This window comes from Lytechinus variegatus, chromosome 1, assembly GCF_018143015.1.
Source record: "Lytechinus variegatus isolate NC3 chromosome 1, Lvar_3.0, whole genome shotgun sequence".
NCBI classification, from domain to species: domain Eukaryota; kingdom Metazoa; phylum Echinodermata; class Echinoidea; order Temnopleuroida; family Toxopneustidae; genus Lytechinus; species Lytechinus variegatus.
The window spans coordinates 26,925,753-27,207,635 of record NC_054740.1 but is presented as its reverse complement, the minus strand read 5'-3'; the positions used below and the strand labels follow the sequence as shown (position 1 = coordinate 27,207,635).

General features: G+C 36.7%; 6 protein-coding genes and 4 long non-coding RNA genes across 12 annotated transcripts; 4 read left to right on the top strand and 6 right to left on the bottom strand.

Annotated features, from left to right (window-relative positions):
- The first annotated feature begins 60,699 nt into the window (after nucleotides 1-60,699).
- On the top strand, nucleotides 60,700-140,627 carry LOC121410338 (amyloid-beta A4 precursor protein-binding family B member 2-like). Of its 3 annotated transcripts, none has more exons than XM_041602367.1 (12): nucleotides 60,700-62,067; nucleotides 92,139-92,297; nucleotides 93,052-93,210; nucleotides 97,548-97,675; nucleotides 117,727-117,732; nucleotides 126,760-127,013; nucleotides 129,821-129,910; nucleotides 130,784-130,899; nucleotides 131,441-131,508; nucleotides 135,555-135,663; nucleotides 139,206-139,271; nucleotides 139,833-140,627. In XM_041602367.1, the coding sequence occupies exons 1-12, from the start codon at nucleotides 60,709-60,711 to the stop codon at nucleotides 139,929-139,931; spliced, it is 2,613 nt and encodes an 870-aa protein (XP_041458301.1). In that variant the 5' UTR covers nucleotides 60,700-60,708; the 3' UTR covers nucleotides 139,932-140,627. The 3 variants fall into 3 exon arrangements, with proteins under 3 accessions (XP_041458301.1, XP_041458293.1, XP_041458310.1); XM_041602359.1 differs by having other exon boundaries at nucleotides 129,818-129,910; XM_041602376.1 differs by lacking the exon at nucleotides 117,727-117,732 and having other exon boundaries at nucleotides 129,818-129,910.
- Nucleotides 140,628-149,215: 8,588 nt separating this feature from the next.
- Nucleotides 149,216-155,641, bottom strand: LOC121406402 (DNA-directed RNA polymerases I and III subunit RPAC2-like). Its single transcript, XM_041597432.1, has 5 exons — nucleotides 155,578-155,641; nucleotides 154,122-154,234; nucleotides 153,617-153,693; nucleotides 150,256-150,335; nucleotides 149,216-149,336 (listed from the first exon to the last, which is right to left on the bottom strand). Exons 1-5 carry the CDS (start codon nucleotides 155,617-155,619, stop codon nucleotides 149,292-149,294), a joined length of 357 nt encoding a protein of 118 aa, XP_041453366.1. The 5' UTR covers nucleotides 155,620-155,641; the 3' UTR covers nucleotides 149,216-149,291.
- A 16,663-nt stretch (nucleotides 155,642-172,304) lies between these two features.
- Nucleotides 172,305-174,359, bottom strand: LOC121406399 (tyramine receptor 1-like). Its single transcript, XM_041597431.1, has one exon. It carries the CDS (start codon nucleotides 173,945-173,947, stop codon nucleotides 172,691-172,693), a length of 1,257 nt encoding a protein of 418 aa, XP_041453365.1. The 5' UTR covers nucleotides 173,948-174,359; the 3' UTR covers nucleotides 172,305-172,690.
- Nucleotides 174,360-182,436: 8,077 nt separating this feature from the next.
- Nucleotides 182,437-184,911, top strand: LOC121406386 (muscarinic acetylcholine receptor M3-like). Its single transcript, XM_041597429.1, has 2 exons — nucleotides 182,437-183,199; nucleotides 184,497-184,911. Exons 1-2 carry the CDS (start codon nucleotides 182,462-182,464, stop codon nucleotides 184,779-184,781), a joined length of 1,023 nt encoding a protein of 340 aa, XP_041453363.1. The 5' UTR covers nucleotides 182,437-182,461; the 3' UTR covers nucleotides 184,782-184,911.
- A 6,057-nt stretch (nucleotides 184,912-190,968) lies between these two features.
- On the top strand, nucleotides 190,969-200,297 carry LOC121410333. Its single transcript, XR_005969320.1, has 4 exons — nucleotides 190,969-191,063; nucleotides 198,319-198,458; nucleotides 198,931-199,086; nucleotides 200,122-200,297. It is a non-coding gene; the product is annotated as an uncharacterized LOC121410333 (long non-coding RNA).
- A 21-nt stretch (nucleotides 200,298-200,318) lies between these two features.
- LOC121410327 lies at nucleotides 200,319-210,834 on the top strand. The gene is made up of 5 exons (XR_005969318.1): nucleotides 200,319-200,448; nucleotides 201,298-201,385; nucleotides 203,351-203,527; nucleotides 208,742-208,846; nucleotides 210,305-210,834. It is a non-coding gene; the product is annotated as an uncharacterized LOC121410327 (long non-coding RNA).
- Nucleotides 210,835-222,660: 11,826 nt separating this feature from the next.
- On the bottom strand, nucleotides 222,661-228,966 carry LOC121410321. The gene is made up of 3 exons (XR_005969317.1): nucleotides 228,653-228,966; nucleotides 225,089-225,180; nucleotides 222,661-224,033 (listed from the first exon to the last, which is right to left on the bottom strand). It is a non-coding gene; the product is annotated as an uncharacterized LOC121410321 (long non-coding RNA).
- Nucleotides 228,967-230,801: 1,835 nt separating this feature from the next.
- Nucleotides 230,802-236,701, bottom strand: LOC121406376 (histamine N-methyltransferase B-like). Its single transcript, XM_041597419.1, has 3 exons — nucleotides 236,406-236,701; nucleotides 232,792-233,148; nucleotides 230,802-231,355 (listed from the first exon to the last, which is right to left on the bottom strand). Exons 1-3 carry the CDS (start codon nucleotides 236,611-236,613, stop codon nucleotides 231,009-231,011), a joined length of 912 nt encoding a protein of 303 aa, XP_041453353.1. The 5' UTR covers nucleotides 236,614-236,701; the 3' UTR covers nucleotides 230,802-231,008.
- A 9,142-nt stretch (nucleotides 236,702-245,843) lies between these two features.
- Nucleotides 245,844-269,035, bottom strand: LOC121410315 (N-acetylglucosamine-6-phosphate deacetylase-like). The gene is made up of 9 exons (XM_041602323.1): nucleotides 268,965-269,035; nucleotides 264,477-264,713; nucleotides 259,910-260,049; nucleotides 257,802-257,856; nucleotides 256,802-257,011; nucleotides 255,872-255,960; nucleotides 254,136-254,274; nucleotides 251,628-251,757; nucleotides 245,844-246,291 (listed from the first exon to the last, which is right to left on the bottom strand). The coding sequence occupies exons 2-9, from the start codon at nucleotides 264,694-264,696 to the stop codon at nucleotides 246,042-246,044; spliced, it is 1,233 nt and encodes a 410-aa protein (XP_041458257.1). The 5' UTR covers nucleotides 264,697-264,713; nucleotides 268,965-269,035; the 3' UTR covers nucleotides 245,844-246,041.
- A 6,714-nt stretch (nucleotides 269,036-275,749) lies between these two features.
- LOC121410310 lies at nucleotides 275,750-278,547 on the bottom strand. Its single transcript, XR_005969314.1, has 3 exons — nucleotides 278,226-278,547; nucleotides 277,236-277,328; nucleotides 275,750-276,709 (listed from the first exon to the last, which is right to left on the bottom strand). It is a non-coding gene; the product is annotated as an uncharacterized LOC121410310 (long non-coding RNA).
- Nucleotides 278,548-281,883: the final 3,336 nt, after the last annotated feature.

The window sequence follows — 281,883 nt, the reverse complement described above, 5'->3', positions numbered from 1 at the left end:
GGTATTAAAATGAAAACACTTTCAGATTCTGAAAATATTCCATTTTACGTACATATACATATAACCTTTACGATATCTCATCGAGGTTTGCCATAGCAAAAGGACATAACTCACTTCTGAACCATTTTGTGATTTTCGCATTAAATTATAACACTTTAATATTCTGAAAACAATAAAATCTTTATTCTCACTTTTACTACTGTCTCCTCCTCTAAAGGAAAATGAAACATCTTAATGCATATCTATAGATTTATTGTTTTTGCAGAAAATTAAGAAATCTAAAAGCATTTCATTTCCTCTAAATCATTGTTTTTAGTGAATGCTTTCTAAATGATAGGCCTTCTGCTTGTTAACACTCAATACAATTCAGTCATATTTTTAACCAATATATATGTTTTTATTGTATTATCCAATTTATATCACAGGTTATGATGGACAGATGCCTCTGATATGAAAATGTGTGTACAGTAAATCTTGTCTCATTCTATTGAAAACAAAGTAAGTTAATTTTGATTCTATATTCTTTTTGATAATGAAACCATTGCTACGGTTCTTAAGCATTGTTTATTTTACTAATGTAGGTTATATTGTTTGTTTTCATGAATTTCGTCCACATTCTGTTCCAGTTAGCCTGCAAAACAACATGACTTTCCAAGATTGATATGTATTACTGTAGTGCTTTTCATTTGTGTTACATTCAAAGTTTGTAGCACACATGTTTTTTTTTATATTCTGTGTTTTATATATTTCAAAAATATACATTTTTGTCACACTTTAGCTCTCTTCATGTAGATAGTATAATGATTATATTGATCAAAACTTTGTCCTTATTCGTGAGCTGCCTATAGACTCTAACAAAAAACTAATATAACTGATAATAAAATTCAGTGTTCCTTAAAGCATGCCATTTTTTTATAAAAAAATGCATTCTAAAGCTTTCATAATGTTATATTTGCTATATTTCCTCTGTGTGAATAGTGATAATTCATTTTAGATATTCAAGTGCAGCTTGGATGTTTATCAACTGAATGGATGAAATTGGGTGTTTGGAAGGATATCTAAAATTTGCACTATTAATATTTCATAGTTCTTCTCTTAGGAGCTATTCAGGGAAACCATGTAATAAATCAAATATCCAGTTAACCCTACCCTACTTCAGCTAATGCTGATATTGAATATTACTCCTTTGACCTGTTCAGACTAGATCAGAATCAGTGTATAAAATTTCAATAAGTTAAACAGCTTTCAAAGTTATATAAGGGGCCAGTTTAATAGATCATGGATCCTACTACATGTAGATATGCATGTACATATCAGTTTGTCAATGTAGTGGAAATTTCACTTTTGGGCAATTCCATACGTGTCGTACGGGACATTTGAACAACGATTTCTAGTTTCCTAGCAGAATGCTTCGGTAATAAAATGTTCTTTTTTTGTTGATGATAAATCTATAGTGGGAAGTCATGCGAAAAACTAATTACCAACACAAAAACATTGATTATGGATAAATTATAGGTGAAATTGTCGTGTGTCGTACAGGATGCAGAAATGTCCCGTGCGACACGCAACATTTTAAGCTCTAATTCACCTATGGACAAAATATTTTTGTTGGTTGTCAGTTTTTTGCATGTCTACCCGGTAGTACTCTGATATTACCACAAAACAAATTGAAGTTCCTTGTTCGTTTGGACAGCAGGTTGAAAAATGTTGTGAAAAATGGCTGATTTTTCTAGCATGGAATTGCTCTTTTATGTAGCCCCAAGTAGTTTATACAGTTTTATATTAAATACACCCCGGTCCTGTTTCATGAAACTTGTTACAATATCAAATGCAAGATTTTCCATAACAAATTTACTAACAGCCAATCGGATTGAAGGATTCAGTAGCTTATAGCTGTTTTGTAAATTTGTTATTGTAACAAGTTTTATGAAACTGACCTCTGTTTTCTGTCAATCAAACCAGCCTCACTAAGTGATTTTGGTATACTGTACTACAGTTGATATCGTTAGTCTGCATGACACCTTTTCTGTTACCCTTTTTCCTTCATGTACCCCTCCTATGTTAGTCCCATGATAGCTATAAAAAACATTACACTTATAATATGAGACTACAGAGGGGCATAATTATTTCTTTTTATAGAGATTATCATGAGTATTCACTGCTTAAAATGTGAATTTATGGATATAGCATTACTTTTTCATCAATCTGTTTTCGAAATCTTATTTTTGTAAGGAATATGCTCCAGTGAATAAAAGATGTCATGTTAAAATCTTGCGGTATTTCTCTGCTTTTAGACCGACTGTTTTTCTGTAAAAAAATAATTTAATACACAATTTCTGGTTTTTACCATGAAAAATTAGATTGCATATCTGACCTGAAAAAGTCATTAATTTGCTCTTCTATTATTTCATATTTTTTTGCTCTTTCTAAGGATCATTATGGAAGAGACAAGCATTATTACTGAACTTAAGTCATAACAAGCAGGCCTTGAAGTCTGTGATATCTAATGGGAATAGCGCAACCAGTCACTCTCTTTAAGTGCAAGTAATAGTCCTTGTAGCGTCTAGATCAGAGGATTCATCCTCGTTCTGTCAATATGAAGATTGTCTAGATTAATAGGGAGGAGCTGTCTGGAGGAGAGAAGGGATTGGATGGGGCAAGAAGGGGGGGGTGTTGTTAGTCTGCAGGTACATCATCAGTTTTTGCTATACGTGTATAATGCAGTGTCTGATATAGTAGAAGACTACTATCTAAATGCAAAGGAGCTATTCATCCAGTCTCCCTGATTGCACTCTTCTCAAAGTGAGATGAAGTCACTCATTTTCGAGTGAGATTCGCATGTTTTTGGATTGGATTTCACCTCTTTTTTGGAGTGAAAGTGTCCAGAGAGATGCACAGTTCACTCCAGAAGAAGATAAAATTAATTTATAAGGACATACAATTTACTCCAAAGGGATTGGTCCCTTGTATCATGCCGAGATGAGGGACAAGATTAACTCTTAAATTGCATTTATTGATATTAACGTAGGTTCACTCATCCATGTAGTGTGGCTGCTTATTTGATGTACATGTACATGTACACATTGGCCCATATTCTGAAGTCAGGTTTAACTTAAACCCAGGTTTAAAGTTGTGGTTTAACTATGGAAAGCCAATTGATACATGTCACTAACAGTAGAGATATCATATTTTAGCTCATTTGGCTCTCAAATCATTCATAATTGTCTAGGAAGTATAAATAGATAATTGTCTTCACCATTGGTGAATCAGGAAAGAGCACAGTAAAGATAAGAAACATACAACTTAATAAAAATTTGACACCTTTGGCTTCCCATAATTTTAGCACAGAGTTCGGCCACGGTCTAAGTTAAACCTGACTTTAGAATACAGGCCATTGGGTTTGGACTCTAGTGTCTACCATGACATGGCATTATTTGTAGAAGTGTCAAAATTGAGTTTTTAGATGGGGAAGGGGGGGGGAGGAAGTTTGCCCTGATGTCAATTAAGTTAAAATGAGATTGAAACCTTGTGACAAAGTATTGGTGAAGGCAGGTTTGACAAAAATTCTCAAAGACACAGTCATTTATTGTTTGGCTTCCCTGTTAATATATTGTGTGTTAAACTCCATGAATTAGTGTGAAAATGTTTTCACGATGACTTGATCTATTTTTTTCACAGAAAATATGATTGTGTATGAGGAATTATTACTGTGAAAAAAATATTTTGTACATGTATATGTGGCATACGTACATGTAAGTGCTGCCGAATTTGATGTTAAAGAACATAAAACTTTTAAAAATTCAACATTTTTCTCACGTTATTTGGGGAATTTCAAACAAAAACCTTATATGCTACATTATGTCTCTAATTTTCATGCCTTTATAGAAATGGAGCAGATATCACATGGATGTTAAAGTGTGTTCAATTCTTTATACAATTGGTTTATTCATTCATATTCTGATTCACGCTCCGATTAGCATTTATTCACCCAGAATGGAAGCAATCAAGTTTTAAATAATCCTCTTTTTCTGATTTGTTCTTATTCAAAGTGTCACTTTTTCTAAAAAGCCCATTTTTAGCTGATAAATTGTTCTGATTCATTGATTTACCTAAAATACGTGAAGTGGGGTGCTAATACATTAATGGGTTGTTTGAAACCGGTAAATTACACAATCCTGTCCAGAAGCACATACAGGAGAGTAGATATATGGGACTGACAATTAATGTTAACAGGAAGATAAATTGGGATTTAAAGAACTAGGTTCTGAACAAATAGGTCTGTTAAATTGCAAGTTCAGACTGTTCAGAGGGAGTATATTCTTAGGTGAAGAGAAACTCTAGGCCTACTTTGATCATGTGATCAAACTGTGAAAATGAATTATAAAAACAAACAAACAATTATTATATTAAAAAATTATTGTATTAAAAAATTATGGTCAGCTAGGCATTTATAGAGCCTTGTCAATGAAAAAAATATGTTCTATCCTGGGAGGGGGGGGGGCACCCCTCCCCCTTCCAAGAAATTTACAGAACAAGGAATTTTTTTATGTACAGATCAGAAGTGTTCATTGTACCCCATTCTTGGTCGTAAAAGTAAATGCAAAAAAAAAAGATGCGTTTGGAAATGAGGATCAGCTCATATTTTACAACCTCCAGCATTGCCAATGCAACATTACTGGTATTAGCAAACATGGACACATCCAATTTGAAGGTTACTTTTGGTGATCTCATCTGTTTAAAGGAGAATGAAACCTTTGGAACGAGATAGCTAGTGTGAAAACAGAAAAATCAAAGAAACGTACCAATGAAGTTTGAGAATGATCGGAATAATAATGAGAAAGTTATGAGCATTTGAATATTGCGATCACTAATGCTATGGAGATCCTCACTCTCACCATTACTGTAGTAAATATTGCACTTAAACTGCCTCTTTTATCACATCTATCAGTAGATCATGTGTTCTTTCTATAGGAGGGCATGTAATTCTGATTTTAAAGAATACATCATGGATAAAGAGTTTGCATATCACCATAAGAAAAAGCAAAAAGAGACATTTTGGGGGTATTTTATAGTCCATCAAAGGGAAAGTTGTTCACATGTGACATCACACATCCTTGTCGCATTGCCAATTGGAGAATCTCCATAGTATTAGTGATTGCAATAACTTTCTCATTCTGATCGTGCGATTTGTCTGATTTTTCTTAAAACATTCGTTGACCAGTTTCTTTGATTTTCCTGTTTCGAAACAAGCCTAATTGTTCCAAAGGTTTTGTTCCCCGAGTCTCCCATATCGCTTACTATGATTAATAGTTTCTGCAATCTATAAATCTATTGATATCATAAACTACTATTACTTTAAAATACAATGATTAAATTGAATGGTAAATTTTTCGAAAGAGATGGCACTGAAGCTGATAAACCAGAAGCTACTTGTATTTTGGGGAGATGTTATAAACATGATGCTGATTTGACATTCAACTGATTTCAAGATTTTTGTCAGTATTTTGGTAAAATACATATTTGGTTGCTATTCCACTTGTTGCTTACCCTTATGACATATACTAGTTTCTTCTTGTCTCGTTTGCACACTGTAAAAACTGTGGTGTAAAACTGACACCAATTGGTGTTAATAGAGGACCACACCCTGAGGTGTTAAAATAACACCCTAGAGATTGAACATAACACCAAAGAGTGTAAATGTAACAACCATAGGTGTTGTAATAACACCTATAGGTGTAAAACTAACACCACCAATTTAACACCGGTGTAAAATAACTGGTGTGGTCCTCTATGTACACCAGTTAACACCACAGTTTTTGCTGTGCACCTTTTAATGAAATGATATCCCTTTTGCTGATTTATATCAGACTTTGAACCTGATCATGACCATTATTACTAACCATAATTTGATATTCTATCATCAACAATAATGTGAAATTTAGAGAAATTTTTAGTGTAAAAATCCACTCTTAATATTTTGTATTTGTATTGTGTGCTAGTACTGATTTATCAAGACTAACATGTTATCTTCCTCTTGATCTAAGACCTCACTTTCTTGAACTATTATCATTTCATTTTCAATTTGTTTTCAGTTTTTTTTCTGTAAATTTGTGACTTGATTCTTATATTCCTCCCCCTCATTGACCTACACGTGATGATTTACTTGCTCTTTTAAATTTATTTTTTCCAATATCCTGACCTTTTAAGCCTGTCAAAAGCTTTAGTAAAGATTTCCATAATGTGAAACATTTGGACTATTTTAATAACATTTAAATCACACAGAAGTATAAACACTTTTTAATGCAGGAAGTCAACATTTTATTTTACTCTGATCCTTGTAAAGTTCACACCGATTGCGTAGTCATGATTCAAATCCGGGTTGTCATTAGTTCTGGTTAGATGACTCTTTTAAATTGTGTAGCATCACCGCAAAATGATTGAAAGTCTTGAATATTACAAAATGACCAAGTTTTTTTTTTTTTGATTTTACAAAAACTTAGTGCAAACTTTGGAACCTCTTTTTTCTTATCCATGAGCCATCTAGCTCTTGTTTAATCTCTATCACCTGTTTATCTGAGAAAGAGGATTTCTACTGCCAGAAATAAATTACCAAATCTGTATTGTATGGTTAAAATAGTTACAATTTTAATATCATTGTTGCCCAGTGGATAAGTCTTCTGACTTTGAAACAGAGGGTTGTGGGTTCGAATCCCAGCCATAACGTAATTTCCTTCAGCAAGAAATTTTTCCACATTGTGCTGCACTCGACCCTGGTGAGGTGAATGGGTACCAGGCAGGATTGATTCCTTGAATTCATGAGCGCTGAAAGGCAGCTCGAGCTAAAGCCGGGGTAATAATAATGATAACAGCGCGCCTCGGAATAGAATATTTCTAGATAGATAGCGCTATATAAATGCCTATTATTATTATTATCATTATATATTATTATTATATTATCACTCTTTTCATTCTGATTTTTTTACTCACCCTATTTTCTTGTCTTAAAGGACAAGTCCACCCCAACAAAAACTTGATTTGAATAAAAAGAGAAAAATTCAACAAGCATAACACTGAAAATTTCATGAAAATCGGATGTAAAATAAGAAAGTTATGGCATTTCAAAATTTCGCTTATTTTCAACAAAATAGTTATATGAACAAGCCAGTTACATCCAAATGAGAGAGTTGATGACATCACTCACTCACTATTTCTTTTTTATTTTATTATATGAAATATGAAATATTTTTATTTTCTCGTCATTGTCATGTGAAATGAAGTTTCATTCCTCCCTGAACACGTGGAATTCCATTTTAACATTTTGTGCTTCAGGTAAGGAGGTCCTAATCATCAAATTTGATAGGAGGACAATAAATGTTAAGAATAAAGAGGAAGAAAAAGCTTTTGTTTAAGAATACTTCTTAACCCCCAAATTCTCATCCATCTATGTAATAACCATTCATCCCTTTTTTCATTTCTTTATAATATTCTTAATTCACTATTCACACTATTGCCTTTTCCTTCTGAAGAATCTCTTTAATACTCATCCACCCATAACTTTTCTGTTCTTCCATTTTTTGTCTTATCTATATTCACTCTTCCCTCTTCAAGAATTTCACTGTCTTTAATTAATAATGACCTTATCAATATCAAACCCCTCCTATGTTTTGTTCCATTCCTATTTGTTTGTCATAGTATTTTCGTTCCTACATGTGTATCAAACGCCTTCTTCCTGTTGGTTTTGAGCTGTGAATCACTTCATCTCCATACTAAGCCAGGTCTGCCAAGTAGTAAGATTTTATTTGATTTATTAGGATTCGTAAGGGAAAAGTGACACAAAATAAGACTTTCCCCTAAATGTAGGAGTTTTGAAATGTGTAAGAATGATAATTTTTGTATTCTCCCCCCCAAATTTACGATTTTAGGCTCGAAAAGAGTTGAGATTTTTCACAAGTAAGGCCGCCAAGTCTGCTTAGCCCATCACAACCCTTCCCCTCCACAGCACCTGGAGACACCCCCTCTTTGCGCGCTACTAGGTCGTTAGGCCCATTAGGTTAGCCAACATCATCGGCTCCAAATTCATCTCTCAGTATTTACCTCTAATAAAAGTGGTAAGGTCTCATGAGCGGTAACAGATGCCACTGTCACTTCAACGGACCCGACTCTAAACCGACCAGTGATATGCCATTTGATATAGCGTAGTAGAGTCAATCGGCCTGGATTCGGTCTTGAAGGTGTGACTGTGGTCTTTTGGTAAGGTCTCATTAGCAGTAACAGATACCATTGTCACACCATGGGCCCGACTCTAAACCGACCGATGATATGCCATTTGATATAATGTAATAGAGTTGATCGGTCTGGATTCGGTTTCTTTGGTGTGACTGTAGCTACATAGTGCCAGCATTGACACATAGATCAGTAACTGAGCGCCAGGATGCTGAGGTTATCTTCATTAGATGTAGATTTCTTTCCATATCTTTTTAAGTATCTCTCTGTTTGAGAACGGTGTTAGGAGGAGTTGCTATTTGTGCAAACCTCTAACAAATGTAATTATGCTGGTATTTCCTTGATGAGTGCAAGCTCAAATAATCATTCTTTTGATTCTATCCCATCCTAAAGTTGCATGCTGTTATTTTCATAATGCATTAATAAGTGTTTGTTGTTTATTTTTATGTATTTAGTTATTTCATTCATTCATTCGTTTTTTCTATCTATCTAATCTATCTATCTATCTATCTATCTATCTATCTGTCTAATCTATCCTATCTATCTATCTATCTATATCGTCATTTTACATTCAGTGTACCGGTATTCATCTCTGAAAAAAGGTGGTTGCTTTTTTAACCTTAACATTATTATGTGCTGTTGACATATCTATGGTTTTCTGAACTTGTCATTAGACATTAAGTAGACTATAAAAGTATTATCTTGATAAAGTGGTATTCTTGGCTCCAAGCTCTCTGGGTCTCTTGCAAATGACATAGGCAGCATAATGGTTGGTGTGGCATTTAGAAGAATGGTCATTACATCATGATTTATGTCTTTCTCTTCTTAATAGTAGGGAGATTATTAGAAGCCTTAGAATATTAATAGCCTCAAACATGACAGCAACATTTTCTTTATCTATTTTGCCTATCTTCCTCTTCTATCTCTTTTGATAGTCAAAGTGTTATGGTGTAGTGGTTCTGACTCTTGCCTCGTAATCAGGGGGTCGTGTGCCACATCTGGGTCCCGTAACACAAAGTCTAGCAAAATATTTTCACGATCACGATTCTCACGATTGTACATTGTAGTCAATGGAATCAGTCGTAGAAAAATGTTCTATGATCATTGCTAAGCTTTGTGTTTTTTTGTGGAGCCCTTGACAGTTTAATTTGGCGAATATAAATGCCACATCTGAACACTTAAGTGACTATGAATAGCATATCTGAACAATTTTAAGTGAATATAAATGCAACATCTGAACACTTCATAGGTGGAAATAAGCAACTCATTTGCGGGTCATGGGTGTGTACACTAAGAAAACTCTGGTATTGATTTAACACCAGCCCGGAATCTATATATGTCCACACCAGAGAAGTATTGAAACAACACCAGTTTGGAATCAAACCAATGCTGTTTTAATACTAATTGGTGTTGTATAAACACCTCTGGTGTTAGACCAAAATTAAACTGGTGTTGTTGTTTAACACTTCTCTGGTGTGGATATAGATTCCGGGCTGGTGTTAAATCAACATCGGAGTTTTTGCAGTGTAGAGTGTGAAGGAGTACTGGGGTAGATATCGTCGCCGAATCCACGAAGTGGCACACGCGACGGTTGATGCGCGAAATCACTTTTCAAGATAAAAACGCGATTAAAATTTTTTACATTTTCAATTGCCAGTTGCTATAGGATTGTGAAGTTTAACAGAATAAAGAATGCACATACCACTAGCCAGGTATTTACTCCTGCTTCCCATGTAAAAATTTTATCGAATGAACATCAAATCTTGACATAGCAGTGATTCAAACACAAGCATGACATGTGTCGTTCTGTGGAAAATATGACTTCTGCGTGTGTAGAAACGGTGCGCACGTGGGTGCCATTTCGTGGATTATTTTACAACGGATTTTAAGGCTAGTGTTGTTTTTTTCACTTTAATTATCTCATTAATTACAGAGAATTTGGTTCTAAAATTTTGGTGAAATGATAGACCATAGCCAAGGCATACTAAAGCTGAAAGATACTTGAAATTGAATACTAAAACAGAAAGATACTCAAAATGTACTTTTCACGTGATTTTGGGATGTTGTGCCACTTCGTGGATTCAGCGATGTCAAAGAATCCGCGAAGTGGCACACACTATCGTTGATGCGCGTAATCACTATTCGTGATAAACACGAATAAAGATTTCCACATTTTCAACTACCCATTGCTATATCATTGTGAAGTTTTACAGAATGAAGAATGCACATACCAAGAGCCAGGTATCTACTGCTGCATTCCATGTTAAAAATGTATTGAATGAACATCAAATCTTGACGTAGCAGTGATTCAAACGCAAGTGTCGTTTTGTGCGTAGAAACGGCGTGCACCTGTGCGCAACTTCGTAGATTCTTTTACAAAGGATTTTAAGGCTTGTGTCGCTTTTTCACTTTATCTCATTAATTAGAGAGAATTGGGTTCTAAATTTCGGTGAAATAATAGACCATGACTAGAGAATACTAAAACTGAAATAAACTAAAAATTGACTTTTCACGTGATTTTGGAACGTTGTGCCACTTTGTGGATTCAGCGACGATATTGGGGATCGAGATTGGGACATGGACCCCCAAATTTCTCACAACCAAGAAAAAAAAACCACAAAGCTTATTTTCTTATTCTGGGCAGTAGTGAGAGAATTTTAAATGTCAGCAGGCAAGATATTTATAGTAAAGGTCTGCTTCAGTTGAAAAGGTAACGATATTGATAGGTATTGGGTAATAATATACAGTGCTCAGAAACTTTGTATTAAGCACTTCATAAATGTTGCATATTATTCTTCCTCTTTCTCTTCTCCTTCTTCCTCTCCTTCCCTTTCTTCCTCTTCTTCTTCTTCTTCCTCTTCTTTCTCTTCTTCTTCTTCTTTTTCTTTTTCTTCTTCTTCTTCTTCCTCTTCTTCTTTCTCTTCCTCTTCTTCTTCTTTTTCTTCTTCTTCCTCTTCTTCTTTCTCTTCCTCTTCTTCTTCTTTTTCTTTCTCTTCCTCTTCCTCTTCTTCTTCTTTTTCTTCCTCTTCTTTTTTTCCCTCTTCTTCCTATTCTTCTTCTTTCTCTTCTTCTCCTCTACCTCCTCCTTCTTGATGCAATTCTTGTTTAAATTAATGACTATTATAATTATTATTGTTGCATTTATTTTATTATTTATTTAGATGCTTTATGGTGATGAAATGAAAAGCTTTCATCAAAACGACCTTATCAATGCTTCCTCCAATTTAGCAAAGTTTTTTTTATCCTCACCACTTGCCATTTGATATTCACAGAAATGTCTTAATCTATTTTGGGGGTAAATGTAGCCACAAATATCAAAAGTATTACATGCTTAGCAGGACTAATGATCTGAAATGTCACTGACTGCATAATCCCTGAGCAGACAGAATAACACATCTTTCAAATATTTTTCGAGGAAACATTTGTGAAAGATTTTTGAACCACATGTTAATTTGCAAGAACGAGGGAGAGTATTGATGTATCAGTGTAAAACTTTAAATAGTGTGATGTAATTGAGGCCATTGCACATCTTACAGAGAAAGTGATCTGCTCTCCCAATCATGCATCCAGCAATTATAATTAGCAAATGATATGATGGTTGCAAACCTTGACAATAATTATGGTTCATGATATAACATTTCAAGGATTTGAAATAAAGCAAGATTGGCTGCTATTCTTTCAAGGGATTTGCTTATGAACGATAGCTTGCCACTGCATTTTGATAATTTGTAACAGAAACAGAAACACCTGCTTCAACAAAAAAAAAAGAATATTGACCAGCCAAAAATTGGGTTTATTTCTAATCTTAGGATTACATTTTAAATCTCAAATAATTAAAATTCAAACTTTTAGCTTTATATTCAAATAAACAAGGTTTAAATCTTAATCTGATATGACTGGTCACTGTTCATGGCCAATCTGAATTTTTCTTTTACTCCTTGGAGTTAGAGATAAACATGCCAATTATAATGCATTGTATAATATGAAAAGGATTGAGTCAACGACAACATCACACACTTCCAGTTATATATTTCATGATATGAAATTTATGTCCATTTCAATTTCATAAGGAATCTCTTCTTTTTTTAAATGAAATAATGTATGAAGATTGAGGGGAACCTATGCTTTGATATCAGTTTTAAGATATCATGCAAAAAATTTGAAATCCAATTTCTATGATTTCCTTATTTGTTCAATTGTTGTCAAGTCATTCAACTCAATAAATACTATGAATTAACTTTGATCTTCAACGTACAATTAAAAAAAATCAAGAGCCGAAATGGAATATACATGTATGTAGATAGATTTGTATCTATATATTTTCCCTAAACCATTAAAAATACAAGATATTTTTAACAAGATGATATGAGCAAGGTAGTTTTAACAAGGTATTTTTATACGAGATATTTTTTAACATTTAATCTAGTGTAATTGATTTATATTTTATACCAAATTCAATATGAAAATGAGTCTTGAGGATGAACCATGAACAGTTAACGTTAACAAATAAATTCAAGTAAAAACTCTCTATTGGCCGTTCGAGCTACCGACCTCAGTAGAAGTTAACCTCAATCCCCAAATACATGCATATCAGTCTGAAACCAGTCTGATTTTATCCCGTCCCTCCCCGAGAGCAACGCTGGATTAAGACTCTGTCGTCATCATCTAAATCTACTCTCCCCACACACGAACTGGCCATGAAATGAAATTCAGTAATCATAGTCGGTCCATGTTCACTGCCGAGCATACGACCACAGAGGAGGAGGCTGTCTCTCCTTGTGTGTGTGTTTTGCATCCGTACATGTATGGACCCATATACCGGCACTTGGTGCATGCTGCATCGCATCGCATCATCGGCGAGAGAGGTGTCCTCATGTACAGGCAGGCTAGGAGCATCTTCCTTCATGCATAGATGCACACACACACTCGCTCTCCCCATACACACATTCAGTACCGGTCTGAGCTACATGTCTCTTTTCACACACACACACACTGATGCACTTGGAATACACTGTGAGGAGAACGCACTTGCATCTCTTTAATGCATCGCATTGCCTATTCATCTCCTCCTATGCAAGCCACGGTGGAGGCAGGCATCCAATAGACTCAATAGAGAAAAAGCAAAAGACAGGCACAGCGTACATACAGGCAGGCTTGTCGCTTCTTGAGACATCGCAGGGCCGGGGAAAAAAAAATCAGGGCAAAATCTGAGGAAATAACACGCAAAGGACTGCCCAAGCCTGAGCCGATTAGACAGTTTTTGTAGATGTATATATTGACTATTTATTGTTATTGAAGAAGTGGTGTTGTGAACCGGTGAATAGATAACAGACAGACGTTTGATGGAAGAAAGCATGGACAACCGGCTACGATTGTCGCGGTATCAAGAACATCAGATTGAACAGATTCAGAAGCTCGGTAAGTAGTAAAGTGACAACATCAGCGGACTTGACGGTGGGTGTCCGTGTGACACCAATATGGTGGCGAGTGCATCGGTTGTATAGCCTAGCCTTCTGAAATCACAAATGAGTGAAATAACCATAGCATTTATCATGTCAAATCCACTCTGCAGAATGCTGTAGGCGCATTCAAAATCAATGAATTAATAACATTGTTAACATTCTTCTTGAATAATTCAGCAGTATTGCCTCTCTTCAGCAGAAGTGCATCTCCAGGAATGGTCGTAGACGTAGCTGGTATTTTCAGAGCCCAAAGTCAACATCTTTATGACTGATAAGTTAGTTTTGCGCAAATAGGTGGGATATATGGACAGTAATAGAAACAAGATAATGGATTAATGGTATTGACAACATATAACCTAGGCCTATAAACAATATGACATTTTGATATGTAGGCCTATACATGATATGGAAAATATGGGGGGGGGGGCTACCTTTACATGGTGGACACCATGCGACTAGGCAATGTATGACAAGTGCTGCTCACAGAGAAAAGGCTTAAAAGTTGCCAAATAGAGAAAAAAAGGTACATACTTTTCATCTGCGGATACATTAAAGGGGTATATATTTCAACCTATCATGCAAATAGATAATTTGAGGGATGATTTAGGTTGGGTAAATCACAGAAAATATTGTTTGGGGTACGTTGAGATAGGGCCTTATATGGAAGGATGATACTAGTTCAAGGTCAATTTTGAAAGTCCATGTACATGTACAAGCATGGTGTGTCCACAGACTCCGCCTTGTAATGGGAGTGGCTGGCTCCTTCATTGGAGAATATATTCTACAGGAATATACAGTTCATCTGGGACGTGTAACACAAAGCTTTAATGATTGACTGTGAGGATAATTTTTATGATTGATTATACTTATTCATCAATGCAATCAATCACAGAAAGATCAGCTATATGTTTAGGGGGCCCTGCATGCTCTGATAGCTTTGGGGGAGCATTGATTCTTGTCAACAAAGAGTTTTAACAGATTATAATAAAAGTCATTTCAGACGAGATTGATTTTTAATTATGTAGAGATTGAAATCGAGATCAGTCTCAATTTGAGCGTGCTTCGGATCTCTCTGCAAGACGAGACTCAGATATGTTGGTCATCAACAGAATCATATTTCTTTAATGCATGTGGAATACAAGGGTGTCATGATATTAAAGGACAGCTTACTCTCCGTTCACTGAAAGTAAAAACAGTAGATATAATTTTCTTACCCGGTGGGAGTTCCATAAAGCTGTTTGTAAGTTAAGAGCGACATTGAGAATGATTTTAGAACAACTAGTAAACCTTTCTTATGTGCTAAATAATCACCAATGAACATTTAATGGTGAATATCATTTACCACAAGAAAGGATTACCAGTTGTTCTAAAGTCACTCTTAACTTACAAACAGAAACTGCCCCGTGGAGCAGTGTATTTTTAATATGTCCATGTGTAATACATACAGTAGCTATCAATCATAGCATTGACAAATAGACATACTGTATGTGTCCCATGTCGGGTTTTTGGAGAAGGGGATTCCATATATTGTGACATAATTTGTTGGATATAAAGTATATGTAGAAATACTTTTATCAGGGAGTCTCCATTCCCTGCTGATACAGTATGGAAGGTTTGCAAATATACTGAGAAGATAAAGTGAATATATTAAAAATGGTGCCTTGCAATTTATTGCAATCATCTATAAATGTGTAAAAGGTGCTGGAAAGAGGGTTAATCACATATGTTGCCTGCTTGCTTTTGGATTTGGTGTTGCATACCATGTACAGCCGATTAGCGCTTTATCTTAAGCTTGAATTATCTTGTATAAAAGAAACACACACAAAAAACTGTTGTACTAGTCTATACATCGACTTATTCTTCTTCTCCTTCCTATTATTCTTCATTTTCATCGTTTTTTGTTTTTGTTATTGTTCTTCATCATCTGAACCACATCATTTCCCCCTCCCACTACTCCTACTTCTCTTTCCCCTCCTATGAATAGCGCCTAATTCTACTTCTCTTTTTCTTCTTTTTTCATCTTCTTTTATCTCCTCTCATCCTACACATGTTCCTCCTTCACCAGCTCCAGTCTGCTTATTCTACTTCCCCTTTTCTCCTTTTGAATTTATTCCTTTCACTCATATTTTTTCAGACACTATGGAAGGCTGACTTCATACCAAATGCCCCTTAAGCTACACAATAATCATGGTATAATAGGTGAACCCAAATCATATAGAAAAAAAACCCTTACATCCATTATCAAATAGCTTGATGAAAGAAGAAAGTAATTTTGACTGACTACTCTGACCCAGCTGACTGCTCTCCACTGACCATTGAATGACCACTGACCAATTCTCCTTGTGAAAAGTACAAGAGGATATGTAACTATATACCTGTAGGCAGGTATTAATATGAAGCCACTTGTACGGCGAAAATTGGATTCTAAAGTGATTCTTGACCCTTGGGTAAAAAAGTGACTTGCTTGAGCATGGTGATTGAATGTGAGACTTCTGGAAGAGTTTTTTTTTTTTTTAGATTGAGTGTATTATAATCTTTGCCTGAATCTTAATTTCATGGCATTATATTTGAGTAATAACATGATTAACTGAAGGTAGATATCATATTTCTTTGTTATTGTACAAGTTGTTCAGTACTTGTATGATGTTAAAGAGATCTTTTTTATTTAAGGGACCTTTAATTCAATTTATTTTGGATGCAAAAGCAGCAAATGAAGGAAAAATGTTTTCTTTCTTCAACACTTTACTATTTCCATCACAGTCACCCCACCCCATCTAGTCTGCAAGTGCAGACCCTAACTGGCTCTGTGAGTATCCATTGAATTTTGACAGATCTATGTCTAGCACAAGTTCCATTGCCTGCCCCCTTCTTTTATAAACCTAATTCATAATCCTAAATTGTTCCTGGTAGTCTGGATCTGTCAGACCACTTTGATGATGATGGACAGCGATTGTATTGTACTGTTTATCTGTGGAAAAACATTCAAAGGCACCTTCAGTAATGTCATAAACTATTCACACTATTCTAAAGGTCTCAACGTTGTTTCAGTTACAAGGTTGGATTGGTAGGAAATCCAAACACTACTGTGCTTCCTCTTATGGCAAATAGGGGAGGGGGCAGGGGAGGGGTGCCTGCAAACTTCTATGCACCGCATCATTCTCCCAGTAGTAAAGCAGTTGATGATGAAGCCCTGACGTTGACAGGGTCGATCTGAAGCGGGATGCCACGTCATCTGGTGATACGGGTCAAGTGTAGGAAGCAATATGGATCGGAGTAAAACCCTCCAGGTCGGAATAATTTGGGGTTCGAGATTCCCCTTCGAGCGGTATCAGGATCGGGGATTAGGTCATCTTTGTTGCAGGATGGACATCTTTGTTCGGTGTTAGCCCATGAATAATTCAGTGTTAGCTCATTGAAAAGTCAGCAGCTAGCTAGGTCTATTGAAGCCTCGGTATACCAACTGGTGAATCTCTGCATCAGGTTGCTTTCGTTTCTTTTGAGACACTCTTAATTAATGATGGTCATTCGTTTTTTTTTTTTGGGGGGGGGGCAGAGGATAAACTCCAATGCTGTACAATTCATTCGGTGGTTAACTCCTTCCATAATTTGAATGCAACTGTTTTCTATTATCTGACTTAATACATAGCTAGAGGTGCATATCTTATCCTATGAGTAGTAGATAGCTTCGACTGAGTAGTCTTATCAGTGGGGTCATTTACACCATATACAGCCATGAAGATATGTCAGACAGACAAAAAACTCTGTGTTAAAGGGCATCTTGTATTTAGTTATAAGGGTGTTCATATTTATTATACCCTGCGATTACATTGTGTTAAAAGAGTGTGTAAAGAACTTTGTGTTATAGTCTGAGGAACTGGTTGGCAAAGTTGTTCAAAGAAACAATATAGAATCCTGATTTTGATGAGATTTAGTAGCTCACTGATCAGGCCTATATACTCATGATATTGTATATACTCAAGCTTGTGTATGGTTGTGTACTCAAACTTGTGTATGGTTTTATAGTATTACCATATTTAGCCAACAATTATAAACTAATTGATTTATCTTTTTGAAAAACAAAAGACAGAAAATAAAAAAATCTTTTTAATGGCATACAAATTTTTTTTGCTGTACATCATTCTTGATAAGGTGAATGTATGGAACTTGATTTTTTTGTAGCAAGTTCAGAATGAAGTGACGTATTAAACTTGCTCCAGTACAGAACAGTATGCTTTACAGCTCACAATAGTTTTTGAAACTTTTATATACCAAAGAAAATTAACAATATATTTTATGCAATCAAATGATGAATTTTGGTTGGCTGAATGGGGAAGGCTGAACTTGGTGGTGATACTGTTTGAGAATTTATACAAGCCGCTACATGTAGCTAAGCAGGTGTTTTTATCCATCTGGATTTGTGAGAGTAACAAAACCTAGTAGCGACTTTTCATACATATTTTATTTGAACAAGGATTCTTGCCATAGCCAATGGTCGCTATTCAGAATATATTATATACGGTAGGCTCGAGCCATTGCCTACTGGAACCTTATGATGACGTACAGAGCCTATGAGAACGACAGAACCCAGTAGTCAACGGGTTAATCCATTGCCTCATGGAGCGGAGTGATCATTGTACAAAGCATATCCAGGAATCACAGAACCCAGTAGTCAACGGGTTAATCCATTGCCTCATGGAGCGGAGTGATCATTGTACAAAGCATATCCAGGAATCACAGAACCCAGTAATCAACAGGTTAACCCATTCCCTACTGGAATTAGGTGATAGTTGTACAAAGCCTATGGGAATCACAGAATTCGGTACTTATTTGGTCGATTCAGAAACACTGCTATTCTGTGTGTCGTTTGGCACTTCAGAGTTTTCTCAGGTAAAAAGTTTCATGCAACAGATCCCTTGGATCTGTTGCATGAAACTTTTTACCTGAGAAAACTCTGGTAAATACTGAAAACTAAGGTTAGTCTGATTTCTGCCATTGACTTAAACACAGGGCAAAAACTCTGGTAAAAACAACCTGAGTTTTCTCAGGTAAAAAGTTTTATACAACAGGCCCAAGATCGTAGTGTTACACAGCAAAAACTGTGGTGTTAACTGGTGTACATAGAGGACCACACCAGTTATTTTACACCGGTGTTAAATTGGTGGTGTTAGTTTTACACCTATAGGTGTAATTACAACACCTTTTGTTGTTACATTTACACTCTCTGGTGTTACGTTTAATTTGTAGGGTGTAATTTTAACACCTCAGGGTGTGGTCCTCTATTAACACCAATTGGTGTCAGTTTTAACACCGCAGTTTTTACTTTTTTACAGTGTTGTCTTTACATTCATACTGCAGGCAATAGCATACTAGCCTATCCCAGGCGGAGTCTGCAGCTCTTAGTCTTCACTAGGTGGTTTCAAACCGCCTCGATCACAAGAATCCCCGTTAAATTACAAGAACTTTTTTTGGCTAAAAAATACCCATTAATTATTCCTGCATTCACACCGCCCCGCGACGTACCCTTCGGGATAAGTTCCCGAAGTTACGAGCATGCGCAGTATGGTCTGATAAGCAGGCAAGGCGCGAAATTCAAATTCACTAGCCCAGCAGCCACCCACGCCGCCGCGCCCAACGACATGCTGGGCTAAAAGTTCCCGTAATTTGCTTTCACATCGCCAAAATACCTGCGACCTTGGAAAAATCCCCGCGAAAGTTCTCGTAATTTCGCCAAGTACCTACTATTTAGCGGGTATTTTCTTTCGGGGAGATTACGCGTAGTTTGCTTTCACATTACCAAAATACCTGGTATTTTCTGATCGGGGTAAATTTCCCGATCAGAGAATACCTGGAACTGGCGAACTTCGAGGCGGTCTGAAACCGCCTACTGTTATGCTAAAAACAAAAAGGAATGCATCTGAAGTAGACTGCTTTTTTATAGCGGATGCAAAGCAGCCACCGTCTATTAATTCCGGTCTATCATTAGTTGTTGTTTTCTATTAATTGATCAAGATTCATTGCAGTTTTTTTTTGTATGACAAACTGCCACTGGATATTCAGATGTTCTACATCTAATTGGGTGGCTTGTATTGCTTGTTGATTTGAAGATGATTTTTTAGAAATTTTTGTGTAAATGAAATCGTATCTATCCCAGGTTTTATTTTTTCATGGGGATCATTGTCATTATGTTCATAATGATATTACTGTTATCATTCCTGAATAAGAGAAGCCATTAAAGATAGTGTTACCTTCCAAAGCTGGTTAGTCAATTAATCATTTGCTAGGCAGGTGGCCAGTATAGCTAGAATCTAATCAATCAACGCTTTATTTCCATGGACTTAATTAACAGGCTTCATTAATTATTGATCACCCACATGGACCGCAACTTCTTGCTAGAGTAGTTGGTGTGCAGTAGATGTGACTTCAAGCAAGTGTTGGAATGGAAAATGCTGACACTGTTCCACATTTATTGGTATACAGGGAAGATGAATTGTAATCGTACAAACAACCAGGGAGTTCCTGGTAAAACTTCAGAGGTCACAATTGATCGATTGATCGATCGATCAATCAATCAATCAATCACTATGATACAAATTCAAGAAGTAATGATATAGATAATGTAAGCCATAATCCTATCCCTATCAAGTCCCTAAAAAAAGATCGTGAAAAATATCCTGATAATTGCTCGTACTGTTTGGTACTTTATTCAAAGGGATCAATTACCATTTAAATATTTTGTGCATAATCTTGATCTACTACTCGGCTAGCAATTAGAGATAAAGCCTTTTTTTACTTTCACACTGATATGAGTAATGTGTATTATGTATCAATATGAAGACTTAAGTTTGATGAAAGTGTTTTATGATGTGTGATAAATTGTTCTAACCCATCGCTGGATGAGATTGCACATAACTGTCTCAATCAATAGACATCCATTCAGCCACGCATGCGATAGAAAACCCTTGATTGATTTTCATTGATTCATAAATTACCTCGCATTTTTCTCTCATTGATTTTGTCCCTTGTCTTCTCCAGCCGCGCCCACGCTCATTTCTCCAGAAGACCAATCCTCAATCAGAGAACACTTTCTTTTTGTTTTCTACCAGAACATACTTTTGTGATTGTCTGATGCGATGGTGATCATTAAACATTTCATCACATTGCCGCGCACCACCGCATCTCATCCCAGCCCTCTGTCATTCCATCATATCGGCTGTCTTTCCCGGCAACGAGATGAAATTCCACGCACCAATATTCCCTCCAGTCACAGTTCCTTATCCCGAGCACGCTTAGCCTCCGCCCTTTACCTCCAAACTTGTTTCCCCCCCTGCTCTCTCTCTCTGTCTCCCCTTATCAAGTCTACCCTCTTCCAAGCGTGGCCCAGACTCCAAAATCAATCGACGGTGTTCATTTCCCCCCCTGTAATTCACAGGCATGTCATGAATACTCTTGCCCACGATCGTCAAGACATTCGGTTTCTCTCCCGCTCTTGGTTTCCTCATTCTTCACGATTCGCCCGTTATCTGCCACCTTGTCTGGCGTTCTTCAACCTCTTGTTTTTCCTTCTTTGAACCTTGATAAGTAAAATGATCGCCCATGACATCTTGATGACTTCAGAAGCCAATAAGTGCTTGTCTTAGAGGATTAACAGTTTCATGTTCTTGGGTAGGTGAATAAACTTGAGAAGCCACCCGGAGTATGTAGTACCTGCTCGCTTTTTTTTAGAAAATACCAAGTGTACAGGTGTTTTGTTCTCAAGGTTACCTTCTTGAGTCATTAACCTGTTGAGAACTTGCCACAGGCTTCATGTATAAACTACCAAGTTCCAGTTGGCAATGGGTTAATAACCTGTCGATAACAGAGTTCTGTAATCCCCATAGGCTTTGTAGAGTGACTACCAGGGGGGTGTTTCACAAAGATTTAAAGGGGAATCCAACCCAAATAAAAACTTGTTTTTATAAGGAAAAGAAATGTCAGACAAGTTGATAGGTGAAAGTTTGAACAATATTGGACAAACAACAAGAAAGTTATGAATTTTTAAAAGTTGTAAATATTGGTAATCACTATACCCATGGAGACTTCAAATTGGCCGCACATGTGATGTCATAGTGATGTAAGGCAAGGACTACTCTTCCATGTACTCCAATACATATTATGGCTAAAATGTCATTTTGTCCCAAAGTTTTATTTCAAATTGAATTTTTCTTTCATGAGGACATAAAACAACATACTACCTGGGTTATATTTAGATTACTTCCCCAGGGGAATTGGTACTTAGGAGAAAACCACAAATCCCTGATAATAAAGTACATGGCCTATGGGAAAGTTGTCCTTGCCCCTTGTCATAATTTACTTACCCAGTTGCCAATTTGAAATCTACATAGTATTAGTGATCTCAATTTTAAAGCAGCTATAACTTTCTTATTGCTTGTCCGATTTCTTTCAAACTTTCACCATTCTGTTAAATCTATTTTTCTCTTTCCCAACACAACATTTTATGGCCAAGGCTGGATTCCCCTTTAAGTATGACTTAGAGTCGCACTTAAATACCGAGTTGCGTACGGTATGAAAGGCTTGACCGCATTGGTCAGATCGTGTCATGAGGACGCGCACTAATGCGTATCTATCAATAAGATCGCGCGTTGCATATCATGTACGCTTCGGCATTTAAGTGCGACTTAAGTCATGCTTAAATCTTTGTGAAACACCCCCCAGGTTTCATTTGGCACTGGGCTCAATACTGTTAGCACGTTTGAGCATCTACCTCATGAACATGTCGTAGGTTCAAATCTAAACTGAGTCATGCCAAAGACTTCAAACAATAGGACTCTGTCTTCCCATTCTTGCCATGTAAGAGCTAGAAAAGGGTAGAATTTACTTCATTATGCTACATGTATGGGTGAGCGGGCCATTTAACTTCAGGGTCCCACCATGACAAGTATGCTATGATAATTTAGGCCTGTCAATTTTGGCACAAAATGTGTAAAAACAATTTGAAGCATGAGAATTTGTTATCTCTAACCTGGGATGAAACTTGACGGTTTAAAACTTTTCGGACACTAATGTTACCATATCTTTTGTTTTCATTTAACTTTTCCTCTTGTAGATATTGCTTTTAACTCATTTAAAGAAAATAGATGATGGCAGTGTCTTTTATATCAAAGTGGCATGAGAGATATCGTGTTGCAAAATGCATCTTCCTTGGTTCTTGTAACCAACAGCACATGAAAAGTAGTGTGTGGGTATAAGGACTTGATAGATTGTATCAAATATCAAACAGCACGATGGAGAGCATCTTTTTCCGCGGTCACGCAATTCTGAATGGAAAGAAAACATAGCATTCTGAGACAAGACGTGAAAACACACTTTTAGTATGCATAGATCCTCCTTGCGGTATCTTATTACAGTAATACTGCACGCTACTCTAGGAGGAACATAACCTTTTCAGACAGAGGAAAACGTCCTGACTTGTTTCTTAGTGATGCAGTGGAAAGAATCACAGTAGTGTGAATGGCTTAAGGCTGGTTATCAAAATCTTAACATGGTCATCAAAGACATGCAGAGGAACTTGGTATGAAGGAAACAGTCTAGAAGTTGGAAGGTCACTGGCAGCTTGCTATCATTTGTGTTGCATTCTAGCATTTTCTGATGGGCTCAATTCCCATTTTTTGGAAAGGCAAACCTGCATCTTGCTGCCTAAGATATCATTGCGAGTACATTGTTTCATGAAATGTTTGGAGTATTATCAGACAGAACCTAAAACAGACCACTAATGGACTCCACTTTTAATGAGAAATGTTTCTCAATCATGCATCTTGCTGTATGATATTTCATTTCAAGCCCATTGTTTTGTGATATGTTCAGTATAAAACAGGGCCCAAAACAGAACACTTATGGACTCCACTTTTCTGTATATTTCTCTTCACAACTTTTCATGACTACATTACTTAATGATATATTCACCGTTGAACTAAGCAATATCCATGTATTGCAGCTAGTTCCACGGTATAGCGACTAAATGAATTTCAATTGTGTAAATGGGTATTGGAAGATGAGGAAGGAATAGGATGCTTGGTTGGGCAAACATGGGGTTCTATGCTATGTGCATCCCCTTCTCATCTGTGTGTTTGTCCATTGCCAATACAGTCTGCTAAAGGGCCTGGCATGAAAGGAATAAGAGACAGGATGAATGGAGATGATGTGTGTAGAGAAAGGGAGAGAAAGAGTTGGGGAGAGAGGTGGGGTTATAGCGAAAGAGGAAAGAAAGGGGGGGGGGAGGGGAAAGGAAAGGATGGGGGGGGGAGGGGGAGCTGGCAAGAGAAAGGGAGAGGCAAGATATATATATAAAGGTAAGGGATGGAGCATTAAGTGTGTATACATAGGTAGGTTACTGAGTGGAAGAGAAAATTGATGCAGGAGCTAGAGCCATTAATAAGAAATGTGGTTGCTCTACAAACTTACATGTACATGCACTCAGGATCCAAGATTCTGAAATAAGAGTGGCCACAATGAACAAATTTGGAAAAGCGGGGAATCAGAGGACAATAATTTTCAATTTAGTTACATATGTTCTATGGGAGACTCATAAACTACACAGAGGGCCAGCATGCGCCTCTTGTGCCCCCACTGGATCAGCCACGATGCATCTATCTTTGGATGGATATACATAAGCGGGGGAAAAATGGAGCATGAACAGATGGATGTGTGATACACTAAGGAATCAAGGATTAAAGGTCACATATACCGTGTTTACACATTGACTCGGCTCGGGTGTTGAATCCGCGAGCCGGGTTGAACACTGCGAAGAAGGGATCAGAGATCGCGTTTATACGTACATATAAAAAGGCGAGTTCAACACGGCTCGCGGATCTCGAACGGAAGAAGAATTATGACGTCGCAAATTAAACGCGGGAAATTCACCGCCGGAATCGAATCTTGTCCGTGCGAACAACAACAATGCCAAAAGTGAAAGCGCGCGCAGTTACCTGGTCAAGAGAGTTCGACACGGCTTTCTGTTTACACACGAAAAAAATTGCCGAGTCTGACTCGGCTCGCGGGTTGAAACCTACGATTTTGGCGGATCAAAAAAGCCGTGTTCGACACGGCTCGCGGATCACCCTGATCGCGATTACACAGCATAAAATTGCCGTGTTGAGCACGGCTCGCATGTCAAACCCCCGAGCCGTGTCACTGTGTAAACACGGTATTACTTAGGCAAGGGTCTTGAGACTAATAGAACATCACAGCGTGACGCTGGACTGTCCAAACTGTGGCCTCAGCTTCCATCTTGTACATGCATTATGGTCTCGCATTACCTATACAGAGATGGTCCATGATGGACCTTGACAGATACTTAGATATCTCAGGTTCCTGTCAAATCACGCGGTGCCTCCCTCCCCGTGTTTTCACAGCTCAAATAAAATTCCCAAACCCGAGTACCAAATTTCCTGAAATTCAGAGACATTTTCTGAAATCTTCAAGCTTGTTTTTAAACAAAATTCAGGCATTCCATAGTTGTGATTGATTAAATCAATTGCAACTCTTTGTAAGACTGGACCCTAAACTTTGTGATTGATTGCCTAGTGATCGATTTAAGATTTTTCTGTATAATGACTATGTCAAAGTAGCCTTGCGGTCAATGCTAAGATTTGTGTAACCGACACCTAGGACACCATAGTGTTGTTGAGGAGCAGCTGATGCATAGCACTGTTGGGGGCAAATTGATATGACATTCTTCACTCCACGATTGCCGGATTGTGATGGTATCCATCATATTCAATTTAGAGCTTTCGTTATTGGAAACTTAAAGTCACAGTTTCAGGATTACAAAAGGCTTCTTTGAAAAAATTCAAAAATTCCAAGCTTTTCATTACAAATTCTCATACGTCATGAGCTTCATCATAGACACACCTAGTAGAAATGCGGGGAAAACCACTATGAAAAGAAACCCTGTAACAAAAAACTTAGCAATGATTGTAAAACATTTTTCTACGGTTGATTCCATAGACTACAATTTACAATCAATCATAAAAATCAAGCGTACGATTGATTGCTAACCTTAATGTTACGGGGCCCTGGCCTTTATACTATACATACTAAAGTGGGATTCCTCCTAAACGAGAGGCACAGACTTTTGACAAGGTACTATATCCATAAGGATATAAAAAAGGAAGAAAAAAACCCCTCAAATATGTGACTGAAAATTTTTTAATTCATCTCCTCAGGAGGTTACTTGCAACACATTTGGTGTTAAGTATGTGGAATGAATTTGGGACAGTGTTTCTGTCACTTTTTTTGAAGCTCTATGACACTTCTGGTGCAGTTTTTTTTCCTGGGTTTCATTTTTACAACATATCATAGACAGAGGTGACAAATGGGTCCTTGTAGCTCAGATTTTCTAATACTGTCATCAAACTGGCTACAAACACAGCTACAGTACCGGGACAGTCCCAATAGAGTAGCGGTGTTACCTGCAGTGTGAATTCTCGGACCCGCAATAAACCTACCGGTACTTGGGGCCGCAATAACCTTGCCTTGCAATAACTGAGCAACATACTATCACTAGGCAAAAAGCCATAGTAATAATTGTTGCGGTGTTCTTTCAGTGTGAAGGCACACCGCTACAACAACGGGATAAACCGCTCGTGATATGTTTAATATAATGCGGAGGCGTCGTGGTCTAGTGGTTATGACTCTCTTCTTTCAATCTGTAGGACGTGGGTTCGATTCTCCGCCCTCAAGTATTTCCGGTGTATCAAAGTCAGATCACTCACGGGGTCACAAGCCTGCACATGTTTTGTTTAATATGGAGGTCATAAAAATCCCTTGTTGCAGGGATACATGCAATTTATTTCGGCACAGTCCCAGGGTAACTTTTCTCCTGTAAATGCATTTTTGAATGGGTTTATAGCTTTGTCGCCGTGTTGCTACAGCACCGGGATAAATTTGAAAACCAGTGTGAAGACGGTATTAGAGTCGTCAACGATTTAATTTGTTTTGACCTTTATTAAAGTTATATTTAAAAAGTTTATGGCAGTTTTAAAGGTATTGTTTAACTTTGTGACCAGCAGATTTGAAAAATTCTCAAACCAAGATGAAACATGTGTACAAGTGCATGTATTAGAACTAATAAACCTTGAAGACAACCATTATTGAGAATGAAAAGCTAAAACTACAAGGCAAACCCTGATTTTGTAAATAGGCGTCTTATAGATGCCTAAATAGTACACATAAGTGTATGGGTTGACATTAAGATGGTGTTTCCGGTCACATTATATGTCAATTTTTGAAGCACTAAATAATCATTTTTGAATGCAATTTTTTCTGGGCTTCATTTTTGTAACATATCACAGACACAGGTGACAAGTGTGACCTTCTAGCTCAGATTTTTTAAAAGTCAAACCAATGTTAACCAATCACTTTAAGGAAAGTTTGGTGTTTCACTGAATGTGTATGAAATAGATCTTTCTCGTCTGCTCTGCTTTCAAAGGAAAGTGTGAATGAATACTATAAAAAAAAATTATTATCAATATATTTTTTTTCATTAAGTCAAGATGAGAACGTGGGTGTAAAAACAAAGGTCTTTGCAAATTTGAGATTTTCCCTGATAGATAAAACTTTGTGCTTGCTTATTTTATTACTTGGAATGGTGTTGGGTATTTCAGCTTGCCAGCAATGTATGCTAGGCTCCTTTCAAGACATACATTTACTTGCACATACCAATCAGGGTCTGTCCCCACAGACTATACATGTGTTTAAATGATGGTCTATGGAGGGACATGTTGAAGAAGAAAGATAAATGCAAATCTCATGATCAAAAAGATTTTTGTTTTGATATTCGGTCGGCAGAAGACGAATGCGGTAGCTTTGTTTGGAATTCATTCGCGTAATTGTTTATTCAGTTGATGTCGCTGGAAATTAATCATTCCCGGACATGGTTATTGATGTTGCAAATTATGACATGCCTTCACTCAATCCATATTTCTACATCCATGAGGTTGACAGTTTAATCTCGACGAAAGCTGTCATTTTTATTTTGTATTTCATGAAAATGTGATCACTCAATCCATATTTCTACATCCATGAGGTGGACTGTTTAATCTCGGCAAAAATTGTTATTTTCATTTCTTATTTCATGGAAATGAGTGTTTCAGTCATATCCATTACATTTATTCTTGCTAAGCCTAGGTGGAATAAGTATGCATTTAAGTGTAGGTGTGAACAGGCTTTTTTGATGGCCGATAGCACTGTCAGTACACTTTTGGAATGACGTTTTATCCTTTGGATTACATTTTGACAAATTTGAATGAGAAAGAGAGCACCAGCGATCACTTTAGCAAATGTCATGAAGAACTCTGGCATGGAATCAATAATTCAATCAGTTGCTACCAAATGTTATGCAAAGTGATGGTGTAATGTGCTGCTTCCAATAAAACACTCTTCCAGTATGATGCGTGTTTATTTGTACCAACTTCGTGCTGTCGTTGGTGGCATGGAATTAATCATATCCCCACCAAAACCATGATAGGCCCGGGTATTCGTTTCATTAATCTGTAGCCCCGAGCATATGCCCAGATATCAGGAATTAACTGCCTTTGCTTCTGCAGGGCAAGTAGACTGGCTGGGGCCACTGTGGAGATTTTTTCCCCTCATACAGCGAAAGAGGATAAGGTATTGATTTTGCAGTTCTATGTTTCCATTTTGTCTGCCGGCTGTAATTAGGTCTAGATTTCATCAATGCTGTTTCACACAAAAGCCCATGATGCATGCTTGCCTTGACCAAGTTTGTGAATACAGGCACGAGATGGAGATTAAAGAAAAAAGATAATGTATTCTACTTGCTATTGTTCCAGCTATTGCTTTGATCTTACCGACGGTTCGTGAGAAGTATGAGATTGGTAGATGCAGCGACGCAGAGAGAAATGGAGTAATATCTAGTGTTGCCATGGCAATCTCTGCGTTATGTTTTTCTGAAGGAGATAGTGGCATGAGTTCCAAAGTGGTATAAATTGATTGAAATTGCTGTTTCATTGTAGGGGTGTTTAATGTGTTGATAAAGGTATGACAACCAAGATTGAGCTGGTAAGGGCAGGATTTTTCGTCAAGTATATATAATAAAGTAAAATACATCATTATTATGAAAGCAGACTCTGATAAATATAAATGTTGATTCCTGTTGCATTATACATATTTGTAATGCCTATTCGGGTCTTCTACCACTAAGGTGGATACATGTCTGGGGGGGGGGGTGAGTTTTATTGTAGTATTCTGGTGTTTTACTGTATGTATGTCTTAACTCTTTGCATGCTGAATTAATTTTCTATTTGGGGGGATAATAATGACAATTGTTTCCATGATTTCTTGAATTCAAGATTTCCATATTGCACCATTGATACTTATTATTATTATATAGATGTTATCCAAGAACTATCGCCTTTTATTAGCTTATAAATCTAATTTTAAGGTAGGGGAGAAAACTAATTATTACGATTGTTGAATTTAATTGTATGTATGTGCAAGATTGCAACATCAGCAGGCAAAAAACAACTGTTTATGCATGACTTGACGGCTGCATTATGGAGTGCTGAAATTCAAGCCCAGTATTTGTCATGTTTTAACAAAGTACTACCTTTTCAACATATTTGAAATGATTTCACTTGAATTGTGATAGATGATGTGCTTTGAATTTGCTATGTGAGTTGAAAAGTGTGCATTTTGGTTAATCAGCTAAAATTACCATATTTCAACTTTAACTTATTTTAATTAAATGATTTTGAGACCCATGATGCTTTCCATAATCCAATCACATATTAATGGCATGATAAGACTGGCCACTGTATCAGATTTACAAATATGTTGAATACTGAATGTAGTCAATCCTATTAAGACTTTGCAAACTTTGAGTAAGTCTAACACTTCTTATGAAGATATGAACTTACTACTATATTGTAGACCCTATTGCCAACTCTGGGAACAAATGCGTGATTTAGGGTTGAAAATGTTCAATCTTTCAGAGTGAATTTAGATTAAAGAATGAATCATTTCTTTGAGTGTTGCTTGTAGTCCATCCCTAAACAGAGATGCCAAGTTCAAAGACCAGCTATGCGTGAGATTTTCTGTAAATCTGAGTGAGATCACAGACATTATGTACAATGTATATGGGGATAGGCTGTGATAGTTGCGTGAGACAGAGATTTGAGGGGATGAACAAGAGTCCAAAATGCTTGAGTCTCACGCATAATGCGTGAGACTTGGTAGCTCTGCCTAAAGTGAATAAAAATATTCTGTTCCACTCTGTGTTTTTCATGTACTCACTCACTGCTGTCTGAATCCACTCCTTATAGAGTGACAATATTCATACTTTTTTAAATACAGAGGAGGGTACCGTTGTCCATCATGGTCGAGTAACATTACCCGTCATGACGGCATGTTGCGTCATCTTTACACTTCATCTGTTCTCCTGAGACATACATGACATGCACAAACTTTTTCAGAGATTCAATGACACCCTCCTCCCACCCCCCCCCCCCCGCCTTCTTGATGGCATCCATAAATCTTTCAGAAGTGATGTTCCTGCCATTAACTTTCTCCTTGTTTTCTTTTTTTGATTCTGTCACGTCTTCCCCTTTTCGATGCCCCTTCTTCGATGCACACTCATCGAGCCTAGAGTTATAGCTCGCTTGAAGTCTGCAAACATGGCAGAATGCCACGGAGTATATTAGTCATTAATGTCACGATAGAAAGCAATGATTAACCATATAGATCGATGACTAAAGGATTTGATTGAGTAGATCTGTGAATTCCAGTGCCAAGGAATAGCCGGTATTGCAAAATGATGATCAATAATCACCGATTGAGTAGTAATAGGATAAGATATTGGAAAACTAAAGAAGGCTATAGTTTTATTGTTTATTAGTATTGGTTTTAGAAGAGCATAATCCTACTGCCAACAATAATATTTTGTTTTATAGTGCTTAACTCGTTGTAGACTGAATGATTTTGCTATGACACAAGCTTTCCATTGACCCCGGTCCGCATATATTTGGGATTGGTCTCCAATGGGGTATTGACATGTATGTAGGCCTACCCTGACCTCTATCTTACAAAGAGTTGTGATTGGTAAGATCAACAACTATGGAAAGCCAGCAACACCAAAATCTTAAAATCTGTGTTTGTTCAAAATGTTTTCAAGATACGAGGTATACTCATGCAGTGACTATTCAGTGTGCTTCTCTTTTGGTAACAAAGGATATTTTGCTAATTTCATGTCAGAAAAATATGAAAATGATGGATTCCCTTATAGTTAAGGTTGATTTGATCAATCATATTTCTTTATAAGATGGGACTCAGAGTTGTTTCATAAGGCCACCGCACACCTTACAACCCGACTGGTCTGCGACTGAGTGAGGGGAGATGAATCGCAAGTTAGTCATAAGCCTCGACATTGCACACCTTGCGATCTGACTACCATGCTGTCTGCGACTCATGCATGGGCTTTTTACTTTTAGCCATAGCAACTGAGAAAATGCGCTTACTACTGAGTACTGCGTGTTGTTTATCATATACGTGTCATGCAACTCTGCTGTCCGATTGGCTGGAAGTTGGATTTAGCTTGTGATTCAGTCATAAGGATTCGAAATGTAAATTCCTTACGATTTTCCTTGCGACTTGTCTCTGACCGGTTCTCGACTCGCAAGCTGACAAGAGATCTGACGTCACATCTCGCCTTACTTAGTCACAAGCCAGTCATGGACCAGTCGGGTCGTAAGGTTTGCGTTTAGTGTTCTAGAGATATGTTATTACCCTGGTCATCAGATTCCGACTTTATCTCTTGGACATAGTAAACGTGAAATTAATTTCACCTCTTTTTAATAATTATGTGACCCGCCACCCCAAAAACTAATAAAAGATCTCGAGGGAAGGTTCTCTATAAATATATAGCCAATTAGTAATTGGTCTTCAAAACGCACTAAAATTCAGAATCATTTTACCGTAAAGAGTCACTCTTCCTTTTCATACTGTAAGCATTTGTAGTTGTAAAGTTGAAAAAAAAACAAGATACAAGAGTTTCTTTGACACCATTTTTTTGTGGACTACTTGAGAGTTTTACCGAGATTGCACATGTCATGCACTAGTGAACCCTGGACTTTGTTTTCTCCTTTACATTTCTTCTGCATTTTCAATCAAGTGATTGTTTAAGTCATTGTTGATCAATTTTGGCAAGTGCTTTATCATATTAAAGCTTATGATGTGCATTTTCAGGTTAAATAGATATCTCAAAATGCCTTTTGAGGCAACTTATTGTTGGTTTGGATGTGACAGATCACAATTAGTGGTTGTACAAGATGTTGTCAAAAGTCAATCTTGTTGATAATTAGGTCAATGGCATGCCTCTGTGTTAATACGGAGAGGGCATTACTCTGTAAATAGAAATAATAGATCTATATTGATTTTTTAGTGTGTTTGGAATGTGAATTGATCGGTATTGTATGAATTCCCATATGTCAAAGGCTGCACTAAATGGCATCAGCGCTTTTTAGACATGTCAATTATACATGTAAGTTAATGTATGCTGGGTAGTGGGAGGACTTAGTAGTACCATGGATCTACTACTGCTCTAGTAGTAGCTCAATATGGTAGTACATTGGTTTAATTTTTATTGTTTTAGAAACAAGTGTATTAAAACATGAAATTGATGTACTGTAGCATCATGAAAGGAGGTATGGATTTGTAGACTCACTGATTCTGTCTGATTTACTGTTTCTATGTCTTTCTGTTTTTTGTCTGTCTCCTGCTCTCTGTCCATCCCTTGTTCTGTTTTCAATTGTTGTTAGACCTTCCTTCACTTCCCCCTCTTCCATCTCTTTTTCCCCTTCTCACTCATTCTGCCCTCCCTCTGTCTTCTTTACCCTTTACCTCCCCTTTTCTTCCTTTCTCTTTCTCTCATCGGCTAGCTGTGCCCCCTTTTCCTCCCTCCCCCAGTCTCTTTTAACCTTTGCTTGTTCTTTATATCCCTCTTCAGATGTCTTTCTTTCTCTCGCTCTCTCCCTGTTATGCCCCTTCTCCCCCTTTCTCTCTATTTTAACTATCTTTCTCTTTTGATGCCCGAACCTCTTTCCCTTTCTCTTACTCCTTATCCCCTCTCTTTTCCCCCTTTCTCATTGATCCCCTTCTCTTCCTCTCTTTTACTCTGATTTTTATTTCCCCCCCCTCTTCTCTCCCCATCCTTGAGTCTTGACTTTGTGATGATGCAGCCTACTTTAGAGCGATGCGGTCTTGCAAACCTCCTCGACCCTCACAGCAATACGCAGCTTAAGCCAGGGTTCACTCCGACCCACTTAAGCTCTAATCCTTCATCTATTTCTGCATTTATCATATCAAATGTATTTAGGAATACATGTGGACATTTGCCACGGTAGCTAGACAAAATAGTAATATACTCCAGAACTATGAGGCACGTAGACCCGGTAAGAGTGAACATCCTTGCCAATTTCTTCTGATGAAGATATGAACATATTGCATAAATGTGTAAAAGCAGTTTTGTTTACTGTATATTTTGAGTGCTTATTTCTCCTGGGCAAAGCCATGGAAATATTATCTCTTGTGCTGTTTACCTTTGTTGTTTCGATGTGCAAGAAGTATAGTTCTTCAGAAGTTTAGACTTGAAATTAGAAATTGATAGAAAATCGGTGTCGTCATAAAGAAGGGAATAGTTAATAACCAATACAGATCTCTGCGAAGAATTAGAAAATCATTGTTACGGAATTAAAGACTAATATTTGGTAGAAAAAAGAGAGAATTGGTGAAAGAAAAACCTGTGAGAAAGTGCAAGTTCAAATTCAGAAAGACTCTTTCATCACACCACTATGTATGATGGATGTAATGTCTATTGTGGGGGTATATTGCTTTTGGGTTTAGGAGGAACAAGATTTCTCCTTCGGGCTAGTCTTAACAATAGACCTTAAGAAATATCCGCTTGGCTTTTGCCAGAGCTGTCAGAAATGGTGAAGGATGGCAGTAATCTATTATACTTGCTATTTTCTTGGAGGAGAGGGATTGGAGAGGGAAAGTGCTACCGAGTATTCACATATTTCTGATGAAGTTATTACTTTTCAGATGAATACGTGTAGTAGAATGTGCTAGTCTGTGTATCCAGACCCATAGCGACCCTTTGCACGGTCAATTGTGAATTGATTAATACTACAGAGCACCAAAATACAAGATTTAAGATATAAGATTCTCAAAATGGGTATGGATGTATTTTTTGAGAAGATTTGGAAAGGTATTTCATTATAGATTTTGATATGGACCCGAATATGAATCTTATTCTCCAGTCTGTATGTAGAATATTTATTGTCAACATTCAAAAGCCAAAGCACAAAGCATGTTTATAAGGCTATATATTTCCATTTCATTTTATTCTACTTTTTTTCTGGGAGGGAAAGGGGTTATAAATGGGATAAAAATTGTGTAGTAATTTTTTTCTTCAATATTTACTGAATTCGTTTTATTGAGTTGATGTAATATTTCCTCCCTATTTGTGGTATAGGATTGCTAGTATGGGCCTGGCAAGTTAAGACTAGCAAAAGCCCTCAGAAAAATATAAGTCCGCCAATATTGCGGAACCTGCCCAGGGGGCACGCATATACAGTATGACAAAGCTCATCTCGGGAGAGAACCCCTTTTACAAGTTAATATTTACCCACAGACCGCTGTGAACACACGCTCACAAGTTAAACCCAGGCTCGGGAGCTGACGATACGTCAGGGTTGCTTTATTGAAACCAGACTTGAAGCCACAAGCCCCAATTTCTAATTCATCGCGAGCTGCTTGGGTCTTGATTAAAGAAAGAGTATCGGAGGAGATTGTCGTCATTAGACTTGCATTTGCTGGTGAAAGAGGGATTTTGTGGGGACGTGCCCTTCATTTTCGCACCCCCAAAGAGATTTGATTGCTTACCCTACATCAAAGTCCAATTTCCCCCCATGCAGGAATCTTGGAAGTGGAAGTTTGGAGAGAAATAGTATGCAAGTGGGGTTTCTGGTGACTGATTTCCTTGTACGATTTATGAAAGAAAAATGATTATAGTTAGACTGAACAAACAGTCAAGTTTTTAGATATTTTGCTCTGGAGGCTTGACTGTCTATTTTACTTTGTACATAAATGTCAATTGTTGTCACGATCGTTGCATGAATTGTATTATCAACTTTAAAGTAGATTCAGCAAATCGATGACCATTGATCTGAAAATTCATTGTGACTTCGAGATATTATTTTATATTTCCATGGGAATGTAATAAAAGCTGAATTTTACAAGAGTGTCAGTTTCATGTGAGGAAATCAATGTATCTATTTTGATTACCATTTTCTCGAGTGGAGTAATAGATGCATGACAATCAGAGAGCATTTCAGTTCGATATATTTGCGATTTGGTTTTGAAGAGAGAAACAAAAAATACATGTATGCTTTTGTTCAAGTTTGCTACTTAAAGTGGCTGTCACATGGAACATTAAAAGTTTAAAGTCTCAGCATATGCCAACTTATGTCTGGCAAACTGTTCTGAAATTTAATCAAATATTACTTAAAAACAATTATTTAATTCTTGATATAAAAGTTAAAGAATCCCAAGAATTCATTTTCGGGTGTCAAGAAATTCATTTTGTCTTGGTAACAAATTTCTTCCCCTAACACTTGGTATAGAATAGAATAATGAATATTTGAAGAAATCTGAACAAAGTATAACGGTAAAATGGTAAAATTAATCTGATCAACCACTACTATGGAAAGCCAGCAACGTCAACATATTGTCATCATGTTTGTTTGAAATATTTTCCAGATACAATATATACATTCATTGTTTTCTTGAAAATTCAGTGTGCTTCTCTTTATTTACGAAGAACATTGTGTAAATTATGACATTGATGGATTTCCATATAACCATGGAAGGTTGATCAGATCAATTGTAACTCTTTGTAAGACAGGGCCCAGCTTACAAACACTTTTCTTGCCAGCCTTCATGCTATTTTAACTTTGCTGCTTGGACCAGAGAGTTTCTCACTTTTTTGCAAATATAAAGTGTTCAAGTGATTTTTTTTTTCATTTCATAAAGTGCGCATTTCTGAAAATTTGATATGCATTTCTGACTCATGTTTCAATTGAACGCCAAAGTGTAAGCCTATTAATCCCTGTAGATTAATAGATGCTAGATATACGTGTATCATGAAGCCACAGGGTTGCTCAATATCACAAAATTAACCATCAAGGTCGTACGACCAGCTCCCCATCAAACGTAATTAACCAGGCTTGTGCATGAATTATCTCTGAGTACGTAGCTCAGGATGTCATCGCTTGGAATGCATGTTATTGTTCAGACAACCATGTATTACTGTTGCATTTTGGGAGGCATTCTTCAAGCATCCAAGCTTAGAGTTTCCAGGACGTTTCCTTGACGCATGCGAACGTCTTTAGCAGGTGTGCATGAATAAATTATGGGGTTAATGTGACAGCATTCCTATATGTTTTCCTACACAATAGCATTTTATATAATGGTTTAGGACTTGAGAGCTTAATTGATGATTGTACAGTTCTATGACCAATTCATCTTTGTATACATTTTCTCTTTATCTTGAAATTAAACCACACTGCAGTCAACTGCAAACTTCAAATTGGCAATTCCATTAAAACACCAAATCAACGATTAATGATGCAAATTGGTAACTTTTCATGAAAATCCTGCTATTATTACTTCCTTTCATTCATTTCATAGGATATCTATTTTTTTAAAAGTATGAATGAATAAATGTTACTGTTGCCAATTTTAGGAGCTAAACAAGGTTAATTTTACAAATGTTATGGGTGAAAGGTCGCCATTCATTAACCCTTCGTAGACTGAATGATTTTGATATAACTTATGAATTTAATAGACTCCAGCCCGCATAATATGAGGGTTCAGTCCCCAACAGGTTAATACATCCACTGTAGTGATATTGCTGCATTTTTGCTGGAATGATATAGTGTACATTTGTAGATGATTCAATATGATTGTCTTTTCCTTTTCTTTCTCTTTTTCTCTCTTTCTTTCTCATACTACCTTTTTAGAGTGCTAAGAGACTTAACCGTTCTTTGTGCGATATAAAAATTGAGTATTATTATTGTTATTAGATATTAATGATGAAAAACTCTGTTTTTTATCTTTATTTCTTCAATCAATAGCTATTAAAAATTGTGAATGGAAGAAGAAGATATTTATCATGAAAGAGCGAAAATGAAGATTGTTTTATATTGGTGTTTGATATTTGATGTTAAAACTGTCCTTTTATATGTTTATATGGAAAAATGGATAGTAATTATTTGGAATAAAATGTGCATTATTAAATAAATAATAAGTTTAATTTTCCTTATGGGAAAAGTTGTTAGATGGTATATAATAAATTCATGTCATAACTGTCTTAATTCTTTGGAAAAAATTATGGCATTTTTTATTATCAGTTGTAACTGATAATTATTGGTATACAATCTTACGATGTAAATAAAATTGGCAAATGCAAGTACTTTGTTATGATAAAAGTCATATCATAAATTTGGAAACAGTTCACGCCTAATGTAAAATGTCTTTCACAGGATATGGCTTTTGTCGATTGTTATTAGACACTGCAAACAATGTGAGAACATCGTAATAACCATGCATTTATTTTAGTCTTATTAAACTGCTTTGCTTTGGAGGCTGCATCCTTCCGAGCTGGATAGATGCCAACTGATCCCATCATTAATTGATCATGAGTTGGATGTCACTTGTAGATGGGAATGAAACATCCTCACTACATGTAAGCTCTCCTTTTATATCATCACCTGCCTCACAATAATAAAACAAATAATGTTCAGGGCCAAACCTAAATTGTATACATTACTTCCTATTGCAGTGCTCTCAGTAGGAAGTCTTGTGCAGATATATATGCAGCATATTCTTAGTGAAGCAGTCTCACTATATAGCATATCTTGCTTGCAAGTATCTTGATAAGAAGTAGCAGGGGAGGGGGGGGATGGAGATTCAACTTTATGTTTTACACACACACACACACCCAGCCTGAAAAGCATGTATAGGATAGCGAGGTTAGAGATGGAATTTGAATGTGGCACAGTTACTGTGGGGAGGGTGAGAGGGGGGGGGGGGGGCTATTAAGGAACAGGAGTGTATTTCTTGAGTACATCCCAATTCGCTAAGAAAACTTTTGTTGAGTTGTGAAAAGTGACTGAAAACATATCACCAATAAATCACAAACTAGGATACGAACTGTTTATAAGACACAGGTATAATAATAATTGAAAATTTGAATTTTAAAGCATGAATGGACAAATAGATGCATGAATAAAAAAATTGAATTCATGAATTCATAAATAAAACAGTAAATAGATTATAAATGAATGATAAATTGAATAAGTCAGCAAAAAGATTAATATACGAAGAGATAAATGATAGAAAATTATCAAACATATAGGCTTAAATAGATAGTAAAATAATTCATAGTTAGCAGATTTAATTAAGCCCCTACATATTTGGGCATCAATGGACCCTCAAAATACTACAGAAACTTTCTCTGATAACTGTGTGAATTGAATCGTGCCCATGGATGGACTGCAACTGTTTGCTATTTCTATCAAGGTCCATTATCATAAGCCTTCCATTATGATGAGGAAAAATAATTATGAAAGCCATGATTTTTCTGTCATCATTGAAAAGAGCGAAACCAATGAAATCAATGGGCAGTCATCCCTGAAATGGGATTGCCATTGTGTGGGTGCAATAGTCAACCATTGGTGATTTCAGACCGACCTGATCACCAGAATACCCTTGACTTTACAACAAAAAAATTGTTCAGGCCTTAAAATAACCAAACCTTATTTTTTGCATTCATATCGACCGGAAGCAGGCCCTCTCGGGATAAGTTCTGAAAGTTACAAGCATGCTGTGGTCTGGGAGGAGGCACGATAGCTCAGTGGGTAGAGCAGGGGTTTTGGATTCCGGTGACCAGGGTTCGATTCTGACTTGGTGTGCTAGTGCCCTTTGGAAACTAGGTCCCTCAGAGAGGATCTCAAGCCATTGGTCCTCTGGTTGCTTGTTTACAAGCATTCCTGTAAAAAAAGTCACCACCATTTATCATTAGCAGGCAAGCTGTGCTTTTCAAAATCGCTGCCTCATCAGACCTATGGCGCCAGTGCCCAGCTAATTGCTACGTTGAAAAAAATTCTCAGAAAACGCTTTCACACTGCCAAAATACCTGTAACCTTGGTAAATTGGTTGCAAAAGTTCTCGTAATTTTTCACAAGGATCTGCTATTAAGCTTTTGTTTACATTTGGGAATATCGCGAGTATTTTTCTTTCACATTGGCATAAATACCTAGTATTTTTTTATCAGGTATATGGTATTCTTGAACATCAATTCGGTCTGAATATGCACAATATAGATTATATAGATGGTATGGATCATCTCTAGCAGGTTGATAGATCTGCTGCTCGGGATACTAATCCCAAGAATGTGGATTCAATAATGAAAGGAAAAAAAAATAAATTGTGAGATGACAGTATAATCCTGAGATTTGGAGCCATAATGACAGCTAATGACAAATATCCAGCAACAAATACACATACAAACACCACAAAATATATTAGATGGACAGATATAATAGGATCCATGATTCAATTATTAACTTTATTCTCTTGGTTTTGATAATAGTTAAAATACATTTTGAAAGAATGATTCATCAAATAATATTTTGGTCTCAGGAAAAGAAAATATCAGTTATTTCTTTTTCTGTGCATATTGGTCTGTTACCTTTGCTCTCTCTCAACCCCCCCCCCCCGTCTCTCTCTCTGTTTGTCACTCTCTCATATCACCCTTATCACTCTCTGTCCCCAGGGCTCCTCTTCTCTCTCTCTCCCACATGTGTGGGTGTGTGTATGTTTGTCTCCTCTATCCTACCTCCTCCTCTTATATCCTATTCTGCTCTCTCTTCCTCTGTCAGGATTCATAATCATATGACCATGTCTAATATTTGTTCAGCCACAGTGATACATATTTTTGTTTTGTTTTGCAGACGATGCATTTTGGATACATGTTGGTGTCTTCCTTGCACGTCCAATTTAGTCTCTTTTCCCAGGCTCCTTGTCAATAATCGTACACCAGCTGCTCCTCAAAGCTCCCCCATCACCAGGTCCAATTTCATTATTCTGGGGCACGCTTGTTCTTTGGCACCAATCATGCTTATTACATATTCCAATTTTTGGTATCTTTATGTGGATCCCCCATGGTGGTGAACACCAGCTGAACCTATCTAGCCTGTATTAGTCTAGTACACCAGACACAGCTGTGCTACTTCTGCATGAAATAATGTTGCTGCGCGTTTACAGTCGGTGTAATTGACATGCGATTGTGTAGATCTGCGACCGCCCTTTGACGTCACCATCAGAAAGATGGAACGCAGTGGTCCAACTGTGAATTCCCTGGATCGGTTTGTTTCTTCCTCTTTGTAGCTTGGGTAATAGATCTATGCCACAATGTCCAGAAATTGTCGTGTTTTAAATTGCTTCCCAAATGACCATCGTAATTCTGACGGTTATTTGCAAAGATGTGAAATTGGGGTCTAGAAAGTTGGTAGAATATCGAGGTGTTTGGTTCATATTGCACTGTGTGGCAGAAGTGCCAATGTAATTATGATGTTGATCTTTAGGGGGACAAGCCAGAAGGGGACGGACATTCATGTGTGAGAAGGAGGCACAGGTTGTTTGCTCTTGTAGTTGGTATTTTCCATTCCAGAGAGTTATTAGGCATTGGGTGATTTCAAGTCCGGTGTTGGCCTTGGTGTTAGTGTTGAAATTTGGTTTGCTTCCTTCCCCTAGCTCCAAAACTTATTCAGAGTTTGTAAAACTGATCCAGGTCGTATTATTGCACATCGCAACAACATTTAAGGTGCATCTTCATTATATGTTTGGTGTTAATATCGTGTAAAAATTGACCTTACACCGACACCAAAAGGTCAAAACTGAACTTGAAATCACCCATTGTGTCGTAAAGGAATTGCTCAAAGGTTTTATGCATTATTCAGTCCTACATATTGAGTTATTTGATGCAGAAAGAAACTCGCAATATCCTATTGGTATTATTTGAAGGGCATGAGTTTGCAAAGGTTTGCAAAGATCTTTCATAGCTATGGGGCTGTATACATGCTGTCATTGCTTGCAATAATAATTTTTCAAGAGGAAACCTTAACCATTCTATTTTTTACATGTAAGCATCATTAGATGCTTCAGAATAAGTCAGCAGGAGGGTTTACTTATGCATTGATATGGACTCTTATTTAATACAGTAGTCATCATTATCGCAGCAATTAGGTGACTGATTCGCTTCAAAATCTCAGATGATTCCTGTCTGACCTAAAGGCTTGCAATTATGATTATATCATTAGCTGCAAAAAATATATATACATTTCTAATCCTGAATGAAGTTGAAACACTACTTTCAATTACTTTATAAGTTTTAAATTATCAAATGATTGGTTTAATAATAATATTAATTTCTGTTTATTTGAAAGGGATGCAGATTTTGAGTTTGGATGACAATCTTGTCCCCATGCTCTTTGTATCACAGCCATGGCATGCATGCTCCATTCCATATCATATGTATCCATGTAACTCCATGCTATACCTTACCACTTCATTCATGTCTCTCCTCTTTCATCTCAAAATGCCACACTTTCCATCCACTCTTTTCATCTAGTACCCCACCCAACCATCTTACTTTCTAGGAAAGATCAACCCCCCCCTCTCACCAGGGATATCACCCCTTCAATCTTTTGCATCTCTCCCTAACTCAACCCTCACTCCTACCTTTCAGTAACCCCACCTTACCATTATTAGATAAAAAACAACAGTTCCCCCACCCCAGGGGGTAGGGTTGGACTCTCGCTTGTTGCTATTCCAGGCAACAGCGTGGGAAGTGATTGCACTCTTGCTAAGTAGAAGCCAGGAGGTGGTGAATAAACTTTGCATCGGCGTAGATATGATTAGGGTCGACCCCCGCAGGATACCGACAATCTCTCGCACATTTATAAGCAGTCTGTCTGGGGTGTGTTTATACGCAGATGTTCATGTGCCCTGCCGTGTGAATGCCTTGCACAGTGCCATAAACATGTGGGGGCAGGGGTGGAGGTAACAAATCATTGATAAGCCCACTAGATCATCAAGAAAACCATTACCTCCATAGATCAATGCATGCTATTGCATGGTTTGATGATATTTTAAAGATGAAATGAGCATCGGAGGATCATCTACTTAAGGCTTACTTTGTATGAACACAGCCATATTGTTCACATACTTTACTATGTATTCTGTCTGTCGGTGTTCACATTTAGTCTTAAATGGATGGTTTGTATCAATCCAGTTACCTCTTACATAACAAGCAGTCATTGTGTTTGTGATGGCAACATAGTCATGGATAAACCTTAATATGTTACCATTCCAATACCATATCTAGCACATCTGGAAAAATTAATCATTGACAGCTACTTATGACTTGAGGATGGTTTATCAAATAACAAGGATTCACTTCATTATCTGACCTACACATCAATGTATTCCGGAATTAAATTTATGACGCAAAATCATGTTTCCTTTGAAACAGTTCAAAACGTTATAACTGTTTTAAAGGTACTGTACCTACTGTGTGTTGATTCTTACTAATGCCTTGGATGTTGTGCATAATTTGTTTATTAATTCTTCCACTGTCAGAGATAATTCATATACAGAGCAAGGCCCTGTCTTACAAACAGTTATGATTGATCAGATCAACCTCAACTGTATGGAAATCCATCAATGTCATAATTTTTTCCTCCTGAACTTTGCACAATGTCCTTTGAAAAGAACAGAAGCACACTGAATTTGTAAGAAAACAATGAACGTATGAATATACATCATATCTAGAAAATATTTTGAACAAACATGCATTTTAGATGTTGGCATTCTGGCTTTCCATAGTTGTGGTTGATCGGATCAATCATAACTCTTTGTAAGACAGGGCCCTGGTATTCAGTTGAAAGCACTGATCGACTAAGTAAAAGTGCTGTTAAAGTAAACTACTTGTACTTGTATGCAGATCGATTCTGAAGTTTTGCTTTATCGAGCCAAAATTAAGCAAAATACTCACTAATAACCATAGCGATGTGATGACGTCTAAGCCAAATTTTCTGCCATGTACAGGTATTTAACCACCTGTGCGCAGCATTAATAACTATGCTTATCTAAATGTGCAAAACTGCATGCAAGCCAGACAATCGAGTCAGTCAGTAAGGGTGCTGACTAGGATTTAAGCAAAATTACTTTGCTGAAAAAGGCAAGAGAATAACTTTTATTTTAAAGTATTTTACTTTAGTAGAAAACTGAGTAAAATACTTAGAATTCATGCTTGAATAATTGAATTGAATACCGGGCCTCATCATAAAGTTTTTGTAGCCTTTGGTTTGAATATGGCTCTAAGCATGTCCAATAGATAGGCCCAATGTACAGCGTGTCAAGTGGTACATGTAGGGATTCACAGATGGGGTCCCAACACACCTGCAAGAGAAGAATGGCAGTTCCTCTGGACCTGTCATCGGTGAAGCTTTATATAAGTGTTCTTCTAAATGAAGCTCTCCTTCATTAGAACACCCCAAGGGAGGCCAGGCTCGGTAGCTGTCAGGACAGAGAAGATGCTACATGAAATGGCAGGTATCCAAGGAGTTTCTTTTACACCTACCCAATCAAAAACCACCTGTGAATTATGAGAACTTATACACTCCTCAGAATTATTCTTGCATTCATGCGTGCCTTTAGGAACCATTTAAGTTCTCCTCTATGAGCCTATAACAAGATATAGGCCTACATTCTTGTAGTGATCCGTGTTCTTCTTGCATCACATCAAAAGTTCTTTTAATTTACCTCGTTTTTGCAAACAGCTCCATGACTTTGCAGATATTAATGCCTAAGTTCTCATATTTTTTTAAAGCATCTACTGATTTTGCAGGCCTATTTATGTTCTTTTGAGGATACTTGATAAATGCAGGCATAATTTGCTTTCAAATAACGGGCAAAATACCTGATACCTTTGCGATTGGGTGGGTTTAAAAGCAGCCAATGATCAGACCTCTCCCCTTGCTCTACCCATCACTAACACGCCTAAACATCATTAATCCCGTTACCCGACACCTAAAGATGGCATGGCTAGGCCTTGTTTATACTTAACCGCGGTCTGCTAATGAAGCTTTGGCCGAGGAGAGCCGCATCCAGTGACGATTACGTATTCCATCTACCCTCCCGAGAGTGGAAATGTAGAAGTTCAGCTGAGCTTGGCGTATGGATGCCTGGGTGTATCCATTTCATGATCCGGCTACTTATTGGCATTCTTGATTAAAGCCAAGGTAATAGTCTGGACAGGAGGTTTCTGCCAGCATCAGATAAAAGCTTAGCTCTGATTTTTTTTGGTGCGATGGTTCCTGATATCACCTCCCACGACAGGGCTCGGCCCATACCTATCTGATGTATAGATTCTACATGCACACTAGTATAATATTTTAATCCTGAAAGTTTGTAAAAAGTAGATAAACCAGGGAGGGTGGGGGATCAGGAGGATTCCCCCAACATCATAGAAAAAACTTACTTCTGTTTTTTTTTTTTTTGGGGGGGGGTGCAATAATTCTTTATATCACCTCCCATGGCAGGGCTCTGCCCAAACCTTTCTTGACATGGAGAGTGGACGTGCACCCCTATATTAAATGTGGATATATTAGGGAGGGTGGGCGCATGGGAGGAGGGGGAGGGGAGCAGGAGGATTCCGCCATTATTAGATAAAAGCTTACCTCTGATATTTTTTTTGGTGCAATAGTTCTTTATATCCCCTCCCAAGATAGGGCTCCTGAGGTTTGTGAAGGTAGGATAGGATGGGGTTGGTGTAGAGGATGGGTTTATACTACCAAAAAGATATCACATCTTCTTGATACTACTGCACCAAAACCCTTGTTCAAACCCTTGTTAAAAACTTTTAACTTTTAACTCTTAACTCTTTTACTGATAAGGCCCAGTGTCGTTACCGATGCAGCAACCTCTTGCTACTTCTTTCGCTACTTCCACTATCATGGTTGATGGTGTTAGATGGTGGTCTTTCTGTTTATATCATAGTTGAACTCTTCTCCATATACCCCATTAACATGCATCGTGAAATCTGTTTATCTAGTCGCCATCTTTTGTGATAAATCTCACCCAAAGCACACTGCCTGACCGATATAGTGCATTTTACCCCAAAATCGAATTTCTGCTTCACAGGACTAAAAGCATTCAGCCTAAGTACCCAGGGCTGGAAATAAAGCTAACAGATCTTTGATGACCCCCCCTCATCTTTGCGATTCCACCATACCCTACTCCAACCAGGCATGAGTTCTCTAAACAAACTCCTGCAGCGTTATATTTCCCCCTTTCTTATTCACCTCTAAACAGCACCTTTGCCCCTAACCAGCCAATCAAAACATGCGTTACATGTACAGACAGCAAGCCAACATGGAGCACACCCAATTGGAGAGTGCGGTGTAGCACCGAGGATGACTCATCCTTGCTGCTCAGTTTAGCCAATCAAATATCTCCACTTTATCTCTATGTCTCTTTCTTTATCATCGCCGCATCTCGCTATCGATAGAAGCAGAGATAAATTGACGTCAGAGGACGTGGCCCATCTTCAAGGTCTTTTCTCTAATTTTGTTCCTCCTTTCTCGTCTGTGCAGTCTCCATCTCGTTTCCCTTTTCAACATTTGTCGTATTCTTCTCTTTCCCTTTCTCTTAATTTCCCCGTGCAATTTCTATTTTTCCTACATGTTCTCTATCTCGTCTTTTACTTTATTTGTCATTATCTTTCATAAAATGATTTTGTGTCTCTAAGCTCTTAATATTATCTATCTTTTTCTTTTCTTTCATTTCTGCCCCTGTATACCCCCTCTTCATCTCTCTCGCTTTCTCAATTTCATATCCTGCCCCCCCCCCTTCGTTCTTCTTTTATCTTCTCCTGTTTCATCTTTCACTGTTTGTTTGATAATTCGCGAAGTGTTGCTCTTCCCTTTCTCTTTCACCCTTTTATTCTCCACTTTACCTCTCGAGTATATAACATACTTGTTAATCTCTCTTTCTCTCCATCTTTCTTTTCTTTCTGCTCATCGTCTCTCCTTTTCTCTATCTCTCTTTCTATCCATATCCCCCTCTTCCTCTCTTTCCTCCACTATATCTCTCTTTCCATCTCCATTTCTCTCCATCCCACGACCAACAAGCTTTATCCAAGACATGTTGCAGACTTGTAGAGAACGAGGTACCTCACGTTGGTGCCCACATAACAAACACACACACATTTTCATAAAGAGTACAAGATGACTTTTCTTTAGAAATACCCCTGTCAGACTGTTTTTATTAGCCAAGATTGAATTAGAAGCGCCTGGTTCTCCCCTCCCTGCGTACATGCGCATCTTGTGTTATTACCATTCTCTGGGCGAGATGGACAAAATGTCAATGAATATTACCCTGTATAGGGGCTTATTGAATAAATGAATGTGAGTGCATTTATGTTCCCTGCATATGAGGGTTATGATGTCAGGGACGGGGCATAGTTTTATTATTTGGTCTCGGATGAGTATGCAGTAGATGGTCTCACATGCGATATGTAATGTTTGTAGACTTATGAAATGAATTTGTTTTAAATCTTAACCTTTTTTTCCCTTGATATTCAGTAGGATCCATTCTAACATACCTTGGTTTATGAAGTTTGATATCAATTAGATAATAATGTTGCCTGTGCACTGGCTTTTCTAAAGAAATTGTCTGTAAATTAGGATATCAAGGTAATATTGTTGATGCTTCTTTATCACTTTGTCTAATGAAGGATTACAAAATATATTGATAATAATTTTTTCTTTTTTTATTTGACATCTAATGAAGATTAGAAGTATTAGACTTGCCAGAGAGACATTGAGTACAATAGTGGGGATATGTAAAAGAGTTAGTAAAATGAAAATTAAAGTGGGAAGGGGGGGGGGTTGGGAGTTCGTGAAAGAGAGGGAGAGAAAGAGAGGGAGGGGGAGATGGGGAGAAGAGTGAGAGAGAAAGGGGTGGGGAAGGGGGAAGGAGTAGAAGGGGATGGAGAGAGTGAAAGAGAAAAAAAGTAATTTATTTGTTGATAGGGGGTACCTGTTGTCATACTCTACATTAAGAGGGATATGTATTCTTAAGATATTGAAAATGAACAGCATTTTCAAAATAACTGAAATAAATGTTTCTTTTGGGGTTGACTTAATCTCCCGCCTTCTATTGTCACATCAGCCTATTCTAAAGACACTACATTGCCTTGATCTGACTGCATACAGACCCTCATATTCAAAGTATAAACACGTACTATTAAATATTGCCTCCTCATCCCAAATGGAATACAGACAACATATCCTATATACAAGACGATCTCATTCAATGTTTATCATGACCTTTATCAAATCGTATCATCTTTGCCAGCGAGTTACAAAGCTAACCAGGCAATCCGAGGGGGAGAAGAATATGATGTCATCTACTGAAAGAAGTATTACTTAAGACGTCTCTGTCTGGTACGGGCATAGACGTTGAGAGGCCCTCGTTCGGCAGTACCCCTTCGATTCCTCAAATTGGCAATTGCAGAAGGAGGAGGCCGGCTGTGAAGAGACTTCTCTGAGCCCAGTCGAGCGAGATGGACACTTTACCACAAGCAACTTGTTGATGCCCCAGTTCTTTTGGTGAGACATCCGACGACACTCTTGATTTAGCAGATTTAATGAGACATTGCTTTGTGCTTCTCGAAGATCTATTTTGCTTTGGAAATGTCGGCCCTATCCTATTTTCAATTCTAGGTGGTGGGGGGGGTAGTTTTTCCCTATATTTTTATACATTCTGCAGTCGTGTCCTTGACTGTGAATCCCCTATGAGCCACTTCTTCAGTCGTGAGAACATGGACAGAATATCTAATCAAGGAGAGATCTCCTTGATCTAATAAGAAAACAAGGCTCTATTTATATGATGCTTTGACTTCAGAAGAATACCACTTGTAGTCCATAAGGACCCGCCCCCATCGTCAAGAACTCATTTATTTCATCGGTTTTTGAATGCCCCCATGATATCCCTGATCATTAAGTTGCCTCTGATCGCTCGAATCGCTCATTGCAAACGTCAGAATGTTGGCACCGCGTCTGGCCACCATGATGAATGGAATTAAAGATGGAGACGTACCCTACTCACCGATCATGCAAGAGGAAAAAAAAAATCATCCTTTTAACTTCGCTCAATCTCTTTCACCCAAGGAAGGAACAAATGGAATGGGAGAAATCTAAAAAAAATGGGAAAGGCAGCGGAATTTCCAGCGTATGCACCCGTGGCCTTCTCCCTGTCCTAATCCACATCCGTTTCAAATCATTTTTCGGTCACCCGTGCCAGACCGCAGACACAGCAAGGCCATGCGGATTTCACGGCACCGATTCAGTGCGAGGTCATTAGGCTCCCTCATCGATATCGACGAATGGGGAAAAAAGAAAATGTAAAAGGCTCTTTTCGTTGGCCAAGTTCTAAATCTGCTTGAAATGATTAGTCTTGGGAAGCATACAGACCCCCTGGTGTGGTGGCTCCCTCCCGCTATCGATCTATATTTCATGGTTATCATCACCGACTGTTTGCAAAATCTACATGAAACATGTAATGATTTGATAGTCACAGGGGGTTGGTGAGGTATCGGCCAGATTCAGAGGAGTATTCGTGCATCTGATTAGCAGATTGTTTCATCTCGCCCCACTATTTGTGGTGATAGTATAAAGGTTAGCTTTCTTCTTTGTCTGTTGGATTTGTATTCATGAGTGCAAAGCTTTCCATTGCCTAGGCATCCTATACTAATAAAGGATCTTAAGAATCTAGTTCATTGGGTATCTTCCCTTGGAAGTTCATGTACCAATACTGATGATAGATGCAAAGTTTGTTTGATATGCATGTCTGTCCATGTTTTCCCGGGTGAGTTGAATTCAAACTCCTTTTGTGGTGTGGTGAAAAATGGTGTAAAGTCCTTCTTGAATGGTACATTTTTATTCTTGTCACTTAATTGTCTTGACTTGCGTCAGTTTTCATGAGGGAAGTTTACACCGTTTGGACGCTTAACATGTTACAGACGATGACGATTGCCCAGAGTAGAATGAGGAATCATAACCTGCAGACATTATGTCGTGTCCCTGGAAATCGCCTTCTGGTAAAGTCACTATCTCACATTCCCTGGACTGACAATTTAGTTGGCTAGACCAAAGAATTTCTCCCAGGTACATGTGCATCGCATTCGTTGCCCCCCTTCCCAAGAAGTCTTTCTCACAGGTATTTTCAATGCTTTTCTTGAAATCTGAAGTCAGCAAATAACAATCCTCTTCCCTTGAAAGCTGATGTCATATGACTTTGAATATATACACAGGGATTATATCTAATGAAGAAATATAGCAGAGAGAGAGAGAGAGACTGGAAAAAGCAGTGAAAACCTAGAACAGCGATGATCACAATTAATAATTCATTTATGTAGAGACAACTGCATCATGATTTGCAAGTGGCATGATTACTGCAGATTTCAGATTTTAATTGCTTCTCAAATATTGATATGGGAGCCGTGTTGTGTTTGCGGGTGATAATGGTTGTTGGCCCTAGAAAATTCCAGGTACTTCTTCGCTCTCCTGCGAGACCACTTAACCAATTTTCCTTTCAGACTTTTTGTCAAAAAATTCTGCAACGGCAATAACGTGATTGGCAACTGCGTTGAATATGGATGAATTTAGAGTAATGAAATCAACTGAGCGAATGGCATCGCTTTCAGCACAGATTCGGTGTTGGCTGGAGCTGGTGAGCCATTCAGATGGGGAGATAAATGAATAACCAAATTACAATGTATTGAGCTACTCTTGATGTTTAATCCCCTTTTTATGATAAAGATACAGTCAAATTGTGTGTGAGAGAGAGAGAGAGAGGGGAAGGGTAGGGGTCTGTATTCAACTATGGAAGGGTATGTCATGATAATTTATTTGGCTGTTTGTCTTCTATTCATTTTTTTCTCGTCAATGTAAACTCAAATGGCAATTTAAGCAAACACATTTACGAACCTGCATCTAGAATTCAATGGGAAAGAAAAAAAAACATGAAGGCACATTAAATGACAACATTTCATACCATATCCAGATTAAAATTGCTTTGGAAATGTATTTGATTTATTTGAAGTACTGTGGTAACAGAATGCTAACACCAGTTGGAAACACCACAAATGCTGAAAACTCTTCACAGACCATATGGTAGCATTACCCATCTAATGTTGCAAAGATATGCAATGTTTATATATGCTATGTGACATCGATTATGATGAATATTCAACAAATTTTAATGCCCATTCAACTATGTGATTACGAAAACTATGGTAATGATAATGATTCCCGAAAGGTTACCAAAGGCTTAGGTCTCTAGAAAATTTAAACACTGTTTTAATATAGTTTTCTGGATGGTAATAAATTCCCGAAGTTGATTTAGTGATTTATATCTGAGAGAGCACCTCAGTACCTTGATTGCGATCCTTAGGAGGGCCCTATATTATTTTGAGTAATGGGAGATTTTGCTCGTTGCCATTCCAATGATGGTGCTCGTAATGCTTGGGGGTGAAATTTACTGCTAAGCCTACCTGCCGGACTGTTTCACGAGGGAGCATAAATTATGGCCCCGAGTGCGTGAGCTACGCACCTGAGCCCTTCAGACGCTGTTGCCAAATCTTCGGCACACTCTCCCTCTCTGCCCATAGTAGGTTTGCGACCAAGGGGGTAACGACAGTACTTTGGATGCATTAATGTATGACAAGTGTGTATAAATTACCCAGGCTCAGATTCACGAGTGCATGGCTTGCTCATACTAGGAATAGGTGTGTTCAGAGACCATACAGCCCCGGAGACATCGTACGACTGCAGGATACATGTCTGACTGAGGGGAACGTGGTAAGAGACGGGTTAATATAAGCTAATCAAGTGATAAAATGCGAATCTGCGATGAGGTGCTCGCGGGTATACAGACAGTATATTATTCAGAATGTTGTTAAATATCCCCTGTTATGCATCTGAGTCGTAGATCGGGATAGATCTGCGGTGCTTGAGGGGCAAATGTAACCCATGAAGCTGATGAAGGAGATTATGTGGTTTTGATGGATGCGAAAGTATGGTGCATTTCCCTATGAAATTCTAGAGGAATAATCACAACGAAGATGATTGGATAAGGGTTGATTTACAATTACAATACCCCAACCCCCAGGGAACGACGGTATAATTAACTAACATATTCATTTTCGCTGTGTTGTTTACCAGGTGTATGCAAGGCAGATGTCTAAAAGTACAGCAGGGAGAAGAAGAGAAAAGAGGAAAAGATGTAGGGTGGAAGAAAGAAAGAAAGGAAGAAAAAGAAAGAGGAAGAAGATTTGAACAATAGGGAGCAATGGGGAGCCTTCAAATACTAAAAAAAAAGGAAAGGGGGAGAAAACATACCCCTGGGGAATTGCATGTTAATTGGAAATCAAGATTGAATGTTTTACTGTAGCTGTTTGACCTGTTAAATTGAGAGACTCATAGAGATAGATGGCACTGTTAGGGGGAAATATGTTGAAAAGTAATGAAATCATATCCAGTGAAATCCTTTCATAATAATTGAGTGTTTTTTGTTGATCAATATTAAACATGATTAAAGGAAAGGGTCACAGCACATAAATAGTAAAATCGCTTTGTGCACGTAATTTTACTTTTATTTTATAGAAAATAATTATTATAATGATAACAGTAGTACTAGCAGCAGCAGTAGAAGTAGTAGTAATAGTAGACGTAGCAATGATGATGATGATGATGATAAAAACCACAACAACAATGAAAGTAACAATAATAGGCATTTACATATATTGCCATCTATCTAGAATATTCTATTCCGAAGCACACAAGAAATATAAAAAGACTGGAGTATAGACGAGATGAATTTAAGCTTTTTAATGACAGAGAAAATATGCTTCAATGTCACCTATGAGCCAAGATGATTCTATCACAACGAGAAATACCAGTAGTTGCAGTAAACACTGATTTCATAAGAAAGTCTGTAAAACCAGGCTTAATTGTATCATCGAGGATCTAGATCTGGTACAGTTACATAAACTGAACTTTGTGAAATCTTGAAATCTACGCTGAAAAATGTTCAAGCTGAAGATCAACAACACAAATAAGCGCACGTGGGACACTGTATTATTATTGCTCTGAATGTCGGCCCGACGCTTGACCCGAATCCTGTGCTTAGTTGGTAATTTCTCAGCAATTACACAATTTCTTCCAGAATCCTTTGGAACATATTTTTTTATTTCTAATACAAACAGACACTTTGGTGGTCATTTCATTGGATTCTGTATGAACTCATTTTGATATTGTTACCACAACTGGCATTTACCTTTAATTGACATGCTACAGGCCTTGTGAGTCGAAGGCCCGAAGCAGCTTTATTTATTAATGAATCTTTGCGATCCTCTGTAAACATGAATCCAAGCTATCAACCTCTGTTTATCTAATCAAGATGTCGACTTATTGACCTCTAGCAAGCCTACAACCTTCTCTACCCTTCTCATTGTCCATCCGAAAGGGCCTTCTTGGGAGCGAAAGTTTTATACCTCGATTACTGTACGTCACCTGAGGCTTGGTTCAAATAATATTGTTTCTCATTAAGAAAAGGTCTGTTTTCAATGGAGGGCAAGAATACATCACAGCAGTAATTATCCAATAGCTCTCTGTCAGAGTGATTACCCAATCTTCTGTTATGGTCATTATATGACAGGGATGGTTTTTCTGTCGTGATGGATCCATTTTTTATTCCGGTCATCGTGTTTGTAGCAGCCGGTTTACGAATCCTCCCTATCTTGATTCATGGTCGTATTGTGCTGGGAGGTATATTTAGAAAATTGTAGTCCAATTGGATTAGAGAAGTAATAGATGATTTGCTTTCATTATGTACATCAAATGGGATTTGATATTTACAAATGAAAATAATTTGAATGGGTTGAATGAGAGGGGGTTGGAATAGAGATAATTTTGTGTAGGCATGTGTGCAGTGTGCACGTTTTTGCGTTATTATTTTCAGGACTTTTGATAACTGAAATTCATTGGCATTTTATTCTCAGAATTAAAACTTCTATGTAGTTCACTGGAGCTTTGTTACAAACGTTATCTATATTCATTTTCAAGGAAACTTAGTTCAACTTCAAGAAAGCTAAGTTTGGTTAGTTACAAAGTTAATCTATGTTTTATTTTCCCTGATCATTGAAATAAAAGAAAACTTATTTAAAGGCATGTAGTACAATAATGTTTTCCTTCATATGTCCCAGGATATAATGTAAGCATTTGAAATGAATTCTTGTAAATGGTTAAATCTCTGTAAGTTTTGTCTTGAAGATATTGAATCAAATCTTCGATGTAAGATAAATGCTGTTTGTAGAACTTTAGGATACACAAGTCAAAATGGAAACATAAAGATGGTTCAACATTCATATGGAGATATGTAACTATGAATCGTTTGACACTGTATTTTTTTCAGTTGATGTTCAGCTAAAATGAGGATCAACCTCGAATCTAGACTTCGGCAACTCTCCTATCTCTCTCTGTCTCTCAGTATTTTCCTATCTCTACATCTCCTATCGTCCATGTATCTGTCTGTCGGTTTGGGTTTCCATTTTATCCTTATTTCTCTTGGGGGGGCCTCCGATGTATTATTCACAATTGGAGAATGTCACCAGACAGCTTAACATGCGTGCCCGTCAAAGAGCGTGTATGATCACAGAGCATTCGCCTTGTATGAGGTTTGTGTTTTTTAGTTGGGGAGTCGTGTCACTGCCCTGCCGGTTGTCCATAGGCCCCCCCCTCAAATGGAAGATCTGACGTATTTCTTACCCATGCATGTAATGTAAAAACTACCGGAGCGGTCACCTGTCTGTGAAGAAAAGGTGCAAAAGAGTGAAAAATAACATGTTTTAATGCTCGGGAAGATACGGCGCTGTCTCTTGCACAGGGCATGTCCGATCTAAATGCCATGTTCGAAAGTTACTTTTTATTTTACGATGGAGGTCTAAACAAACAAAGACTTTGTGTGCAAAGTGCAGATTATGCAGCATTGCCATTTTAGGGATTACTTCTGGGTTTTTTTTCATCACAACCTGGTTTTTATGCTGTAAGAGAGTCGTGTTTGTACATGTATATTGTTTACGTGATGAACAAAAGTTAAGAGATAAGATACGAAGTCAAGAAATAAAGTATGAAATTTACAGGCTTATTTTATTGAAAGAATTTTCTATCAATTATGAAATATCATTACTACATGATACAGGTTATTTTTGTTCTGATTTCTGTAGGTCATTGGAATAAAAACTAGACATATGTTTATATATATGTGAAAGTTATTGGGTATCATCATATTTTTTATTGAAATAAGTATTTTGTTTAAGTTCGAATGAAAAATGAGGTGGTAAATTTCCCCTAGATGTTTCCAGATAATTATGCTGCCTTTGGTAGGCATGATTGCGTGTGTTGTTTTTAAGAATTCCCAAGTCGTAAAATGTTAGTTCTACCGAAAACCCTCAAGCGTAAATCGGGGGACAGATGGAGATTTGCATGTTTATTGAGAAATCAGAATTTAGGGGTTGCGTGAAGAGAAAGAGAGAGAGAGAGAGAGAGAGAGATGGAAAGAGTCAGAGAGAATAGGGACACTCAGTAATTATAAATATTGCTATTTGAGATATGGGAGGTGCAAGCTATTGGTATTTGCATTACTCAGAAACTTCTTTTAATGGCTCCGAAACAAGGGGTTGGCAATGTTTAGACGAAGTTGTCAGCTTTTAAGATTTCCTCTTGCTTTTATAAACTTAATGTTTGAAATAGCTTGCTGGTTTGCAAAATATCAAAATATGAGTACTTGGGATTGCAATCAAGATGACTACTCCAACCCAAATATGCTTTTTCACATCTTAATCATCATAGATAATCTCAAGATGGTTTTGATAAGAATTCTAAAATATAGCATGGTAATTTGAAAACTTGAACTAATACAGCTCTGTCAAAGAAATTCAGTTCTTTGATAGCTGTTGCTTGAAAGGTTCCATGATGTTTGCTCCAGTGACAGTTGCTCCACTGTAAATTCAATACATTGAGGAAAAGACCAACCTTAACCCTGGATTTAAAACTATACCCTATCCCAAATCTAGCGTGAATCCTATTGCAATATTAATAGTAATAATAAGCATTCAAATTGTGCCATCTATCTGGAAATAATCTATTCCGAGGCACATTGTTATTATTATTACCGTCTTTAGCTCGAGCTGCCTTTCAGTGCTCAGTACGTTCAAGGAATTACTCCTGCCGGGTACCCATTTCCACCAACTGGGTTGAGTGCAGCACAATGTGGAAAGATTTCTTGCTGAAGAAAATTATGCCATGGCTGGGTTTTAAACCTTCTCCCAACCCTAACCCTATATCTTTGACGAAATAAAGCCCGGAGCAATCGTTGGCAGAGCAAAGGGTCGTGTCGCCGCACAAGAACCATGCACATACCCAACCACAAGAAAGCAAACCTCGATCCATTTGCATTTCCATGAATATCTCGGCCGTGCCCTTACCCTTGCGCTGCCTGTCGGTGGCAACGTTAGAGCCCTCAAAGCATATCATCAAGCCCCTCTCTATCACCTGTCGAATCGTCGCATTGCCAGGGTCTAGGTGAATTATTCATGATTTCCAAGCCGGAGTATATTAAAACCAGAGGAAGCGATAATAGGGCCATGCAGAGATTGGCCAGAAAGATGCTGTTTGCCGCAGCCCTATCACCTAGTATCATCAGCATCATTTCCTCCAAGAGCCTGTTTCATAAAACTTGTTTATGATAACAAATATGCAGTGACATGGCCCCATTGCATAAAAAATACCATCATGGTAACTTTGCCATCCAATGGTAACTACCATGGTAATGCTGATCAACAGCCAATCAAAAACAAGGATTCCATGAAAGTTACCATTGCATGACAAAGTTACCATAATTAGTAACTTTTGTGTAATGGGGCCCTGTTTAAAGCTACTGAATTCCTTGTTTCTGATTGGCCTGGGGCAAATTAGTTAGGGGAAATCGCTGACAAAACTCTTCATGAAAATGCTGCCATGATGTTTTGCCTAGATGAAGTCTTGATCTAACATTATTTTATAAATTTTATGCACGGATCAAAATGATATCCATGTTTTTAGTAGATGCATAGATCTGACAATATAGGTAATCAGCAACACATAACTTTCAGGGATCATACAGATAACAAAATAAGGGCAAAATATTCATGGCGCATGTAATGACATTAGCAGTATTGAGTCATTATGTAACATAGAAACGTGAACTGTCGTCCTTATACACATATATTTTAGTAAGCTTTTAGGTATTCATTCCCAGTTTTTGTTTAGAATAGATTTTTTTTTCCTTTGGTATAATATGCTCATTTTTTGTAGCTCCCGAAGTTCCTAACATCCACCTGCGCGAATCATGTATCTTTCCAACAGGACTGCATTTCGGTATCTTTTTTTTATTCCTTTCGGGACGGAAATATACATGAGTGTCTCTGGGCATGCATCGATATGGTGTCAAGCAATTTAGTCCGGTTCAATAATTGATTTGAAAGGATGAATATTTGATGATATTGACAGTAATGTAATGTCTCCATGTTGACATCCTTCCAAGGTGTGTTTTAAGAAGCATCTTGTTAGACTCTCTGACAAGTTTGACCAGCAGTGTGTACAGTACATAGGCACATTGACTATCTTCTTCTTCTACTTCTTCTCCTCCTTCTTCTTCATCCCCATCTTTTTCTTCCTGTTCTTATTCTTCTTTTTCTTTCTCTTCTTCTCCTTCTCCTCCTTCTTCTTCTTCCTCTTCTTCTTCTTCTCCTTTTCCTCCTTCTCCTTTTTTTTCTTCTTCTTCTCCTTCTTCTTCTCCCTATTCTTCTCCTTCTTCTTCTTCTTCCTGCTCCTTCTTTTCCTCTTCCTCTTTTTCATGCTCCTTCCCTCCTTCTCCTTTCCTTACTAGTATTTTAAATCCCTCTGTCGTTTTCTTTTCATTTATCCAGGACTATTTCTTTCATGCTTATTTTCTTCTTTTGGGCTGTTGGCATCACTGCATATCTTTCGTTTTCCCATCCATCCACTTATCACATATTTTTTTCCTTTTCTCTACCTCCGTTTTTTCACCTTCTCATTCATTCTTTTCATCCACTCGTGCATTTTACAATAGTAATCAAAATTTTAGATAGATGACAGTTCATTAATCCATATTGTGTTATCGCTTCTGCATTTTATTATTCCTGAAATGTTCATTATGTCTGTGCATAATGACATACCGTCATCCATCGTCGTGCAAACACGGGATAATAGGGGGCGAGACATTAATACCATCCACCTGCCTACCACTTGGCAGTAAATTCAACATGACATTTTGCAGTGCTTCCTACATAAAAGTAGGCAAGCATTTATGTGAACAAACAGTAATTGCAGACATAGTAGGATCATGTGATCAGCTTTTGTAGCTTTTTACAACACTGCATGGCTTTCATATAATATTAAGCTCTCAATATCTTGAGAATACTTTGTTTAGGCTATCATTTATTTCCACATTTGTTGGATTGAGGGGGAATTGGGAGGGGTTTGGTAATAGTCATCACTCTACCTTTATATTTTTTGTATATGTAATTCAGAAAACACTCCATTTTCTTAAATGATAATATTTTTTTTCAAGTGTTTGTTTGTGTGATTGAGTTTTTTAATAAAAATTCACAGGTGTATCAATCAGATATGATTATTTACTTCAAAACGTGACCAGGGCTGGATCCTCTGTTTTTATTATGTAACTTCCTACATGTAGCTTGTATTGTAGTCACACACAAGTATGCTCCGTGAAGGATCTACTCTTAGTTTCAGTCAAGTCTTTGTTATATTTTCTTTGAATTTGGATGATTACTGCAATTCATTATTCTCATTTTTTTCCACATTCTGTACTAAACTTGTCCCGTCTCTGATATGAACCACACGCTTTCCAATGCCAGAAGGGTGTTACAAATATGCATGAAGTATAAAGATCGAGTCTTTTTGCCTCTAACATATGATAATCTTCATGTAAGCAGTTAATGCATCTCTAACATTTTAAAAGTATCATTAACCTAGAACTACATTTACATGTAACCTTATTTCGCAGAGGCTAGTAATCTCAATGTCGATGCAAGGAAGAGGAATTAGATATGATCTCTGATAAAACTGTAAGCCGTTGATACATTTATCTTGCTCTTTTCTGAAGAGACCGCTCGTAAAGGGACCGTCTTTTTTATCTTCCTTAACCATCTCCCCATCTCAACATCACAGTCGGCCTACATGAAAGAGCTAATGGGGTCAGTAACTAACAAATGACTTTCCCAATAAGTCAATTAAGCACCATTAAGCCTCTTTTTTGGGTCAAGGGTCGATTACTGTTCTACATTGACATCAGGATGTCGGCATTTGTTATCCTCAATTAGCGTCGTTCTCCTATCACAGTTATCTGTCATGTTTTGTCTGATAAACATATTTGTATACATGTATGCATGTGATCTTCCCTGTTAAAGCTGTCTGCCCATGGAGCCTTAGGGTCATAAGTTGTGTAAGAATGTTGAGTAATGAGATAAACTATCCACAATCAATGACGAAAGCTTTATGCACCCTAATTCTGTTAATCTTCGTAGTGTTCGGAACAAAAACATTATTCTATCATCCAGGTAGATTATAAGTCAGGAATGATTTCACCATAAAAACATGTATATCATCATCACCCTTTCTCAGGAGATGAAAGGAGTTTAGTAAGATCTTCTGAAGATGTTGACATGTTATTATATTGATAATGATGATGAATATGATACAAACAGAAAAATTGCAAATGAAAATGAGACAATGATGATGTTAATACTAGCACCCTTTGGTGGATATCTTTAATGTATTATCAATATTTTTATCAATATTCTGACAGTTGAATGATCACCCTGAATCCTGTGATAAAATTATAAGAATGTCCTAAATTGGGCTAATGCCATAGTGTGGCTGGGTTGATAAAACCTTGTAACTCAAATTAAAAAAAATGTTGGTGACAGCTCAGAATAAGCTAGATTTTGAAGTTATAACATGGGTAGCAACCTCCTTTTGCCTCGAAAAAAATTCTACACAGGTATCAGGAGACTGTGTTCCGACAATATGGACTGCCATTATTGCTTTGTTTTTTTTTAATACAGTTTTTTCTAAGCTGCCCTCATTTTTTTTAATTTTGAGATACAATGTTTTATCAGCCATGCTGGGATATGCTTCTTTCTCTGCAATCATGGTATTGAGTGTTGCCATAGAGCACTAGCAGCTCAAACTTGAAGTGGAGACACATTTGTAAAAAATATGTCAGACACGCAGACACGCAAACTCTACTTTATGAGTTTGCATTCCACCAGCCCTGCCATTATCATGGCATTATCCTTTACATCCCACGGTTGCTATGTGCTTAGCTTTTGATGGCGATGTTCACGTCTGTTCCTCGATCATTAAGTGTTGACTTTTTGATGCCTACCATTTTCCAAAAGTCGCTGGGCAGTGTGACAAATCACCCCTCTGCTCCTATACGTGCTGCTACAGTTCTATGAGCTGTGTAGCCAATGCCTATTGTTATGTTGGGATCGTTCATTTCTAGTTGGGAGCATCGATGATAACACAGGAAAGTTCCCATGTACAATATAATCAAGAAACTTCATTAATAATCAACTTCCAGCAGTTTCACATCTAGAGTTGTTAAGAATATCTCAATGTAGATGGCGATCTTAACTCTGTGATAATCTCAACTTATCTCCCCTCAATCCTTGGGTGTTCACCCATTATATAATAAAGCTTCAACACAAATTATCATCCAAGGGTTTGGATATAGGACAAAAGGAGGGTATAATTATTGGGAAGGGGAAGTCAGTTCTTTGTTCTCTGATTAGGGGTTGTTTGAAACTATTAGCAATAAGGGTTTTAATGGCTTGGATAATAATGAATAGAGGTTCTTAGAAGGGGGTTCAAAGAGATGGCTCTCAGAAGGGGGTATATACATTATGAAGTCTTGACTGTATGTAGTGACTTATGCAATCACTACATGACACTATAGATGCGATTAATGTAATGCATGTGAGTAGAATGCTAGTGCTTTCATTTCTATACATTGTACATAATGAAATAAGGCACTCTGCTGCAAAAACTTAGGATTGTTGGACCTCTTTGAAAAAAAAAATCATAATATTATTGAATACTAGGTGACAATCATTGTCACAATGAATCCAAAAAGATTGCATTTGTTTGCACTGGCCATGATACTATTTCAAGTGGTATGTTTAAAAATCCCAAGCCCTGCACATAAATTTGCTTGCTTGAAATAGCTGACGAATTTATGAATGTATTTCATGCTATTTGGTCAAAGACTGTAAATCATCAACACTCATATTTGAGCAGTTGTTGAAATGTTTTGCATCAGGTTATATACATAACGAATATGCATTATTAAGACATTGGCTGTGGTTATTTTGCTGTACTTTTCTGAAAGAATTTAATATTGAGGAAGCCATTGCAGACAAACATTCTTTAAAATGGACTAATCATCTTTTAAAGCAGATAAAAGGTTAACACCCATCTGGCCCCATTAGATAATGTCAAATAAAAACATCCAAGCTATTTCTGTTTGTTTTCAAACAGAAGGATAAATTCTTGCCTATGGGTACAATGAATTAGAATGGGAATTGTAATAGTCGTGTCTGCCATTCTGTCTGTGTGTGAATGCTAATGGACTTCCTCTTTTTGTCTCTTCTTTTGCAGCCAAAAAAGAAGTCATGACGTCACTGGTCAACCCTGCTTACAACAGCACGGTGGGGTCCCCAACAGACCAAGTCAACGCAAACACGACAACGGCGGGACTCTCCGTGGAGGAACGCGACCCATTACAAAATGAGATTAACAAAATGATGAAGGAGAGCTTGATGGACTCAGACTTCAGCCAGACGGACAATAAGAATGAGGGGGTGTCCATCCAAAGTGCCGTTCTTGGGGGGTCGGCGGGGAAGAGCCGCTCCAAGTATGCTTCAACGGACTACTCTTCCATGGGAATAGGCAATCCATTAGAAAACCTGCCCGGGGCATACTCCGATGATGACTATGATGATGATGAGGACGATGTTTATGTGGAAGAGGAGGAGGAGGATAGGAGATTGACAGTAGCAGATGATAACATCCTTCGGGAGAGGAACAAGGTTAAAGCAGAAGCCATGTTTGCCGGCATTGATTTCATCGATGATGGGGAGGATGAGGATGATAGTGAGGACGAGGAGGAGGAGGAGGATGATGACGAGGATCAAGCAGAAGTTGTGATCATTGAGGAAGTCGATAGCGCAGATGAGAAAGCACCAAAGAGAGTGAAAACAGATGATAGCTGTTCACCAAAGGACCCTGATGCAGATCTTATGTCACCAGATGAAGTGATTGCCACAAAGCTAGGTGGCATTTTAAGTTATTATGCCAACTTAGAAGCATTGACGAAGCAACGTTCTGAACAGATTGAGGATGATACCACGTCGTTACGAGGCAGTGTCAGTGATTCGTCAGATATAGAGGGAGAGAGGCACGAAGGCCTTTATGAAATGCCTCAGCAACCGACCCCTTTCGATTCAGGACCTTCTACTATGGATGATGAGAGCACAGATGATTGTGAATCCACATATGATATGCTTTACAAGAGCTTTGGGCTCAGGACACAAGAAGAAACCTTTAAGACGGATCTACTGTCCCCATCGCAAGGTCAACATGACCATGGATACGCCAGCGAGACATCCGCTGATGAGAGAGTATCTCCAATCAAGCGACCTGGAATGCTGGTCAGAGATGGATTCAAGCCCCCGCTCAGTGCTCTTACCGAAGACCTCCCCCTCAAGATTCTGTCCCCAACAACGGAAGCTGAGTCGGGCATCGAGGTCACTCCGGAACCCAAGTCCAGCAAACCTCTGTTGGATAAGGAACTTTCGGAAGCGCAGAAAAATGCGCTGACGAAGCCGACGACACTTCCACCAGGCTGGCGTGAGGTAGCCGATGCCCATGGAACATACTATTGGCATGTACCCACAGGAACTACGCAGTGGAGTCCACCCTCACCCACAGACAGCCAAGGATCTGCAAGCCCACCCAAGAAACCTGCTCGGGTATGTACAGTGCATGTATATTGGTTTCCATGTTAGTCATTGTCTAATCTTACTATTGTGCCTCGACATAATCCACAGTATACCTGCATCACAGAAACATCCATTGGTCACTCTAGGATTTCAAGTGTTCTGCCGACTAAAAGTCAGAAGTTTTTCATGAAACGGGTCACAGCTTCACGGTCATGTTTTCTTTGCCATTTATCTTGCATTCTTATTCCATATGTCTTTTCATCTCTAGTTTGGTCTATATTTTCCTTAAACAATGATGACAATCTGTTTTTTGTGAATGTAATAAGTTCCGCTCTTTATTAGTACACAGAAGATCTATTTTCTTCTCAATTCTTTATGAGAATATTGTGGCCTACTTCTTTTCTTGGAATCTGTTTGATTTGATCTGATAAATTCATACTCTCAAAGATGTATCAATATTTACCTACTCATCTCCATGTCTCATATTCCTCAATATTCTCATATTCATGGTGTCGTTGGTGTAAACACCGGTCAACCCTCACACAATACAGTGACTGTAAAAAATTGTTTTTTGTATGAGCCATCATAGAGCACGTTTGTTGAAATCTATCTGGATGAAGGAATCAGAAGCCCAACATCTTGGAGCGCCCAAATCCCAAAGTGTATTTATTCTGTATTGGGCCCACTTTCCTGCTTGTCAATTTCCCCTGCTTTCCCCCCAAATGAGGTATCTCTCCCAAGATGTCAACACGCTGCAATCAGATACTATGTATTCTAAGAGATTGATGAAGGAGCGGAAAGAAGACGGTCCAGAAACGAGGCGGTCGTCATTCAATACCGTTTGTTCTTTCCTCGATCGTGAGTCTGGGATTTTTAATGATGGAAATATGTCATTTTTTATGAGTTGTTTTTGTAGATTCTTCGATAGTAGTTGGAGCATCCGAAATCATTCCGAGGAATTTGTCAGTTGGGGGGGGGGGAGGTGTCTGCATGATGAAATAAGCCTTTGTCATTAAGTTTGAGTTCTTTTTCAATATTTTAGTTAGTAGTTGATAAGTTTTTAAATCTGAAGGGAGTTTGCGGTAATTCTACAAGGATGATAAGTATTTTAGAAAGCAAGAGCATTATCAAACAAAAATAATGATATAGATGCTCGGATATTACTGACCTATATGTAAGAATTGTAATATTTATTACATGTAGAGTAGGAAACCTGATCATTTTTTCGTTTGTAAAAATGGTCTGAATATGTAGCCTAATTTCTCTGACTGCGACTTGCGCACAAAGGGCCCTCTCGTTTTCCTGCTATTGAAACGAGTCAGTCTTGATTCAAGACCCACTCGTTGATCAAAGTTCAATCGGCCTGTGCCTGCAGACTATATATAAAGCGTGTTTACTAGTAGTAATCCATACACCACTTAGGAATGCTTGCAAGATAGTAAAGGTCTGGGCATGGGAGACTAGGCAAGGCCACTGGTGTGAGGTAGAGAAGAACTGGAGAGGAAATGAGATGACAATAAATCAATTTCATTCTCCGACCTTGTCAAGGACACTTCCTATTTCACTGCCAAGGTAGCTGGTTAGTCTATTTTACATACCCTTCTCTATTCATTTGACCTTTTCCTTTGTCATTCTTTTGCCGTAAAGCCTGCCTTTAGCTTTGGTGAATCTCACAAAATGCATTGTTATTCAAATTCATTACCAGATTACATGAATGTATATGATAACAGTTACGATGTGGTGAATATGGAATGAAAATGTGTGAGGAAAGAACGTGTGATTTTACATGAAAATCTATGTGATCGGCTGCCTTTATCTCTTTTTTGAATAACTACAGAGAATGAACTCACTATTCAATTGAACCTAATTTGGTGGTTCATAATTGCTATCCAAATCCTGAATGTTAAATCTACCTCAGCTTGGCTCAAATTCCTACTCAAGTATTTCATATCTTCTTTATAGAGATGCTTTCATCTTTTCTTTCCGGCCTTGGCAGGTTTCGAACATTCCTTTTTTTTTCTTTTTGAAAAAAAGTGCACACACCTTGACGCATATCGGAGAGTGATGTATATTTTCCATTGACTGAGTCGAATCGATTCCGCTTTTGTCTAGTCGAGCTTTAGGATGGGGGGAATTGAAGTATTCACCAGCCATGTCTGAATTCTCTTCTTGCAGCTGCTCACTCCACCGAGCTGCTCTCTAGGTCTCGTCTACATCAGTCTGTACTTTGATTTTATCTCGATATTCTAGGGCCTGTTTCACACAGGCGATTCTTGTTTCTTTGCCATCGTGGAAACTGACATAATGTAGAAACCTTGATTTTGATTGGCTGCTGAGCCCTGTTGCCACGGTAGTTGCCATGATGGCAAAGTCGCAGTTGTAACTCTTTATGAAAGGTCTCCAAATCTGGCGAGCTATCACATTTACTTTTGTGCATTTCTTTTAAACCTATTTTAATGCTGAGCCCTGTTACCATGACAGTTTCACTCTAAATTTCAAGGGATTTAGAATAAATCCAGATCGACTGTGAATAGTGATAAGCCAAATATCAGATTTATATTTAAAATCTTGTTGATTTAAAGATACAGCTAAAAGATTTGAATTGAAATCTTTGGAGATTTAACAGTCAATTCTTGAAACTAAAATTAAATCCAATTTTCGGCTTTTCACTGTTGACAGCCGATCTGGATTTTTCAAGGAATAGATTTCTGCCAGGTTCCCATAATACCTTTAGTTTACCTAGATTGAATGCAGCACAATGTGGATCAATTCTAGCTGAAAGAAATTACACTATGGCATGAAATCAAACCCAAAACTTTATGTCCCGAAATCTGAAGACTTACCCACTGGCCCACAATACTCCACACTTGGGTTATTGCATTAGAAATGTTTATGATGTGAGCAAAATCAATGTCCATGTCGACAATTAAATGAAATTGAATTGGAATGAATTGAATTTTTGGAATCTTTATTTCAATCTCAAGATGCGCTAACCCTGCTTAGATTCTTGTGATTGAGCAAGCATGGGCTGATGGGAAACATCCCTCTTTTTCCTCCAAAAGCCTCTCAGGTTTAATGTTAAAACGTGTTCCAAGTCCAGACACCATTATGGGAATTTGTTCCAACATTACAAAAAAGGGAAGGTGGGGGTAATGTAGTCTGATAATGGGATTTGGATTTAGCCCAAATTTCTCAAAACTTAATTTCACTTTAAGTTCAGTAATTATCTAATATCTCCCTTTTTCCAGAACCATGAATGAAACATAATCATATGGCAAATTCTACCTCTTTTTGACATTGTACTTCTGCTTTATAAATGAATGAAAGTTCCTTTTGATTTTAAATGTTCACTCTTAATACAATCTAATTTTTTTCTCAAAATTTACATGAAGAATAAAAACAATTCTGTATATTTCCTCCTAAAATATTTTCTAAAATCTAAATCCATAATTCATTGTTTGAAATAGACATGAAATGAAATACGCGAAAATTTGCTTTACCCAATTGATCATGGGCCCGGCAGCTGCTGTGCAGCGCGAGATCGACGAGGCTCTATCCCTTTAATTGTTGAACGCCAAACAGGGTAGCAGCAACTTCCATCTTGTAACGTCTTTTGGTCTGACGCGGCCGGGGTTTGAACCCCCGATCTCCTGGTTGTGAGACGGATACTCTACCAACTGAGCCAATACAATATTTAAAATAGATGATTAAAATTTCTTCAATTTCATATTCCATTGTTCTATATAGCAAACTCTATTAGGACTGATTTAACATCTACAGTAGATAAATTTGCACTTATGGGGAGTTAGAAGAAAATATTTGAAAGCAGTTTCATATTTCTGTTGCTAATTTACAATTAATTTATCAATTATAATGTTATCAAAATTGATCTTTTTTTACATCTAATTGCATGAAGCAGCCCATCAATCTTCCTAATTGCAATGAATGACCTGACTTATGATTGATTTTGGAACCTAACATTGACTTGCAATTGATTGCAGGTTTCTTGCAACTCCCCATCACTCAGCACCAATTGCACAGCAGAACATGGCAATATGGGGAGGGGGGTAATTGTGCTTCAAATGCTACCACCTACATGAATACCATTGGTTTTCAAAAACACCCCCCATGAAATTTTTTTCAGACATAAAATTATATCCTTTTCATGTACCTTCATTATCTTTATATGCATATTTTACACCGTATACACGTGCATATCCTATGAAATATAAATGCTATTGATTTTTTATGTGATCGCTAAGAAAGCATGAATGCTTGTAAGCAAGCAACCAGAAGACCGACGGCTTAAGGTCCTCTCCGAGGGACCTGGTAATGGGAATCAAACCAAGAACCAAGTCCTAGCTTAGGAATATTCCCCTTATCTAGGACTTTTAGATCTCATGAAAATTCAGACCATTGTGGGAAAAAGACATCTGATTGCAAGTGACTATATATACTAGAAATTGAGCACGTCCAGCTCATTTAAAAAAATTCGATAAAAAAGACAATAAAAAAAACAATATAGTGCTGGAAATATCTTTCAAAGCAAATGTTAAGTAAGAACTTATAAATTTTGAAATGTTAAAAGTTTTGGTATGTTTCTTGTGGACATACCCTGTAGTCCAAATTTTCATTTGTGCTGATTTAGTTCTTAGCTTAGGAAATGGTCTTGAGTCATGTGCACACTATTGTGTATAAAAGTTGTTCTTAAATTTTTGTGTAAATCTTAGGACACAAAATATGCTCCTGTGACATTTGCTTTAGTCTTGATATCTCAGTAGGCATAGGGTTAGAGTTAGGAATGCAAATAGAGTTTTTGGTCCAGAAAAATGTAACGATAAGCATTCGGGATTTGTTAGCTTTGCAGGTTTGATTTGTGTTTGGCTTTAATTACAGAATTTCTATTGGAGCATCTGTCGCTGGAACAAATGTCATGGAACCTTTAAGATAAAACCCACTCCGCATTTATGAAAGCGGAGTAGCAGTTCCTACTGATGATGAGAGGAAAATCAATTACATCTCTCCATAGTCATTATTAACACCTCCATTCCTCAAACCACTTCCCTTAATCATATCTCCATTTATAACAACCCCCACATAAAATCAGTTAAGTTGTCTCTGAACCTGTTCAGACGAGAGAAAGACGTCTCCGGAACTTGTACATAGTCATACATTTGCATGTATTGGGTCATTCAGACGGCGTGATTACATTGGATTAAGCAGCAAAGAAATGCTGTGTCTTGATAGCGTTCATTGACAGCTGTCTGTTCACATTATAGGGTGTCAATGCTATTCATGTGAGCTCTTTTTTTGGGAAAATATGCCATGCTTATTTCTATTTCAAAATATGACCATATCAGTAATGATAACAAACTTTGTTTGAAATGGTGAATAAATTTTATTTTGTGACATCAGTTTACTGCATTATGTAGAAAGTACATAAAGATCTTAAGATACTAAAATACTAAGATTCTATTCCATCAAAAGTTAAGAACACTTTGATACACTTAAGTTACAACCCACCTTAAAAAAACATAAATATTTTGAATGAGTGAGCATTACAATTGCCATCAACTTTATTTCTTTTTCTTAACTTATCCTATGAAAGAGCCTATAGGAAGCATATGGCAGTACATTGTAATATACACTATCATTATTTTTGGTATTATTATTTTCATTAATATTACATTTGAAAAACAAAGAAATAACCACTATTGAGCAATTGACACAATTATTGTTATTAGTCTAAATGAGGATTATAGATGCCTGTTGACCTTTGTGATTTCTTATTCTGCATATGACTTTCTTTGAGTCTTAGCGCCCTCGCCTGCACAACCTCCCCGGATGTGTCTCGCCTCCGATGTTAATATTTAAAATTTCACTTTGGAAGTATGTTCTTTACAGACATGGAGTCTTATCTGTATTGTTCTTTAATAATCTCTGGGAAGGTGTCACTCTTTGCAGATGTTTGAGATAAAAGACAGTGGAATTTAGGAGCCAAGACATTCTGCTGAAGATTATAATGTGTACAATGTGGTTCCTCTATCATAAATCCATGTCAGAATCAAAAGGACTTTATCTTTGGTACTTGGGCGTGATTTCACTGCTGTGTAGAACAGTCCAAGACATCACTTTTTTCTTTTTTACTGTATATCACCAGAAAAATCATTTGCATCAAGACCGAATGGCTTTGTTTAGAACCTGTTTCTGTACTGAATTGAAAGATGCATTTAAAATAGAATATATGATGAGTGATAATGGTAGAATTGTTGTCTTTGAACGTGAAAGAGGATTCTATTTTTCATATATAATGCAAATATTTGATCATTCAAATTCAGTTTCTCATCACATCTGATACCCATGCTGTGGTGTTTTCACTCAGTATGCATTTTAGATCGAGTGCCTCATAGAGGATTTGGTGTTTCCGGTATTATTCACGATCTGACATTGCCATTACTCAACGTCAGATAATGTGTACATTAAAGAATGATGAAAGATCTTATAACATAGTAATTTGAGAGAGAGAGGGAGAGAGAAGATGGGGGGGGGGGTGTTAAGAAAAGGGTAGGGAAAGAGATTTTTTGTAACAAGAATTAGAGAGAGAGAGAGTGAGATATATATATATAAAGAAGGGGGGAGGCTGTGGGGATAATGTAAATGTTAAATTGTATTAATATTATGGAGTCCTCTTATGATGTTTTGGGTGACAGGTGAATGTATGAAACATATGGCTTTTACAATCAAATGGATGGGGAAATATAATGCAAAACAGGAGCTGGTTCAGTATGATGAAAAGCAACATAAAATCTGTAGTAATACAGATTTACGGCAGTGTTGTGATATCCGAGAGCTCTTGGAATTAGACAGAGAGAGAGAGATGGGATGGGGGAAGGAGGGAGGAGAGAAAAGAAAAGGGAGGGGAGATGGCAGAGAGAAAGACAGATACAGACATATACACTCAGATCGAGAGAGGACACATATTGTAGGCCTCATATTTTTTTCTTTGTACAAGATTTGACATCAAATTTTGACTGAAATGGGGTCAATATGAAATGTGAGATATAGCGTTCCGACTGGGCCAGCAAACAATTGCAAATATTGTTTGAAACCGGATAGTTTAGCATTGTGATGCGAGATATTTACACCGCTATGGTGAGAAGCAGAATACAAACACGAAAAGAAAAAAAAATACATGCAACATGATAGAACAAAGAAGATTTAGCTGGAAAGTTTAAGAACGGCAAGACACACGAATGGAGCACCTCATCTTCGGCGAAGTATTTGAATGAAAAATGTTCAATATTCATGACATTAGTCACTATAGGATGTGATGCTCATGCCTGTAATTGCATCTTTCTTGCCTTTGGCCACTTAAGCGTTGAACGTGCTCTGTATACATCAACCCTCTTCAATATCTCATCTGTCTAATACTCCAACCCTCATGTCTTTCTATAATTCCAGCAGTTTTTTCTACCATTTTATTATTTCTTTTCTATCATTGAAAAAATAGGAACAAAAAACCAACAATTCACAATACTTGGCAAATTTACTCTCGTGTTGATATTTTGGTCATTTCCTCAGGATATTATAATGGGTAGCCCATTTTTTTTAAGTTCTGCAGAAAAATGATAGTTTTAAGAATTTTGAAACCCAAGGGTAGCCTATAAGATCATACTTTGAATATTCAAGTTTGAGACCTTTTCACTTTCATATAAGAGAGGGGTATGTTTTGGTCTTATAATAATTTTTCCTTTCATATCAGTCCATCCTTCTTTGTATCTCTTATACTCTGTATTATTATTTTTGTTTGCTTGCCAATTGTTTCAGCTCATTTTCAAGGAATCTCCCTCTTCTTTTTCTCTCACTCTTTTCCTCCCTGTATCAACACATGTGAGGTATCTATGACACAATCATACCATCTCCATAACAAAGGCTCAACTGGGATTTAGCCGAAGAAAAAGGAGACACAAAGAGGCTATAATCAGACAATTACTGATAAAGAGCGACAGCTTTTCATGGAAATAACCCAAAGCTAGATTGACAGGCTTTAGTGCATGGAGCGGAATTGTTGCCTATTATTGGGTGCGATCATGTTCAGGGAGCTCTTTTTCGGGGTGCCCCCAAAGCACAACAGGGTTCATATTACCCCCATCAGTGGGGAGTTCGCTAATTCCACCTTGCTACCCAAAGCGGGTAGTGATTGCCTCTTTCCCAGCTCAGACAAAGGTTGTTTTGGTGTGAAATTTGAAACGATCAAAGCATGTAGGAAAAAACAGAAAACTTGACAAGATACTGTAGTGGATGATGATCCTTATGTGTCAATTTTTAAACATATTTTATCCAGCATCTTTGTTTTTTATGAAGTGACCGTAGATAGTAATGAGGAAAAGAACATACTTTACAGCTGTTTGCACCTTGTAAAATAATCATCAGTGTATTTCTATGAAGTGAATGAAAAAGATCATCAAGGGAAAGAACATTCTATACCCCGCAATCAATGTTTCCTGGAGGTTCCACAGGGTTCACTGATTCCTCCTGCATTATTCATGTGTTCCCATTAACCAAGGAGAAAAAAAATGTTGGACATGTATTCAAGTATAAGGTAATAACTACAAACAATTGATGTATGGCATATACCATGCATCACAAAAACATCTTTATGCACCTCATATGGGCATTTTTACAGTAAGTGATGTTACACGGCACAATTTTACACACTTTTCATTGTGTGTATGATTATCTCTACAACAACAAATGATGGGAGTTTGCTTAAAAGCAAACTCCAATGTTTAAGCTTTTAAGCAAATTTCCATCATTTGTTTTTTTTTCGAGATAATCATACACACAATGAAATGTGTGTAAATTTGTGCCGAGTAACGTCAGTTACCATGAAAATGCCCATGTAAGTAATTTATTTCACAATTATACATTATTATCCATTTTCCCCTTTTATTCAAAATCACAAAGGGCAGGGCAGATCTGGCAGAAGAAACCTAATTCACGATGGAAGTTTCATCTTAAAGTGCAAAATCATCCTCTTCCAAATATTGGTGTATATTTTGATTTGGATGCAGAGTAAATCTCTAGATGGGCTTAATTGCAGAGTAAATCTCTACACAGCAAAAACTGTGGTGTTAACCGGGGTACATAGAGTACCACACCAGTTATTTTACACCGGTGTTAAATTTGTGGTGTTAGTTTTACACCTATAGGTGTTATTACAACACCTTTTGTTGTTACATTTACACTCTTTGGTGTTATGTTTAATCTCTAGGGTGTAATTTAAACACCTCAGGGTGTGGTTCTGTATTAACACCAATTGGTGTCAGTTTTAACACCGCAGTTTTTAAAGTGTAGATGGGGGAATGTTGTTGAGTCTTTGCTTTCCTGAGGAAATGAGAATGTATTCCCTTTTTTATTTCAATACCTAATAAAGCGGAAATGAGCATGCAGAATCCAATGGATGCATGCATTTCACCTTGGTTTCACAGAAAGAACCTCACTCATGCCTGCTGCATCACGTAGAGGAAGCGTGTGCAGCTCCGAATATCTCTTCAGCAAAGAAGGGCCTCCTGTTTAATTAATGCAATTGCGTGATTCATGTGGGTGGCTTATTTGCCTGCACTCATGTACCAATGATTGGATTGAACATTCGGTGGTAACATGAATGACTTGAGAGTGAAATCTACCCCCCCCCCTTCCCCCTCCAATGAAATATTAAAGTTCTCAATTCATCATGGTTCTTTTGTTTTAGTGAGTCAGGTACATGATGAGTCGTTATAAATGGTCCATGAAAGCTGAATTTATGGGCGAAATCAATTATGATCTGTCTGCTCGTGGAGGGTGATGTTGATTTGGAGGGTGGAGATGAAGTTGATGATGATGAGGAGGAGGATGATGATGATGTGATGATGATGAGGATGTGATGATGATGATTATGATGATGATGATGATGTTGTTGATGATGATGATGATGTGATGATGTGATGATGATAATGATGATGATGCTGTTGATGATGATGATAATGGTGATGATGATGAAGTTAGTGATGATAGCAATGATGATGATGATGATGAGGATATGATGATCAGGATGTGATGATTATGATTAAGATAGTGATGATAGCAATGATGTTGATGATGATGTTGATGTAGATTGATGATTATGACAATGATGATGATGATGAATTTGATGATGATGTTGATGATGATTATTATGTTGATTATGATGAATCTTATTAGTGACCTATCATATCAGTTTTTAATCTTTATTGGATATTTCAGAGCTGACCTATGTGTTCCAATTCTTTAATACTCCCATATTGAATGATACTGTTAAAAACCAACTCCACTTGATCTTCATACCATAAAACATATATCATGCTCATCAATCAATATTTCATATCTGCCACAAACAAAATAGTAATCACATTAAAATATTGGTATTAGGATCAAACTCCTTTCCCCCATTTTCCCCTCTATAAAATAATGCAGCCATGCATTATCTACTTGCTGAAAGAGCATTGATCAATCCATCTATTATTCCTGTGACTCACTCTGTCGCCATCAAACATGGGGCCTACAAAGGGGTTTAAATTGATCGAATGCGAATCTTCAATTGTAGTTGGGGTGAATTCCACATATGATGGTGTGAAATAAGTTTCCTTGATTCTGCCGCTCCATTTTTAAGAATATTTTTTCATCAATCTTGATCCCCTCTGACAGATGACCTGAAACATTCAAACAGAGTTTGCTGCATGGCATGCATTCAATTGTGTCTATTTCAAACTACTCCTCCTGTTTATGATAATAATCTTAGGCATTTAGATTGCGTTAATTGCCATAAATCATAAGTTCCCAGTGTTAGTACCAAGCAAATTTTGTTAAAGTAAAATAAAATAAAATGAAGACTTTACAATAACCCTAACTTAAAACAAAATTATATCATTTTCAAATATTTTCTATGATATTTCACTATCAAAAATACTTCCTGAGGCTGTAACATGATCAAAGCTCAGGTTGGTAGGCCTATATTCTAAAATTCCAATCCGTATTATTTCTCTTTATTTTCAGAAATCAAAATGAGCTATTTTAACATCTAACAGTGTTAACTTATCATTTTTTTTATTGTGCAATGCTACTAGTTCTTAAGATGGAATATGCCTCCCTCAGACATGCAAACTGTTCCCTGATGAGAATATTTGTTCCTCTTTTTGTTATGAACACACCAATACTTTTTTGGTTTGATTTGTTACTTTTTTAAAAATTTCCGATCATGGAGTATGTATTATAAACAGTGTGTGACACTGGCACTGGTCCGACGGTCCCAGACCGGTACAAATCACTGTCGGGCCAGTAACTTGTTGCATGAAAAGAACAAGTAAATTATTACCTATGAGCACATGTTTAAAAGGGTGAATTATCAAGTAGAGTCATTTCACATGTCTTTTCACCGATCTCACTACAACAGGCTGGCGATTCTTACATTGAGACGTCTTTTTAAAAGTACGCTTTTATGTCAAAAAATACTTTTTTTTCCTTCTGAGACTACTTTTGTTTGTTGGCAGGTTTGCCAACTTCCTCATTCACCCTGATGCATCACCTTTCCCTCTCATATGCTTTCAAATCTTAAGACTCTCCCATCCTTTCCATGTCAAATTTTCAAGACCCCCCTTCCTCTTCCCATCCTACCATACCTTCTCTTTCCCCTTTCATATGCCTTCTATTCTTAAGACTCGTGAAACAATCAAGTTCCTTCGAGGTAACGTTCAATTTCAAATGGCTACCTGTATGCGGCGGCAAACATCAAAGCCCTTTAAGAGTAATCGTACACCTGAAGAAATTTCTCATTACACTACCGAGACTGAATAGGAAACAAATTGAGTGAAATGTACCTAAAAAAGGAGGGATGTAAATTGAAATCCAGGGCTGTTTAAAGAAGTAAAGAGGAGAAGAAGGTATACCTGCATGGGTAGACAGTGTCTAGAGAAAGGCATGTTTCATGAACAGAGGAAGGTGGGCGTGATGAATCTGGAAGAAAAGAAAAAATGATGCAAAGATTTTTTTTTTATTTTTTTCCATCAAATTTCTCCAAGTGTAATACAAATGCATATGTTTATATTTTGTTGCAGCTTCTCCCATTCCATTTATCTGTGATATCTAGAATGTGATTTAGCAATATATATGTCTGTAGCAGTGTTTCAGCTTTTATGTTTTTCTGGTTAGATGAGGCATCTTGCTATATGAATAAGTATCTTCAGTGATTAATAACAATGTCAGATGAGACATTATTCGTGAGAGCAACTTAAGTGGCTAATGACATAGTCAGATGCACAATTTTTCTATATTATTTTATAAGAACAACTTCAGTTGTTGATATCATTGCCAGAAAATGCATTTCTGTGTTTTCATAAGATATACTTATGTTGAGTGGTTGATATCATTGTCAGAAAAGACATTCCATTTTTTCATTAAAGGAACTAAAGTTGAACAGTTGATATCATTTTCAGACAATGCATTTCAGTGTATACATTACATTGAAGCATCTTTAGCAAATTAAGCGATTGATAAAATTGACAGATAAGGCATATCAGTGTATTCATAAGAGCAACCTAAGTGGTTGATAACATTGTCGAATGAATAATTTCAGTGTATTCATAAGAGCAAGTTAAGTGGTTGATAACATTGTCAGATAAGGCATTTTCAGTATTTATAAGAGCAACCTAAGTGGTTGATAACATTGTCGAATGAACAATTTCAGTGTATTCATAAGAGCAACTAAAGTGGTTGATAACATTGTCAGATAAGGCATTTTCAGTATTTATAAGAGCAACCTAAGTGGTTGATAACATTGTCGAATGAACAATTTCAGTGTATTCATAAGAGCAAGTTAAGTGGTTGATAACATTGTCAGATTAGGCATTTGCCGTATTCATAAGAGCAACCTAAGTGGTTGATACCATTGTCAAATGAACAATTTTAGTGTATTCATAAGAGCAACTTAAGTGGTTGATAACATTGTCAGATTAGGCATTTGCCGTATTCATAAGAGCAACCTAAGTGGTTGATAACATTGTCGAATGAACAATTTCAGTGTATTCATAAGAGCAACCTAAGTGGTTAATAACATTGTCAAATGAACAATTTCAGTGTATTCATAAGAGCAAGTTAAGTGGTTGATAACATTGTCAGATTAGGCATTTGCCGTATTCATAAGAGCAACCTAAGTGGTTGATAACATTGTCGAATGAACAATTTCAGTGTATTCATAAGAGCAAGTTAAGTGGTTGATAACATTGTCAGATTAGGCATTTGCCGTATTCATAAGAGCAACCTAAGTGGTTGATATCATTGTCAAATGAACGATTTCAGTGTATTCATAAGAGCAACTTAGGTGGTTGATAACATTGTCAGATTAGGCATTTGCCGTATTCATAAGAGCAACCTATTAGTGGTTAATACCATTGTCAAATGAACATTTTCAGTGTATTTATAAGAGCAACTTAAGAGGTTGATAACATTGTCAGATTAGGCATTTGCCGTATTCATAAGAGCAGCCTAAGTGGTTGATAACATTGTCTAACAAGGCATTTTGAGGGTTTCAAGCAAAAAAAGAGATAGTTCAATGACTTTGTAAGAGATAGCTCTGTGAAGTGAATCACCGGCAAAGAGAATGCCCCAAATGAGAATCGATGAGAGGGCTTGCATCCTGTCATGAAGATGATCACTTTTATTCTTGAAAACTGAACAAAACGGGAGAAAGAGGAGTAATCATTGGAAGAACATAGTGTCATGTTTTATCTCTGTCTGTCTGTCTCCCTCTCTGTTTCCACTGACTCACACCTCTGTATAAATCTGGATTAGAAGCACCCCCCCCAAAAAAAAATTGACAGTCTCTTATGTCTCTTACTCAGTACTCTCATTTCTTTTTCTGCAGTCTATTTTTCTTTATTTGTTCCTAACCTTTACATCGTCTTTTGTGTGACCTGGGGCCCGTTACACAAAGCTTAGCAATGATCGTAGAACATTTTTCTAGGATTGATTGCATTTGCTACAATGTACAATCAATCGTCAAAATCAAGCGTACGATCAATCACTTACCTTTGTGTTACGGGACCCTTGTCTTTCTTCATCTTTCTATCTAATTCTCTTGCTCTCTCTTCTCTCTCTTTATTTCTCTTTCTTCTCTTGTCCCTCTCTGTCTCTCTGTTCCTTATTTTCCATCTTTTACATCCTCATCTGTATTTCCTCCCTTATTTCTCCTCCTCTCTTTCCCCTGTCTTGGCTTCTCTTCTCTGCTCTTTACACTGCTTCTGTGTCTCACCTCTCTCCATCTGTTGATTCATATTCTAAACCTTATACACCATCTCTTTGTCTCCCTGTTCTCTTTAAGTTTTTTTTTTGTCTTATCTTTTTGTCAGTCTTGGATTTTCATTTTGTTCACAATCAAATTGCTGCTACCTCGTTAGCTTTAATACGCCCCACTGGTTTCTTCAGGTTTTGTCTTCTTATCTACAGATGTACGCCTTTCTGCCTATCTTTTTGTTGGTTTCTGCATGCCTGTTACTCTCCTCTTCTCTCTGTCTCTTGCTGCCTCCCTCTCTCACTCTCTCTTTCTCTCCTTCTCTCCACTTTATTTTCTTTCTAAACTGTCTTTTTTTTTCTCACCCCTCTTTTCCTTAGAATGTAAGAGATCCATTGATGATTCATATCCAAGGAGTTCACATCTCACTCAGATAGTTTCACACTATGCAATTACATCATGCAGTGGTTTTCCCAAGGAGTATCGGGATATCTAATCCCCGTCTTCATTCACTTTTCCCATGATGCCATTCTCTTCCTGATTTCATCTTAAATTCCTCTTACACTGGTTTATCAATCTATTTGTCCTTTGTCCATTACACTGCATATGTTTTGAATTGAGATATGCTATGATGAATAAGAAATCGACACACGTCATATCTAGCCTAATACCTATCTAACATGACGTTTCTTTTTTGCCCAACTCCCCTCATGTATCCCTTCTCTTCAGCCAATCACTACTACCTTTTTTTTAATCTATCTTTATATGAGTGATTTTCGTAATCTTATTGGGTTATGCATCACCTCTACTATTTCTTTCATTCAGAGATGACTGGGCTTCCACTTTGTCTCCCTCTATTGTTGATCCTGACACAGTCACCCCCTATCTCTCCATTCCTCCCTCCCTCTCTTTTTTGCTTGCCTCTTTGTCATTCACTCTTTCCCTTTCTCATTTCCTCTTTCTCAATCTCCTTCACTCCACACTCCTAACATGTGCCCTCCTGTCCTGTCATGTACCTTCTCTTGCCCTCTCTCTGTCTATCTCTTCATCCGTCAATTCTTCTTTCACTTAGTCCCTTTCTCATTACATCTGTCCCCATGTCCTTCACGATCACCACTTCTACTTGCTCTTTTCTTCTCTCCTCTTCCTCTCTTTGTCTTTCTAAACCCCGTATCCTCTCCCCTCCCTCCCTCCCTCCCTTTCTTTCTTTCCTTTCTTTCTTTCTTTCTTTTTTTCTTTATTTCTTTCTTTCTTTCCTTCCTTTCTTCCTTTCTTCCTTTCTTCCTTTCTTTCCTTTCTTTCCTTTCTTTCCTTTCTTTCCTTTCTTTCCTTTCTTTCCTTTCTTTCCTTTCTTTCTTTCCTTTCCTTTCTTTCCCTCCCTTTCTTTCTTTCTTTCTTTCTTTCTTTCTTTTTTTCTCTCTCTCTCTTTGCCACGTCAACCTCTCCCACTCCACTATCCCTAATTCTCTTAACCATCATTATTTCCACTTCCTAACTCCCCTCTCTTGTCTCCTGGTAACGTTGGCTTTTGATCTTGATGCCGTCAAGGTGTGCATCTCAATCCGATGATTCATCCCCTGGTGATGAGGCCAATAACGGGGGCAGCTTAACCTGGCTTTTTTTTATCCATCCATCCATCTTGCCCAGCGGTCAGGTTGCGCTGGCAAAGTACACCAGCCCGCATCCCTTGCCCAGGGGCCCCCCAAATGGTATTTCTCTAATCCGCTTCCACGGCCATCAACACCTTGCCTCCCCGACCCGCTTTTGTGACCCACCAGTATCCTGCGTAGATCCCTGTATCATCTAGGTTACCCAAACTCTTCAAGAATCGATGCAGATTATACGAGATGAATTGAATCATTCAAATCAGTTAGGGATATATTTGTACAGGAAACACAAAAGCCACCTGTAATGTATGATAAATTTTGTTTCCTTTAAAGGGATTTTGCACTTTGAATATTCTTTTGTTTATGCTTAGTTCCTACAGTGTGTTTTGTATTGTTATTATCAATGTAGCATTACATTCTGTCAATTTATTTCTTGTTATGCATGGTGAAAAATACAACAAACAAATAAACAAACTTTTATTGGGTGGGCTTGATCTTTAATATTGTTTAATAAAAAACATGGTTAAATCAGGATACACCATTCTAATACAGTGATCGATCCCACCATCCGTTAGATTAAAATCAATTTAGTATCAAGTGTCTGAATCCAGACGGTTTCTTTCTGCCCCCTCCCTCCCATGACCGACCTCAGCTCCAAAATCAAATATGATATATCGTGTTGCTCCACTTCCTGCAGCCCTGGTTCTCGTCATATCTAAAGATTGCAATTGTTTCTTTCACGGAAAAAATTAGGGACAAGAAACCCTTCCGTCGGGTCCGCCACCACCTGCAGTAGTCCGTTCTTGAATTTCCTTTCTGCGGAAGATGATGATGGCCTCCGGCATCTTAGCGCTTGTTGACTAATATTCCCCTTTAATCTTTGTTCTCTCTCTCTCAGACTTGGAATTTATTTGTTGTTCAGGTTTGTATTAAAACAAAGATAAAGCAGTGGGTTGGTAATTGACTAATAATCGCCTCTAAACCTAAGAATTGCTTTCTTGTTTAGCCGTGAATTCTTGAATCTTTGTTCTTGCTGTCAGGCTTTTAATCTATTTTTAGTTCAGTCTTGTTTTAAGACAACAAAGACTTGAACTTGAGAGAACATTCCTTAAGCAATTGGTGGGTTATTGACAGACAATCGCCTGTATACTCTATTTTTTCTCAGAATTTGAATCATGAATTTGAATTGTTGTTTCAGCCTTATAAAGTTGAAGCAAGGGACAAAAGAAAGATGCATATACTTCATTGCGTATCCCTTTAATCCTTGTCTGTTCAAAAAAGATATGTGTTATAGCTCTCTTGATGTATGAATGTGTATTACTTGTCCATCTATGCTGATTCTGTATGAATTTCTGTGATAAAGGATTTGCATGCTTTTAAAAGCTTTCTTTTAAGAGCTATCATCCGAAACATAACCCAGGAGATCGTTTAAGGACTATTACTTACAGGGTGTAATTAAAAATCTTTTGATTTATTCCCATTTTCTTTTCCTAATTTATTAACAATATTACTGAACAATAACCACATTAGGATATATATAAGTAACATAGCATCACTGAATAGTGTATTTTATAACCATGTTATTGAATGATTCTTCTTGGTAGGATATAACATAGCGTCACTGACTAGAGAGTTAATTGATTTCCGACCTCCTCTTCGTAAACAAGTCCTGCCCTCTCATTGGACAACATCAGTTCACGTCCTGCTGCACTTGTGGATTGTGACGTATGAGGATGCATGCGTGATGTCTTCGGAACGGCTCTTGCTCGTACCCCGCACTTTCCCCCACGGTGTGCTAAATGTCAAGATGGGTGATTCATCACTGGTGTGAATACTGCTTGGTACCGATTCACACTCACACACATACACACACAAACGTACTGGTTTATTCAGAGTGGGTACATGCAGACTTGGAGAGAGGGAGAGAGAGGGGGAGATGGGCACAGGCGTGAATCGGGGGGGGGGGGGGGACAAATCCATTTGCCCATTACAATTTTGACACCTTGATAAATTTACGATATGGAATGCAAATATATGTTTTCAAAAGCAGTGGAAAGCAATACAAAAATATTAAACTTGGCATAAGAATACTATTGAACATACAAAATTGTTAATTTTTCATCCTGTTAAATTCTATCTTATAATTTTTGACATTTTTTTACCCCCCCCCATAGGAAAATGTATCTTCACCCCAGGAAAGGGGAGTGAGGCAAGAGTGAAAGAGTCTGGGAGATGGAGAAAGAGAGAGAGAGAAGGAGGGAAGAGAGGAAGGGGGGATAAAAGGGAGGAGGAGATGTGAACATGTAGACAAACAATGGCACATAATTTTGAAGGCAAAAATAAAGAAAATATCCATCTTTATTTAATGCTTCTATCCCAGACATTAACATGTATACCAGCACTAAATAGAAATGGCTAACTGTATGATAGGTGGCAACGGAATCGCTTCATGACAGCTCTTAGAAAGGGCATAGCGATACGAGCGAAATAAAAGATTTCATATTAGTTTTGTTAGTCTGCGAGGTTCTACCCACTACCTTTCCTTCTTTTCCTCCCTCTTTTTCTTCCCATCCCCTCTCTTAATATATTAAACCATTAGTATTATTTTGATATCTAAAATGATTTTCATCAATCTCGCATTAATTTTCTCATGTAAGTTTTGAAATGGGCACTAAAGATTTCTCAGTAATCTCTGAATTCCAAGGATTTAAAATAAATCCAGGAGTGACCAGCAGAATAATAGATTTAGATTGAAACCTTTTGGATTTGAATATTAAAGTAGGGAATTGGCATTTAAATCTTTTGAGATTTAAAAGTTAATCTTTATGATTAAGAATAAATCTGATAATCATCTTGCAGTTTTCACAGCTGCCCCTAATTTATTTCAAATCCTTGAAATTTAGAGTGTGCTGTCTCTGTCTGGGAGTTCTCACCCCCCCTCCCCCGGGTCCCCACTCCCACCCCCTCTATCACCTCTCCTGAAAGTTTTCATACCATCCATTTTCTATTCAACTATATCTCTCACTAATCCTCTCCTTTAATGCCTGAAATGGGGTTTTAAAAATGCTGTATTATTACCGTCTCTTCTCTGGGAGGCCTACCCCCCCTCCAGTTCCCCTTCCCAACCCCCTAGGGCTCAACGCAAACTCTCCCAAAATTTTGATACCATTCATTTTCTACCCTTTTCCATCTCTTATTAATCCTCTCATGTGCGTTCTAAAATGGGATACTATCATACTAAAGGGGGCTTTCATAATCCGATATGCAAGTGGATTTTCAACCGTTGCAGCTATGTGCAAACTACATGTGTATCATGTAACCAAATAGTCATATAAACAGTCACATGACTAGTTATGAAATGGCCTTTAGGAATCCAATGAACCCTCTTTATGGTTCTTTCGCTTCCATTATCCTTTATCCTGTGCATATAAAGCTTTTATCCTGCGCTAATTTTGTGGCAGCATTTCATCGGCATCATATATTTACACAATCACCTGGAAGTTTTCATAGAAGATTTAATAACTTAACGCCATCTATCTCAGCACTTCAGATTAGATTGAGAAGATGTTGTGATATATGATTATCCAGACCTATATTTGTATTCCGTGTGTTATAACTGACAAATAAAATCATAAATACTCTAGGTTAGAGTAGATGGATAAGTGGGACCTTACCTTTTGGATGATGTTGTATGTGAGGCAGAAGGGTGCTTTATTTTTGGAGTTGTAGATTTTTGTATTTTGATCCATATTCCCAGCAGTAAAGGAGCATTATACATTAATGTTTCAAGAGTGAACTGACCAATATTGTGTGGGGTCTGTTTCTGTTTCTGTTTGTGGTAACTCCCGTAGGAACTCGGCAGGACAGCATTTTGGTGGTAAACGCCAAGCTGGTATATAACCAAATTACCTTGGAAACATTTTACGTCTAGGTTAATCAGTCATAGTGGCTGACGTAATAGATGACAGATATCACTCTTGGGCCTTTTTATCAAAGTGGAGACAATGGCAGAGTTGGGATTCGAACTCACAACCTTGCGATTATGAGTCCAATGCTCTTACCACTGGACCACACACGACCCGTCTGTATGTTAACTGTATGTATGTTAACAACTGTATGTTACAAATGGCTAGTCATAAAATGTATCTTTTTCAGATCAATAAAGACAGAGGATAAGAATTCATAATACAGAAAATAAATTGGCCAATAATATAATTCGTGTAGAGAAACTAAAATCTTTGGAGAGGAAAGCTACTTGTTTTGCTACGTGGTAGATATGGAAAGGTACAACTCCATATTTTGATATGTGCACAGTGTATTTTCGTTGCAATCCGGAGTAGATGTGGACGTACATGAGTTATGATACTCTGGCAAGGGGGTTCCTTTCCAGGGAATGGGTTTGACGTTGTGTGAATCACAATTACAAGTGTGAAAATTTATGTGCAAGAGAGGCATGAGTAGATGGGTGTGAGGATGTTGTTTTAGTGCAAGAAGGGTGTTAGCATCATCAGTACATAAAGTTTTGGCTTATCAGTATATATAAATTTGACTATTACCAAATGTGAGTCTTGTATTCCTGAGATGCTGTGTAGACTAATTTTTTTTTTAATGTTTGGCTTTTCTGTATTGAGGTGTGTGGTGTGTGTATTTGACTTTTGTGATTATTTTTAATCTCATGTATCTTTCATTCTTCTTTATTCCCTCGCAGTAATCTCCCAAAACACGACCATCTCCCATTTCATGTCTTATTTCTGTATTCATATATTTTTTCTTCCATACCTGTCATTTCTTCCCCCTCTCCTCTCTTAACCATTTCATTTTCATTTAACTAATTCTGTATTTAACATTTTCCCAATATTGAACGCAATATCTTTCAGACAAATCTAACACTTCCACATCTCGATAAGATTACAATTGCAATTTTCATTCATAAGGATAATAATGTGATGATTTACTGTGATTAAAAAAAATTTTTTCACCCCCTCTCCTGCTCACTCTTCTCTTCATTCTCCATCTTTTCCTTTCTCTTCTTTTCAACTTTTGTTATTCACCTCCGCCTGTGGGGGAATTTGTAGGTGTGTGGGTGTGTCGTCATTGAATTTTCTCAGAGCTTGTTAATAAACCTTCACATTTGCCTGTCTATTTGCTTACCACCTTTTCTTTCAAATTCCTAACTCTGATGAATTTTGCCATGCAAATCAATATCTCTAATAACCGGAGCATGTATGTAATCATAAAAATGAGAATTATTCCATGACATGCTAACTTTTACCATTTGAAATATGTTTTTAATGGTAACAAAACAAACTACCTGTACATTGAAGAAAGTGATAATAATTGATGTGATACTTCATTAACATACCCATGTTTCTGATAGACTTAATTGAAATGATCATCAAAGATTTTTTTTTACCAAAATCAGTTGAATAATACCTACATTTATATTTTATAAGCTGGTAATGGATACCCAATACATTGTCATCATCTCCCTTCCTCCCCCGCTTGCCGCAGAGCTACAATTACAAAATGATCGGTCGGCCGTCTCGAGATGTTTTTTTGCTCAAAATAAGAAAAGCCGACACATGATGCTTCCCAGAATTTCCATTCCCTTTTATCAGCCTTGTCTGCTGCTATCGACTTATGAATATTCTATGAGTTGGTGCGTGTTGGTATCGTGTGGTCCAAACAATGGCCATCTTCCTGCCACAGCAGCTTATTCAATGTGGATTTATTGAGGGAGGTTGGACGGGCTGCAGGGTGCGGGTTATCTTTAGCTGAGGTTTGGAGTTTGAAAGCAGGTGTTTATTTCTGCTACAGATTCATCTAAATCTCACTTAATGTACTTTAAAAAAAAATATTAATTGCATTTTGTATGATAAAACCATAAAGTGATATTGAAACAATCTCACCCTTCCCTTTTACCCTTTTCTCTGCCTTTTGATCCATATCAGCTTCCCCTTTTTGTATTTTGTTTGGAAAATGTAGAATTTGTGTATTCATATAGCACCGTGATCCATAATACTCGATACTGAAAATCGATTGTACATCAAATTATAATGATGGCATTGATGATGATGAAGATGGTGATCTACTGATGATATTGATCATGAAACTTAAGCTGCTGACAACAGTGTAGGTAATGATGAGGATGATGATGATGATGAGGAGGATGATGATGATGATGATGATGATAGATTCCTTTTGAAAATACCCTACTCTAAAACATATGCAACTTTTGGAGATTGCATAAATTTAAGTATGAAGATCCTAAACTATGGAACCAACTTACCTTTACAATTAGAATGGCCCAAACTGTACCTTTTGCATTTTGAAATATACTTTCAAAAATTGAAGACTCATCTGTGTAGGGAAGCGTCCAAATAGTGTTCGTAAGAATAGGGGTAACCAAAGTGCAGTACATGGAATATATCTGTATGGTGGCTATGCAATACAAGTTATAATTTTATTTGTTTGATGATGTTGAGAATGAAGATGGCTGGTGTTAATGATGATTCTGTACAGATGAAGGCGGGTGATGTTGACGGCGATGATGGCGATGATGATGGTGATGATCAGGAGGCGGAAAAGTGGGAGGAGGAGGAGAAGGAGGATTATTCTAGCGATGATGATGATGAGGATTATTGATGCTTGTAATGCTACTTTTGATAGTGATGGGATTGATGGTAATGATGGTGATGGTGATGAAAGTGATGATGATGAAGAGGAGGATGAATAAGATTATAGCTGGTAATGATCATAATGAAAAGACAACTTTTGTCAAGGTTTGCTATCGAAGAAACTGCAGTCACCCTGTCTTTCTCTCCATCCTCCCCCTCTCTCTGAATTCCATGGGTATATGTACCTAATGCTTTCCACTCTGAAAGAACATTTCCGGTATGCAAGCAGACGACTGGCCTTGCATACTGGACCTGCATTCATGTTATTTCACGAGAGAACCTCAATGACAGATTCGATAACATACACAGAGTCGTGCGACCTTTACATCGAATCAACGCTGGATGAGTGTTGTCATCAATCCCACAATGCAGTGCAGATGGATCGCGTGTTTGGTTTTTCCGTGATCAATGTTTTTGCAGAAGTGTTATTCAACTCTATGTATGATACTGTGAGAATGTTAGAAGGGTCTAACTCTTCTTTATGCATCTCCCAATTTATATTTTGATCTCTATCGTTTGCCCTGAAAATGCAGTTTTGTTATTTCAAAATTTGTTAGCAGTTTCTTGTGTATTTTGTCTTTATTTCACTATGTATGAGCTTTGAGGAAATTTTAGTCCTCGCATAATTGAAGAAAGGAGATTATTTGAAGATATATATAGTGAATTGCAGCTTTTGAAGAATTGTTTGCTAGAGGGAACAAATATATCCAGCCAACACTAGTGTCATTATACTTCATGTACTCATTCATTTTGAAATTAATTATTTTCAGCTACCCTACACCAAACAAAGTTTTAAGGGGATATATCAGAATCAGCATATGGTGGGGTAGTTGGTTGGTTGGTCTCTCTGTTGCAAATCTTGCGTATCAAACTACTTGCTGTGGTAACAACGTTATATGACAAAAATAAGATAAAATCCACTTCATCACTTTTTAACAAATTTTCCATGAAATTCATCTCACATTGGTCTTGAAGTAAAGATGTGCAAGATAAATTTTGTGCATGTGTTGCCATGGTAACGGAATATTACAATGAGGATTAGATTAAAATCTTGCTGTTTGAACTTTGGCTCTCATATTGGTCTTGGGGTAAAGATGGGTATTGGGCAATACCTTTTTTCTTTACTAAATATGTTGGAAAGTGCATTACCATGGTAACGCCATAGGGCAGTGGTATTAATCACCTTCAGTGATATAGTCTTTAGCTAGTTTTCATTCTTTCATTTTGGACTCGCTGAAACCATGTCAGAGCTGTTAGATAATATGTCAATTCACCTTTTTTTTGTAAAGACATCTTTACGAAATAATCACTCGGTGCAATTTGAATTTGGTTGGAAGGCTTTTGAGCTATTGAATTTAGGCTCTTAGAATAGAAATCTATGTTCCTTTTTGGAACATCCATCGACCTAATTACCTGGGAATTGGAGCATGCATGAATTGACTATTTAAAGTGGTGATGATGCCATTTGGAGATGATTCTAATGGTTACTTCTTCAAGAATCTGTGTGAAACTATATTGGTTAGTGGAATAACTGTTAGAGCCTGTAAAAAAAATCCTCTTTAAAATCATATTTTAGATCTTGTGTTGTGATAAAGGATATGAAAAGATCTTGACAGATACAGTGTGTAGCCCTTGTTACAAAAATGCTGAACTTTATCACTATTCTATAGAGCTTTAGATTCATCATCTCATCAGCATATTAAATATTTTTAGTTGGTTTTATTAAGAAATTACCTGATTACAAACTCGTGATATAGGCCTATGGGAGAAATGAGGCATGCATGTAGGTAATTTGCATGCTGATTGCATGTTTCCTTTGATGACTTTGGCCTCTTCTAGCAATGGGATTCCTCAAAGCCCTACTCTGGGGATCAGCTAGTGTCTCTATAAACATTCCAACGTGCATTAATTAGGCCATCTGCACACGAGAATAGAAGAGGTGTTTGTATGTTATCCTGTGGGTCACCCTCAATGAATCTAGGCATGATTATGTCTTGGGGAACTGGGTTTTCTCCCCAGAACATTGTCAATGAAATTATGTTGCAAGGGAGATGGCAATGCCTTAACAGCTTCTCTGTGCTGGATACCACAATTGTTTTTATTTTTGTTAAACATGGAATACTAATGTATTTTCATAGATTACCAAAATGCAAGCATTTTCAGGTTATACCGAAGCAGCTACAATACAGTGTATGCAAGAGAAGTGAGCACTATTGTAATTTTTTTGGCTATCCTCAAACCCCTTAATGAGGGTGACAAGCATATCACCTTGAAAATTTTCAGTATTAAACAAATTAGGAATTTTCGCACGTTAGATAGATTAGGAGTTATTTATTTTAATTATCGTTTCATGGATTAGTCATACTGCCTGTCGTTACCTGATGCATATAAACGTTGCGATCGTGTCTGTGGGGGTAGCTACCTGTTGATATTCTTCCATCAAGGCCTGTTGTTTATATCCAATATAAACAGAGGCCGGATCACTCGTATTTAGTAATTACTGAGTACTTTTTTTTCAATGCCATTTTGCGATGATGTTCCCTCATGAGTCATCATCCGTTTATTGTTGTAATGTTAATGGGTTGCCGAAAGGTGAGAAAGTGCAAAACGCAAAGACCATGGAATGGAAGGCACTTTGGCGCTTCAGGCAATGAAAGTAGGCAAAAGGGAGGTCGGAGAATGATTGTTTACTTGATGTCTCGTCTGTTGTCATGACGATGCTAGAAATAATACATTCACAGCAGAGGTTTATTAATTTGTATCAGGGAAAGAAAATGGTATTTTTGTGCTTTTGGGCATTTTACTTCCTTTTTTTTTGGGGGGGGGGGGGGCAAGTACTTTTTCTTAAACGATATTTTTGATTGAACAGAAAAGTACATTGTCAGTGCTTTTTAAAAATTATCTATGGGAAGTGTCATTTCCATTTTTTGTGACATATTTTTATTTAATAAGTTATCTTTTGGGGGTGATTTGCACATTTATTTATTTATGATTATTTGTTATTCATTTATCATTATTATTATTTTTTTCTTTTTTTGGGGGGGAGGTTGTTTTTGGGCATGAATTGTCTGTCAAAACAGTTTAAAGAGTTCTTATACTAGACTAAACAAGATCTGTAAGGATGGCGGACTGAATTAGTTCCAAACTTGTTCTGTCAACATGAATTTGTGCTGTATAGAAAAGCATGATCATGCAGCTTAGTAATCATTTCAAGATAAGTAGTCTAGATGATTCCTTGATGCTTTTGTTTCTATATAATAATAATAATAACAATAGGCATTTATATAGCAACATCTGTCTAGAAATGTTTTATTCCGAGGCGCATTTTTCATAATTATTATTACCCAGCTTTAGCTAGAGCTGCCTTTCAGTGCTCATACATTCAAGGAATTAATCCTGCTGGGTACCCATTCACCTCACCTGGGTTGAGTGCAGCACAATGTGGATAAATTTCTTACTGAAGGAAATTACGCCATGGCTGGGATTCGAACCCACAACCCTTTCAAAGTCAGAAGACTTATCTACTGGGCCAGAACTTTCTACGTTTAGACATCCTTGGCTTAATAACACAAAGATTAGTGATTAATTGCTAATAAAAATGGACTGACCAATCGATATCAATGTTTCATGCGCATTTGCTTTTAAATACTGACCAAGAACCAATCAGAAGTGTTCTTTCATATTTGCTATTCATTGCTAATCTTTGTGTTAAGGGGACCAGGGTCCCGTAACAAAGGTTAGTAATTAATGATTTTAACGATTGATTGTACATTGTATTCGATGCAATCAATCGTAGAAAAGTGTTTTACGATCATTGCTAAGCTTTGTGTTACGTGCCCCTGGTTATATATTTTCAGGGAATCATGTTCAGTCTCTGCCAATTGTGTGTCTTCTTCTGTTAAACCATGGATCCTAAAAGTAAGATCCATGGTTAAACTACAAAATATTACATGTACATCCAAAGAAAATGCAACCAGATACATCGTCCCTGCTCTCCAATGTTGATTTTAATAATGTCAAGTTTAGTACTCTCCCGGGGCGTATGCTTTCTAAGAACATAAATGGGTTTAACCTAAATTCAGTTGGTCCTGCGGTGGCGCTTTCCTCTTTTCTCCTGACCCACTGCGCCTTGGGTAAGAGGCGATGAAAGTAGGGGTTGTCGTGTAAGATGAGAGGAGCAAGATGCAGAGCTAAGAGGAACCTCAACCCCTCCGCTAGCCTCTGAACATGATACTCTATTTTGATTTTAATTAATAACTGCGCTGTTGAGTTCCATTCATGTCAGTAAAGAGGAGAAATAAGTTTTGTCCAAAAAGAGTGAAACTCTCCCCTTGTGGGGCACATTGAAGGAAATGAATAGTTGAGCAAGATTACATGATACAGTTATTTGTTGATCCCATGTATAATTTCATGGATGTCTGTAGTTTGTGACCGGATAGAATTGCTGTGCCAGCTTTTTTCCCTTGCGTACATTAGTGACAGCCTGTACTTTACTTTTGCTGGAGCCCGTTTCATGAAGAGTTACAAAATACAATCGTCGTTACTTTGCCATGACGGCAACTACCATAGTAACGGGGCTTCAGCAGCCAATTAAAATCAAGGATTCCTTGGAAGTTACAATATTGACAAAATTATGATAGTTTTAATTCTTTATGAAACCGGCAATTATCTCTAATAATAACTTCCATGCATACTGTGACGTATTACTTTGCTTATATTGATGTTGTAAATTACATTTTGAAATGTTCTCTAATGCAGCCGATGACATTCATGTGTTCAGTTCAATTTAAATCAAAAATAAAAAAAACTAAAATTAGTAATCATCAGTTATCAAAACAAACATTTAAGTTTGTTTTGAGAGAGAAAAGGCGGGAGGGGGTGTCAGAATAGAGCAAGATGGGAGGGGGTGTCAACAATATCTAAATTCAACATAAAACAAGTGATATAAATGTGCATGTATGTGTGCAGACATTCCCTGTGCACACTCAGTAATGGTATCAAACAGGATTTCAGTAAGTACTGTAATTCAGATTTGCCTTCAATTTAATGGCATCATTTATGGCTGTTACTGTGTTGACTGTTACTAACTTTGTGATTGGTGAAGATATTAAGGAATATAAAAGATGAATCCCCGTAGGGTAACTCTTTTCCAGATACACTGTATCTGTATCTTTACCCTCATTTCTATGCAAATATTCATGGAATCATTTTCTAGGTCAAACCTTCCTGATGTACAGCGCTGTTTACGGCTTGAGTATCTTTATCACAATTTGAATTGTAGATTTCATCAATGATAAGTCTTTCTTATCCTGAGCTCAATGTAAAAAACTGATAGATTAGGAGATTTTATGTTTCTCTTGTTATCTTCATGAATATACAGAACATTATATCTTTAATGTAAAAAGTGTACCGTATTCTATTTGCCAAAGTTACCCAGTTAAAAATGATTTGAGTGACTGTAACTTTATTCTAATTGTTGTTCCTGTTGTTTCTTTCATCAATGATGAAATAATAATTCAGAAACTGACGGCTCGGTGGTACCTGGATCATGAATAGAATGTTGTGGGTTTGCATCCCTAATGAACAATTACAAACTGTTTGTCATCGTAGAATAGAGAAGAATGATTAGAGCACACAGTGAGATGAGCTCCTGTCTGATGTGTCTATTTTTATAGATTCAGTAAGAGTTATTACATTTTTTTATCATTGGTGATGAAATTATTATATCACTTTTATTATCATTATTGAAAGTATCATTTCCTTCAATATTTCAATTACATTGAAACCTGTCTAGAGTGAGCACCCAAGGGAAACACACAATATGGCCTTGATAGGCAGGTGACTGCTATATAGACCGGTTCTTTTACACATAATCTGCCTCCATGGGAATCGGTTTGAGTGGTCACTATAGGCAGGTGGCCACTATAGACAGGTGGTCACTAACACAGCTTTGACTGTATATGTTAATTGCAAGTTATAGGTTTTGCATACAAGATAAAAGTTGTACATATGCAATATCCTGTGTGGAAATAAAAACTTGTTTGAAAATAGAAAGTAGAATAATCATCTTCTTTGTGGACTAAACTCATAGGTTCTCTCTTCTCTACTAAATGATGGTAGTACTTTGGAATATTGTGAGTGAGTCTGGTTGGCCTGCTGACAGAGTGCATTGTGTGAGGTAGCGAGAGTATCTCGGGCAATGGGCTGTGGAAGCACGGTCGGTCGGCACACTCTTCATCACAGCTGGTCGCTCAGCAAGCGATTGTGCACAATTATGTCTGCTGCCCTCATGCTCTAATTTTGAGACAGTGTTGGGTTAAGCAATAGTGTGGGCTGACATTACCAGAGGTTTCTGGAGAGAAAAAGAATGTTCCCCCTTTTCCTATTCACCATTTTTTTTTAATCCCTATTTTATCTCGTTTGCTTTAGTTGTATTCATCCTCTCCATGTCTGCTTGATGTCTGACATTAATACATCTGTACTTTGGCTTCTATTTCTGCATGAACAATGTAGTTTCTCACAGGTCTTAAAAAGAGAGACTCTTCTAGTTTAGAGGCAGAGATTGTGATTCAACTATGCAAATAGTATTTTCTTTCTCATGGTTGAATTGTTTTAACCTATTATGAAGAGAAAAATTATTTATTTTGAATAGCTTGCATTCATAGCTGCTTGTACTACTGTATTTGCACGAGTGATGTACCTGTAGATGATGGACACAATAGAGACCACTAGTGATGTACACTTGGATTATTGTGGGAAATGGCATTAAAATAATCTTCATCACTATTATTATATTTCTTGTTAATATCATTATTTACATTTAATCTTATTGTCTAGATATCTCTATTTTTCTCACAATAAACATTTTTTTATAAGCAAACGATCTTTATATGCATAAGACAATGTCTATGATACTGCAGTGTGGAATCGATGTGTGTCAGGTGTCACTGACATTTTATCAGAATTTTTCAGGATTACTACTAAATGCCACCGCATACCTTACGACTGTTCGCAATCCGATCTTGGAACTAATCACATTTTGCTCATTTTCTGAAAATGTGAATGGAACATATCATTTTTTTTGAGGTTAAAATTAATTGAAAGAATACTAATATAACCATTTTGAAAGATTGCAAGCCTTTATTTTGGAGTAAAGGCCAAATTGGTTTCAAATCGTAGCAAATCGCACGACTGCTATGACGTCATTACAACTAGATATTAAATTCCCTTTTTTTCTAAGAAGGATGATAGCACAGTCACAGATTTGAACATAGGCATTCGTACAATGATTTAGAACATTACACAGTAAGGTATTCCAAGTCTCAATATTAGCATCAAATTCTACTACATTTTATTCTGAAATCGGGTCGCAGACCAATCATATGGAGTGCGGTCGCCTTGAGTCATTTAAACAGTTCAATAATGTATGAAAGAGAATTGTGGTTGTGTAGTATTTAAAGTTTAGTCATTATGATTCTGATTGTTAATTTTGTCCTGTTTTGTTGGTCTTTCCAGGAGCAGAAACAAGGTCATTCATCTGGAGGAACCAAGGACCAAGAACAGGACCCCAACCTCAAAGAGTTCCAGAAGTCCACACTGCGTTATGCAAACCTGAAACTAGGACCAAGCACTTCTAAACAGAGCCAGGAACCAAAGCTCCTCTCAGAACAAAATGTAAGTAGATCGAATGTATATCATGGTGTTTTTATATCTACAGTATTTGTAGTAGTGGTAGTAGTAGTAGTGGGAGTGGGAGGAGGAGTAGTAGTAGTTTTAGTAGTAGTAGTAGTAGTAAGTAGTAGCAGCAACAGAAGTATCAAAAGTAGTAGTAGTAGAGTAGTAGTAGTAGTAGTAGTAGTAGTAGTAGTAGTAGTAGTAGTAGTAGTAGAAGTAGTAGTAGTAGTAGTAGTAGTAGTAGTAGTAGAAGTAGTAGTAGTAGTAGTAGAATTAGTAGTAGTAGTAGTAGTAGTAGAAGTAGTAGTAGTAGTAGTAGTAGTAGTTGTAGTAGTAGTAGTAGTAGTAGTAGTAGTAGTAGTAGTAGTAGTAGTACATGTAGTAGTAGGAGTAGTAATAGGAGTAGTACTTAGTAGTAGTATATAGTAGTTGTAGTAGTATTAGCAGTGGTAATAAATACTAATATTAACAGTAGAATTTACAGACTTGACTTTTTGTATAGCATTTCAATTGTGTAGGGAAAAATACTAAAAAATTCTAGTCTTGATTCTTTTTCGTTCCTCATTAAAACAATTTAGCAATTTTATTGTTCCAGTAAGAGCTTCATCAATCACTTTGCAAGTTGAAGCCGTAGAACAATTTACAATGTACACTGCCCAACACTTCCAAACATAACGTATCAGTCTACCAAAATTGTTACGGTATATTGATCATCTCTTTCTCCGTCTCTCTCTCTTTTCTTCTGCACCGACAGGTACGGGGTATCCGGTTCCACGTGCGCTCCCTTGGCTGGGTGGAGATGGAGGATGCGGACCTGTCGCCGGGCAAGAGCAGTCTGGCGGTCAATAACTGCATACGGCAGCTATCCTATCGCAAGAACGACATCCGCGACACGGCCGGGATCTGGGGAGAGGTGAGAACGCGTTCTGGGTCCGGTTTCATAAAACTTGTTACAGTGACAGATAGTAGACGAGTTGGCAATTGAAGGAATGGGCTTTGGACCGAATGAAAAATGGTTTATTTTCAATTGGTCTACCATCAGTTTGTCCACTATCCACATGGTCTGACTGCAATTTAGTCAACACACCAATTTATCTACATTTGCCACTCTCGACCCAGGTGTAGTAAATGGGTACCCGGTAGGAAGAAATTCCTTGGAATGCTCGATGCGCCCGATCAGGGTAGCCGTGCTAAAGCTGGGGTAATAGTACGCAGCGCTTAGAAACATTTGTATTAAGCGCTATATAAATGTTGCATTCTATTGCATATTATTATTCGTGTAATTGGACCAAGTGTTAATTTGGCGAAATGAGTGATAATAAAATGGATATTACACCAAGTGGTTATGAGACGAACTGGTGATCAGACGAAGTGATGATTGGACCAAATGGCTGTTAGATAAAATGTTGATGGATGGAATGGCATTAGACTAAATGATGGTAGAACATGTGGTGAGTGGACGAGTTGGTAATTTATCATGAAAATAAGCCAAGAACTGCAATGAAACAATGCAGAGCATCCTCATAATTGGATTCCTGCTAAATGACATAAATTTACTACATTTGATAAAACAAAATATATTCAGTGATTTAAAAAAAAAATTCTTATGGGGGGAGGGGGGCTCAAGACCTTGGGAGCGCTTCATACAATCGTGACTAAAATTTGCACAATGGTAGAGATAGAATTACTTGATCTGTACGGTTGCATGTAGGTAAACTTCACCATATGAATTAATTATACTAATTTATTCATTAAATAATACTTTCTGCTCTGATGCACTAAATAAAGCTCCTATATTGCAAATTTTGGGTGTGAATATTCTTTATAGCATTTCTAACATTTAAAAAAAATGCTGAGGGGGTCGATTATTCTCCCTCCCACGAGAATATTAGGGTCAGCATTGAACAACAAATGATTCGTATAAAAGTGGTTTAAGTTCATTTTACCACGTTAATGCAGCAGAATGCTACACTGCCGAGGATCTTACTCAACTTATTGCAACGGAACCAGAATCGACAGAAAATGTTGTTTATTCTGGAAAGCACTTGTATGACTGACACTTCGAATTAGGCTACCTTGGCATCTTGGATGAGTCTTGAATGAAAGTGGCGGCCATCTTGAATTAGGTGATGGGTGACCTATAGCCTCAAGGAAGGGGTATCACAAGACAAGATTTGATTAGGTTTGATCGCTGTTCCTTGGAAATGGGGGTCGGGTGGGGTTCACCAATATTTTGATATATTTCCAATGAATCAGGAAAAAAACTGTTATTTGTTAAAGGGGAATGAAACCTTTGGAAGAAGTAGGCTTGTGTCGAAACAGGTTAAGAACAAGGAAATTTTGAGAAAAATCGGACAAATATTAGGGAAGTTATGAGCATTTGAATCCTGCAATCACTAATGCTATTGAGATCCTCCCGTTGGATGTGTGATGTCACATGCGAACAACTTTCCCTTTGATGGACTATAAAATACCCTCCAAATGTCTCTTTTTGCTTGTTCTTTAATATGGTGATACACACTCTTTACCAATGATGTATTCTTTAAACATCTGTATTACATGCCCACCTATAGAAAGAACACATGATCTACTGGAAGGTATGATAAAAGAGGCAATTTAAGTGAAGTATATACTAAAGTAATGGGGAGAGTTGTTCACAAGTGACATCACACATCTTTGTTGCATTGCCAATTTGAGGATCTCCATAGCATTAGTGATCGCAATATTCAAAAGCTCATAACTTTCTCATTGTTTGTCCAATTTTTCTCAAACTTTCGTTGATCTGTTTCTTTGAATTTTCTGTTTTCACACATGCTATCTTGTTCCAAAGGTTTTCATTCTCCTTGTCGCCAAAGTCATTGGCACGTGTGTAAGGAGGATTCACAGCGACACAGTTGATTGCATTCAAATCGGAAATATGAGACAAACAAATGTTTGGCAAAATTACAGTAATCAATGTCAGAGTTATGGATTTTTAAAGTTGTAGTTTAGTGATAAAAGGCAGAAGTGTTGAAATAGTTAGAAATGTTATATTATTGGGATGTGGTTGATGAAGGGGATTTGAATTTCTAGTACCGGTAATGCAAAGCCAAGATATATATATATATATTTTAGCCATACGATGTTCATATCTAGCTTAGATTTCATTTCATAAAAAAAACACCAGACAAATGAATTAAAAGTGGGTCACTGTGCACACTTCCATCTGGATGTGGCATGCTTTTAATTTCTTTCATTAAAAGAATAAGCATTGTTCTTAGCTATTTCTAGATGTTTAACTTTGATAAAATATTTTGCCAATGTTGTTATTCACAAGAATGAACATAAATGGTGTACCTGAGAGTATTCGAAATTCAGAAACCCTAACAAATTATTATTATTATTACCATCTCCTTTATTATCATTAAGTTATCCATTGCTCATCCGGCCATTGCTTAATCCGTTCATAAATAAATCTCTTTGTATCTCTCTTCATTAAAACAAATTTAAACGTAGCTTAAAGATAAATATCAGTTGTGGTAACGATCTCAAAGTGAGCTCAAACAGAATCCAATGATATTACCGCCAAAGTGTGTATGTATAGATTAAAAAATATGTGCCAAATAGCTCTGGAAGAAAATGCCTAATTGCTGAGAAATGAGAAAAATAATAACGGAATTACATCAAATATCGGGTATTTTTTCAAAGCAAAATTAATACACTGTCAGTGATCATCAGAATTATAGATTTTCAGCTCAGATTTCATGATTTTACAAAGATAAGTTTACACTAATGTACCAGATCTAGGTGTATGAAAATATATTGACAATTAATCTTGATTTTCCTTTCTTATGAAATAGTCGTTTGCTGTAATTGCTGTCTTTTACCTGAATATAGGAATCACACAAACTCTAACAAACCAACCGACCATCATTCACTCCTTCATTCATTCATTCATTCACACATTTGTCTGTCCGTCCGTGCGTTCGTTTGTTAGTTCATTCATTCTAACATTGTTAAAAAAAATGACACCTCATAAATCCCCAATTCAAGAAAAATATACGTCAGAAATGCATAATCATTATATATGGCTGGAAAGAGTATCTTCTCCCAAATAATTCAATACCATATTTATAGGGTATGTGTTAATGCTTGGATGATCAGGAGGTATTCTTTTTGTAGTGATGTAGATTTTGATTTGCGCCAAAGTAAGGCATTAATGCAGTGAATGAACCCCAGATGCCAATAATGTCATTATCCTCCATGAGATAGTGAACATATTGCAAATCCCTTTTTTAATGAAATTAACTTCAGAATTTATACTAAAAAGTGTTTATTAGACAATTATAATGTAATTACTGAAAATGTGTTTTGAAATGGATTTGAATGCAACCCTTGAAGGATTATGACATCGTTGACATTTGAATTCATACATTGCAGTCATGCCTTACTTTGGTGCAAATTAAAATTTATATCACTGCAAAGAATACCTCCTGATCAAGCCATAACACATGGTAATTATTTGGGAAAACATACTCTTTCAGTCCATATAAATATGTATGTGTTTATGACATATTTTTTCTTAAATTGGAGATTTGTCAGGTGTCAAGTTTTTTTTGACTAACATGATACATATTCCTCTCCTCATATTGTAGCAGAATATACACGAACATGGTGACTCCTTTGGTTCTTGTGACCTATATTTCATAAAAACTCCACCATCCTCTCTTTTTTATTATCTTTCACTCTTTCAGTATTTCATTCCATCATTGCTAATTCCTTATCCTCTACCCTTCCCCTAGTGTAAAAACATGTACATGCTTTTAGAAGATGTGTACCTGAAACTCATGGACCCTAACAACCCACCTTTATTCTTTCTTCTCTAACATCATTCATTCTTTCATTCGTTCATTTCATCATTGCTAACCCCATTCACTAACTTCTTCTCTCCCCTTGAGTAAAGACATGTACGTGGTCTTAGAAAACATTGAGTACCTGAAACTCACAGACCCTTAACAACCTCTTCATTCATTCTTCTCTACATCATTAATTCTTTCATTCCATCACAACTAATTCCATCCACAAACCACCTCTTCTCTTCCGCCCTAGGGTAAAGACATGTACATGGTCTTAGAAGACGAGTAACCTGAAATTCATGGACCCTAACAACTCGATCATAATTTTTTCTTCTCTCAAATAATTCATTCGTTCATTTGTTCATTCCATCATTGCTAATTCCATCTACAAACCTCCTCTTCTCTTTCCCCCCAGGGTAAAGACATGTACATGGTCTTAGAGGACGAGTACCTGAAACTCACGGACCCTAACGACTCCACCATCCTCAACTCCCAGCACGTGTGCAGCATCCGAGTCTGGGGTGTCGGACGCGATAACGGAAGGTGAGAAAAGTTTATTTGACATTTCATTGTTTCCCACCCCAACTCCCAAGCCTACCCTATTTGAGATTCAGACGTGAGTGTAGGCATGCACTTTGGTTGAATTGACATTTATCCGTTTCTTGGTTATCTTGGTTTTGGTTGTTTGAAGGTTGTTAAATTTCTTCAGGGAGTCTTTTCATAAAGCTTGATCTTAATAGAGCTTGATCTACATTAAGCTTGATCTTCATAAAGTTACAAATGACTTTTAGGAAATGGTGTGATAAGAGGGATAATAATAATGTCATATCATTATGATTTTTAGTGCAGGATCCTGTCCACGGAGGACTATTCTATTGTTACAATAGATAATCCTCTGTGGCCAGGTCTGTGTTTAAATGGGACAATCTGATTCTTACAGCTTTTTTATGCATCCTCAGAATTGTCATAAATAAATTGGTGCAAGCGGTAGTATGAATTAGTATGAAGTAGTATTAACTTACCTACTGTTGGATGAAAGAAAATGCATGCAAAGTGAATTGGGATATTTTTTTAACCAATGGTTGTTTGCTTCATATTTTAAACAATTTTCAGGTTGATTAAAGAAAATTCTGAGAGTAGGTGTATGTCTTTTTGTCACATACGGATTGGGTAATTTTGAATAAAGTTAGACTTTGTTAAGACGTCAATGGCCATGTCCCAAGCTGGTTGTAAAATTGTGCATGAGATTTTATGTCACTGTAATGTGCAAGGCCACAACGTGAGACTACAAATTTTCTTTTCTTTTTTAATAATAATTATGATTTATGTAACACCTTTTGTCAGAGGATATATATCGCAACTATCATTTCCCAGCTTAATTGGAGCTATCACTTCATCAGCAGCATTCAGTGTGTTCAAGAAATTGATCCTATTTACTATACTTTTACCTCTTCTGGATATCTTTTGCTGGAGTGCAGAAATTGGCCCTTTTTTTCATTCCACACTCATGTTGTTTATATTGCAAATTCAATGTTTTTAGAATTCTTCATCAGTCAGTGACGATGCAATGTAGAAATAATCTCAATTTAATTTCCATTTCTTGAAGACTGCGCTGTTTCACTTTCACGGCAGTATATGGCTGGCTTGTAAAAGAATTATAGGGAGAAAGATGAACAAATCCTGTGAGGAATTGCCTCCGATCATCTGCTGATGCATTGTGGGTAGCGAGGAAAGCCATAAGTAGACGGAGCCGGTTTCATCTATTTATAATAAGCTCCAGACAGTGTGATATTTGAATCCAGAGCAATTGACCCCAGTAAGGCTCAATCACGTACAAGGCCAAACACATCCCCATTCGCAGAGGGCAAAATTAGATAAATTGGACGGGTTTCCTGCGACCTTTGGCGCTAGTTATGTAAGATCTGATTTTTCTTTTACAAAAATGGTTGTATTGATGGTGGAAAATATTCAGGTGATGTGTGGATTTTGGGGTTATTCCCGGCACCTTTCTTCGTTTGACAGATATGATAATCTTTTTCATTCCTCTTTTTTTGTATGCCGTAGAGTTGCCATTTTGATAGCAGAGGTTTACTGTAAATTCACTTGGTCTATATAAGCAGTTGGTCTTCTTGTCAGGCAGTCTTATTTCATATATCTTGTCCTTAGAGATAAATTCCAGTTTTGGTAACGATCTCAAAATGACTTTTTACAGAATCTAATATAATGACCACCCAAGTGTCTGTTTGTATGAATAAAAAATTTGTGCCAAAGGATTCTGGAAGGAATTGTGTAATTGCTGAGAAATCAGCAAAATAAGCGCAGATTCTGTCACTTTCGTCGGGTCTTTATTCCAGCAATAAACATACACTGTCCTATGTGTGCCTATCTGTGTTGGTGATCTTCAGTGTGAACATTTTTCAGCGTAGATTTCAAGATTTCACAAAGTTCAGTTTATGTAAATGTGCCAGATCTAGATCCTCAATGATATACTGACAATTAAGCCTGGTTTTACAGACTCTCTCATGAATTCAGTGTTTACTGCAACTACTGGCATTTCTCTTTAAATCATTGTCCTTTATCTTGTCCTTAAATCATATCTTGCCCTTAAATTATTTCCTTTCACAGGGCCTTCCTTTTGGAACAATTTAGACACCCATATAATTCAGGCGCCCTCTTTATATTCTTTTAATTGTAGGCTGAAAATATTTCTTTTACAATCGTACACTAGTGGATAAACGCCTTGCTCGAGTGACTATCATGTAGAACTCTTTATAATGTATTGATAATTTTTTTCATTTGATTTATCTCGCTTCATTGCCTTGGGAGTTTTTAATCCTTGATTATTTTCTTTCTTGGAACCTGTATGTCTACAAGCTTTGCTTTTTAATAGGTTCCTCATATTTCACGTAATTGTATTTCCTTCTAAAACACTACAACTATGTATTGTTTGTCATCATGTTCCCATAATTATGTTCAGGATGTATGTTTTTGTGGAATGTGAAACAATAAAAAAAAATATGGGCTAAACTAAAAAAGACCCCCCAAAATATTTATGAAGAATATTTTGAAAGAGTGTCATTAAAAATGGCCCCCTGCCAAGGATGGCCTTTCCAATAAATGCCCTCACAATCAATAACTGGGAATGTAAACTGTGCAATTTTTAGTCATGCTTTTTACTTGTGAAACTCCGCTGGGATATAATGAAATACCAAGTATGCAATTTCAGTAATTTATTAACCAAGACTGAGGCTGAAAACGTCACAACTTGCTCATATTCTGACTATTCGGTTCAGAGGCCTGTAACAGGAAGCATAGCAATTGATCATGTGGCTAATTTTTACGATTGATTATACACAATTATCAGTGCGATTAATCATAGAAACCAGCCCCATGATCGATTGCTATTTTTTGTGCTACAGGGGACTGGAGGGACTTAGGGTGGTCTCAAGGTCGCAAAATGATATTTGAAATCAAGTACCCATTATCGCTCCTCCAAGAAATTGATTCTCTTGTGAGCGAAAACCCTTGGACAGGAAAATAAATTCAAGTGATTTCGCACAACATCCCAAGAAGGAACTCATAGGAGATGGCATGACAAGATCGCCAGACAGAATAATATGAAAAGCGTTGATGACAGACAATGACTTGATGGAATAGAAAGACCTGGGGAGCATTTCATAAAGCAAACAATCAGTGGTTTTCACTGACTATTGTTATAAGCTACTGAAATCCTTTCATCTGATTGGCTCAGAGCAAATTTGTCAGGGAAAATCACTTGACCAAACTTTTCTTGAAACACTCCCTGAGGGAGCATTTCACCAGACGAAAATAATGAATTTGCACTGACCATTGTAACAAGCTACTGAAATCCTTGCAGCTGAATGGCTCAGAGCAGATTTGTGAGTGAAACTTGCCAATGAGATGCTTTATGAAATACTTCTGGATGGTGTGGGATGGAAATTTCGCTTGGAAATGTCACGCTGTAAGACTAGACATCCAGGTAGAAATCTCCAGGGGGAAGTGGGTTCTGCATCATAAAAAGGATTAACCGACATCTTGGATGGGGTCGGTGGAACACAGGTAAAGGAAAGGTAGGCCGGATTCCGCCTGCGACTGGGGCCCTCATCTAAACTTGAGACGATCGGCGATAATGAAGCTCTTGTCTCGCCTTGCAATGTCGTACCTGTCCTCTTGGGTAATCGGAGCCTTGCGCAGGTAGATGGAAATGAGGGAAAGTAGAACTGTTATTGAGCAAGGTGGCTTATTTACCTTTATTTGGGACTATAAGCGGCTTGTTTGTCTGGGCCCTTGATGGACGTTTAAAGATATATCTTTGGGCTAGGTGTGTGGGTGATGTGATTACAGGGGCTATTATTGCATCAAAGATTCTTTCCAAAACAGAAATGTTCAAAGTGGGGTAAACCCATTTTATTTGACTGGATAAGCCACTGTTCATGTCCCAATTCTTATTAAATGATAATTATCATCTAATTCTATCACTCACCTAAAGGGTGTGGATGAATAAGGTTAATGTGTTTGGGAGTCTATAATGATTTTAAATTGCTTCTGATAATCTTGTTTTTCTTGACTCCTTTGTCCGGCCGAGCTTTGAAGTAGCTGCGTCCAGGTAATCTTGCCGAAAGGCCGAAGGTACACAGACAGGTATTCTTAAGTGGAACACACCTCCACAGGGGGTAATGTTCTCTTTATCTCGGACAAGTGCTTAGGCTTAAGAGGGAAGAGAGGGATGCAGAAGAAGGCCTATTTATTTCAATCAGATTTTGCTTCCATGATCGACAAAAGAAGGCATTAACTTGACGTTGACTTAGCTCCCTTTTGGTTCCAGACAGGATGATGCAACAACATACTTGCAATCAATTGTTGCAAGTGATAGATCAGTTTTAGCTATCAACTTTTTATCTTTTTGTGATAGTTGCATAAAGACAAGGATAGGGGAAGGCGGGGTAAGTTGAGCATAGGGGCAAGTTGAGCCACCACCCCCCAGGCCAATTATGAATGAGTCAGACATTGTGGTGGTGTCATGTATTGATGACCCATAGCATAACCCCTAACCCCACCACATTGTTTCCAACTTTGAAACAAAAAGTAGTTTTATAGAGGGAAAAATATGAATTTCAGCCAAAAAAGTAAAAAAGAGTGTGAAATAGATAAGTGCTTCATAAACACACACGTCTTTAAATATAATAAAGACATGATAACAACATTATTAGTCCAGGTATGGATCTTCATTCTTGTCATAGTCTTTTATATGATGGATGCATAATAAATGTGTGGATACAAAATTATCGCACTAAGTTCGGACTGGGGTAAGTTGAGCCAAACAGCATGGGGCAAGTTGAGCCATGGTAATTCCTATGGTAATGTATCTTAAAAAACAAACAAACCATAAAAATCGATTGAAATGCAGGCTGAAAGGAGCAAATTTACATGACTGCTCTTTTCCTTTTACAGGATGTTAGTATTTATAGAGAATTAGCAAGTGAAAAGACTTTAAACAAAAATTTGACATGCTGGTTCTCCCCTCTTACATTTTGTACATAGTTTTTGTGGCTCAACTTACCCCAGAAGGTGGCTCAAACTTACCCCATATATGGGGCAAGTTGAGCCATTTGACATCGTTTTTTTCAAAGGTCACGATGACTTTCACTGTGGGGATAGAAAGTTATATATAGGTGGAAAATATTTCAGAAGAATTAAATTTCAAGGCAAGGTACTTATGTCGACAAGATTATTAATCATATCAATTCTAACATGCAAAAAGCAAAAACTGTCACAACTTACCCCGCCTTCCCCTACTGTTATATTATATTCATAGAATGTGTGGATATACCAAGTAAAATCCAAAATGTTTATGATATGATCTGTCCATATTAAAGACTATGTTTTATGAAAAGCATATGTTTCAATGAATGAAAAAATGATATACAGCTAGAGCAGGTGGGAGGGAAAATTAATATTATACAGTGACATTTCAGAATCAAATCACTGCACTGAAAATGTAGGATTAGAAACTACTTGCAGCACACATAATCTCTGAATTCACATTATTTTTGACAATCAGTATTTTCTGTGTTGCTTCAGAAGAGAGACAAGATAAATTTCTGAGAATCTTTTCCTACTGAGCAATGATCTATTTTGGATTTTTTGATTAGTAGAAGGCCTTTCTCACAGAATACATAAAGGATTGTCAGCTAGAACTCAGAAGTACAAAAACTTGAAGGAAGTAATTAAGGATAAACATAAATTTTGGGCCACATATCATGAGGTGGATAGCAGATATGAAAGAACAATTTCGATTGGTTCTTCCTCTGTGTTTGAATGGATCACGTATGCAACGATGACCTTGATTGGCCATTGCTACTTAACTATTGATTGCAGACTTTTGTGAATTGTGGAAGAAACCATCTCAAGGTGATTAGGAGCTCCCTTTGAAATTTCGGAATCACCAAAATGATAAGATAGTAACTGTGTTTCAATGTTGATATTCACCTTGCACCGCACACAGGAAATCATGCGTGGGACTGCACACAAATGTTCTGAAAATTTCACCGTTTTATTCAAATTTCATGGAATCTGAAGGGCAAGCTTTTGCATAGGACCTTTACACTATGCTGTACATGTACTTCTTTAACAACGTGAAAGGAAGTTGAAAACTTGAAATGGCTGTCTTGACATTTCCCACAACTGGCATTATTGATCCCTTCAAATATTCAAATGTAACTGTTATTGATCATTTCATCATGTTTAGCATGGATGATAAAGAAAGCTTGATTATTTCATGCAAAACAGCATTTTCAAGCCTGATCATGAGCATTTTATTCATGACTTGAAAAGAATCGTTTGGAATGGCGAAAAGAGAAAGCATGGAGTTCTTTTGAAAGATATATATGCATTTTCAAGGACATGATCGCCGTCTTTTAATCCCTTTCTCCCATCATCGTATTAAGCAAGAACAGGTATGTGTTACTCTGACTGATCACCAAATAGCTCTTGTGTCACTCGTTTCTCTCACGTTGCATTTTCCTGACAAGGTAGCGTTGTCGCCCGTCGGTAAGCCCCTCCTTCACCTCCAGGGTAATGTTTTGCGTGTCGTTCACCTTACGTCACAAACAGCAGGTGCCCAAGCAAACAAGTCTTCTTCTTATCTGTCTCAACACCTCGTGCCGGGGATTTGTAGCTTGGTAGATTTCTGCCAATTTGGGGCTTTTATTCAACGATACTCACTGCATCTTAAGTGGCTTTCATAACTACCACATTATTATGAGGCTTTACAGATCCCATGTTCCTGGGGGGTTGTTCCCAGAATAAAGCTTTAATGGAGTCCTGTGAGTTTATCCTTCACCTGATGCTCTAATGATAAAAGGGATTCAATTTCATTTGGGGAAAGAAAAGGGAAGTGCTTCTTTTCATCAGGAAAAGGTAAAGACTGCAGCCGTTTATCCATGGCTTTGTAGGGAAAAGTAACCTAACATTTTATTGAGAAATCATTGTTTATAGTACTTGAAAAATTGTAAGAGTATGACTCCCATCCCATTCAGTGTGTTTTTAGTCACTTCATTTTCAATTAGTCAATTAGTGTTAGTTTGGTCTCGTTTCTTTCCTTGCGAATTTGTCTTTAGCATGTTATGAAACTGAGAAATATTGTTCTGCTGTAACAAAGTTTGATTTTACTATGTGCAAGCTTATGTGCATTAACATGAAAACAAAATACAAGCAAACCTACAAGAAAATCCTTGATTCCTTCCTGATCAATTTGACATCTTTTGGCAATAAAGTGAAAGAACGCCCTCTAAAGTTAAATGAAAGGCAGTTGGCATCCTTGATGACTCAATGCATTTGACCAAAGCTGACCCACCAGGGAAGGTAATAGGGTTCCCTCAAGCTTCCTATTTGATGTGGATGGCCACTGATTGCCACCTTCTCTTCCTATAATTAGATAAGATTTTGAAAGTTTTTATTCGATACTGAAACTTGACCCTCTAAAGGGAGACACGGGAGGGGAGGGGAAAACTCCTGGACATGGCGAAGAGGGGATAAACTGGTAAAATTAACAGCTGGAAAAAGTAAGGGGAATGACATAAACCCATAATCTCACCATCTTGCTGCGGAATCTCTTGAATCTACTCAGGGGCCAGGGAGGGGCGGCTCTCTCCTTTAGTTTTCCCCCAGAGCAACCTGAGAGAGTTGTTTTTTGGCGAGGGGCGAGTGAGCGCAGAGTAAAGGTAAGACAAGAGATTGAAGGAAGGTGGAAGGAGAAGAAAAAACTGACAGACATATTGGTTGACAGGAGGAGACATTGGCGGCAGGTAAAACAAGAAGCGCTAAAAGCCCTTTTGCAGCGGTCATGAATAATCATAAGATTCGATGAGGTGTTTTTGTGCTTCTTGAGACGATGTCGCAAGATAGAAGACAGATGAGGAAAAGGTGTTGCGGGGGTGCAGGTAACGGAAAAGGGGTACACTAATGTTTGTCACGAGTTTCATGAGAAATTTGTCTAGTACAAGGCACCATATGTTTTGTTTATAGTCATGCATACGTAAAGGCAAATGTATGTATTCTGCTCCTCATGAAGGAAAGCAATTCCATAGTTTCTATAAAAAGCAAACAACCAGAGGAGAACGTCAGTGGAAACTACAGCAAAATCAATTCTTAAAAGGATATTAGTTAAAAAATTAAAAAAACTTGTGCATGGTAACTTCTTATTAGCTCTGAACTAAAAATGAAAATCAGACATCTAAATAATGATTATTGATAATCTGTGCTATCTTTGTCTTTTTCTTTTCTTTTTCATTATTTTCATCTCCATCTTTACCTCTCCCCTCTACCATCTTTAAACCCAATGATATATAAAGAGCTTGATAGTCTAAAAGGCACTTTCTTTATTAAACTGTAGCTTTCTGAGATTGCTTGTTACCTGCTCAAAGCCTTTATGAATTACAGGATTCGGTAGTGAATGGGTTTAGTGTAAGTGTGTTTTATAAAATGATGATTCCTGTACTCTCAGCCTCTGAAAACTATTATTGCCCCAATTCACAATACCCCTTTTTTCATATCATCCCCCAGTGATATATCAGGGATCAGCTAGATTTTATTATTAGTTCAGGGGGACTTCTCAGGCAGACTGTATCCTCTACTATCAAGGAATAGATATACATAAATTATATTGCTATTTGGAAGAGGCATAATCCATTATAACTGACAAGCCAGTGCCTGGCCAGGAGGTTCAGAAAAGGGCAAGAAAAATGGCAAATTGCTTTGATGAATGGTCTTCCTCGAGAATGAATGTATAATGATATCTTGTCTTCCCGCTTTCCTTTTAGAGAAATATATTCATCTTATCAACTCCCCCACATTGAATACATAATATCTTGGATTATTGTTTTCCTTCTGTAGAAATATATTCATCTTTAACAAGTCCCCCCCCCTTGTACAATAAATATATGATTTATAATATATTGTCTTCTTGATTTTGTTATAGAGAAATGTTCATGTGTAACAAGTGCCCACCAGTACAATAAATACATAATATCTTGGTTTCCTATTTCCCTTTATAGATAAATGCCAGCTGTTGTGGTAACGATCTCAAAATGACTTTTTACAGAATCCAATGTAATGACCACCCAAGTGTCTGTTTATATGAATAAAAAATATGTGCCGAAGGATTCTGGAAGAAATTGTGTAATTGCTGAGAAATAAGCAAAATAAGCACGGATTCGGGCACTTCCGTCTGGTCTTTATTCCAGCAATATAATATACACTGTACCATGTTTGCCTATCTGTGTTAGCGAACTTCAGTGTGATTGTTTTTCAGCTTAGATTTTATGATTTCACAAAGTTCAGTTTATGTAACTGTACCAGATCTATATCGATGATGATATAGTAATACTTAACCTTGGTTTTACAGACTTTCTAACGAAATCAGTCTTTTACTGCAACTACTGTCATTTCCTGTAAGAGAAGTACAGTATATCCATACATGTATGTATGGATATACTGTACCCCCTCCACCCTTTACAATAAATATAGGCTCCCTATAATATATCCGCTTCTTGCCTTTGTTTTAGAGGGATGTTTATGTGTAACAAATGCCCCCCTATACAATGAACATTTAATATAGTGGTATAAGAATTTTAATTAATTTTCCTTTTGGAAAAATTAGCAAGCCCCCCCCCCCATAACAATGAATACATAGTATATTGACTTCTTTAATATATATTCATCTTTAACATGTGCCCCCCCCTTCCCTGTACAACAAATATTTGATACATTGGAATTTTGGTTACTTTTTAGAGAAATTTGTATAACAAGTGCCCCCCTCCCGTGCAATGAATATTCAATAGATTGGCTTGTAGCTGTCATTTTAGAGAAATGTTTTCATCTTAACAAGGCCCCCCCCCCACAACCATACACCCTTACAATAAAGTCATAATATATTGACTTCTTACTTTCCTTGTATAGAAACATAATCATCTTTAACAAGGGATTGGTTAAACAAATTTATGAGAGTGTTGTAGGTTACCTCTGAAATGTTTGTCAGGTGGACAGTTGTCTGTTACAGTTATACACAGTAACACACTGTTTAAAAGTACAATGTTGTTTACTATATGAACCTTACGGTAGTTGTTTAACTGTTTAAACAACCATGCCGGATTTATTGAAAATAAAATATTGTAAATTGAACTTTTGTTGTTTAAGATTTTCAACAATTATTTAAACTGTTTCAACCAACTTACTGTACGGGTCAATTAGTAAACGACGTTGTGTAAAAAATTTAAACAGCATTTTGACTGTGTAATGTATGTATTATATCTCCTGTAGCTCCAGGTAAGAGGCTCCTATATTCAGAAATAGATGGAGACATTGTGCTGCAATGCCTACTTGTCAAATTACGCATGTATCAGTCAATCTTGACTGGCAAAATTATTGATTTTTATCGAGCAATTTATCTAGGTTATGTCCTGCTTCAGTAGGTCCCAGACTGGAGAGTTCCTTGGGCGAAGAAACAGAATCAAAACAAAACCTCCCCCGTCCACCCCTTCCATTATTTCTCCACTCTTTGGAGAAAATTCGCACCTTGCTCCGATTGAATAAATTAACCTTTACGTCTGCACACCTTGATGTTGTGCACACCTAGCGAGTGTTTCATGAAGCATCTTCTCAGTCGTTTTCACCGACTGATTTGCTCTCAACCAATCAGATGCAAGAATTTCTGTAGCTTATAACAATTGTCACTGACTGCTGTTTCATGAAATGCTCCCCTAGAGATGCCTTTCAGTGGTAATGTTGTCGGGATTTTTTTCCAAAGAAATGGATGGATTGGTGTTTGAAGGTATTCATGTGGGGAGCATTACCTGAAACATGGGTTTTCACGGACTAAATCATGGATGGAAATCCTTGTATCTGATTGGTTCAGGATGAATTAGTCGGTGAAAATCACATAGTTTTTGCTTGATGAAACACTCCCTGGGAGGGTAGTATTGCCACAGGAAATGGGTGAATCCTGACATACAGTAGACTAAGAAGCACAGGTTGGTTGCATTGATGATTTCAAAGCTCTTGGTGACAAGGGAGAAATCTAGTCTGCTGGGCAAACCCTTCACTCGAGTTGAGGGTCTGAATGTGCAGCCTACTCATGCCTCGTGTATTGAAGGCTCTCTCGCTCTTGTATTGGAACAGCAAGTTTTGTATGTGCTAGTCTTTGCTTGGAGGCACACTTGTTGATCAAAGTTCCAATCAGGGTCTGTGCCTGCAGACTAGGAGAAATCAGTGTCCCAATAGCCATATGCTGTAAAACGAATCATGGGTTCTTGATTGTAACTCATGAAAATTAACCATCCCTGTCTTGTGACCTGTACCACAGATTTCATCTTTTTAGAGAGTATAAACAGGATGAAGAGGAAGTCAGTCTTTTTCATTGTGATCAATCAAATTTTAAGGCATCCAACTCACCCCTCAGTCTACTTTCTTGCAAGGTGATTTCTTGAGATATGTTTGAACTTCCGATCAGGACCAGATGACCATCTCTTGTAGGCTGCCGTACAAAATTTGAAATTTGGGGGGGTGGACATATACCTCATCCAGATTGTTTGTTTCCCATGCCAACCCCAGCCCCCCCAACAAATGTTTCCAATCCAACCACTAACAGGGACAAATATTCTGTCTTTGGTTTCAAGATTTCTAGTTTGTTGATGTCACCCCACCCCCCCCCCTCATACATAGAGTTGCGATTGATACGATTAATCTCATCTGTATGGAAATCCATCAATGACATAATTTTAAGGCAAAAAAAAAAAATTGCACAAAGTTCTTCGCAAACAAAGAAAAGCACCCTGAATTCTCAAGAAAAATATGAAGTTATGAATCATACATGATATCTAGCAAAAATTTGAAGAAACATGCATTTCAGAAGTTGACGTTGCTGGGTTTCCAAAGTTCTGGTTGATCGGATCGATTGCAACTCTTTGTAAGACCAGGCTCAGTTGCGACAGCCCCTTATCTGTTCCCCCGTCACATTTAAAGCATGCCCAGTCAGTTACATTTGGATTAAATGTTGCTTTGTGATTTCAGACAACACATATCCTGGCTGAACTGTGTATCCCATCAATATTCTTTGAATAATGGATGAATTTGTGGCTTGAGAGGCCGGTGTAGGTTAAAAGCTACTAAGGTGGTCATTGACTTGTGATTGTGAGATAAGAAGAGAGAGGGATTGAGAAACAGGATTTTTGGCGCAATTTTCGAGGACCGACTATACACATTTTTGGTTCGGTGTTTGCTGAAATCTCACATTTGAGTGCTGCTAAAGGGTGGAATGTTCTATAGACATGAAGGGGCATGCTGTTGTCTTACTATTAAACATTATGTTCAGATATACATAAAATGATGACCAAATGAAGAAGATATGCATTATTCATTTTGTAATGTAAAAATGCTCTTCAGAAGCAAAAGTGTTAAGCATTTACCTCCATTTTATCCTCCCTATCTGTTTCCATTATTTCCCTTCCCTCTCGTTCATGATTCCTTAAGGGCATTGAGATTCAGATTAGAGGCATCTCAAATTTTTCCATTTTCTAAAAACCAGATTTTTTTTTTTTAATGACATACATGTAAAACATTAGACAATTCTAAATGGCACATTCTGTTAAAAAAAAACTATACTCCTCGAACGCATGCTAAAGATCTATAGCTTCTAGTTAGATTTTCTGGTAATGTGCAATTGTCCTTTAGTGGATTTTGCTTGGTTTACACATGCTTTTTTATTCTCAAAGTTTGTAATTCCATTTTTGTACAAAACCGTTATGTTTTTGTGTAAAAACCAGTCGTCAGGAATTCTGAGATTTAGAAAAAAAATCTGTATAGATATGGAAAACTGGGGACTTTGAGTATTCTTATCTTCTAAAGTTCTCTCTCTCTCTCTCACTCACTCACTCACTTACTCGACCTCTTCTTCTTTTTTCATTCATTATGACATTAAGGCATAGAAGCATGACTGAAACATTCCAGCAGTAAAGATACATTTTATCCATTTAATAAGATTTTCAAAATGAAACATTTCCTCCAGCTGAGCCTGTATTCATATCTTAAAAAGATTACGCTTCTTAAATCCAGGAATATAGTGTCTTTAATCTTGTAATTGCATTATACCTGGCAGATCTGAAACTTATCCTGTCTCATGTTAAAGGCTTCAAGCATGAATGCTCGATATCTCCTCGCTTTAGAGCTGAAAGATTGTCACGCAATGAAATGGGGTTGAAGTTGGCACTGCGCTCCCTCTTAAGAGTAGATTTCTGGTAGGCTGGGATAACACGACCCCAGACATGAATGTAACATTGCCTCTAGCCCATTGGGGAAATTGATTTTCATTTTCACGTAACATATCTGATGGGTGCGGGCGCAGTTATAGGGCTATCATCACATTAGATTTGTACCTGTGAGATACCATTGAAGAGGGTAATGTTCCCCGTAGCCATTGGATATAAGTTGATTAAACCCTGTAGCATTGATACTTCGCTCCTTTATTTTTTCATTCAACCTACACCATCAATGTATGTATTTCTGCGACTTACTTGCATTTAACATAATATAGAAGAATTCTTCACTGTATTTCATGTACCTAATATCCCCCTCCCTCATATCAGTGATAGCAACAGATTTTGAAAATAGAAATTATAATTTTTCTCCATAAGACACAAACAAAATTCGAGAAAGAAATTGGAATACAAAGCAAACCCTAATCCAGTCTTCAGTATCGTACACAACTAGCTCTCATTCATCAAGATGTCAGGTCGCGGAAAAGGAGGAAAGGGTCTTGGAAAGGGTGGTGCCAAGCGTCATCGCAAGGTTCTACGAGACAACATCCAAGATATCACGAAGCTTTGTGATACCTTGGAAGTCTGCAAAGAAGACTAAGACTACTGAGAAGAAAGTCCCTGCCAAGGGACTTTCTTCTTTAGTGTCTTTTTCTTTTCTTTCTTCCATATTACATATGGACAATAAGTGTGAGAGATGAACTGGACTTTGGAACATTCATACATAGTTTTTTGTATACATCCTTACATTAACCAAGAATTACAATCAGAATATAATAATAATAATATGCAACATTTATATATATTTAATACAAAATGTTTCTAAGCGCTGCATACTATTACCCCGGCTTTAGCACGGCTACCCTGATCGGGCGCATCGAGCATTCAAGGAATTTCTTCCTACCGGGTACCCATTTACTACACCTGGGTCGAGAGTGGCAAATGTAGATATTGATTTGTGAGGATGAAATAAAGAAAGAGAGCCAAATAGAGGGTTATACAAGACATCAGGTAACTTTAAATTACTAGTCATTTTTGAGGACATATTCATTAATAGTGGGTGAGCATTATTCTCATATCATCACTTCGTCTCATGAATCACAAACTGATCGGTAAACAGTCCTTAGCGCAGATGTCCTGTTAATATCATGATTATTCATAGGTGATTATACCCCCTACGGATTGTTGCGATGATGTAAATAATGCAGCAATGAACTTAAGATCACCCTTAGGTTCTGTGGCAGGATATTAGTATCATAAAAGAAAATGACAGATTTCATATCCTGCATATTGAAAAGATTTGAATTATTCAGGTATATCCACCTGTGAATGAAAATTGAATTGAAATGACAGCATTTTCTATTTTCTGCAGTCACTTTTGATTTGATTTATATTACAACTTGCAGCCATCTTGTAAGTTTCGTTTCTTATACATCATCAAGAGTCCTTTGATGCCCCCACAAAAAAGAGAAGTTTTTACAGTTAATCTCTGTTTTCTAATGGTTTAACTTCATGAATATTCATAGAAAAATTATTATACCCCTGGGAATACACCTCATTCTGCTAAGATGTTGGTGACCTCTGCATCAACTGGTAGTTGGAGCTTATACAGTGCATCCCACAAAAAACGAAACTGAGATTTATCGATGATTTACCATAACTTAATCACAAATACAATGGAGACAAATGACCTATCAATTCAAAGCTTAGAATCTCCTCTTTCATCTGAAATTACTCAGAATATTTCTCATTCACACATGAGTGAGCAAAAACAATTTGAAAAGGGAATACCAAAAAGTCATTTGGCAGGCCTTATCTGGGTTTTTAAAAGAAAACCACATTTTTAAAAAGTTCAATATCTGCTCTTTAATTTGATACCTCAATTACAGAAAATGGTCAAGAAATAACAAAGTTCTAGTTATTTGAAATAAAGCTTGAATTTCAATAATTTCATAAAATGAAGAGGTTTTACAGGCTAGCGTTCAAACTCACTCGACACTCTGTTTTGTTGACGATCAGCCATGCATCAAGTCTTTTGTTACCGTGCGATAGCTTCTGTGGGAAACCGGTGAAAACACGTTTATTTAATGAAATTATGGAAATACAAGCATTGTTTCGAGGGATCATAACTTTTTTTAATTCTTAACCATTTTCTGTGATTATGGTACCAAACAAAAGAGCAGAAATTGAGCCTTTTAGTCATGTGATTTTCTTTTTGAAATTCAGATACCCCCCGCCAAATGAGTTTTTGGCATCCTTTCTTAGGATTGTTCTTGCTCACTCATGCGTGAATGAGGAATAATCTAATTAATATCAGATGTAAGAGGAGATTCTAAGCTTTACACTGGTAGGTCATTTGTCTATTGTATTAATGAGAAAGTTATGATAAATCATCGCTAAATCTCAGTTTCGTTTTTTCTGGGACGCACTGTACAGCAAATAACAGATTATCTTGGGGTGAGGTCTTTCAAAGAAAAGGGCGTGTATGATCACTTTTAATATAGTTTGAAGGATTATTCTGAATATTAATGTTAATCTTTTACACTTATCTCTTGATGGGAATTAAGGATTTCAAGTCAGGTGTAATTTATGATAGATATTGTATTATGAAAGAGAAATCAAAAAAAGAAAAATTATTTCTTTATCAAAGCAACGTATATTTTGGGGAGGGGGGGGGGTGTAGTCTGCATACACAGGCCCTGCTTGTAACTTTGATCAAGAAGTTGGTCTTTATACAAGACTAGCACAAATACATCTTACACAGAGAGGGACGTTGTATACACATGTCAAAGGTAGGAAATATGGGCTGCATTTCAGATCACTTTCCTCATGTAAGGAGGGGGGGGGGTCATAATATTTATTGATTATATCATCAAATATATACTAACTTATGGGTCAACTGGAGTTAATGAGCTGGAGATAATTAGCCTTCCCTCTCAATCTCAGAGATGATGAAAGGAAAGTGGACAAGAACAAAAGGGTGCTTTACTTAGATCTGTATTTTAATGAAAGTGTTTGAGAAATGAAAAGTGAGAAGAGAGCAGTGGCTATTTAAATCTGAGAAGAATGTATTAAAAAGATAGGATAAAGGGGGAAAGAGGGTGTGAAAGAGAGGGTGAAAGATAAAGAAAAAGAAGTAGGAGAGATATGCTGGAATGTTAGTTTAGAATTGTCTACTTCTTTATAGTATCCATGGAATTTTTCTTAAGGTTAAAAAGCAACACTGAGATTAACAAAAGAGGGAGAGTGTGAGAGAGAAAGAGAGGTGGGAAGGGGTGGGGAATAAGACAAGGACAGAGAGGATAGCGAATTAAGAAAGATTTGTAAAAAGAGAAATATATACACAACTTAAACAGATATAATAACAGTTAAGACGGTACTCATTTGAATGTGTGAAGAGCAGAAAAGAGATGGAAAGAGGAAAGGAGATAGAGAAATCACTGAACTGGAAATGTAGCAATATATAAACATCTTAGGTATACATTCTCAGATGTATAAATAACAGTTCTGATGGCAGTTATTGAAATGTCTTCAGAAGAGAAAGAGAGAGAGAGAGTGGGGGTGTGTGTAAGATGGAGATAGGAAAAGAAAGGAAATTGGAGAGATAATATACAAAAATCTGAAGTACAGAATTCTCAGGTTTTGATGCAGTTGCCATGGAAGACATGAACGTGTGAATATCAACAGTGAGAAAATGAGAGAGAGAGGGGAGAGAGAAAGGAGAGACAGGAAAGAGAGAGGAAGAAAGGACTGCATGAATCCAAGGTGTACATTTCTCAGCTTTTTTAATACAGTTGCCACTGCAGTTATATGAATTTCGCCACCTTGCATTGACGTAGATGTCTTCCCATCATTATTACTGCTGATGACAGAGGCCCACCAAAAGGACGAAGCCTGGAAATAAAAAGGCCGTGCTCGGTTCCAGCACACCGTGATATCCCTCTTAGACATAATACACCCAGGCAGAAAACAGTAGTCAATAAATTTTGGCCTTTGCTGGCTATTTTTTTCCCACTCGCATGCATTCTGTGTCAGAGCTTGCCGAGCATACCGTCTCCTTTTTGTTGAGGTGGTGGTGGTGTATGAGCACGGCGTAGGGGAGATAATGAGAGGGTGTTATTGAAATTGTGGTGCTGGTAGAATTCCTAATATGCGGCAGTGAGACAGAGGGCACCCTGAATTAGAGGCACCCGACACCAGAGGTAACTTGTGTTTGTTATCTGTCTCTCATGTTTTGTCCGTGTCGTGTATGTGTGTCGTTGTTTGGGAGTACAGTGCTAATGCAATGTCATTCTGTGCTGCGGTGATGGCTTGTACACTGGTGTGCAGTGGTGATCGGAACACTAAAATGGCTTCTGAATGCGCCGTTGTGATGGTGGTGTCGTCATCGTATCTTGGTCATTTATTCAGTCTGTTGATTCTTGAGTATGAGAATACCAATCATGTTTTCAAAAAACGATGCAGAAGAGGCCGGGGGGGGGGGTAGAAAGAGAGAAAAACACACAGACAGACATAGACGGAGAGAGAGGGGAGAGGTAAAGGAAATTAAAATGGGTTTATACAAGAGCATGTACAGTTTTCAATTTTCTGTAAGGTCAGATGGGGTAACGGGTAGTTGAAGTAGAAGTCTGAAGGGGTCAGCACAAAGAGAGAGTTGGATGGGGGGGGAGGAGGTAAAAGAAAAGAGAAGTGGCAAAGTAGAAGAGAAAGAGGGAGGTGTCTTGTGTTTATTTGAATGAGTCCACATAATGGAGGTTGAGATACATGCAAGAGGTTGATATTGGCAGAGAGTGGCAGAGAGAGGAAGCAAGAGGGTGTGAGGGGGGGGGGGGAGAAAAAGCATATGCTGAGGAGATCAATAAATAGCACTTCTAAAAACACATCTTCCATCAATTCCCATTACGTATTTGTGGTCTCTAGATTAAACTCTTTTAATGTTCTACTAAAATTGAGACTCGTATCCGTTAACTGCATGCATTAATAACACCCAAACCCTGGGAAGAGAATTGATGATTATATTGGCCTTGGTGGAGTGAAGTAGTCCATTAATTTGCCACCGTAACCCACGGTTACCCCTCGTCTCTTTTTGCCATAGAGAGATATTAAGCATCCTTTGTGTGTAGTTATTAACATATACCCACAGTAGACTGCTGCGATGCGAAGATATATATATAGCAGTAGCGAGCTGAGGCCCAGCTTAGGTAGGTCTGTATATACAACTTGAAAACATCGCTAAAAGTTGGTTTATGACGTGCGTTCCAGACTCCCTGTTTGGCCGCCATTATTGTTTGGGTGCCGTGCCTTCTCCGAGCTTTAGATTTGGCGTAAGATGTTTCCCTTTTATCTCGTATTATCACAAGTGATGTGTATAAGTAAATGTAAATACCACCGGTGCATGCATTGAGTGTTGATGATATCTCATTATATAACCAGCTACCTGTAGAGTACAATCTTTAGTGGAATAGAATGATCGTACTTTGAATAACTGGCGTGTGCTTAATACAGGTTTATATGACGAAAGTATACCCCAACCAGTAACATCGTTTTGCTTTCAGAGAGCAATTTTGAGCTCTGTTCATTTCTTGGTCTTTTGCACGTCATTGTGAAAAATGGACAGATATACAGAGATATATTTGTCATAGTTCATGATATATGTAGACTGTGAGATGTGGCGATATTACATTTCATATGTTGGATACAGATAGATAGAAAACAGAGACACAAAGATATATATATATATGTGTGTGTGTGTATATATATATATATTCACTCTGCAAATTGATCATTTTTTTTGTATATAAATTATGAATGATTATTGGTTTTCTTTTGATTATTTCAACTAACAATGATAATATTTAGATATAATTCATGTGTGTAGTATTCAGTGTGATAAATAGAAATATAGATGAAATGTGAGCGACAATTTATTTTAATCATTACAGCCAACTGAGATCATATTTTGCTGAAATTTAGATGTTACATGTTCAGTATGACAAATTGAATGACCTTGACATTCTACTTAAGCTACAGAATTCTATTTTTGCTTAAAACAAGAAGGGTTTTATAATAATTTCAATTGTATTTTGTCCTTATTCAGATTATTGATAATGTGCATTAAGATGTAATTGTGGCATATTATCACTTGAATTAGGTTATTCTGCCCGAGACTTATTGCTAAGATTGCCGTCAACTAAAGTCAAATCTTCAAGTCAATTTCATCTTATGATTGAAATTCTACAACCTATCTTATAAATATGAATTCATGACAAGCAAGGAATTCAAATCATATGATTTTCTTTCTTTGATTCATTTTCATTCGATTTAGAAATTCATGTGCTGCATGCATAGTTTTATCTTCACATAACATAACATGCTTTTAAATGCAAGTTTGTTCTGCTAGAGCATGTAGACATTTTCTAGCATTTGAGAAACCAGGATTTCTTCGGCCCTTACACATTTGTAGTATGGTCATGTACAGGTACTATTAATCTTGGTATTTATATTTAAAACAGACTTTACAATTTTCTATAAATTGACAATAGGTATGATCTACAAATAATGACCTGCTCAAATGCTTTTGACTAAATGTTTTTGGTCTTTGATGGATCATATTAATTATAGACTAATGTGTTCTGACATACTAGTATTAGCCATAATAATAATGCAAGTATTTCTTGATATGTTGCAAACTTTCTAATAGCATTATGAAACTAATATTATGATTCATTTTATTTCCTTTTATTTCCATTTTATCATGTCCCACAGAGAAAGGTAATGATGTTTATTTTTTTTTGTAATTTGTGAATACTTGTGACCATCCTTGAATTATTTGCCACATTTGTTACTTTGCTCTTTATTGTTCTGTTTTCCTGTATTCTGTGTGTTGATTTATTCAAATAATTTTTTATTTGGATGTTTAGGTATTCATTATTATCATCGTTGATTTTTGTTTGTTTCTAAGAAGTAGGATACTTGTCAATTTGTGTATGTATTATTTTAGACGTTTCAGTTTTTTATATTAAGTCATAAATATTTTCTTTGCAATGATTGTTTTGTATTGAGTGCTTTATTTTCATCTACTTAAACAATATCTTTATTTATTTTTGTGATTTATTATAATTATTATCTACATTAGTACTTGATTGTTTTTACTCTCCGCCTCTGTATCTGTCTTTATGACTTCTGCATGCTCATGTGGATCATCAATTTCTTATTTTCTTTGACACATGAATACATCCTGCATGTTTTATTGTCCAAATACAACCTTGCTATTAAATTTGTATGTTGGTGTACACTTAATTTGTGGTATTGTTTTGATTTAAACAATATAAATAGTTTTTCGTATCAACGTGCCATATATTACAATTGTGGCCTTTTATGAAAATCCCCCTTGATTGGAATTCATTCAATAAATCTGTTATCACTCCAGAAACTATTCAAATTTGATTAAATAATCATCAGAGAGGTAAATTTAGATTCTATTAAAATTTAGTTTTGTGTGAAAATGTATGTTTTTAAAATAATTAAAGAATCTATTCATCTTGACAGTATCTAGTAATTTGTGTAAAATACAAATTCTCTTTAGTACTCCTCTGACAATTTGTCTCTTTAAATTTTAGTATATTTATGTACAAAAACGGTAAAATGAAATAATGAATCCAGTTAAAAAATGTGTGTTGCTGCTTGGCATGATTGATACTTAAATCGCATTTTTATGAAAAATTTCCACTTTCTACACCCAAACTCACTTATAATTCAAATGATGGCATGATGATGATGCACTCCATCGGTTCTCTCCATCTGATGAGAAGCACCTGGATGGGTATAATATCTCAAATATTCATTCCCGTAATTGGGGGTACCCAGGAAATGCTAGAGATATGGTCACCAGTCTTGTGATATGACTCCAAGGCCTGGGAGTGTGTGTCATGAAAGCAACTTGTCAGTGATTTTCATTGACAAATTTGCTGTTAGCCAATCGGATGCAAGGATTTCCGTAGCTTTTAACACTTTTCATCCAAAGTCACTGACTGTGAAACACTCCTCCATTTTTTCTCCTTGGGAGCGTATCATGAAGCATGTTGTCAGTGATTTTTTTCACTGACAACGCGTGATGAGCCAATCAGATGCAAGGATTTCAGTAGCTTATAACAATAGAAAGTGATTTTTCACTTACTATTTGTGTAATGAAAATGCTCCCTGTTTCAGCCAATTGCCTCAGGAAGACTGGAATGCACACACCCAGAACAGTCTTATCTTTTAACCTATGTGGGACCTACTGTATACAAATAATGAAGGTTTATTATGAGTGCAATGGTGAAAGATAGAATAACGATCCATTCAACTCGACTGCACCTCGTTGAATGGATCATTTCATCGTTCACCTCATGAAGTATTCTGTCCATTGCAAGAATGAAAAAATATCATATAACATATGTTAGACTATGGAAATATGTGTCTAAAAATCAAATCGTGTGCAATGGGGATTTGGAAATTTCTTAACTACATTTTCTTTTTTTTATTTTGGGGTTTGGGCAAAAATTGTGACAAAATCCTGGTCAAAATTCAGGTCATTCATCAGTATATGTATAGAGTGGGCATGTATTATAAAATAAGATTGTGTGATCAAACTGTTGTATTGTGGGAAAGGAAACAATTAAAGTATTTGAGTAGTTTATGCCATCATGTCAAAGTAGTTGTGTCATTAAATTACTTCAATAATACAAGTTGGGTTGGGCCATGCCTTTATCAACATGATAAATCTTCTATCTCCTCTCTTATGACAGAGATTTTTGAGGATTCAACAAGTCAACATTTTTAAGTTGCTTTTTTTATAGTGTTAGTTGATGCCACACCATTCTGATTCAAAGTTATTCAGATCCTGACTCAATTAGATTTGACTCCCGGATGGCACATTCCTAGTCAATTTTTTTTAACTAGTCAACATTTTTAAGTTGCTTTTTTATAGTGTTAGTTGATGCCACACCATTCTGATTTAAAGTTATTCAGATCCTGACTCAATTAGATTTGACTCCCGGATGGCACATTCCTAGTCAATTTTTTTTAACTAGTCAACATTTTTAAGTTGCTTTTTTTATGGTGTTAGTGTTAGTTGATGCCACACCATTCTGATTTAAAGTTATTCAGATCCTGACTCAATTAGATTTGACTCCCGGATGGCACAATTCCTAGTCAAATTCATTCAGAATCTGATTCAGTATGACTTGGAATAAAATTGACTCCCAGCTGCCACCATTCCAAGTTAAATTTGACTCAACGGAAATAAAACAGTGTGTGCGATCTACCTTAGATGTGTAGTAAGTGGGCTGCATTGTGTGGTATCGAAATTTAACTTATTTCTGAGGAGTCAAAGGGTCAATGCTTTAGTCAAAGTGACTTGTTTTTTAGTTACTTTGTGTCAGAATGAGCTAGTTTTTTTGTTGCTTCCAAACCATTCTGAGTCAAATTAAGAGTTTGTATGTGTGCGATCTACCTTAGATGTGTAGTGAGCAGGTTGCTATTGTGTTGTATCGATTTTTCAACACTTCTGTCAAACTCTACTGGTAAGGTAATTAAAGTTTAATTGCCTTCATACATGTATGTACATCAAAACCCATGCTACGCAATCTAGCACCCAGAGAAAATATATATTGTGAGCAAAATGTCTGCTAACAAGGCGATGTTGATACATGCATCAATAAACAGAAGCATATGGATTCGGAGGTATGAAAAACCTGCCAACTCATTCTCAATTATTGTGTATGCAATCAGTAAATTGGTAATTGGCACTCACCTAAAAGCATTCAGTCAAGATCAAAATGTCTGGGCAATGGTGCGTTGCTTGGCAACAGATTATCTGGGAAGGCTTATTACAAGCTTGTCTGGGGGAGAGAAAAATTTGCTGAGTGCCATGAATGTTCGTTTTAGAGGTTTGAGAGGAAAACAAATTGTTCTTCTCTGTTTAATTTGATGTGATACCTGGGTCTGATAACATAAAGCCTAGCAATCGATTTTAGGGCTGATTTTTTACGATTTATTATAAATGATAATCAATGCAATTAATCATAAAAAGCAGCTCTATGATCAATCGCTTAGCTTTGTGTTATTTGGGTCTCGTCTTATTCATTGAAAGAGATGATCCTTGATCGGAAAAAAATTCAAGCACTTGGAAGTTCTTCAGAAGTTTGTTCCTTCCCAGAAAATGCTACTTTCAATTCCTCAATACAGATTAGTAACAAATAAGGTTATATAGACAAACATTCTTCCTCCCTGATATTTCAGTTTGCCTGAATAAATCAATACAATGATGTTTAAACAAAGCGTAAGAAAAAAATGTGGATGATATCTTCCATCTGAAGGCAGTCTTCGTGGACAAGTTTTACTTGCATTCATGCAGGTCTGGAGCATTCAAGCTCAAATGCTCGGCATACTTAATTGAGTTCGGCATCCTACCAAGTAACCATTTAGCACCTGGGTGGAGAGTGGCAGAAGTAGATTAATGGCTCGCCAAGGGATGGAAGTGCAATGATGAGGTCCAAACACATTACCCTCTGATAACAACGCAGGTGACAGAACCACCTCACCGGGACGCATAAAATATTTGAAGTTTGGCTTTATATTGGGTTTTTTTCATGAATATTCAGGATTTTAGAGTATGAAGGAGAAGAATTGCATCTTGGGAGATTATTTATGGAGATAATGCCCTATGGAATAAGTTTCCAAACTACAAGTTGCAAAACGGACCGAATGAATATCGCATTGGGTATAAGTCACACCAGGGGATATGATGATGCACACAAAAAATTTGAAGCCATACCTCCCTCAAAATTCAGGTCAGGCACGCAGTGAGTAAGAGTTCATAAAAGCTGTGAAGATTGAGATGCTAATAAAAGAAAAGATGACTTTTTATTTTATAAAAGAAGTGAAGAAAAGGAAAACTGGATGTCAACCGCAGAGTAAGAATTGAAATTGTACACCACTTGTTTGGGTATGCGCTGCCTTAACCGAAGTGTTGCCACTTTTGCATAGATATTTAATGCATGATGACACGTCATGTCCATGGTGGCGCCAGACTGTCTGGGCACTTGTTTACCTACCTTTTTTCACTCATCCGCGCTCGGCCATCCAATGCAATCCTCGCATGCACGTGGACGGCAGGCACTCTTCAAAAACTTCCTTGTCTGCTCAATCATCGTGAAGATGAAAGTTGTCAGGTTGTTTGTGGATGACATTTGTATCTTCTAGGCCTTACTCGGACTAAGAGGAGAGATGTGAAGGCCTTTATAGAGTTAAAGAGCATCCGACGCTGTAACTTTTCTGAATTCTATGCTCTGTTTATACCCTCGAGCTCTCACGCTGCCATCAGCAAAGAAACTTGTGATTTAGAGCCTCTTTTCCATTTTAAGACCCCATTTGGCTGAATTCCTGGGGTGGGGGTCGAGGAGAGGAAGCTTCTATGAAGCTTAGAAGAAATGATTATGCCTGAAAGGTCTCTGGCTGTGTCATCAATCACACCATTTCTATGAAGATGACAACGGGAGTGGGTCTGTATTGGTGGTTAACGAGGTAGGGAGACTTCCGACGCCAAATTGAATGAGTGGGACTGGGGTATTATGATCACAACTATCATTTGATGGGGAAATGGCGGTGGGCATAATTCAGTGACATTTGAATCGAATCTGTACTTTCTCTCAAGTTATGGATCCTGTTTATGTACTTTTCATGTCCCCTTGTAACGCTGACAGTGAAAAAACACTATCAGAACACTCAAAGAAATTTAGTTTACAAAAATTACACTGTGCCATCTATTGGGGACATATCTATTTCCCACAAATCACTTCAAAAACCTATTACCAACTAACTATCTATGTTATTACACCTGGTATCACATTCGAGCAAATGTTGATGCGCAGATCCTGAAGGACCAGTATTCGAATACTGATTTTGTGGTGATCGGCACGGGGCAATTTATAAAGAATGTCTGGAGAATATGATGGTAATTATAAATCAAAATTCAAGAACACTTCCAGCAAATTCTCTCCAGGAATATATGTTATTTGAAACTTGGAGAGAGTGTTGAACTCGGCTGTGTCTTCTATTTCCTATCCTCTCAGTATTTAATCTGTGTTCTTATTCCATCTTCTCTTTCTGTCTCCCCTTCTCTCCCTCTCTCTCTTTATCTTTATCACAAGCAGTGCTTTTTTTCTTCGCAGTTCATCTCATTCCCTTCTCCATGCATCATTTCTGGCCTTTATTTCACAAAAATGTCATGCTCTCTGCCTCCTAAGATCTTTTCTATTTTCCATTTTTCTCCCAGGTGACTCTATTTTCTCATCTGTATTGTCTGCTCTTTCTGTTGGTCACCTTTGATATATTTTTACTCAATGATGGAGTTTTCCCCTCACATATCAAATTTCCTCTTCACTTTGACTGCCTTTTCTTTCTCTTTCTATCTATCTCTATTTCTCTCCTTCCCTTCTCTTTCTCTGTCTTCTCTCTTGTTCCCTTCTCTCCTTCCCTCTTTCTTTTTCTCGCTCTATCTTCCTTGTTTCTTTTTATTTTCAATTGTTCATGCCATTTGGAGCGAGGATATCATCTTATCCTTTCTTTTGTACCCTCTCCCCCTGTTGTAGGCTCACGCTCTTTAATTCTTTTCATGGGTTAGGTCTCCCATTTTCACTCTCTCTCTCTCTCTCTCTCTTTCTCTGTAATAGTATATTACGAGAACATGCCAAATCCCTCTCTATTCCTCTATGGATAGATTAAAAAACTAGGGAGAAAGGCAATGCCATGCAAAATTCCCTGCATTTCAGCGCTCCACTCCAAATCCCGGCAGATCGCCCATCACCGAAGACTGCCAGCGCACCCATACCACGGATGGTCCCCGATACAGCGGGCCGGCTGACAGGAAACCAATGGGGTTATGGGAGGCATGTAAACATGGAAATATCAAAATACACTTGTTGTAGGCAGTTTGTTACCCCATTAGGTGTTCATCACTTAACCGCAATCGGCCCCGTCCGATGACCTCATGAATAGATCGTCAGACATCGCGGCGCCAGAATGTGATTAACACTTCGTGAGAACTACCACATTTTGCTCATTTCTCACTAAATTCCTTCCCTCTTGAATCTAGTGATACTCGACACTCCTGCCTCTTTCCCTCTCCCTCTACGTTTCTTCTTACAAATCCATTCATTGCTTTTAAATTCTTTATGACAGGCTGGTGCGTGGTGGTATGACCCACTTGAGATGCGATGACTTTGGAACACGTCCCAGAACCCTCCACTCCAACTCTTCATTCCCCTTTCTTTATTTCACAACACCTTTCAACGTCTTCTGTCTCTACAACATTGTTCCCTGAGCTGGTATCTCGTATAGGAGCCAGTCCCAAGTGATAAAAAAGTGCATTAGATTTTAGAGATCTTTTCCCCTGATAGATGTTAGAATATCAAATGCTCCAGTGATGCTCACCCTGAACAAATACATGTATAAAGACTTCAGCGGCAAGAATAGAGTTGCCGACTAGAAGAGCCGCCCCTGGGACTGGGTTATTGGTATGCAAGAAGTTTCACCAATTTGCCAGAGAACAAAATGCATGCGGTTACTGTTTAATTTTCTGTAGAGGAAAGTCTGTGAGATTTGTATGGAAGCAAGCTGCCATGTGAGTGGCATTAGCCTTTCAGTGCAGTCATTTTACAGAAGGTGAAAGAACAAAGCGGTAGACCGATGGTTGGTCTGGACATTGTAACTCCTGTCTCACAAGACTACAGTCTGCATGCATGATAATGATATTCAATCTTTCAGTGTTTGGATTTGCATCATTTATTTAGTTGATGCACTTGTTTTCTTGACTGGAACCTCACGCTAGGTAATTGATTTGTGATTCAGATTCTTCTTTTGAATAATTCAATATTTAGTTGAATTTTTTTATTATAATCTTCTTGGCATATCAAGTTATTCATATTAATATTTTGAAATGCATACATTTTCTATCCCCTACACCTTTTTTATGACTAAACCTTTTTGTCTCATAGTTCATGGTCATGAACTTGACTTGTCATCTTTTGTATTTCTCTGCACATAATATGTATTCTTGTCAGGGTTAATCTGTTCTGTAAACTCCGTTGATTTCATGATGCAAATGTAAAATTGTATAATTTAGCCACTTATATGCTGCAGAGTGCAGTCTTGATATGAAAAAATCTTTTGAATTCTAGTATTTCTTTGTTTTAATTCATTCTCACTTTTTGTTTTGCATGCAAGTTTTATAAAATCTTTATCTTTAAATCTATTTCACTTTGTGTAATGTATCCCTTATTTTCAGTCTACAAGTGTGTTTTGTTGTTGATGATGATGATGTTATTCTATTGTTTGAATTTGAATTTGAATGTATTAACAAACTTCATTCATATGGCATGAATGTTTTGTTTTGAAATATATACAATGATAACATAAACAAAAACATTCATAACTGTATGTCGTATAAATCAGTAATACATCAATACATAGATTTCCAATTATCATAAAGATATACATCTATACAAAGAGAAATGACGAAATTGAAATTAAACGTAAAGAAGGTATAGCATAATGCAATATACATAAGTTATCTAATTATCGATTACAAATCAGAAAGTAAATAAATGTATAATGTTAGAGATATATTTTTGGTAATGGTGGCTTTGGTAGATTAATGAAATTTAAAAAGAAAAATGTGCTTGATATTAAAACTCACCACTCCTATTTATAATCGCTTTGAAGAACTTACAAAAATTATCAATTATGTTTTCATTATCAAGTTTCATTATGAATATAAATTTGTCTTCATCGCTAAGGTTCTTAAACTGTTTATACATTTCAGCTATTTTGTCAAAAAACACCTCCCTGTCAGTTGTGTGTACATTACATGTACATTTGTTTGCTTTCCCTGTTAAACTTGCACTTTATCATGATGAAGGCTCCTCACTTTTTTACATTTTGTAGTGTACCTTATGCTTAAATACTTCTGTTAGATATTTAATTTGATCATTGATACACTGTGTTTAGGAATACATTTGTTATGTATATTATGATATTTGTTTTAAAGTGGAATCAATAAATGAAATGAAAAGTTTCATTTATGCTATCACACATCCATCTCACTTATGCATAATAGATTGAGGCTTGTATCACAAAGAGTTGCAATAGATTGCAATCCTGAAAATCAAACTCAAATCCATTTTCAGCCAATCAGAAGGACAGCATTTGGACTGGTTGAATTGTAAAGCTACATGTAAATGTATGACATTCATCAAGTTTGTTGCTTATTCAGGCTGTGCATAAAAATGTTATATCCCAAAATGGCATTTTATTTGAAACAACTATTTTCTCGACTCTTAAACAATTATTTCATGTTTTTGAAACAAATGGTTTAAAAAGAATATGTAACTGTTGTTAAAAAAGTGTAAACAATAGTTGTTAGAGCAATGGGCTTAAATAACATGCTTAAACTTTAAAATATCATTTATGCAGTATGGCGCAGTCACATTTCTTCTACTATGGCGAACAGCGAGTAAAAAACAACCGTTTCTATAATTTTTGTACCAGCTTCCTGTATTTGGTTCATATAGAAATCTTGAAAACGGACTCCCATGTGGACACCGTAGGGGAAATGTGTCTGCAGCTGAAGCAACGTTAGGAGACATGTCTTCTGGCTTGCAGCACCTACAATGGGTCATGCAAATAGAACCTTTGGCTTTCATTTCCCTGTTCTCAATATTTTACAGATTTTTCCCCTTCTTTTTCCTTTTTCCCCAGGGACTTTGCCTATGTAGCCAGGGACAAAGTCACCAAGCGCTACAAGTGCCACGTGTTTCGATGCGATATCCCGGCTAAGGCCATCGCCAACGCGCTGCACGAAATCTGCGCCAAGGTGATGAGCGAGCGCCAAAAGGGCAACACAATCTCCATGGTAACCCAAGGTCAGATGATCAGACAACAACAGCAACAACAACTGATGCAAATGAAGAGTATTTCGCTAGACAGTAGCAAGGATGCCACCCACACACCATGTAAGTATTTGACCTTTAAGGTCAAAGTTCAAGGGTTATTCTCAACATTTTTCCAAATACACAGAGGTATTGTATTTAAGAGAATATCATTTGAATATTAGGAATAATGGATACCAAACCTTCCAAACAAGAACTCTTTTTATTACTGCTTCTGCTGCTATTACTACTTCTACTATTATTGCTTTTTATACCACTTGTTTACCTATTGCTACTGCCCTTGTTTTTCCTGTTTTTCTTCTTTTTCCTCCTTCTCCCTCACCATCTTCTCTTTCTTCTTCATCCTTATCTTCCTTCTTTTTCCTATCCTTCCTTGTCTTCTTACAAAAAAAATCAAACTAAAAAAGAAGATTAAGTCCATGAGATGGAAAGATTTTGAAAAAAAATGGCTATGATTTTAGAAATGTTATTCTTAATCTTTACATCGAGCCCCAGTGTCTGTTGATGTGCAAATATTGTTTGTCAACAAAATGAATTAGGTTTTATTCAAGGGTACACCAATCTTGGAAGTATTCTTGCTCCAATTCATGGGAATAAAACAAAATCTCTCAAAAATAGCATTTTTTTCCCTGCCACCCTCACTCGTGCATGGCATCATTCTTAGTACCTTCCTGCTTCGTGTTACATGTTATTTTTCCTATAATGAAACTGGATGTCAAGTGCCATGTTTTGAAGATGGCAACTTCTTTCTTGTAGATGGTTACTCCTCAGTTCCTTTCCTTTTGACCCGTCTTAAATGAAACTAGGGAGGTCCTTCGGGAATCCAACGAAGTAGAAAAGTATGAGTGGTTTTGAATCTATGGTTACAGTTTTTACTCCTGTGTGTGAGCAGTGAAACCAGATGCGGGATATTTAGAGCGCCATTTACACTAGTCGAATAAAGACGAGGTATCGCCAAGGTGACATGTGTTTATGGTGTAGTTGAAGCATTAATTTTGTATTGTGTTATTTCCTGTAGACTTTGACAAGGAATGTTGAAATAGGGAAAGGAATGGGAACATAGAGCAGTACACTTCAATTAATGCTGTATACCCAAACAGAAATTGTTAAAGGTCTGATGATTATAATTAGAAGATGAAGGTGAATATATTCTAGTTGCTTTCGTTCAGACCATGATCATTTACATTGATATTAATGAAGTTTTAGCATACATCTTCTTTATGTCCAAAAGAGCCAAACATTTATTTAGTTAGTTCTATGGGTCATTCGCGATTGTAATGCGTTATGATATTCACAATTCCATGTGGACTCAAATCACGTATCTTAGGAGTTATGTATATGTATGAATTGAAATAGATACTTTTATACTAGAATATGCTCATGAACATTTATTTTTAGAATAATTCATTTCTGAGAGGATGGGCGGAGAATTCATTTTAAGCGGAGGGGGGGGGGGTTAGAGTTACATGATGATAGATCACCCCCATACCATAGTTTCACTGGCCTATTAAGCGTTGCCAATGCCTGAGAGCGATATATGAACGTATGATGTTGCGAGTGTGAATGCATTTCTCTTTACACGGGACAGAGCAAAGACATAAGAAAAACATCCAAAACCATGACTGGAAGAGAAATAGCACAGATCTTTTTGAGAGTAGATTAATTCATCATGATTGATACACTGAACCAGATCCATATATAACTCTGATATTCTACCCCGTGTGATATTTCCGTAAGGAGACCTTCTACCCGGGTAGGGTATCTTTGAAGAGCATTCCTACTGTCGAAAACAGTTCAATCAAGTTGAGTTATTCCCATGATTTTATTCCAACAAATCAGAATTGCTATAGATTTCCCATATACCCAATACTATGTTAGATGAAATATGGAACACTATGCTCTCATATGAGAAGAAAGTATCAATGTTCCATGGAGACTCTACTTCATTTATTCTTTCTCTATTGCATTTGAGCGTCTTTCACCTTCTTTTTCTTCTTCTTTCCTTTCTTTCTTTCTTTCTTTCTTTCTTTCTTTCCTTCCTTCCTTCCTTCCTTCCTTCCTTCCTTCCTTCCTTCCTTCTCCTTCCTTCCTTCCTTCCTTCCTTCCTTCCTTCCTTCCTTCCTTCCTTCCTTCCTTCCTTCCTTCCTTCCTTCCTTCCTTCCTTCCTTCCTTCCTTCCTTCCTTCCTTCCTTCCTTCCTTCCTTCCTTCCTTCCTTCCTTCCTTCCTTCCTTCCTTCCTTCCTTCCTTCCTTCCTTCCTTCCTTCCTTCCTTCCTTCCTTCCTTCCTTCCTTTCTTTCTTTCTTTCTTTCTTTCTTTCTTTCCTTTCTTTCTTTCTCCCTCCCTCCCTCCCTCCCTCCCTCCCTCCCTCCCCCCTTCTTTTTCATTTATTGTTTTGTCATTCTTTTTTGTCATTCTTATTTTGTCCTTCATCGCCATCATCTCATTCTGTTTGTCTCACTCTTTCTACTCTTCTTCATTTCCTCTCCCCCTTTCCCTTTCTCTCTCCCTTTCTCTATCTTTTCTTTCTCTCCCCTACTTCTCTATTACTCTTTCTCTCTGTCTTGCCCATTTTCCTTTTCTTTCCCTTGCTCTCTCTCATTCTTACTGTTGCTCGTGCTCTCTGTTTTCTATCTGTCTCTCTGTTTTGCTCCCTTTTTTTTAATTCCCATACTTCCTTTCTCTTATCTGTCAAATGTATCTTATATAACCTCGGACATTCTTGTATATCTCATATCTCTCCAGTTTATATATTCATTATTTTATGAGCTATGATATTGTTGTTTCATGTTTGTTAATATTTTTAGAAGTGCATGTACTCTTTACCTGACCCTCGCTCTTTTATTTTATCTCCATTTTCCTGACCTAGCAGCAGGTGTGGACTTCCCTACACCCAAGATGGAGCCCATTACTGTCTTCCGTGCAAACTATGTGGGAAGTACATCTGCACTCAAGCAATCAGGTCAGTTAAACCTATTAAACTTTTAACCTAAGGCCCCTCCAACAAGTTGTGATTGATCCGATCAACCGCAGCTATGGAAAGCCAGCAGAGTCAACATATAAAATGCATGTTTGTTCACAGAAAAATTTAGATATGAATGTACAGTGTATATCCATAATTTCACTGATTTCTTGACAATTCGGTGTGTTCTCCTTTGTTTACCATGGACATTTTGCAAATATCCTGTAGAAAAAATTATGAAACTGATGAATTTCCATAGTTACGATTGATTGGATCAATTGTAACTCTTTGTAAGACGGGCCCTGACCTAGCAGCAGTTGCGGACTTCCCTACACCCGAAACCTATTGAATGACTCCTGAATTCTATATCAGTCTTTATACTGAAACCATCGTATGCATCGGATTAAACCCAGATTTTGACATTTTTGGATATTCAATAGCCCTTGTATAGATCCTGTCATCCTTAAATTGTCATCCTTAACTTTATCTCATATTCTTCAAATTGGCAACAAATACACAACTTTTGTAATCAATATCAAGTGTTGTGATTGATTGTGAAACCTAAAACAGAATCCAAACGGAATGTGACTTTTGTGCTGTACCCCCCCCCCCCCACCGAATCTTGACAGTTTTGCTGAATAGGGAGCTTGTAAGTTTTGAGATCTTAAGAGCATTTCATGAAAGGTCTTGTTGAATGTTTAATTTGACAAGGTATGATTCATCTGACTGTTAGAAGTACCATAGGAACTGTACCTTTCAGCTCATCAAAATCAAGAATGTTGTTTGATCTGACAATTTGTTCGACAAATATGTTTATGAAATGCTATTTTGATAAATTGCAAGACAATAAATGTTGATTGCCATTTTTTTCAGGCATGGATGTGCTGAATGATGCCATTGATAAGGTGGTTGGAATGGTCGGTGAAGACCAGTGGACACCGGTCAGGATTGAAGTAGCTGTTTCAACGGTCACTGTCACAAGTGTGAAGGTAGGCCAAACATCCTCTTGGAGGAGTAGATCTTGTACAAGAACTACATGTAGTAATATTGGTGATCATTTTAGTAGTAGTAGCAGTAGTAGTAGTAGTAGTAGTAGTAGTAGTTGTAGTAGTAGTAGTAGTAGTAGTAGTAGTAGTAGTAGTAGTAGTAGTAGAAGTAGAAGTAGTAGAAGTAGTAGTAGTAGTAGTAGTAGTAGTGGTTGTAGTAGTAGTAGTAGTAGTAGTAGTAGTAGTAGTAGTAGAAGTAGTAGTAGTAGAAGAAGTAGTAGTAGTAGTAGTAGTAGTAGCAGTAGTAGTAGTAGTAGCAGTAGCAGTAGCAGTAGTAGTAGTAGTAGTAGTAGTAGTAGTAGTAGTAGTAGTAGTAGTAGTAGTAGTAGTAGCAGCAGCAGCAGTAGCAGCAGCAGCAGCAGCAGCAGCAGCAGCAGTAGCAGTAGTATTAGTTAGTAGTAGTTAGTAGTAGTAGTAGTGGTGGTGGTGCGTCATTTAGAAACCTCAGATTATCTTTGTTTTTCTCTTTATTTTCAATATTTAGACCAAAGAAACAGTTGCCGAGAACAGGATACGGTTCATGTCATTCCTAGGCATCGGTAAAGACAGCAGGTAAGCAAGTGTGAACATGCCTTATTTTCTGAATGCCAAGGATGTATTTTCTCACGCAAAATACAAAGCAGGTTCCCACTGGGAGATATCTGCATGAAAATTTCCTGAATGCTAATCTATACATTCTATGGAGGAATAGTATTTTGAAATTGATGTCTGACAAATAGAGGTATAGCAGAGAATGTGGTGAGCATTTTTTTTCGAATGAAGTAAAAAGAAACTTTTGAAACTCTGCTGTAAAGAAGAAAAGTATGAAAATATAGTGCATTGATATTACAACTAGTGCATAGTTCCCGCTGAATTCTGCGTCCTCTGGAGTATTATCGTTCTGATAAGCAATTCTCGATCGCTTTGCAAATTGGCAATAAAGAAGCAATTTAGGAGGGCATTAGAAAAGCAGAGAAGTAAATTTGGGTGCATCACATTTGAGTTTAGCATAGCATGTGTGTCTCAGGGCCCGGTTTCATTCAACCTGCTATTGATTACATAGTTGCAATCAGCCAATCACATTGAACCTATATTCTGAACCTAATAATGGTAGGTTGCAAATTGCAATTGATAAAGATAGTTATGAACCGTTTCCCTGTTTTACTTTTTACTCCCTGTAGTACAGTGGTTAGGGTCCTGTCTTTCTTTCCAGTTGTTTTCACTATCAAAAACTTGTGATAACGTGCAGAAGGTCTACGGTTCACCATGTGTAATATGAAGAAGGAAAGGAAATACAGGTAGAAAAATTGAAATGGAAAGACGAGAAAGGATGAAAAGAGGAAATTAGAAGTATTCTTTTCCCGAAAGTGAGTGCAGTCCTGAAAAGGACTGTAAACCAGACGAGAATATCTGAATATGGCTTTATTAGCGATGGTTTGAATAGTAGCAGGATGGAGTGAAGAGGGGTTACTCGACGTTTTGGGCAGGTTGACCGTCCTTCTTCAGGAGTGAAGGATGCTAAACGAGCGTGGGGGACTTATTATACATGGTGAACCGTAAACCTTCTCCTCGTTATACATGTAGACTCCACCATGCAAACCTACAAAGTGATACCATTCATTTGAAAAAAATCCATCGGCCAATCAAATAGAAGTATTCCTGAAGGTCATAAGAGTAACCTGTTACTTGCATTTGATGAAGAAAATAATGAAATATCCATTTGATTTCTACTCCCTGTAGTTGTATTGTAAAGGGCCCTGTTTTCATTAAAACTTACCAAGAACAAACAGTAACTTGCAATTGATGAAGACAATTATGAAACATATCCATTTGATTTCTACTCCCTGTAGTTGTATTGTAAAGGCCCTGTTTTCATTAAAACTCTTAACAAGAACAAACAGTGACTTGCAATTGATGAAAAAAATTATGAAACATATCCATTCGATATCTACTCCCTGTAGTTGTATTGTAAAGGCCCTGTTTTCATTAAAACTCTTAACAAGAACAAACAGTGACTTGCAATTGATGAAGAAAATTATGAAACATATCCATTTGATTTCTACTCCCTGTAGTTGTATTGTAAAGGCCCTGTTTTCATTAAAACTCTTAACAAGAACAAACAGTAACTTGCAATTGATGAAGAAAATTATGAAACATATCCATTTGATTTCTACTCCCTGTAGTTGTATTGTAAAGGCCCTGTTTTCATTAAAACTCTTACCAAGAACAAACAGTAACTTGCAATTGATGAAGAAAATTATGAAACATATCCATTTGATTTCTACTCCCTGTAGTTGTATTGTAAAGGCCCTGTTTTCATTAAAACTATTACCAAGAACAAGTGATAATAATTCAAGAACAAATTTGCTTCTTGCCATTGGATGCAAGTTTTATGAAACCGGGTCCTGCAAAGGAACTACATGTACTCCCTGAACACATGAAATAGACATAAGTATTTACTATGTACATGTATAACATGATACTTATTGTACTGCATAGTTCTCTCATTTTCAATTCATGTTCTTTGATTCACTACACCTGAAATGTAAAATATACAACAACAAAAATCTTAAAATGAAATAAAAAAAGTGAAAAGTTATTCAGAAATTAAGAATATATAAAATGTGTGGCAAAATTAGTAACATATATATATGAATGATTGCAAAAAAAATGATATATAAAATAGAAAGTGTATACATATGAGAAAAGATAATAATAAAAAGACAGTTTTATTTGTGAATAGGTAATATTAAAAAAGACAGGTTCGTCTTGTAAATAGGAAATAATTTTACATGTAAAAAAGTACAGCATATTTCCGCGAATAGAAAATTCATGCTGATACAATGGTGTGTTTCTTTACGGAAACTGCATTTTATCAAGGTTAGATTTGAAAACCTTTAAGAAATGAAGAGGGTTGCATTGGATGAAACAAATCATTCGCCCAACAGGTGGTCATGATGAATCGAAAGCATTATCCATCTCCATTTCTATGGCGTTATGATCCTGTATCAATCCCAGCCTTGATATCGCACGGCAGCGGCGGTGGCGGCAGGGGAGCAATGAAAGATGAATAAGAAGATGTGACAGATTTAGGGCATCATGCACCAATGTGGAGCTCGAATGACTCATGCAGTGGAGCACAGCCTCGTGGATTTTCTCCGTAGCCCAAATTTCTTGTGTTATTAAAGACGGAGACCATCTCTCATTGAATGGCGATGATAGAGTGGATGGATCTATGGGGAGCATTTCACAAAGGATATTATAAGCTACTGATATCCTTGCCTCTCATTAGCTGAGAGCAACTTTGTCAGGGAAAATTACAGACGTGATGCTTCGTGAAACCCTCCCCTCATGGTTTAGGTAGAAAGGCTTTGCTTCTTCCATGAAGCAAGTAGGGATTTTCACAAACAACGGTCATGAGCTACTAAAATCCTTGCTTCCGATTGGCTGTTAGCAAATTTGTCAGTTAAAATGAGACAAAATGCTTTATGTAACCGTTTTCTCATGTCTTAGGTAGAAGGGGGCCTCTCTCGTCTTCTCTCTATCTAATATCAAACAATGATCAATATGCATAGAAAGTTTTATGATTATGATGATAATCTGCTTTAATATGGTGCTATATACATCGGAACGACGTCTCTTAGCGTTTTAAAGATATATTATTACTGTGTTCATCGGATCCTGGCATGCCCGCATACAATGTATACACTTCCTCCACTCCCTAGTGAACATTACAACAAGAGTTCCAAGACTCAATTGCTAGGCATACTACATATAGGCTTTCACATCCTACCGGGGTACCCATTTAACACCTGGGTGGGGAGTGGCAAATTGTGGATTGACGCCTTGCCAAAGGATGCTAGGCCATGGTGGGATTCGAACACACGACCCTCTGATTACAAGGCAACAGTCAGAACTGCTACACCATGACGCTTCCACAAGAGATGAGATGTATATGAAATGTTCAGACTTGGGACACAGGGTTTACTGTTTACACGTGAAGTTTTCTGTGTTCAATCTGAAAACATTACTGGCAGCAAGATCTAACACTTGACTTTGACTACACATAAATTATGCAAAGTTTTTGGTTCGATATACAGCACCTGTGCCTACATGTGTTTCTCTTGAGACCTTCGAGATATGTTTTTAAACATGTTTTGCGTAATGGTCTTCCTTTATGGAAGGCAACCTATGCAGAGTCTATCCTAAACCTTTCTAGTTACCGTTTCTTTACAGTTGACTTGCATGGATTTTATAAGTTTTTTATACGCCCGTCCGAGACGGAAGGAATTATGGTATCATGCTCGGTGTCCGTCCGTCTGTCTGTCCGTCCGTTAACTTTCCTTGCAAACGCGATAACTTCAGTTTAACTTAACCTAGGCTCATATAATTTGGTGTGTATGATACTAGCATGGATCCCAGGAAGACTTGATTTTGAGGTCAAAAGGTCAAAGGTCAAGTTCACAGTGACATGTTTTCCTCTTACCCTTCTGAAGTCCTTGTTAACGCGATATCTGCAGTTGATCTTAACCTAGGCTCATATAATTTAGTGTGTATGATACTAGCAAAGATCTCAGCAATTCTATTGATTTTTTATTCACTACCTTTTCATCATTCAGACACTTTGCATACATCATGTGTATTGGGAAGAACAAGTTCCAGTGTCATGTCTTCACCTGTGAGCATTCCGCTGGGGGTCTGGCTAAGGCAGTTGAAGCAGCATGCAAGGTATGTACAATTCTTCTGGTACGTGTAGGTGGCAAATGGCTGCCACCTTTAAGAACAATCAATTGTATGAATCCTTGGTTATCTTTTCTTCTTCAAAATAGGCAACAATGTTTACTTCTCTTTCATTTAAATTGGAAACATTTTTTGGGGGGGATGGAAATTGACAAAAATATTCATATAATATTGACTGGCCTTAAGGGGGACATCAAATGTATTGCCTACAACAGAATCATATTTTTTTGTTCATTCCCAAATTAAAAATAATATTAAATATAACATTTGAGGGGGACATCAAAATATTGACTGACATTGAGGGGGACATCAAATGTATTGCCTACAAGAGAATCATATTTTCTGTTAATTCCCAAATTGAAAATGATATTCACTCTCTAAATGTTTTGAACATTTTATTTGTTCAACAGAGATCCAATTTCATATTTTCAATCATATTTACATTCCTGAATTTTGTAGTTTGTTGATATTAGACAGGAATGATCTCCATTGAAATTCTAGACAAAAATATTGAGCAATTGCACATTTCTTTTATTCCTTTATAGCGTTTCATGTGCACAGTTATCGTGTTATTTTCTTTGCAAATTCATCCAAGTTTCATTTCTGTTGAAGACAAAGCAAACAGTTAATAAACATTCAAAAAGCAAAATAATTTTTTTTAATTTCACACAGTAATGCTATTTATCAAGTGATTAAGGATCAGCATTTAAATGATATTGAAGAGCTTAATACTTGGTGAATTGTCCCATTACACAGTTGATAATAAGAATAAATGTTGACTTAAAAATGGATTATTGCTACAATTTGGAGGAAAGTTGTGAAAACCGTAAGAATAGAATTTGATGTAAACCTTCCCTAAAGTAGCTTAGAAATAATGAAATTCAAGGCATTGTAGACAAGGAAGTTTAAAATCTTTTTGTAATTGTCTTTAATCGCACAAAATAATAAGGATTTTAAAGGATGTGTTTATGAAAGTCTCTTTTGTTGAAATTGAGAAATATGTGTAAACTAAAAGTACAATCAGAAGTCATTTTGAGGTCTTTAAATGTCTTTACTTGCAGATGATAAGAAAGTTTTTCAAAGATGTATTTAAGAAAAACTCTTTTAGTTGTCAAGGAGAAGAATGTGTGAACTAAAACTAATTTCAGGAGACTTTTTGGGGACTCCATATGTCGTACATCGCACATAGTAATAAGGTTTTTTTGTATAAGTCTTTTCAAAATAGTCTTTATTTGTCAAAGAAAAATATGTGTAAAAGTAAAACTAAAGTTAGAAGTCTTTTCTAGGTCTTTGAATGTCTTTAATTGCATGTGATAATAAGGGTTTTAAAAATACAGTAGCTCTATTTAAAAGTTTTACTTGTCAAAGAAAACTATGTGTATATTTTTAGGTCTATCTTTAATTGCAGATGATAATAGGGTTTGTGAAGATACTTTTATTTAAAACTTTTTAATTGTCAAAGAAAAAATGTGTAAACTAAACTGAATTTAGTCGCGTTTTAAGGGATTTAGATGTCCATAATTGCACCCGATAAAAAGTTTAATTTTTTTATTGAAAGACTGTAGTTGCCGATTAAAAGGCCTCATTGCTCATTGTAGATTATTGCTACCTTTTTTTGCTATAAATTTTTGAAGCTATCTGTATGTCTATCTGTCTGGTCTCTGCTATATATCCCGCAGTCATACCACCAATCAATCGGACGCCCACGAACCGAAACAATTGCCCTTGAAGTAATACACATTGTCAAGAGTGCTGGATACAAACATAAAACATCCCAAAACAATGTGAGACACACTCAAACTTTATCTCCTCGTCTTCGTCGAAGTCTCGTCCTATTATTTTAATCTGCTTTCCTCAGGCAACAAGTGTGGTGCATGGTTGCAAGTCTCGCTATTCCATTTTTGTTGAATATTTTTTTTTCATTGTTATGGTTGTAAAACTTCATTTTTTTCTGGTGTCATTTGTTTATTGAAATGCATCAGAACTGGCTTTCAATTTTTTGTTGGATATATACAACTCAGCACTCATTTTACCTCAATGGCAATTGCTTTGATAATATCAGCAATTTAAGTTCCTTTTATTTGTTTGATCATACCTTATTTGTGCATTTATGTCTAATGTTTAATCTAGTTTGTATTTGTATATAATGGGAATGTATTAAGCTAGTATAAATTTTATTTAAAGTATTAATATGTGTATCAATAATAAAAGCATTACCTTGATGATTTCCTTATAAAATCATTTAAATATGTTTGCAAAATACTGAATAGGTTTAGCTGGTAAATAAGCAAGTACAAAAAATATATTTCTAAATTCCATGATGGTGGTTTAGATGAGCCATTTAAAAAAGGTGCTTTTTCATGCTTAGGCATTTATTCATACCGCTGCCACTTTATTTCCAGGCCCTTATGGTCCCAGTGAAATGTGGTAACCTGTTATCAAAAGCTACTAAGAGTTGCCCGATAAGTACTTTAACTATCCAATTCTTAATTTGGACCCATGAACTCCAATCTAGAAGAAATCTGACCTTGTGCATTTCCTTCTGCAGTTACAAACTTCTGTGCATATACCACTTTTTATTCCCTTACCCATAACCTAAGACAGAATTGTAACCGCAATCCTTAACCTATATCTAAGACACAATTACCTAATTCCAAAACCTAACTTTTGCCACAAATTGTAATCCTTATCCTAAACCAAGCCCAAGCAACAATTACAATCTTTGACCCAAATCTAATCTAAAAGGTGATCATGCCAAACCTAAGTTGAAATGAAATCTTATGGCCCAAATTAAAAAGGGTGGTTTTTAAAACCATCGGTTGAACCCATGGTTTATGCAGATTTCCTGTATGAATTACACTTATATACCACATATATTAAACATATGTCTATTGCTGATGCACGCTTTGTTTACATTATGTGAAATTGACGCCTGTTGCCATAGCTGAGTCCACTGTTTTGAATTAATTCAATTCAATTCATTTATTTTCTCTTTGAACCTTTTTACATTTACAATGATAGTTCAATATATATATTTACAAAATATAACATAAAAATCATTTCTATAATACAATAATTCTATGAAATTGAAAGAGAAGGGGACCGACTAAAAAGCAGAGCTTGTAGAGTGTAGAACCCCTTTCATAAGTACATTTTATGAAAAAAAGTAAGATGAAATAAAGAAATAAACACGTATAATGAATAAATAATAATGAGTTCACTCTTCAAAACAGTGTACTCGTGAATAAAATAGCATATGTAAGCAACAGGCATCAATTTGGCACACTGGCAAAAGCGTGCATCAGCATTGGACATATACGTGGTAAATAAGCGTAATTTATACAGTGCATCTGCATAAATCATGGGTTCAATGAATGGTTTTCAAAACCACCTTCGTGAATTTGGTTCAAGATTTTAAATTGAAATCTTGCCTCTTTGCTCATTTCCGGATACTTGTCCATTTATTTTTTAACCTTCTTTTTCAATAATCTGATATTCCTACTTTATCTTCATTTTTCTCTCTCTTTTAGCTGAGGTATCAGAAGTGCTTGGATGCAAACCCCAAAGGATCACAAGTCAATGCAGCCGATGGCAAGGTAATGTTCTCACTCTTTATCTCATGTATTATGTTTGAGCATGATGTAGACAACCATAAATTGATTGTGATTCATTTTCCAAGTAGAAAAAAAACGATGATTGAAAATCAATAACAAAACATCAATTCCTTTTTTCTATTCTTTTTTTTCTTCTATTTTGATTAAATTTCATCACTTGAAAATGTAAAAAAGGAGAGGGTGGTCAAATTAAAAATTTTTTTTTTAAAAAATGCAGTAACACATCAATACCTTTTCATATTTCCCCCTTTTTCCCTCCCTCTTCTATTTTGGTTTCTCTTTTCAATTTCTTTTTTCATTGCATGAAAATTAAAAAAAAAGAGGGGGTGGTCCCATCCCCCAGAAAGCATGAAGTATTTGAGCAAGAGGCTATAAACTTTGCCAGTGTAATTGCTGTTGTAGAATTCAACAGCAGTCTACTTCAAAGATCAGTGGGTTTTCGAGCCAGAGCGATATTAGACAATGTGGGCTACACATGGATATGAAGTTTGTCTCTGAGTTTCCTAACTTCCAAAATCTTCTCTCTTTTTTCTTCTCTGACAGACGTGGGGCTGTGCACTCAAAACTGGCATCCAATCCATCTTCACCAAGTTTGGAACGATGAGGATACAGGGCAAAGATGCTCCAATCAGTGCCGTCTAGGGCATCCAGCCAATCAACGATGCGTTGCCTAGCAACCAACAGTCTTGGAGGTGGTTCCGTTAAACAACGTCAAGAGCCGTTTCCCCATTCTTCTGTACTCAACACATTCTATAAATACTATGTGATGATGTTTTCAAGCATTGATCTTGGAAGTGCTGATTTTCTGTGAGCCAGATGACGTGCAGTGTTTTGTCATATGCTTGTGTTATATGATGTGAGAGAGAGAGAGAGAGAGAGAATGAGAGCACTGGCAATCTGTATGTTTCTATAAACATGTATCTTATGTATGAGGCTTAATTGCATGAGAAATCAACTAATTACATTGCATATATATTGATGTTGTAAATGTTTGAAAAGATTCATTCTTGACTAGAACTCAATTATCTTGAACCAAAATAAAACAATTTGTTAGGAATATTTGGACAAAAATATTAAAGGGTGGTTATAGTCGGGTTGGGTCAATTTAACTATGTAATAACTAGTTGATTGAATATTACTGTTGAAATAATGCAATTTAAGTACACGACACAACTGCAGAATAAGAAGGTGTATTGAATATAGCCCTCTTGAATAAATGATGCTTTTAAGAAGATTAACATGTGAACTATCTGTACATATCATTGCACTGGAGAGCAGTATCATTATCTACTTGGATATTTATCACTTTATCGTATGCACTGTAACATAAATGTGAGCTTTATCGTGTCAATTTTCTGTTAATCCGCCTTCCCAGAAGGCCATATGAGTGACGAGAAGCAAACTTGAGGGAGAAGACGAGAGAGTGTCTCTTCTTATTTATACCGTTCATGTGTGCTGTTCCGTGCAATTGTAAGAACATTGAAAATGTTCACTGTTTTAAGGTGTTGTGATATGTACTTTATTGTATTATATATATATATATTAACTCAAAAGGCAAATTTAGCATATAAATGACATTTTCTGAGGCCGCAGTATTTTAACCAGTGCTGTGCTGTATACATATGATATAGCTTTATTGTAGTGGTTGTGATGGTGGTAGAGGTAGGTAGTAGATGTATGTACATTTGTGAAACTCAATATTACACGGTCAAGCTGCCCGCCTCACACGAGGGCGTTCTCACTTCTGCTTGTAAATAATGGGTCAGTTCACACACTGAAAGAAGTCGCATCATTTAGTAAAGTGGATAAATAGGACAATGTTTCATCCGAATTGTAATTTCAATACTTTGAGGTCAAGTTCATGACTGTCAAAATCTGCTTGCTACTGATACCCTTACGAAATTCTAACATGTGAATAAGTATTTTGAATAAAGCATTGTTTACTGGACAGCGCTATACTTAGCTATATCATCTCATCAAATTGTTAAGATAATATAGCCAAGCAAAGACTAAAGAAGCATCTTCTCTCTCCGTGCCATTAACACCTGTGCACTTCCTGCCCGGTTGGCTCCCACTGTGGCGTTGGGCAGTATACCTAAAGAAGAAGAAGAAGAAGAAGCTAATTAAGAGTAGCTTGAGTATGCTTCTCAGCAGTCTTTTTGATGAAGGGATCAACATTATTTTACGATACAGAAAACCTAATGTAAAGGGTCTAATAAAATGAAGGACTGGATACAGCTGATTTAAATTATAATTTCACTATTTCTGGATTCATTCGGTGACAATAGAACAGGGAGGAAGCACTGTTGTGAAGAATCGTTATTATACTGTACATGAACTCATTGCAGCAGAGAAGTAACAGGCTCTGAATTTGAAAAGAGCCATATGAAAAATTATTTTACTGGGGATAGGAGAGGAGACTATATTTAGGTTAGTAGATTTGAAGATAGAGGACTTCTGTTTTTAGTTTTGACAAAGGGAGAAACGAGTCCCCAAGCAGCTGGAATTTTTGATGACCGCAAATGCCTTGTTTTTTGTCCCTGAATTACAGTGCGAGTGTACCTAGGTACACAAACTGGTCGATGACTGTCGGTGGCCAAACATTCATGTAATTGGAAAAGCTGCACGTTTGTATACTTCGGTAGTAACTGTAAAAGAAAGTTAAACCTGTATTGGAGTCATATGGTCATTGTGTACGCAGATTCAGTTTGAAAATTCGCAAGAAGCGCACACATGTATTTTACAGTGTAGAGTACTAACTAGATGCATGAAATCAATTTGGTCACACTCACTGTGGATATATATATATGGACTAACTTCAAACTTCTACATGGCATTTCTAGTAGACATAAAATGCAGTGCTCTGTCTGTTTTGTGGAGTGAATATAGTAGAAATATTTAGACCAGTAGATGCTTATCGACTTCTCAAAGAGTTTAGAAAAAATTATATATTGTGAAATATAATGGCATACAAAAATCTAAATATATGTATATCTTAGATGTTGTTGTGATGGTGATGTGTGTGTGTAAAACTTGCCATTAGTTAATCTATTGCCAAATGTAAATGTAGGTATTTCTCTTTATTCTGATTCAGATATAAAATCAGCACATCACAATTTTACACTGATAATCATAAACTCAAAACATGACGCAAGCCAGATACAGCTTATCGAGATAGACATGATATATTTAAAAAGGCATGTCAAGATTTGACTGTGAATATTGAAAAATATTGTAATGATTTCTCAGAAAATGGATTTACTTCATGCAGAAGGACTTTAAAATCAATGTTAAATTTCTCTGAGATGGACATAACATATTCATCTTTCTTCAACCAAATAAAGTCACATATGTCATCGAAGTAAGGTGCAATAGCGCCATCAGGAATTTAACGACTCAATGCCTTCACTGTTGACACACATACCTGTTTTTAAGTATCTTGGAAGAGAAGTAGGTTGCTTGTCAACAAACGGAACGGCCGATAGGTAGATTATTCGTAAAGTATTTACAAATTGCTTCTGTAAATAGCGCCAAAATTCATGACACAGTCTTTGTCATTCATCACAATGAACCATAACACTCTAGTGGTTGTGTAATACGTGTTTGCCTAAAAAAAATCATCAGAAATCTCACCATTTATCTGTATATAAATCATTCATATCTTTGTAGTGTACATATCTTTGTAAAAATAAAATAATGTGTGTTACATTGACTTGACATTGTAAGATGTTGAAAAGTGAACCATTGCACTCAAACAACCATTCAACAATCCAGTGTAGCTAGAGCGACTTGCAGCACCAGATGTGGTAAATCTCATTGTAGCTTGTATCTTACAGTAGCATGTTGCACCACTTGTCTGTGTTACATCTGTAGCAAAAAAAAACACAATAGTAGATCAGTAGCTTAGAGTATACCATAGATATTATAACACCAATGCATTTGATAGCATGTCGTGTTGTCATCACATTTAGCTTGTTGAGTTTGTCAGAGTACATATATACTTTAAATATAGCAATCAAAGTTATCTGAATTAGATTTCTATTTGATGTTTTTTTCTGAAATTCTACATGAGTAATACTTCTATGTGTGTACAGAGAAATGTTTGTATTTTTTCTTCTCTTTCATTTAGTATCGTTTTCAATTATAGATTACGGACGGAATTAAGAATAGTATGGGATTCATGTTTACATAGTCATTTTAAGGTGGGAGAATGTACTTGCTTTAATTAAATGCAATTTCATTTTAATTCTTCTTAATCCTGTTTTGAAAGATATCAACGCTTTAACTCCAGATGAGATGCTTGTTGCATACTAATTCTCAGTGGGGGTGGGGTGGGTGTAGCCTTATACTTCTCAACAACTTTGGTTGTACATTTTTTTTGCTTGTACACAGGCTGAAAAATTATTTATCTAGAATCTAGTTTTTATGCATGAAATATAGATCAGAGTCAAACATGAAAGAATATGTACAATAAAGACCAGAAGTTCCCAAATATTACGAGAGGGTATGAGAAATATGTACTTATGAGGACTGTATAATGAGATTATTTGTGTTTTATAAAAAAAATATTGATTTATATATATTGCTGTGTATTCTTATGTTACATATTATTATTGCATTGCGTTGGACAATATCAAATCAACTATGCTTCCTTTGCAAATTGTTTTTTGTTTCCTTTTTTATTATGTTCTAGTTGTTTACTTGTAGAATATTACTGCCAAGACAATGAAGATATTTAAATACAAAGATTTATGCATTTTGAGAGTGTACTATATTATTAGCAAGAGATGAAAAATCATAAGTTTATGTGTTGTTTGTATTATAGATATATGTTTGTATGATCTATTATATTGCTTTGTATTCAAATGGTCTTTGTTTATATTTTAAATTCATACCAGCCAGTGTGCTGCTCTTAAAATGGGTTTTCTTGATAGAAAAGATTTATCAAATGTGCAATTTATGATGAGCAATCTGTAAGTTGGTAATATACCTTGTCTGAAAAAGAAAATATAAAAACAGGAATTAGTTAAATCAGAAAAAATACTGAAGGGAAATGTATCTGAGAAATATCGACAGGCTGGGTTTCTGAATTGAACCTTTTCAGAAACAAAAACAACATTTTCAAAAAGGACTGTTTGGGAAATAAGTAAAATCGGTATATCAACTTAATAGTATAAATGGGGAAAGAATTCTATCTCAATAGGAATATATTTGTATCCTGTTTATGTTCTTTTGTATTGTACATTAATAATCAATTCCTTCATTTCGAGTTTACAATATCATATTTAAGAGATTGTTTAGTAGCTCCTACGTTGTGAAAGATTTATTTTTGTATGGAGTTAGGAAAGATAAGTGTAATAAAGAGTGTGGAAAGTGAAGAGGGTCTATGGTAGTAAGATTGAGAGATATGTTTTTGAGTTTAGTGGATATCTTAAAAATCCATTCCAATCATTTTCAGTGTATGTCAATGATCTGTTTAAAAAATGTCTTGTCTATTTTAGCAGTTTATTTTCATTAATTGACTTTCATACTGCTCAAGGTTTTCATATTACTTTCGTGAATAATATATGTGAGAATGTAAGACAATGCTTTTTCGAGGAGTAGAACTTGTTCATCCACATTTTCAAGAAAATATATATAATTTCAGCTAAGTTTTCAGGTCAGAGAGAGTTACATACCAAAACTTAGGGTATATGTGAGTTCTAAAAATGTGACGTGGTATATCTTTTTGAGAAAAAAAGTCATGAAAAGAGCAGAAACAAGTTCTTCTTTTAGGTCACACTCAAATTAGAAACCTAATCAATTCTGAAACTTGTAGAATTCAACTACATGGCTCTTCTCAAACATTCACATTTTTTTCTATTCAATTAGAGCAGTTGCTCCTTGTTTCTTGTACATTTTCTAGGTAAATGAACAATTCACTTTTATTTGACATTACCCCCTCATAGGTAGAAAATCGATTGTGAGTATGCTTGTGTGCTAGTATCGCTAGGGGAATTTACTTGACCAAATTTAACACTGACCTGAATTTTTTTGACTGAAGCATACATGTGCTGCTTAACACACTTGTGTATTAAAATTTTTAATTTGACAATTATGATATGCATGATACGGAATGATTGCAACGATATGAGAATCATAGCTTTTTTTGAGTGATTTCACTGGCATTTAGTAGTTATATTGATGCTTTCACCTTTCTTGGCTCTGATCAGGAAATAATGATGCACAGATATGTATGATCATTAGAGCGAATATTCTGTAGATATACCAACTGGCATACAAACTGGATTTAGTGTAGTTCAGTGTATTGAGTTTCATTGTAATTGATTGAAAAAAAAGAGATAATTTGTAACTTTCTAAACAAAACTTGTCATTATAGATGATATAGGAGTTTGGGATGATTGCATCAGGAAAAGAATACCAAGAAAATCTAATGTCTAGACATTTTTGAAAGATTAGAATTCTGATGAATTGTTTTTTTGTTTTATTTAAATTTGGAAGGAGACCACTAACACTTGTCTGTTTCCCTTTGAAAATATGCAAATTGTATGCACATCCCTTGAAACTTATTAAAGTATATTCAGCAGTTCTTGCCCAGATCAGATATAAAACCTCAAAATTTGTTTTATTTTTTAAATATAAGCTTCGTTTGACCAAAATGCACATTGATGAAAAAAAAATAATAATTTGGGAAAAAACATATTCTCGAGTGGAAAATAGTAGAATATTTGTACTTGCCCGTCATAAATGCTAATATTCTGGAGTGAAATGAAGCTTGGACATGAAATTCTTTAGTAGATTATAGTAGACAAAAGCAGCTCAATTTATCAGATTTTTTTTTCTTTCAGATATGCACAAATGGTGAGAAAATGTAATAGAGAGATTTTCTCCAAAGAAAAAGTTATGGTCTATTATAGCTTTATTCTTCACTGAAAACTTTTGGTGAACTGCGAAATAGTATCTGGTTTGGTTACATAATGAAGTTGGCTCACAGCTGGAAACTTAATGTCGAAAGAGCATTTGAAATCATGTATGCAAACAGATGCTCTATTTCCCCTATATACTTTTTTGAATTGATACAATATACTGTAGTTAGGTAATTTCATGAAAAAAATGAGTAGTAAGATTTGTTGTGAATGTTCAACACATTGTCATGGTGCTTTGAACTGTGCAATATGGGACGTATAATGCAGGCATAGATATATCTAGACGTATAGATTATTGCTTTAGAAATTTAACGATTTGAAACGTAAGTGCTGTAGTATTCAGTGCACGCGTTTGTAATTTGCCCGACATAATTAGGCCTAACACATTAATTGAAATTGATATTTGAAGAAGAATGTAGATTTTTTGAATAGGTTTTCATGGAAAGTACCCAATTTAAGTATGCAAAAGGTAAATATCAAACATCGTCTTTGATAAGCGGTGTATATGGTCCCCTTCACGTGCTTTAATCTTAAGGGTGAATTCCACATATTAAACCGTTATAATACATATAATTGCAAGATTTTTTTTCTTTGAACAATCATGTTTTACATTTTGTGGTGGTTAAGTGTTCTTCATAATGTACATTATTTGTCAATGAGAAATAAATGTTGCACTAAAATAAAAAAATATGTTTTTTGCATTTATTCTGTCATTAAATTAGTTGTTAATTAAATCACATATGGTATGTGGAGAACAATTTGAGAGCATAACAACATACACATGCTTAAAAAGAGGAAAATTTTTAAGCTTCTCTTTGTGCGCAAATCAAACATTCAGAGAAAAGGCTGTAAAATTGGTTTTTACCTCCATACATGTATATGTAACAGTAGTTTGTTGTGTCAAATGTATTCCTGAAAGTGTGAAAAATCATCCCTTTTTAAAAATAAAAGCAAACTTTTTTCTTTAAATTCTCATGCTATGAATGCTAAAATATATGAAGCTCATGGCAAGCTCAAGTATCAGTTTGGAATTATAAGCAGTATTCATTAAAATGCCCATAAATCTCCCCTTATGTTGGCCATTTTGGACTAAAACCAGTAATTGGAAAGTTCTATGATTAATACAGCCCAAGTCTCTATCTAATCGGCAAATACATGTAGTCATTAATTGTAGAACATTTCATTTTTTTATTCACTTATGCTAGGCCATCAATGCTACCTTCACTGTTCACCAGGTGTGGATCCTTGAAGATTAGTGGGTCTTGTCCACCCCATTAAAGAAAGGGGGGGGGGAATGGAGAAGAGAAGAAAAAAGTAGGGAGAAAATAAGAAAAATAAGAGAGACATAGAAGGAAAAGAATGGAAAGGAAGAAATGAAATTAAACGAAGGGACAAAAGATATAGAGAAGCAAAAGAAGGAAATGGGGTGGGGAGAAAATAAAACATGACCATCACAGTCATTACCATCCCCATCACTACCACCATCACAGCATCTTTATCTTCATCACCATCATCAACAATCATCATCATCACCACCACCATCATCACAATCATCATCATCCCCACCATCATCACCATCATCATCACCACAATCATCGTCATCATCATCACCTTCAACATCAACACCATCATCAGGGGTGTGAGCAAGAACAAATTAAAATAGCTGAAATTACAAAAGCTCCTATACTTTTGTACAGACAAAAAAAAGAATGCTGAAATAAGCCAACAATTAAGAACAAATATAGCTGAAATCAGCTAAATAGCTGAACTCTCACACCCCTGCATCATCATCACTATCACCTTCACCACCGCACCATCCCCATCATCATAATCGTCACCATCATCACCATCATCATCACCATCCCCATCATCATCATCATCCTCATCATCACCACCATCATCATCACCACCACCATCATCATCATCATCATCACCATCATCATCACCAACACCATCATCATCACCATCATCACCACCATCATCATCACCACCATCATCATCACCATCATCATCATCATCATCATCACCATCATCACCACCATCATCATCATCACCATCATCATCACCACCACCATCATCATCATCACCATCATCACCACCATCATCATCATCACCATCATCATCACCACCACCATCATCACCATCATCATCACCATCATCACCACCATCATCATCACCACCACCATCATCATCACTATCACCATCATCACCATCATCATCACCATCATCACCATCATCATCACCATCATCACCACCACCATCATCATCACCATCATTATCACCATCATCACCATCATCATCATCATCCCCACCATCGTCACCATTTTTGATTGGTCACAACACAAAGATGCATACCAGTATTAAACCCTTAACAAAAAAATAGGTACACATCATAATTGCTTGGCAATATTTTTTAAATTGAAATGTGTTCAGGGGCCTGTTGCAGAAAGAGTTGCATTTAAACGCAAGTCCCCAATATGGGTGCTTCATTGGATGAAAATAAGGTTGCGCAAGATTTTTTTAGTTGCGTTTGATCGCAACTCTTTCTGCAATGGGCCCCAGATTACTGATATTTATATACATGTATATCTGATAATGGATCACTAAAAAAAGTCCAGATGGAAATAAAGTTTCTTCACTTATTTGTTGAAGCATGTAATTTGTTTTAAAACGCAGAAAACATACAGTGCCTACAAAAAGACATACATGATTCCTACGAAAAGACTGGGCACATTCTGTTGACAAGTTGCCTAAGAAGATGAGACAGCTTAGTCTGTAAAGTGAGGGTTTTGGATTCCGGTGACCCAATGTTGATTCCCAATTGGTGCGGTAGTGCCCTTCGGCAAGGCATTTCCTCATTGCCAGGTCCTTCGGAGAGGACCTCAAGCCTTCAGTCTTCTGGTTGCTTGCTTACAAGCATTCATGCTTTCTTAGCAACCGGCTAACAAAAGCAAAAAGTCAGTATCATCACTACCTCCATGCACAGCCATCCGCAAACACCCCCAGGAATGAATAAAAGGTGTTCCATGTACAAGTCCACTTCTCTCCATATATCATGCTACATTTTGGTCCTGGGTCATTGACTCTCCATTCCTTCATCTTTGAACTGTTTTATGCTGTCCTGTAAGAAACCAACATTAAAAATAAATAAGAATGAGCTAAAGCAATTTGAGCTGGAGCCTGAGTCATAATAGTTGTGTTTTGTATCCTCTGGCAAAAAGTGCTAAGTACATTCAAAATAAAGTCTGAACCATCTTTTACTCCACCCACCATCCCACAGTCCAAAAGGAGCAAATGACCTCTTATACCCCTTTCATAAACCCAATTATGCGGATATTATCCGCATAATCTGGTCGTAAAATCGGAGCAGGACCAGAGTTATCCGCATTATTTCGATCCTGCAATTATCCGCATAATAGCAGCATCGGGACCAAATTTTGACTTTATGAACGCATTGCAAAGTAATGCGGATAATTGCCAATGGTGCGGTTATAAGGTCACCCATTTCCAACGTAACCCAATCGGAGGGGGAGTGTGCAGTTGCCATGACAATTATCCGCCTTTTTCAGGTCAGACGCTTGTAAAAAAAAGTGTGGATTATTTTCGGAGTTTGTGAATGCAATTTTTATTGAATTAATCGCATTACTTTTAGGCGGATAATTGGAGGATGGGTTTATGAAAGGGTATAAGACATAAAAACAAACAAGCTACACAAAGCAAATGGTGCATAGACAGTAGCCAGGCAGGGACTCTTAATAATTCAATCAGGTACATTATTATATTCATAACACAATCAAAATTTGGAGCAATTTTTCACTGCCAGCTTAAAATAATTCAAACTTGAAAAATTATACAGTAACTGGCACTCCCTAAAAGTGCTCCAAGTTTATAACAAAATCACTGATATCAGAATACCACCCAAGACTTTAATTTGTTTTCCATGCTATCTGTTTTACTTCGTTTTTTTTTAGAAGCCTTCCCTGCTAAAGCAACTATACTTGGTGCTCATACAAACTATTTATTTTGTTCCTTTGACTCACTTCGAATGTTTGTTGAATGTGATCACATACTTCTGAGAGATTGGCTAATCCCTTTCCAAAGACATCACCAGCTGGTGGTCCTACATGGAAAATCAAAATAAATATATATACATGTAGTTACCAACAGTAATCAACAGCAGTAACTGAAGAATAAAACTCCCCCAGGACTCTGCAAAGAAATATTATCTTAAGAACATACAAAAAGTATTAAATAATACTATATATCCCCCCCCCGAAAAAAAAAATGAATGGGTCAGTGGAACAATGGGCATCAAGAGAAAGATCTTTCTTCAAAATTACTACGAGAAATAACTTACAGGAGAATGAAACCATTGGAACAAGATAGCTTGTGTTCAAACAGAAAAATCAAAGAAACATATCAATGAAAATTTGAGAAAAATCGGACAAAAGATGAGAAAGTTATGAGCATTTGAATATTGCGATCACTAATGCTATGGAGATAGCAAATTGGCAATGCGACAAAGATGTGTGATGTCACTTGTGAACAACTCTCCCCATTACTTTAGTATATATTTCACTTGAATTGCCTCTTTTATCACATCGATCCATAAATCATACTGTTCTTTCTACATGAGGGCATGTAATACATATTTTTTAAGAATACATCATGGATAAAGAGTTTGTATCATCATAAGAAAAAGCAAAAAGAGACATTTTGAGGGTATTTTATAGTCCATCAAAGGGAAAGTTGTTCATCAGTGACATCACACATCCTTGTCGCATTGCCAATGTGAGGATCTCCATAGCATTAGTGATTGCAATATTCAAATGCTCATAACTTTCTCACTATTTGTCCGATTTTTCTCAAACTTTCGTTGATCTGTTTCTTTGATTTTTCTGTTTTCACACAAGCCTATTTGTTCCAAAGGTTTCATTCCCCTTTAATGAAAATGGTAACATGAAGGAAAAAAAGATCAATATTAACATGTAGAGTAAGAGGGAAAAGTTGAAGGGAGGAGGGGGGGGGGGGTGATGGCCTTTCATTTTAACCTGTAAGAGACTGCATACGTGTGGAGTCTACAGAAAACATGTTACAGCAATATTATTCAGCCTCCAACTGGGTCAACAAACATGGAGCAATAATATTTTAGATATCAAAAGTTTATGTTGAAGGCCTACAAACAAATACAAAAACTTCATAGAAGAGAATTCATCAAATAAAAGCCTCTGAAATACAAAGCCTACAATCTATATTAGGACAGTCAATGTATGAAACTGACATGTATACATGTAGATAATTTCAAGAAGATTGACTTTTATCACTGACAAGTCTTGCCCTGATCTTTTACTTGATCAAATTGGAATGTCAGATGCATCAAAATCGGGTGAAAATCTTGATACATTATTCCCTCCTACATATGTATATATATGTCGTTTTTCAGGCAAAAGAGACTTTATATTGCAGATCATATCTACAATTCCACTATCTCAATGTTGAACTTAAGGATGTGGCATTGCATACATGTATTTAAGATTTGTTTGAAATTAAATTATATTTTGTTGGATTCATTACAATCCCTTTAAGGCTTCATCTGTATTGATATACAGTGCGTATCAAAAAAAGTTTACACTTTGAAAAAGCCCTGGGAATTAAAAATTATACAACATGTGGATAATTTTTTCACATGTAATCTTGGGTTTGGGTCTCATCTATCCAATGAAAGTAAAAGTTTTGACAGAATAATGCACTTGAGTGAGCACTGTCCATTTTTGTAAAGCTCGCAGAAATCTGTTTGCGCAGAAATACTCGTTTTCAAGCTGTGTCGAGGACAAAGGGTGAAATCAAACTTACCCTGCGATACATTTCTCATACATTTCCCTTCCACTTTTAGTCAATTGTAATAAAACGGACACATTCAAGCATTTTGTAACAATTTTGCCACCCAAATTGAAATTTCAACACTTAGTAAGCACAACCTTTACCCTTTGTGTGAAAGCTGGATCTAAGGACATAACTGGATCTGAACAAAATTTTATATCAGACATCTCCAGAATTTTTTCACTAAGTTTTTATCATTTGAAGTGGATTTACATTTCATTTTTCATTTAATACTTGTTTCTCCACACTTTTCACAAGCTTGACAATGATAAACAAAAACGAAAATCAAGCCTAAGCCATTTCATGTAAATCACAGCTCAGTGTAGAGCAAATATCGTCATGATGGACTCGGTGTGTGGGGGAGTGGGGTGGGGCTCAATGCACTCTTCGAAGTGTTTTTGGCAAGGAAACAAGTTTAAAAAGGTAAAAGATATCTTCAAGTCAATTTTACTAGCTAAATTCTATGTGTTCTTCATGATTTAGGTCTACTTTTATTCGTATAACTATTTCAAAGTTCTGCGCAAATCATTTTTCACCAACTTTTCAAAAGTGGTGCTCACTCAAGCGGAAATATTTTTCGACAGTTACATCGTCATTTGCTTAAATGGACCTGTACCAATGTTTAAATGTGGAAAAATCTTCAGGATATTACAAATGTATAATTTTACAGGACTTTTTCTAAGTGTAAACTTTTTTTTGATACGTACTGTAGTTCATTCACTTTTCAAGAAGTACGAGAGACTGACACTAAGGGCTTTGTGAATTTTGAGAAAAAGTGCAAGGAGGGGAAGCAGATCTCATTTTCATTGCACCTGCAATTTTTAGTCATTTTAGCAAGCTTTTACAATGAAAATATCCAATAACACTAAAATATCATTTGAGCATTTCTGTATCTCAGGAATACCTGCATGTCATATATTTCTTTGGTTAGCTCCTGGATCATTCCGCAAAACTCACAATAAAATATACCATGCTCAGGATATGAAATAAAAACGGAAAAATTTTGTGATTTTTTTTAGTATAAATCTATTTTGATCAAGTTCCCAGTAAAAGTATCTGCATATTAGCCTTTCCTATTTTTAGTAATACATGTGATATCCCTTCTAAGGCATAAAATTGGCTGAAAAGTTCATGATCTTAGGTTCATGTAAGTGTTCAACTTAGTTTAGACAGGCTTTACCTGTGACAATCAGAATGATGAAATAGAATGGTAAATGAGAGTTATATATTTATCTTTCGGATCTTACCACAAAATCAATATTTTACAATAAAATACAACATGAAAAATACAAGGGGGATGCAGGATTAATTAGCCTCCAAAACACTGGAAAAATAAAACCCTGATAATTCCTCGAAAGTAAATTGTAGTACAAGAGAACATATTTGGGCTGATGAGCTCAAAATGTAGCCCAGGAATGTTTTTGAATTATTATTTTTTACTTGAAATACAATGCTCAATTATTTATAAAACAAATGTAGATCAAATAATAAATGAAAAAAAAGGTGATATTAGAGACAAACCTTTTGTTTGTATCCTGAAGTTGATCCTATTCTCTGTAGGATGGGGTACACTGTAACCACAGAACTCTACATCAGGGCTTGGGGAAAATGGTGGGGAAATGATACTCAGTCAATACATGTACCAATTGACGGATACATATTTGATGCAATTTTCATAGAGCATAAATAATAGCAAATAATTAAATACATGGATTTTTAAACGTATATTTTGTTGAACTGGAGCTTATAAATTATTATTATTAACATTATCATTAGTAGTATATCATTATTACTATTATTATTACTATTATCAGCAGTAGTAGAACCAGTAGTAGTAGTATTAACAACATCATAGCCACCATCATCAGTTCTTTACACAATTTCTTTATAACTTAGCAAATATCTTTCATTTAAACATACAGACACATGGGTGGTCAATTATTTTTATTCTTTTAAAACTCATTTTGAAATCACTAGGTACATGTACCACACCCAGCATTAATCTTTAAAGTTAGGCAATACTTACTCTTTCATAATCATATATCTGAGAGCATTGCCAAGAGTATGGTCTTCTTTGTGCATAACAAATGTTACGCAATCGCTCTTGTCCCAGTTATCAGTAGTCTGAGCAGTTTGGACCTGGCAATGAATACAATATTCAAATTAAAGAGAGGAACGTTAAGGACAAATTATCGTCTGTTTTCGTGGCAAGGTCGGAAATAATTTCTATTTTTTAGAGGTAAGAACTACATATATTTTTTTTCCACATTGGGACAGTAGCAGAATTTATTTATATAAGGGCCAATGTCGGCTACTTTTTAGCCCAGTGGGGGGGGGATACTCAACAAAAAAAGTTGTAGTAGTAGGTATGTGCCGCGGGCAAGAGAAAAAAAGGGGGCTTTGGAGTGGGCTTTATTGTAAAGAGTAGGGTCCTCGGAATGGGCTGCGGAACTAATGCTTGTGAAAACGGGGGGGGGGGGGGGGGGTCCTTGGAACGGGTCACCTACGTGTAAGTGCGTATGTTCCCTATGGAACGGGCATGTATGCATGCACCTAGCCTGGCTGCTCGGGCGCCTGTACCTCAACTTCTCAAGCGATGTTCGTGAAGGCTCCACTCCACTTCACCAACGCTACAATACACTCCACCTACACGTACCTGAACATCAAGCCTGTGAACTTGCTCTGATATTCTGCATGACAAAATTGGTGATCTAGAGCCAACATGGAGTTCCTTACATGTATTAATAATTTGCTGCCGATTTCAAAACATCGCATGCGGATGCACGAGGGTCTGAGCTCATAAAAAAAAATGAAAAAATATCATAAGACAGAAGAGACTTGCCCAATATTTACCTCAAAAAACCGAAACGTTCCCTCCTTCTACCCCAGTCTCGATTGGCCATTTTGTTATGATTCACAACAAAAATGGCCGATCGAGACTGGGGAGGAGAGAACTTTTCAGTTTTTTGTATGAGGTTTCAGTCTGTGCCTCGACGTCAGGATTCTACGGTCTACCACTTGTTAGACCGTCATCTATATAATCGTGGTAAGTGCATAATTTCTGTTTTCACACTAGATATTTTGACCATAATCTACCCTTGTCTCGTGACTGAGTATGGGTAAATACACGGTGAGCTCTGACCTGGGTTAGCTTTTCACCCAAATTGCAGCTCATTGTAGCGGATCAATGCGGCCAGAACGGCATTACGAAAAATATGCGAAGCTTTGGAACAGATTTCTTTCTTCTAGATAGGAAGAAAATGCTACGCTTTGGAGCGGTTTCTTTGTTCTTTTTCTCAATAAGCCTGCTAGTACTAGTAGTACTGTGCTAGCTACGACTAGATCTAGGTCACCTAGCTAGTACACACAAAAAATTAAACGTGTGGGACTATACTCGCGAACAACTTAGTTCAGTTGGATGTTACTTGCGCGCTATTACTTCAAACTAATAGCTAAATTATTTGGCCAATTATTTCACTCACTACTCCAAGTCTACCGCTTGACTTATTGTCTAAATCTGTCATATTCGAGTTGTCAAATTCCAATGTCGAAACTGACGTCGCGTATAAAGGCTCAGCATGGGTACATCATGATGGTATTGGCAACGCGCACTGAAAAAACGGGGGGGGGGGGGGGGCCGGGGGGGAGGTTCAATTAAATTCCTCGTCATCGATCTAGGGCAGGCTAGTCTAGGCCTATTATTTTACGTCACTCGCTCACTTTTTTTGTTTTTTCTGAGTAATACAATATGTAATTTCTTTAACATATTTGACATTTAGGACCTCTTGATTGAACTGCAACATATCACAATGAATATTTCACATGTTCAGAGGAATAAAACTTTGTTTCACATGTATAAAGATCAGAAGAAAATTAAAATTCACATTTCAAACAATAAACACAACAGAATTAGTGAGTGAGTGATGTAATTGACTCTCTTATTTGCATATCAGTGAATTGTGCATATAACAAATAAACGACTCATTAAATTAATTATCATAACTTTCTTATTTTACATCCGATTTTTTTTCGTAGTATTATACTTGTTTGATTTTTCTGTGTTTATTCAAATAAACTTTTGTTGGGGTGGACTTTTCCCTTAAGTATGGCAATTAATTGGAATTTTCATCCGTTTCCTGGTCTGCCCCTTGTAAATAGAAATAAAAATCAATTTGCAATAATACTTAAAATAATAAGCATTTTCTAGAGAGTTGACCGTATAAAATAGTCTCTACTCGTGTAAAAGAATTGTTTGCTATAGGGTTAAAACATAATTTATGTTTCTTATTAAGGATATGTTTCAACACCAGATTTGAATCTGTTGAAATCTGTACTTATATTATGAGGCAGAATTTTGGAGAGCTCTTGTAGACCTTTAAGTGAGAAGAGATGTGGACATGAAACCGACCCGGCGTATAATACTTCAAAGAAAAGTAAAGTTGGCAAACATAATGATTTCCTTCCTGCAGAAGTATTGATACATATTTTTTTTCAATGTCAGGGGTCTTAGAGTCGTCACATAACAGAAAGTTTGAATTTCTTACCATACTTCCTGTAAACTTATAAGCTAAGTATCGAACTGGTGAAGTATTGAGAATGTGATGAGATATATCATATTACTAGTACACCAATCTTTTTCTGACCCGGAATAGTTTTAAACTTAATTTCTTATAGTAACGACAATTTTCGCAAATTGCAAAAAAAAATGTATTCCTCTATTTTTTGCGAAATGTTAATGGAAAATTTGCTTTGGTATTTTTAAAACTTATTAAAAAAAAACTATCAATTCAATTCAATTCTTTTATTTCATTTCCATTCAAAACATAATATTAAGTAATACAAATCAAGTACAATTTTACAGAAGGGCATTCTTACTTCGTAAAAAAAAAACAAATATAAAGCATAAATGGAAATGAGGGGGGATCCACTAAAAAGCAAAGCTTGTAAAGTGTGGATCCCCCTTGGAAATGAAGAAATAATAGTCGACTTATTATGCGTACATGTATGTATTACAGGAAAGAAAAAGAGAACAAAAGAAATCATATTGATGCAAACATAATTACGGAACAAATGCAAAGCTTTTCACACAAAGAGGTCTCCATTGTAAAGGATATGTTGCGCAAGACAGAAGAAAAAAAAACAGAAAGAGAGAGGGGATGACAAGACAAAGAAGACAAGACAAAACAAGAGACAGGACAGTACAAGACAAGATAACTATTTTTAAAAAAGGAGGAAAATTAAGAATGGGAAAGGGCTGACCACGAAACAGCTTGATCTGGTGAAATAACAAAAGATGATATAACTGGACAAAATCAGATGAAAAAAGATAAAACAATAAAAGTGAAAAATGTAAGGATTACAATCAAGATAATGAAGTGTTAGTTCCGTCGCGAAGAATTATAGGAATTAAGCAGGATAAGTTTGAGTTTACGTTTGAATGAATTTAAGGAGACACTGCATGTCTTTAACATTATTAACTAGTGAGTTCCAGAATTTAAGACCGTTGAATCAATGTATTTTGGGCCAGTAAAGTTCTGTAAAGTGGAATGTGAAGTTCGTCAGAGTGTCTCGTGGGGTAGTTATGATAAAATAGATTTTTAGGGAACATGGCATCAAAAATATGGGGAAGTGCATTATTATTATATTATACATGAAGTGTCCTAACTGTAGTAAATACAGGTCTTTAACTTTCAACAAGTTACTTTCTAGAAAAAGTGGGTCCGTATGAGAACGGAAAGATGTACTATAAATAATACGAAGTGCTTTCTTTTGCAAAAGCAGATGAACTTTCATGAACTTTACTTATCTCAATTTGTATTGTTTGCATAAATTTTATTTGCAAATGTATTGTAATTATAACCATTTTATTTCGTCATGTTTGGAAATGAAAATACAACAATTTGAAGAAAAAAATTACGAGTATTTATTTTTACATGTATGGTCTTTTGCATCGGGGGGAGGGGGGTCTCCTTCTTGAGGGCAAGGACCATAGGCGGCGGAAGCGGGGGGGACGGGGGGACGTGTCCCCCCCCTAAATTTGAGGAGGGGGGGACGGTCCCCCCCTAAATTTGTAGTTGATGACCTTTTTTTTTTTTTTTTTTTTTTTTTTTTTTTTTTTTTTTGCTTGTCAATTAATTTTCCTACGCGTCCCCCGTATAATTTTTAGGTTGAGAACCTTTTTTTTTTTTTTGCTTTCACATTTTTTGCTTGGGTTGTCCCCTCCTAAAATTTTTGGCTTCCGCCGCCAAGGACCTAATTTTTTCATACCCAAAATGAGCTTTAAATGTTTCTATTTCAATCTCACTATACAGACAGCATCGTAAAGACCAGAACCGACTCGGTTGCTTCGCTCCATCGCTCACACCAATATAAAAACTTTATACTTATTTTATACTCATTTTAAATTTGACAAGCAAGAAAAAAATGCATCATGTATGCATGAGAATAAAAAAAAGCAAATAAAATGTGAAGGACTTCTTTCTTCCCTTTTCGCTCACTTTTTTTTCTTTTAATCAACTATTCACAGGGGGGGGCAGTCACCCCTACCCCATGCAGGGGCTCCTATACCCCCCCCTGTGGTATCTTCCATGCTAATTACAATGACAACTGACTATGTGAAAAAAGATTAATCATTATTAATGTCGGCGACCTAACTGTCGACCTACTAACCCAAATACGCGGAATGATCGATACACCTAACTCAAGATATAGGTTTAAATATCGAACATGCAAGGATGGAGGTAAGAATGGAAGGCGACACGTTTGCTCCAGGCTGCTACATTGGCTCCAGTCTCGAAAATTCGAAAACAAGCACATGAACCCCTATTTTTTTAAGCGTTTACTCCGCTTAAATACACCTTCCTCTATATGCATGCGAATTTTGGTGAAAATGGCATGGATTTTGAATAAAGTGCAGTATTTATTATAACTTCTCAGATTTGTTATAGAAATTTCAACTTTTTGAGATGATGTCATTATCATCTTTCACATCATTTGAAAAAAAAAATGAATGTGCTGCTAGCCTTTAACGGGCAGATGAATGAAAATATGAATGAATTTTCCACTTTGACTTAGTAATAAAGGTTTAACCTCAACTTAATGATCTCGTGGGGTCTGAAAATGCCCAATTCTTTTGAATGTGCAGTTTTAGAGAACTGCCTATTGGGTGAACTACAAAGCTCAATAGCAAAAAAAATCAAGCACATAAAAATTTACATAGTTGAAAATATACTGCTGCTAAAGTAACTCTGTGCAAAATTTGGTGAAAATGACATATATCGAATACTTCATACATTCTCTTATTTTAATTCACGGCCAAGCATTTATTCTTTGTCTAAAATTCTAATACAGGTTCTTATTGTATGTCTAAATTATTGTTGAAATTCAAGAATTCAAGAATTATTTTTTTAAACGGAAGCCTTGTAGTGTGAGTTACGTTGTCTTGCCAAGAGAACTTATAGTTTCATGTCGACGTGACGAGATATAGATATACCAAATTGACTTGTAAAAGTTATACGCCGTCATGGCGAGATAGGTAGTAGAAAACGATAACGTATATACTCGATGTGACGACATATAAATTTTTATCAGTCGACTTTCCATGCAGGATAACACATACATCGCATCATGTCGACATGTCAGTTAATAGGTCGACTTGGCAGGAGGACAGTATCTCGACATGTCGAACTGTCGATTCGCAGTTGGACTGGGCAATACTCTCATCATTTCGACATATTAAGTCGACATGGTGCGAAAAAATCTTATCATCATAATTATCGTCAAGTATATGCACATCCGCAAATTTTAGCTTGAATATTAGCATTATTCCGCGCGAATGGGACAGAATAAATCTATAGCAATAGACGAAAATTGCGAATCATAAGTCTATTTGCTCTCTCGTCTTGACACAACAATTATGATAAAACTAAGTGTGTCAAATGTACGAAAACAGAAGAAAAAAATCCGATGATTTTTTTTATCAAAGTTTACCTGATTCTTTTCTTGTAGCTAGGCTAGGGTCTATACCCTAATGTAGGCAACAGCCAGCCGCGTGTTTCATCAGCTTTCTTATGTAAGCACGAACACCGTATTTGCTCAGCTCTAGGGGTAACGTCATTTCGAATGTCTGTCACGAACGGGAGGGGGGGGGGGTGACACTGCCATGATGCTCGTCTATAGAAGCACTGAAATGTGTTTTTTATTCTTCAAAATCCGACGATGTACGGTGAAAGGATGTCAAAATTTCCAAAAATCAGGAAAGATAGTATCATCTTTATTAACAAGGGGAAGTGTATATCATTTCACATTATAATCATGACGATAGGATACTTTGATATATTATTTAGGGTGGCAAAACGTGACCAAATACAAATTTCAGCTAGCTACTCTATATGATCGAAGCAATTACTTCATTAGCGTCTTTAAAATGAATGAGCATGGTGCATACCTATTAATGATAGCTTTTGTGGGAGGGGAAGGTGAGGGGAGGAAGGGGGTATGAATGAGGTGCAAGTACCAATCGCTCAATCAGTCAGGCAAATATATGAATATCCGTATTACACTCAATAGGGAGTTTTCGCACTTCAACGCGTCGCGACGGAGGCCTATGGATGATTCAAGAACAGAGAAAATGTATTGCCAAATGCACTTCAAGACAAAGAACAACCAAGAAGGCTTTGTCGACAATCGGTGAATCAAGGTAGTTTAGTCCTTGACTCTGGACAAACCACATACTTGCAATTTTTGGTCAGCTCCGAAAGTTAGGATGAAACAGCTGTTCCGATTCACCAATTTTCGACAAAGACCTTCCAGCCGTTCTTTGTCATCTGAAGTGCATTTTCAATACATTTTCTGTGTTTTTTAATCATCCGTACGTCTCGAAGCGAAAACTCCCTATTTTGGAAAAGGCGTATGGATATAAGGATCCATGGTCTGTTTGCGTGGATGTGGGTGTTTGAGCATGAGAGCGTGAATGGATGTGGGAGGACGGAAATAAAGTACATTGCCACACAGCAAAAAAATGTGGTGTTAACTGGTGTACATAGAGGACCACACCAGTTATTTTACACCGGTGTTAAATTGGTGATGTTAGTTTTACACCTATAGGTGTTATTACAACACCTATGGTTGTTACATTTACACTCTTTTGTGTTATGTCCAATCTCTAGGGTGTTATTTTAACACCTCAGGGTGTGGTGTCAGTTTCAACACCACATTTTTTACAGTGCAGGATGTGTGGGTTTATGTGTGTGAGGGTGGGCATTGTGTTTTGGCTGGTGAGGGTGTGTGTTTAATTTTGTGTGTATTACCCCTTTATAGGGGGCCCTATGGGATGATTTATTGATTGACATTCATACGCTATATACATACGTCAGTTATACGCCTACAATAATGTATATGCAGTATTTTGAGATTCAGCTTTAGTTTTGCTGTTGATATTAAAAAAAAGCATTGAAAATGTTGCTTGTTAACATTGTAAATCTGGACCACACGGGCCATGTGGTCCAGTGGTTAGAGCATTGGACTCATAATCGCAAGGTTGTGAGTTTGAATCCCCACCCTTCTATTGTCTCCACTTTGATAAAAAAAAGGCCAGGGAGTAATATCTGTCTATAAGGTCAGCCACAATGATTTATTAACCTATAGACTGCTAGACGTAACATGTTTCCTAGGTAATTGGTTATATACCAGCTTGGCATCTACCAGCAAAACGCTGTCCTGCCGAGTTCCTATGGGAGTTACCATAAACAGAAAAATAAATAGAAAAATAAAGAGAGTATATAGAGAGAGGGAGAGAGGGAGGGACGTTTGTGTGGGTGTGTGTGGGGTTGTGTGTGTGTGCATGATGAGCAACAGGATTGTACGTTGTGTGTATGTAAGCAACAGAGGGTTGTGTGTATGTAAGTTGTGTACGACTATGGAAATTGATACACCGGAAATAAATGAGAATCTATTTAGATTGTCCTGCTATATATTTATTGACGTGGAGTATAGGAGTGCATACCTTAATAATTGAGAGGATTCGCGTATAATGGTGCAGGTATTTGTCTTAATGATGAATAATTCGACAGGAATCGTTTTTAGCTCCTGTCACGTGATCAGGACTGGTGATTGATTGAGTGACTGAAAGCACTTTTATCAGAATAATTATACTTGCTTATATAGCGCTTAATACTTTGTCAGAAGTCTCTAAGCGCTCTACAGTATATGCAGCATAATTACACTGGCTTTTTAGCAGTGCAGCTAGGTTACGCGCGCTGCGTTTCAAGGAATAAATTCCTGCCAGGTACCCATTTACCTCACCTGGGTTGAGTGCAGCACATTGTGGATCAATTTTTTGCTGAAGGAAATTACGCCATGGTTGGGTTTCGAACCCGCGACCCTCTGTTTCAGAGTCCGGAGACTAATCCACTGGGCCACAACGCTCCAGAAGTACAGAATACCTTTTAATACCACTCCTTTTATGATATATATAACTTTTTTATCAAAAAGCGGAAAATTACGAATCAATTATCCCAATTTAGGTCTATTATTAAATCCCACAGTCAGCGCCCGACGAAAACACGTATATAACCGGTATTATGTGCTAAAATAGGGTCTTGTTCTCATTTCCCGTAGGGTCCTATTCCCCGTTTGTTCTATATAAAACCGTACATGTTATACTACCTTGAATGGAAACATTTGTTTGGGGACGCTGCGGGGGGTGGGGTTGCATCATGGAGGAGGAGCGGAGGATTATCTGTTGCATTTTTGGGAGGGACACAACAAGCTCCCCCCACCCATGAACAACTGAGGACAATCCACTGCTCCGCCGCCCATGGAGGGGGGGGGGCAAGATAAGATGTTACTTACATTTCTTGTCTTTTTATTTTAACCAGTTGGGTTGGGGCAGTTTATTCTCTTGCCCCCGGAGTGATTAACACCGTTTCAGATAATGTTAAAGCACTATTTTAGTTAGAGTTTTCCTTAGGGCATTTGATGCATTTCGTAAGATTTTTTTGTTCATCGGGAGGGGGAGGGAGGGGGCAGTGGCGGACCGTGACCCCGAGTAGACAAAGCATTGGGGGGGGGGGCACAGCATTGTTCACGAACAATGCAGTGCCCCCCAATGCTTTGTCTACTCCGGGTCACGGTCCGCTACTGGGAGGGGGGCAGACAGCTCTCTTTTTCTCATAGGGTATCGTACAAAATTAGAGGGGGGGGGGGTAGTTAGGGTGCATTCCCTTGCCTACATGGCACATGATTGACCCGGTATTTCTAATATTATTTTCGTTTTGTTATATGGAGTAGTTACCGGTATTTGGATGCCATGACGGGCTTTAAAGGGCTTATCCATTTCAACTCAATGTATTAAGAATTTGTAAAATGCTCAGTAAAAGACATTGATTGAAAAAATGAAGAAATTTGTAAAATGGAGGAAAATAAAATGTTTATTTGAAATGAAAATGAAAAATGTCATTTAGTCCTATATCGCTAAAAATATCATTATTAATTTATGTATATATTCTACTACCTCGAGAGTTTTCGGATTTGATAAGCTTCGCCCATTTTGACGATCTTAGACAGTCAAGGCTAAAATATTGTTATTTATACCTTCAAATTTAATGTAACAATATAACATAAGCAAAATGTCAATCATTGTGTAAGACCTTTATTATATCGAGTTCCGATCGATCGATGCATTCGGGATTCGGTGGCCAAACCCATCAATCTTTTCCCGCTCAAATCAGAAATTGTAATAAAATGTTACTGCACGTGATTACAGATCGTCTGCGTGAGTATATATAAGCGGGTTTTCTGCTAGCGCCAGAACGAAAATAAAAATTGGTTGTTGCCATAGTAAATTTATGTGAACTAGGTTAACCTTATATTTGATTTTCTTGCTCTCCAAATAGTGGAAAATTGCACATTTGAAAAGGTAATACTTGCGAGGTTTATTTCATTTAAATTTGGGAATGCTGCATCCAGATTGAGTTCAGCAAGAGCAGTAATGATGAAATGTCATTTTTAAATTAAGAAAATTACTTGAAGTCGCCTAGCCTCCATACCCTTTTTTCTTATTTACCATCTCTCCCCCTTCTCCCTCTCCTCGTATTCTTATTTCCTCTCTCCCTCCGTCTCTGTCTCTCTCCATCCATCACTCTACAATTTTCTAGTATGGTTGCTTCATGTGCTCGATATATATGTATCGATTTCTTTGGTCACATTTGTCCAACATTGATTAACAATCATCGATTTGTGTGTGAACATGAAATGTAGGCTAATGAAGAAATTGTAAGCGTATAACCTTTCCTCAAATGCATTCTTATCAAGGTACTATAACAAAGTCTCTAGTTATCTTCTCATGATTATTGCCGGGATACTCCCTCGGGGATACTCCATATGGATGTGCATTTATCTGTATGGGCATGCCAGCGCTCGAAACCGGTTGGGGATTCATGTTGAAAAATACATGCAGTTATGATCCATGGTATTTTCCCAACGCCAAATGAGAAATCCACCAATTCCTAAATGACGATGATAATAATACTAATAATACTACTACTAATAATAATAGTACTAGTAGTATAGTAATAGTAGTAGTAGAAGCAGTAGAAGTAGTAGTAGTAGTAGTAGTAGTAGTAGTAGTAGTAGTAGTAGTAGAAGTAGTGATAATAATATAGTAATAATGACAATCAGTTCCTTACTAGTGCACATCACGTTATTTCAGAAATTTATTTCTGAAGATAGCCATTTACCTCACCAGGGTTGAGTGCAATAAAATGTTGATAAATATCGCCAAGAAAGTAATTTCCAATGGGTGACAGCGTATATGAAACCGACATTATTATGTTGGTGAATATATATATATATTTTTGCAACCAACAACAAGCAACAACATTAGACCCCCTTTCGAATGTTCATCTCCCTATAGTCACCCCCTTTATAGATCGATAAACCCTTTGAAAATTCTCACGGAGGACAATATGAATAATTGTTAAAAACCTGTCCTATTGATAAATGAGATCTCGATTCTTATCGGAACAAAAATGAAAACAAAGATTACTGAATGTTGAATACTAGTATAGTGATATTGAATGTATTACCTTACACGGCTGCATCGCTTAAGAAGGCAGTGTTTGAAACTGATAATATTAAGAAGATTGAAGAACAGAGGCGGCAAACAGCCGACCTAATGATGATGTCATTTTTCTCAATGAATGACAGGGGTATTGAACATCCATGACCATTTTAAATACTTCGCTTTCAAAAGATAAATCCCACTTATTTTCTTTTTCTCCCCTCCCTCACTATTTCAAAATCTTTAGGGGGTCGGCAGTCACACCATGACCCCCTGTGGTCTTCCTGCCCCTTTCCCTGTAGCCTGCAGGTCGGGAGGAATGACAAAATTCTCTGACAACTCCTACCCTTGGCTCCTACCTTTCTCCATTCCCCCTACTGATAAGAACACAGTGTGCCACAGTGTGTGTCGCAGTGTGTGTCACATTGTGTGTTCACAGTGTGTGTCACAATGTGTTCACAATGTGTGTCCCGGTGTGTTCACAGAGTGTGTCACAGTGTGTATCACGGTGTCTTCACAGTGAGTGTCACAGTGTGTTTTCACAGTATGTTCACAGTGTGTGTCAAAGTGAGTGTCACAGTGTGTTCACAGTGTGTGTCAGAGTGAGTGGCACAGTGTGTGTCAAAGTGAGTGTCACAGTGTGTGTTCACAGTGTGTGTCAAAGTGAGTGTCACACTGTGTTCACAGTGTGTGTCACAGTGAGTGTCACAATGTGTGTTCACAGTGTGTGTCACAGTGTGTGTTCACAGTGTGCCACAGTGTGTGTCACAGTGTGTGTTCACAGTGTGTGTCACAGTGTGTGTTCACAGTGTGTGTTCACAGTGTGTGTCACAGTGTGTGTTCACAGTGCGCCACAGTGTGTGTCACAGTGTGTGTCACGGTGTGTTCACAGTGTGTGTCTGCGTGTGTTCACAGTGTGAAACACAATGTGAAATCACATTCACACTGTTGAATTAGCGCCTTTCTACACTGTGAATCACATATTCACACAGTGGACCATGTGATCACGCTGCGAATACTCACACTGGCGAGGTGTCCACAGTGTGAAAATACCTTTTACACAGTTGAATTTCAGCATTTTAACAGTGTGAATAATATTTTCACATTGTCCACTGTGTGAATACACTGTGATCACATTCTAACCATTACAAACATGGGATCATTCTAGATGAGACATCTACTCACATCTTCCAGTCATTCTCCTTCTTTATTTCTATCCGTCAATTCCATTTCTCGTCTCTCCTACTTTTCTCTTTCTCTATATTTTTTATTTGTCAGCAAACTGTAAAGACTATGATAAAATGTTCATAGATATGCAAGTGATGAAAAAATCGATGGATATTCCACATAATATATATATATATTCCAAATTAATGTGCCTCTTCATCTGAAACCATTTGACGTGATTTAATTTATTGTTTTCTTATGCAATGATATTCGTTTAATACATTTTTCATAACATAACAAACATAATATATCGATTTCTGTACTTGGCATGATAAAAAACTGTCATAAAAATATAATTCCAACCAAAAAATGATCTACTACTAAATTAAAGGTCAAGTCCACCTCAGAAAAATGTTGATTTGAATCAATAGAGAAAAATCAGACAAGCACAATGCTGAAGATTTCATCAAAATCGGATGTAAAGTAAGAAAGTTATAACATTTCAAAGTTTCGCTTACTTTTAACAAAATAGTTATATGAACGAGCCAGTTACATCCAAATGAGAGAGTTGATGATGTCACTCACTCACTATTTCTTTTGTTTTTATTGTCTGAATTATACAATATTTCAATTTTTACGAATTTGACGATTAGGACCTCCTTGCCTGAAGCACAAAATGTTAAAAAAAATAATGGAATTCCACGTGTTCAGGGAGGAATGAAACTTCATTTCACATGAAACTGACGAGAAAATCACAAAATGTCATATTTCAAACAATAAACAACAAAGGAAATAGTGAGCGAATGACATCATCGACTCTCTCATTTGGATGTAGCTGGCTCGTTCATATAACTGTTTTGTGAAATGAAGCGAAATTTTGAAAATGTCATAACTTTCTTATTTTACATCCGATTTTGATGAAATTTTCAGTGTTATGCTTGTTGAATTTTTCTCTGTTTATTCAAATCAAGTTTTTGTTGGGGTGGACCTGTCCTTTAAAATTACGTTTCCAACTTTCAAAAGAACTTGAAGAAAGATTGTCATCATATAGCTTCAATACAAATCAAACATCTGCATTATCAGCAATATATGATATTGATAATTCAAGGATTCCACACATTTTCTATTTATCTTTTGAATATGAAATGTTCATGTAACAACACAATACTTGTAAGAGATATTTGCACATAAATATTTTCATTTAATACATGTCTCAGGATTAATGTGATGGAATGCACGTATTTCCAAAAATGGATTTATTGAATGAATTACTTTTAAATTAAGAGGAGGTATCAATTTCCATACAGTTTTAAAACCTGAGATGACATTAGTCATTAATCCATTGACCAGAACTTCTATTCACATAATTGGTTTGATGATAATGAAAGTGTTCATATACAAGTGCCAAATACTATGAATACCAATAAGATAAATACATTTATTTTCAAATATCAAAGCTTAGTTTTCATTTTTTTTAAATAAAAAATAGTTTCTTTGACATCAAATTACCCTTGATTTCGACTTAGTTCCTTGTGACTCGTATAATGTGATTTGTGTCATCTGACAATGCTCTCCCAAAGGTTTCATCACACGAGTTTCATAAAATATGATCGTATATTTTCAACAGTTACGATAATTAGAAAACGTAATAACACTAGGAAACGATGTTACTATGAACGACGCCTCATCCCGCATCGGAAAAGTGGGGCCTGTATATCAACACTATGCAATTTGCATACGAAACGAAAAATTGAATGTTCATGCAAGGAGATAGAGGTGATATCTCCTTGGTCATACTGACCGACACGCGGTATTTATTATAGCGCAGTGCATGGACTCGTGATGAAATAGGAAAAGAAAACTCGTACCGCCTCTTGCAATAAAAAAAAATGATATCGCAAACTTGCTGATATATAAAACCTGTATGGATTTTAGTGGGTTAAACCATGGACCCGATATAGGCCCAAGGTTAAACTTAAAAAAGAAAAGAAACGAAAATTTTTTCATGACTTTTTCATAAAGTCAAATTTCTACACGACGTCAAGACGACGCGTCTTGTCGTCACTATAACTGGTCGACGATAGCTCAGTCGGTAGAGCGGGGTTTCGGATTCCGGTGACCCGGGTTCGATTCCCAAGTGGTGCGTTATCCTCATTACCAGGTCCCTCGGCGGAGAGGACCTTAAAGTAATTGTTTAACATTGGTTTGACTTTTAAAAAATCTGAGCTAGAAGGTCACATTTGTCACCTGTGTCTGTGATATGTTACAAAAATGAAGCCCTGAAAAAATTGCGGTCGAAAATCATTATTTAGTGCTTCAAAAATTGAAATATAAAGTGACCGGAAACACCATCTTATTTTCATCCCATACAGTTATGTGTACTATTTAGGCGTCTATAAGACGCCTATTTACAAAATCAGGGTTTGCCTTGTAGTTTTAGCTTTTCATTCTCAATAATGGTTGTTTTCAGGGTTTTTTAGTTCTAATACATGCACTTGTACACATGTTTCATCTTGGTTTGAGAATTTTTTAAATCGGCTGCTCACAAAGTTAAACAATACCTTTAAGCCGTTGGTTTCTGGTTGCTTGCTCACAGGCATTCGTGCTTTCATAGCAGTCAGGTAAAAACTTCGGTATAACATGATTATCTTGACCAACCTCATAGCTATGAATTGACAAATGAGTTCAGCAATAAGGCCTACAGGCACAACCTTTCTCTTGCTACGTCATGATAATTATGTTACGTATCTAGCTATTCGGAATCGTTGATAACTTTTCAACTACATTTTATCAGGACATGGCATTGGAATGTTTGTTTGTGAGAGTCTACGCGACATCCCATGCTTCATTAGCGCTAACAATCGTGTAATCAAAATGATGTTTCTTCGTAAGCACACCAATAATGGTATTTTTCAAACCTTCATGCCAGAGGTCCTTTCCATATAGTTGGTCATTATCTTGTTTCTCAGTTAGCACCTGCGATTAGGTAACGATAGGGGCAGGAAATGGCTGTTAACATGAGCGGGGGATCTGGGTGGCTTCAGCCCCCACTTTTTTCCGAAATAGCGTACAAAAACGTAAAAATTACCGTTATGATGGGGATTTTCTTTTTTGCATGATCAGCCCCACCTTCGGCTCAACGGCAAGTAGTCTTGTTCTACCACGTAGACAAAACAACAAGAGTAACACGACTTTCTATCAAATTATGCATTGCTGTGGAGATCTAGATATTTGATATACTTCGACATATTGGTACCCTCACAATTTCTCTCAATTGATAGTCCACTGTTCAGAATTTTCTTTTTATCCTTTTTCTTTTATCATCCCCTCATTTCTCCTCCCTTTTCGTTATTAATTTTATCAACTAATTGAAAATCATGGCGGGGGGGGGGGGGGGGCGATGGCCCCTACGTCTCTGGTGCCGTCTTTGTTTCTGTAGAAGCTAGGCAATCAATGTAAAAAATAGTGTTAAACCACCTGTTTCTTGACTACTGAAAATCGATTGAAATTGAACGGAAGGGTATTTCAATTCAACGCATTTTAATTCAATCTAGATGATATATTCCATTATCATTACAGATCGTCATTTCCTCTATTATACCTCTGTAAGCAACAGCGGGGAAATACCCAAATGAAATTAATTGCACACTCTTCAATATATTTCGGGTTTTTGTTTCGAAATAATTTATGTATTAATGAATGCTGGTGAGCAGAGCAATTGAACAGTAGGCAAGGCTAGACTAATGTGTTCTGTTCTTATATATTCATTCTATGTATTGTCTAGGCCTAAATGTTGATTCATTTTAGGCCTAAAGGATCATGATGAATATAAGCATAAGAAAGGATGTATGTCTACTAGGGTGTTGCAAGAAACTTGGTATTTGTATGTAAACTTTAAGTAACTTCAAAGTCATCACTCTGAAAGTACATTCATACCCGTATAAAATAACGTATACCCATTACAATAGTTTGCAAAGTTCAAATATGAATTGTCTTACAAAGAATGAAATATAATATGACATTTCCCAAAGAACCGCCGCTATATGGGTTTCAAAATCACGGATCAAATTCTAATTCAAAATCCTTGTAAATAGCCATGGAAGAAACCGAGGATATTTCCTTGTCGCACATCATAGAGCTTACCAATTTGAACTAAGTTGTCATTATGAAGTGTATACTACACTTAAACATGATTGGTCAGGGCATAAAATATTTATATATAGAGAGAGAGTAAAATTCACAGAGCAAAATGCTGAAAAATTTTCATCAAAATCTGATAACAAATATTAATAATAATAACACACAAAATTTATTAAGTGCTCTAAACGAAAGTTTCAAAGCGCTATAAGAAAGAAGTAAGAAAATGGAATACAAGATATCTCAGTATAAGAACAACAAGGGAACTGAAATTGAAAACACCATTACGAAATATTAATTACGAAGTTATCGAAATTTAAAATTTATCAATATTTTGTGAAAACAGTTATATGCACATAGTCATGAATATTCATTAGGTGGGGGGTAATGAAGCCACATCCCCACTTTCCTTCATGTAATTACATGAAATCATAATTGTTTCATTTTTTCATACATGTGTAAATGATGTGTCTCCATTATGATGAAATAAGTTGCCGCAATGAATAAGTTGTCATTCCAATTTTTTTAGTTTTTGGTAGAAATATTTTGAATAACCCTAATTTCATGTACTAAAATACAAAAGAACAAGTGGGGATATGACATCATCAGCCCACTTAATGAATATCCATGAAGACATTCCTAGAACTGTTCACCGGAATAATGCAAATCTTTAAAATTCATTAAATTTTTATCAAATTTTCAGCATTTTGCTCTGTTAATATTACTCTTTGTTGAGATATATATATCTCCAGCCTGGACCATCACCTTAAAGACAAATCTGCATCCCTGTCATATCTTGTTATAAATTCCAAGGATTTATAATAAATCCTGGGGAGTGTTTCAGCAACATGTATTGATCTACGAGTTGTCAGATCTGACAACTTTCCTTGATTCTGACTGGCTGAGAAGCAATGTTACAAAGGTAACTGTCGGATGAAACGGGAGTTGTCAGATATAACTTCCGAGTCCTTTCATGAAACGCTCCCCGGGTTGGTGTTTCATAAAGCTGTTCGTAACGGGCGACTTTACGAACGACTGTTGACCCTTTCTTATGCTATTTGATATATATACCTGGCTTAGCACCCAAGAAAATGTTCTAAACATGCTTTAAGTTGTGCGTAACACTACGAATTGTCTTTATGAAACAAAAACCAGATTGACTCTTGATGGCGACAATCCAGATATTAGATTTAAATCTTGTGGACTTGTAAGAATATAAAGCTTAACGATTTGACTTTAAATGTTTTGAGAGTTAAAAGTTAATCCCTCTATATATGATTCAAAATAAATCCAATCCAATATTCGGCTCATGCTCACGACAGATCTGCATTTATTTCGAATTCTTGAAATTTAGAGTGCATCTCTCAAAGCGCACAATCCCTATTTTGAGCGTGGCATCGGCCAGTAATAGCTTAGTGGTAGGGCCACCCTCCGGCAAGTAGATTCCAGCTTCAAATTCCCGCTTGATCCAATAATTTTGAATGATTTATTTCTGATTAATTAAACCACCAGAAATGCCTACGAATTTCATTTACCCTTTTAAATTCCCCTCATCAATCAAACCTCTCTCAACCTGCCTAGTTCACCAGAACTGTGCATTTTCCAACTTTAAGGATTGTTAAATCATTTTCTAATATCATGTACTCTTTTTATATTTTTTCATCCAAATATCAAGAAAAATCTCAATAATAATTGGTGAGGATTAAAAATATAACAATTTTACATTAATGGCATTTAAAAAGCAAGTTTTAAAAATGTCCGAATCTTAATGGCTTGTCCGAGACAGTTCACACGTGTGGACAGTAGGTTGCCAACTGAAAACTGGTAGAAGCTCGAGTATTTCATGATGATCCCTAATAATCGACCATTTCTGTGCAAGACATGTAAAGGCCTGGTCCCACTGGCCGATGGACACAAAAGGTATTCATAACGGATACAGCGGACAAGTCAAATTTTTGGGTGGCTGCATCCGTTTTCATCCGCTCCAGACAATGGACAAAATGGACGAACAATGAAATCACAATCGTCGACAAAGAATAACTGGAAGGTCTTTGCCGAAAATTGGTTTACCGGAACATTAATTTTGTCCTAAGTTTCGGAGCGGACGAACAATTACAAATATGTTTTTTTTTGTCTAGAGTCCAGGATAAAACTTTTGTCTAGATTCACCAATGTTCGACAAAGACTTCTCGGTTGTTCTTTGTCGTGAATGGCATTTGAAAACTCATTTTTTATGTTCTTGTATCCGTACGAGTGACTTGTGGAAGCGTAAACTCGCTATTGTTGTAATCAACAGACAATTCTGCTCTGTTCGTACCGGGTGTGGGATCAGTCACCGAATGACTAAGATCATGGGTAGATATGAAGATGCGTGGATCTGAAGATGCATTAGGTGCCGATACTGATGCAAAGGCCGAGTCGGGCTCCACACGCCGAGCCATTCTTCTCCTGCACGACAGCGGCATGATGTGGTCAAGGGTCCGCTTGAACGCTTGCCTGAACTGATTATTCGTTATACAGTAGATGAAAGGGTTGCAGGCAGAATTCAACATAGCGAACCAGGTCGACAGGACGTAGATCCCTTGGGGAATAGCGGTGCACGACGGGAAAGCAAAGCAAAGCATCGTAATGGTATGCGGGAGCCAACAGATGAGAAAGGTGCCCATGACGATGAGCAGAGTGGTAGCAGCCTTGGTGTCCTGTCGAATCTGTTTGGCTCGTTTGGCGAAAGCCTCGACTGTCTTGCGATTCCTGCTCCGAGGCACACTTTCGTTTGGTTCTTTGACGCTATGCTGTGTCCTCATCTGCTTCCGGTGCGCTGATGCGATCCTAAGTATATGCCTGTAGGAGTAGGTCATCAAGCATATCGGGGGTACCATGTTTACAACGACAATGATGACTGTATATGACCAGTCTGTAGACCAGTCGGCAGAGCAGAGATATTCCGATTCGATGTACACGAATTCTGACCAGCCCAATACTGGCATGACACTGAAGAACAAAGACTGCGTCCAGATCCAGACCAGAAAAGCCACTATGCGACAGGTCGACATGCGCTTTGCATACTGGAAAGGGTACACGATGGCGAAGTAGCGATCGAGGGCTATTGCTCCCAATGTATTGATGCTAGCCGAACAAGCTAAAACAAGCGATGCTCCAATAATGCCACATATGATTTCACCGAATATCCACTTGTCGTATATACAGCTGACCAAAATAGTGGTCATGTTCAGGATAGCGTTCAGAAGATCTGCAATGGCTAAATTGGCAATGAATACAGACGTTTTACTGTGAAGAACGTTTTCCCGAACGATTGCCGCCAGCACAAGTATATTCCCAGCGATGCTCAGGAATATGATTAAAGCCATTGTCAGTATTGACAGTATCACCTCTGCTGTGGATCTATCGTCCACTCGTAGTATACCATTCTCGTTTCCAGTACTTTCTGTCGACACATTCCACGCAAGAAGAGTTTCGGCGCTTCCCATCGCGTCCAGATTGCATCCGGTAGAAGATTCTATCTGCTGTTAGTCACCTGCGCGGGATGAGTAGGAGTCAGTAGCTGTATCTATCTGATGTCAGTCACGTGTGACAAGTGGGAATCGAAAGCTATGTCAATGCTTAAAAGGTTAGTTCGTAAACAGTATCAATTCCATATTCAGGAAAATGCTTATAATCATACCCTGAAGCCAATGATTTTCCAACTGAGCCTCCGATTTGGTACCTGACGTAAATGATGACAGCTTTCTGCCAAAACACATCAACATAGTAGGAAGTGCGACTGCTGCACCGTTTCAAATCTTTAGACAAACTGGCATTTGATGTCAACTGATGTTATTCTTCGATATTTATACACAAGCCGGAGGTAAACTTGCACACCGCTGGACCAATCATACCAATCAGTTCATTGTCTTGTCTGAAAAATATGTTGTTAGTTTGTATCAGGTGATATCGACCTTTTACCAGTAGATCATCGTAAGAAAATGGCATTATTTCAAGAACACCTGGGTCCCGCGATGGAGCTTGACTAACGATCTGGTGTTTCCATCTTCTAATTAGAAACCTTCATCCGGGCACGTGAGAAGAGACGCACACGGACTACTTTGATTAAAATCATGTTTAACATGTTTGAAACGTCAGTGTCATCATTGTAAAAATTGTGAAATTTAAATTGGAATTTAATTGAGAGCTCTTACCCGATTGGACGCTGGTAAATTCCCGTTACGACGTTAACGACAAGGAAATTATCCAAACTATGAAATATCCTCCGTTTATACTCTAAAGTTCTTTTCCGGTTGTCTGCTAAAGATCCTTTTCAGCACAGAACCGGATCATGACTCTTGCCTCTGTGCCGTTTGCAATTTATTGCGAGTTTGCCATGAAAGCGAATATTTCAAAGAAATATACAAAATTTCACCAAACTGTGCAAGCAGTTAGCGTGTGTTTTTCTCCAACAGCCAACCGGATGATCGCAATATAAACGTGCATGCTGGAACACAATCACTGGGTGAATATAAGTTGGGTAGAGTGTCGTCAGCTCAGAAGTGATGACGTTAATTTTACCAAAAATGGCGAAACGGGATTCTTTTTCAATACAATAACGGGATCGATTAGGCAGTATAGGATAGCTTTCAGATAGGGGCATGGGCGTCCATCCGAATTAGGTTGGTTGAAGGGAGGGGGTCGGCAAAATTTTCAATGAGAATGGGGGGGGGGGGGGAACAGGGGGAGGACAAAGAAGGCGGTGTTCATAAGGTTTTGTGTAGCATAAGGGTTAACATTCCCTCCCTTACAGTATTAGAAACAAATGTTCGCTGAATAAAACAAAACAGTAAACAAAAAGGTCTAACTTTTTTGGCATTGTTTCCTAAAGGCGAAAATCTTTCATAATAGATACACAACTTCCTTCAATAAAGTAATTTAGTAACCCTCAGAACGTAAGCGGCCTGCCGGTGTCGGCGTCCCATACAACAAGTCGCCATCTACTATAGACGTCCCCATCCCTTTAATGATTATGAGAGCCTCTGATACCTATCTTATCTACATTATATACATATAGATTGAAATATATCATGGAATCATTACATCTATACATCTATTAGATCCAAATAGATGTATTAAGAATGTACTGGAAATATGATCTGGTTTTATTCAGTTTAAGTGGGTTCATAGGTATACATGTATATGGATCTAATTCTTAATGTTGATGATAACGTATATGAGTCATGCATACATTGTTTTATAATCACAGTACATTAAATCGATTACATGCAAACATGTATATCTTACTAAATGTACAGGACTTGTTAGACATACTATAGAAAAGTTAAACAATTTCATCTAAGTGGCTTTAACCAAGATGGTGTTATGTAGTTTGTATTTAACTTTCTGTTTTCCTACAAACCACCCCAATGTCATGTGAGAATTCACAACCCCCAATACCATTTAAATCCTAAACCTTGACCATAAAAGTCCAACCTTCAGTGACGTCAGCTAACTTCAAGAAACAAAAGTTCTAAGAAGTATGACTCACACTTCCAGCCCCAGTCACTTGCACAGAGCATCACCACACCCCTTATAACAGAGAAAGTTTGATATACAGTTACCTGTAGACCAATCAGATCAACTTTAGAGATTACTCCCACCTTAAATTGTTACACCCCAAAACTAACGATATAAATAAGACTTCATGATTATGAGAGATATATATAGATTTCAAGACTTTGACGTCCATCCAGTATTAATTAAGCTTCAGAATGTTAATATCATGCTTCGAAATAATTATATTTATCGTATCCTATTTTATCTGATTCTTCATTGATATCGTCATGCACTTTAAAGTGTAAACTGTAGCTGATAATTATTGATTATTAAATATATACCCTGTGATTTTGAACTGTATAATTTTCTCTATAGTTTCTTCATTACGCTTCTCTTCTAAATTATGATTACCGATCCCAACACGACAACAAGATTTGAGAAGTTAGAGTTATGGGTTGTTGATTACTATATTCAATCATTAGTGTTTCCTTATATAGGATTGTAGACAAATATTTATCTAGTAAGTTTGCATGTTTAGTTGAAAAGTTCTTTACTATTGTGTATTCATGGGGGAAAAAACAAGGCAATTAGTTATGCCATAATAATGTTTATAATTATGATTCGTTGTATGACGGTTTCATGTTTTTTTTAAGGATGTTTTATTGTATTCTCTCAAATCAAATACACAATCACATTCTATAAGCAATTTGTAAAGACGATTTGAAAAATAATAATGAATTATACAATAAATCCATAACAAATATAATTCTAAAAATTATGCATCAAACTTAAAAAATACTAGAAATTAATACTAATGCGTTTCAGCAATTACAAAATGAAATATTGACAAGATATATGACATGATAAGAGAGAAAAAACGATAAAAGGTGTTGTTCTACCTCCCCCCCCGTCCACAGGTTAGGAGCATTCTCCCCTTTATGCCTATACTCTACATGGAAGGGACTCCAATTCTCCGTATTTTTTTCCTGTGTTTTTATTTGTTTTGTGCTTTTGTCTCTCGTCTCGATCTCCCTATTTATTCCTTAAATTAAGATTTTCCCATTTCCTTAAATGTAGGGACATCTTACCTCTACCTAGCGCCAGCCTTCTTTCTTCCAATTCTTCTTCTTTAAATTTCCTTTTAATTTCATCCATGGTTATAAGCACACCCTTTTCCCTTCCTTTAAAGATTAAAAATTTAACAAAGATTAAAAAGTGATTGACTAAGCGTTTCTTTCCTTCGTCCTTTAATTCTACACCTACAAGAATTTCCTCCCAGCTTAAATTACCCGTAGAAATGAAACCAAACATCTCCTTACAATTATCCCAAACCAAACAAGCATATTCACATTCCAAAAAAAAAAAAGATGGCGATATGTTTCCTCCTCTTTTTTTACAATAACAACAAAGGTCATTTTGTGAGATTTAAAACGGAAACAAGTGATGATTTGTATAAGCAATGCCGTGCAACATTTTAAACCGAAACTCTCTTAATCTACTGTTGCATATAAACGTTTTTAGATACTAACTCCTCTATTGACAAAATTCTTTTTTCCAGATATTAATGATATTTCTTCCCTAAGAGAAGCCTCTTTGCTATCTATTTTCATATTTCGTTTCCAGCTGACTGGAAAAGTTTTATAAATTGATTCTATCAAATGAAAATCATTTATGTTTAAACCCTTTTGGAAGTACGAAAATGACCTTAAGTTTCCTTCATAATCCATAATATGTTTCAATCTGTAAATATTTTTTTTCATATATTTTTTGGTTAAATATGCACTACCCTTCAATTCGTACAAATTTATTGTTAAAATATCTCAGTTCCTTTAAATGTTTCAGATTTTAATCGAAAATCTTTCGTCTCTATCCATACTTCCAACAAATCTATGTAAAATTGCGGCAATGCTATCTCCAACAATCCAAGCAAGTAATCACATGAAAATATAAAATTTCCTCCCAGATGTTTTGTGGCATAATTGAAATATTGTTTCCATTTCATTGAATTATTTTCTATTAGTCTTTTAATCCACATAACTCTCTGTGCCTTTATTACCCATTGAAAATTCATCATTTTCAAGCCGCCTTGATGGTAATCTAAATACATCGTTCTTATATTAATCTTATTTCTGCCACCCCACAAATACGTAAAAGCCAACTGATCAAGCTCAACATAAACCCATTCTGGAATTGGTGTAAGAGATGCCACATATATGAATTTTGAAAAGAAAAACTGCTTTAATAATTGTATTTTGCCCATCAAAGTTAAATCTCTTTGCTTCCACCAGTTTAACAACTTCTTTATTTTACTTAATATTTATTTATAATTCAATCTTTCTTTTACTTCTACATCTAAAGAAAAAAAATACACCGAGAATCTTTATGAAATCCACCTTTTGGCCAAAACATAAATCATATGATTTTCCTTGGGAGGAACCTAATAATAAAACCTTAAACTTTCTATTACTTTTTTGACTGAATCTAGCGTATACATTCGTAATTCCGAAGGTTCGTTAATCCGAAAGCGAAATAAGGTTCGTTGTTCCGAAGGTTCGTTAATCCGAAAACGAAATAAGGTTCGTTTTTCCGAAGGTTCCTTTATCCGAAAACGAAATGAGGTTCGTTGTTCATTTCGTTTTCGGACTAACGAACCTTCGGAATTACGACTCTCATTTCCTTTTCTGATTAACGAACCTTCGGAATTACGCCAAAAATGTTCGAGGTATAGGCAAATTACGTGTCTCGGAATTACGAACCTTCGGAATAAAGAACCTTCGGAATTACGAAGTGTAACCGAATCTAGATCTCGGACAAAAATAGACATATCATCTGCATACATAACCTGTTTTACTTCTTCCTTTCCAAAGGAAATTCCTTTAACATCATTATAATATCTTATATTATGCGCTAACACTTCTATGCATAAAATGAAAAGCGGATCTCCCTGCCTTACCCCTCTTTCCACATGAAAGTACTTTGTAGAATCTCCTCCATTAAAATACAACTTTGGCTATTTGTATATAATATTTTGACCCATTTTGCGAAATTGCTGGCCAAGACCGAATGAACCTAATGTTTGATGTAAAAATTGTGGGATATCGAATCAAAGGCTTTTTCTTAATCAATTGCTATCATGTACCCAGGGATATTATTATATAACGTATGAAAAAGCATATCATCAATAAAATAATCTGATAGCTTCTCCTATATTCCTGTTTTTAATAAATCCTATTTGATCTGCTAATACAACGCTCTCCAAAACCTCTTTAATTCGTTTTGCTAAAACTTTGGATATGATCTTATAATCTGTATTCAATAACGAAATGGGTCTGTAATTCTTTACGTAATGTCGGTCTTTCCCTTCTTTAGCTATAATTGCTTGTTTTTGTGATGCAGAAAGTTCTGCAAGAACAAAAGCTTCATTGAATTCCCCAATCAATACATCCTTTATTTCAGCCCAAAATGTACAATAAAATTCAACTGTTAACCCATCGTTTCCAGGGGATTTATTTTGCTTCATTTCTTTCTTTTGTTGTAATGTTGTTAATCGACTCTTCCTGTTATCCTGAAGGTGCCGTGGTCGAGTGGTCTAAGGCGCCTGGCTATACATTGAACAGTCCCGGGTTCGATCCCCGGCCGCGGCACCTATGCCCGTGAGCAAGGCATTTACTATACAATGCTCTTTTATCCTGCTTTCAAATAAATGGAAATGCTATTTGCCTTATTGGTTAGCTAGGTGTGAACTTGTTAAAAAAAACTTCTTTGATCAGCTATTGGTCTCTCGGCCGCAGCGTTTTATTAAAAACACATCTTGTTACTGGTACTCGCCTGGTATTACCTCTTTAATAGTTAAACTCTTGCGGTACATACTTCATAAGGTAAGGAAATATCAAGGTAATTCAAATACGTAGAAACATTAAAACGAATGGTAAAATAAATAGACCTATAACACTGTAAAGAATAAAAAATGAATTAAATTAGCACTTTATTTTTATAGTATATACATGTATATATATATATAGATAAATATATACATACATATATATAATGAGAGGGGCGTGGATATATGTACCAATCGCTTTGATCATTGTTTATAATATATGTGTGAAGAGTAGAATCAAGGATGAAGCAACGTATACACAATGTTGTAAAGCTTTCGGCCATGGCCTTCTTCAGTTTGTATTTGCTAAACAAAAAAAAATGAAGCAAATCATATAGAATAAGCAACAGAACAAACATAATGTAAATAATAACAAATTGAATCAAAACCAAAACAAAAGAATAAGAGAAATCAAATGGTAATACAAATTCCGTGTATTACCATTTGATTTCTCTTATTCTTTTGTTTTGGTTTTGATTCAATTTGTTATCATTTACATTATGTTTGTTCTGTTGCTTATTCTATATTGATTTGCTTTATTTGTTTTGTATAGCAAATAAAAACTGAAGAAGGCCAGGGCCGAAAGCTTTATAACATAGTGAATACTTTGCTTCATCCTTGATTCTACTCTACTCTTTACACACACACACACACACACACACACATATATATATATATATATATATATATATATATATATATATATATACGTATAAGCAAGTAGGAATTTGCAGTTGTGAATTATCATAGACAGATAAATATATTGTAATGTAAATTCCAGATATGATATAAGTTCAGGGTTTGGATAATTGTAGTAAATATTATATCTAATTTGATATTTTTTATGAAATGAAAAGATCAAAATATATTTCTGATGGCTATCAGATGGATCTTAAGAAAAACAATGTGAAACACTTATTCATCAAGCAAAATCCATTTTCAAGAAGGTTGTTGATAAAAGGGTCACCGTGTTGTTGCTGAAAATTAACTTCTACATTATTCGTCACGATGGGATAAAATCTCTCATTATGATTTTAGCAAGACATCCCGCTGCTTTTTCATTTTGCCGTATCTTCCTATAGTAGTGAGTTCTTTTACACCGGGACGCACAAAGCTTTCAAGAACATAGAAAATGTATTGAAATGCCTACCAAATGACAATGAACAGCTAGGAGGTCTTTGTCGAAAATTGAGTAAGCCGGAACGGCAGTGTCGCCCTAATTTTCGGAGCTGAGGAAAAAAAATGCAAGAATTTCGTTTGTCCAGAGTTTAGAAAAAAAAACTGCATTTTTTTATTCATCGATTTTCGAGAAAGACGTCTTGGTTGCCCTTTGTCATGAAAGGCATTAACAATAGATTTTATATGTTCTTGAAAGCGTTCTGTGTCCCAATGCAAAAACCCTTTACTGTCGGTGACTTTATTGTATCGGACTCCTTTCTATCTATTTACTACCTACTTGCTTTCCATTATCTTTCAGGGTTAATTTGTCATAATAGACCCTTGGTAAAGATATAGTTTTCATTTCTTGGACATTTTGGAAACTATCATCGTAAGAAGAAAACGTCACCGAAAATGATGTCGGAGGTTCAGATCACTTTATTAAAAATCCACTTTATAAAAAAGCCGCACAAGAATCGACAAAGAAACCCACCGACAAAATAAAAGGTTTATGGTTTGGAAAACTGCGTTGCTGATTACATGAAGCCTCGGCGGCCAATTTATTCCGTCCCGACAAAGTGGATTAATTAGGGGTCTGGAAATGGTGATATCCTGGTGACACCAGTTTACCTTATTGTGAATAACCACCAAGAGATCATTGGTGAACAGAATAATTTACAAAAATTGAAGAAAAAAAAGCCGAATGCTTACGCCATACTATTTCCTCACTTCAACATAACAAAATCATTCATTGTTTGATCGAGAGTTCAATAAGTGGCTTGAATCGCTTAAAAAGAGCGCAAAACTGAATTTGAGCAGAGTCTGCAAAATACTCAAAAATTAAATCACAATTTTGATCTGTGGTCCTTTCGTACATCTTCATTCTAAGCTTGAGCTGATAACTTTTGTCACAAGATTTAATCAAATTCATAGCTTTCGATTTTTCCACCGAATTTTTCTCCCTTAGGAAACGTGGAAATGTCATCGCTTTCTGAATTTGTTTTGCGACTTTAAGACAAAAAAGTCTTTGAACTGTTAAATTACAACGGGCGATTTTAGAACTTTGCCTTTATTTACAAACTAGATTGTGGTACGTGTAATATGCCGCAAATGATTCTGTTTCCTAGTTGCCCAAATTTGATATCCAAAATCATTCCCATTATAATCGAAAATCTAGATCAAACCAATACGAATTAAAAAAAGGATACATGTTGTTCTATTTTTTGAATCTGGAAGCCTTCGATGACATTCCTTTTACAGATTATTAACGGATTTTAAATCCCCTGAAAAATAGGACTCATTGTTAATCAGTTTGTTCCGCAAAGTTATGTCCCAGTCGAAGATGAGTTTCCAGAACATAACATTCGATAATGATTTTCTAGGAACTGATGAGCCTGACCAACAATCTCCATTTATTCCTGACATGCAAGAGGAAGTGGGCTTTGCAAGCATGGCAAGTGTTGGCCGCACCGTTTTGATAAGTGCCTTTGCGGCTATTATCATCGCATCTAACATGGTCATGATCGTAGCATACGCCATCGAGAAACGTCTCCAGACATACAACAATTCCTTCATTCTCAATCTCATCATCAGCGATTTGATGGTTGGACTCTCCCTTATCACCACTCTTGTTACAAAGTGTTACGTCCAAACACCAGTGTGTAGGATCTTCTTGTGCATCGGTAAGGGTTTAGTCGGCGTTTCTGTGATCACCATCGTCGTCATCTGCGTTGATAGGCATCAAGCAACGTACCATCCGATCAAGCACTTCTTGGGCAGAAGCAAAACCAGGGCGTGTATCCTCAATGCGATACCTTGGGTTGTCGCATTCACTTTCTGGCTCTTAGTTGCCCTTTTCGGGCCCCGTTTCGACGCATCAGCCCCTGCCAGGATGGCCTCACAGCAGATATCAGTTTTTCTGAATCTTCTACCACTGGTTGTCATTGCTGTTCTTTACACCAGAATCCTGTACAAGATAAAGAACTCACTTGGGGCACAACGTCTTAACGATAAATTCGATACGAAGCCCAATAATTCAGGATCAGGGATTGATCCTGAGACAGAGTCACCAGAAAACTCTGGTTCAGTTCTACAATCCCATGGTGAATCAGAGATGGCGAAGGATGACCGTGATATTGACCGGCCGGAAAAGGAAGGAAAGGTAAAAAAGTATGATTATTTTCTCAAATTACAACTGATAAGTATTTAATAATCATTTAACTGATATCTAACAAAATATTACAAATAAGTAAACTGATTGATTTATCCAAGATTACTGGATGACAAGATGAATTACAATATTCATGGATTTATGCAACACCATGGACTTCGATTCATCAAGTAATGAAGCATTTAGAAAAAAAAACTTTTTGCTGTGGGACTATACAAATAGAATTTGCAGTATTATTTGAAGGATATATAATAATAAAGACCAAATAAAGCAAAGGAAAATGTCCTTAAAACCAACAACAGGGAGCATTTGGTGTTATTTTTTTCATAGTTCTCCACCTTCAAACCGAACAATTCCCGTCCAGAATGATCAAAAACACCATAACATTCTCCACAACAAAAACAACAACAGTAATGATAACAATGATAGAAATAATGATTTAGCTCCAGCTGCAAAAGGCACTTGGCGCGTTTAATTACAATCCTGCTGGGTACCCATCTCCCTCACCTGGGTTGGGTGAAGCACAGTTTTGTATTGGAAAGGTCCAAATTTTCGCCCACTCACAGCTACTTTTACAAAAAAATATTCTGCCATTTACGGCACGTCGGGCCCCCTGAAACTTTTAGACTCGTAATAATGATGATAATAATAGCAATAATAATAATAGCTGGATTTATAAAGCGCTTTTTGCCAGAGGATACAAAGTGCTGCTATTATTACCCCGGCTTTAGCTCGAGCTACCATCACCGGCGCTCAGGGCATGCAAGGAATTACTCCTGCCGAGTACCCATTCATCTCACCTGGGTCGAGTGCAGCACAGTGTGAATAAACTTCTTGCTCAAGGAAAATACACCATGGCTACGATTCGAACACACGAACTTCTGTTTCAAAGGCGAGAGTCAGAACCACTAGACCACGACGCACCCGGACTCCATCTTCCCTTAAACTAGAAAATAAAAACTCTCACAGATAACCATGTTAACAATATTTGTGTCAGTCATCCCTCCAATCTTGAACACCGATCGACTCCCATTGTTGAGATGCTCAAATTTAACAAGCGTGATTGTGTTTCACAATGAACACACTGTTGCACATATACTCTGTTCTTTCCTGTAGGAAAGTATCATTTGAATTAATTTGTTTGTGATTATCAATAAAGAAAGTAAAGATTTTGAAAAGTAAGAGCCAATAAACGTTAGGAAGTATAATCATCTCTTATCGAACATCTTCAAAATGGTGAAACCTTTTTTTATGACCTCATTTTGAAAATAATCTTTCTTGTTTTCAGGCAATCCGGAAGAAGAAAAATCGTGAATCTGATGCTTCTGCTCGCAAAGCAACTCGCTTTGTTTCCTTTATCATCATTTCGCTTTTGATCTCGTGGATGTCCCACACCGCCCTCTTCGTCGTCATTGCAGTTGGTCTGAGTAAGGTCCCTGTGGCCGTTGGTGCATTAATCTGGACGCTTTCCTACATCAACAGTGTCCTGAACCCGATAAGCTATGCTGCCGCACAGCCGCTCTTTCGCCGAACCGTGGCGGGAATGATCTGCAATCCAAAGCATTACTGTTGATTTAACATTCAACATTGGTTGCGTATAATGAGCCCTAATTTATGATGGGCCCAGGCTTAGCTTATGTGACAAAGTCTTTGACCTTTTCAATACATGCAAGTTTGTTAATTGTGATAGATGTTTAAGTATTACATGTTCCGAAAATAATATCACATTTCACCCCTTTATTTTCATTTTTCCTTTTTTTCCTTTTCTCTATTTTTCCGTATTCGTGGAAATGTTGGGGGGGGGTGTTCACGGCCTCAACGCCTTCTAAATGTATGCCAGTGACATCCAATATACCTTTCATGCAGGTTGTTATAATCAGCATTGGCGTAACTATTCAAGTTTAGGGATGACTCATGTACATGTAGTCCACCCTCAACAACATGTTTGCTGCTTCAATTTACACCATTGCCACTCGGTGTCATAAGTAAGGCCAATTGTAATACTAAAACGTTTATAATATAGGAAGCCCTGTATATAGAGGCAAAATATTGCTACAACATGAGAATATATAGGGATGCAAACTGAAGCATATCATTATCGCATTATCAGTTGTAACACTATCGTAGACATGGAGGGGGCTGGCGGGAGGCGGGTTGTGTACTTGGTGCGGCTTTGAAAAAAAAAAATCCGATAAAAAGACCAAGATAAATTGAGAACACGAAGGAAATGAAAAGGAATGGAATATGATATTAATCTTTGGAATCTGTCAAAACTTGGCACCAAATAGACTTTCATTTTGAAAACGGCCGAAAGTCTCACTCGTTCTCATTTTTTTCTCTCAATTTCCCACATACGTCACGTTGAAACGCTTTCAAATTGTTTTGCTAATTTCGACACTGACGTCTGAAATTATCCTCCCCACCGTTACATAACTGAAAACTATAATGATATTAATTTATGCAGAGTTCTAAGAGTACAAAATTGTGTCGTATAATTCTTTGCATGACGGACAAAGATTAAAGGCATAATAAAAGCAAATTATATACATCAACGGAAGCTATTTTTATTTTGCATAATTATGATAAATCACATTTTTCCTGCTTACTTATAGGTGTATTTATAATTCTTTAATGTGTATTTGGCTGAATGATGCAATATTCTAAAATAATGACGAGATCACCATTGTGTAAATTGAATGAAGCGATCTAATAGCAGAATTTTCGATTGTGTTCCACAAAATCAATCAATCAATCAATCCAGCCAACCAGCCAGCCATTCGTCTGTCCATTCTCTGTATATCCATTTACCACCACCATCTTAAATAATAACTAAAAGTAGTCATCATCATTATAGGTATCATCATTGTTGTCATCGCCATTAGTACCTCATCATAATAATTCATTATCACTATCGTCATAACCATTATCTAGTCATCATCATCATCATAGTTATCATCAGTGGTGTCATCGTCATTATAGTGATCATCATAATAAGTCATCACTATAGTCATCACCATTATAAAGTCATCATCATTAAAGTCATCATCATTATAGTCCTCATCATTATAGTCTTCGTCATAGTTACCATCATCATAATAGTCAACACTATCATAGTCATCATCATTATAAAGTCATCATCATTGTTGTCATCGTCATTATGGTTATCATCGTCATTATCATCATTATAGTCATCACCATTATAGTCACGGTCATTATAGTCAGCATCATTATAGTCATCATCATTTTATAAAGTCATCATCATTTTAAATAGTCATCATTATTGGAATAATCTATCACCTGACATTAAGTTATGCTCTACACTTTATTCATTCAAAGTTGTTCTGAACAGAAATACACTGTTAAAAATTTAAACGCCGGTGCCTTAACCACTAGACCACGGAGACGGGTTAGTGGCTAGGGCGACCCCGATCCGATTTACCGTCAGATAGACAGATTTTCGACACTACCAATTATAAATTCCTTTGTCGGGTGAAGATGGGTTTTGAACAATGACAAGCCGCCATGCCTCAGCTGGATCAAAGCTATTAATTTGATACAGTACACGTATGGGAGAAAGTATACAAATGTAGGGGAAGGCGAGGTAAGTTGAGCATAGGGGCAAGTTGAGCCACCAGCCCCAGGCCAATAATGAATGAGTCAGACATTGTGGTGGTGTCATGTATTGATGACCCATAGCATAACCCCTAACCCCACCACATTGTTTCCAACTTTGAAACAAAAAGTAGTTTTTAAAGGGAAAAATATGAATTTCAGCCAAAAAAGTAAAAAAGAGTGTGAAATAGATAAGTGCTTTATAAACACACATGATAACAACATTATTAGTCCAGGTATGGATCTTCATTCTTGTCATAGTCTTTTATATGATGGATGCATAATAAATGTGTGGATACAAAATTATCGCACTAAGTTCGGACTGGGGTAAGTTGAGCCAAACAGCATGGGGCAAGTTGAGCCATGGTAATTCCTATGGTAATGTATCTTAAAAAACAAACAAACCATAAAATCGATTGAAATGCAGGCTGAAAGGAGCAAATTTACATGACTGCTCTTTTCCTTTTACAGGATGTTAGTATTTATAGAGAATTAGCAAGTGAAAAGACTTTAAACAAAAAATTGACATGCTGGTTCTTCCCCATACATTTTGTACATAGTTTTTGTGGCTCAACTTACCCCAGAAGGTGGCTCAAACTTACCCCATATATGGGGCAAGTTGAGCCATTTTACATTGTTTTTTTCAAAGGTCACGATGACTTTCAGTGTGGGGATAGAAAGTTATATATAGGTGGAAAATATTTCAGAAGAATTAAATTTCAAGGCAAGGTACTTATTTCGACAAGATTATTAATCATATCAATTCTAACATGCAAAAAGCAAAAACTGTCACAACTTACCCCGCCTTCCCCTATATGTTATTCATTGTCATTTGCTTATTGTTATGTTAGGCTAAGAATGCAAAGCACTAACTGACCGAACTTGGGATTGGCTGGCGGAATTTTTTAAAGCTACATTTTCCCAAATCAGCCGCTCGAAGGTAATTTTTGTCTCACCTGCATAGCAGAGTGAGACTATAGGCGTCACTTTTCCGACAGCGGCGGCGGCGTCAACACCAAATCTTTACCTAAGGTTAAGTTTTTGTCTCGCCTGCGTAGCGGAGCGAGACAAAGGTATCACTATTTCCGGCGTCGCCGGCGTCGTCGTCGTCAACAATTGTGTTGTACACCCAATAACTTTCTATAGCTTCGAGGTGGGATCACCAAATTCATACCAGAGGTCCATCTCCTGAAGGCACAGGTCAAGTTCGAACATGAGTCGAATTTGAATAAGGTCAAAGGTCAATGAACTTTCCATGACTGGCACTGTGCTGTGTCGTACACACAATAACTTTCTATAGCTTGTAGTACTTCACTCTTGCATCATTTACTATTATCATATGCACACAGATCAATTTAGAAAACCCTACTGCTAAAGTGAAGGCAAGATGGTTAAAAATCACACACAATAAGTTTTTATATTTATCTTTCATGCACAACCTTTCCTCCATTTTTTCAAACAATAAGTTTGCCATAACAACTTAATAATTAATTTAATTTTACAATTTTACTCACATTATTATCAATTACATTCTTTTTCACTAACATTCATTTCCTTACTTGCATGGAAATAATCATAGCTTCATAGTATTAACGGCATTCTTCGTGTTATCTGATTTTCTAGGGATAAAGTAGGCCTATACCATTATAAATGCATATGTAAACTGTCAGAACCACAATTCACCCTCTAAATTGCTGACAACCTCAGAAGTCATATAGCATAGTTTTGACATGCAGTCTCTTCATTAATGCAATATGCAGGCGAGACAACGCTTGGCGTTTGCCTTGTTGAAATGACAGCATAACTTAGAAAGTATAGGGACCTAGGTCATGAAACTTGGCCATAAGTTTAATCAAGTATTACTGAATGTCCTGCTTGAGTTTCAGGTCACATGACCGAGGTCAAAGGTCATTTAGGGTCAATGAACTTAGACCATGTTGGGGGAATCAGCATCAAAATCTTAACATAAGGTTAAGTTTTTGAAATGTCATCATAACTTAGAAAATATATGGACCTAGTTCATGAAACTCTGACATCAGGTTAATCAGGTAATACTAAACATCCTGCTCGAGTTTTATGTCACATGACCAAGGTCAAATGTCATTTTATAGGGTCAATGAACTTTGGCCAAATTGGGGGTATCTGTTGAATTACCATCATAACTTTGAAAGTTTATGGATCTGATTCATGAAATTTGGACATAAGAGTAATCATGTATCATTGAACATCCTGTGTGAGTTTCAGGTCATATGATCAAGGTCAAAGGTCATGTAAGGTCATGTAATGAAAAGTTGATTCAATTTTTGCAAGTTTTCTCGACCGAAGTATATTAAAGTTATGAACAAGTAAATGACATAATTTTTACCGGCCGGGTCGATTAATTACAAAGGAATAATATGAATTGATTCTGAGTAAAATCAACACTCAGAACAAAAACAAAATTAATTCCCGAAATTGTATGCAGAATATTGGACTTCCTCAGTGTAAAATTTCGGCGAAACTGTTGCGTGTATGAAGATGTAGAGTCTGTGTGATTGATAGGGCTATCAAGTCCTCACTTTTCCCTTTCCGTTATAATTATAAAATGTTATTTCATTTTCTTGATCTGACAATGATAGAGAAATAATTTGTGTAACTTTTAAAAGAATACAAAGCTTAACCTTGACAACATGCACAAAGAATGGCTGCGTTTGAAAACTTGAGGTTTGTCAGACATAGCAACGTGTGGTATGCATGAAAGGTCAATGCACAGAGCTAAAAAAATGAATTTTAAATATAGCATTGTTTGTTTACCTATACATTTTTGCACTTAATTAAATAATTTCTTCAATCGTCTTTGAAGTAAAAAATCCTGCTTTCAAATAAATGGAAATACTTTAAGCATTATTTTTGTATCTATGTGTGCAATTGTTAAAAAAAAATTATCAAAAGCAGTATACACGTTAGAGGTAGCATAATTAGGATCAAATCCGATAAATTTGCTTTTATTTGCTTTAATTTTGAAACCCCAAATATATCTTTTCAATGAAATAAGGGAAGGGATAAGAGGGAAAAGAGAGAAAAGGAAAGAAATGGAGGAGGAAGGGACAGATCGAAATTGGAAGGAAAGGGTCTGGAGGAAAAGGATGAGGAGAGTGACAAACGAAGGGAAAAGAGAGAAGAAAAAGGAAAAGATTGTATTTGTATTTTGTATTTTATTTATTTAATCACGGTTAAAAAGCTTGCTTTCAGCTAGACTCGGCTGCTTTTCAGCAAAACCGTGGAAAAAAGATAATAACAAATATGATCCACATAAAACAAGCATACAAAATGAGAACGAAAAGACAAAATAAATCAAAGCATGGGTAAAATACAATGGGCAAAAGTAGATTGGAGGAAACAAAAATGAAAAATAAATAGACGAAAATAATATACAAAGTTATATCGAAATCAAACATAAAAAATGAAGGTATATAATGCGGTATCATCAAAGGTGATCGGGGTGGAGAATTAAATTAAGAAAGTGATATGAGACGTGCAAATGTAGTCGGTTTTTTCTAACCGGGTTGTTGCGGGTAGGTTATTGAATAATTTAGAAGCTGAATAAAGGGGACCAGTGTTTTTTTTTAGATAATTAGAATGAGGCTTCGGTAATTGAATTGAATTGAATGGATACAGAGAGGTGTAAGGAAAGGAAGGGAGAGAAAGGGAGGGGCGGGGCGGAAAAGGAGGAGGGTGAGAGATGAAATAAAGGTTTCTTTCACCTCCTGCGGTGCGTTCCCTTATCTCCTCCTCCCCCATCCTTCCCTTAAAGGGAAGGATGGGGGAGGAGGAAAGGGGAGGAGGAGATAAGGGAAGGCACCGCAGGAGGTGAAAGAAAGCTGTATGTAGGGAAGTATATAATGGAAAGACTGGGAGTGAACGAAAAGGAAGGGACAAGGAAAAGACAAAAGAGAAAAGGAGATGGGAAAGATTGGGAAGGGAGGACGAGAGAAAAGAGGGAAATGGGAAGTAAAGAGAGTGAAGGGGAGAGAGGGAGATTTGAATAACATGTGGATTTAAAATAATTCATCACTGGATGGCAGGGACCGGATTGGCAGCAATTATAGTCAAATTGGACTCATTGCCGATACCATAAATTTAAAGAGCCGCGCCAAATTCAAGCCAGCGCCAAGGTAAAGGCAAAGCGGCGGATGTGTCTCTTCAATTTCATTTTGAAAGATGTTTTCCTTCTTGTAATATAATTTACAAGTGAAATTTAGAGGTGAGTATACCTGACTTACTATTATGACTAAATTGGGCATTTGGGAACCAAAGACAATGTTCGTGTCGTACTGGCTACGAACTGCTGTGGGCTTACCTTTTGTGTTTTTTTTTTCAGTCATAATCATGATAATACGCCGCTGCGGTTCCCTATTTCCGCCTCCATTCAATATTCATGCCATTCACTTGTCTTTGTACTGTCTACACTAACCCAGCGTGCCCAGCCCGGGGGGGGGGGGGGCACTCGACCAAAAAAGTGGTAGGGGGGTGCCGCGGGCGAGACAAAAAACGGGGGCCTTGGAGCGGGCTTATTGTAAAAAGGAGGGTCCTCAGAACTAGCCTGGGTCCACTCACACAACATGCGAGGTTAGTAATACTAACCTCGCACAACGCATGTGGTTTCATAGTGGACTTTGACGTTTTCATTCATCACACGAATGTGAGGGAATAAAAAACGCCAAACATTTGAGTATTTCTCCACTAATGGAAATTTGTTTTTATGATTTAACTTTTTTTTTTAATGAATTGGAAATTATTTATAAAAGTGTTTTTATCGCTTACCTCCAAGTCTCAACCAGGATACTCCGTTCGATCCGTCCTTAATACTGCGGTGGAAAGTACGCAAACAACAATCGAAAAGCAATTTTTCGTATCGAACATTCTCAATTCAAGTCGTCAGCGCATAATAGGAAATTGTACCAAAAATCAACAGGTTGCATCTCATGTATAGTGAGTGATTGTATTACCGACCGGCCTTGTATTACCGAACGCGCGCGTCATATGCGTCAGAAAATAATCAAATACGCTCAAACCTTTGCAACTTCCTTCCAAAGGGAACTTAAATAGAAAAATGATGAAAAATTATCAAAAACACAATTTCGAAGTCTTTATATCCTCAAAACAATAAAATATGGTCAAAATAGCTCATGAGTGACTTTGTTGTTTTCCCAACTTTTCCCATAGAAAACACACGTTCGGTAATACGATACCTTTTCAAGTGACCAAAATATTTCACTTGCGAAGAGGGGTCCGATTGGAAGCTGATGTCGTAAAAATGAAAAACAATTTCGGCAAAATTTCTGCATATTTATATTTTGTAGGTATTTGTGTATTTATGATGAAAGTTTGGTGAATTTTATTGGAATAATGTGTTTGACATGATCAAATTCATGAAAAGTGTTCGGTAATACGATCCACTACCATATATACTTATTGGTAAAGTACGCCATCTTTTGACAAGATGATGATGAAAGTGGATTGAACGAGCAAGAAAATAATGCTGATCGCCTAGAATGCAGCTAGCTTGCAACACCGTAAACAAAGGTACGGTAGGCACTTAAGAACCAAGTTTGAAAGGACACTCGTAAAATTACGTCACTCTCGCGATGAATAATCATTAGATCGTGGTCGTGCGTGTTCAATAAAAACTCTCTGCATGCATGCACTCAGTGTGTATTGAACACGCACGACCACGATCTAATGAATATTCATCGGCGAGAGTGACATAATTTTACGAGTATCCTTTCAAACTTGGTTCTTAAGTGCCTACCGACTTTGAAATAATATCGCGCGCCCTCTTTAGGCAAAAGTTGATATCAACGCTGATCAAGAGGCATCTACGTGAAGATCACGAAAAATGCTCTTATTTTATTCAAAACAACACCAAACAGAATTCAACAAACGATCCATATGGTTCGGTAAGTGTCATAGAATAAATATAATGCTTAGCTACGATGTAAAGTCATAGTTATTTTAGTAAAAAGGGTGTGAAAGATTCGCGTGCACCAGGTGCATATGAATCCTTCACACACGAGACGATTTGAAACCATGAGTGCCTGGGGCGTTGTGGGGAGTGAAAGTTATATACTGTACGTAGCTCACTCCCCACTAACGCCTGGGATTCCTCCCTAGGCCTATACGGTACTTCCCCACATACGGGTACAAAACCAGAAACTTTCGCCCCCGAGAATTCTACTTTCCCTCTAAAAGATCTAGCCCTAAAACATGTACATGGGGTCCAACTTCATTTCCAACATTTCAGCGATATTGATTTCATTTTTAAAGAAGAATTCATTAAAAAAACGAGAGATTTGTTTTGAAAAGATGGAAAGAGCTTACTTCCGTGTTTACGTCGCCATCTTGATTTCTTTGTCTTCCGCTTGGCGACAGCACGCAAATCGCGGGATTTGCGTGCTGTCGCCAAGCGGAAGACAAAGAAATCAAGATGGCGACGTAAACACGGAAGTAAGCTCTTTCCATCTTTTCAAAACAAATCTCTCGTTTTTTTAATGAATTCTTCTTTAAAAATGAAATCAATATCGCTGAAATGTTGGAAATGAAGTTGGACCCCATGTACATGTTTTAGGGCTAGATCTTTTAGAGGGAAAGTAGAATTCTCGGGGGCGAAAGTTTCTGGTTTTGTACCCGTATGTGGGGAAGTATAGGGAGGAATCCCAGGCGTTAGTGGGGAGTGAGCTACGTACAGTATATAACTTTCACTCCCCACAACGCCCCAGGCTACTCAGAACGGGCTTCGAAACTACAATTTTGTGAAAACGGAGGTCCTTGGAACAGATCGCCAGCGTGTGAGTACGTGCGTATGCACCCCTATGGAACAGGTATGCGTGCATGATGCAGCTAGCGCGGCCTCTGCCGGGTGCGCTCGGGCAGAGACGATGGTCGGACAGCGCTTGGCGGCCGCTTTTCACCAAAATTGCAGCAGATCAGTGCGACCGGAACGGCGTAACGAAAAATATGCGAAGCTTTGGAGCGGATTTCTTTCTTCTTTTTTCTCGATAAGAACAAAATGCTATGCCATGGAGCGGCTTTCTTTTTTTTTTCTCAATAAGACAAAAATGCTATGCCTTGGAACGGAAATTTGGCTGTAAAAATGGGGGTCCCCTCCGCGGCACATACCCACTATGCATTATATACCGGGGTGCCCAGAGAGCTCTGGCCTGCGAAGCGTGCCGAGAAGCTCCGTGGGTTATTTGTATACAAGCCGCCTACCGGTACGCGTGTACTTTTTTTGAGTGATACCTGCCGATCTCCGAACAGCGGAGGAACTGAAACGAGACATAGTCCAGTCATTTAACTTTTCACTTGGAACAAATTGCAACAGAATTCATTCCAATGCAGAACATTTCTTTGACTTGAGGTCCATAGAACTAGAAGACTATCCAGAAAATCCGAATAGGGGAAAGAATTTCTTCTTCTGGAAACAGTACAGTCCACCGTCTGGTTAGCCTGGAGGCGTCTGGGGAGTGAAAGTCATATACTGTACATATGGTCACTCCCCACTGACGCCTGGGACCCCTACCTATATTCCCCCACGTACGGGTACAAAACCAGAAACTTTCGCCCCCGAGAATTCTACTTTCCCTCTAAAAGATCTAGCCCTAAAACATGTACATGGGGTCCAACTTCATTTCCAACATTTCTGCGATATTGATTTCATTTTTAAAGAAGAATTCATTAAAAAAATGAGAGATTTGTTATGAAAAGATGGGAAGAGCTTATGGCCGTGTTTACGTCGCCATCTTGATTTCTTTGTCTTCCGCTTGGCGACAGCAGGCAAATCGCGCGATTTCATCACTGAAAATTTCATCAAAATCGGATGTAAAATAAGAAAGTTATAATATTTTTAAGTTTCGCTTACTGTAATTTCACAAAACGGTTATGTGCACATCCTGTTCGGTATGCAAATGAGGGGACCAATGACATCACCCACTCACTATTTCTTTTGTATTGTTAAATATGAGATATTTAGATTTTCTCATCATTGTCATGTGAAATGAAAATTAATTCCTCCCTGAACATGTGGAATTCCATTATTTCAACATTTTGTGGTTCAGGCAAGGAGGTCTTTATTGTCTAATTCATAAAAAATTGAAATATTGTATAATTCAAACAATAAAAAACAAAAGAAATGGTGAGTGAGTGACATCATCGACTCTCCCATTTGCTCTCAATGAGTTGAGCATAGAACTGTTTTGTGACAAATAAGCGAAACTTTAAATATCATAATTTTCTTATTTTACATCCGATTTTGATGAAATTTTCAGCATTATTCATGTTTGATTTTACTCTATTTATTTCAGCCAACTGTTTTCTGGGATGGACTTGACCTTTAACCCTAATTCTCCCGGGGGGGCTATAATGGCCCCCTCTCAACAATTTACGCGATATATCTGCCGCGCAAAATTTTTGGACCTCGCCGCTCTCTGACGTTTTACTTTCAAGTCTTGTGCAAAGTTTGAGAACAAATTTGTGATGCCCAAGTACGCGGTTACGACATTACGCAACATTATGTAAGTGCATGTCAGACCCAAAATTGCTCAAAAAAGTGATTTCATGTACAAATCCAATGCAAATTGTGTATTTAGCCAAAATTCATAAATGTATCATTATTTCTACATTTATACAATCTGCGGCCGAGATCTTGGGGGGGGGCCAAAATGCCCCCCAGGAATGACAAGAATCAAAATACCCCTGGATATTTAGGGTCACTCACCCCTTTTCTGCATTTTGCCAATTTATGGGAAAATCGGTCAATCTGGAGCCCCTGAAGAGGGAAGGGGTCGATGCGCTGATAAACGAAATCCATTCATCTTTAAAGTGATTGGTTAACATTGGTTTGACTTTTAAAAAATCTGAGCTAGAAGGTCACACTTTTCACATGTGTCTGTAATATGTTCTAAAAATGAAGCCCAGAAAAAATTGCATTCGAAAATGATTATTAAGTGCTTCAAAAATTGAAATATAAAGTGACCGGAAAAAACATCTTAATTTCATCTCATACACTTATGTGTACTATTTAGGTGTCTATAAGACGCCTATTTACAAAATCGGGGCTTACCTTGTAGTTTAAGCTTTTTATTCTCAATAATGGTTGTTTTCAGGGTTTATTAGTTGTAATACATGCACTTGTACACATGTTTCATCTTGGTTTGATAATTTTTTTAATTGGCTGCTCACAAAGTTAAACAATACCTTTAAGTGGTTTCAAATAATAAGGGACTTTACCCTATAGCAGAAATGCCATTTGCCTGAATAGGGGGGGGGGGGTCAAAAACTGCGATTTTGTTTTAATAAAGAAGGAAAATAGGCAAAAAGTATGGGGAGACTTCGGGAACCCCTGAGGGGTTAGGCTTTGCTGAGCCTGCACTTCTTTATGTGTAGCTGATAAAGGAAAATCTACTTTTTTTCATCTCTAAGTGGTTACGAAACAATGAAAATGGTTTGCTATATATCAGAAAAATATTTTTGCATCAATGAAGGCTCCGAATTGGTAGATTTTTCCATAAATAAGCAAAATATGGAAAAGGGGTGGATGACTTCGGCAAACCCCTGAGAGGTAGGGTTTGCTGTGACAGGACTTCTTTGTATGTAGCAGATAGAGGAAAATCTAAATTTTGTCTCGCCCACCAGAGGTGAAGGCGAGACTAAGGGATCCAAATGTCGTCCGTCGTCCGTCCGTCACAAATCTAATGACACATAACTCCACAACCGTAAGTCGCTTTTCAACCAAACTTGAATGGTAGATGGACTTGGGGGACCTGCATGTTATGCTGCAGTTGGAGGTCACATGGTAAGGTCAAAGGTCATTTTCAGGTCAACGTTAAAGTTTACATGCAAGACTCTCTTATGACACCTAAGTTGACCTAACTCCGCAACCATAGGTTGCTTTTCAACCAAACTTGGATGGTAGATGGACTTTGGGGCCCTGCATGATATGCTGCAGTCGGAGGTCACATCATAAGGTAAAGGTCATTTTCAGGTCAACGTTAAAGTTTACATGAAAGACTCTCTTATGACACCTAACTCCGCAACCGTAGGTCGCTTTTCAACCAAACTTGGATGGTAGATGGACTTGGGGGACCTGCATGATATGCTGCAGTCGGAGGTCACATCGTAAGGTCAAAGGTCATTTTCAGGTCAACGTTAAAGTTTACATGCAAGACTCTCTTATGACACCTAACTCCACAACCGTAAGTCGCTTTTCAACCAAACTTGGATGGTAGATGGACTTGGGGGACCTGCATGTTATGCTGCAGTCGGAGGTCACATGATAAGGTCAAAGGTCATTTTCAGGTCAACCTTACCTAACTCCGCAACCATAAGGTGCTTTTCAACCAAACTTGGATGGTAGATGGACTTGGGGGACCTGCATGTTATGCTGTAGTCCGAGGTCACACGATAAGGTCAAAGGTCATTTTCAGGTCAACCTTATCTAACTCCGCAACCGTAAGGTGCTTTTCAACCAAACTTGGATGGTAGATTGACTTGGGATACCTGCATGTTATGCTGCAGTCGGGGGTCACATGATAAGGTCAAAGGTCATTTTCAGGTCAACATTAAAATTTACGTGCAAGGCTCTTAAGGCAAGTGTTATTCCATCCCAGTCATATTACAATGAAGTTTCGATACAATTCTGTTGCATGCTCTCGCGAATCACGATATTTCTGGTTATTTTCATACGTGGGCGAGACACAAAATTGCTTTTGCCTTGTGTTATCTCCAAGTGGTTACAAAACAACAAAAGTGGTCTAATGCAAAGGAGGAAATGCCTTTTACCTCAGTGGGCTCCAAGATGACGAATTTTCCAAGAAATGGGCAAAATACGCAAAAGGGGTGGGGTGATTTCGGCAGACCCCTGAGGGGTAGGATTTGCTGTGCCATCACTTCTTTATATGTAGCTGATAGAGAAAAGCATACTCTCTTGCCTCCAAGTGATTTCAAGACAATAAAAGTCGTTTTTCTCTGTAGCAAAACACCACTTTGTCACATTGGGAGCTCCAAAAAGCACAATATTTTAATAGTTAAGCTACAGATAAGGGGGGTAAATTCGACAGGCTATTGTGGGAATATGCTTTAATGTTCTTGAACCTAATTGCATGCAGCATGCAGAGCAATGCACCCTCTAACTTTTCAAAGAGATTTCATTATCATAAAAGTTGTTTAAATATGTAGAAAAAGCCCTTCGCCCACATATCAATTTAAGAAATATACACCTTTCTATCGCTATACGCACACAAGTATTTATGGGTGTTAGTCACACCAACAAAGGCGAGGCAAGACCGATTTGATCTATTGTACTCTCTTTAAAGGCATGCCAGCGATCGCATTGTAGTCGATATAAAAAGTGTGATTGATGTCACATTTTTGCAATATTGAGTAATACATTCGGATGTATTTGCCCTTAATCTGAGCTAGTTAAGACATTAATACTGTTTTTTCTTGCTTGTTTCATCAAGTCCTACAGATTCAGACTGGAATTCTAACATGTACGCCTTTAATACCGCTTGACTGTGGTACCTTTATTCACCCGCTCAGCTCAACATCGACGTTTCCAAGAAATTTCCAGCCCATATTCATTTCAACAAATCAGAAAAGGGTGAGTAAACCATGATTATTCGAAAATGCAACCCCTCACAAAACAAGACAACAAAATAATGACATCCAGTCTCTATAAATACCAATCTTTGGAGAAGGAGTCGCAACCAAACATCCATTCATGAAGTTAACGTGGGGTTGTCACGTAGAGATAAAGATAAATTGCTCAACATTTCTGTTGAGCGAAATGGGAATATTAAAATTCAAAATCATTTGTATATTTGGTTTATTATTTTCCAATTAATTTTTGCTTTATTGTTCATGCAGGCCGGCTCCACAGATTTTGGGCGAAATTCTCTTTTTACTGCAACTGAAGTAGATTATCTTAGTATTTTTCCGTAGATTTATGGAACAGAATTTCATGTTTCATTCTGTCTTCATATTTGGGCACAGATGGGAGAGCAGTATAGAGAATAAATTGCATATTAATTTTCACTATTGATTCATAAATTCTTTTTGATTTTATAATTCAGGCATTTGTTTGAGATTTTACCTTGCTCTCTACGATACCCCCATCAGCCGTGTCTACTGCAGTAACTCTGTTAGATCAGCTCAGCTCACCTGCGATCCAACTCTAACGGACAATCAAGAATTCAAGCTTGTCTCAGCTTAGAACAGGTCAGAACAAGGTGAGCAAAAAAGATGGAAAAATAGCATATGATAAAATACTTTCTGTTCTCTAGCTTTGATGTGATCTGATTAGCAAAGAAATTGTTCGGCCGCCATAAATTCATTATCAGCTCTGAGTCAGCCTAGTCAAAGAACTTCCATATATCTCTTTCTATCTTCTGTTGGATTCGTAGTCACAATAATTCATTAAAGGAATGATCCGGGCTGAAAGTTTATATAGTTTAATAAATAGAGAAGAATTCACTGAGCGAAATGCCGAAAATTTCATCAAAATCAGATAGCAAATAACAAAGTTATTGAATTTTAAATTTAGCAATATTTTGTGAAAACAGTCGTCATGAATATTCATTAGGTGGGCTGATGATGTCACATTCTCCACTTGTTCTTTGGTATTCTATTATATGAAATTAGGTTTATTCAAATTTTTTCCTTCAAGAACTAGAAAAAGTTGGATTGATTCAAATTTAGTGCATTAGATATTTACTGCTGCAACTTATTTCAATATAAGGGAGACATATTATTTACACAAGTATGAAATAATGGAAAAATTATGATTTTATATAATAACATAAGAGAACGGAAAGTAGAGATGTGACATCATCAGCCCACCTAATGAAAAGTCATGATCACTGTTTTCATAAAATATTGCTTAACTTTAAACTTCAATAGATTTATTATTTGTTATCCGATTTTGATGAAATTTTCGGCATCTATTAAGCTATCCAAACTTTCAGCGCGGACCATCCCTTTAAGATGTACTTGTCATCATCAGGAGTCACATTCTGTAGTACAGCAGGTAAATTTATAGTTTTCACAGAATGGCGAAGCTATAGGGCACCGTTGATACAAACTCATACTTTATTTCTTATAAGATTGAAGCAGAAGGGAATCGCAATAAACAATCAATTTGAGCAACAAATTCATACTTTATTTTATATCATCTAAAATTGAAGCAGAATGGAAATGCAGTTAGCAATCAACTTGGGCCATTTCGTAATTAATCTACATGTATGTATGTATTTTGTTCAATTCAGTGTGACGCCCACAGAATTGAACTGCTATGAAGCCCCGACCACCAGTACCAATTTCATCAGCCCATCACCCCGACGACTTGATGGCAGCAGCTCCAGACATCAGGTCAGGGGCCTGTTTCATAAAGAGTTACAAGTAACATTGCCATTATGGCAACTACCATGATGTGAAGGCTCGACAGCCAATCACAATCGAGATTTCCATGGAAGTTACAATAATGGCAAAGTTACGATAGTTGTTAGTCTGTATGAAACGGGCCCCTGATCATCAGCACAGCTCACCTGCTAAGCTCGGACGCAAAGCAACCAGATCGATCAGAACAATTCAAGGTAAGGAAAATTGTAATTATATGAATATCGCATCCGATGTGCACAGTACAAGAAAGCTACATAGGTACCAATCCATTCAAGAATTGAGTTGAACTATTGAACTTGATATATTCCAATATAATTATACATGGCTTTGTTCCAGCTGTGGCTCTGTCTTGTCGTCTAATATAGTCGGAATGGTTTTGAAAAATGTTGGGAGGGGTTTCTTTGATGACCTTTGACCCTCAAACCATAATATGTGAATGGGTATTTAATTGCTCTTTCAGTAGCCTTTTAAAAATGCTTAAATAAAAAAGTTTCGAGTTTGCTACTAGGGGAGACTGTAACTTGGCAACCATTTGACCTTGGTATAAAAGTGACACATGCACATGAGTTCATTATGCGATCGATCCTCACTCGAGTTGAGGCTCTGTGCAATCCATTGCACGAAGCCGTTAGGCTCTGTGAGAAACTTTTGGGAATAATTTGGATCAAAATCGAAGGGGTCTGGGTAACTTAACCAGTGCCGGCCACACAGAAACGTTGTTAGCCTGTAAACAGAGTGCTGACAGTAAGCCCAGTCACATGTTTTGGATTGTGAAGTCAAAACATTTATCTCAATGTGCAAGTAATGCATTGTAGTATCATTAGGCTTCGCTGCCACATTATCCGTTGTAACAGGGCCTCTGTTTTAATAGCGCATTGTTAGTCCTAACAACTTTGCGGTCAGAACAGCTGATTTGATGTCAACTGACCCAAGTGTAATATTTGATGCACAATCTTTACTACATGTGTACCATAATGAAAAGTGTGATTCATATGAGATTTGTTTGGAAGTTTATACCCTCTTATTTCGTTCATTTCATTTAGCGCTCTTGGAAGGAGTACATCACTAGCACACAGTCCACAGCATTTTCAAGAGGCAGATGATCAGCAACTGTAAAACAGGACTCTAGAGGTAAATATTTGTTATATCATTTTATTTCTGATGAAAACTGGATGTGTAGTATTCATCTTTAAAACTCCAAAATTAAAGAATAAAAACAATGGGTTTATTCCTTCAACAAAAGAAATAAGTCTAAAAGGCAAAATAATGAGCGAACTGACTTTGTTAAGTGTCTACATAAGCACCTGTGACATGCACGCCAACACTGCTTAACGGTCGCCAGCATGGGGGAAGGGTGGTCATTGCTATGAAAGAGTTACAATATTTCGTATTCATCAAACCAATGGGTTTATTCCACCAACAAAAGAAATAAGTCTAAAAGGCAAAATAATGAGCGAACTGACTTTGTTAAGTGTCCGGATAAGCACCTGTGACATGCACGCCAACACTGCTTAATGATGCACGGTCGCCAGCTTGGCGGAATGGTGGTCATTGCTATGAAAGAGTTACAATATTTCTTGTATTCCATCAACAAAAGAAATAAGTCTAAAAGGTAAAATAATGAGCGAACTGACTTTGTTAAGTGTCTGGATAAGCACCTGTGACATGCACGCCAACACTGCTTAATGATGCACGGTCGCCAGCTTGGCGGAATGGTGGTCATTGCTATCAAAGGGTTACAATATTTCGTATTCATCAAACCAATGGGTTTATTCCATCATCAAAGGAAATAAGTCTGAAAGGCAAGATAATGAGCGAACTGACTTTGTCAAGTATCCGTATAAGCACCTGTGACATGCACGCCAACACTGCTTAATGATGCACGGTCGCCAGCTTGGCGGAATGGTGGTCATTGCTATGAAAGAGTTACAATATTTCGTATTCATCAAACCAATGGGTTTATTCCATCAACAAAAGAAATAAGTCTAAAAGGCAAAATAATGAGCGAACTGACTTTGTTGAGTGTCTGGATAAGCACCTGTGACATGCACGCCAACACTGCTTAATGATGCACGGTCGCCAGCTTGGCGGAATGGTGGTCATTGCTATGAAAGAGTTACAATGTTTGGTATTCATCAAACTTGAGCATAAATTTTATTTGTTATCTTGCACTTTGTTATTAAAGGGGAATCAAGCTGTGGTCATAAAATATTGTGATTGAATGGAGAATATTAAATAAAACGTAATGGTGAAGTTCGAAAGAAAGTTATTGCTGCTATAAAGTTGAGATCCCTATAAAGACTGTAGATTTCAAATTCGCAACTCTGGAAATAAATTTTGACAAGGGGCAAGGACAACTTTCCTCATAGGCCATGTAGTTAATTATCAGGGATTTGCGGTTTTCTCCTAAGAACCCATTCCTCCGGGGTAATAATCTAAATACAACCCAGAAAGTATATTGTTTTATGTCCTCATAAAAGAAAAATACAAGTTTAAGTAAAACTTAAAAAAAAGATGTTTTAGCCATTTCATGAATTGGATTACATGGAATCGTAGTCCTTGCCTTACATCATTATGACATCTCATATGCGGCCGATTTGAAGTCTCCATGGATATGGAAATTACTAATTTTACAATTTTTTATAGAATTTCACAACTTTTGAAAAGTCATAAATTTTTTTGTTTGGCCAATATTGCTCAAACTTTCACCTAGCAACTTGTCTGATTTTTCTTTCTCTAAAAACATGTTTTATTTGAGTTGGATTTCCCTTTAGATGTAAAAGATTGTTAATATAGCCATAAATGTACTTTGGATAATCGAATGTCTGGAATCAGTAATCAACATGTGGCAAAAATCTGATAGTGCAAAAAGTAGTATTTGTCTGCTGATGATTGAATGCATTGATTGAGTTTTACTCCCAGGCCTGAATAGTACATGTATGCCTTGTTTATGTATAATTTCGCTAAAAGGCAAAACAAGATCTTACATGTAGGTGCATTTGACATGGATTTAATTTCAATTTCTTTCATTTTATGTGAAAAAAAATGATAAACGAGAATTAAATTCTATCTAAAATTTATGTTTTTTGTCTGCAGCAAGCACAGAGTGCTATCCACAAGGGCAAACTCATTCATCTGGCAGAAGTGACTCAACAGGAAGGATGGAATATTGAGCTAGATTATAAAGATGTCATCGTCATGATGGAGGATGAACTTGACAGTCTCGGGTCAAAGGTCAAGAAAATGCCCAGAAATATACTGCCAGAACAAGTGGTAAGTTGAGCAGTGTTAATGATTATCATTCACATCATAGGGTATATTAGCATACGTGATTAATTTGTCTGTGCGATATTAGAGTATATTGCGCCAAAATCTAATGAATTCCCCATATAGGCAACTTGTTGTGCAGTGTTATACAAATAATGTGCATTTATGAATATATTGTTGGGGTGCAGTGCACTTGCTGGTACTAACATTATGCAACAACCATGAGGTGTTCGTGCCAAGTGCTTTTGTGAATACCTATACCTGCATCGCCATTAACATCACAGGTTTGAAAATTTCATTATTTTTTATTTGTTAAACTGGTTAAAATATTGGGAGATTATTACATAGAATTGAGCCTTAATTAAAAAAAAATGGAAGATTGTGTAATTGAAATATGATGAAAACAAGGGTGAATATTATGGTTATTTTTAGTATAAATGCTATAATTCATTTTAGAATAATCATAAAATCATCAAAAATCAAACTCGCATAGAGCTGAATATTTCATCAAAATCGGATGTAAAATAAGAAATTTATGCTTTTTTATAGTTTCGCCTATTTTTCACAAACAGTGATATGCACAACTTAGTGACATGCAAATGAGACAGTCAGTGATATACCTCACTCATTTTTTCTTTGGTTTGTTATTGTTTGAATAATACAATATTTAATTCTTAACAGATTTGACCATAAGGACCAACTTGACTGAACCATATAGTATTTAACAATGTGAATTCCACATGTTCATGGAGAAAATAATCATTGTTTCACTTGACAATGAGGAGAAAATTAGAATATTTCATACTTCTCACAAAAAAAAATAGTGAGTGGATGATGTCATCACTCTCCTCTACCGACCAGGATGTGCATACATGTATAACTGCTTTGTGAATTTAAGCAAAACTTCAAAATGCCAAAACTTTCTTATTCTACATCCGATTTTGATGAAATTTCCAGTTATGCTTGTTGGATTTTTCTCTTTTTATTCAAACCAACTTTTTGTTGGGGTGGACTTGTCCTTTAAGAATCCTTGCAATATTTTTAGTTGCTATTGAAGCCCCAAAGGCTGACACAATAGTTATGTATGTGATGATATGGGAATGGTATAACAATCGTAGGACTTTGGGGGGAAGAAACTTAAGTTTATATAAAATACCATTACTTTTTGACACTGTTATACATTGTACATAAGCTATGTACATGTTTTGTGCAAGACATTTTGTCATCTAAATGGATACCTATAATAGTAGAATAAATATCTTTATTCTTATACATGGTCATTTTCAAACGTGAGTGACACGACAATCGGAGAGGTTTAAGGGCTCATATCTTCAAACTTAAAGGTTATGAATCAATCATGACTACTATATTATATACAATGTAGGACTGGCATGGGCCACTACGAGTTTGATTTGAATTCAACAATTTGTTTAGTAGATATGATTAAAAAACGGTGCGTGAGTGACACGACAAATTTTGGACATGGGTTTCTGACCACTAACACATATGGTTGGATTCGTGCCCAAGTAGTTGTCATGGAGTACTGTGAGTACCAGTAAATGGACATATATAGTGTACCTATCTAACACATATAGTCAAAATCAATCAAACCTTCTCTATGGAAAATGGTACCCTCCTATATACCGTGAGTGACACGACATCCAAAACGTGAGTGACACGACAAGTGCAAAAATACAACATTTATCTCAACATTGAAGTATTTTTTGCATGATGTAGAAGAGTAAAATACCATTAACCAAAAAACAAGCATAATTACATAATAAATGCTTTCTTTTAAGTTCATAATATGTCATCCTGATGTTTTATTATTGGTTTATGGTCATATTTGCCCATCAACTCACATTCCCTATACCATACCAAATTGTCACACTAGGGCTTCTACCACTCTCCTCTTTAGGAGGAGGAGGGGGCACTTGAAGGAGGTGTTATGAGGTCTTGGCATTGACATCAACTCAAACATTCTTTTTGTGGCCTGATATCATTCAAAACTTTAACTCTTTCTCCCTATCTGAATATGAAAGTTTACAGGTTCATACAATTCAGCATCCACAACGGATGGAATAATTTTTCCTTGTAAGAAAGGTATTCTCAATAATCACTCACATCATCTGGCATGGTCTGGTAGCCAATGATGTCGTGTATGACTCCCTTTTCTTGAAATATTGGATTTCAATATTATCCTCCTTTAATATTTTTATAGGCATTGTCCAAATAGGACATGGCAGTTTAAATGTCTTTTTTGGTACCAAACCACAATCACGTTGCTGCACACTTCAGATGGACTATCAGCAAATCGCCTTGAGAAAATTGGAAATTCAACTCAACAAACATAGGTTTTCTCCTGAACACTGCTTGTATGTGGACCCTCCCAAGGCATTACATGAAGGCACTGTACCAAAATTCAGAGCTATGCTTTTTGCTCGAATTTGTAAGCGCCTTTTCATTGCTAATTATTTGATCATATACCATACCACGGGAATCCAGGGAAAGCCACAAGGTGAAAGACGCAGTCAGTACCTGATTCTTGCAGTCTGCTACTATAGCAACTACAAGTCATTAGCCTTTCCTTTTCTAAGCCCTTGGATGTCACACTAAAATCCAACTCAACATCCCAACCAGGCTCCCTTTACACCTCAATAGCTTTTTTCCCTCGAGGTCCAGCTCTGTTCTTATCAGTGTACCCCCCCCAAAAAAAAAGTACATGGCAACCCATCCAAAGTTGCTCAAATCAAAATGCGGTCTCGGTTGGGACTTGTTAGGACCTCCATGAACATGCATCATTTTGTTGTAATGAATATGTGTAAATGCATATCTGCTCTGAACACACATCGGCCCACTTACGGTAGTTTGCTGTTCAGACCCTACATGTAGTTAATCACTAGCGTTATGAATGGTGGCCGAACAAATAATGATTTTGAACTTGGCATGTAGCTGCTTCAAGCAATATCGAAAATGTTCTATCAAATCTCAGTACATTCTCACCTGAAATGTTTGTTTTCTTGCAAATTTGTTTATTTCATGTCCTGGAATACAAGCTTTATGGCAAATGAAAAGGTTGATTTAATCAATCAGAAGGAAAAGAAAAATATTTTCTTTTCCAAATTTGAAAAATGTTTGGTGTTCATGGTGAGCTCTTATATCTCATGTACATGTACACTACTTTACCACTAAAATTTCTGCAAATTTCAAAAAAGGATCCGTGAGTTTTCTAGCCGAGTATAACAAAGAAATAACATTACTCAAAAGAAAGGTGAACTTTCTGCTTATTTCTGTAAATGGAGACAGAGAATGTTCGAGTAATACCTAGGTATGACTTGAACCATCACCATCACCAATCCTTTATGCATTGTAAATATGTCCATTGCTTAAGTATAGTGGTTTTTCTCTTGATACATTCATAATTTTGTGTTGATTGATTATGTTGTTATATTCTTAATCACATGCATTCACCAAAATATGAATTAGGATCCGAGTCTTCACACCAATGGAAAATTGTCAGGATTTTTTAAACCAAGGCAACCACGGAGAGGAGAGAAAATAGATGAACTCAATGTCAAATTCAATATTTCCATAAAAAGGAGTAAAATTAGGAAGATGGAGGAAATTATTAGCCTAAAATAGGCCTAAATGATGTCAGGAACAACATTTTGACTGTATCCCTGGTAAAACGCTTCAAAAATTACTGGATGTCCTTTTTTATACACAATATAATACCGTGAGTGACACGACATTTCGTGAGTGACACGACATTGTGAGTGACACGACACAACTTTGACAGTTAATTTTAGCTTTACCTTAACACATTGGACCAAGTTACTTTATATACAATAAGGTACAGATAAACTGTATTTGCTCCAGTACTGGAATAAAATAATTTTCAGAATACACAGCTAGAGAAAACTTTTTGCATTTAAAACGTGAGTGACACGACAACCAGTTTTGAAAACTTCGAAACCCAATTTTTTTCAGAAAAACACTTCACAGAATTTTTTTTTGCTTTTTAGGAGTTAGATACAATACACAGCTTGTATCTTGCCAACAAATGTGCTTCTAATACAAATTTTATATTGTGATAGGCAATATGTGAATTTTAATGCAAAAATCAACATTTTGCAACATTTAATTTCCCTTGCATAAAATTTACTGTATCTCAAGACATAGTTAATAATTTTATGTAAATGAAATGGAAAAATATAATTTAAGATGTCTAGTTTAAAAAAACATTGAAGCCTAATGATTTCTAGCAAGTTTTAATTTTCACCCCCATGTCCATTTTTGTTTGAAAATGACCACATGTAGTTCTATTTTCTTTAAAGGGATGGTCCAGGCTGGAGATATTTCTATCTCAATAAATAAATTGAAATTCATAGAGCAAAATGCTGAAAATTTGATCAAAATCGGATAACAAATAATGAAGTTATTGAATTTTAAAGATTTGCATTATTGCGGTGGAACAGTTCTAGGCATGTCCTGAATATTCATTAAGTGGGCTGATGATGTTATATCCCACTTGTATTTTATTATATGAAATTAGGTTTATTCAAATTTTTTTTACCAAGAACTAAAACAATTGGATTGAAAACTGATAAGGTGCGTTAGTTATTTATTGCCGCAACGTATGTCATCATAATGGAGACACATCATTTACGCATGTATGAAAAAAATGAAAAATTTATAATTTCATATAATAAGAAAAAGAAAAGTGGGGATGTGACATTATCAGTCTACCTCATGAATATTCATGATGTGCATATAACTGTTTTCACAAAATATTCATAAACTTTAAAATTCAATATCTTTGTTATTTGTTAACCGATTTTGATCAAATTTTCAGCATTTTGCTCTGTGAATTTTACTCTATTTTATTCATATGTAAAATATTTTCAGCCCGAACCAACTTTTGTTGTTGACATTGTTGGCTTTCCATAGTTTTGGTTGATGGCATCAATCGCAACTCCTTGTAAGACAGGGCCCATTTTCTCATTTTGACAAATACTCAGAATGTGTGTATGCTTTGGAAATATCCAGTCATTCAGTTGATTATGCATCAATTCCACAAGTTAAATTTCGATGGCATCAGTTCTAAAAAGGCATTAGTGCCATTCTTGTTGTTATGGTTAATTAGTAACAAAAAAAAAACCCAAAGCATTTAATATATCACTTGGCATATTATCATTGATCATTTCAACAATACTTTAGCTATAATAACAAGAGAGAGTGCTAGGAGAGGGACAGATGGATTCAGAAACAACTCTTCCCCGGAGGCTAAGGAGACGGTGAAGGCTGTGAAAGCACTGGTTGAACGTAAGTCAAGAGCATGCTTCCTGCTATACAGCCAGTAGACTTGATTACCCTGCATTAATCTTAACTCTTTTGGTTACAATTATTCTATTTCTGTTTTTAAAATATGCTAGAATTTTCTCCACAAAGTGATTTCTAGGTTATCATCGTTAGGAAATATTAAAGCTGAGGTCCCATATTTTTTTATTTTTAAAGGAAATTAACCCTGGTTTAACTGAGCTATTTTAGACAACAGATAGACTCACCCCTTCAGGTTTCGGCCACTAATTGCATAATTGCCAGAAAATTTGAATGCGTGTAGAGCCGGATCTAAACTTCAAGACTGTGTAGTAAAATTCTCAAAAGATAAATTGTTTATACTTTCTATTTGATCTATTATGCAAATAAGTGTTTAAAATTTGCTCTAAAAATAATTTTTTAATGTTTTTGCCTTTAGTTTACCTTACAAAACAAGTAGAGTGCTAAGTTTGGGTGAAATTTTCTAATTTTTCCAATAACTGATATCTACCAAGAAATTGGAAAAACATGATTGATGTCCTATGTATTTTATTGATTTTAAAATCTTCTATATTTCTTTGTCTTTTGAACCTTTGTGTTTTTACCATTTTATCGCTTAACTTTGTTGGGACACTTTTGCGATCATAAATAGTACAAAATTAATCCATTTAAACTTGCAAAATAAGAACAATCATACATTTATGATTTTTTTTGTTGAAAACACTATTTGCATCATGAAATCATGTTTTTGAGCAATATTTGGTCTGACATGCACCATTATTTCAGAACCCCTTACCCGGGTGTTGCACTGTTGGTCTCAAAATATGCACAAAACTTTGAAAGTAAAAAAGTCAGCGAGCAATAAAAAAATTTGCGTGGCTGCGGAGTCATGAAATATGTCGAGGGGAGGGGGTCAGTTTGACTCCTGTCAAATTTTTGTTATTTCCATTCCACTGTGTATTGTTTGTAATGTTTCAGATACATATATTTTTATAACCCTCTTTTTTGTCCAATGTGTATTCAATAAAAACAAAGCTGAAATGTGATATCACACAACATATCCATAAAATTTTTGATACTATTATTTGTTGCATTTAAGATGGACATAACTAACTTTCTTTGTGTGCAATAAAGAATAAGGCTCATTTGTGGGAAAAGACACAAATCACCTCACTGCTACCCACTCATACAATGGATAACAAAAACCATATCTACTTCCAAACTGATGTGGAAGCACAATAGATGACATATGTCTAAAGAGAGTTAGCTGACACATATCAAGGCTTCATGTGTAAAAGACTAAGTACACTAAACTATGAAGAATGATAGGCATCTACCATTAGTACATTTGTTCCAATGCAAACTTTTAATTTTTTAATACTAGTTCCAGAGTATGATGAATGCTTTTAAAGAAAGAAAATGTTGTTGAAATGATATTTTTTTTCTTTCACTTTACACCTACAGTCTATTTCTCAGTGTACAACATGATCCACCCCCTATCTGGTGTTAACCATCTTCCAAGCATCAATGAGACAGATAGTCAAGCAGAGATGAGGACATGACACCAATCTTCAAGTCTTCATCTGCACGGAATGTCTGGTGTGAACAGATATTGGCCTTTACTAAAGTATGGTCACTGTGAGAATGGATTTTACACCACACTCTTCATATACACCCCCATCTTGTGTTAATAATGCTTCTAGTATACAGTATATAATTTGCTCTTGACACCAGTAATTATCTACACTCTATGTCTGGTGTTAGCCCTATTTTTCAGATCAAGTCTTTACCAATAGGGAGTAGATAATGTTTGCTTTTATTTGTTCTGCTATGTGGAACATTACTCCATGAATATCTAGAATATGGTTAACCCTATACCTATTTTTTTTTTTTTGGGGGGGGTCTTCAGACTGAATGAACTAAATATCAGTTCAGATTTCATTTCAATTATTGAAAACATTTTTAGTATCAAATATGTGACTTGCATATACATGTATGCATTCATTTCGGTACTTGTGAACCCATTTTGATATTTTGAGATGTATTTATGATGACTTTGTGTAGCTTGAAGGAGCAGGTCCAAGCTATTATTTTTTTTGCTGATAGTTAAAGGATAATTTTAGAATTTGTGGAGTTAATAGTTTACAACTTTATCTTAATGAAGTTTGTATTTGTGTTTATATTAAGCTTAATATTCTGCATATAAAGTGGATCCAAATTTTTCCAGTTTTTCCCCAATCGGTTTGATCTCTAGTTTTCACCCTGGATCTACTTGTCTTGTCGTAGAACTGGTCCGGGGGGGGGGGGGGGGGGGGGGTGGATAGGGTTGGGCTGACTATTCTGCAAAAGTGGATCCAAAGGTTTTCCAGAGTTTTTCCCTATTGAGTTTTATCTCTGGTTTTTTACCCTGGATCTACTTGTCGTAGAACTAGTCAGGGAGGGGGGAGATGGGGATGAAGTGGGGATTTGGTGTCTCAGTGCAATACATCCAAATTGCAAAAAAAGACTTTGCAGTGACATTGCCTTTAATACTTTGTCAGTGCACCTTTTTAGACCAAATTCGCACAGAACAGGTATGCAGGTCCAAAGTTTTTGGACATTTTGTAACATATGTCAGACCCAACATTGCTCAAAACTCATAAACATGATTTATTTTCTAATACAACTCCAAATCAAGTTCTGCTTCTTGCCAATAGTCATAATACCTTTATTTTAATTGATGATTCAGAGTTCCAAGCCCATCAGGGAAAATTATTTTACTTTTTTCCATTCGGGGAAAAACCAGGGAATTTGATTTACAAAATACCTCAAATCGGGAAAATGCCTCAAAATAAGGGAAAAGTCAGAATTTTGATCGGCCCAAACATCAAATGCACAATATTGAGTCAGACTCAGTTTTATTTTGTTGCATATCAAAACAACATTTGAATGACTGGTTTATGGTATATTTTTAGTGTAGCATCTTTGACAGCAGTATAGTATTTATGCTGAAATTACATTTAATTCACTCCAACAACTTAAAAAACATGTGAAACTAGGAATGGGTTTAGATAATTATCAGGGAATTTTCAAACTTCATCAGGGTAAAATCATTTTGTTTTCTTGAAAAGCTGGGAACCCTGTAGTAAGAGATAAGGGGTGTTTCATATGCACAAATTATAATGTAATGGCATTGTCAATCTTGAACCTATTTGCAACAAACAAAGTTGATTTTGAGCTAATTAGTCAATTCCTCTCCATTTTTATGTGACAAAATATTATCAGTATCATCTGCATACACAATTAAAATTTGATATTTTAGGGGAATCAATAATGCCATTACATGTATATAAAAATGCCATAGGTCAGAGTATACTTCCTTGCAGGACACTGCATGTTATGGGCAGAATATCAGATTTAACATTGAATAAAAAAAGGTAAACTGCAATCAAAGAGCAAATTTTTGAACCATGCATATGCAAGACACCTGATGCCATTATTCCAAAGCTTGTAAGTAGTATACAGTCGTTTGGTGCATCAAGCTGTGTTTAGGTCAGCAAACCTCTATTGGTAATATTGAGCCATGGGTTAGATAGATTTATATTCATGAAGTCAATAGCTGTACAGCGCCTGAAAAACAATTTTTTTAGGGGAATTAATGCTTGAATATTCTTGACAGTTGTGATTTCATATATATAACAATATATTGGAGATTCTTGTTAGGGGATGATATGTATGCCTCCACCTATTGGAGATGGCTTCTGGGGGCAATATGGGTTTGTGTTGTCTGCCTGTCCTGTTTTTATGCGTGACAGACCACTTTTAAACTTGCCCCAAGTATTGTAGGAGTGGCAATGATTTGTGTAGTTTTTCAGGGGGGGGGGGGGGTTATGGGGTATTAATGTCACAGGTCACAAAAGTTATGACACACATTCAACAATATATTGTTCTTGACATAATTGAAAATATGTGTGAGAGGTCAACTGATAACTTGGCTCACCTTATACTTTAATTGGATATTGGAAGGGCGATGATCTGACAAGATTTTTAGGGTCTAGAGGTCAAAGTTCACAGAGGTCACGATAGACCTAAAAATATCTTTATATTGCGATACCTGAAGCACCTAATGGGTTAAGTTTCAAATTAAACTCGTGTACATGTATGCATATGGTAGTGACATTGATCTGAATAGTTATTAGGGTCATGAGTATAAAGTAGGTCATATAGGTCATTAAAATAATATAGGGTATTTATATTGCACACATATCCACCTTGTTAGGTGCTCAAGGCGCTACTATATTACCCGGCTAAGCTAGGCGTTCATAGCGCACACAGCTTTTTAAGGAATTACTTCCTACCAGTACCCATTTACCTCACCTGGGTTGAGTGCAGCAAATTGTGGATCAGTTTCTTGCTGAAGGAAATTACGCTATGGCTGGGATTCGAATCCACGACCCACAACACTAAAAACGTATATATTGTTCTCGCGATGACTAGTATATGGGTCTTGAGGACAGAGTACATAGATCATTTTATACATTTAAATATCTTGTTCTGGCATTCTGAAGAGCTATTGGAGAAAACTTCAATTTTAGCTCATGTATGCATATGTGAGAGGAGGATCTTCATCAGATTTTGGGGTCACAAGGTCAGGAGTTAAAGGTCACAGAGATAATTAAATCAAGATATTAGACGTTGGGTGTGTAATATATTCTAGACCTGGCAATAGCGAAGGCATAAATTTTGACGTTGTGCAGTCAAGAATCCCATCTGTTTCTATCAAAGTTTGCATGGTCCCACTGATATACATTTATGGTTCCAGTCTTGTGGGGTTTTTTTTGTAGTATGTAGTGTTTGAAAAGTTCAAATTTTATGTTCAAATTCATAATATTTCATATCTCGTAAAAACATACAAGATTCTGATATGCTTTTATAAATATCAAATCATTTTAGATAAATGAAAAGGTTATGAAACTAGCAAAACAATTCTGGGAAGTGTGTCACAAATAGTTAAGACTGACTAAATGCCATGCTTGCACCTTTAAGTAATAATATGCACATGATAATTTGCAGTCTCATTGATTGATTCATGTATGCAGTAGAGCACATCGTCAGATTCTGATCCAACCAATATAGTGATCTGTTATTTTCTACACACAAGTGGAAGTTTGTGAGCAATTTTACTCACACTTAATCTTTGTGATGCCTCTTTGATTTGTTTTTTTTATGTCATATTGTTCTAGGCACAGTGATATTCTGTTTATCAGTAATTCAAAACACTAATCTGTTTTGGTTCTTTATTTTTCATGTAAAAATTCATTGAATTTACATTTGGAAACAAAATTCATGTATTTGCATTTTATATTTTCTGTGACAAAATGGGATTTTCATTATAGATCAAGTTTAAAAGAGTTACAGGTTTCCAGAAAAAAAATGAAAATCACTGTCCCTAATGTTATGTCATGTCAGATAGCTTGGACCTGCCCTACAGTATATACATGTACATGTATGTAGAGTACAGTATGCTTGCTTTGTATTCACAATCTTATTTTCTTCTTGAAAATAAAATGTAAGACCGGCAGCCAAGAAGATTTGTTCAAGTTGGAGGACCAAAGCAGCTAATCTCATTGATGGAGGAGGCCCTAGACCTCACAAATATGGCTTCCTGTCTGGTTTGAGCTGGGATCTTCCTGCCAGAATCACACAATATGTGATGTCACTGCCAACAGATCTATTTTTCAGTGTGCAGAGGAGGGCACTTGACACTGCTGTGCATGGTATACTACATCTATAATGTAAGTGCTTTATCAACGATTTCAATGATATTCTGTGTAGCCTAGAGTATGTGAGACAATGCAATCAGTTTTCCAGTAATTATTCGTGAGGGCAACAATTAATTAGAAAGTATTGGACAGCAATATTTACCCATTTTGGCATTTTTATCAACATTTTGCCATCATTGCACTTTTTAAATCCACGAGATTCTAAATTAAATCTTTGGAAAGACAATGTTTTATGAAAATCTATCAAAACAATACCATTCCTGAAGGCAATTTGGAAAATTTGTAGGGATTTAAAAAAAAAGAGAAAAAACTCCCCTGCCATACAATACTTGCATTATCTGTTGATCCATTGATTGCTGTCTTACTTTATATACGTTTCTGTACTATCTGCTCTAGCTGCTGATCTAAATTCATCTTTGTTTCACATTGTCACAACATAATATATGCCATGACTGATATAATAATGTGCTAATAAGACAAAAAAAATCATTCAAAAGGACATTGATACATGTTTACAGACTTTGATCTTATTATTTTTTAAATTGATTGTAGAGATTGTATAGAGCAGTGTAAATTATTTTGCAATAAATCTAATCCCTATTTCTGTACATATTAATTTTTCGGACATACTAATTTTATTTTTTCAAAATGTTTGGTCCGATCCCCATTCACCATAAACCTGATTTTTTTAAAATGCTGAGTGTGTATCCATTATGTAAACACAGAATGCGAGAGATTTAGCCAGACCTGTGTTGGATGATAATGATATTGTGATGAAGGTGGCTTCTCAATATCGGCTCGTCTGTCAAAAAAAAAACAGAAATAAAACAACACAGAGAAAAAAACTTTTGTCTTTTGTCCTGCACTTTGGATAACAAATTGAACTCATTTTTATGAGGATTGTGTGCTTCAATGGTTTTCCCACAATGTGTAAAGGTGAAAAATGTTCCCTCAATCAGTGCAGTACAAGTTAGTGTGGAATCTAGTTTTAGAAGTGCAATGTCAAATTTTTTATTTCCATCTTGCCAGCAAGCGCTATTTACCTTTCAAGAGTCTTGCCCTCTGCAGTGTTTCTGGTTGACCCTCATCAATATTTTGTAGTGTGTCTTTTGTACATCTGTCAAAGTAATTTGATGGAGCAGTTTTGCCAAGATGGCTTTGGGGCTTACTGGCAGTGATCAAGGTCGATCAAGAACCAGTTTGCACTCCAAAGAAGAAAAGAGATGAACTGTTGACCTATGTTTGAAGAGAGTGCTTCTGACTTCTGGAGTAATGTTTCAATTGCATGTGACATTTTTGCCTTTGTTGTTTGAAAATCTGATGTTTGGATAATCCTCAAGTACTCTTTGATGAAGAGGAAAGGTGTTCTTTTCAACCCATTTGTTGGTATCCAGTGATCTTCAAAACATCATGCAAGCTGCGTATTATCAGTTAGTAATTGAAATGGTGACATGTGATGAGGAGTCTGTGCTTTTGATTGTTACTAATACATGGTGCCTTGCAGCAGGTGGTCTGAAGGATATTAACCGTTGTATCATTTGGTAGACATAACAGCACTCTGATCTGATCTGCATTGTTCATTCTAGCTAAGCTTATTACCATCTGGAATTCATCCACATTTCAGTCTGTGGTTGGGCAGTGATCCACCAGATTGTCAACCTGAATTCTCCATTTTTTCCATGGTTATTCAGTCATTGTATCATCTGGTAGTTTTTCCCTGGGGAACATCCTGTATGAATGAGAATTACATAATTCAGTTTCAAATAAAAAAAAAAAGGATTGCTGTATTTGTGAAGGCATTCGATGGAACTTCGCGTTTCTGAATTGGTTGGTTGATCAGGTCATCTTTCAAATTTACATTATCTCTCTCCTGTGCTTTGAAAACTGTATTTGGCTAAAACCATGCAGTGCTGCTATTTGGACAAACCTGAAAAATTTGTTTAATTCAGGCTTTATTACTTTGGCCATAGAGGATTGTAACATTGCCTACAGGAAGCAGCCAGGGTAGAATGACCCTTCGAGTTCTGACCATGGTGATCAATGAAAGATGTTTGTAATTCCTTGTAGAGCCTCATCAGCATTCTCACATGGTGCCATCACCCTTCAGGGGCTGGAGCGAATGATTCTTTGAGACTTGACCGTGGTATGGTATTCATGGATTGGTGTACCTTGAATAGCCTCAGCAACATTCTCACATGGACCAATAATTGTGGCAGGGACGAAGGGCCCTCTAGCCTATCCCAGTTTTGATGGAGTGTAATTGGATGGCTTCTACTTGGATTGTTACAATGGTTTCGAAATCCATCTCGTACAAGTTTGGGAAATTCTAATTGTTGTCATCTCTGATATTGGGCATTTCTTCTATATTGTATCCGTTGTCATTGATCTTTCTAAAGCAAAGGATTCTTACATTGAGTCTGGAATGAGCTGTGGAAATTTTCTTTTGGTGCTGTTTTGGAAATTCCTTAATTTTCTTTTGCTGAAGGAAGTGTTTCCTTCATCTATTCTGGAAGTCGTTTTGGAATATTATTGGGTGCTGTCTAAAAAATTTGACATTGCGCTTCACTACTAGATAACATGCATTGTACTGTGATGATTGATGGTGCATTGTGGGATATAAAGCGCACTTCCTCAGGACGAGCCTATCTTGAGGGTTCGACCTGTTAGATCTAGATTCGCACATATCTTATCATTCTGAATGCAATAGCTCTATCTCTCAAAATTTCTGTGGAAGAAGTGATGGATGCATACGCAAACCATTTGGTTCTGGTATGATGGTGAATTAATGAAGGAGTAACAAAAAAAAAACAGAAAAGAAATGAAAAGAAACCAAATAATTTTTTTTTCCTGGTTGATATATTTCTAAATGTTAAAAAAATGCTGTGTTCATTAAAGTTCATAGAAGCACAATTGCATATGTACAGAAAAATGGTGCATTTATCTGCGAAATTGTTCTAATATGTCCATCTGCTCAGGCCACTGCTCATTGAAATACCCCCCCCCAAAAAAAAAAATAAATAAAAAATAAATAAATACAAAATTAAATAAATGGAAAAAAAATAATGGAAAATTACAATGACGAAATGATGCAGTAGATTGAAAATGAAAAATTTGACAATAAGTAATAATACTGGATAATGAAATTTAGACCATTGTAATATCAGTCATGTAGAAAAATGTAGAAATGATGTGAAATGAAGGAAGATTGGCAGATTTGGGGAGCATTTCATGGAGAGACTTGTCAGTGATTATCACTGACTAATTTGCTATTGACCAATCAGATGCAAGAATTTTCAGTAGCTTGTTATATCTGTTGGTGAAAGTCACTGACAGAAATCTTCATGAAATGCTTCCCTGGGTGGATAGTTCAGAGAGGTATGGAGAGAGACTACAATTTAATGGATTAAATGGTAATCCTGTAGAAAGGGGTGGGGTAATGAGGAAGGGGGTGGGGCAGATTAAAGGAAATAGGGTGGTATTGCTCTAGGTTGAATAAGGAGAATACGAAGGAGATTAACAGAGAAGGGGGGGGGGTAGAAAACCAGTGCATTGTCTCTCATACACCTGGCTCCACAAAGTATCATTGAACTTGTAAACAAAGCACTTTCATTATGGATGTGGTAAGTCATGCATGACAGTTCCCAGTGCCCCGCCCTGTACACTTAAAAATAGGACAATTGGTAGTGATGTCATGTGTGATTTTGTCTCGGAGAACTCAGATCAGACTGGCGGTCATTTTGTGAGGGGCTAGGGTTTGAAACTCCATTGTATCAAGAGGTCGGTTGCTTTGGTAACCTCCATACTTGAGTGAATCTTCTTGGCTGCCGGTCATTAAAAAAAAAATTACAATATATTTTCTAGAATAAATGGAAAATGAAAAATTCTTGCTCTTCAGTCATTTCTTTGTGCACCTGTATTCCTTGACCTTGCCCTCTTTTTTTTTTACTCCATTATGGTCTCCCCCACCCATTTACTGTCATGACATTTCTCCTGTATCAATTGCTCCTACATTTCTCACAACTTAGATGGTTAGGGTTTATGCTGGTATTAATGGAATCATCAGCAGTGGTGGACTGTGACCCGGAGGAGACAAAGCATTGCAGGAGCACAGCATTATTCACAAACAATACAGTGCCCCTCCAATGCTTTGTCTCCTCCGGGTCACGGTCCGCCACTGGTTATCAGGAGCAAATCTGCCATCCAATGACAAAAGGAAGCAACTATCAGGCTGCAGAATGGTTTTGAGGGGGGGGGGCTGAAGCCCCTGCTTCCACAGCCCCTTTTTTCCAAATTACTATGCTATAAATGAAGTGGAGTCATGACCCCTTTCTGAAATAGCGATATTTCCAAACCAATGATCTTTTTTTTCCTCATTTACGAAGAATTTTATTCTACAGAGTTGCTTCCTTTTGTCATGGGATGGCAGAAATGTCACAAATCTTTTTTTTTGCAAGCCAAAAGTGACATTATTTCTGAAACCTCCACATTTGAAGTTCTGAGAAGGAAAATGCAAGCCTTGATTTGTTCCTGAATGACTTTCATATCAAGTTATAGTATTAACAGAAATTCGAGGATTTGCTTTTAGTTTTTCTCATCCATTCCAATTATTTAGAACATTTTTGCAGTGTATATAAAGCAATTTTTTATTTTTAAAGGTAGTGGCAAGTTTTTGAATGAACCGACTTGCAAAATTTGTGAAATGCAAAGCTTTGATATTTCAGCTTATAGATTACTTTCAAGAATGTCATATTTTGGCTTGCAGCAGGTCAAGTTTCAATGCCTCCCCTTTGAGGTTTGCACATTATCCAAAAAAAATCACATAATTTTAACAGTTTTTTTTATTATAGAAGAATGCAGTAAACACCATGTATGTAGTCCTGAAAAGGACTTTGTTTACCTTACTTGGTTGTTGAAAAGAACTATTAAAGTTGGTGATCATTTGGTGTGGTTATAGCAAAAAAAACAACCTTGCAGATGATGTGCAACCCTCAATTATCCACCCTACCCCCCCCCCCCCGATTCATTTTTTTTGGGTAAAATGTTGCAAAATGGATTGATATTGATGGAAGATTTTTCCCTCTTTCAAAAGAATGTTAGTTTTATAATATAGCATCCACTACTGCATTTTTCTGCTGTTGGTAATTTTAATGTGTTATTTCAATATTCACCCGATTGAAAGTTAGCAAGGTCAGTCCCAAAAAAGAAAAATAATGAAAAGTAGATTGCGTCATGATATTTACCTCAATGACAATGCATTTTGCAACAAAATAGGTATAACTTCATTTGAAGATATGGAATTTATTCAAGTTAGAGTGAACTTCACAAAATGAAATAATTTGTTCAACAGATTTGTTTGAACAATATTTTGTAACTAACAATGTACTGTGTATATTGTCACACATTTGACTTATATGCTTGAATGCAAATTAACAATATTTTAGGAGACGTAATACATTAAAATGCATCATGGCAAATATTACTTCAAATTGGCAATTCCAAAGGTTATTCATATATGTTGGGTAAAGTTAAATTTTCAAATTTTTCGTACATCTTTCACAAGGAGTTTTGGAAGTGAAAAGAAAGTATTGGAATTTTGTTCCAATCATTTGCTGAAGTAGCTATGGGCTTATTAATATTGTAAACAAGCATTTGATGAAGTTCACTCTATTTCCAAGGGTGGTGAGTACAGAGCATCGCATAAAAAGGAAACTCGTTTCAGTCACAGAGATCGCATTCAGTAAATAAGTTTTGACGGTATATTTATATTTTGTTACATCCATGTGTGAGATAATGATATTATTAAAAGAAAAAAAGAAATAATGTAAATGAAAGATCATAAATCGGCTCCCATTGTTTGAAATATAACCCCCCCCCCTAAAACTGAGAATCCCGGTTTCCTTTTTTTGTGGGATGCATTGCTCGCACAACCAAATTGTGAAAGTACCTTTAGAAGAGAGAGAGGAGGGAGAAGAAAATCAGAGAGAGGGAGAGAGAGAGAGGGGGAGAGGGTGGAGGAGAAATAAAGAGAGAGCGAGAGATAGGAAAGGGGGAGGGTGATGGGGGATAAGTTCTAAATGAAACAGAGTACAAGAATAAATACAAGAAGCCATAAACGAGGGGTAACACAATCATTTACTGTCCACGGGCCTGTCTTTCAAAGAGTTACAATTGATACGATCAACCTCAATTACAATAGAAATCCATCGATGTCAGAATTTTTCCACAAGAATTTTGACAAATGTCATTGTAAACAAAGAGCAACACACTAAATTTTCAAGAAAACAATGAATGAATATACATATCGAGAAAATATTTTGAACAAACATGCATTTTTAGATGCTGACGTTGGTGGCTTTCCATAGTTGTGATTGATCGGATCAAACGTAGCACTTTGAAAGATGGGTGTTTCATGTAGCTCTTCGTAAAGTTACGCATAACTTTATGTATGACCAGAGCATGTTCTTAGGTGCCAAGTCAGCTACACATTGATATAAAATATAGCATAAGGATCACCAGTCACGCGTAAAGTCAGTCATAACTTACGAACGGCTTCATGACCCCCCCCCACCAGGCAAAATAACAAATTCTTAAATTTAGCCCAAAGGTCATTCGCAGATGAACTGATATTTCGGACTAAGCGAATTTCAGAAATAGGCCTACCACAATTCATTCTTACCAAGGTGAAAATTTCATCATAGTATGTAAACTAACAAACTGATGGCATTACATAGTTTCACTTAATTCTGGGTCAGTATGCAAATGACCAGAACTGACGACGCCATCAACTCACCATTGCTTTTGTATTCTATTATCACATTAATTCTGAAATGGCTTCATAATTTACTAATTATGATGTGGAACAAGATTCGATTCCTCTTTGAATGTATGGGATTGTCTTTGGTGCAAAATAATTGTTGTTGTTCAATGAAGCTTCTTTCTAACTGCCAAATCTGAAAAATTAAAATGTCTATGTTTCATCTAGTAAAATACAAAAGAAATAGTGTGTGACATTATTGACTCTTTCATTTACATATGACCCCTCTTTGTCTTTCTCAAACTAATATTAATTTTACAGTGATTTGATAATTTTTTTATTTTGATTGTTTGATTATTCAACTCCACTTTTTGTTGGGTTGAACTTGCCCTTCAAAGCATATCAGATGAAAATTTCCCACATACAAACAAGGATTTAGGTAAACTGGACTCTCAAGTATTGTTATTCTCCATTCATTAATTAAAAAGTTTAGAAAGACATTGTTCCTTACTTTCCAGAAATGAATGTCCAAAATGTAACCCATCCATTCAACGAATAGGTCTGTTGAATTGTTTGCCCTGTTTTTTTACAGAGTATTCGTTTTAAGATAAAAATTTACATCAGAGAGGGGGTGAGTGTATATGATCATAGATATGTTAAATGTTCTATACTTCTACACTTAATTTGTGAACCACAAATATCAAAATACATGGTAAATGAAGACCCTACCCCCCTCCTCCTGAAAAAGGAGAGGTTAAACAGCACAGCACTACTGAATATACATCATTACTGGTCTGAAAAAAATCGATAAATCAATCAATCTTAGCTTGAACCTATCACAAAAAATATATTACAATGATATACTGTACCCATTTACTACACCTGGGTGGAGAGAGCCAAATTTAGAAGGGACGGGTGGAGAGAGCCAAATTTAGTAGGGATGGGTGGAATGCCATCCCCATCCAAAACAGAAAACATTTGATGTAGAAGCCTACACATTTAAATTCACCAAGCTGCAAAATTAGCCTTAGCCTTAAATTTCACTATTGAAAATGCAAAGGTGTCATGACTACATGTAGCTTGGTCGCTAACAAACCTTGCTTTGCATGGAGTTGTCCTCTAAAGCCTATAAAGACTTAACCATGGGTTGCAGGTGGTATTTCTACTAAAGTCCAAAATGAAGCATTCAATAATTACATTGAACGAAATAACATAAAAACGCAGTCGATCTCCTTTAGCCTATCAGAGACTCTATATTACAGCATGAGAATTCCCAAGGACGTTAAACAGGCCTACTAACAAGCAGAATTCAATCAGCATCGACATACAGGTAATGTGTAAAATGCAAATTTTCACAAGATAGACAGTTTTTTGTAATATCGTGCTTTTTTTTAGTGTTTTTTAAATAGTGCCGTGAAAATAATACCGGTAAATATGAAAAAGAGTAAAAAGTTGCCGCATTCATGGAAGATGAAGTGATTTGGTTGATCAATTTTATTCTACTGAATCCTACTTTAAGGGTTGTTTTACAATCAGAGTACACTGCGCGTCTAATTTCACTTAAAAAATGTTCGTTTTTCGTCACTAATCATTCTAATTTTGTTGCATATAATGTAAAACTGTTCATAGAGACGTATATAAAGTCGAATAAAGTATAACTACGCGGACTACCGAGTCCGGATGGGACTTTTTGGACAGAATACCCCATTTTGGGCTAAAAGTCGCACAAATAATCATGTTATCTAGTGTCTACAGGTTAGTCTGCATCGACTTTCATTTAAAATAATCGTGTTTCACTAATAACTTATGATTGGCAAAAGAATGCCTTATGATATAGCTAATATGCGCGGTGATGAAATTGGGGGAAAAACAAAATGAGACAGTAATTTTTGTCCTTGCCCTAACAAGATGTGGTCGTTTGAGAATACAAGAGTATTTCAGCATTGTTTTGCAGCCCAGTGCCTTATTTTCTTTTTTTTTATGGTGCACAGAAGATCTTAAAACACAATGGTTGCAAAACAACCCTTAACATCTTCTGGCATATTCCGGCCTTGTCATTTGAAGTTCCACGGACTCCTGCTCGGACTGGCGGACCGGCACCAACTGGAACCTTGATCACCTCTCACAATGATGAGACTGCATCGGGTGAACCTTCCAATCATGGTATCGGCATGGTCTCATCATTAGGATGAAATACACGTCCACATCCTATTCCTTCTCATGGTAAAACTGCATGCGGATCTCATCTCACCACAAGATAACCACAGGATGCCTTCCAAAGCAACATTCTGCTCTCCATCACCTGACCCGCCATCATCTCCTGATCATCATCTGGCGCGATAGCTCAGTCGGTATAGAGCGGGGGTTTCGGATTCCGGTGACCCGGGTTCGATTTCCAAGTGGTGCACTAGTGCCCTTTGGTAGGGCATTTATCCTCATTACCAGGTCCCTCGGAGAGGACCTTAAGCCGTAGGTCCCCTGGTTGCTTGCTCACAGGCATTCGTGCTCATTACATCTGCTGCTCCGTTCCTCGCTGATCCGGTCGCTGACCAGGCCGCATGGATGGTGATGTACTCGATCGAAAGTATGTCTATATCTCACTTCCAATTGTGGCTCAGGTTATACACGCATTGAGAGGTATAAGACTCGATCGACACCATGCTGGATGATTCTTGCCCTGATGGAAAACAACAGCAAAAGAAAATCAGTGAAGTCTTCATAATTATATAAACCGTTTCTCTGTCAACAAAATGACGATTCCACATGGGGGGGGGGGGGCATTCACTGGGTGCACGTAGAGTCGTACAAGTTCGGATCCATTCTTTCGCCAAAAAAGAGAGAGAGAGAGAGAGAGAGAGAAAGCGCAAGAAAGAAAAAGAAAGGGAGAATAGAGAATATACAAGAAAAGAAATAAACTACTACCCCAACAACATTTCCTTCTCATAGAAGCCTCAATTCAGAATTCTTTTCTTTATGTTAATCACTTTGAAAATCTCTCCCTAATCCTATCATCTGATTGGTCGAAAGTTGAAACTGTGCCCGCAAAATGTAATCCCGCTCAGGTGTTATTAGGAAGGACGGTTAAGAAACATTTTGATGCGATCCCAAAAAACTTTTGACCACGATCTCTCTGTACTGGATAATGAGCAATTGCCAAATGAACGATATTATTGTCAAAATGTATTTTACAACGTTAGGTGAGTTCGGTCGGAGTACTTTACATACCTCGCTAATAAACGTATTGGTTTATTTCCTGCATACGTTTCAGGCTTGTAGGTGCTATCTTGAACACGTTGAAACACCTACGTACTGATAACCTCCACAATATTCACGATGGGGGATAACGTACTGTTTTAATTTCCTCTACTTTAGTTCCACCTCCTCAAAATGTGCACCTGCCCATGCCCAAAACAGCCTATACGCCCTAAGTTAGACTTCACATTAATATGTCATAGTGCTTGAATAAACTATGCGATGAAAAGCGCGAACACAAAATTATTTGATATTTCGTGTATGATTAAGACCTGGGAAATGACATTCTGAGCAATTTTTCTTCATTCTGAATAGTATATAACTAAATTAATGCGAGCGCGAAGCACAAGCTGACAATTTCTTACATTCTGATCTAAGACCTGGACAGTTTAAGGACGTTTTTAAAAAGAGAAAAAGCTTCGTATCTCAAAAAAAAAAGATTAATGCAAGCGCAAGCTGAAATAATAGTGATATACTAACCCGAAAGGAAAACCTTTGAGCACTGTACGTTAAACAAGTAGGATCTCACCACTGTTGAAGACGGAGACTAAAGCACCTCTCACATTCATCCCCTAAAAAAATGGGGGGGGGGGGGGGAGGAAAGAAAAATGGAAGAGAACAGATCAGAGGAGGGGATAATGTGATGAAAACGAGGGGACGGAAATAACTGGAATTATACAAAACTTTGCCTTAATTGACACAATCTGCTCGAGAGGATAACATGGGTATTGAAATATTCCGTTTTTCAAGTCAATTTGGATAAATAATGTGCTCGCGATTCGAGTTTTCATTATTTTGTTTCAGCGAGATATACGCATATCCTGCTCATGATTACAAAAAAAAGCTGCTGAATATATATATACATATATATATAATCCAGTTTGCGCTACGCGCCCGCATTGTTTTATAAGCAAGATACGTAAAACTCTTCGCGAATTCCTTAACAAAATTGAAATGTCCTCTTTATAGGTCAGGAGGCCTCTGTCAATTATTTTCGGCGCTTAATATCATGTTCCTTTTTTCCGGTCAATATACAGCGTGTCCCACAAAAAGTTAATGGCACTTTAGGTGGGTATGATATTAAAAATACAACAATACCTTTGCACCCGTTAACAATTCATTTTCTACAACTGAATATGATATGATCAAATAATGATATGGTCAAATAATCAAATAATCTATCCCTCGGATAGGACGTCGTCCATCGGATAGGACGTTAAATGGAGGCCCCGTGTAGAGGAGAGTCATCACCTTTGTACGTTAAGAACCCACTGCACTATTCGTATAAGAGTAGGGGGAAACCCCGGTGTAGTGGTCCACCTGCATTCCCCCCTATCAGTTATATCGGGAGAGACCTGCGGGTCATAGTGATTCAGTTCGCTTTTCGCCTCCCAGGCACAGGTGACGCCAAAACAAATAATAAATAGTAATTTTTTTTCATTACACATTAGGAAGCCTCTCCACCCAAGTTTTGTATTAAGTAGTATGTGCAGTCAGGTTCAGCTAACAATATCTACGTTCAGTCACAGGCATAAACTTGCAAGGACCTTTTTCTTCAGGACTTGGAGATGACATATTATTTCTGATGATCAATAGAAGTTATTGTATGAGTAACAATAGAGAAATGCCTTATTGAAACGGTGGTAAGTTATATTGTAACTTGACTAGGGGGCCGTTTCATAAAGCTATTCGTAAGTTAAGAGCGACTGGTTATCCTTTATTACGCGCTAAACCATCGCCAATGAATATACCATTCCCATAAGAAATGATCACCAGTTGTTCTTAAAGTCGCTCTTAACTTACGAACAGCTTTTTGAAACACCCGCCAGTATTTTCATTGCATCTTTGTTTAAAAGAAAACTGCAATCATTCATAATAATCATTTGTGTTAGGGCAGCACTTCAGTCCCGAACAGAGGGCTTCCGTGGTTCTAGGATAATTATGGTCAAACAAAAATCTGAATAGGGTTACCCTATTCTGATTTTGTACCGTACAAGACGAGTTGGAGGCAAAATTAAATCAACGAACACCATACAACATGACAGTAATGAGAAATGTGCTCAAATATTCAGGAAAACGGGTACAAGCAAAAACCTTAAGACGGGCAGATTGGGGAGAAGAATAACAGTTCGAACACAATAAAACATTGACATGGTAAGGCAAAGCCTCATTCAAGAGCCCCGACAAAGTTGCAGGAGAAATAATGTTCCATAAATAGCTAAATCAACCGAAGACCTAAAATTTCATCCACACAAATTATAGACATGAGTAATAAATGCAGAACTTTTTAAGGCGAGATTATGGATGAGCAAAATGTTTTGATTTCGTTTTTGTTTGTAAAGTATACATACATGTATATTTTAATTTAAGTTGTGTTCCCAAATTCTAAAAAAGGAAATGAAATAAGAGTGAAGGCGTAATTGGACTACGCACTTTATTAAACGAAACTTGGATTGAGAGGTTTTCTGACGAGTGCTGAAAAAAGATTCATATCTCAGTTTTCAAAGGACTACAATACATAAAACATAAATCCTAGTTTACGATTATGAAATTATATATAATATGATTCAGTAATTTTTACATTAAACTCATTTAAATTGCCATCAACATTATTTTGTGGGACACGCTGTATAAAAAATACAGCTTTCGCTTCAATCTTGCTTGTCCTGCATCCCCCCAAAAATGCGTAATTGGAATGTTTAGTTTTCAGATCGGAATATATTTAAAAAAATACCAGCTCACACTTCGCATCATTTATTTAGGAGGATTCTCATCATCTTCATGACTGCAAAAAGTGAATAAAATGTCCCGTTTCACAGGTTTAAATAAAAAAAAAATCAGCTCGCTCTTCGCGCTCGTAAGAATTGTTAACTTGTTCTTGATATAAACGGTGCATACATTCAAGTTTTTTTCAGGTAGATATTCATGTTAATTTTTTAGCTCGCGCTTCGCGCTCGTATCGTTTTGACTGGCGAGAGATTGCATCTTCATGGGTCACAGCAAACAGAATATTAACAAAACTTGCTCGCGCTTCCCACCCATCAATTATCGTTTAGTTAGATACCCATCCTGTTAAAGGGGAAGTTCACCCTGACAAAAAGTCAACTGCAAAATAGCAGAAAAAATAATAAAAAATATTGCCGAAGGTTTGAGAAAAATTCATCAAATAATCAAAAAGTTATTAGAATTTCTATTATTTGATTTATGACGTCATATGCGAGCAGCATTCCTACATAGCGAATGGTAAAAAATCAATGAAATGTCATTTTCTCAGAAAATTGAAAATGGTTTTCACTGTACCTTTTGTATATCAACAGACAAATCATTTCACACCCGATCATGAATAGAAAACAAAATTAAGTCATCAGGAACCATCCAAAATTTGAAATTTATGCATTTTATATTACATAACACATGGGGCAGCTGCTCGTTTATGACGTCACAAATCCAAAACTTTGAACTCTAATAACTTTCTTACTCTTTAACGGATTTTCCTCAAACCTTCACCAATATTTTTTACTATTTTTTCTGCTATTTTTACAACAAAGTTTTCTTCAGGGTGAACTTCCCCTTTAATGATTAGGCCTACAAATAGTGCTTAGAATATGTCTTGTCCCATCAGGTTCTCTCTCTCTCATTCATTCCCTTCTTCCTTCTTTTTGCCTCTTAATTCTTTCTCATTTCTTTCCCATTTTTATCTTCCTCTTTCTTCTTCTCTCTTTATCTTCATTTCCTCTAAATTTTTCTTCATTTCCCCGACAAGAGGGCAGATTTACACTGTACCCCCTTCCTTGTACCCCCCCCTCCTTGGCCCTGCTCCTGACAAGCTTGTGCCAATTCAGTAAAGTCAATTTTAATATTTAACTGGCATACACTTTTAATTGATCTATAGGCAAACGCAAATATGTCTGTATTTATGCTATTTGTCTTCATTTGTACAATGCGTCGACACACATGTAGTCAATGAATAAGTGCTTTGAACCACTTTTAAGGGGTATCCTTCAATTTTAACACCTAACCTTGAGATAATTATTTTAAACTTACCTGGTTACCACCAAACTATCTTTCCCGAGATCAGCTTCCTGAAGTTTCTATCCTTTTCCCTGTCTCGCACGCAGTAATACCAGGAAAATAACATCTGTCGGATGTCTTCTTTTATTTTTAGAACACATGTCACTTCTCTCAGCATGCACTGATATTGTTGTTGTTACTTGCTTGCTGGTTCAATATTCCCGTTTGCGAAATACGTTCACTCTCGCCTGCCTCACTGCAGCTATTCAAACTTTCCCGCCATTGTCATGATCATTGTGCGCTTGTGTTTCGCCCCAGTGCACGACATTTTCCTATTATCACCCGTCGGAGTGATAAGATTCAACGCTTCGTGATTCTTTAGTTTGCTCAGGCACAAAAGATAAATAATAATAATGATGATGATAATAATATATGAAATAGATTTTAAAAAAGAGAACCGAAATTTCAGAAAATCGATGTGCAGAACTCAACTTGAGATTCAAATTACAAAAAAAATAAATCAAATTCAAACTTGGATTCAACTTGAAAAAAAATGCTGATAGTAGGGCCAAAATGGTGTGCGAAATGAGCGCAAATCAGTAAATTTTGAATTTATTTAGACGAATAAAACATACAAGTAAAACATGTCAAGGGAAATATAAAAAAAACTGAGGTTTAAAAAACCTGTACAAAGTTTCAATCCCGATAATATAATTGCAATAAAATAGCATCAAGATAAAAACACAAGTTTAACAATCGGAGAAAACAATAAAACAATGTAAATTACCATAGAAAAGGACATAGATAACACTTATAGATTCATGTAACATTTAAAATTCAGCGCTCTTGCATTCAAGGAATGAATCCTGCCGGGTACCCATTCACCTCACCTGGGTCGAGTGCAGCACAATGTGGATAAATTTCTTGCTGAAGGAAATTACGCCATGGCTGGCATTCGAACCCACGACCCTCTGTTTCAAAGTCAGAAGACTTATCCACTGGGCCACAACTTTATGAAAACGTACTAGGCGATTCTATATCCATGAGGAATAGAATAATCTTGTTTCAAAGTGGAATTAAATGTGGGTCGTAAACATGAAACAGGGTGCTACATAAGCACTTGCCCGATTGTCCGGGGCAAGTCTGGCAAGTGTTTTGAAGTAAAGACCAAAACTACTTGCTGTTTTGAAGTAAAAACCAAAACTACTTGCCCGAAATAGGCAAGCAAAATTCTCAGAGTATAAAAATGACAAAAATTAGGGTCGATATCATGTGATATTGACCCTAATTTTGGTCATGGCAGGCAAAGATAAAATCACTTTGGAAAAAGAAATGCAATAACAAGGTAAATCAGTTCATGTCAAAAGAAAGAAAAAGTCAATGGTTTATAAAACCGCAATACATACTTTATTTGAAGAGGTAAAAGAGGTGAATTCGATTTTCGGGCAGGTATACTACAACTATTTAAAAATTTAATTGCTCGACTGGGCAAGTGCTTCAAAAAAGTTACGTAGCATCCTGCATGAAAAAAAAAAGAAATTTTAATTTTCGGAATAGTACACTGCAAAAACTCCGGTGTTGATCTAACACCTGCCCGGAATCTATTATGTCCACATCAAGCTTGGTGTAACACAAGATATGTGTTTTTACAATACCAATTAGTTTTAAAACAGCATCGGTTTGATTCCCGGCAAAGTGGTGTTGTTTCAATACTTTTCTGGTGTGGACATAGATTCCGGGCTGGTGTTAAATCAACATCGGAGTTTTTGCAGGAGTGTAGTGATGACAACTTAATAAACCAAGCTGAAATCTGGGGAGCGTTACATCGATCAAGATTTTTATTTTTATCCAACAAGTTGTCAGATCTGACATCTTTACTTGATTTTGATTAGCTGAGAGGCGCTGTTACTATGGGAACTGTCGGATAAAACATCCGGGAAGAGTTTTGGGGTTTAGAATCTCAAGATTTGGTAAAATCAGCCTTACTGAATATACCTATTGAGATAAATAAAGGTAATAAATCAGCCTATAATTCCATTTGTGAAGAGAAACTAGAATGTTTTTGAGAGGATAGCCTCTCGCTATTTGGTAACATATTACTGTTGTGAATCATGTGAACATGGACAGATCATTCCAAACTCTCTTAAAATAATAACTGAAAGGAGTTTTTTCTTCAAAATAAGAAATAGGAAAAGAGCAGTATTGTTGGAAACAAAAATAGTTATATATTTTTCAGTTTTCCCACGATTTTAGCACAGACATAACCCTAATATCTTTCGAAGAATGCAAGTTCATTAACATATGCTATTTCGATATTGCTAGAGATACTACAGGTAATTCTCTATTAACTTTTTTTGGAGTTTCAAAGTCAAATGTGAAAACTGCAAAATTATTTAGAGATAATAAGAATCTCCTCGTCTGCAGGCACTAGAATTCGACCATTCTTATCCAACACTGATATCGAGCGCCAAAACGACAACAGGTCATCCACAAGCTTCGCCGGCGCCGTGTGCCGAAAATAAGCCGTCTGGGTGAAAAAGTCGAAAAGCTTGTTTCCAAAATCAGACTGTTCATCAAAGACATCGGTGATATCCCAGTCCATAGGGACTCGACATGTGATGACGTCATAGCCTTGCTTCTCGGCAAACGCCCTCACAACATTGGAACTTCGTCGCTCTTCGACGACGGTGGGCAGATACGTCTTTTCCGAAAACGTTCTTGGAAGTATGCAGTTATCTGAACGAGGAAACAAAAGAGCAGAAAAAATGATAGAGAAACGACAAAGAGGGGGGGGGGGGGGTGGGCTTAAGAGAATGTGAGAAGGGGTGAAAGGACGAAATAGAGAGAGGGAAGGGGAGATCGAGGGAGGGGGGGGGGGGGGTGAGGGAAAAGCATAAAGGGCCAGGGGACACAATTAATCATTGAAGACGATCTGATGCCATTTATATGGAAAATTATAAATACTCCAAAGAGAGTAAAATATAAACGGCAAGGACGAAAGACGAGGAGAATGTGCATAACGAATCACAAATATGGACAGGCCTGATTAAATCAAATGATATGGATAATAAAGGCAAGAGAAGGTTTTTTTTGCGGGGGGGGGGCAGTCCGGTGACCTAACAAAGAAAACAGGAGAAGGCCTATAAGACTATCATAACATACCAATATTCTTTTCCATTTTGGGTTTCTTTTCTTACTCTCCAGTTTACTTTAAAAAATCATAGAGACCGTCGTATCTTGCCTCCCATAGCTGAACATTGCCCCCCAAATACATGGAATATGCAACATCGTCAAGGATAGAACTGCGGAAGGCAAAGGATTTTTGCTAGATGATCAAAGTGCATCTGTCAGGGATTTCGCTTTTTTTCATGTTACTGTTCAACCTACTTCAAACAACTCCTTATCATGCTTATCTTGAGACGCTTTTATTTCTATTACATGTACTTTGTTTGTTGATCTTTGATATGTATCGTTGACAGTTCATTGTTTTATTCACTTAATACGCTGTCATTTTAGGAACGTAGATAAATTATGTTCAGATGCGTGCCGTTGCACTCCAACATTATTTTTACATGTGGTAACTTGCGAGTGCATTTTTGTAGATCAAAATACAAAGTTCTAAATTCTCCGGCATCACGAACATATAGGAGTGTTGGCAGAGGAGGGACAAAAGTACATATAAGTTCGTCGAAATCATCAAGAGAGCGAAGCAACCTAGCTGATCGCAAGGGCGTTTATTGCATTTTGCAAAAAAAGAAAGTTTTGCATAATGGATTTTTTTTTTGGGGGGGGGGGGGGGGGGTGAATATTTGCAACAAAAAACTGAATTGCGGAGGGGGAGGGGGCCTGGGGGGGGGGGGGGGTCTTGATATGGTGGGTGAAAGTGGAAGAAAACGTGCAGATTTGGATGTCGGTGCAATCAGTGAAATCGGAATATGCTGCATTCTCGTTTAAGAACTGGATTAACAGTCGTTTTTATCATTCACATATGGTACCGTCCGTATTCCTGTTTTCGACGAGACGCACAGGCGCCGCAGTGGAAACGTGACTGCGGAATTACGATGGAATCGATCAGCGTTGGCGACGCGCTGTGAATTTACGACGCTCCCATTTTCAGTCCGGCGACGGGCGAATGTCCTTGTCGAGTTTAAAGTATACAAAAGTGCACCTACCTTTATTACATACAATGAGCATCATACCCTTGTCTTTCAACATGGACGTAAGCTGGGTGAAAGTCGTTTCAAGGTCACCGATGTAGTATATTGAATGTATGGAGCTGATGAGATTATATTTGTACTCTGCTAGTGGGCTGTCGGATACGAACTGGGCCAGGGAACCACTGAACCCGTGGAATACAACCGGTGACGACGACGATGATGATGACAGCGACGACGAGGCATTCCCAGAGTTTAAGGCAGTGATGCTCTTCTTATATATCGTGAGCATGTCTTCATTGGGATCAATAGCGACGTTGCAGACTGATGTAAAATAAGCGCCAAGATTCTTCACAAAGTGGCATTCTTCTCGACCTATAAACCAGACAAGGTTGCACCATTACTACATTAGGAAGTTTTCCCACCTCGACGCAGAGCAGACAAAAATAAAACATGTCGAATGTCCTCAGGCATGTCAGGGGTGGATCCATGATTTCCCAAACAAGTGGGGGGGGGGGGGCAAATTTTTCGGAGGAAAATTTTGACAAACCCCCCTAAAACAAAATGGTTTTCAACTACAAAATAAGGATATTTCGTACCCGAAAAAAATTTGAGAAGCAAAAATTAAAGAAAAAAAGTCTTCAATTTCAAAGGGGAGGGGACATTTCGGTTTCAATGTCTTTGATTACATTACAAATTTTAATTTTGCTTCTCAAAGGGGGAGGGGGGGGGGCACGTAAAATCTGTGCCCTTTGTGTCCCCCCTCGATCCGCGCCTAAATTTCCTTAATGACGAAGAGCAACCGAGAAGTCTTTGTCGGCATTTGGTGAATCAAAACAGCTGTCTCATCACTGACTTTGTACAATACGACATTTTTCGGCAGCTCTGAACTTGGGACGAAACTACCGTTTTTTGCCGCGACAGGGCCCTGCATGGGAACGATTTTTTTTATTTCACAAGCAAAAAAAGGGCTATACTGAAAAATGAAGGTCATTTGGACACGAAAAATTTGACAAGCAAGCAAACAAGAAAGATAAAGGGTACAATTTTGTTGTTATATTTCTCCATTTTGGCACGCGTATACCAGAATTCCAGGGGGTGCTGCCTGTTGACAATAACACATCCCAGCTGAGCTCCCCCGATTCCCAAGGCCATGTGTTCCGGTACATCAATTTCGACAAAGCCCTCCCACGCAGCTGTTCTTTGTCATTTTGACAGGCATTTTCAATACATTCACTTTGTTCTTGAATGCGTTCCGCGTCGCGCAGTGCAAAAACTCGCCATCATTTAATAATGTGAAGCGCTAGTTTTTTTCTGATTTTTCTGAGACAGATCATTTATCAATCAACGCACGTACCCCGAAGGAAAAAAAAGTTTAGTTCTACAGCAATTTATTATTTCTTCGATTTTTCAAAAAGTCCCATACATTGTTCTGCAAAAATATGTGAAAACCATTTATGGTATTGAGTTTGAATATTTTTTTTTCATGAATGGTCTTCAAGTATGTCTATCAAGCCTTTACACTTCCGCCCAGCACGCGCACCTCACAGTCGATCAAATACAGATTGGGCAAATTCCCGGGGCAAATTCAGTATATAAAAAAGAAATATCAGGCGGATTCATACCCATCACCTAGGTTGATAGAGTGCAGCACAGTGTGGGTTAATTTCATGCCAAAGGAAAACACATCACGTTTAGGATTCGAACCCGCATCCCATAGATTGAGAGAGGAGAGTCATAACCACTAGACCACGATGCCCCCACTAACAATGACCGCAATTCAAGGGATCCTCTCTAAAATGAAAATAAGCTAATCTGGGCCCGATTACACAAAGGTTTGCGATGGATTGCAAATATGAAAGAAGCGCACTGATTGGTCTGGTCAGTATTTTAAAACAAATACGCATGTAACGTTGATATTGATTGGTCAGTTCATTTAGCGATTGATCGCTAATCTTTGTGTTACGGAGCCCTGGTCCCTGATCACCACTCCTCAGAGTTTCAGTCTGAAAATGTGCATCTTTTTGACACTTTCACCCTAAAAAAGTATTAAAAAATCACTCTTGAAATATCAAAATCTCATTCCATCGGGATTGTTTCCTCAACTTACTATGAGAGGAGTGTGATTAGGGGCCAAGTTAGCTCCTTTGCAATTAGAGAGGAAGTCCCATTATTTTGGCGTCAGGTGTCATATTTTGAGACTAAAATAAATGTTTGATATAAACTTATAAAGAACTCTTCTTAGTCATCTAAGAGTAGACCTATTATCATATACTAGTACGGTATCACAATAAAGAAAAAAAACACAAAGAGGAGCACACGAAACATCATAAGTAATTAGATTATATCAGAAAAATGACTGGGAATCTCGGTTAGTGAGACGCACTTTATGTAGTCCCATATGCACTAGCGTACCTGGGGGGGGGGGGGGGGCAGACTGCCGACTGACGAGTGACAATCCATGCAAGGGACGTATCCCTGCCCCGCTCCCCTGACGAGCCAGCAGTGGCCCCCTCCTTTGAAGTTGAAGACCTTTTTTTTTTGCTTGTCAATTTTTTTTTCTGGTGCGAAATGTCCTTTAAATGCGGTTGAGGACCTTTTTTATTTTTTATTTTTTTTTCTTTCCAAATTTTTGGGCCTACGATTTTGCCCCCGCCCCTTTAAAAATCATAGGTACGCCACTGGCCCCAAGATACTAGAATTCAAGTACATCGTAGTATATTGAGTAATGTGTAATTGACAATAATAACATATTGAAAAACTCTAGCAAAAAATAATTAAATACATGCCAGAGTTTTGTTTTTATGCAACAGGCCTCAGGTAGTTATTAAACCGGCCCGCCACAAAATGCACTCCTCGCAGAGTGCTGAATATAGACGACACCGCAGTGTACGGTGAGCCCAGATGAACAAACGTTATTGAATGTATCACCTTCAAAATTGACTTTACAATTATCAACTTCAAATGTAAATATCTAATATATATATGGCAGAATCCCACCGGGGTCTAGCGGCCTTTGGCAAGGCGTTAATTCACACTTTGCCACTCTCGACGACCCACTGGCAGAGGTGCTAAATGGGTACCCGGTATGTTTGATTTTGCCAGCGCCATAATGTGGCTGCGACGAATAATGCTCCCCAGGGAGTGGAAATTGCGCACTTTTCGTGCTTGATTGAAATGAATCCAATTATGACTGCTGCTGTAACGCGCTTTGGGCCATTCTGGGAAAAGCGCTTTATAAAATTCGCTATTATTATTATTAGTTTGAACACTTTAAATATGTTAATTTTCCGGTAGGGTTCACCAATTTTCGAGCACCACTGTAGATACAAGAACTTACCCCCTCCCCTGATTCCGATCCCTTAATAAAAAAAGGGGTAAAGCGTTGGCACGTTGCAATCATTCTGGCGGGATGATTTTCTATGATTGACTTCCATATAGCATCATCGATATATACTGATTATTTTATGAATGCTACCTCAAAACATTTATTCGCTTGAGTCCAGTAGGCCTATAATGGTAAAAGCCGGGGGTAAAATGATAAAACAAAGATGAAAGGAGAAAACTAATTATTACGATGGATGTGCAAAAATGCAACATAAGGTGCCAAACATTGATTGAAGTATACGGACCTTCGCCGACTCCTACTCCGAGTACATTGCATTGATCCTCGTTACTGAAGAATCTGGTTAACTGCTTCATAACAGTTCTGTCGAAATGACGACATATCTCTTCGTATTCCAAGTCCTTTCTCGCAATCTTGCAGAATGCATTCAGGAAAACATCTTTGTAACGACTGGGGTCCCTGCTTAAAGGTTTTAGCGAGACCGAGTCCGACATCCTTCGACTTCGATTGCTTGAAATTAACCCAGAGCCCGCGTATGCATTTGCATTATTTCACGCCTTTAATGTCTCAAATGGTAGTTTGTGAATCACACAGGCCTCTATAGGCTACACCACTTATAGGCGATGCGACGAGACAATTAAATACGATAAAGTTTGTAAACAAGAGATTATAATAATCAACTAGTCAGAGTAAAGACATTCTTAAGGGCGTCTCAGAACCATTTGATTTGGCGTTGAAAGACGTTTAGTGTCTTTTTTTTCTTGATAAAACTAGACTTTCTAAGCTCTGTTTTATGAACATATGAACTGGATCTGCCTAAACACACGCGAGCACGACGCGCGAGCTGAAAATTTTTATATTCCGACCTGAAAACTGGACATTATCAGCTCTTTTGAGTGTTATCTTTGAAGTGGATAGTAAGCGTGCGCGAGGTGCGAGATGATTTTCTGTTTCATATTACGACGTGAATTACAAGTGAACATTCTAAGCACTCTTTGTAACAATGAACTGGATCATGGGTATCTTCCTCAGCAATTATGCGAATGCGAAACACAATCCGGAAATTTTGATATTCCGACAGGACATTCTAATCTAAGCACATTTAAAACCATGAAGAGGATGGGTTCATAACTACACGATTCGAAAAGCGCGAGCTAAAATTGTGATTTTCCGATATGAAACTGGAGAGGCAAGGGTTTTTTAGGCTCCTAGATTTGCCAATTTGTTGAAGAGAAAAATTACCTCATATTTCTATCCGTCTTCATCTGTTCTTTTTCACCTTTCCCTTCTGTTTCTCTCTTTACCCTCTCATTTTTTGTGTGTTTTCTATCTTTCATTACCAGTATCTTCTTTCCTCTCTCCCTTTCGTTTATCGTTTTCTTGCTCCTTTTTAGACTCCCTTTGTTTCCCTTATCCATATGTTTCTCATTTTCTCTCTCTTTGTAATATTTCTTTTCTCTCCATTCTCTTGCCCTCTCCTTTTCCCTTTCTTTCTCACTCTATTCCTTCCTTTTGGCTCCATTCTCCTGTCCTTTTCACTCCCTTCTTTCCTTCCCGTTCTCTTTTTTTCCTCTCACTTTTCCATTTTTTCTCTATCTTTCCCCTCCCTTTCAATTCCTTTTCCCTCTTCCTTGTATCACCTTTTTTTCTTTCCCTCCTTTCCTCTGTCACCTTTTCTTTCTTTTCTCTATCTTTGACCTTCTACTTTTCCTCTTCCTTTTATTTCTCCTGTCCCTTTTATTTTTTTTTACTCTTTCAACCAATTTTCCACTCCTTTTATTCCCTTCTCTCTCACTTTTATTTATTTATTTAATTCATTAATTCATTACTATATTTTATTATCATTATTTTTATCATTATCATTATTATTTATTTATTATTATTATTTTTTTTTGGGGGGGGGGCAAGGCCCCATGGATCTGCACTTGGTCACCTCCCCCCGTGGCACTGCACCTGTATGTGAATTATTGATTATTAAACAACCATGTTTTTATCACATGCATGTATCTTCAATAATATTCAAAGAGAACACAAACATTATTCTGCACGAAAGAGACATTGATTTTATAAATAAATCCGATGATAAATTTATTATCATAAACATACACCATAAATCATAGAAGTTTCTTGCAACACCCCATTAAAGGAATGGTCCAAGTGGGTGTTTCATAAAGCTGTTCGTAAGTTAAGAACGACTGGTGATCCTTTCTTACGCGCTAGACCATCGCCTATGGTGTAAAACATTTCCAAAAGAAAGGATCACCAGTCGTTCTTGAAGTCGCTCTTATCTTACGAACAGCTTTATGAAACACCCACCAGGCTGGAGATATTTATATCTAAATAAATAGAGTAAAATTCACAAAGTAAAATGCTGAAAATTTGATTAAATTCGGATAATAACAAAGTTATTGAATTTTAAAGATTTGCATTATTCCGGTGAAACAGTTCTAGGCAAGTCTTTATGAATGAGCTGATGATGTCATATCCCCATTTGTTCTTTTGTATTTTTTATCATATGAAATTAGGTTTATTCACAATTTTTCTACCAAGAACTAAGACAATTGGATTAACAACTGATTAAGTGCTTTAGTTATTTATTGCCGCAATTTATTTCATCAAAGTGGAGATCATCATTTACACATATGAAAAAATGAAACATTTATTATTTCATGTAAGAACCTAAGAAAAAGGAAAGTGGTCATGTGACATCATCAGCCCACCTAATGAATTATCATGAAGATGTACATATAACTGTTTTCACAAAATATTGATAAACTTTACAACTCAATGACATTGTTATCTGATTTTGATGAAATTTTCAGCAATTTTTTGCTCTTAGAATTTTACTCTATTTATCTAGATATAATTATTTTCAGCCCGGACCACCCCTTTAAGTTCTAACCAACTCGAATCGAACCTGGGTCCTGTAACACAAAGGATAGCAATTAATCGTACGCTTGATTTTCACAATTAATTAGACACTGTAATCAATGTGATCAATCATAAAAAAAGGTTCTACAATGATTACTAAGGTTTGTGTTAAGAGTCACTGGTGCAACCATAAATGATCACAATATATTGTGTGTTAGTCCAACAGGTAAAAGGTAAACAAGTAATAAATGAAACATAACATCATCAACTTGTAATGTGCTACCCCTCCAGTGCCAGGCGTATTCAACAGAGTCCGAAACCGACCGTAAAGTAAGCATTGTCTGAATTTAACAGTCTTACCTCTTACATGTACACTGTATAATGATACCTGCTACATATAAAACTAGAAATATCACTGAAGCTGATTAATACCCCCACCTATGTTATTACCATGATCAAGCAGTTTCTAACACATTTAGAAAATATGTATTGCATACTGTCTTTACCCCCAGATGAATATACTTTCATGAGCACTGGCTAAAAAACTGAGAAATACTTTGATTCACAATGAGTTTTCCTGGATTTTTGGTCATATCATATAGTTACCATGATAACACATTTGCTGACAAATGTGAAAAATGTGTCCTGCACACCATATGCAAATTTAATGAGCATAGGTCATAAAATGTAGTACATACAATGTAGTACAATGGTAATGCAGTTTTAACACAAAAAAATAGGTATTGCCAATCTTTACTCCGAGACCAGGAGAATTTTACTTAATTTTTGTCATCACTGTTGATACCATGGCAACACCATTTCCAACACGCACACAAAAATGTGTCTCACATATCTTTACCTCAAAACCATTGGGTCAGATGCATAAAAAGTAGCAATTGCTGGCAAGCAATAGCTAGCCAAGCAAAAGATCATGTTTCAGCTATTTCTTTGCTATTGTTTGAACCCTTTTCTTGCCTTCAGAAAGCAATTGCTAGTAGTTTGAACAATAGCGGCGTCACGCTGTTACGAGCATGACTCACAGAAAAAGGCAGGGCTCGAACTCAAACGTGTGGCAGTGCAAATTACTGCTTCTTTAACATCTCTTCCTCAGACGTGGTGTCAAACAAACTTGTTTCTTTTCGATAAATCTACATATTTGGCATTTGATTTGCACTTACTAGGAAGAAAACATGTACATGTAGGCTACGGTACACCTCGGGGATCTCTCTCAGGTGCATAAACATGATGAAAAAATCGCGAATGCCCTGATCAAGCAAACGCTTGAGCTGCTGTGACAGAGTTTCAAAAAAAAATCCCCAAGCAAGTGCTTAAGTGCACAAGTGAATTGCTTGCTTTATGCACACACTTTTTAGCAATGGCTTTATGAAGCAAATGCTAGCAGTCAGATAGCGATTGTTTAAACTTACTAGCAAAAGCATTTGCTTGATCATTTCTATGCATACAGAATCAAGCAAAAGCCTAGCAAAAGCAATTGCTACTTTTTTACGCATCTGACCCAACATGTGAGCCAAATCTCATGAGAATTGGTTGACCGAATTATAGTGCTGACAATTTCAGTGAAATCCTTGGTTTTGATTGGATGAGAGCATGGACCTACATGTACATGCTGCGAGGCATTACCCTCTGTTACTATGGTAACTGTCAGAGCAAGTCAACTTGCTGGTTGAATTAGTTTTCTTGGGGGTTTAGGTTTTTATATAATAATAATATTCCACATTTATACAGCACTTAGTACATCGGAACGACATCTCTAAGCGCTTTACAGACATATTATTACCCCGGTCATCGGATCCTTGCATGCCCGCATATAATGTGTGTTCGAATCCCACCATGGCCTAGCGTCCTTTGGCAAGGCGTTAATCCACACTTTGCCACTCTCGACCCAGGTGTTAAATGGGTACCTGGTAGGATGTGAAAGCCTATATGTACATGTAGTATGCCTAGCAATTGAGTCTTGGAACTCTTGTTGGAATGCCCACCAGGAGCATTCATTGTATGCGGGCATGCAAGGATCCTATGACCGGCGTAATAATTTATCTGTAAAGTGCTTAGAGACGTTATTCCGATGTATTAAGCGCTATATAAATGCGGAATATTATTATTATTATCATGTATGCATATATAGTATAGCTTCTGGTTGGATGTTTTCATGTGGAATTTGATTATTGCACAGTATAGTCTGGATGTTTCCTTGTAGAGTTAGATTTTTTGTAGACTAAGGTGGTAGACTTTGTACAGTATTATTGAAAGCAGAAGATTGTTCAAGATGGAAGAAGGGAGTATGATACAAATGTAGCTATCCTTAAAAGGCATTTCGAAATGACTGAGTGTACTAAAGACCCCACTAAGAATCTTTTTAAAGGATTGGGATTAACAAATTGAGGATCCTGTGATAGCAATGACTTCTTGTAATCCGGATTCAGTTAGGAGCTTGTTAAACTCAGACGTCATTTAAACAAGTCATGTAAACAGGTGGCAATTCTGGTAGATAGTTTGAAGACAATTCATATATCCAGTGGCAAAGTTTCAACCGGTGATTTGGTGTGTTACAACTGCAGAAAGAAAGGGTACAGTACAAGTACTAGCGATATTGTTACACGAAATGACATGAAGGAGCTATCGGACATGCTTGTCCTCAGGCTGGATCCCATAGTGCACACACATCTTCCATAAAAAAAGAAAGAGGCACCGTAAATGCCACCATTTTTCAGTGATCTGCCTGCCGAGCTGATACAGAAAAGATTCAAGCTAGAAATGACCACCTGAAAGCTTGGAAAAGAAGCAACAGATAAACAAGAATTTCTCTCCGCACCTTCAGAATGTTATGAATGACAATATTGTTCCTATTCCTATTGACTACAGCCCCATTGCATAATAGTATGTTACCCAAACTGTAGATGAACAAGGTAACTAAGAAAGCTTGAGAGGATAATCAAAGTTCCAGAGTAGATGGTGCTCGCATGTATGCTACTCCAGGCAATCCATGTTGACCAGTTGCGTCATTTAAGACATACATGTCTAATCTAAATGATGATTGTGAATTTCTGTTCCAAACGCCCAAGCAAACCCGTCCTGAATCGGGCCCATGGTACACCAAAACACCAATGGGGAAGAACACTCTTGATAATATGATGAAGAGCCTATCTCAAAAAGCATAACTGTCAAAGAAGTACACTAACCACTATGTGAGAACAACAAGCATTAGAAAACTTGACATGGAAGGGTTTGAAGACAGAGAAATCTGTCAAGTTAGTGGCCACAACAATCAATCTAGCCTCGCAAGTTACACTGGCCGTATGTCTGGAAACCAAAAGGTGAACATGTCAGATGCATTATCTTGTGCCATTGGAGTACCTCAAGCTTTAACATCAAACAAAACCTTGCATGAAAATTGTGATTGTGTTGATAGTGTTCAGAATGCAGGTCAGCCAAGGCATAATCCACCAAGCAGTGAATGAAGTGGACAATGATCTCTGCCTAAACTTTGATTTAGACTTCAACATTTACTAGGTAGATCTCGATCTAATATTACCCAATTCGCAGCTATCAGTTTATTCTGTTCGCTCAGAAACAGAAGTCACTGAGGAAGTACAGGTATGCAACGTACAGAATGTTTTGCAAACGTTGTATATGAACACAGCTCAACCTTCAAATGCTTCTTCAGCAGGAAACATCATTAAAAGAAGCACCACTGCAACAAACACTCATAGTCAAAGGATGCAAGTTCAGCAAACTCCATTTTTGCTCCAAAATTGCAGTGACTATAAACTATTACAGCAACTAGTCTCGTAAAAATGGGACACTGTAAATAGACTTGTTGATTTTAATTGTTGGACTTTTGCGAAACCCATGTTACTAATTGTTATCTGAAGTTCAAACTTTTAACAGTTTTTTTTTTTCGTTGAACAAATTTACCTTCATGACTTTTGATATAGATTGGAATTTGAACTTTGAATTGGCAGGATATCAATTTTTTATTGGATTACAGTAATGTCTTAACTTCTCAGAACTGCAATCTTCAATAATGGTGAGTTTTACTAAATTTACTTTAAAGTTTCAAAATTCCGCATACAAGCTCCAGATGTCTGATTTGGTTAATAATAGCAATATTGATCGGTCTGGGGGTGACAGGACATTTATTTGACTCGGGTGATATAAACCTAGTTATATGCGATATATGTCGCATCGCCCCCAGGACAATAAATATTGCTTTATTGTCTACATGCTTTTCAAATTTGTAAAATTTAACGTTCCTTCATTAATGTTCCTTCAGTATGAATTTTATGGTATTTAGGAAGTAAGGTGCGTTATTGTTTATTCATGTAGAGTTTCAATTTTCAATTGTTTTTGTACATATTCCTTTATCCTTGCTTTGTATTATCTAAACAGAATGTTTTGTTGGTAAATGATGATGTATTAATGATGTATTAATGAAATGTACTGTTTTTAAGGGCCCCGATGAAAACAAGCAAATGCTGACTCGGGCTACCCCTTTTAAATATGCAAAATAAATAAATAAATCCTGTAAGACAGGCTAAAACCCAATCCAGTATAGAGATAGAGAGAGCCCACAGAAACCCAATGGCTAGACCTCCAGCCTTACACAGCAATGCCAATGGAAAGCCTCAACTGGTTTACGTTACTTCTCAGTTACCAAGATCGAGAGTCAGTACTCAGGGGCGCCACACAGACCAAGAACCTAGAGATACAAGATCGTCGCATATTTATATCTGATGGCATACACAATGCCTCAAGTGAGCGGCACCATCGCATGGTCCAGTAAGTAAAACAGATGAGAAATGAGTGCAAATTTACCTCTATCCCTTGGACTGTACCAAGGGTCATCGAGTATTTAAGATAGTGGAAAGGAATCCTCCCTGACTTTGGAATCCTGGCCCATCTAAAACCCTGAAAGAACTTTGACTCTTGTAAATGCTGAACATCAATTTTTGCCACATCACAGTCCACTGTGGAATCGTATTTCATCTTTTATGCTTAAAAAAAAAAGACTGCTGAGAATTTGATAGTGTTGTGAGAATTTTTATTTGAGTCTATTCTAAGGTTGATATTCGAAAGTACATATGTAATGTAAAAGACTGCACTGCCTGTATGGCAGTGAAGTCCAAACTTCGCGGACGGTCATTATCTCAAAAACTAGCCAATATCCTTAAAATCTGACATCATCAATGTGAAAAGCGACCTAAAATTACCCTTTGGTGAAAGTTTCTTTAGGATGAGTTTAGAATTCATGAAAATATTGGAAAAAGTTCGGTAAATTTGTCACCGCTAGCACCCGCTTTAAAGAAATCAAAAGCATCACGATATCACCATTTTGCAAGCAGAAATCATCAAAAATGTGAGTTAAATGTGGTACTAACCGATTCTATAGCATTTTGCCATCAATCTGATATAAATATTTCACTTTTTGAGCTTGAGTTTTTGTTTAAATCTCAAAAAAGCTTTGGTGCGCGAAGTTAGGTCACACTTTTTTTGAACGGTTTTCCAGCACAGCCTGCAATCGCCGATCGGAATAGAATTTTGAGATCATGATACCGGCAAAACCCCTTGACCTACTTTACATTTTCGTCCACGATTTTATAGTTTACGATCTTGCCGTCAATGTGGTAACTATTTCTTGAATTGGTTTTGCATAAATTATGAATATTTTGTGAAAAAAATTAAGCCTGATGAATTTTTTTGAAAAGTGCGCGAAGTTTGGACACCCCATCATACTTGTTCATTTTTATTATAGTGTAACACACAAGGTTGTTTTTTATTTGGAACCTTGTTTTTAAGATTGCACATTAGCTGTCCTCTTGACTGTTTATTTACAAAACCATGTTTCTTTTTGTTGTTTTTTTTAGACATGAATGATCTTTTTTGTGTTTGCTTTTAAGGTCTTTTTAGTCTTTACTCTGCTATTAATTTTGTTTTTTTCTTTGTTTCTTTGATTTTATACTCTATTCATGCAAAAATGACATGTTAATATTTTCATGGATTTGTTTTAATGAAAACAAAATTATTAAAAGAAATCTGTTCTAATGGCCATTTAGACCATTTGCCATTTTGTCTCATTTCCAGCTAAGACATACCAGTTCAGTTTAACACCTGCTTGGTCCAACACTACTGAGTCTACATATATGTGGTTTATAATGAACTTGTTTACAGATTGAATTTTCATGTGATAAAAGAAAAAAATAATAAGTAGACGAAGAAAAAATTGGACCAACTGAGAATTAGACTAAATGAGACTTAGACCAATTGCTTGTGGACCAAGTGAATACATAGCGTACGTAACCAATGGGAAATAGATCTGCTCTACATGTATCAAATGGCAAGAACTTCACATCCTCTTTGCAATGTAATTTGAAGAAAGGAGATGCATGCAAGTGTTTCTTATTCCACAAAGTGAAGCTAAAAAATTCCAATGAGATCTCAAAGATATAAAGACTTCAACATTTTTCTGTGTCCAAACTCTCGAGTACCATCAGTACTATGTGCACACATTGGCCCGTATTCTGAGCTCTGGTTTAGGTTAGAACCTGGTTTACACTTTAACTATGGAGTGCCAGTTGGAGCACAAATCCCTAATAGTACACATTCTATATATTAGTTCACATGACACCCAAATTGTTGATGATTGTCTGGGAATGAAAACAGAAGCATTTTTCTTCATTATGAAAGCAAAAGGAAACAAAATAGTAAACGTAAGAAAAATACAATATACACATAATTTTTTAACTTTTGGCTTTCCATAATTTCAGCACAGAGTAATACCATAGTCTATAAAGTTAAACCTGACTTCAGAATACCGGCCATTGTGTTTACAAAAAAATAATGCTTTACTCATTTATGAGGCGCTCATTAACTACATTGTAGTTGCCTATTCAATGGTGCACTATTAAATATATATTTCAGTATTAAAAGAGATGATAAAAAATATATCTTTATTTTACTTCATAAACACACAACTGTGGCAAAGGATGATACATGTATCTGTTTTACATGGAACAAACTGGCTATATACTTGCTAGCTGGCTCCATTCCTGAAACCCGTCTTGGAGTCCCAAACCATTTCACCAGCGATATAAGTCCTTTGAACATTTAAATCATCATCAACAAACAAGAAGTCTGCATCGGTGCCGTAGTCTAGGGTTCCTTTCCTGTCTGTGATGCCAAGGAGTTGGGCGGGATGCAGGGTTGCGGCTTCGATGGTCTGTACCGTGGTGCAGCGGGTTGCTTCTTTAAGGTACCGTACACAAGATGACATGGTGGCGATGCTAGAATAACGAGATGAGGGAATAAAGTTAAGATAATATTGAAATTTAAGTATAAAAAAATATACATGTACACAAGATAACATGACATGGTGGCAATGCTAGAATAATAAGATGAAGTAAGACAGTTACTATGATATTGAAATATAGTTTGAAAGATACCCAGATGGTTGTATGTTTGGATCGCAACTCTGCCTAGCTTCCTTTACAAAGTTACTTTACCACTCTCTAAACTGGTACTGAATCGATTGCAAACTTCTGTTGTAAATATCACATTGATATACAACTTTATCTATAGACAAGGCACAATCAATTTTGTGTCTCGCCCACTTATGAAAATAACCAGTAATATCGTGATTTCCGAGGGCACGCAACAGAACTATCAAAACTTCAATGAGAAATGACTGGGATGGAAGAACACTTGTCATATGAGCCTTGCACGTAAACTTTAATGTTGACCTGAAAATGACCTTTGACCTTATCATGTGACCTCCCACTGCAGCAAAAGATGCAGGTCGCCTAAGAACATCTACCATCCAAATTTTGTTGAAAAGTGAATACGGTTGCGGAGTTAGTTATAAGAGTCTTTCATGTAAACTTAAACGTTGACCTAATAATGACCTTCGACTTTATCATGTGACCTCCAACTGCAGCATAACATGCAGGTCCCCAAAGTCCATCCACCATCCAAGTTTGGTTGAAAAGCGACTTATGGTTGTGGAGTAATGTGTCATTAGATATGTGACGGACGGACGATGGACGACATTTGGACCCCTACGTAAGTCTCGCCTTCACCTCTGGTGGGTGAGACAAAAATCAATTGGATTTGTTTCAAAAGACACACCAGTAATTGAGTGCACAATTTACAATTAATCTCAAGACCTATGATTGATTTTGGGACTCAAAATGCCTTGCAATTGATAGCAAGCTACTTGCAACACTTGATAAATGTAGTTTGTCCAGCATTGTGAGCACGACTGACTGGAACAATTCAGAGTAAGTGAAGGATGTGCATATATAAATACATAAATAATAATAACAATAAGGATAACAATAATGATAATAATAACAACAACAACAACAATAATACTAACAATAAAAATAATAATAATAACACTACTACTACTACTACTACTACTACTACTACTACTACTACTACTACTACTACTACTACTACTACGACTACTACTACTATTACTACTTCTACTACTACTACTACTACTACTACTACTACTACTACTACTACTACTACTGCTACTACTACTGCTACTACTACTACTACTACTACTAATAATAATGTTTCTAATGCAGGCAAGCAGATGGTTGGTCCTTCAAATGAAATTTTATAAATAATAATTTTTGTTTTTTCTTTTAAATATATACTAGCCAAAGTCAAGGTCTAACCTAAAAAAATAATACTGTTAATAAACATAAGACACTTTTTTTCAAGCCCAAAGAAAATACCAAAACTCATTTTGGACACGTTGTTGTTGATTTTGAGGTGGCAGGTCACAGAACTAGCACAAATACAACTTGCTCTGCACACAAGTCATTCCCAGGGACTTTTTAAGGCTGCATGTTCAGACACTTTTCATTGAGTTAAAGGTTTGCACAATAATCTAATGACTGTACAAATGTGACCAGCTACCTGAAAACCAACAATACATGTAAGTTACAAGTCAGGTTCTCTGTTCATAGCCGAATTAATAATTTGGTCTTCAAAAAGTACAAATTTGAAAATTATTTTAAAAAGTAGGCTACTTAAATCTTTAAGTGTACTTCTTCATATACAGTAAAAACTAGAAATTAGACGTGTCCTTTGGACACACATGCCCCTTCTGTAATGCGATCAGAAATTCATGCAATATGATTGAACTTCATCGTGCAGAAACCAATATGCATCTATATAATGAACAGATTTAGACCTTTGACCTAAAGACTCACCCTTTCCATAATAATCTCTGACAAAAGACATGACAGTCAGGTCATTTGATGTGACCTGACTGTATTTTATCTACCCAGACACAAAACATTTTTAATATCTGGTGAATATTTCTACAGTTATCATGTAGAGACCAACTTGCATATTTAAAGAGCTTTGACCTTTGACCTGCGAACCCCGAATTCGAACTTAGCCTGTATTTTGGTGTCATCTACCTACACACCCCAAATTTTTAAACCCATTAAATATTTTTCCAGTTATTGCGCAGAAATCAAGTGGGGGGGGGGGGCAGACAAACAGGGGCAACGCTTAATGCCCCTCCAGACTTTGTCTGCCGAGGCATAAAAATGAACGTGGAAAGCTTAATAAAGGACAAGATACAAGAGTTTTTGACATAATTTTCTTCATGGACGTCTTAAAAGTTGTTTCACTGAGATTGTAGTATGCACATCTCATGCTTGAGTGAACTCCTATAAACTCCAAACCATGTTTCCTCTCTTTTTCTAAAATTCTCACAGAATTTCCTCTGCATTAAATCAAGCCCTTGTGAGATTTTCGGTGAACAATCAATCAAAAGTTGATGTGTTTTATCTGGGCCCGTTTCGGGTACACGTGTACACGCACGGTCAAGTCAGTGCACGTGTACTAAATTCCATCACCGTGTACACGGTAGCATCTGCATAAACAAGCTCACAGCCTCACGTTAAATCTTAGTTCTCAGACACTGCACATGTTTTAATTACTAATATGTCAACATATTTCAATTAATCCAGAGTGAGTTCACTTCCAAAATCGCCAATTTAATCCACATTCTTTCTGGAGACTCACGTTTTTGTACCACGAAATGGGTCTGCTCCGGTCTCAAAAGCTCAAAAGCGTTGCTCAATCACACTCAGAGTCAATTTGAGAATCACCAATTGCGATAGCGATCATCGCTACAACTTACGTGTTATACGCTCGCACACAAGCCTACAAACAAACGCTCTTCAAATTGGCAACATAATAATGAAAATTAATCGATAACTTCAGTTACACTTATTCTGCAGCGATCTGTGCATGCATGTACGGTACAGTATACAAAATGCGCATCCAACGAGCGTCGGCGCTAGCTAGGGCCCTGCACTGATTTTCTTTTGCATTCTTTATTAATTTAATGCGCTGCTAAGCCGAGTAAACTTTTAATTTGCACCAATTTTTGTGGATTGATACTTCAAACTTCTCAGGTAAGCTTTAAAACCGTGACTTGGGCTATATAGACCCCTTTTTATGACATATTGATGCGGGTCCGTGTCGACATGAAAACAGAACTCGCTCTAACAGTGTTTACAACGTGTACATGTGTACACGACCGAAAAACACGCCGTGTACACTAGACAGCTGGCAGCCGTCTGTTTCGAGGAGTTTTTTAACATTTTTTAATTTTTTAATTTCTCCTCGTCAACAGACGGCTCGCTAGCGTGTCCCCGCCATTAGGGGAGGTACAACGCAAAATCCCCCCGGCGGGGCTCATCGAATATTTTTTTTAATATATTGCAAAATATAAAAAGAAGCTTACCAAAATGCAGCTTGTTATTTCCTCTAGGCTTTGATTGGCATTTAAGTGGTGAAAATTCAATTGAAAAGGAACAAAAACAGTGATTTTCCTCGGCTGTCGTGTAGCTCCCAATTCACTCGTTCCTCCGAAGTCGATAATGTACACAAACATATGAGGTGGGAAGAACTTCCGGGTCAACTGCTTATCGAAACCGTTGGCCAATCAGATCATCTCTTTTACGTCAGGCTTATGAATATTAATATTCTTTTCCTTTTCAACGTGCGCTCGCGATCGCCAAGCTATATGTGTGACGTAAAGGTCATGGGGCGGAGTCTAACTTTCGTCGGCCACTTTTTCATGAATAATTCATTACCAAGATGGCTGCCCACTCGAGTCGCAAGTGTCAACTTTTAGAGACAATCCTCTGAATGCCAGTTTCAAAGCGGGAATTTAGGGTAAGAAACTGTCGTTACTTAAACATTATCACCTAAAGGTGCATATGAATGCACTGTTTGTGTAAAATATCACGGTATTGAGGAGAAAAAAGAGAAATTAGCCGTGGCCATTGATCCCCCGTACAGACGACGGTTAAACTTCGGTCTATGTATTTGGTGAGTGAAGCCAACGAAGTTCAGCTGAACAACCAACATAACAGAGACCGAAGCTTTTGGTCTACGTGTACACGTGCATCAAAAATGGACTTTCAAAACGGGCCTAGTTTTATCCAGCTCAATAAAATGTCTAAGGACTCATTTTGGGGCAATTTGTTGTTGGCTTTGGGGTGGCTGGTCATATAAATCCAACTTGCTCTGAGAGGAACATTCTGCAAACAGTCACTGCAAGGGACTTTTTAGGCTACTTGTACATGTTCAGACCCTTTTCCTTGAGTGAAAACAGGGTTTGCATTAAAAAATATATGTATTGTGAAACCTCTACACTCTCTCTTTCTCCCCCATAAAAACCTTCAGGGCCGTCTTACAAAGAGTAACGATTGATCCGATCAACATCAATTATAAGGAAATATATCAATGTCATAATTTTTTTTACAGGAAATTTGCACAATGTCCTTCATAAACAAGGAGAAGCACATTGAATTCTCAATGAAATGATGAATGTATGAATATACATCATATCCAGAAAAAATTCTGAGCAAACATGCCTTTTAGATGTTGACGTTTGCTGGATTTCCATACTTGTGGTTGATTGGATCAATAGCAGATCTTTGTATGACGGGGCCCAGAAGTTTTATAAATTCTCTGTTAAAGGAAACCAAAACCCAAGAAGAGAAGTAATCTTATTGAAAAGAATAAAATGAGAGGAACAATTTAAAAAAAGTTTCATCAAAACCGGTTATGAAATAAGCAAGTTATGGGAGTTTGAAAACTCTTGTTGTACTTTCTATGGGCATCCTCAAATTGGCAAACGTGCTTCAAAATGGCTGATTTTGTGGACAACTCTCCATTTCTTTTGTACACAAATTTTCAGATTTTCCTCATTATCTTTCAAATTGCATCTTGCCTCCTTCTGAGTACAACATATTTTCATGGGAAAATATAATCCACACCATATATGTCAAGGTCAGGAGGAGATAATATGAAATATGTAAAATAAAGGGGAAAATCTGAAAATATGTGTACAAAACAAATGGAGAGTTGTCCACAAAATCAGCCATTTTGAAGCACGTTTGCCAATTTGAGGATCCACAAAGTAAGTACAACAAGACTTTTTAATCGTCCATAACTCGCTTATTTCATAACCAATTTTGATGAAACTTTTTAAAATTGTTCTTCTTACATTTTACTCTTTCCAATAAGATTACTTCTCTTCTTGGGTTTTGGTTTCCTTTAAGTTACCAAATCTTACCTTCCGCTGAGAGTGTTTGTGCCGGCCACATACGCAGCATTGTCCCTAACATCAAGCTGTTGGGTGCCTAGATGGTGCCTTCCAGGTGGGAGCCCCATTGCAGACAAGGCATCGGTTACCAGGACAGCACCTGTGCGGATGAGAGACTACTCAGTGGGTCGGTTTCATGAAACCAGTTAAAGTAATGAATTTGCTAAACAAGTGGAATGCCTCTGGCCGTCTCACCTGCATCACGCGGTTCAATATAGCAGCAGTGCTGATTATGAATACTACTCTAACTCGCACAAGATGTTCAGTGATACATGGTTACTCTTATGTCCAAGTTTAATGAACTAGACCACTTTTTATGAACTAGACCAATAAAATTACAGAGATATGATGGTTATTCAACAAAAAAACCCAACATGGCCAAAGTTCATTGACCTTACATGACCTTTGACCTTGATCATGTGACCTGAAACTCGCACAGGATGTTCAGTGATACTTGATTACTCTTATGTACAAGTTTCATGAATCAGATCCATAAACATTCAAAGTTATGATGGTAATTCAACAGATACACCCAATTCGGCCAAAGTTCATTGACCTTTGACCTTGGTCATGTGACCTGAAATGAGCACAGGATGTTCAGTGATACTTGATTACTCTAATGTCCAAGTTCAATGAACTAGACCAATAAACTTTCAAAGTTATGATGGTAATTCAACAGATACCCCCGATTCGGCCAAAGTTCATTGACCCTAAATGACCTTTGACCTTAATCATGAGACCTGAAACTTGCACAAAATGTTCAGTGATGCTTGATTACTATTATGTCCAAGTTTCATTAATCAGATCCATAAACTTTCAAAGTTATGATGGGAATTCAACAGATATCCCCAATTCGGCCAAAGTTCATTGACCCTAAATGACCTTTGACCTTGGTCATGTGACGTGAAACTCATGCAGGATGTTCAGTGATACTTGATTAACCTTATGTTCAAGTTTCATGAACTAGGTCCATATATTTTCTAAGTTATGATGACATTTCAAAAACTTAACCTCAGGTTAAGATTTCGATGTTGATTCCTCCAACATGGTCTAAGTTCATTGACCCTAAATGACCTTTGACCTTGGTCATGTGACATGAAACTCTAATAGGATGTTCAGTAATACTTGATTAACCTTATGGCCAAGTTTTATGAACTAGGTCCATATACTTTCTAAGTTATGACATCATTTCAAAAACTTAACCTCAGGTTAAGATTTGATGTTGACGCCGCCGCCGCCGTCGCCGCCGCCGCCGCCGCCACCGCCGCCGCCGCCGCCGCCGTCGGAAAAGCGGCGCCTATAGTCTCACTTTGCTTCGCAGGTGAGACAAAAAAATGGTTTAAAAGCAGCTGAAATAATTCAATTTGATAAGCTGATAGCAAACTTGTTATAGAAATTAAGTATAAGTAATTATAACAAGCTCAGATTTGCATGGATTCTATTAGAAATAATAAAGGCTGGAGAATACGATGGGTTTTTCACTGGCTCTTGACTTGAGTTTCCTAACTACATATTGCAAATAATGAGAAATGAATTGTAATTTTAAACAACAAATGTGACCAGTCACCTCAAAACACGGGTCGTGTGGTCTAGTGGTTAGAGCATTGGACTCATAATCGTAAGGTTGTGAGTTCGAATCCCAACTCTGCCATTGTCTCCACTTTGATAAAAAGGCCCGAGAGTGATATCTGTCGTCTATAACGTCAGCCACTATGACTGATTAACCTAGACATAAAATGTTTCATAGGTAATTGGTTTTATACCAGGTTGGCGTTTACCAGCAAAATGCTGTCCTGCCGAGTTCCTACGGGAGTTACCACAAACAGAAACAGAAAACCAACAATTTGCCAAAAACGATTTTGAGATTTTTATTGAGTTTGTAAAAGCTCATCCCAAGGTTTAACATGATATATGATTTGTCAAACTTAGTCATCAACAATAACTCACTCACATACTTGATTGAATGCAGAAAACAAAGAAAATAGGGAGAAAACAAGATTTAAAGTTTGTGTTCACTAAAGCATGATATGTGCACACTGTGCAATCTCCATGAAACTTCCAAGCAGTCCTCAAAAACTAGTTTCAAAGAAACTGTTGCATCTTATACTCACCATCATCATCATCTTCATCATCATCATCATCTTCATCAATACATCCATTTTTATAATCATCATCACCATCATCATCATCATCATCGTCGTTGTTGTCGTCATCATCATCATCGTCGTTGTTGTTGTCGTCATCATCATCGTCATCATTATCTTTATCGTCATCACCATCACCATCATCATCGTCATCATCATCTTTATCATCATCATCACCATCACCATCATCATCATCATCACCATCATCATCATCACCATCATCATCATCATCAAATGATCATCATCTTCATCATCACCATCACCATCATCAACATCATCATCAACATCATCATCATCATCATAATCATCACCATCATCATCATCATCTACTTACCATCAGGATGTGTCTGATAGGCGATACGTAGAGCCGCTGGATGTGTGTGTATACCATCGGCAATGATGCCGTAGTAGACACAACGACTGATAGCATTGCTAGCCAGAAGACCTACTATACCCGGATCTCTGTGATGGAACTGTGGAAAGATTTACACAAAGCACACAATCATCGCAAAGAGTTGTGATTGATCTGGGTCCCGTTTCATAAAGACTTGTTATAATAACAATTTTCTATAGCAAATTTCCCATCAGCCAATCAGATTGAAGGATTTCAGTGGCTTATAACTATTATTGCAAATTTGTTACTGCAATAAGTTTTTTTGAACAGGGCCCTAATCAATCCCAAATATAGAAATCCATCAATGCCATAATTCTTTGAAACAGAAAATCTACGTAATGTCCCATTGGAAACTATTAAAGAGGAGCACATTTTGCAAATTTGGTTTCAAACGTTGCATCAGACTGTTCATTAACTCTTAACATGCCACGCACACTACTAACCCAACGCCACAGTGCTAATCCGATGCTAATCCCCTGTGCCAGCCACAAAACCCCCCTGTGCCACATTGATTTTGGGATAGCATATCGTATTCGCTCCTTTCAATAGTCATGATTACAATTGCTTGTAACTCTCTAACGATTACTTTATCCATAAAATATTGTGTTGTAAAGTTGAAGGAAATTTCATACCCCTTATAATGGTGTCCTCATTATATGGATTGGTTATCTTTACCGCTAAAATATGAGTTGTATCAAGTAGTTCCATTTTGTGGAGTGTTTTGTATGGATCAAAAAACCTAGGTCTCTTCCCTCTCAGAGGCGGAGCCATATCTTGTAAAAAATGTAGAAATACTCGAAAAAGTCGAATGTAAACCGCGTGAGTATATAAGTTGATCTGTCAGAAAGCAGAGTTCGCGCTGCACACAATAGTGCTAATTATGACGTGCATGCGATGCGCAATACAATGCAAAACAGCGTAACAATGATTGTAATTCCGAATGTGCGCAGTCATGCACGAAGCAGGCGAGGGTAGGAAACAATGCAAGCACAAAGCAGTCAATAGTAGGCGTGCGAGCACGAGTGTGGCATGTTATAGTAGGATACGTAGCGTGCACGAAGCACTCAATGAGTTAAAACTGTGAGGCATGAACCTTTCATGTTGCAGATTTATCATGAAAATTGTTGGGGGGAGGGGCTTTTTTTTTTAGAATCTCCCAGTATTTTGGGTGTCAAAAGCAGCCCTGCAGATAATTTGTGTATGTTTCAGAACGATCTGAATGTCACAAATGTAACCTGCCATCTAAAAAAAAAAACACAATAATTTTCTTTGTTTTTCTTATTTCTTTATTCTGTTTGAAATGCACATCTTAAGCTTTGAAACATAATCACCAGTAAAAATTGACATACAATTATCAAACCTCACATAAGTCGTTGATTGTATGTACAAGAAATCCATTGAGAGCTTCAAAGAATAAGGAGAAAACAAGGTTTCAAGTTTGGGGTTCATTGGAGCACGATCCATGCAATCTCAGTGAAACTCCCCCTCCAACAAAAATTAACAAAATAAATAAATAAATGAATGAATAAAAATCACATTTTGACAATAGGACAAAGAAAAAATAATGAACAAAAAAGATGATCCATTTGGTACAGCTGTATACTTTCATATTTTCATCAATGAACAATAAGCATATCAAGACATACTCTTTTCTTTTTTTAAAGCAGTTAACTTACTGGAAGCATAGCATTAAAGAGATGAGTAATAAATGAAGCACCGGCATTGACAGACTCCTCTGATATACATAGATTAGCTGTAGAATGACCTGCATGAAAGTCAACAGACAGAATATAAGATCAGTGCGGAGTTTGCTCCTTGGTCCAATGAACTACACACAGGATGAAGTAACTTCATGCACTTTATAGAGCAGTTACTCACCAAAGGTACAATCTCACGTTGCAGTTTTATAGACAATGATTTATAATAGTTTGCTTCCAAAAATTTACGCAAGACCTTTATTACAGAGTTCAGCCAATTCCTTTTCATTGAGTTTATACAAGGGGCCTGTTGCATAAAACCTTTGCCATAAAAAACATTGGCAAACTTTTTGCCAGAGTTTTTTAATGTGTAATTTTCAACAGCATAATTTTGTTTGCCAGAGTTTTTTAATGGCAAAAAATTTATGCAATGGGCCCAAGGTGTGTATTGCTTTGTTGCGAAGCACAATCAGGGTTCCCACAGAAATTTGAAAACAGGATTCCATGAGTTTTCCATGACGAAATTGCTGCTTTCCATGACTTCCCGGAGTTATGTAGAGTTTGGGATGTCACAAGACTGGGAAAAATGGAAATCATCAACATTAATTATCATAATAGCAGAGTATGAGAGTTGCAAGGCACGACAAACTGGAAAGCTGCCATAGCCAACAGGTATACGTAATTTAATGACTTTCACAAATTTTCCAAATTCCCTGACTTTCCATGACCACAAATTTTTACTGGATTTTCCATGACTGAGGGAACCCTGTCAATTCAAAATAAATTGCAAAATGTAATCCACTGAAAAAGAATTTTCCAAACAATGTGAGAAAAGGCTTCAACAATAAAATAAAAACAAACAAGAAACTAATAGCTTGCCACCTGAACCAAAATTCTACCAATACTTACCCACTGATACTGTAATACCCCTCTTAACAAGTTCCTGGACTACACCCTTGGCATTACTCAGCTCCGGAGCTAGCGTTACTATGGCAACATCATCCAGATTGCTGTAGACATCCCACAGATCTTGGGTGCCTCTAGAGAGGGGGTGAACCAGGTGCTGGGGGTGCGCTCCTCTTTTCTCCACACTGATGAACGGCCCTTCTAAATGTATACCTGTCAGAAGTGATCAAAGGGATCATTGCACTTTGAAAGCACCTGATTTAAAAAAAAAAAGTTTCAAAACTAAGATTAAACATGTGTATGAGTGCAAATAAACGTCAATATACAATGAAAAACTATAATCTTGACACAAATAGAGATTAATTTGCCTGATCATGAGAATTGTTTCTGAGACGAATGACTACATGATGGTTTGGGGGAGAGAGGGGAGGGGGGGCAGGTCACATCTAGGTTCCATGACATTTGCTCTGGTGACACAAATGCTTCCATGTAAATTCCACAGATAATGGAATTACCAACTTCAATCCTGAATTAACACTATCCTAAACCTCACCCTAATCCTAAAAAAAAAAAAACCGATTCCATCCCTTACCCTAACCCTATATCTTAAAGCCCGGAGCAAATGTTGTGTCACTAATTCTTGAACCTTGAAGGAATAATCCCTTAAGCAGCTCTTCCAAGCTAAACTGGAATAGGATGTGCTGTGACAGAAAGTGATGGTGCAGACAATTTTGTTGGAATTCTATTTACAATTAAATTGGTGACGTACAAGTAAAAATCATGCTCCTAGTGCTTACAGCATTCTGGACCCTACAGGAGGCTTTAACCCTCAGATGACAGGAAGGGCAGCCCCCCGGAAGACAGCAACTGATGGGGCAGTAACTGCTTTAGCTGGTAGATGGTTCCAGATACGAATGGGACGGGGATAATATGAGCATGCCATTCTCATTGCCATGAGGAGGTGTTACAAAAGACAAAATGTACAGAAAATTAAAATTTGTACCTAATATGCCTGCCCCTTCTGCTGATCCTTCTGTTTTGTGTACCTGTGGTATAATCTGAATGAGAAGAAAAGGGAAAATAATTACTTTTTCAGGGTTCCCACAGAATTCTATGACTTTTCCATGACTAAATTGTTGCTTTCCATCGACTTCCCGGGAGTTATGTAGAATTTGGGATGTCACAAAACTGGGAAAAATGGAAATCATGAACACCAATTATAATAGCAGAGTGTGATCACAGAGTATGTGAGTTGCGAGACTCGGCAGACTGGAAGGCTCCCATAGCCAAGAGGTAAATGCAATGCCATGACTGTTCCATGACTTTTCACAAACTTTCCAAATTCCCCGACCTTCCATGACCACAAATTTTTCCAGGATTTTCCATGACTGTGGGAAGCCTGTTTTTGAATAGCCTCTCACATAAAAGGCCAGTTTACACATGTATATGTCACTATCAAGCAACTTGCGCCTTGGTGTAGCGGTTCTGACTCTCGCCTTGTAATCAGAGGGTCGTGTGTTCGAATCCCACCATGGCCTAGCGTCCTTTGGCAAGGCGTTAATCCACACTTTGCCACTCTCCACCCAGGTGTTAAATGGGTACCCGGTAGGATGTGAAAGCCTATATGTAGTATGCCTAGCAATTGAGTCTTGGAACTCTTGTTGGAATGCTCCCCAGGGAGTGGAGAAGGTGCATACATTGTATGCGGGCATGCAAGGATCCGATGACCGGGGTAATAATATGTCTGTAAAGCGCTTAGAGACGTCGTTCCGATGTATTAAGCGCTATATAAATGCGGAATATTATTATCAGTCACTGGCGTAAATCCTTGTGTCACACCTATTTTTCAGGGGGAGATTATCTATTGTTCCATCACCCCCCCCCACTTGAATCGCATGATGTCACAGATTTACTCTGTGCTTTCAGTAATATCTCTTCAAAAACCTTAATTATTAATTTCATTATATTTTTTAAAAGACAATATGCCACACATAAAAGAGACTTAATGTGCAAATCCTTTCTCACACCAAATTTAAGATTAAAGGGTTAATAAAGGAATACTCTGGGCTGAGAATAATCATATCTAGGAAAATAGAGTAAAATTCACCAAGAAAAATGTTGAAAATTTCATGAAAATCTGAAAACAAATAACAAGGTTATTGAGTATTAAAGATAAGCAATATTTAGCATAAACAGTTATAGAATACCGAAGTGTGATGTCATCAATTTTCACTTTTTGCATTTCAGCATTTTTTATATATTTTGGTAGAGCATGATGACAAAAAAACCCACGACTCAAATTTGGTGAGAATCAGTCCTTGTGGCCCCAAGATGAATACATAACTAGCCCCAATGAAGTCAATATATTATTATCCCTTTAAGATGGAATTGAAAATACACCTTTCTCTATGTATCTGGTGATGATGTGATGAGGGTCGGGCGGAAAGAAGTGTAAGTTAGAATGAAATTGAAAACACACCTTTCTGTATGTATCTGGTGATGATGTGATGAGGGTGGGGCAGAAAAAAGAGTAGGTTAGAATGGAATTGAAAACACACCTTTCTGTATGTATCTGGTGATGATGTGATGAGGGTGGGGCAGAAAGAAGAGTAAGTTAGAATGAAATTGAAAACACACCTTTCTGTATGTATCTGGTGATGATGTGATGAGGGTGGGGCAGAAAGAAGAGTAAGTTAGAATGAAATTGAAAACACACCTTTCTGTATGTATCTGGTGATGATGTGATGAGGGTGGGGCAGAAAGAAGAGTAAGTTAGAATGAAATTGAAAACACACCTTTCTGTATGTATCTGGTGATGATGTGATGAGGGTGGGGCAGAAAGAAGAGTAAGTTAGAATGAAATTGAAAACACACCTTTCTGTATGTATCTGGTGATGATGTGATGAGGGTGGGGCAGAAAGAAGAGTAAGTTAGAATGAAATTGAAAACACACCTTTCTGTATGTATCTGGTGATGATGTGATGAGGGTGGGGCAGAAAGAAGAGTAAGTTAGAATGAAATTGAAAACACACCTTTCTGTATGTATCTGGTGATGATGTGATGAGGGTGGGGCAGAAAGAAGAGTAAGTTAGAATGAAATTGAAAACACACCTTTCTGTATGTATCTGGTGATGATGTGATGAGGGTGGGGCAGAAAGAAGTGACCCCGTGGGATAGGATACCCTGAGCCACCTTCTGAATTCCCTCTGACACAAGCTCTGGCTCTGATGAAAAGTCGTAACCAAAACCACCTGGTATGAAACAAAGTATAAGTATTAGTAGTAGTAATAGTAATAATAATAACGAAAACAATAGGAACCAACAACATAGCTTTAATAGCCTCCGATCGTACAGTTCATTTCACTTGATAATCAATATTATGCAAATATTCAATGTTTACGAATGCAATCATTCCAACTATTACATGAGCTTGGAAGTTAAAAGAGACTTTTCGACTCTGCTTCGCATCACTGAATAGATTGCTTCAACTTGCACTGAATGTAATATGTGACTCGGCATACCGAAATGAGAGAGAAGTCGCAAATGAAAATTCCTAGAAATTCGACAAACTAATAAAAAAGTCAAAATTTTGAAGATTTTTTTTTTTTCATTTTTAGATTCTTCCATGTTTCATAATTACTGTGTGAAAAAAATGAGTGAATTTGATGACGGGAAAGTGATAAAAAAACAGTTTTTCTGCGAGTGTTTTTTTTCGGTCAGTTCGAAATTTTTTGATACTTGGCACGCTCGATTTCATCGAATTTCGCTTCATACTAAGCTCCGCCCCTAGCAACGTAACGCCATTGTTGATTGGCTATTCATTTAAACTCAAGTACAGCTGGCGGCGTCCGCCGACCGTCCGCTCGATCGATCGGTTCAATGAGCCTCAAAAGAAAGATCAAAAGCATCGCTTTCAATAGGTATTCTGAAATTGAAAAGGGGGCTTCTGAAAGTTAACAAACGGGATTCAACTTCTAAAGGGCTATTTTTTGTAATAATGGTAGTTGGTACTAGGCGGGGGCGTTAGCGATAGATTGATAGGCCTACCTGATTTAGAGTGTATAGCTAGCTTGTCTCGCGAAAAAGGTCATGCGTAAACGCAAAGTGTTTATACATGTATAACACGGTTTGTTGGCGAGAATTAATTTCATAAAACATAACATGGACATGTTGAAAAGAACATTTTGACAGGGTCAGACTTTACCCCTTTTTCAAATTGTACTTTTATGGCGCCAGTGAAGTACAAAAATATGTATGCCGCTCGGCATTACGCCCCCCTCCCCCCTTCGCCAAAAGCTGGATCCGCCTATGAAAAAGTAAGAAAAACATACAAAGCGGGAAAGGAAGGAAAGAACATGTGAGAAGGAACAAATCATTCCATTATGCTAGCGTGCTTAGTCGGAAAGGGAAATAAATGACAAAGATGCACAAAATAGCAAACAATTAACGGCGGGAAATCAAGCTGAGGTAGAATGGAATGAGTCAAAAGTTCGATTGGAAAATTAACAAAACGAACAAAGAAAACAGAGAACTATAAACACAACCGGGTTGTCTTGTTTTAATGTTTGAATCATACTTGCAATTAGATTTAAAATGGCGGCTAGTTTTAAGGTTTAAAATGAGACTTGGTGATTTTATTATTTATTTTAAATCTATTTATTTTTATTATTACGTTTTTCTCTCTCTCTTTTAGGGGGTCTCTCTCCTCCAAAATAAATCATTCAATCTTACAAAGGCTTTTGCATGGTCTCATTCTTTATCTGTTACTGTGTTAGAATAAAATATTGGTTGTGCTTGATTTGATCCGAATCAGCATTCATGTTGGAGGTGCCATGACCGAGCTGTGTCTGGCTATACATGGAGAGCGCGGTCAGGCGCCGATCCCCGCGGCTACATTTTTGCTCTTATATCCTGCATTCAGATACATGGAAATCCTTTACGCATTATTTGTAACTTGGTGTGCACTTGTTTGTTTAAAAAGTAAAAGCGTATCTTCCCTAATCCATCCTCTGTTGGAAATTATGATGGGACTTAATTACTCATGGTACCTCCTGGCTCTTTTTGTTGTAGAATTAAGACGTTTATGTCAAGGTTTTTTTTTTTCTCTGCATCACTTTTAGAATCACTTTAACCTTTTTTTCATTATACCTTTCTGTATTTTGTTCTAATTTTGAATCATTTCAATGCTGTATACCCCCCCCATGATGGGTACGATATTGAACCCATTTATTGAACAAATTATTCGCGTTTTTACTCACACTGTCTCAATCTAACTTAAATATTAATAAAACATGAGCACATCAGTAAAGGTGAGGTACGAATTATTTTGAAGGCCCATCTTACCATTTACAAGGGATATTTTTTTTAGAACATGCGGTTAAAGTTCAGGTCATAATGACACGCTTGATAGACTACATGTCACGAGTCCGGGTAAGAGTAAACGCCATCGACATTCAAACAAGCCGATGGCACAATCCCTCCTCCATGGTTTTAGGTCCAACTTTTTAACCCCGCCTTTTATTTCATTAATAAGGGAGATCATGGCATTCTTTTTTTCTTTCACGAAGATTATTATAAAACCCCGGTTTAACCAATGATGTGTACGTAGACGATAATTGATTGACGTGGAACGTTGTTTCGTCTTGCAGTCGCGCGTGACTAGCAAGTTGACTATTGTTCTCAATGCAGCCTCCTCATTGGTTAATCGTTTCGCCTTTTTTGGCACGCGGTTACTAGGGCCTTTCGGTTAGCTCGGCGGTGGCAAAATATATTTTTTTCATGGAGCAGGGTCAAAACGGAAGTCAAACTTCGAAGGCGTTTTTCTCTTGATTTTTATTTTCAAGAGCCCAATTCTTCCTCCATTCTAAAGCTAATATCTCCACTAATATTTAGGCTCCTAAGGGTCGAGTGATATATCAAATTAAAGGTAAAGAAACGGGAAATAATAATCACTAAAAAAGTTGGATTTGAAAAATTCCGACTTGTCTCTCATTTCGGTATGCCGAGTCACATATTCAATTTTCTTTCATTTGGAACGAATGAAAAAGGCAATTTTGTGTCTCGCCCACTTATGAAAATAACCAGAAATATTGTGATTTGTGAGGGCACGCAAGAGAATTATATCGAAACTTCATTGTGAAATGACTGGGATGAAATGAAAACTTGTTATAAGAGCCGTGCACGTAAACTTTAAAGTTGACCTCAAAATGAACTTTGACCTCACCATGTGACCTCTGACTGCAGCATAACATGCATGTCTCCCAACTCTATCTAACATCCAAGTTTGGTTGAAAAGTGACTTACGGTTGCAGAGTTAGGTGTCATAAGAGAGTCTTGCATGTAAACTTTAACGTTGACCTGAAAACAACCTTTGACCTTACCATGTGACCTCTGACTGCAGGATAACATGCCAGTCCCCCAAGTCCACCTACCATCCAAATTTGGTAGAAATGCCACTTACGGTGCGGAGTTAGGTGTCATAAGAGAGTCTTGCATGTAAACTTTAACGTTGACCTGAAAATGACCTTTGACCTTACTATGTGACCTCAGACTGTAGCAAACATCCAGGTCCCCCAAGTCCATCTACCATCCACGTTTGGTTGAAAAGTGACCTACGGTTGTGGAGTTATGTGTCATTACAGGTTTGTGGGCGAGACAAAAATTGATTATTAGATTTATACAATACTAGTATTTGATTTGTAAGCATGGATGGTCCAACGTAGACCAATTGACCAAAATACAGGGAAAGAAAGAATTGGATTATCTACATAGATCTGCTCGGGCCTTTCTTTGAATTTTTATTTTGCTAAATTCAATACCTGCGCATGGCAGTGATGCGGGTATGCACAGACCATGGTATGCATGTGCACGTTCAGTTTGTGATCTATTGCGAGGCTGGCTCCTTTGCTCAAGCTTGCAATAGCTGACTATTGCACTGCTGGCTCTTTTGCTGGAGCATGCAACAGTCGACTATTGCATGGGTATAAATGATGAAAATCTATATTTTATTGTTCGAAATAGACATGAAATTGAATACTCCAAAAATTTGCTTTGCCTAATTGATTGTGGGCCAGGCAGCCGCTGTGCAGCGCCAGATCGACGAGACTCTATCCTTTTAATCGTTGAACGCCAAACAGGGTAGCAGCAACTCCCATAGATCTTTTAACATCTTTTGGTCTGATGTGGCCAGGGTTTGAATCCCTGACTGCCCGGTTGTGAGACAGACGTTCTACTAACTGAGCCAACACACCGGTCCCATGTGTGGTGTGCTATAGCCAATTCCTCTGAATGTCATGTGATACGCATTCATCCAATAAGCTGTCAAGGATCTTTGTATGTGCTGTGTAAAATAGAATAATTAATCATAAAATTCAAACACATAAGATTTACCACTGAGCTTTGTGGTACAGGGCGAAGGGGAACATAATTTCAAGAAAAGTTTAGTCAGTGATCGACTTACATGTATTTTGATCTCCGCCAATCTGATGCATGAACTTCAGTAAAGCTGATAACCATTGTCAGTGACAATGGAAATCATCAACATACTATCCAAAGTCTGTAAACACAATGGTTAATGACTAATTTCACGCTTGATTTTCATAATTGTACATTTTAGTAAATGAATTCGATTGTAAAAAAATGAACGATGATTGCTAAGCTTTGTATGATGGGGTCTCACCATTGATCTGCACATCGATGTAGCCTGGAACAATGATGGCATTGTGGCAATCTATCTGGTAATCCGCATAGCCTTTCTCCTCCCAGAAAAGCTTTCGTGGATTCAAAATCTCTCCGTTCCTCACCCACAGGTCGTCTCGGATGATCTGACGCTGATGAAGGATACGACAGTTTCTGAATTGGATGATGGGATGACGCGAGACCGAGCCGTTGGATGGCATTTTCAGCCTGCGGTTGTCTATGGAATTCAATTAAGATTTTTGTAAAATTTCAAAATGGGTTTTATGAAATACATAATAATGTGAAACAGGGAATAATTTTGCTTTACAAATTTGAATAGCATTTTTGGTCATAAGAGAAAAGCTCTCAAATATTTACATTCCTACATGTATGTAAACATATGCTATACAAAATGGGTAGTAGTCTTTAACAAATGTGGAGCAAATTGCGATGCAATACTAGGACAATTATTCCATGTGAAACACTTTCAAAAATGTATACAGTGGTGCTAAAAAGGTAGTGAACCCCACCACAGAATGAACATTTTTAAGTGTTCAAGTTCTATCATGTTTTAGATATTTTAATTGTGAAGTCATGTGATAAAATATTATATTAAATAAAGTTTGTTTCTCTGGGCTTGCCAAACACTGTAGTGCTGTTGTCTCCATTCAACACTCAGCATATTAAAAAGGAATGCATTTTCTGGTGGGGTTCATTTACCTTTAAAGCACAACTCCACAGACTGATTGTGATTTGTGTGAGTGGAAAAAAATCCTAGATGATATAGAAACTAAAAGTGTTTATCAAACAATATTCATGTTGGTGTCTGGCGATGAAATTCATTGCAAGTCATGTAGGATTATGACTTCACTGGCATCAGGGCCCAGTCTTACAAAGAGTTGCGATTGATTAGGGCCCTGTTGTACAAAGAGTTACGATCGATCCAATGAATCGTAACTCTATGGAAATCTATCAGTGCCTTAATTTTTTCTACGAAAAATTTGCACAATGTCCTTTTTATGCCAAGAGAAGCGCAGTGAATTTTCAAGAAAACAATGAGTGCATGAATATACATCACAGCTAGAAAATATTTTGAACAAACATGCATAACAGATGTTGACACTGCTGGCTGTCCATAGTTGCGATTGATCGAATTGTAACTCTTTGTACAACAGGGCCCAAATCAACCACAACAATGGACGGCCAACCACATCAACATCTAAAATATGTTTGTCTAAAATATTTTATAGATATGATGCATGTGTAAATTCATATTTCTCTTGAAAATTCAGTGTGATTCTCTTTGTTTGCTAAGGAGATTGTGCAAATTTCCAGAAAAAATGTGGTATACATACATGGATTTCCACAGTTGAGATTGATTGGATCAATTGTAACTCCTTGTAAGACGAGGCCCTGGATTCATTTAGTGCAATCATGCCTACTACTCTGACACAAAACAAACTTTACATCACATCAAAGAACACTGGCCACTTAAACTAGGGGTATGAAAAAGTGACTGGGCAGGAATTAGCCTTCCGATTTCTTTCGTGTGTTTTTTTTTTGAAACTTGCAAAGTTGATGGTTCTGTGATGAATTAATGATAAAAAATTGTGACCAGTTTCTTGTTTGAGAAAATTTCATGAGTTATTGAATTGAAATTTGATGCATGAGTGATCATGAATTGCAATTTTTAGTGCAGCATTTTGACTTTTATCATGTGGATCTCGGCAATGTGTTCATGAAAGTCAGGAGAATAGGGGGTAAGATACATGTAGGACTAAAATAGGTGAAGTATGTTGATGGGATAAAGGTCAACAGAACATTCAGCAACCCCTCCATCTCTAACCCCCCCCCACTTCTTTCCTCCTGAGAGACTATACTTAGCAAGGCTGGGCAGGAATTAGCCTTACAGTTATTTTGAGTGGTTAGTCATTTGGAACTTGAAAAGCTAAGGATGTTATGCTAAATGAATGAATAAGTTTTGGTTTCTTAGGCAAAATGAATTGAAAACTGAAATTTAATGCATGAGTGAACAAGAATTGCGCTTTTAGTGTAGCATATTCATCTTGTGGACCTCAGCAGTGTGTTTGTGAGAGTCAGAGAAATGTGATGGTACCTGTTACAAGCACAAGGGCGAGATATGGTAAGACTTGATTAAAATTTTTTAATTTTTGTATTGTTTATTTTTTAATTTTTTTTTGTCATGTTTCATTATTTGGAGACTGGATTTGCTTTTGAAGGGAGAATATCTTAAATGTTGATTTTTTTTATTAAAGTGCACAAACTTTAAGTTGTTGTTTTTTGTTAAATATTTTTTTCACCCTTCTAAGAATATACATGAAAATTCAGAGGAAAGAATATTTCATTTCCAGATGGGTTAAGTCTTGTATTTATTGTTTTTTCATTATTGTTAATTTTGCCTTTTTTTATTTACTTTTCTTTTTTTTTCATTAGGGGTGCAGGTGGAGGTTGTGTTTTAAACTGGAAAATGGGGACGGGATTGGTACAAGTTTTTTTGTCACTTTTGTTTCTCTTGTGTTAAGTGTTTGTTTGGAGCTTTGATGTCTGTTTGGTTGTTGTTTAGAGCTTTGTTATCTTTCTTTTTCCTGGTTGTTTTCTGTTTTGCTTTGAAAGAAATAGACCACTCTTTTCCTTTTCTTTTGGTTTCAACTAATAATTTGAATTTATTTTTCTTAAAAAAAGAGAGCTCAAACACGGCCTTTGTAATACAATGTTTGTATACAAATCTAAGAAATACATTGATAATGATTAGGATATACTAAAGCTTAATTTTCATTCTTCTTGATACTTTAAATAATTTGCACACAATGCTACATACATATATTACACTTAGCTGCTCATCCCTCCTAAAAAATGTTATTAAATGTCCATTGTCTCTAAAATCAAAAGCTACATATTACACAAGTATAGCAAATTGTTGAATTAATAGAATACATTTAGGAATTGGTGAATCAATCAAATACATCAGAAAAAAGCACACTTGTATTTTTATTTGGTCATACAAAGTACAAAAGGAATAATTTTTTACATAAAAAAAGATTTAAGACTTAAAAAAAGACAAAACTTAAAGAGAAATTCCAGTAGTTGCAGTAAACACTGATTTCATGAGAAAGTCTGTAAAACCAGGCTTAATTGTCAGTATATCATTGAGGATCTAGATCTGGTACAGTTACATAAACTGAACTTTGTGAAATCTTGAAATCTACGCTGAAAAATGTTCACGCTGAAGATCACCAACACAGATAGGCACACGTGGGACAGTGTATTATTATTGCTGGAATAAAGACCCGACGGAAGTGACCGAATCCGCGCTTATTTTGCTTATTTCTCAGCAATTACACAATTTCTTCCAGAATCCTTTGGCACATATTTTTTATTCATACAGACACTTGGGTGGTCATTATATTAGATTCTGTAAAAAGTCATTTTGAGATCGTTACCAAAACTGGAATTTATCTTTAAGTTGAAAAAGAGCTTGTAAATTACGTCAGAAAAACAAAGAAATACATTAACGTTAGAAATTACAAAAACAATACTTAAAACAAATTCATTTAGGAAATTATCTACATGATGCTGTTTTGATGCTAACTAAATTATATATATTATCTATCATGATCAACTTCATTTGGCAAAAAAAAAGGCGAGTAATTGTGATTTTGCGTAATTTGCATAATTAGAATTAATTAGAAGAAATATTTTTACACATAATAAGAAAAATTACAAGATGAAATAATCACACATCAATTTAGCTTTCTTTCAATTTTCCATTGATACCTAAATTACTTCATAGGGCTCAAAACAAAGAAGTTAGAGCTTGTCGAAGACTTGGGTTCAAAATGGCCACAAAATGGTCACAAAAATCGGTTTTGTACTCCATTGACTTTACATTAAGACAATGATCACAAATTTCAATTAATATGCGCGACTTGAACTGGAATAACTTCATAATTAATTGATGAAAATTAGAGTTCTTGGTATGATATGAAACTCTTTTCAAGAGCTTTCAAATGATACCAAATTTATTCATATTTGAACAGTTGAATGATTATTTTCATTTTTTTGTCACATACCTACTCCTTGCCCCTTCATTCTTTTCATATATATTCTTCACCCATATCAATACCAGGGCAGCAAAATGGGGGCTTACAAAGGTGATGATGAATATTAATATTCAACAACAACAAAAACAACGATATGAACAACATTAAACAATATGAAAATAATAGTCCAGCGGGGTGGGCGTAGGCCGTAGCTGATCCTCCCACCCGCGCCCGTGGCCGAGCACGCCCAGGCAGGCCCACCACGCAGCAGCCTCAGGCCCGGGACGAAAAAAACACTCACACACACAAACGAAGGTTTTAGATCAAATGTAAATCACATCACAAATCAAGGTGACTATCGATACTAAGGAGACTAATGAAATCACAACCGCATCTTTAAAAAGAAAATTCATTACTTTTTTACTCACAAAAAAGGAAAAAACGGAGGTTTCCCGTTCGTGCTTGCTTGCCTAGGCTTGTGAAAAATATGTCTATGGAACGCCAGGCGATGCTGTTAACGTTAACGTTTGCCCAACAATTATTATTGTCCGTAAACATGGTAAATTGCCAATTCGTCTCCTGTCACGTCCGTCACGTCCACTCACCATATGGGCTCCTTTCATTTGAGTCTAATGCCATTTCGTCTATAAACATTTCTTCTAACAATTGGTCCAATAACCATTTGGTCCAATCATTACTTCGTCTCATCACTGTTTCGTTTATAAATTATAACCATTTATTTTCAAAACCAGTTCTAATATCCATTTCATATGGACTAAGTGGCTATTGGACCAACTAGTTACCAGACGAAATGTTGAGTGGATTAATTGGCAGTTAGACCATGCATGTGGATAGTGGACGAACTGATGGTAGAACAAATGATAGTAGCCGAGTTCGGTAATTGGACGAATTGGCATTAGACAAATTGGAAATAAATCAAAGTCGACCAACAAATACTCGACAGAAATTCAATTCTATTAGATTCAACATTTTCAAAAGTTAAGCACTAACACATTAAAAAAAATTACAATATAATCGAGGTGGAAACTCTGAAAGCATGGCTGCAATTAGTGCACAGTAAAAACCTCCATACAATAACAAAGGAAGAGGAAAAAGAAGAAAAAAAAACAGGACAAAATCATAGGCAATATATCAAAATGAAACATTGTTGATAAATCTTCTAAACAAATCATCCCACACTGAAACTAGGCAAATCCCTCAAACTATATAGGGACCGCGGTCGCATGATTTTTTTTTATGAAGTCCACCCTAACAAAAAGTTGATTTGAATAGAAAGAGAAAAATCAACAAGCATAGCACTGAAAAAAATTGGATGGAAAATAAGAAAGTTATGATAGTTTAAGTTTTCGATTAATTTCACAAAACAGTTATATGGATATTCTTGTCGGTATCCAAAAGAGGAGATTGATCACATCCGTATTTCTTTTGTATTTTATTACATGAAATACTGAATATTCGAATTTTCACCTCTGATTCTCAAGTGAAAAAAAATTAATTCTTCCCTAAACGTGAAATTATCATTATTCTAATGCTACAAAAGTCAGTCAAGTTGGCCCTTGTTGGCAAATCTGTAAAAAAAAATGTATAATTCAGACAATAAGAAATGGTGAATGAGTGACACCATCGACTCTCTCATTTTCATGTCACTAAGTTGTGCATATAACTGTTTTGTGAAAAATAAGCGAAACTTTAAAATGCCATAACTTTCTTATTTTACATCCGATTTTGATCAAATTTTCAGCATTATGCTAACTTCATTTTTGTTAATTTATTGTAATCAACATTTTTCCGTGATGAACTTGACCTTTAAGTTTTGTCTTAAAACACTAAAGATTAAAAAAAAAACTCTGCCGGGAGTGTGAATCGAATGCCGAACCTGTGAATGAGGAATAAGAAAATACTGTGCTCGGGTATAGACATAATGGTGTTAAAAAAAAACGCTGAAAAGGTGGGGGAGGGGGAGGGGGGGGGGTATTAAAACACTTATAATGGGCTTAAGCCGTTTGGTCTACTCTCAGTTTTGTGTACTAGTAATTTCTCGTGTAGTCTACATTTCAGTTGGTCTTATACCCACTTTAAATTGGTCACATAAAATACTCAATTGGTGTCATACCACTTCTTTCACTTATTACGTTAGACTTTGTAGAAAAAAAATCAGAGTTTGTCCAAACATGTAGACTAGCGACTGGACAGTGTTAGACCAAGTGGCTTAGATAAAATGGGGATAGCCTAACTGTAAATGGGCTAAAGAGCAATTAGACCAAATAGATAGCAGATGAAGTATGAGCCCTGGGTGAGACCAGTGTAGACCAATCAGCAATTCACCAATATTTCACTACTTCTACTACTACTACTACTACTACTACTACTACTACTACTACTACTACTACTACTACTACTACTACTACTACATCTACTACTACTACTACTACTACTATACTACTTCTTCTACTACTACTACTACTACTACTACTACTACTACTACTACTACTACTACTACTACTTCTACTACTATAATTACTACTACTGCTGCTATTACTAATACTACTAACATTGATACTACTACAACTATACAACTACATGTACTACAACTACTACTAATTATAATAATCATAATGATAATACTAAATTTTTATACAGTGGAAATTACAGGAAAGTCTTTTAGCTCTCTAAAAGGATGAGAAAGAGAAAGGAAAGGAAAAAAATCATATTGAGCCTAAATACATCATTATACAATCAATTCGAAACTGAGTTTAGAGCTACATACAATACATCAATATAATATTAGGAAAATTTGAATTTATCTATGGAAAAGGTTACACTTTAACATAGACTTGAATAGATCAAGAGAAGCACATTATTTTATAGGTGTTAATATTATGTATTATGTAGAACGTGTTCCCTCTCACGCGACACGAAATAATCACAACAATGTCAGTAATTGAGATATAGGCAAGTCTGATTTAATTTTATTTATGTTAATCTACCTTGCAAGCCCACACAATTACAGCAGACTAAAGAATTCTTAGATTATTACATCTATGTTATGTCCATGAAATACAATATCTGTTATACTCTAAGCTTACTGAACTACACAACGAGTAACTATAAGTTTTTGCTTTGGTGAATACAGATCGGAGATAAGAATGATGAAATAAATATAATTGAATATCAAGAAACAAATCAATCACGGCTTCCAATGAAGTTAATTTGTTTTGGTCACATAGATGTTTACTAGACATTCAATTACCAAATCTTGCTCTTTATTATATACTATGACATAATGCAAACATTCATTGACAAATATCTGTAAATAAACCCGAGGGGTGTTTCATAAAGAATTAGAGTCACACTTTAATGCCTTGTTGCGTGCGATACAAAAGGCATGACTGCAATGGTCGGATCATGCATGCCAAGAGTACGCGCAATACTGTTTATTGGTCAATATGATTGTGCATTGCGTATTTTGTACGCATCGGGATTTCAGTGCGACTTCATAATTATTAAATCTTTGTGAAACACCCCCGGGGATTAAATGTCAATGTGGGAAATGTATTACAAGAATAATTCAAAATCAGTGATTTGTTACACCTAAACAGCATATTAAAATAAGAGAAAGGGGGAAAAACCATATTCTGTTCATTCAAAACAAAGTGTAAGATACTAAAAGGGAAAGACACAATAGAATTTATCTTTCCATTTGAAGTTAGTGAGAAAAAAAATGTAAAAAGCCAGGAATTTTCATTTTCATAATGAAGGAACTTTATGATGACACAAATATTGTATGTGGGCATTTTCAGCCAAATAATCTGGTATAAACTCTTCATAAAATGTCAACAAAAACATAACATAAAATCATATTCACAAAACCTGTTTATTACCACTGATATAAGAGCAAGAACTGTGGTCGTGGTTTTCAGTAGCAGCTAGCAGGTTATGAAATAATTGCATCAATTACCTCTTAATAGGTGAATAGTCACTTATTTATAATTTCCATAAATCATAGGTAAAATAATTCAAAAATTCATTGCAGTCTAACAAAAAAAAGAAAAGAAAAAAAGGACGTTACATTTCAAGCCCATCAAAATAAGTAAAACTACGAAGTATAGCACCAAATAATAATACAAAGACAATCCATAAACAGTACAGAATGTCCTTAACATAAAGGGAAAGTCCATCATGTCATCAAATTGGTTCTTATATAATAAAAAAAAATGAATTGATATATCAATATCAATAATAGATTGAAACACAATTATTCATGAAGGGCTGATCAACTAACTACAGTAACATCTAGCCATATTGTACCTTATGATGCTTGGAAAAGTTAAGCTGCTCAAAATGCAATGCAATCATGAAAGGATTAGGTACATTATTAAACAATTCACAACTAAATGCACATGATCATCCTAACCACCATTCTAAGACGACTGGTTCCAGTAACACAAAGGTTAGCAATTCGTCCCTGTTTTCACGAAGTGACGGATGTGCGCGCAACTTTTTAAAAGCCAGTTTTGAGTAAATCGCTTGCAAAGGTTTAGACCTCAATCTCAACCTCTTTAATGTATGCAGGGTGAATAAATATCATATTTTCGTAGAGAGCATATTCTAGACAATCTTCGATTCCAATCATTTGCATTTTTCTTTAGTATTTACGAAGATAATGAGCTATAAACAGAACCATATTTTCGTGAAAAAAAAATATTACGGGACACGCTTAGATTTATTTTCACGAAGTGACGGATAGTGCTCCGCGCGCATAACCGTCACTTCGTGAAAACCCGAAATTCAAGGACGCGCTTCAATTTTGTTTTTACGAAGTGACGGGAAGAGGTTCCGCCTTAGTCCCACGTATAGCCTAGTGGATGCAATTCCATACTTATGTTTTAGATATACACAAACTCTTTATTTCCTATTGCAAACAAAATTAATCCTAAATGTGAGATTAATAGGGCCTGCAGCTTCCGCTAATAAGTACAAAAAATACTTCTAATACTGTTTTCTTTTTTTTCACGTAATAAAAGGGAAGCCCAATAGACACACGTTTTAAATTCTTAGGCCTATTTTATTTCAATATCATATTCATTTTTGATAGATGAACAATGAAATTCGAAAGCTTTGTATAACAGGTCATGAAAAATGTGACTACAATGTAGTCGAATTGTCATTTGTTCTTGTTAATTTATAAAGAGTTTAATTATATACCCTTTGTGTGCTCTGACTCCGTTTGGAAATTGAAAATTCAACATTATAAACTTTTGTTAGTCTATTAACCTCCCTACCCCCTTCATAAAATGAAATCCCGATTGATCAATGTCTCTTAAATGTTGTGTATTAATTCTTTGTTAAGGCCGAGTTAGTAATTCAACATTATTCTTTGAGACTAATACCTCGAAAATTGTAGTCAACTAAATGTGGACCTAACTTGTCAAAGACAACAAGAATTGGTAAATTATGACTAATTGCTACCCTCCCCCCCAAAAAAAAAGAATTTGTCAAAATAAAGCGAACAAATTTCGAGTTACATATCACTCTCGCCCCCCCCCCTCATTCTATCTCTACTCCATTTTTCCTTTATCACAATGGTCATGTATTCTCTCCTGAAAATCCTATTAAAATATCTTTTCATGCAAAATGAGAGTTATGTCATAAATCATTGAAAATACTAACGATATTAAATAAATTCTTCAAATTTAGCAATGTGAATAAATTTAGAAGAACACTTTTAATTCTATAACATATAAAATCATAGCAGCAAGTGACAAATAGAAAATTAAAATGTAACATTTTTTTTCATATCAATCATTTCGATAACATGATAAAGGTATGCTTAATAAATTCATTAAAGTATCATCTCCATACAATGTTAACAATGGAAATATATTTTTGACAAAATTTTAAATTCAATAATATATAGGACCATAATCGCTAGTGACAAACACATCAACATTCATAATTATTAAAATTAATTTAATATTGCACTGTGAAAGGTATAGGAAATGAACCATCAGGTACACATTGTCAGAATTTTGTCATTTTATACATTTCATAAAATTTGAATATACTGTTATGCAACAATGTATTTATTTGTATATCATACCTTGCTAAACACAATCAGTATAATCCTAGTCTGGGAATGCCACATTTAGAAATACAGAATTGCTATCAAGTACCAAATTCTACATTCAAAACATTCCAATGACAAATTAATAAACTTTCAATTACAAGATTACTGGAAAATAATTAATGCTAGTGGTGCAGGAAAGTTGTATTCTCTAATGTATATTTGTATTAACATACACATATACAAGTATAATGGCCTATTTCTTTTCCATCAAAATAGAAGTAACATTGTCAACATTACTTATTACATTCACTACTCTTTGGAATTTTTTAATGAAAAGAATGTCATAATTAAATCAATTGCCTTTAGAGTTATTTCATGTTTTTACACACTGCCAAGGACTAAAAAGTCCAATAGTACAAAAAGCTTATCTTTACCGAAGGAAACATGCAAACATTTGAATAAACAATTATAAACTATGATGGTCAAAGAAAGAAATATAATTTTAAATCAATAATTTAACGTCATATCAAACAGGATAATTTTTTAAACAAATTTATAATAAAAATTCCAAACAGCGACAAAAGCAAAAAAAAAATGCAAGGATAAAAAATACGAATGACTAAGTAGATTTGTATTTTTTCCATCATTCTCAAGTCATTGGCTAAATAACATTCATCAATACATTTTCCAATCAAACACTTGTTTTTTAATTGCAAATTATTGTCAGAGTCCAAAACAGGAACATATATTAAAATACACCTTAGTTTCTTCCAAATCTGAAAACTTTACAAAAAATCGTCTTCATGGTTTTAGAAAATAACATCTTTGATCTAGTGGGATTAAAAAAAGAGTAAAATTCTTACTACAAATAGACAGAAAAACATGTGCTGCAGTGTATCTTTAACCTCCAGCTAAACATAATCATGTATTACTTCTTTCGTGAATAACAAAATCTAACAGTTGGATTTTCTGGAATAAAATTACGACACATCAACTGCATGAACCAGGTGTGTGAGCGATGACAAATAAAGACCTGCAAATTCTGTAAAGAGTTGGGGGATTAAATTGAATGAGCTCTCAAACTATTGTACAGAAATGGGGGATATCAAGGTTAAAATAAAAAGCAAAAAATAACTAAAATCAGCTTAAGAATTCTCACACCCCTGATAAACCAATGAAACATTACCTCATGGAAGAGGGGGGGGGGGGTGTCTGTATTAATACATTTGGCTTTTGAAAATGAATTTACAAAAACCTAATATGATTTTCACCCCTACATCCTTACTAGTAATATATCATGCAGCTATCGAGTTTCACAATGCATGTCAGTCTAAATTGTATGATTGTTATTATTAAAGAATATGTAGTATTAACACAATTCATTTAAGCACAATACAGCTAATAACATTCAGTTTTATTTTAAATGTAGAAATATGCAGTATTTCTGTTTTTTAGATAGCACCAAGCAAAATGAAAACATGCGAATCAAATGAATGAAAAACGGTAATTATTCTGCATCCATATGTGGACGATGTGTATAAGCAATTTTAACATGTAAGTATAGAAGATAAGTGACTATTCTGAACTTTATATTTGACTGTATATATAAAATATTTTTAAAGGAGTTCATAATCATAACACTATAAGAGCAGAGACTTATAGTTCAAGCAGTATAGTTTCTTTATATAATACACTGCTCTAAAAATGAAACCAGATTTGAAAGTCCTATCAAAATTAAAACTAAACTTATGTTGAAGTCAAAATCTCAAGAAAATTAAAATTGATATCAGTTACCCAGCTGGAAAAAGAAAGTTAGATGAGAGCACTGAACCTGAAAGGCCACGAGGTAGAGCCAACTCCTTCACATTTTCACAAGTGTAGACAGAGTTTCATCATTAGAATTGCAGTCAGAGTTCTCAGAAGATGTTTCTAGTTTGGTTACTTCAATAGTTCAAAACCAGGGCACACTATAAAAATCCAGTCACTACCAATTCCACTGTCATGTCACCAAATCAGATCATATCTGCGATGTTCAGGGAATCATCAATGACACATCTGACAAGTGTGTCGGCCCCTGGATGTAACCTATGTGTGTGGAATGAAATAATGTACAAATTATCTGTTTGTTTTCAAAGTTTTTTGTCAATCCAATATCAAGTTTGTAAAATAGATAGCAGACTCAATATTTTAAATTGCCCTTATCAAACATAAACCTCCCCAGTCAGTATGGTACAAGAATATACTTTATACACTCTATTTACCAATGATAATTTAAGCAAATATTTCAATTAGATGTTTCCAATTTATAAGAAAGTTTCAGCTGAAAATATGATCACATGTCAAGTTTGTAATGCTCTAGGGCAGTACACAAAGCATCTGTTAAAATGAGAATAATGTTCTTTTACAACTTAGAAATACATGTATATCTGCTAAATTATAACGTATTCCAAAATTAATATTTTCTGATTATAACTTTGAATCAACGTAGTTTTATAGCTTCATTGTTTACCAGATTTGCAATTGAAATTAATTTTGGTAGTGAGTGAAAATCAATGAATTGCTTATACTGACAGGATGTCATGTGAGTTTATAACACTATGAAAATTCTCACCTGGAATTGTATCTGACCATCAGCAACAAGTGTACCAGTTCCAGGACTTCTCTCATTTGTTCTCTGAAACATCACTTATTGTATATACTGCATCTGAAAAAAATGAAAATATCTTCATCATCATGATTATGATCAAATCCGAGGTGCAATTATTTATGTAGATTCTTTCAGTTTCTGTAAAACGTTATATAGAGATAAGGGCGAGGAAGTGGCCACCAAACAACAAAGTATAAAGCTCTATCTACATTAGATGTAGACTGAGTCTGGACTTGAGATGATTTATTTAAAACATAAATCCCCAGTAATCTTCAGTTTAACTAAGGACTCAACTTATTTGCCCACACAGGTTGGCCACTAACTTTACCAAATTAATTCATGATCTCAGCATTCATATTGTTATTTATAGACCCCCCCCCCCCCCCCGGGGGGGGGGGGGGTATCTTTCCATTACATATTTTTTAAAGTATGTAATTACATGATGAGTTCACTATAGCAAAGCAGATAATAAAATCTATGTATTCATTTGTGATTTTTTTAATGGAAATTTATTGCAAATACTATTCATATGGCCTGGGAACTTGTGAAGACAAGTTAGAACTTAACGAGTATGAGTTAACACAATGGCAATGCATGTAAATTAGACTAGATCTAGGCTAGGCCTAAACTTTTGCACCTATATACGATTATTTCACCAAATCCTCAGCCTTCATTAAATCTATTTAGTCTTGATAAATGTTATAAAATATTCTAACCCTTATGGTTTGACTGAATTTACATTCAAGTTCGATTGAGTGACAATAAAGTACACGCAATACTCAGTTCAATTTTCACTGACACGAAAATAAATATGTGGGGCAATGTATGTAGAGATTGGACGTTATTTTAAGGATTTTTGCTATCAGAGACGTTTAAAAAGAGTTGAAATCACTCGACATGACTTTAAAGGCTGCATTACATTTATTTCATTTCCTACATTTACAAAAAACTCACCATTTCATGGTCTTCGGCTGTTCCAAACTGTAAATATTTGCCTTCCGTCACTTCGTGAAAAAACTCTTTGAGTGCAAAGCGTATTCGTTTGTTTTCACGTAATGACGGCTGCTTATCCGTCACTTCGTGAAAACAAGAAATCCTTTTACCCGGTATTTTATTGAATGTCATGTCGTCATAGCAACGTAATTAGACATTACTGTGATCTGAAACTTTTTGAGGTTCAAGATATAAGTCATAGATGTCCAAAAATGCAAAAAACTCAAAATTGAAAAAAGTGAAAATTTTCCTCTTATCCGTCACTTCGTGAAAACAGGGACGAATTAATCATATGTTTGAATTTGAATAATAATAAAAAATTAATAATAAATTGGTACTTATATAGCACATAATCAATTGAGATCGACCTATGCGCTTTGTACAAATTGCTCTCCAATATTACAGTTACACTACAACAAAAATAAAATTTGTTTTCAAATTTCTTTTAAAAGATTCAACAGAATTTTTACAATTAATTGTGCATTGTCGTCAATCAATCATAGAAAAATGTTCTACAATCATTGCTATGCTTTGTGTTACAGGCCCCTGGTGGGTGTTTCATAAAGCTGGAACATGTTCTTAGGTCATAACTCAATTACATAAGGGTATAACATTGCACAAGAAAGGATCACCAGTCGTGCGTAAAGTATCATATATATGTTAGGTATATTCTGCCTAAGTTATAAAGTGCTTACCACGTTAGAATATATTTCTAGAGCTTCACAGTTTACTTTCAATTTAAATGCACTTGTAATTGATGACATAATACATATTCTGTTTCTCAATGATTTGCATGGGTGCTCCAACACTGCACAATTTCTTCCATGCATCCAGGGGCCGTTTCATGAAGCTGTTTGGAAGTTAAGAGCAATTTTAAGAACGACTCGTGAACCTTTCTTGCGTGCCAAACCATCGGCAATAAATATACAATTTACCACAAGAAAGGATCACCAGTCGTTTCTTAAAATCGCTCTTAACTTACGAACAGCTTTATAAAACACCCACCTGGGTTGCATATTGTTTGCAAGTGAGAAAATCTTAGTCTGTACTGGTTACCTAAGACAGAATATCCATGATATAATCACCAATGAACAGTTAATGGCGAATATCATTTACTACAAGAAAGGATCACTAGTTGTTCTTGAAATCATTCTTAACTCACAAAGAGCTTTATGTAACGCCCCCCAGGTGTACTTATGTATTCTACAATTATCAAATTTAATATGGCAGTTTCCTATGGATAATAGCAGTGTTTGCTACAGCGTACAATTTCAATTACACAACAAATTGTATGTTACTACAGCAATAATCAAAATACAACATAATTGTAAGAAATAACAATTACAAAAGAGGGAATGTAATCACAATTCTAACTTTCAGTTTGATACAAAAAATGTGTGAACTTTTAAGTTCACACATTAAAACATTGATTTGCCATACTTGTAACATATAAAAAAGTAATATTCACATATAAATAAGTCTTGCTCCACATTTAATAAAGCAATCATTTTACACTATGTACACATTCATAGATACAGCATTGTGCTGAAAATTAATACTATTCAGCTGTTAGTATAATTCTGAGATACAACCTACTCGCAACTAAACAAAAAAGTAATAACATTTTCCTTGCAAACATCTCATAAGCCATTGTCAATATTGTATTTTGAATTGTTAGGTAAATTATAGAAATTACAATAGTTTTCATCTAAAGGTAATATGTCAATAATAGTTGAATATTTTGAGATACATGCAACTTAGGATGGGAATAATATATATATAGTTGGAAAAGCATTCAGAGCTTGTCACATAACACACTATTGTATTACAAGAGGAAAGTGAAAACTTTTTATTACGCTGAATGGCTAATTATAAAATATACATGAACTACATGTTTTTGAATGGGCTACACCTAAAGTCTTATTTTTGTTGCACTATTGCAATTAATTTTTGATATTCTTTTAAGATAAAGTATGTTAATGATAACAACAGAAATATACTGGTCAGTCACACCATTAAAAGAAGTGAATATAAATTCATGCAAGCTTTAATTATTTCAATTACAATTTGTTGTTCTAAATAAGCATTCTGTCCTATGATTAACACTTCAGGATTGCTTCCAACCAATTCCTATCAAAATTAGATTTCTATACCTGGGGGCCGTTTAATAAAGCAGTTCGAAGTTAAGAGCAACTTTAAGAACAACTGGTGATCCTTTCTTATGCGCTAAATCATCGCCAATAGGGTGTACCCTTTACCACAAGAAGGATCACCAGTCGTTATTAAAGACAGAAGAGTTGCTCCTAACTTACGAACAGCTTTATGAAACACCCACCAGAACTCACACTGAGCTTCCTTTCTAGCAGTTAGGTAAAATATCTACAAGAGCATTCATACACTTACACAAGAAGCAACAAAGTTACTTTGTTAAAAAGAAATAATCGTCAGCTTTCATGGGACGTAACTCATGATTTGATGACCTCAGAATCGTAAAAAGAACTGGAAATTTGATTTCTATAAAGGTTACATATAAAGCAAGAAACTTGCTTTCTGACCTTTTAATGTTTTCAGTTCAAAATGTTCACCTACAGGCATAATTCATTTCATTTCATGATGGGGTGCATGTAATACCTGCTTATAATCTTAAAGGTATGGTCCAGGCTGAAAATATTTTTATCTTAATACATAGAGTAGAATACACTGATCAAAATGCTGAAAATTTCACCAAAATCTGATAACAAATAATAAAGTTATTGAAGTTTAAAGCTTGGTAATATTTTATGAAAACAGTCGTCATGAATATTCATTTGGTGGGCTGATTATATTAGGTGGGTTGATTATGTCACATACCCACTTTCCGTTTTGTTATGTTATTACATAAAAATCATGATTTTTCATTATTTCATACTTGTGTGAATAATGTGTCTCCCTTATAATGAAATAAGTTGCAGCAATTAATATCTAATGCACTAAATCCGTTATCAATCCAATGTTTCTAGTTCTTGGAGGAAAACATTTGAATAAACCTAAGATCATATTATAAAATACAAAAGAACAAGTGGGGATGTGACATCATCAGCCCACCTTATGAATATTCATGAAGACTATTTTCACAAAATATTGCTTAACTTTAAAATTCAATAACTTTGTTATTTGTTATCCGATTTTGATGAAATTTTTGTCATTTTGCTCACTGAATTCTACTTTACTATAATGCTATAAATACTTTCAGCATAGACCTTCCCTTTAACAACAATAGTTATAATAACAATAGCAATGATGCTGGTGATAATAGCAATCCAATGGTATCAGATGCCCCATAAAGACTGACAATAATATAAATAATTGCTAAATTGTCAAACAGATTATTGCAGTCTGTAAAAACATTATACATGTACACTTAACCATATTACATGTAGAGAATAGCACAACTTGGTATAGATATCCAACTATATTCAAAGGTTTATGTCTTAAGATATTATGCTAAATTGCTAATCAATTCACAATTACAGACCAAAACCTTGTCACTTTTGTATTCAATTCCTGTACAACCAAAACTGGGGAAAATACATGCATTGATAGCATAGCCATAGATAGATGTATACTAATGAGAAAAGTA

Bases quoted from the DNA above. Each gene is read 5' to 3' on its own strand.
- LOC121406399 (XM_041597431.1), bottom strand. From the start codon at position 173,947: ATGGGAAGCGCCGAAACTCTTCTTGCGTGGAATGTGTCGACAGAAAGT.
- LOC121406376 (XM_041597419.1), bottom strand. From the start codon at position 236,613: ATGTCGGACTCGGTCTCGCTAAAACCTTTAAGCAGGGACCCCAGTCGT. The intron at 233,149-236,405 runs GTCCGTATACTT...TCTGGTTTATAG, and splicing joins CGGAGTAGGAGTCGGCGAAG to GTCGAGAAGAATGCCACTTT. The intron at 231,356-232,791 runs GTAGGTGCACTT...TTCCTCGTTCAG, and splicing joins GCTCATTGTATGTAATAAAG to ATAACTGCATACTTCCAAGA.
- LOC121410315 (XM_041602323.1), bottom strand. From the start codon at position 264,696: ATGCCATCCAACGGCTCGGTCTCGCGTCATCCCATCATCCAATTCAGA. The intron at 255,961-256,801 runs GTAAGTATTGGT...ACTTTCATGCAG, and splicing joins GGGTATTACAGTATCAGTGG to GTCATTCTACAGCTAATCTA. The intron at 254,275-255,871 runs GTAAGTTAACTG...ATCTTTCCACAG, and splicing joins TCTTTAATGCTATGCTTCCA to TTCCATCACAGAGATCCGGG.
- LOC121406402 (XM_041597432.1), bottom strand. From the start codon at position 155,619: ATGACAGATTTAGACAATAAGTCAAGCGGTAGACTTGGAGTA. The intron at 154,235-155,577 runs GTGAGTGAAATA...ATTCATTGCCAG, and splicing joins CAAGCGGTAGACTTGGAGTA to GTCCAAACTGCTCAGACTAC. The intron at 149,337-150,255 runs GTGAGTCAAAGG...GGTTTCTTACAG, and splicing joins ACATTCAACAAACATTCGAA to GACAGCATAAAACAGTTCAA.
- LOC121410338 (XM_041602359.1), top strand. From the start codon at position 60,709: ATGACGTCACTGGTCAACCCTGCTTACAACAGCACGGTGGGGTCCCCA. The intron at 127,014-129,817 runs GTAAGTATTTGA...TTCCTGACCTAG, and splicing joins GGATGCCACCCACACACCAT to CAGCAGGTGTGGACTTCCCT. The intron at 130,900-131,440 runs GTAGGCCAAACA...TTCAATATTTAG, and splicing joins TCACTGTCACAAGTGTGAAG to ACCAAAGAAACAGTTGCCGA.
- LOC121406386 (XM_041597429.1), top strand. From the start codon at position 182,462: ATGCAAGAGGAAGTGGGCTTTGCAAGCATGGCAAGTGTTGGCCGCACC. The intron at 183,200-184,496 runs GTAAAAAAGTAT...TCTTGTTTTCAG, and splicing joins GGCCGGAAAAGGAAGGAAAG to GCAATCCGGAAGAAGAAAAA.